We start from the raw sequence: 288358 nt of genomic DNA on the forward strand, positions 1-288358 counted from the left end.
GGACCCACAGTAACAAAAGCTTTATGAAGTATATATATATATATATATATATATATATATATATATATATATATATATGTATATTCAGCGGCCTGTAAAAGTTTGGGTATGTGTGGAGAAAAGAGGGCATAGAATTTCAGGAAAATAACATCTCGCCAACCATTAAGCATGGGGGAGGATCAATCATGCTTTGGGATTGTGTTGCAGCCAATGGCATGGGGAACATTTCACGGGTAGTGGGAAGAATGGATTCAATGAAATTTCAACAAATTCTTGATGTAAACATAACACCATCTGTAAAAAAAAGCTGCAGTTGACAAGCAGATGGCTTTTACAAATGGATAATGATCCTAAACACACGTCACAATCCACAATAGATGACCTCAAAAGGCGTAAGCTGAAGGTTTTACAATGGCCCTCACAGTCCCCTGATCTGAACATCATTGAAAATCTGTGGCTAGACCTCAGAATAGCAATGCAGGCAAGACGCCCCAGGAATGTCATAGAACTGGAAGAATTCTCCAAGGAAGAATGGATGAAAATCCCTCAAACAAGAACTGGAAGACTCTTGTCTGGCTACAAAAAGAGTTACAAGCTGTGATACTTTCAGAAGGGGGCACTACTAGGTACTAACCATGCAGGGTGCCCAAACTTTTGCATGGGCCCATTTTCCTTTTTGTAATTTTTAAAATGCAAAAGATGAAAATATATATATGTATATATTTTTGCCTAAAATACAAAGGAAATGTGTCATCTTTAACGTTAGCCCTTTTAGAGATCATTTCATCTTCAACTTGCTTAACTGTTCACAATAACAGTAATTTTGACCAGGGGCGCCCAAACTTTTACTTGCCACTTTACATATACAGTATAATCTTCACCTGCAACTAGACATTCTGCATTACTTGTCACTGGAGGAAGTAACTAGGTGTTTTTTGTATAGGTGGGATGAGTATATTAGGGGGCAGCACAACATCCGGATCATATATAAAATAGCGGTGTCCATTACAGAGCCAGCCACCACCACCCTTATCCAGAGCATCTCTGAACTGTCCAGCAGTTTACATGTGGGCTGTGCTGCCCTCTGCTGGCAGCATATGGAAGCCCTAGTAAAGTCTCACTGACATTACTAATTTTACAATAATACGTTTCCAAGTCCTGAAGGTTTTTTGGGTGTCACTCACTGGAACAGTAATGGGACCCCTTAAATCATACTTGCCAACTTTTGAAAACTTCCTTCAGTGACATTTAGCAATGCAGCCCACGACACCAAATCTTTGGCTCAACCCTCGCCCCTTTTGCGGTCTACGTGTCTTTTTGAAGACCCATTTATACACCTCTTCTTCATTCGTAATGTTCTTAAAGGGGTTCTCTCATGTTATTAAATGGCTAAAATAGCAAAGTGCACTTAAAAACAAGCAGTTTCTCAATTTATCTCTCATTTAAAATCCTCCCAGTTTTCAAGAACAAAGGGATTCCTAAGTAGTATACAGCTCACTGCCAAGATATGCGGCCACTTCAGAGGTGGCTGGTCTCCTAGGCAAAATGCACGGGATTGCAAGCTGTTTGCTATAAGGCCTGTATGTGCTGCTCCAGCCTCAGTGCCCCTGCGCTTCTGCCATACTGCAGCATGGGAGACAGCACCATTAGGGCCAGTGCCTCACCTATGCCTCCTTCACAAACTGTCAATCTTCAGGAGTGCACCTGTGCTATCTGTGATGTTACATAGGACTGCAGGTAACATATATGATCACTCTCTGAGTGAAGATAATGTAGCAGATGTTACCTGCAGTCCTATGTAACACCATAGATAAAAGAGTGATAACTGTCTGGGTACAGACAATGTAGTAGGTGTCATCTGCAGTCCAGTGTAAAACCGTAGACTACAGTGATAACTCTCTGAGTACAGACAATTTAATAGATGTTACATGCAGTCTTTTGTAACACTACAGATGGCACAGTGATAACTCTGAGTACAGATAACGTAGTAGGTGTCGCCTGCAGTCCTATGTAACACCACAGATAATACAGTGATAACTTTCTGAGTACAGCTAATGTAGTATATATTACCTGCAGTTTCCTCTCCAGGTCCACAATCCCCACTCCACAAACTTGCACACCCTCACAGAAATCTCAAACACCTTGACCTACACTCACTCTCTGAATCCTTTCTCCCTCTTACAGACATAAATTCCTTACACGATGCAGATGCTGCTGCCGCTTTATATAACACCACAACAGCTGCAGCTCTCGATTCGGTCGCCCCTCTCACACATACCAAAGCTCGCACACTCAAGAAACCCTGGCGCACCAGCCTGACTAAAGAACTGAGACGGGCTTCCACGGTTGCTGAATGGAGATGGAAAAGGTCCCACTCCAACGAGCATTTCATCGCATTCAAACAGTCCCTCACTACTTTCAAGTCCACACTCACTGCAGCAAAACAAACCTACTTCTCATCCCTCATATCATCCCTGTCTTTGTAGCGCCGGCGTCCCTGCCCTCTGCTAGGCAGGGACGCTGTTCCCCTCACCCCTCTGCTCCGAGCCCGGCGTCCTCCTCCCGCTCTGCTGGCAGCGCGCGCTCCTTCCCGGCCACTGTGCTTAGGGCGCGCGCGCTCCCTCCCTCTTAAAGGGGCCGCGCGCGCCGTCCTAAGGAGTCCCCGGCCAATGGCCGGAGGACTTCACCATATATAAGGCACCTCCTCCAAAATGGAGGTGCCCGAGCAATGTTGTTGCACTGTTCACTACTCTGCTTCAGCCCTCAGGTCCCGTTGCCAGTTACCTGCCAGATTCCTGCCAGTTGCTGTCTGATTCCTGCCTGATATTCCGCTTACCTGCCTGCTAGCCTGAGGTCCGACGGTCTGCCTACCGACTCCTGTCAGTCTGTCTAAGGACCAGCTTGCCCGCTCACCTGGGAGCGCTCTTCTGCTACCTGCCTGCTAGCCTGAGGTCCGACGGTCTGCCCCCCAACTCCTATCAGTCTGTCTATGGACCAGCTTGCCCGCTCACCTGGGAGCGCACATCTGCTACCTGCTTGCTAGCCTACCTGGAGGCTCCGCCGTCACGTGCTGTGACCACCTGCCATTCCAGAGACTCCTGCCCGCTCACCTGTGAGCGCACACCTGCTACCTGCCTGCTAGCCTACCTGGAGGCTCCGCCGTCACGTGCTGTGACCACCTGCCATTCCAGAGACTCCTGCCCGCTCACCTGGGAGTGCACACCTGGTACCTGCCTGCTTGCCTACCTGGAGGCTCCGCCGTCACGTGCTGTGACCACCTGCCATTCCAGAGACTCTCGCTTGCTCACCTGGGAGCACACATCTACCATCTGCCTGCTAGCCTACCTGGAGGCTCTGCCATCACAGGTCGTACCTACCCTTCACCCAGAGACTGCCCAGGTCACTTGCCGTGACCTCCTGCCCGTTCATCCAGAGACTGCCCCGGTCACTTGCCGTGACCTCCTGCCCGTTCATCCAGAGACTGCCCCGGTCACTTGCCGTGACCTCCTGCCCGTTCATCCTGAGACTGCCCCGGTCACTTGCCGTGACCTCCTGCCCGTTCATCCAGAGACTGCCCCGGTCACTTGCCGTGACCTCCTGTCCGTTCACCCAGAGACTGTCCCGGTCACCTGCTGTGACTGCCTGCCCGCCTTCCCTGGTCGCCACCCGCTCCCTTACAAGGACTGCCCCCTTGTATAGTAGCTCAGAGGTTCCGCCTCCCAGACCCGTTACAGTTTGCTCGGGCCATGGAACCCGGTGGCACCCAAGCTCCCTCACTCTCGGACCTGTGTCATGAACTGTCCCGTCAGAGGTCCCAACAGGAGTCCATCCTGGGTCACCTGCGGAATGTCAATACTCGCCTGGACACTCTGACTGCTCCACCAGCAACCACCGCCAGAGCCATGACTCGCAATCCGGCAGCTCCGCTGCCCACCAATACTATGGTATCCTACCCCGGATCCCGGCTTTCTGCACCTCCTCGCTTCGGAGGTGACTCCGCTCAGGCTCGGGGCTTTATAAATCAGTGCACCCTGCACTTTGAACTCCTGTCCCACCAGTTTAACTCCGACCGGGCCAAAATTGCCTTCATCATGTCCCATCTCACCGGGGAGGCCCTGGCCTGGCTAAATCCTCTATGGGAGAGAGGAGACCCCCTGGTGTCCGACTTGCCTGCCTTTCTCACGGCTTTCCGGAAAGTCTTCGACGAACCTGGACGGAAGACCTCATCCGCATCATCTCTGCTACGCCTCCGTCAGGGAAGTCTCACCGTGGGCCAATATGCCATACGGTTCCGTACCCTTGCCTCGGAGCTGGCCTGGGATAACGACGCTCTGGTATCTGTCTTCTGGGAGGGTCTGTACGGCCGTATCAAAGATGAACTTGCCGGTCGAGACATTCCTACCACTCTCGATGACCTAATAACTCTTGCCACCCGGATTGACCTACGGTTCCAGGAGCGTGCCAAAGAAGTCACCCGTGAGAGGAGGTTTCCACATCTAGCTCCTACTTTTCAGAAATCCGTCACTCCCTCCGTTTCTCCCCAGGTACACTCTCCTGAGCCTATGCAGGTCGACCAGACCAAGATGGTCAAAACCCGTCAGGACTTACGCCGTGCCGAGGGGAGCTGCTTCTACTGTGGCAGTAAGGAGCACCAGATCCGTACCTGCCCGGAGAGGTCGGGAAACGCCTGTGTCTAGGTTCGCTCAGAGAGGTCGACCTAGACAAGAATAAATCCTCTCCATCTCTGCTGCTGTCAGTCTCAATTATCTGCGGGGAGAATCGTTATTTCGAACTAGCCCAACTGGACTCTGGAGCGGCCGGGAATCTTATTTCACAGGCCCTGGTAGAAAAATACCGCATTCCCACCAAACCTCTGGCTATACCATTATCTGTCGCTGCTGTGGATGGGGGCCTCTTACCACGTCCCATCCAACTCCTCACCGAATCCGTAACTCTGCAGGTGGGAATGCTGCATTCTGAGAGCATCTCTTTTCATGTTCTGCCTGGACTCTCTCACGCCCTCTTACTAGGTCTACCTTGGCTCCAGAGACATGCACCCGTGCTTGACTGGCAGACCGGAGAAGTCCTTCGCTGGGGACAGGACTGTCATAAGACTTGTTTGGTTCCTGTTCATCCCGCCCGTCCTTCTCCTACCCCAACTAATCTACCTGGACTTCCGATTCTCTATTGGTCATTTGCTGATGTCTTTAATAAAAAGGAGGCAGAGACATTACCCCCTCATAGACCATACTGTCGGGGTAAAAGAGAATATATATTTTTGTAACTTTTATACTTTTGTAACTTTTATACGCTTTTTTGCTAATGTACTAACCACCATTTTGTGTCTTATAACAATAAGCTTTCCTTGCTACGTATTACTCAAATCGAAACTTAAACTAAGACAGTTCCAGTGTTGCCAAGACTTATTTCAGAGAAACGAAACAAGATTATAAGCTGACGGCTGCAATATCTGCCCAGAGACTGAGATAAGGAGATGTGGACCAATCAGGAGTGGCCAGACACTGGACTTTCATGGCTTACCCCGCCCCGGACAACCCCTTTCCCCTCCCCATTATGTAGTGTATTTAGGTTTGTGTATGTAGGAATAAACACAAAACATTGCTGAGAACGTTGTCTGTAGTAGTCTTTTGAGCGTGCTCTGAGTTTGAACCAGCTTGTTGTCTGACTCATTCTTTGAATGGTTGACCCATGCTCATAGTTTGAATTTGGAGTGACTGGAGGACGAGTGGAATGTCATCACGACCCTCACAAATGGCGCCCAACGTGGGGCATGGCTAGCGGTACGCCGCCCTCCCGGACCCATATCGCTGATTTCCCTGGTGGTGACCGCGGTGGCTGAATTTGAGGCCTGATCAACCTCCATCGAACACGGTAAGTTGAGATGTATTTTATATGTCTCACTTGCCTGTGTGTCAGCCGCAGCGGTTCCTGTTGGGTTGTCAGGTTGGATCTGGGTGGGTGATCGGTCGAGTGGTGAGACCTCAGGCGTCCCGCACCACGTCCTGAACCAGCAAGTGTTAAAACGAGTGACGTCGCATGCCTGCGCGTGCTCGTGTGAACACCATCTCCTCCTCCTCCGGTCACTGAACTCTCTTTAGATAGCTGCCTCCCGTAACTGATAGTCGAGGTTTCAAAGCATTCCTGAATTGTAGTGTAAGGGAGAAAGAATCTGTGACGAATTGAGGTGTACTCTTCGTCTTATACAGAGAAACCTCATAAGGAGGTGTTGTGCTGTCAGAATCTGTGACGAATTGAGGAGTGCTCTTCGTCTAACACAGAGACTGCTGTAAAGTCAAGGTTAGGAAACAGTGTATTGAGGTGTCTCTACACTGTCGGGTGGTGCCGTGGTAGGAAAGGAGATAGATTGAGGTGTCTCTCTATCTCATCAGTGTATTGAGGTGTCTCTACACTGTCGGGTGGTGCCGTGGTAGAAAAGGAGATAGATTGAGGTGTCTCTCTATCTCATCAGTGTATTGAGGTGTCTCTACACTGTCGGGTGGTGCCGTGGTAGGAAAGGAGATAGATTGAGGTGTCTCTCTATCTCATCAGTGTATTGAGGTGTCTCTACACTGTCGGGTGGTGCCGTGGTAGGAAAGGAGATAGATTGAGGTGTCTCTCTATCTCATCAGTGTATTGAGGTGTCTCTACACTGACGGGTGGTGACCTGTAGTCAGGGTGCCGTGGTGAGTCGCACTGTAAAGTCGCCATTCAAGGCTAGGAAAGGAGTTAGATTGAGGTGTCTCTCTATCTCATCAGTGTATTGAGGTGTGCTCTACACTGAGGAGTGGCGACCTGTGGACTGCACCAGTGATCTGAGTCACGACAGATCATTGCATTCTATAAGAAAATGTTGCGTATATTCAAATTTGAAAGATCTCGTAAATTGCGGAATGCTGCTGTGGGAGTTAAGCCAATTAGTGGAGTTACGGGAAGGCAAGAAGGCAAGAAGAATGTTAGGAATTTGTATAACATGATAAGCTTATCCAGTACAGGCAGGCTTTAGTTTTCAGTGTAGAAAGAATGTGTTACACAGAAATTGGGAAAGCTGGGTGAGGATTTCTGCACCAGGCTCAAGCACATCTTAGAGTAGCGAGTGATTTGAAGTCTGAAGGCTGGAAAGAAGTAGATGGTGTGGGGGGGACAGAGAATGCCGAGCCTTTGTTCGGATACATGAAAGCTGCAGACTGTGATTTGTTATGTGCCCCCAAAATGGCCGTTGCACCTTTGATGCCTGTCACTACACCGAGCCCTCAGCCACCGCCCTATAATGGTACCAACAACAAATCACCGGAGGGGTGGACGTGTCGGGTGTGTGGAGAGCAAAACCCACCCTGGGCGGAGTTCTGCTGTGTCTGTGGGGCGGGCCGCCCATGGCACGATGCTCAGCCTGCCTCCAAGAACAATCCCACTTCCACTCCACCTCCTCCCTCCAACGGCCATCTTACTACACCTTTTCCTGCCTCCAAGAACAATCCCACTTCCACTCTAACTCCTCCCTCCCACGGCCATCTTGCTACACCTCTTACTTGTTGTGAAAAGCCCCAATCCGGCCTATATCCACTACTAGATCCGTCCGGTGCATATTACCAGCCACCAGCACAGGTGGAAAAGCCCGCAGTCCCAGAGCACCCATCTGAAACTAATGTGACAACGCTTCCCCTGTTTCTTATGGGAGTCACCCACAACCCTGGGGATATCCTCCTCAACTCCCCAGAATTTCAGGCCAGACTGCTCTCCCTCCGCCAACATACTGTTACTCAAGACGATACGGAGCCAGATGAGGGATGGGCTCAAGATACTCCAGCCCCCCCCCTCCTTTACCCCATACGTCTCCTATGGCATCCTTCACCCCACATCCATTACCCGTACTCCGGCCCTTGCTCCAAGCAACTGCTGAAAGAACACCACCCCCCAGCCTCTCAGAAGTTTGGGACCCCTGCCGCTCCCGTAATCTAGTAGACCCATCAGGACGCCCTGTCACTCTGTCAATAGGCTATGGTGACATCCTTACACATCGGGTGGGGGCCATAGTCAACCCTGCAAACACCTGTATGAGCCATGTTGGAGGATTGGCTCGCAAAATTTCCCTTGCTGCTGGTTCTACTCTGGCTACAGAATGCCAGGCTCACTTAGCCGAAAACGGAGAGCTTTCACAAGGCCAGACCTTAGTCACCCGTGCGGGTAGACTGCCCGCTGATGTCATCATACATGCAGTGGGTCCTATTTATGACTCCTGGAACCCTGAAGAGTCACGTTCCACTCTCGCATCTACCATCCGTTCAGTACTCCTTCATGCAGGAAAATTGAGTCATCAGGATATGCCCAGACGCACTTTAGCGATACCACTCATATCTTCTGGAATTTTCGGCTACCCACTCGGGCCGTGCATGGAGGAACACGTACTGGCCCTCAAGGAAGGCATAGAGACCCTCCCTCATGGATTGGACTCGATACGCATTGTCTGTGTCCGTAGTCCAGCAGTTCATGTTGCTATGCCTTTGGCCCTTGAGCTACTAGTGGCAACCTCCTCCCCGAAACCGATTCCCAATGCGGTTCTGTTGCCTGAAGAATCCTCCCTAGTGGCCACCCCAAACACCACCAAGGAACAAGCGACGCTGCCCGGTCCTCAACAAGTTCCTGGACCTTTAGGGATGATTAAATATCAACCCTTTACCCCAGTACAAGTAGACACTCTGGTCTCAAAGCTTCCTGATCCCGATAAATCTCCCATGCAGTATGCTAGACGCTTGGACACAACCAGAGCCATTTATGGAGCAACCTGGGCTGATTTGGCAGGTATCACATCTGTGAAGGCCAAGGAATATTTCTTGCCTACTATCGAAAAGGCCATGGATTCCACAAAAGCAGGATCTCTTAGTACGTATGAATCCGGCCTAGAATACATGAAACAGTTAAAGGCCTGGGCTCAGGATCGCTTGTCAGATCAAGCTGGGTCTGTACAAGATGTTCAACAAGACCCTGATGAATCTGTGGAAAGATATGCTGCAAGACTCAGCATGCATTTTGAGGATCTCGGATACAGTCCTCACGTCAAGACGCAGGCCGCCCTGTTGTTTCAGGCCCTAGTAGATGGCCTACAAGACGCTCTCAGAGATGAAGTGCTGAGAGTACGGCCCGAGATTCGTTCTTCTTCTTTCAACGACGCAGTGGACATCGTTAAAGCTTTCCAAAAATCAATGCTAAAAATGGAAAAGGATACTAAGCCAAAGAAGAAAACCGCTCCTGCCATGGTATATCAAGCTCAAGAAAGCTACCCACCCCTTGGCAACCAACATGGAATCAAGTGGGTAATGGTTAAAGGCACAGGTGATGATACTCCTCCCACATATAGAAAACAAGACAGAAGAGATGACAAGGGACCATCTAGAAACAGAAGACAATCTCGTGATTCTGAAGGACGAATGTTGTGTTGGGAGTGTGGTAGCCTTGACCACATCCTCAGAGACTGTCCAACCCGCAGACAGTACCATGACCGGTCGTTCCGTGACGGTCCACACAACCATGGACCTTCCCGTGAACCATCTCATCCACGCCAATGACGGCTCGGTCAACCAGTGTCCACTTTCCCGGCTACGCATCTCACGGCCGCCTGTGGGACTGTCACTTTACAGGTGGACCATCAACCACTGGAGTTCCTGGTGGACACTGGGGCGGCCACATCTGTCATTTCCTCTGCACAGCTCCCTCCTTCTGTATCCCTATCACCGGATACCCTCACCTGTGTTGGGGTGGAAGGCCAACATATTTCCTCTCCACTCACAGTCCCTGTGTCTGCAGGACCGTTCACCGGAGTACTCACAAGATTCTTGGTCTCTGAAACTTGCCCTGTCAATCTGTTGGGAGCCGATCTCTTAGAGCGGATGAAGGCAACAATTACCTTCGGAAACCATGGTATGGAGCTTCTTTTGCGGGACCCTCATTCCGAACAAGGGACTGAAGACCGCTGTGTTCTTAAAGCCTTCCCTCTCATGATGATGACCATACAACCTCACACTCTTCTTGATATCTCACAGTTCCCTCACTCTCTGTGGTCCAGTGGGCCAGAGGACGTCGGCCTCCTGCAGGTTCCCCCGGTCCGAGTACACCTCAAGCCTGGAGACAGGTACCCACGGTTGCCACAATACCCCCTCAAGGCTGCACAAGAACAAAGCTTGGGTACCCAAATCGCTTCCCTCCTGGAATCAGGAGTCCTTGTCAGATGTGTATCTCCATGCAATACACCCCTCTTTCCTGTAAAAAAGAAAACCGTTCCGGGAGAGTCTCCAAGATACCAGTTGGTTCAGGATCTCAGAGCCGTCAATGCAGCTACCATTTTAGAAACTCCAGTGGTACCTAACCCAAACACCCTCTTGTCTCAGCTGCCTCCAACGGCCACCTTGTTTACGGTGTTAGATCTGGCCAACGCCTTCTTCAGTATACCCTTACATGAAGATTCGTGGTTTCTTTCTGCCTTCACCTTTCAAGGAGCACAGCTTACATGGACCAGGACTCCGCAAAGAGCCCAGAACTCTCCTAACCAATTCACTCATTCTATGAAGTCTATTCTGGAGCCATGGGTTCAAGAGAACCCTCAGGTCACCCTTCTACAGTATGTGGATGATCTTTTACTCTGTGGCACTGAAGAAAATTTGCCAGAGATGTCAGTATCCCTTCTCTGGTTTCTTCACTCAGCTAACTGTAAAGTCTCGAAAGGCAAAGTCCAATGGTGTCTGCCCAAGGTCATTTTCCTCGGACATTGTATATCACAAGGTGCTAGACATCTGACTGAAGAAAGAAAACAAGCCATCATGGATATCACCTTCCCAACCACCTATTCCGCTATGCAGACTTTCTTTGGCCTCATCACTTACTGCAGGCAATGGATCCCTGATGCCTCAAAGCTCATGCAACCTCTGTACGACTGTCTCAAGGATGAAGGCTCAGTTTGGCTTCATGCTGAAGATCCACGTGTTTCTCATCAACACAGACTATGTTTTGACCGCCTTAAACAGGCTGTTGTCTCTGCCCCGGCCTTGGGCTTACCAGACTATACTCAGCCATTTCACCTTTTTGTCTCGGAATCGGAAGGTCATGCCTCTGGAGTTCTAGCACAACGCTATGATCATAAGTATCGGCCTTTGGGCTACTACTCAGCCCGCCTGGACCCTGTCGCCCGAACTGCCCCCACGTGCCTTAAGGCGGTCCACGCTGCTCACATCCTCCTTGACAAGTCAGCTGATATCGTCCTTGGACATGATCTAGTTATACAGGCCGGCCATGATCTCTCAGCTGTTCTGCAACAAACATCTCCGAAACATCTAACCAACCAAAGACACCTGCGGCTGCAGTGTTCCCTATTGTTGCCCTCCAATATAACATTTACCAGATGTCTGACTATCAATCCTGCCACTTTGCTTCCACCTTCTAGGGGGGAAGGTGAAGAGGGTGAAGGTCCATTGGTGGAACCTCATGATTGTATAAAAATTTTGCAGGAAGAGACTTCTGCTCCAGAGAATATGGTGGCACATCCGCTCGCAGACCCTCAAGGGAAGTTCCACACGGGATATGCTGTCACAACGGACCTAACAGTCCTCAAGGCTGAAGCTCTACCACCATACATGTCTGCACAAGAAGCTGAACTTGTGGCTCTCACAGAGGCCTGCCACCTGGCAGCAGGAACAAAGGCGAATATATATATATATACCGATTCCAGGTATGGACATGGAATTTGCAATGATTCTGGACTCTTGTGGAAGTCTAGAGGATTCATCACAGCTGCAGGTACACCAGTGAAACATGTCTCATGGATTAAGGCCCTAATGAAGGCCCTGGAACTACCCATTCAGGTTGCTGTTATCAAGGTCAAGGCTCATGGAAGACTAGAATCCAGAGAAGCCAGGGGCAACCACCTAGCTGACCAAGCAGCCAAGACTGCAGCAGTGGAGAATGTGTCATCAAAGTGGCAGGAAAAGGAAGAAGAGATGGGGGAAACCCTGCAAACCGTAGCTGTGGCGCTCACTAGAGCAAGAGCCAAAGAACAGCCGGCGGAAGATCATACAAGTCCAGCGGAGACACGAGTGGAATCCAGGGGGGTCAGGATGCCTGAAGAAAAATTGTGTGAGGAACAAAGGAAGACCCCCCACTGAAGAAGTCAAGCAATGGAAAGCGGCAGGAGCTGTGCTGGCAGGTCGCAAAGATTCAAAGGTCAACTCGACTCTTTACCAAGTGGATGGGAAGCCTTGCTTGCCTGGACGCATGTACTCAGCTGTGGCAGCATGGGCTCACGGGCCTACACACAGAGGAAAGAATCAAGCCTTGGCATGTATCAAGAAACTGTATTTTGCACCCGGAATCTCTTCCACTGTGACTGCGTACTCAAAATCCTGCTCTGTCTGCGCTACCTGCAACCCAACGTGTACGGCACGGGTCCCTCTCCAACACCTGGCTAAACCAGACTACCCTTGGCAGAGAATACAAGTCGACCATATCCAAATGCCTAAAGCAGGAAAATAGGAGTACGTTTTGGTAGCCGTGGATATGTTCTCAGCCTGGCCCGAGGCCTACCCGGTTGTCAACATGACTGCTAAAGTCACAGCCAAGAAACTGATCACCGAAATTGCCTACAGATTTGGAGTTCCCCAAGTCATAGAATCGGATCAAGGACCAGCTTTCACAGCAAATATCTACGAAGAACTCTGGAACATGTTGGGAACAGATTTGGGCCTCCACACTCCATACCATCCTGCCAGTTCAGGCAAAGTGGAGAGAATGAATTCCACACTCAAGACCCAGCTCTTGAAAATGACCTAAGATCATCCCCTCCCCTGGCCCGACCTACTCCCCATAGTATTGTATCATATCGCACACACTCCTCAGGCCAAACATGGGCTGACTCCCTATAAAATTTTGTTTGGGACCCCACCCAAGATAGGAGAGATTAGGCCCCAAGAGTTGTCTGAAACACATGATAGAGTGGTAAAATTTGTGATTGCCTTGTCTAGAGAATTGACTAACACCCGCTCTCCAGTATCTGCTTCTCTCCCAGAATCTACAGGTGATGCAGTACATGATTTCATCCCAGGCGATCTAGTGTATGTGAAGAAGTTTGTCCGGAAAGACTGCCTCCAGCCGCAGTTCAGGGACCGTACACTGTGCTTCTCACCACCCCGACGGCTCTGAAGCTTGAGGGCAAGAGCACCTGGATTCACGCCTCCCACTGCAAGAGAGACAGAACGAGTCTATAAAAGATGACTACCTTCTTCTATATCCTTTCCATATGCTTACTGTCTGTCCCAGGGTGGACAGCTACCACACAGGGGTAGATATCTCCTTCTTTTCAGGTTGGTTGGGAGGGCTCAAGGGATTCCTCCAACAAGTTTGTCTAGTAATGGGAGGTCTATTAGTATTGGGCCTGGTGGTCCTGTGCTGCATAGTCCCCTTATACAGGAAAGCTATAACCAATGCTGTCCCAACCTCCGGGACCTTTCTGAATCAAGAGAAGATATGGAGAAATACACTCCTTTGAACAAGCCTGACCAGCCCCCCATGACAAAGTCCAATTGAGAGATTTAGTTTAGGGACAGTTGGGAGAACTCCATGTGTCACCCAGGATAGGGCTCGATTGTCTGGGGGCGTCCCATAAGGGGGCAGCTTCTAAGATGATTGGGTGAAGAAATCCACCTCCCCTCTCCCCACACATGGACAGTCTCAAAGGCCCCGAAGCAAGGGAAAGCTTAGTGTTTAGGGGGGAATGTCGGGGTAAAAGAGAATATATATTTTTGTAACTTTTATACTTTTGTAACTTTTATACGCTTTTTTGCTAATGTACTAACCACCATTTTGTGTCTTATAACAATAAGCTTTCCTTGCTACGTATTACTCAAATCGAAACTTAAACTAAGACAGTTCCAGTGTTGCCAAGACTTATTTCAGAGAAACGAAACAAGATTATAAGCTGACGGCTGCAATATCTGCCCAGAGACTGAGATAAGGAGATGTGGACCAATCAGGAGTGGCCAGACACTGGACTTTCATGGCTTACCCCGCCCCGGACAACCCCTTTCCCCTCCCCATTATGTAGTGTATTTAGGTTTGTGTATGTAGGAATAAACACAGAACATTGCTGAGAACGTTGTCTGTAGTAGTCTTTTGAGCGTGCTCTGAGTTTGAACCAGCTTGTTGTCTGACTCATTCTTTGAATGGTTGACCCATGCTCATAGTTTGAATTTGGAGTGACTGGAGGACGAGTGGAATGTCATCATGACCCTCACAATACGACTGTCCTATCGACCTGTTACCCGGTACTACGCCTCCCCGTGGGCGTATTTACCCATTGTCCGCTGCTGAGACCCGGTCGATGTCCGAATATATTGAGGAGAATTTGGCCAGGGGATTCATCCGGAAATCTACCTCCCCGGCGGGAGCAGGCTTCTTTTTCGTAAAAAGAAGGACGGCTCTCTCCGTCCCTGTATAGACTATAGAGGCCTTAACCAGATCACGGTGAAGAATAAGTACCCCCTTCCGCTCATTCCAGAATTATTTGATCGTCTGAGGGGGGCTAGAATCTTCACCAAACTGGACCTCCGTGGGGCGTACAACCTGGTCCGTATCCGTCAAGGGGATGAATGGAAGACTGCATTCAACACCCGGGACGGCCACTATGAATATCTGGTAATGCCCTTTGGTCTCTGTAACGCTCCTGCCGTCTTTCAAGAGTTGGTCAATGACATATTCCGGGATCTTCTCTACTCCTGCGTAGTGGTGTACCTGGACGACATCTTGGTCTTCTCTCCGGATCTCCAGACTCACCGGAGAGACGTTCGTCAGGTCCTGCTCAGGTTCAGGCAGAATCACCTCTTCGCTAAATATGAGAAGTGCCTCTTTGAGCAGACCTCGCTTCCGTTTTTGGGCTACATTATTTCTCAGACCGGCCTTCGAATGGATCCAGAGAAACTGTCTGCCATCGAGAAATGGCCCCGACCGGAGGGGTTGAAGGCCATTCAGCGGTTCCTGGGCTTCGCCAACTACTACCGCCTCTTCATACCGCACTTCTCTTCCCGGACTGCCCCAATTTCCGCGCTCACCCGTAAGGGCACTAATCCCAGAGAGTGGCCACCCGAAGCAGAGGAGGCCTTTCTTTCCTTAAAGCAGGCCTTCTCTTCCGCCCCGGTGCTGCATCGCCCAGATGGCAACAAGCAGTTCTTCCTGCAAGTTGACGCCTCCTCCTCTGGAGCCGGAGCGGTACTTACCCAAAAATCATCTTCCGGGAGAATGGTAACTTGTGGCTTCTTCTCCAAACTCTTCTCCTCTTCTGAGCGCAACTATTCCATAGGAGATCGAGAGTTATTGGCCATCAAGCTGGCATTGGAGGAGTGGCGTTACCTGCTCGAAGGGGCTCTTCTACCGGTAATAATTTACACTGACCACAAGAACTTGGCTTACCTCCAGCATGCCCAGAGACTTAACCCGCGCCAAGCTCGGTGGTCCTTGTTTTTTGCTCGCTTTGATTTTATTCTTCATTTTCGCCCGGCTGACAAAAACATCAAGGCGGACGCCTTGTCCCGATCCTTTCTGGTGTCTGATCTCGAGGAGGAACCGAAACACATCATCAATCCTGCCAGAGTAATGCAGGTGGCTCCCGTGAGTCTAAATCGTCTCCCTCCCGGTAAGACGTTCGTATCAGTACCTGATCGGGAGAAGATCCTACACTGGGGTCACTCGTCTAAACTAGCTGGCCACGCCGGTCAGAAAAAGACCCTCCAGCTTATTACCCGGCACTACTGGTGGCCTACCCTGCACAAGGACGTAATAGACTTTGTTTCTGCCTGTGTGTCCTGCGCCCGCAACAAGGTTCCGAGACATCTGGCAGCCGGTCGCCTCCTTCCGCTCCCAGTACCTGCTGCCCCCTGGCAGCATATAGCAATGGACTTTATAACCGATCTCCCCATCTCTGCCGGTTGTACGGTCATTTGGGTGGTCGCTGACCGCTTTTCCAAGATGGCTCATTTCGTTCCCCTGCCAGGCCTCCCGTCTGCACCCGAGCTGGCTAAAGACTTTATCCGCCACATCTTCCGTCTTCATGGCCTGCCCCTCCACATCGTGTCGGATCGTGGGGTACAGTTCACCTCACGCTGCTGGAGAGCCACTTGTAAACTGCTAGACGTCACCCTGGACTTCTCCTCCGCTTACCACCCACAGTCTAATGGTCAAGTGGAGCGGATCAATCAGAACCTGACCAGTTACCTCCGGCACTTCGTTAATGCCCACCATTCAGACTGGGTGGATCTCCTGCCATGGGCCGAATTTTCTTACAACAATCACGAGAGCGAATCTTCCTCCAAATCCCCGTTTTTTGTTGTCTTCGGTCAGCATCCTCGGATCCCATTTCCCGTCTCCACCTCGGTGGACAATCCGGCTGCGGAATCTCTTGTTAACAAATTTTCCTCCATATGGGAGAGTATCCGATCCGCACTCCTTCTGTCATCCGAGCGTATGAAAAGACATGCTGACAAAAAACGTCTGGATCCTCCTCAATTCCGTCCAGGGGATAAGGTCTGGCTCTCGTCCAAATATGTCCGGCTCAAGATTCCTTCCTATAAGTTAGGGCCTCGGTTCATCGGTCCCCTGGAGGTCATCAGTCAGATCAACCCGGTGGCCTATAAATTGAAACTCCCGGCCAACTTGCGGATCCCTAACTCCTTCCATGTATCTCTCCTCAAACCTGTGGTACTTAACTCTTTTTCCAAGTCTACAGGTACGCCTCCTGCTCCGGTTTCCGCTGAAAACGAATTTGAGGTAGAGAACATTCTGGCCACCAAAAGGGTAAGAGGGAAGACCTTTTTTCTAGTAGATTGGAAGGGGTTTGGTCCTGAAGAGAGAACGTGTGAGCCCCGGGAGAACATCCATGCCCCTCTCATCCTAGCTAAATTTCTCTCTGGCCTAAAAAAGGGGGGACCTAAAGGGGGGGTACTGTAGCGCCGGCGTCCCTGCCCTCTGCTAGGCAGGGACGCCGTTCCCCTCACCCCTCTGCTCCGAGCCCGGCGTCCTCCTCCCGCTCTGCTGGCAGCGCGCGCTCCTTCCCGGCCACTGTGTTTAGGGCGCGCGCGCACGCTCCCTCCCTCTTAAAGGGGCCGCGCGCGCCGTCCTAAGGAGTCCCCGGCCAATGGCCGGAGGACTTCACCATATATAAGGCACCTCCTCCAAAATGGAGGTGCCCGAGCAATGTTGTTGCACTGTTCACTACTCTGCTTCAGCCCTCAGGTCCCGTTGCCAGTTACCTGCCAGATTCCTGCCAGTTGCTGTCTGATTCCTGCCTGATATTCCGCTTACCTGCCTGCTAGCCTGAGGTCCGACGGTCTGCCTACCGACTCCTGTCAGTCTGTCTAAGGACCAGCTTGCCCGCTCACCTGGGAGCGCTCTTCTGCTACCTGCCTGCTAGCCTGAGGTCCGACGGTCTGCCCCCCAACTCCTGTCAGTCTGTCTATGGACCAGCTTGCCCGCTCACCTGGGAGCGCTCTTCTGCTACCTGCCTGCTAGCCTGAGGTCCGACGGTCTGCCCCCCAACTCCTGTCAGTCTGTCTATGGACCAGCTTGCCCGCTCACCTGGGAGCGCACATCTGCTACCTGCTTGCTAGCCTACCTGGAGGCTCCGCCGTCACGTGCTGTGACCACCTGCCATTCCAGAGACTCCTGCCCGCTCACCTGGGAGCGCACACCTGCTACCTGCCTGCTAGCCTACCTGGAGGCTCCGCCGTCACGTGCTGTGACCACCTGCCATTCCAGAGACTCCTGCCCGCTCACCTGGGAGTGCACACCTGGTACCTGCCTGCTTGCCTACCTGGAGGCTCCGCCGTAACGTGCTGTGACCACCTGCCATTCCAGAGACTCTCGCTTGCTCACCTGGGAGCACACATCTACCATCTGCCTGCTAGCCTACCTGGAGGCTCTGCCATCACAGGTCGTACCTACCCTTCACCCAGAGACTGCCCCGGTCACTTGCCGTGACCTCCTGCCCGTTCATCCAGAGACTGCCCCGGTCACTTGCCGTGACCTCCTGCCCGTTCATCCAGAGACTGCCCCGGTCACTTGCCGTGACCTCCTGCCCGTTCATCCTGAGACTGCCCCGGTCACTTGCCATGACCTCCTGCCCGTTCATCCAGAGACTGCCCCGGTCACTTGCCGTGACCTCCTGTCCGTTCACCCAGAGACTGTCCCGGTCACCTGCTGTGACTGCCTGCCCGCCTTCCCTGGTCGCCACCCGCTCCCTTACAAGGACCGCCCCCTTGTATAGTAGCTCAGAGGTTCCGCCTCCCAGACCCGTTACAGTCTTACAACCCTAAACAGCTATTCAGTACTTTCAATTCTCTCCTCAGTCCCCCAGCGCCTCCTCCCTCTCCACTCATCTCAGCTGAAGACTTTGCCTCATTCTTCAAGCAGAAAATTGACAACATAAGGCAAAGCTTTTGCCTTAAAGGGGTTTTCCCTGCCTCGACTACTGCAACCTCCTGCTCTGTGGCCTCCCCTCTAACACTCTCGCACCCCTCCAATCTATCCTAAACTCTGTTGCCCGACTAATCCACCTGTCCCCCTCTATTCCACAGCCTCTCCCTTCTGTCAATCCCTTCACTGGCTCCCCATTGCCCAGAGACTCAAGTTTAAGACCCTAACCTTGAGGCATACAAAGTCATCTACAACCTGTCTCCTCCATACATCTGTGACCTAGTCTCCCGGTACTTACCAGCATGCAACCGCCGATCCTCACAAGATCTCCTTCTCTACTCCCCTCTTATCTCCTCTTCCCACAGTCGCATACAAGATTTCTACCGTGCTTCCCCCCCAACTGTCTACCCCAACACATCAGACTCTCGCCTACCATGGAAACTTTCAAAAGGAACCTGAAGACCCACCTCTTCCGACAAGCCTACAACCTGCAGTAACCACCGCTCCATCATACTGCTGCACGACCAGCTGCACCCTCACCTACTGTATCCTCACCCATCCCTTGTAGATTGTGAGCCCTCGCGGGCAGGGTCTTCGCTCCTCCTGTACCAGTCGCTGACTCGTTTTTGTTCAAATTATTGTACTTGCTGTTTGCTATGTATACCCCTTTTTTCACATGTAAAGCGCCATGGAATGAATGGCGTTATAATGATAATAAATAATAATAATAGATAAAACAGTGATAACTGTCTGGGTACAGATAATGTAGTTGATGTCATCGGCAGTCCTATGTAACACCATAGATGGCACAGTGATAACTCTGAGTTCAGATAATGTAATAGATGATACTTGCAGTCATTTGTAACACCACAGATAACACAGTAATAACACTGAGTACAGATAATGTAGTAGATGTTACCTGCAGTCCTATGTAACACCACAGATAACAGTGATAACTCTCTCTGACTTCCAATAATGTTGTAGATGCTACCTGTAGTCCTATGTAACACTATATAGGACTACAGGTAGTGTTACCGCTCGGTCCTGTTCGGCCTTTATTCACATTTACATCAGTTGACATATGGTAAGGTTTTAATAATAGAGGTTAGGACCGTCCCGAATGGGGTCACCGTGACGCGGTGGGATGGCTTTTATGTTTTTTTTAATCAAAATTAGGTTAACTATGCACCCTATGTTATTTTCATGCACTATTGCTATTTATTTACTTACTGCAGGGTATTTGATCATTTTGTTTTTATCTTAGGTTTTACAAGTATAGATAACGTAAGACTTAAGGCCCCCATACATATAAAACAAATGTGGGCCGACTAACGATTGTTCCTCAATTTGACGGTCGTTTATCGGTGGTTAAAAAAAAAAATCAAATAGCGCCATCCGTGTTCCATGATTTCAGCCGATGATACAGCCAGTGCTTATGATTGGCCAAGGAAATCCAACACGCACAATTGTTTTTTAGAATGATAATGAACATTTGTCGGACAGCCATTGATTGAAGCAAACAATCGTACATTTTGCCGAGGCAGCTGACAATAGCTCGTCATGGACTAAATCGTCCGTTTCGGGTGACTTTTTGCTGATGTACATGGGGAGACTTCATACCGCAATACTGGTACAAAATAAAACCTTCTTGTAACAATTCCATCCCTCAGTGCTGAGCTGTCTTTGCAGTGATTGACAGCTCAGTATCCAGTCTGGTGCTGGGGCGTGCTGAGCTGTCTGTGCAGTGATTGACAGTTCAGTTGTACAGTCTGGTACAGGGGCGTGCTGAGCCGTCTGTGCAATGATTGACAGCTCAGTATTCAGTCTGGTGCAGGGGCGTGCTGAGCTGTCTGTGCAGTGATTGACAGTTCAGTCGTCCAGTCTGATGCAGGGGCGTGCTGAGCTGTCTGTGCAGTGATTGACAGTTCAGTAGTCCAGTGTGGTGCAGGGGCGTGCTGAGCTGTCTGTGCAGTAATTGACAGCTCAGTGTCCAGTCTGGTGCAGGGGCGTGCTGAGCTGTCTGTGTAGTGATTGACAGCTCAGTTTCTAGTCTGTTGCAGGGGCGTGCTTTGCTGTCTGTGCAGTGATTGACAGCTCAGTGTCCAGTCTAGTGCAGAGGCGTGCTGAGCTGTCTGTACAGTGATTGACAGCTCAGTATCCAGTCTATTGCAGGGGCGTGCTGTGCTGTCTGTGCAGTGATTGACAGCTCAGTGTCCAGTCTGGTACAGAGGTGTGCTGAGCTGTCTGTGTTTTGATTGGCAGCTCGTCCATCCAATCTGAGACCGGAAGGTGCTGAGCTCTCCTCAGGTGCCTCCGGTTCCCTTGATTGTTCAGCTATTTAACTGAGCCGGCAGTCCCAGATATCTATCAGCCGTAGCTTCAGTTAAGTGTGGTTGGTTTACTCGGGGTCTTGTATTTTGCTCATTGCTCTGTCGCTGCCTGACTTTGGACCTCATTCTGACCATCCGTCTGTTTAACCCCCTTGTTCTGATCCGCTATCTTCCTGGTATTTTGACCTCGGACTATTATCTGACTACGACTTTGTCTCTTCCCTCTGTTTATGACATTCCCTCCTGGCTTTTGACCTCGGACTCCTCGACTATCCCAACTTACAACATGGCCCATAATAAATAATAATAATAATAATCTTTATTTATATAGCGCCAACCTATTCCGCAGCGCTTAACAATTCAGAGGTTCATATACAACAGTCATAAGTAACATAGCTAAAGATCATACAATAATTACAGCAAAAATAATGACAACCCTGCTCGTAAAAGCTTACAATCTACAATGAGGTGGGGGTGACACAAAGTACAGAGGCTTATTTACAAGGATGGTCCAGCCATCTTGAGGGGATGAGGGATAGATAAAGGCTGCATGAGCTTGTCACCAGCCAGTATCTGTAGTGCTTTTTGGTTCGGTGGAGAGTTATGTTTGGAGAAATAAGGGATGGGCTATGAGAAGATAAAAGGACTTCGATTAGGGAAGGTGATAGGCTGCCCTAAACAGGTGTGTTTTTAGGGAGCGCCTAAAACTGTGTAAGTTGTGGTTCATCCTAATTTCTTGGGGTAGAGCATTCGAAAGAATAGGTGCAGCTTGGGGAAGTCTTGAAGCCGGGAGTGGGAGGTACGGATTAGTGCGGATGTTAGTCGAAAGTCGCTTGCGGAGCGTAGAGAACGGGTAGGCCGATAAACAGAAATGAGGGAAGAGATGTAGGGGGGTGCCGCACTGTGGAGGGCTTTGTGGGTGAGAACAAGCAATTTAAATTGGATCTTATAATTCACGGGCAGCCAGTCCAATGACTGGCACAGAGCGGAGGAGTCTGAGTAACGGTTAGCTAAATAGATGACCCTGGCTTCAGCATTAAGGATGGACTGGAGGGGGGGGGAGTCGAGTGAGGGGGAGGCCAATTAATAGAGAGTTACAGTAGTCAAGACGGGAATGGATCAGGGCAACAGTGAGGGTTTTTGTTGTTTCCAAGGTGAGAAAGGGGCGGATTCTAGAGATGTTCTTCAGGTGCAAGCGACAAGAGCAGGCAAGAGATTGTATATGGAAGGTAAAGGAGAGATTGGTGTCAAGCACAACGCCCAGACAATGTGCCTGCTGGCTCGGCATTATTGTGGTGCCACACACGGAGAGAGAGATGTCAGATTTAGAGAGGTGAGTGGACAGCGGGAGCAGAAGAAGTTCAGTTTTGGAACGGTTGAGTTTCAGGTAGAGGGCGAACATGATGTTAGAAACTGCGGCCAGACAGTCACTGGTGTTCGGTAGTACAGCGGGGGTAAGGTCAGGGGATGAGGTGTATAGTTCTGTATCATCAGCATAGAGATGGTACTGAAAACCAAATTTGCTGATGGTCTGTCCAACTGGGGCTGTGTAGAGAGAGAAGAGAAGAGGGCGAAGGACTGAACCCTGAGGAACCCCAATAGTGAGAGGAAGGGGGGAAGAAGTCGAGCCAGTGAACGATACACTGAAAGAGCGGTCAGATAGGTAGGAGGAGAACCAGGAGAGAGCAGTGTTCTTTATGCCGATTGAGTGGAGCATAGAGAGTAGGAGGGGGCGGTCAACGGTGTCAAAGGCTGCAGAGAGGTCAAAAAGAATGAGCAGAGAGTAGTCACCATTACGTTTTGCTGTCAGAAGGTCATTGGTTACTTTGATGAGTGCAGTTTCTGTAGAATGTGGGGGGCGGAAGCCGGACTGTGATGGGTCTAGAAGAGAGTGAGTGGAGAGGTAACTGGTAAGGCAGGAGTAGACCAGGCGCTCCAAGAGTTTAGAGATGAAGGGAAGATTGGAGACTGGTCTGCAGTTGTTTGTGCAGGAAGGGTCAAGAGAGGGCTTTTTTAATAATGGAGTAATGATGGAGTGTTTGAAGGAGGAGGGAAAGATACCAGAAGAGAGGGAGAGGTTGAAGATTTTAGTTAGGTGAGTAGTGACGACTGAAGAAAGAGACTGGAGTAGATGTGAGGGGATGGGGTCAGTGGTGCATGTAGTGGGATGAGAAGAAGAGAGGAGCTTGGAGACTTCGTTTTCTGTGACTGGGTCAAATGTGGAGAGTGATCCAGAGGGGATGTGGGGAGGGCTGGGAGTCACGACACTTGGTGGCTGGGAGCTGATTTCCTGATGGATGGTGTCTATTTTCTCTGTGAAGTAGAAGGCCAAGTCCTCGGCACAAATGTCCGTGGTGGGGGCCTGCGCTTTAGGACTGAGAAGGGAGTGAAAGGTATCGAAGAGTTTTTTGGAGTTGTTGGATAGTGAGGAGATCAGGGTGGTGAAGTAGGTCTGTTTGGCGAGGTGAAGGGCACAGTTATATGTTTTTAACATAAATTTATAGTGGATAAAGTTTTCTAGTGTGCGAGTTTTCCTCCATAGGTGTTCAGCACTTCGGCACGTTTGGCCCATGTGTTTGTATTCAATGGCTAATTACAGTTTACTGAAATGACATATACATTAGATAATAATCGTGTAATCTGGGGAGGCAGGTAGGGAGTCCGGGCAGAGACAGATGCAAGTCCCGGAGGCAGGAACCGCATCAGATATTTATGGCATATCCTGTGAGTAGCCAGAAATGTCTAAAATGGGAGCACCTCCTTATGTGGGAACATGTATGTCACACGTTGGGTGACAGTGTATGGAGCGGGCTCAGGACCTGTGTATTCAGCCGGCACCCGCTTCTAACAGCAGCAACTAAACTGAGCTCCGATCATTGCTGTTAATTCTTTAAATGCAATCTCTGACAGCAGCATATAAGGTGCCTGATCAGCATTGTGCGCCATTTCAAGCACCTCTCACCCCCCCTCCCGACCTGATCGTCGTGCTAGCCAACAGCCTGCTGATGGTCTCCATGACTGTCATCTTGTTACTGCTGTGAAGCACAGCCCCAGACTAGGCTTCATAGAAGACCATGATTTTACCTATATATAGTGCACTCCAAAAAATAAAACGAAAAGATAAAAGTTATTATGTAAATCATCAAATTACCCAGGGGATGTAACGTTACAACCAAGCGAGGTGTAAGGGCAGACCCTACAGTGCATCTCCAATTTTAAACTTTACATTTAAACCAATAAGTTTGATACTGTTCAACTCAAAATTCCATTTTTGCTCCTTCTTTTTAAGCAATTGAATCCTCAAACCTCCCCTCCTTGAGAGGGGACCTGATCTATAATGTAAAAACATAATTATTTATCCATATGTTTCAGCATCGGAAGATCCATACGTTTCCTCCGGACTGGACAGAAGTTATGGTTGAGTCTAGTCTTTACATATTAACGAAGTCTCCCCCATATACAGTGGTATGAAAAAGTGTTTGCCATCTCCCTGATTTCTTATTCTTTTGCATGTTTGTCACACTTAAATGTTTCAGATCACAAAACAAATTTAAATATTAGACAAAGATAACATAAACACAAAATGCAGTTTTTAAATGAAAACCTTTATTATTAAGGGAAAAAGAAATTCAAACCAACAGGGCCCTATGTGAAAAAGTAATTGCCCCCTAAACCTAATAACTGGTTGGGCCACCCTTAGCAGCAACAACTGCAATCAAGCGTTTGCGATAATTGGCAATGAGTCTTCTACCACAGCAAGTCTTCCAGGTCCTGAAGCAGCAAAACAGCCCCAGACCATCACACTACCACCACCATATTTTACTGTTGGTATGATGTTCCTTTTCTGAAATGCTGTATTACTTCTACATCAGATATAATGGTACATGCGCCCTCCAAAAAGTTAAACTTTTGTCTTGTCAGTCCACAGAGTATTCTCCCAAAAGTCTTGGTGATCATCAAGATGTTTTCTGGCAAAACTGAAACGAGCCTTTATGTTCTTTTTGCTCAGCAGTGGTTTTCGTCTTGGAGCTGTGCCATGCATGCTATTTTTGCCCAGTCTCTTTCTTATGGTTGAGTCATAAACACTGAACTTAACTGAGGCAAGTGAGGCCTGCAGTTCTTTGGATGTTGTTGTGGGATCTTTTGTGGCCTCTTGGATGAATCGTCGATGCGCTCTTGGGGTAATTTTGGTCGGCGGCTACTCCTGGGAAGGTTCACCATTGTTCCATAGTTTAGCCATTTGAGGATAATGGCTCTCACTGTGGTTTGCTGGAGTCCCAAAGCTTTATAAATGGCTTTATAACCTTTTCCAGACTGATAGATCTCAATTACTTTGTTTCTCATGTGTTCCTGAATTTCTTTGGATCGCAGCATGATGTCTAGCTTTTGAGGATCTTTTGGTCTACTTCACTTTGCCACGCAGGTCCTATTTAAGTAATTTCTTGATTAATAACAGGTGTGCCAGTAATCAAGCCTATGTGTGGCTAGGGGAATTGAACTCAGCTTCCCAAAGATCTGATAAACCACAGTTAATTTATGTTTCAAGGGAGGGGGGGGGGAATCCCTTTTTTTACACAGGGCCCTGTAGGTTTGGATTTCTTTTTCCCTTAATAATAAAGACCTAAATTTAAAAACTGCATTTTGTGGTTACTTGTATTATCTTTGTCTAATATTTAAATTTGTTTTTGATCTGAAACATTTAAGTGTGACAAACATGCAAAAGAATAAGAAATCAGGAAAGGGGCAAACACTTTTTCACACCACTGTAAAGTAAATTACATGGGCACAATAAGATAGTAATGAGATATAAAGTGAAATATTGAGGTATTTGTACTCTTTACCTGATCGTGGATATATTAACCACCAGAAGGTGATAGAAAAGTTTCAACTTGTCTTTTGTAGCTCGCAAGGCTTTTCACCCAGTGATGTGAAAAAAGCGTGAGTCTCTTAAATTCCGGTATGCCCCTAGTGGATTTGTCAATCATTATCCAATTTTTGCTTATAATCGCTACAATAGAATTACTGCTGTTACTATATGAACTTGATAATAACTGGAATGCGTCTATCTCTTTCTTTGCCCCTGCCTGTCTGTAAGTTAGAGTCTTTCTATTTAATTCCTCCACTTTTTTTGTCTGCCATTTCACAATAGAATCCAGATATCCTCATTTTGTACATTTTCTTTTCTTCAGTCTGATTGTTCCCCAGTAATTTACTCTCTGGAGGGGGCAACTTCATTAGATTTAAAAACTAGACTCAAGCAACACGGCCGTCCGGAAGAAACGTATGGATCTTCCGGTGCCGAAACATTTTGTGGGATGTAACTGTACAGAAAACCAATTACATTTTTACATTATCCATTAGGTCCACCTCCCGTGAAGGGGAAGGGATAGGACTCAATTGCTAAATAAAGAAGGAAATAATGTTGATTTTTGGATTGAATGGACTTAAATCTAATGACTTAAAGGGGCTATCCACAACTAGGACAACTGTATTCTCCCGTGTAAAATAAAATTAACAAGATACTCATCTCCGGCACCTATGTCGGCGCCGGGTCTCTCATGACATTGTTATGCCACACGAGTGCTGTAACTCATGGGCTGCAATTTTCACACTTTCCTCGGATGTCAGAGTTTCATCCTAGGGAACTGTGAGAGAAGCAGCCCATGAGCGACCACCAATTTGCTGCATCGCTTTTGCGGCATAACAATATCACACAAGCCCTGAGAGATTCAGCGGCAACAATGCTGAAACTGTACCGATGTGGGTGAGAAGTATCTGTTATTTTATATTTTACACTGAGGAATATAGTATTTAGGAAGAGGTTATCCAAGTAGTGGACCACCCCTTTAAATGTGCCGTTTAAAATTTCCTCAATACTTGGTCGGGCTCCTTTTGCATCAATTACTGCATCAATGCGGCAATGTGGCATGGAGGCGATCAGCCTGTGGCACTGCTGAGGTTTTATGGAAGCCCAGGTGGCTTTGATAGCAGCCTTCAGCTCGTCTGCATTGTTGGATCTGGTGTCTCATCTTCCTCTTGACAATACCCCATAGATTCTCTATAATAGATTCTCTATGGGGTTAAGGTCAGGCGAGTTTGCTGCCAATCAAGTACAGTGATACTGTTGTGTGTAAACCAGGTATTGGTACTTTTGGCAGTGTGGACAGGGGCCAAGTCCTGCTGGAGAATGACATTTCCATCTCCAAAAAGCTTGTCGGCAGAGGGAAGCATGAAGTGCTGTAAAATGTCCTGGTAGACGGCTGTGCTGACTTTGGTCTTGATAAAACACAGTGGACCTACACCAGCAGATGACATGACTCCCCAAACCATCACTGATTGTGGAGACTTCACACTAGACCTCCAGCAGCTTGGATTGTGGCCTCTCCACTCTTCCTACAGACTCTGGGACCTTGTGGCGTGTGTCAATGACTGCCTTCTGGACATCTGTCAAGTCAGCAGTCTTCCCCATGATTGTGGAGCCTACGGAAACAGACTAAGGGACCTTTTTAAACACTTAGTAAGCCTTTGTAGGTGTTTTTTGTTAATTATTTTAATTTAGTGAGATAATGACTTTTGTGTTTTCATTGGCTGTAAGCCATAATCATCAACATTAACAGAAATAAACTCTTGAAATAGATCACTCAGTTTGTAATGACTCTATATAATAAATGAGTTTCACTTTTTGGATTGAAGAACTGAAATAAATTAACTTTTGATGATATTCTAATTTTATGAGATGCACCTGTATCTACCTTTTTTTTCTCCCAGATGGATAATATATACATAAAGAAGAGGGAGACATATTACATTTATAACATAATTTTTGGGATAGATAGATGATATATAGATGATAGATAGTGTGACAAAGTCACTGGCAAAATACTGGAAGGGAGATATGTTTCACTGAGGCATGGAAGTTTTCTCCTGCATGGTAGGTGCAGAGAGGGTTAATCAGCAATGTTTAAAAGGGCATGTTTTATGAGAACAACCATAGAGCGGGCGGGAGGTTGTTCTCAATATCTCCACCTCAGGGTGTGGTCTGGGCTATAAATACCCAGCCTTTTGACTCAGGTGTGGTTCAGTATCTGGAGAGGCTCACTCCAGAGAGGAGCTTGCATTTGTTGGGCTAAATCTGAACTGTGTGTGGCTAACCCTGAGTGGCCGGACCCCGGCCGATGTACAGACTGTGCTGTATCTTTTTTTGTTTTCTCATTATGCTGAATGGGCTGTGTTTACTTTATGGACTCCAGGGTGGTTTATCACATGCTTTAATAAACCAACCCGAAATTTAAAGAAACAGTGTTCCGTGTCTACCTTCGTGTACAGCCGAGCAAGCCGCTTTACCACAATAGATAAAAGATAGATGATAGATAATTAGATAGATAATAGATAAATAGATAGATACAGTTGAAACCAGAAGTTTACATACACTATATAAAAAGACACATATGAATGTTTTTCTCAATATCTGACATGAAATAAAAATAAACCTTTCCCGTTTTAGGTCAATTAGGATTACAATAATTTTTAATATTTGCCAAATGCCAAAATAATGAGAAAGAGAGAATGTTTTAAGGCATTTTTATTAGTTATTGCAAAGTCAAAAGTTTACATACACTAAGATTACTATTTCTTTAAACAATTCTGGACTGCCCATATGATGATGTCATGTGTTTGGAAGCTTCTGATAGTTTTTTTGGCAATATTTGAGTTAATTAGAGAGACACCTGTGGATGTATTTTAACCCCTTCGCAACCCTGGGATTTTCTGTTTTTGCATTTTCGTTTTTTGCTCCCATTGTTCCCAGAGCCATAGCGTTTTTATTTTTTGGACAATATGGCTGTGTGAGGGCTTATTTTTTGCAGGACGAGTTGGACTTTTGAACGACATTCCTGGTTTTACCGGTTTTACCATATCGTGTACGGGAAAACAGGAAAAAAAATCCAAGTGCGGTGAAATTGCAAAAAAAGTGCAATACCACAGATGGTTGTTTTTTTTATTTTTTTTACCACGTTCACTGAATGCTAAAACTGACCTGCCATTATTATTTTCCGGGTCATTACGAGTTCGGAGACACCAAACATGTGTAGTTTCCTTTTTATTTAAGTGGTGAAAAAAAAATTCAAAGTTTGCTGAAGAAAAAAAAATGGCGCCATTTTCCAAGACCCGTAGCGTCTCCATTTTTAGGGATCTGGGGTCGGGTATGGGCTTATTTTTTGTGCGCCGAGCTGAAGTTTTTATTGATACCATTTTGGGGTAGATCCGATGTTTTGATCACCCATTATTGCATTTTATTGCAATGTTGCGGCGACCAAAAAACGTAAGTCTGGCGTTTCAAATTTTTTTGTAGTTACGCCGTTTACCGATCAGATTAATTCTTTTTTTATATTGATAGATCGGGCGATTCTGAATGCAGCGATACCAAATATGTGTATGTGGTTTTTTTTTATTATTATTTTATTTTGAATGGGGCGAAAGGGGGGTGATTTAAACTTTTTTTTTTTTAAATATTTTTAAAAACATTTTTTTTCAGAGGAGACTAGAAGCAGCACTTGTCTGATTGCCTCTGCTACATAGAGGTGATGAGCAGATCACCTCAATGTAGCAGAAATGGTCCTGTGCTATGAGCGCCGACCACTAGGTGGCGCTCATAGCGAGCAGTACATGACAACCACTGGGGTCTCCTGCAGACCCAGGGTTGTCATGCCCATGCATCAGTGACCCGCGATCACGTAACGGGGTCACCAATGGGCGGGGAAAGTGACGCGCTTCCGGCGCGGCGATGTTAAATGCCGCTGTCAGAGATTGACAGCGGCATTTAACATGTTAACAGCCACGGGTGGATCGCGATTCCACCCGCTGCTGTTGTGGGCACATATCAGCGGTAATAATCAGCTGACATGTGCCCGGTTCAGTGTGGGCCCAGCGCCGGAGCCCGCGCTGAACAGCGGGTGACAGCCTGGTGCGTACTAATACGCCACAGGCAGTAAAGGGGTTAATGCACACCTGAAACACACTGCTTCTTTGTGTAGCATCATGTGAAAGTTTAAAGAAATAAGCCAAGATATCAAGAAGAGAATTGTGGACTTGCATAAGTCTGGCTCATCCTTGGGTACAATTTCAAGATACCTGAAGGTGCCTCGTTCATCTGTACAAACAATTATACGCAAGTACAAACAAGATGGGAAAGTCCAGCCATCATACTGCTCAGGAAGGAGACGGGTTCTGCGTACCAGAGATGAACGTGCTTTGGTCCGACATGTGCATATCAACCCAAGGACAAAAGCAAAAGACCTTGTGAAGATGATGGAGGAAGCTGATAAGATTGTGTCAATATCCACAGTAAAACGAGTACTGTATCAACATGGGCTGAAAGGCCACTCTGCCAGGAAGAAGCCATTACTCCAAAAGAAACATAAAAAAGCCAGATTAATGTTTGCAAATGGACACAGGGACAAAGACCTTCATTTTTGGAGGCATGTTCTGTGGTCTGATGGAACTAAAATGCATCTTTTTGGGCATAATGACCATTGTTACGTTTGGAGGAAAAAGGGAGAAGCTTGGAAGCCTAAGAACACCATCCCTACTGTGAAACACGGGGGTGGCAGCATCATGTTGTGGGGTTGTTTTACTGCAGGAGGGACTGGTGCACTTCACAAAATTGATGGCATCATGAGAAAAGAAGATTATGTGGCAATACTGATGCAACATCTCAAGACATCAGCCAGGAAGTTAAAGCTTGGGCGGAAATGGGTCTTCCAAATGGACAATGACCCGAAGCATACTGCCAAAATGGTAACAAAGTGGTTTAAGGATAACAAAGTCCATGTTTTGGAGTGGCCATCACAAAGCCCTGATCTCAATCCTATTGAAAATGTATGGGCAAAGCTGAAAAGGCTGCGAGCAAGGCGACCTACAAACCTGGATCAGTTACACCAGTTTTGTCAGGAGGAATGCGCCCAAATTCCGACCAACTATTGTGAGAAGCTTGTGGAAGGATATCCCAAACGTGTGACCCAAGTCATTCAGTTTAAGGGCAATGGTACCAAATACTAATGAAATGTATGGAAACTTTTGACTTTGCAGTAAGTAATAAAAATGCCTTAAAACATTCTCTGTCTCTTATTATTCTGGCATTTGGCAAATATTAAAAATTATAGTAATCCTAACTGACCTAAAACGGGAAAAGTTTATTCTGATTTCATGTCAGATATTGAGAAAAACATGGAGATGTGTCTTTTTATATAGTGTATGTAAACTTCTGGTTTCAACTGTAGATAATAGATAGATATTGGATGGATAGATAGATCGAGGCTAGATAATAGATACAGGGTAAATAGATAGATGATAGATGGGTAACACAGTGCTGCTATGGGGGATGTGTAATCCATGACTCCAGTACAGGATGCTGCAGATGGAGATGATGGGGGCAGTAGTGTCCTCCTGGTGATGGCAGGGTGTTGGTACAGCTGTCACCCCTCCTGCTGCAGCACCCCTCCTCTCTGGTCAGCTGACAGCAGCCTCATCCTCCTCCCTCCATCCTCAGCCTCCTCCCTCCATCCTCAGCCTCCCCTCTACCTCCAGCTCTCTCCTCCCTCTGCCCTGCAGTCGATCTCTCTCTTGGATCGGATCTAGCTCTTGGACCGGGTCAGGATGGCACCCAGCGGGCTGAAGGCAGTGGTGGGAGAAAGTAAGCTGGACCCGGGCGCTGGAGGGTGGGCACAGATCCAGGTGCGGGGGGATAGCTGTGCGGGTCTGTGGCCGGGAGACCCCTCCCTGTGTCCTGCGGATGTGTCTGCAGCTGGCAGCAGCCTCTTGTCTCCTCTATGCCCATCCATCCTGCTGCTGCCCTCATCCCGGCCATGCACTCACCACCATCATGCCCTGTGGGTCTGCTGCAGCATCAGCCGTTCATCCGTGCCATCCCCGCCCTCCACACCAGTCTCCCCCTCCATCCCCGGATCACCCCACACTCCATTTTATCCTGCATTTATCTGTGCCCTAGATGATGCCAGGCGGTAAGTGATCATCCCTGGTGCTGGTATAAAATCCTACTACCACCCCCATCATCATCAATCATGCGACCTGACTCCTCCCATCACCCCCTCCTCATCCATGCCCATATATCTCCTCATTCCCAGCATCCCTCCTCATGCCTCGCTGCCCCCCACCCTAATCTCCAGGTGGTGTCCTAATGCTACAATGTATGGACACTGGTATCACCTGCAGACTGTTGCATGGCTCCCATCTGCTCATTGTACCATTATTACAAGCCCAAGGTGACTTCCCTTTAATACCAGCTGCTGCACAACCTCTTTTTTTAATAGGAAGTTAAAAAAAAGAATTAGTATATTTCTTATAAAACCCCAGCCGCTAAATTACCTTTTTTATCAGGAAGGTTTAGCTTCATTGACTAATATATATCTTATACTATCCCAGCTGCTGAAGAACCTCTTATTTATCAGGAAGGTGAAGCTTTATGGCCATTACTCATTGATTAATACTTGTCCTATAATACCTCAGCTGCTGAAGAAACTCTTCTTTTTTTTAACAGGAAGGTATGCTATGTCATGTTTATTGCTCATTGATTAAATTGAAGCTCTTTGCGCTATGAGGTTTTGCAGCTGCTGGAACCATGTAATTATAATATAAACAGATGGCACAACATGGCGATACTGAATAATTGCTGAGCATTGTGGATATCAGAATTAGAGGTGGACATAGACAATAGTGAAACATTTTGGTCCAAATTTTTTATGCCCTCATAGGCCCCTTTGCCCATAAAAGCACTTGTGCAATTACATAGGTAGCATTTGTGTGGTCTGTCCAACCCTATAATGGCCCCAGTGAAGTTACACAGCCTGCATGTATGGTGTATCCACCCATATAACACAGGTCGCATGTATGGTGTATCCACCCATATAACACAGGTCGCATGTATGGTGTATCCACCCATATAACACAGGTCGCATGTATGGTGTATCCACCCGTATAACACAGGTCGCATGTATGGTGTATCCACCCGTATAACACAGGTCGCATGTATGGTGTATCCACCCGTATAACACAGGTCGCATGTATGGTGTATCCACCCGTATAACACAGGTCGCATGTATGGTGTATCCACCCGTATAACACAGGTCGCATGTATGGTGTATCCACCCGTATAACACAGGTCGCATGTATGGTGTATCCACCCGTATAACACAGGTCGCATGTATGGTGTATCCACCCGTATAACACAGGTCGCATGTATGGTGTATCCACCCGTATAACACAGGTCGCATGTATGGTGTATCCACCCGTATAACACAGGTCGCATGTATGGTGTATCCACCCGTATAACACAGGTCGCATGTATGATGTATCCACCCGTATAACACAGGTCGCATGTATGGTGTATCCACCCGTATAACACAGGTCGCATGTATGGTGTATCCACCCATATAACACAGGTAGTATGTATGGTATATCCACCCATATAACATAGGTAGCATGTATGGTATATCTACCCTTATACCACAGGCTGCATGTATGTTATGTCCACCCCTATAATGGCCCTTATGCAGTTATAGGTTTCACCAATGGTTTGTCTTCCCCTATAATATAAGACCCCTTGTGCTGATGTACAGGCTGCACTGATGGTAAGCCTTCCTCTTCCCCCTCTTGGGACCTTAGTGAGTTGCACAGGCTGCACCTATGGTATGTCTTACTGGTGAGTTGCGCAGGCTGCACCCATGGTATGGCTTCCTGGTGAGTTGCGCAGGCTGCACCTATGGTATGTCTTCTTGGTGAGTTGCGGAGGCTGCACCTATGGTATGTCTTCCTGGTGAGTTGCGCAGGCTGCACCCATGGTACGTCTTTCTGGTGAGTTGCGCAGGCTGCACCAATGGTACATCTTCCTGGTGAGTTGCGCAGGCTGCACTTATGGCACGTCTTCCTGGTGAGTTGTGCAGGCTGCACCTATGGTGTGTCTTCCTGGTGAGTTGTGCAGGCTGCACCTATGATATGTCTTCCTGGTCAGTTGCGCAGGCTGCACCCATGGTATGTCTTCCTGGTGAGTTGTGCAGGCTGCACCTATGGTGTGTCTTCCTGGTGAGTTGCGCAGGCTGCACCCATGGCATGTCTCCCTGGTGAGTTGCGCAGGCTGCACCTATGGTATGTCTTCCTGGTGAGTTGCGCAGGCTGCACCCATGGTACGTCTTTCTGGTGAGTTGCGCAGGCTGCACCAATGGTACATCTCCCTGGTGAGTTGCGCAGGCTGCACTTATGGCACGTCTTCCTGGTGAGTTGCGCAGGCTGCACCCATGGTATGTCTTCCTGGTGAGTTGTGCAGGCTGCACCTACGGTATGTCTTCCTGGCGAGTTGCGCAGGCTGCACCCATGGTATGTCTTCCTGGTGAGTTGCACAGGCTGCACCTATGGTATGTCTTCCTGGTGAGTTGCACAGGCTGCACCTATGGTATGTTTTCCTGGTGAGTTGCGCAGGCTGCACCTACGGTATGTCTACCTGGTGAGTTGCGCAGGCTGCACTTATGGTATGTCTTCCTGGTGAGTTGCACTGGCTGCACCTATGGTATGTCTTCCTGGTGAGTTGCGCAGGCTGCACCTATGATATGTCTTCTTGGTGAGTTGCGCAGGCTGCACCCATGGTATGTCTTCCTGGTGAGTTGCGCAGGCTGCACCTATGATATGTCTTCCTGGTGAGTTGCGCAGGCTGCACTTATGGTATGCCTTCCTGGTGAGTTGCACAGGCTGCGCCTACGGTATGTCTTCCTGGTGAGTTGCGCAGGCTGCACCCATGGTATGTCTTCCTGGTGAGTTGCACAGGCTGCACCTATGGTATGTCTTCCTGGTGAGTTGCGCAGGCTGCACCTATGATATGTCTTCCTGGTGAGTTGTGCAGGCTGCACCTATGGTATGTCTTCCTGGTGAGTTGCGCAAGCTGCACTTATGGTATGTCTTCCTGGTGAGTTGCACAGGCTGCACCTATGGTATATTTTCCTGGTGAGTTGCGCAGGCTGCACCTATGGTATGTCTTCCTGGTGAGTTGTGCAGGCTGCACCCATAGAATGTCTTCCTGGTGAGTTGCGCAGGCTGCACCTATGGTATGTCTTCCTGGTGAGTTACGCAGGCTGCACCTACGGTATGTCTTCCTGGTGAGTTGCGCAGGCTGCACTTATGGTATGTCTTCCTGGTGAGTTGCGCAGGCTGCACCCATGGTATGTCTTCCTGGTGAGTTGCGCAGGCTGCACCCATGGTATGTCTTCCTGGTGAGTTGCACAGGCTGCACCTATGATATGTCTTCCTGGTGAGTTGCGCAAGCTGCACCTATGGCCTGTCTTCCTGGCGAGTTGCACAAGCTGCACCTATGGTATATTTTCCTGGTGAGTTGCGCAGGCTGCACCTATGGTATGTCTTCCTGGTGAGTTGCGCAGGCTGCACCCATGGCATGTCTCCCTGGTGAGTTGCGCAGGCTGCACCTATGGTATGTCTTCCTGGTGAGTTGCGCAGGCTGCACCCATGGTACGTCTTTCTGGTTAGTTGCGCAGGCTGCACCAATGGTACATCTCCCTGGTGAGTTGCGCAGGCTGCACTTATGGCACGTCTTCCTGGTGAGTTGCGCAGGCTGCACCCATGGTATGTCTTCCTGGTGAATTGTGCAGGCTGCACCTACGGTATGTCTTCCTGGCGAGTTGCGCAGACTGCACCCATGGTATGTCTTCCTGGTGAGTTGCACAGGCTGCACCTATGGTATGTCTTCCTGGTGAGTTGCACAGGCTGCACCTATGGTATGTTTTCCTGGTGAGTTGCGCAGGCTGCACCTACGGTATGTCTACCTGGTGAGTTGCGCAGGCTGCACTTATGGTATGTCTTACTGGTGAGTTGCACTGGCTGCACCTATGGTATGTCTTCCTGGTGAGTTGCGCAAGCTGCACTTATGGTATGTCTTCCTGGTGAGTTGCACAGGCTGCACCTATGGTATATTTTCCTGGTGAGTTGCGCAGGCTGCACCTATGGTATGTCTTCCTGGTGAGTTGTGCAGGCTGCACCCATAGAATGTCTTCCTGGTGAGTTGCGCAGGCTGCACCTATGGTATGTCTTCCTGGTGAGCTACGCAGGCTGCACCTACGGTATGTCTTCCTGGTGAGTTGCGCAGGCTGCACTTATGGTATGTCTTCCTGGTGAGTTGCGCAGGCTGCACCCATGGTATGTCTTCCTGGTGAGTTGCGCAGGCTGCACCCATGGTATGTCTTCCTGGTGAGTTGCACAGGCTGCACCTATGATATGTCTTCCTGGTGAGTTGCGCAAGCTGCACCTACGGCCTGTCTTCCTGGCGAGTTGCACAAGCTGCACCTATGGTATATTTTCCTGGTGAGTTGCGCAGGCTGCACCTATGATATGTCTTCCTGGTGAGTTGCGCAGGCTGCACCTATGATATGTCTTCCTGGTGAGTTGCGCAGGCTGCACCTATGGTATGTCTTCCTGGTGAGTTGCGCAGGCTGCACCCATGGCATGTCTCCCTGGTGAGTTGCGCAGGCTGCACCTATGGTATGTCTTCCTGGTGAGTTGCGCAGGCTGCACCCATGGTACGTCTTTCTGGTGAGTTGCGCAGGCTGCACCAATGGTACATCTCCCTGGTGAGTTGCGCAGGCTGCACTTATGGCACGTCTTCCTGGTGAGTTGCGCAGGCTGCACCCATGGTATGTCTTCCTGGTGAATTGTGCAGGCTGCACCTACGGTATGTCTTCCTGGCGAGTTGCGCAGACTGCACCCATGGTATGTCTTCCTGGTGAGTTGCACAGGCTGCACCTATGGTATGTCTTCCTGGTGAGTTGCACAGGCTGCACCTATGGTATGTTTTCCTGGTGAGTTGCGCAGGCTGCACCTACGGTATGTCTACCTGGTGAGTTGCGCAGGCTGCACTTATGGTATGTCTTACTGGTGAGTTGCACTGGCTGCACCTATGGTATGTCTTCCTGGTGAGTTGCGCAGGCTGCACCTATGATATGTCTTCCTGGTGAGTTGCGCAGGCTGCACCCATGGTATGTCTTCCTGGTGAGTTGCGCAGGCTGCACCTATGATATGTCTTCCTGGTGAGTTGCGCAGGCTGCACTTATGGTATGCCTTCCTGGTGAGTTGCACAGGCTGCGCCTACGGTATGTCTTCCTGGTGAGTTGCGCAGGCTGCACCCATGGTATGTCTTCCTGGTGAGTTGCACAGGCTGCACCTATGGTATGTCTTCCTGGTGAGTTGCGCAGGCTGCACCTATGATATGTCTTCCTGGTGAGTTGCGCAGGCTGCACCTATGGTATGTCTTCCTGGTGAGTTGCGCAAGCTGCACTTATGGTATGTCTTCCTGGTGAGTTGAACAGGCTGCACCTATGGTATGTCTTCCTGGTGAGTTGCGCAGGCTGCACTTATGGTATGTCTTCCTGGTGAGTTGCACAGGCTGCACCTATGGTATGTGTTCCTGGTGAGTTGCGCAGGCTGCACCTATGATATGTCTTCCTGGTGAGTTGCGCAGGCTGCACCTATGGTATGTCTTCCTGGTGAGTTGCGCAGGCTGCACCCATGGTATGTCTTCCTGGTGAGTTGCGCAGGCTGCACCCATGGTATGTCTTCCTGGTGAGTTGCGCAGGCTGCACCTACAGTATGTCTTCTCCGGTACAGAATACTATGACAATCATTGGACTCCCACGTCTTATTTGCTTTCTCCACAAAAATCGCAGGTCCTGAGGCGGGTTACACAGATGTTCTGCTTGTCCATAATTTATGAGATGGGAAGCACATATTCAGTGTAATGATATTGTGTGTAGATGACAAGATTGTGTCATTTCCCGCACCGCCGTCACTACTTGGCACTGACGATGACCTGTCGTCTGAGCTCCGTACCATAAAAGAGTGACATAAAGGGGTATTTCAGATTTAGCAAATAAATCTCATTTAATGTACAATAAAATGTAATACAATTCTTTTCATATACTTTGTGCATCAATTTGTTATGGTCTCAAGACCTCTGCTTGCTGTCATTAAATCTGATGTAATCTGTGGAGGAACCCTCCCTCAAGTGTTAGATACTCCCACAGCACTCCCGGAGGAGAAAATAGGTATTACACAGTCAGTTGGAATCAGTGAGCTGTCATTATAATGTATGCGTTTATTCGGTACTCTTTGCAGCTATTTTCGGCTATGGTTAATGGATGAGGGTCTTGAATAAAGATCTGACCCCCTCTATTAAAGGGATACTCTCATCTCAGATATTTTAGGCATATCCAGTGCCCCTATCTCGAGATTGCTTTCTTTTATTAACTTGCTCCAGAAATATTACTCAGGAATAGAGATGAGACCAATATCTATCATAAATTGCCATAAATGTCTTGGATTAGAATACCCCTTTAACTCATACAACCCCTTTAAAGGATAGCAATGGATTGTGGGAGCTCAGGTGACAGTTTACACATTTAAACACAATTGGCTTAGTCACATGTCTGACAATGGGGCAGAGCTAAGCTGCTGTCAGCAGACGTTTGCAGCAATAGAAAAAGAAAACATAAAATAAATCAAAATCAATACAAAAAAAGTTGTATTCTAATTATCAGATTCCCTTAAAGGGACTGTATCATCACAAAATTACCTATTTTTGTGTTACATGTATTTTTTTTCCCCATTTTTTTCACAATCTCTATTTTTTTAAAAAAAAAGTAATCTTGCAGTTTTCATACTGGCCACTGGGGCTTTTTTAGACCTATACTTCCTGCTCTTTCAGGAAGAGTTTACAGCAGTCTCCTAATCAGCAGAGGCAGGATTACAAAGACTGATAACACCTCTATACACAGCTGTTAACACAGGATCCACCATTCACTAAGGTCACATCACAGCTGACCCTGCTTCCCCCTCCCTTTACACTTTTGCACATGCTCATTTGATGCTTTAAAAGATAGGCTCATCTTCTGACCTTTGTGGCTAATGTATATGTGCGTTTCCTGAAAGAAAAGGAAGTTAGGGTCTAAAATAGCCCCAGTGGCCAGTGTGAAAATTGCAAGATTTCTCATTTTTATTTTTAACAATTTGTGTTGTGAAAAAAAAAAGCCAAAAATGTAAAAAAAAATGTATTCAACAAAAAAACACATTTAAATATTAGGTCATTTTCTGAAAACACATTCCCCTTAAGACAAAACTGTCTAATTTATTACAGAAATGTTATCAGAATTTCACTTGCATAAATGAATGCACATATGACAGAATCAACCCCATTCAGGTATATGGAATGGCTTTTTTTCATGTCGAGATCGGAACACCCCTTTAATATTTAAAAAAAAATAACACCAAAAAAAAAAGCTTGGCTTAAAAGTAAGGGTATGTGCACACATTCAGTATTTGTAGGAAATTTTTCAGCTGCACAAACCAGAGTGTTGGCAGGAAAAAATCTGTGCAAAATATGTGCAAGAGTTTTTTCTTGTGTATTTTTTCCATTCATTAGAATGGGTCAAAAATGCTGCAAAAATGCTGAAAGAATTGACATGCTGCAGATTTGAAAAAAAACTCTTTTGTTCAGACCTGGAGGAAAAAAATGTAGCGTGTGCATGAGATTTCAGTAATCCCATTCACTTTGCTGGTACTGTAAAATACTGTGTTTTTTTCCATGGGAAAAAAAACACAGAAAAGGGCAATGTGTGAACAGACCCTAAGAATGTTTTTTCACATTCCCTAGACATTTATGATACGTACTCCACATTTTAGTCTCAGGTCTCCTTTGGAGGGGATCTGATCTCCGGACGCTTCTAAATTAGAAGCAGTTATCAGTTAGCGGTGTGGTGCGAGTCTGGCATCTGACGACCCTTTCTATGTCATTGATCAGGTACATGAACAGGGGTTTGATTAGGGGCGTAGGTATAAGGGGTGCAGAAGTACCGATCACACCTGGGCATTGTTCTGATCCTACTTTTGGGATCCCCACCGATCTATAGAACATGGGTTTCCATCACCCGTTAATCTGTATCGGGAATGACTTGAGCAGCGCCATCGCATGATCGTCACCATTCCATTTATACCTATGGGACAAGCGATGTATTAGGTCTTCTCCGAAGGTCACACAGACTTAGATTAAAAATTTGAAGCCGTGTACAGCCATGCCACTCCAATCCGAACCCAACGCAGGGAGCAGGAAAGGTGGATCTGAAAATGTTGGGAGTCCCAGCAGTCAGTCATTTATCACTTATCCTGTGCTAACCTGCCTCCGTGACCTCTGTCTATTTGTCTGAATGACATTACTGAAAACTGAGCAGAAGATGAATTCTGTAATTTACTAGAGGAGGAATATGACGGCAGCTGGAATGTGACGCCCATGTGTAAAATGATATTGTGGGTGACGCCATTGTGACTATGAAGAAGGCCCCCGGAGCAATGTATGGAGGCCTCTATTAGGCTGGGTTCACACAAAACAGGTTTGCATCAAATTTTTTTTATAAAAGGATGTATTCATTTATTGATTTCCTTTTTTTTTGTCTTTCATTGTACGGGCTGCTTTGTAGGTAGACAATACAGGAACAGCTGCGTCCTCTCCACAACACAATCATATTACCCTCCATCAACCCCATTAATGACGGACTGTAAGCGGTTAATCAGCTTGCGCTCAGAGGACAGAGCAATTAATCACTTATATAGGGCCTTCCCTTCACTCTGCATTCATGGCCGCCTCAAATAACACTGCGCAATGCCAGCATTTCTTACAAGGAGCAATGGCAGCATTTCTTACAAGGAGTTTGCCCCTCGGCTGCATGTAACATGATGTGGTTTGATCTATAATTTGAGCAGGGTTCAGACAAGCGTTTTTTAGGTACGTGTGCTGTCCGGGCTAACATCGGACGGCACTCAGACCAATGTTATTCAATAGGGCTGTACAGATGATGGACCGAGTGTCCGTGTGAAAGAAATTGCTGCATGCACAAGTCTCTTCCGTATTTCGGATGAGACTTGCCCATTCAAGTCTATGGGAGCGCAGAAAAAAATGGATCCCATATGGATCAGCCATATTGCATATGTTTTTTTTTTACAGATACATTGCCATTATTAACATAGGAAACTGTATTTGGTCAATTTTATTAACCGTTGATGCACAGTATAAAAACCGGAGGTAAAAAAACTGACAATATGGATCAAAATCGTCTCGTCTGAACCCGGCCTAAGGGCTTGTTCAGACGGACGTATAGTCGGTCCATGCACTATCCTTGTGTACTACATGCGGAGAGCTCATGGAGCCATTGTAGCCGGTGTGCCAATGCACATGGCCGACTTTCCACGTGGACTGATTGTCTGCGTGTAAAGGAACGGAGCCAGTCACGTCCTCAACTTGCGGTTGTGACTGGCCCGATTTTCAATACGGCAGTCCGCACCCGGTCTAAAGTAAGTGGCAAGTGTCCATCTCTGTCCACACAATATGGCTGCAGACAAAATAGACATATTTTGAAATGTGAAGGGGCTTTCTTAGGCCACTTTCACACGTTCAGTATTTTACAGCCATATATGGAAGCTAAAACCAGCAGTGGAACAATCAGAGGAAAAGTATAATAGATTTTTTTTTTTGTGCCATTTTTTCTTCCATTTTTTTAATTCTTTTTTTTTAAATTTTTTATTAAATAATTTTTTTAATATGGAAATATAAGAAGCACTACACACTACGGCACATATTTATGAAGACTTTGTAAGGCCTCATTCAGACATCTATTTTTCACTTATTTGTTTTTTTTTCCCCATATATTTCATGAATAAAACATGTACCATAATAGTCTATGGAACTGTCCACATATCAGGGTTTTTTTTTGTGGATTATGCAAATGTATTTTCGGCCTGAGTGGTGTCCGTGTCGGACCGCATGCGGTATGCTGTAATTTATTACTTTTTTTTGTTTTTCGCGGCTCATGTCACTTTTATTTAGAAAAATGGACGGGACTTAGTAGAAGTGACGGGGCCAATTTACAATAATTAAGTCCAGATTATGGGGGAACTCATGGTGCAAATCTCCACCTCAGCAAACGATGCGCCTCAGTTGTTAAGAGGTGGGTGCCTTTTAATAAATTAGGCACCTCATACTCCAGCGTGCTTTTTTTAAAGACCTTTGTAAAGAATGGCGATCTTAATAAATCCCCCCCTCCCAGTTTTTCAGAATCCAGTACAGATATTAATATCTGATTATATAAAAATCTCTCTTAAAAATACAGTAAAAAAACACTATTGTCTGTTACCAATAGCAACCAATCACAGCAAAGCTTTCATTTTTCCAAAGCAGCTTTAGAAATGAAAGCTGCGCTGTGATTGGCTGCTAGGAGCAACAGACTGAGTTTTACAATTTTGTATGAAACCATGTAGGCCCAAACTTTAATAGGGGATTCCTTTAAGTAAATTGAAGTTAACAATAACCACATTTATGGCATATTTATACCCAAACTCTTATGGATGCTTCAATAAGACTCTTCTAGTCCAGTCAGACTGTGAGGCCTTACAATATACATATAGCGCACGCTATGCCAAAGAGCATTGGAAGGGGCGCCATGGTAAAAAATATAATAATGGTCTAAAAAAATTACATTCTTCATGCAAAGGAGTTATTACAGTTATGGGATGACGAGAAGGGCAATAGTGGGAATTTGACATGCCTGATAAGCATTGGATGGTGTGTGGTAAAAAGAAAAAAATCATCTTCTGTAAAAGGCCCTGAAAACTCTATTCTCCAGCCGTTACAATGGGCAGGGAACATGTCCGTCACTCACTATGCCAGTAAATGGATTTACCCACGTCTGCTGAGCTGGATAATGTAGGGCACTCCGATTGATTGGGCAGAGTTTAGTTCAGATTAACTACTAAAACAATTAACGTGGGTTTATCCGGGTAATTTAATTCTGGCTTTTAACTAGCAATGTGTCCATTTTTGGCACGGAGCGACTGTTTGATTTTACACATTTTAATTTTTTTCCTATTATTATTTTTTTTTTAGGAACAAGTGAATATAACATAATCCCCATTCTCCTAGCCTTCACCATGCTAAATCTCCCTCTGCAAAGGCATCAGTATTCACACACGCCATAGTTTGTGAAGCTATAGGGTGTGAAAATTGTAAGAAATTGATTTTCCTGAAATTATTAAAAAGAAAAAAAAAGCTGCAAAAAACAGTATGTGAACCAAGTCTAGGGGGCCTGGATGCCAAATTTTTTAAGAGGCGCACTCTGTACAAACTAGAAACCTACACCTACTATCAGCAGATGTAGCTTTGTTCAGTTTACATCAATTTCTGGAGTAAATTATAGTAAATTTTTCAGTCCGCGGAAGGCTCCTCTACTTAAGTCCACTTTTCTTGGCAATTCACCAATTTCACCAAAGTGGTGCAAAAAGCCTAAAACAACAAAAAGTTGTAAACTTTAATGCAGTATGGCATGCACCAGAATGTGCAATTTTGGTAGACATGAAAACTGTCTACCTAAATTGGATAATAAATGCCCCCCATAGTTTGTACTGTGATTTTAATTTTTGCCTATGAATAAATAATAATTCGGACATGTCAAAGTTATACTTCAGAAGTTTTAATTCAGGGTAGGACCAGCTCCAGGTTTATGTGGACCCTTGAAGAACAGAGTTAATTGATCCCTCTTGACTTCCGATTTTTTTTTCCGCCTTCCATGAGCTATAGGTTTTTCTTTTTTGGGTTGATAGAGTTGTAGCAGGGCTTATTTTGCGATAAGACATTTTGATCTTTTTTATTCCTTTTGGGGGTAAACAAGTGACCAAAAAACAGCGATTCGGCCTATTTGATTTTTTTTGTTTTCATTCATTTTGGCGTTCACTGTATGGAATAAATATATAATTTGGTTAGTTCAGATCTTAATCATACAGTGTACCCCGACAAATCTACCCTCCTCGTCCTTGAAAGAATCAATACATTTGAAGGGGATTTTCTTATGAACTAAGAGACTAATCCCCCTCGAGTAATTAGAAAAGACGGAGTATACACTGAACCCGATCCATGATCTATGTAACACACCACCGGAATCATGCGTCATGTGTCTCTTGCAACTAATGCAGCATTGGATTTCTTAATATGTTCAAAGATCGCAAGCCTTTTGGAGTTGCCTCTCATACTGCGGATATTCCACGAAAGACACTTAGCTTCTAAACCCATTTAGAAAGGAGGGAAAAATACCATCTCATATTATTGACTCTGCATCAGCCACCAGGGCAGACCAACTTAGATTCAACCAATAAAGCATGCTCTTAAACACCAAGATAATACCCCCCACCCAGAAACATGCCCACTCCCCTAATTTTCGTAAACCTACCCTTACCCTACCCTAAGGGTTGGGGCTCAAAATCACACCATGTCTTCCAATCTGCTCCCATGCTGAGTGTGATCAAAAATATAGCACCGTTAAAGAAACACTCTCATCAAGCAACAGAGCTCCCCCAGATTATGAACCCATCCATCTCTCAAGAACGCATGGTCCAAGACTTATAATATAAAATATCCCAAACTTTCAGACACTGAGGTGCAACATTTTTTGTCTGTAAGCAGGCCAAGATTTTTTAAAGTAAGCGTCAATAAACTAAGACCCTCCATCTCTCCTTTCCTGATGGATCTGATGCTCATGAGTGTCCATCCATCTGTGGGCATCCTTTGGATTTTCAAAAAATGTAGTAGTCCTCAAGCCAACCACCCTCAATTTAGCCGATAAATAATATAATACTGTACTCCCAATGCTCACAATATTCTTTTTATATCCAAGAACATAGCCCTCTTGCTCTGTACATCCACCAAAAAAACTGGAAACAAGGACATTTTTTGAACTCCGGCACTAATAACTTGTATCTCCTTGAGCCTTTCTCAAAATAATGTCCTGATCCTTGAAGAGGAGAATTTTTTATTAGGATCTACAGTATCTTGGAGGTCTACCCACTGGCCCCTTATGGGGACCCTATGGGCCCTCTCTCCCGCAACCAAGGGAGAAAGAGTCTCTTTTCCAAATGTGTCCCGCAGCTATTTCTCAAAAAAAACAACTCAGGGTCACTCCCCTCCACTTTCTCCGGAACCCAAACCTGTCTTATATTATTGCGTTTTTGATGGTTCTTAAGGTCATCCACTTTAGCCAGTAATGCCGTCATCGCCTGAGAGTGACTTTGGATATTTCTGTGGATAGGGGGCAACGCACCCTCAAACTCCCCTACTCTCCCTTCAACAGCCGTGGTGCACTCCGCCACCTTTTGGACATCTTGCCGGATTATAGAAATGGTCTCCTGGATTTAGCCAACCTGTCCAGTCAGTGAATCCAGCTTGGAGTTGCTTTTGGTAACTGCATTAAATACTTCTAGCAGGGATATTCCATCAGGATTAGTTACTTTTCCCTTAGAAGAGTTTACTGCCTTGGGAGACTCCTGAGAAGGCCGGGCCAGCATAGGAGGACTGTCATCCACCTCTTCCTCAACAGCTTAGGGCTGATACTGGGATCCTGTGGGGGATGGAGCTTGTGCCCCCTGCAGATGTGACTCTGATCCCTGCTGCCCCGAAGTACTAGGAGACGCATTATGGGCAAACTTTCCCAGCCTTGCTGCAATGTCCCCAGAGACATCTCTTTGCCTCTTCCCCCTAGGCATTCTGGTGCCATCTTGGGATCCAGCATATAGTCCACCATCCTCCTGACCCAATCTTTTCGTGCGGGTCATTTCCACTTCAGGCACACACACACCTTCTCTTTTGCAGGAGAATCTGTCAGGCACATATCAGACGTGATTAGTTCGGATCTAGCTCCAATAACAGAGGTTAGATTTCCGATGCCGGCTGTATAACACAGCTTACACCCCTGCTGTATGGTGCTCCTGAGTCTGCTTCATATATGCTGTGCATACAGTGCCCGGTGGATCTCCCAGACACCATGGGCATGGCACTTGCCCGGGTAGACCCTGGTGGTGCCCTGCAGCCTTCACAGTTCTGTCAGATGAAACTCTTCCGTCTGACAGAATTGTGACGGCTGCAGCTGATCAGTGTCCACTGATAGGCTGCAGCGGTTACATGATATAACAATGTCATGAGAGCATCGGGAAAGGTGCCCTTTAGGGAATAGTATTCTGTGTTTTTTTTTACATGAAGCACTGTCACATTTAAGAAGGGGTTGTCCAGTAGTGGACGACCCCTTTAATGATAAGAAAATATACTGTAAGCTCCATGGCTCCCTCTAGTGGTGGCTGCAGGTGGACAGAATTGTCTGTGCAGGAGATTTGGAGCTCTGTATTTTTCACATTGCTTGATTTGAGCCAATTTATAATACAGGAGTGTCAGGTATAATTTTTGTATGTAGGCGAAATTCATCCTTAGTAGGAATATTACCCTAAAATAATAAGCCCACTGAGATACCCAGCTGCATTGTAAATTGTAGCGTAGAGAAATTCAATGTCATTTCTAGTTTGTGTGGGAGGAACACGGAGTCAGGATGAGAAAGAACGAGGCCATACATTAGCATATCTCCACAGCAAAATGCCAGAAATGTGACCTTCTCTATACTGTATTACGGTAGATGGCGAAACTTGTGCCCGGGATGCCGGACTATTCTACCCACGTTTTATCCATTCTCCTATCTTCATCCATTATGGATCACTGATATGATGTAGCAGAAAAACAATGCAATTGAGGACCTATCATCAGGATTTGGTGGGAGTCACACCCGGTATCCCCACAGATCAGCTGTTATTAGCTGGATATAGACATTGAACTGCACTTCACAGCTCCATCCATTCAATGTCTGCGACAGGGTACTGCAGATCAAGGATAGGTCATTTATAAAATATATGACCTGACAACCCATTTAATTATTTGGATGTATGGAAAAAAGCAGGGAATTTGGAACTTTGTATCACAAAAGAAGTGATAAAGAGTTTTGGACTTATGTAGAGTAAAAAAAAACTTTTGTAGCACTGTGATGGCACTGTTTATGGGAGGCGGTCTCATGGCACTGTTTATGGGAGGCAGTCTTATGGCACTGTTTATGGCGGGGACCTTGAGGGCACTGTTTCTGGAGGAGGCTGATTGCACAGCTTATAATGGAGCACTCTTATTGACCTGTTTATTGTGGAGACCCCGATGACATTGTTAATTAGTAACACTCTGATGGTTGTTTATGAAGTGGCACTCTAATGGCACTGTTTATGGGGTAGCATTCTTGTGGCACTATCTATAAGGGGCAGTCTACTGGCACTACTTATGGGGTGGCATCTTGATGGCACTATTTATTAGGGGCAGTCTTATGACACTATTTATGGCATTCTGATTGTACTGTTTATGAAGGGCACTCTAATGGCATGGGTTGGCACTGTGATGGCACTGTTAATGGAGACACAATGACTGACAGATATTGTTTGTGTTGGTATAACATTATAGATTTAGCACTTAGTATGTATAATACACATCTCAGTTGCCTCTTTGATATGACCACAATCGGTTTCTCTTGCAGAGATCATGCACGATGTGATCCGGAAGGTTAAGAAGAAAGGAGAGTGGAAGGTGAGTCTTTTCGTAACGTTTTAATTAAGAGACTGGTATTGTGGGGTCATTTACTACAACTACCCTGATTTCCAGAAACAAAGAGCGTTATACATTAATCAGACCACTTTGACACCGCACAGAGCTTTCTGCTACTGGAAATCTAACATCAATTTTCATATGGCTTGAACGTGTCCTCTCTCCAGTAGCAGAAGTCTCTAAGCAGTGCCAAAGGGGTTTGATTGCTGTATAGAGCCCTTATATTCTGGAAATTAGTGTTGGACTGAACGTTTCACTGCTATGTGACTTGAGTTTTTCTTCAGCTTTTTGTAATGTTGTCATCCCGTTCCCGCAGGTGCTGGTGGTGGATCAGCTCAGTACACGCATGTTGTCCTCCTGCTGCAAGATGACTGACATTATGACGGAGGGAATTACAAGTGAGTGGTGGCATAAGATGACAGGGACACGTTTTTGTATTAAATGTATTTAAAAAAAATTGTCAACTTTTTTTTTAATATCATGATCTTCATTAAAAAAATATATATATATATATGTGTGTATATATATGTGTATAATTTTGCCGTTTTCATACTGGCCATTGGGGCTTTTTAGACACATACTTCCTATACTTTCAGGAACAGTTTTCAGCATGCTTTGTATCATCAGAGGCAAGAACACAATGACTGATAACACCTATATACACAGCTGATAACACAGGATCCACCAATCACAATGGACGATGTCACCGATGACCTTGCTCCTTTTCCCTCCACAATGACTTTTGCACTCGCTCATTAGATGCGTCGATACAAAAGATAGTGTCATGGGTCTTACCATTGTGGCTAATGTACATGTGTTGTTTCCTGAAACAACAAAAAGAAAAACAGTGACAATTGTGAAAATTGTAGTATTTCATTTTATTATTTTTAAATTGTGATATGGAAAAAAAAATATTTCCACATGTTTTTGAAGGTACTATTAACACAAAAATCATTTTCTGATGATGGCTTCCCTTTAAAAAGACGGAAAGTGCGACATTGCAAGTTTTTTGTTGGCAAAGACAGGTCTCCCTCACTTTTCTAAGAGATCAAGGGAGAGAACTTGATTGGCACATTAAGGCCAAAGTCGGATGTCTATGAAACACGGTCTTAGCACGGACTGTTATTCATGGACTGGCTGCGGGACTCCTGACCCAAATTTGACAAGTTAATATATTATTATAAGGCTGTCACGTTCAGGTCAGGGGACCCGTGGACAGTACGGGTGTTGCGATTCGTACACGACAGTGTTTCATGGACCTCCGAATTCGACCTAAGAAGTTGAGTAGTGGGCACAGGCTTACACTCTATTACACTTTCTAAAGCATCAGACTTAAAGGGACACAGCCTGATCACAGTTTAGCCAGTCATACTGTGTATGGTCTCCAACATCATTAGCAAACAATTTTTCTAATTTTCATACAATTTTTTATTTTCCAGTTGTTGAAGACATTAACAAGCGGAGGGAACCGCTTCCTAGCCTGGAGGCCGTGTATTTGATCACACCCTCTGAAAAGGTAAAATAACACAGTACATAATAACCTGACAATAACAGGTTAATGTAGCCTCCGGTCTGTGCTCAGAACATATAAGAGAAAATTACAGTATATTATACTTACAGGGGTTTTCCTATCTTATATAGTGATGCCGTATCTGTGTCCTTCAATGAAGGCTCAGAGAAAGAGATTGTACAATGAGTACCCCAAATCTTCTTTTTTCTTATCGCTATATTGGGGGACGCAGCATGGTTTCCTGTGTCCCCCAATGAAGGCTCCGAGAAAATATTTTGGGTACTCACTATAAAATCTCTTTTACTCAACATGAAATGGATGCAGCTCATTCATTCTGTCTGTGATATGCCATCACATTATAACATGGCAATACCCCTTTAAACAGAATTGTAGTACTGAGGATGGGACTGTCATTTCTGTATAGGGTCATGGACTGTGGTTCCAGGTAGCGGTGGTTTACATACTGCTTGTTCATAGGTGGCCATTCACATTTGATTGCTTAAATAACTATTAAATGAACATCCGCCTGATGAACCCTGGTTACACCAATAAAGCCATACACATGTAGTCCATTACAATCTTTCATACATGTCAAAGGACACAAAAGACAAACGATCCATCTGGGAATGTTTTTCCACAGAAAAATCTTTTGCGGATTATTACTACTGCAGCCAATCAGTGGCACCTGATTGGCTGCAGCACTCAGGCAACAGAAAAGGAAGCCTGGACTAGTGCTTTAAAATGGCATGGCCGAAAATTGCAGCTGTCGACTATCTGAGTTTCGTAAATTGCTTATAGGGTTACGGTTGCATCGTAAGCGCCACTTCTGAACTGATCCTTACATTGTTTTGGTTCTCCATTTTGTCTTGTTTTCATCCTTGCTCACAGTTTAACACTTTATTTCTGACTCCTCACTAACTTTCACTTAACATCTTCACGATTTAAAGGGACACTAGTCCCTGGGAAGGCGGTGACTCTTGTGTTCTCCTGTGTATCTGATGTATGTCCGGTTTTCAGAAACTCCACATACATTTACATCCATGTGTATGGATGATATTAGCTACTAAAATCCGTAAAATATGAGAGACATTTACTTTTCTTGTGGTTATGATGTCCCAGGCTGACAGCTATATTGATATCAGAGAAGCTAGCTACTTCCTCCCTCATGGACAAATAAACTTTGGTCAATAATAGAAGATCACATTTCACATCCTACAGACATTATTCAGTCACAAGTCTGTACAGCAAGAAGAGCTTTCTCTTATATTGGAATGTCAAGAGTGTGAGTGAAATTCTGGATGGCCAGGTGACAGAAAAATAAGTCCCTTGAAAGCTAATATGGCTGACAGGAAGTTGATGCGGTTACTTCCTGTCTCAGAAACTGAAGCCAGTAACATAAAATGATTCTGAAGGGCAGTCCCTTATAGAAAATGCAAAGTTCAGGTTTTCCTAAGACTTTTCCAACATAATTGTCACAAGGGCTCTGTGTGTGAAAGCCTGACAGCTCTTAATAGAGCTTCCACAGACAGGTTTAGCGCTAGTCACTCCATCTACTAGAGCCTTCACCCTTTAACCCCTGTACAGGGATCTGACCTTACAAGGGGCCCCTGGGTTATGGCCATAGAGTATCATGCCAGCTGACAACAAGAAGAGTGATCAAGCGGGGTTATTTCCAGGAGGTCAAAGTCAGGGATAGAGTTGGAATGAAGCGAATAGTGAGAATTCAAGCTGAGGTCAGAAAACAGGGAATCAAAATTATCACCACAGAGAGCAGGGATGTGAACCAGGTCAAGCTTACTTTATAACTGGTATGGTGACAGGGACTCAGGGGATTATATAGTGAGCCGCCCTGCTCTAGGCTCACAGAAGGAAGTAATTAAGAATCAAGGCAAGGAATTAGCCCCCAGCTCCCTGCTAGTCCCAGAAAATTAACCAGAACAGTCATCTTGTCGCCAACAATTGTAGTGCGGCACCACTATAACCGGAGCAGAGTTGGCGGATACCATTATGGATGTTACCAATATCTTGTATGTTATGAGAAGCTTCTGATGTGAACTCCCACAGCCCCAATCCTTGCTTTCTTGCGCTCCTGACTCTTTCTTACACTGCCTCAATCTCTTGCAGTCTGTTCATTCTCTCATCAATGACTTCAAAGATCCTCCTTCCGCTAAGTACAAAGCCGCACACGTCTTCTTTACTGACTGTAAGTGCATCACTAACCCCTCGCCATGATCTCCTTTCAGTCTCCGTCCATGTTTTGTGTCTTTGTCAGTGTTTTCTTCCATAGTTGTGACTTTGGGTAACATTCTCTCTCCTCAGCGTGTCCAGACACTCTGTTCAATGAGCTGGTGAAATCACGAGCGTCCAAAGTCATCAAGACCTTAACTGAGATCAACATTGCTTTCCTTCCGTACGAGTCCCAGGTGAGCAATGTTTATGTATGCCATCCCTGATCCATTTTCCTTCCCTTCCCATGCTGGGGTATACAAGAATAGTGCTGCCAATCAGTGACGGATGCGGTGTTACACGGATTATCTGGACTGTCTGACACGCGACAACTAGTTCAGCAGCGATAATCTCCTGCTGATAAAACACTGATTGTATTGAAACTGCAGTAAGCAAGTGACACTTCCCTGGAATCAGGCTCTCTGCCCCTACATCATGCTGCTCTCAAATAACAAAACCCTGCTGACCGATTCCCTGTAGGCTGATATCAGATAGACAAATGACAGCTATCCCTCCTTAACCCCCACACATGTGTTCTCCGTGACAATTGGGTAATAAGGTGCTGTCAGACACATCTCACATTAGCTTATCTCTGTTAAGAATAAAATGATTGGGCATGTTGAAGTTCAACATGCCCCATCCTTTTTCCTCCTGACATCTGTCGCTGGGGGAGAATCAGGAGACCACCATACATATTAGATGGTCAGCTGATCTTGGCGATATTGGCAGGTTCAGACACCATTCATCTATTGTGTAAGTTGACCTTTAGGTAAGGCTTTACTCAACTCTCCTCTGGCCGCACTCACCTTCAGTCACTCTCCTGCCAAAGATGCATAAAAATGTGCTAGCGGCAAAACAAGAAAAAAGGAATCTTTAAAGTCATGTTTTATCTGTTCCAGGTTTTCTCTTTGGATTACCCTGACTCCTTCCACAGTTTTTACAGCCCCCATAAGGCTCAGATGAAGAATCCCATCCTTGAACGTCTTGCAGAGCAACTTGCCACCTTGTGTGCTACATTGAAAGAGTATCCGGCTGTACGCTACCGTGGGTGAGTATGCGCTCAAAGACGTGAGTCAACTGTACAATATTTCAATGCGATTGTGCCTTTTAATACGTCAGTTGTTTGAGCAGCAGTTTGTGCTCCAGAGCTGGTCTTCCTACAGTAACCAGGGTCAGTTATATTGGATCATTTTGCCTTCCTGGATGCACCATCAGACGTCCATGAAATACGGTCTGAGCATTGACCACCATGCACGGACTGGCCGCGGGTCTCCTGACCCGAACTCCGCACCCTCATAGATATATACTGTATAAGGCTACTGAGTTCGGGTCAGGAGACCTGCTGCCAGGTATATTTTAGGCTACTGACCTGTGGTCAGTTCATGCTTGGACCCTATTTTACAGACGTCTGAATCTGCACCGAGAAGTGTGACATTTTGCTTTTCACCCTCATAAACTACCCTAATTCAAGGCATAAAGAACCAGTGTTCGTTGTTCCTCACCCTTCTTGCCTCTTGATTAGACCCAATTCATGGGTCAGTATTTTTTATCTGATTTTTTTGGGGCCCATGTGTCCAGGTGACATCTGTTTTTCTTGCATTTAAAAAACGTTTGCCGTCTACTTCTACCTGTAAAAAACGGACGGCATCAGGATGCAACATGCATGGCGTCTGTGTGCTGTCCATTTTTTTTACAGACCCATTGACTTGAATGGGAGATTGGATCAAAATCGGACATGGGAACCTACCCATTATCTGTAAACTGTAGACATTTTATCCTTATAAAAAACACGAATAGAAGTGTAAGCGAAACATGGATGTGTGAATGAGGCCGTAGAAGAGCAGAAGAACCCTCTGTCTGGTTGGTCATGCCTCCATGTTTGCCAGGACTGCAATACCGGTGGAGACCGTCGCCCATTTGGAAATCCAGATGCATTTCCTCCGAGCTCGCTCCCGGTGCCGTATGACAGCTCCATGATCAGACTATGGGATGAGAATAAAACACCGGTGTTATATATGTGGATGGGGGCAGAAGGTGAACGTGGTGCTCTGTGCACCATGTATAGCGGAGTTTGATGTGTAAACTCGGTTGGTTATATAAGTGCATTAATTACCCCGTGTGTTCCTCCGCAGAGATTACAAGGATAATGCAATGCTTGCACAGCTGATCCAAGATAAGCTAGATGCATACAAGGCTGACGATCCAACTATGGGGGAGGTGAGGCATGAATTCTGTAAAAATGTGTCGGGGGAAAAAAAAAAGCTTATACAGAAGAATTGTGCCATTTTTATCTCATTGTTGGACTAAATATTCATCTACTGCAGAAGAATATCATTTTGTAGCCCTATAGGTGCCCATACACTATAAATTGGGGGTGCTTGACTTTTTTTGATCTGAGAGCCACACTGTTATGAGGTCGAGCACGCACACCAGCGCTCCATACAAGATAGGACACTGGTTCCCGGGATCCAGAGCTCCCTTCTTAGGATTGCTCGGGGTCAGACACCATGCCATCAGTAAGTTGTTCCCTATCCCTAGGAGAGAGGGTAGACAATAATTACCCTTTAATATAGCGCTTGCAACAAAAGTCTCAGTACAGTGCATGTTGCCTGCCTTACCACTGTGCCAACATGAGCGCCGACATGAGCACCATAGCCTCCAAGGCATAAATCACCGGCCTAGTATATCATATATACTGTGTGATTCGTCAAGATGATCTTTAAGCACTTGTGACTTCACTAGTGGATATACTAAAACCACAAGGTCGTGGGTGAGTTGACCAAGGTAAAAAAAAAAAAGCTCAAATTTGGTGTAAAATCTGTCAACTTGACGTCTTATTGATAGAAATGGAAAACCCCCTTGGTCTATACAGCGGAGAATCCCACTGTTATCGTAGCATAGGACATATGTCAGGGCTTTTGTAAAATGAGCATTGGTAACAGACTGGTTGTAATGGGCGACTAATCGACATCCTCGTCCGTAGATCTTACGATTGCTGTTTTTTTCTATGCGCAGGGACCTGACAAAGCTCGCTCACAGCTCATCATCTTGGATCGTGGTTTTGATCCTTCCTCTCCAGTCCTGCACGAGTTAACGTTCCAGGCCATGAGTTACGATCTTCTTCCAGTGGAGAACGATGTCTATAAGTAAGGCAGGACGTCATCATCTCTGGCTGCCATCTATAGTCCATGCAGGGGTTGACATACTGAGCGGTTTCTTTTTTTTTTTGGATTCTTTTTTTTTTTTGATTGCTCCATGGTAAAGTATCTGCCAGACTTTACTTGGACCATTGAAAAGCCAAATGCAAGCATCAAGGTACAACATCAGATCTCCATCTACCATTGACAATGATTCTCTGTCTTAGGCCCTGTTCACACGTTCAGTATTTGGTCAGTATTTTACATCAGTATTTGTAAGCCAAAACATATGCAGAAGTGGTGACGTGTTTCTGTTTTCCTCTGATTATTCTACTCCTGGTTTTGGCTTACAAATACTGATGTGAAATACTGACCAAATACTGAACGTGTGAACGTGGCCTTAGGCCGGTTCTACAGGGCTGACATTCACAATCGCAGTGTCCGGACCTGTCGCAAGGCTCCTAACCCGAACTCAGCAGCTGGGCATATATGAGGCTGTCAGCAGCCCACAGCCGGTCCAGATATTGGATCTGTACTCGGGTTGTAAATGTCAGACCTGTGGAATGAAGGATAGACAATGATCCTCAATAGTAGATGGAAATCTGATGTTGTCCGACACCTGCCTAAGTCAGGATAGCCAATCTATGTAGCAAACCGGACCACTACTATTCCTCCGCACCTCCACATCCAATAGTTCTCTCAGCCGAGCTGAGCATGCCTGTGCTCTAATGGGGAGAGGGGAGTAAGCTGCAGCCTGACACCTATGGCGGCAACTTGTCTCCTGAGACCAAAAGGATCGGGCATGTTTAAATCCAACAGCCCAATCTTTCTTTCCCTCTATATCTGCGATTGGGGCAAAGTCATGAAACCCCCAAACACATTAATAGGTCATCTTGTCCATCTAATGTCATCAGCTTCAGCTGATATTAATGTAATCGGTATTATATCACTGGAATATATGATCACCTAATGACCACTGTGGGACCCTTCATGATCTTCAGAGTGAACGGGCCTCAGTGCTGCGTCCCCTTTCTTGTGCAGCGATGCTTTGCAGAGGCAAAACTGACAACGGGACACAGCGCTGAGACCCATTCATTCTTAGGGCGCAGTCAGACGGCCGTGTAAATCGGACCGAGATCGGACCGTAATGCACGGACTGGCCGTCGGTTCTCCTGACCTCAGCGTGACAGCCACTGAGAAATATATGAAGCTGTGTTGCTCCGGTCAGGAGAGCCGCTGGCCAATCCGAGCATTATGGTCCTATCTCGGTCTGATTTTTACGGCTGTCTGACTGCGCCCTTAATATCGACTGGGGTCCCAGTGGTCAGACCCAACGAGAATTAAGCAATGGCATTTTATAGCCATTTGCCTGATTAACACAGATGGGAATACCCCTTTATTTACACAGATGGGAATACCCCTTTATTTACACAGATGGGAATACCCCTTTATTTACACAGATGGGAATACCCCTTTAATCAGTGACTGCATAATCTAATGCCATTTATAATGGTCAGAGAACTTCACAGTGACTTACACTGTTCTTTATCACTCACAGCATTGAGTACGGTGAACCAAAGCTGCTGCAGAACCTCCTTTTTAAATTCATTCCAATGCACCATTGATTGTTATAAAATTCGCTTTTCCTTTTAATAAACCAGGCTGGTTTTTTTTGTTCATGTTTCGCAGAAATGTATAATGTATACTGCAGCTGCTGAAGAAGCTCTTTTTTTATAATTATGAAGCACTGATCTGTAACCGTATAATTTAGGCCGCTTATCTCAGTCAGGTTCTGACGTCACAATGTACCGTATATACACACATATTATATACTATGTCCAAACTCCCATTCTTTCCTCAGGTATGAGACCAGTGGTATTGGCGAGCAGCGTGTCAAGGAGGTCCTGCTAGACGAAGACGATGATCTCTGGGTGGGCTTGCGTCACAAGCACATTGCCGAGGTGTCTCAGTAAGTGTTTTCATTTCCATCTCTATCAAAAGATAAAAAGATTCATTAAGTGTGAACCGATGAGATATTTCTCTTCTCACCCGTCTAGAGAAGTGACTCGTTCTCTAAAGGATTTCTCCTCCAGTAAGCGGATGAACACAGGCGACAAGGTCAGTGATCTGTCATTGCGCGGGGGGCATCACCAGACGGTTTTGCCAGGTAATGGACATCATTCTGTTTTCCCCAGACCACCATGAGAGATCTCTCCCAAATGCTGAAGAAGATGCCCCAGTATCAGAAGGAGTTGAGCAAGGTGAGGGTTAATAGCCATTGACATACCTAGAAAGTGTGGGAGGAATTTACTAAGACCGGTGTTTCATACTCCAATAATAATGTAAGGTGTGCCTAATTTACTAAAGGCTCTGTTCCATCTTTGACATTTATCCTATAGGTTTTTTTTTTAAGTTTGGGAACATCCTTGTCCCCAGTTGCACTTTGTTTAAAAAAAAAATCCTTACTCACCCTCCCCAGGTCCCATATTGAGTCGCCGCCGCTCCCAGAGTCTGTTGTTGCCTGCAGCTCTGACATCATGTTGCCCACGCTGCAGCCAATCAGTGAGCTCAGTTATTGGCTACAGCGTTATCAATATAATATCAATGCTGCAGACTATAACAGACACTGGGAGCAGAGGCAGAGACTAAGTGCTGGACCCGGGGAGGGTGAGTAAAGCAAAATGTGTTGTTTTTATTTAAATAAAGTGCAGCTGGGGGACAGAAACCAGAAAACCCGTGCTGGTCCCACCATGGGGACCCTAATCTTGAGAATGGGACCCGACTGCAGAAGCGAGGTGATCCTTCATCCATTTCTCTTTCCATTCGTTTGTATGAGAGCTCAAAAAAATTTTTATAAAGCGAAATATGCAACTTTTCTCCTACAAAATTTTTGCGCACAGCCTTTACTAAATTCCACCCCCATACGTTATATTGTACGACTAGTTGCAGAGCCCATTCATTCCTAGCCAGTAATAACCACATGTACTGGGTCAGGATACTCTATAGGTGTTGTCCATCTCAGATATATATTGAGTACGTATAGACTGTGCAACCGCACTGTAATTTCTGCCCGTATACCAATCTTTACGCCATAGTTAACCCATTGATCTCTTCACAGTACTCCACTCACCTTCACCTAGCTGAGGACTGCATGAAGCACTATCAGGGAACTGTGGATAAACTTTGCCGTGTGGAACAGGTGAGAAATGCCAACATCTCGCATACATAATGGATGATGAATTTCTGCAGTAAGGGGGTGTTACTGTCATTTAAAGTGTTATTCCCATTCTTCATAAATTTATATGTTTGCACAGCGCTTGTAAAAATATGCACTTTTGCAATTTACTGCTTATTAAAATTTGCAACCGTTCTTGACATATTAAGATTTTTTTTGTTTTGTATACACCTCGTTGCCTAGGAGACCGACCACCGGTAAACAAAAGAAAAGTGTTAATATCTCATGAACGGTTGAAAATTTTAATAAGCAGTAAATTGCAAAATTGCTTGTTTTTACAAGCTCTATCCGACGATACCCATCTACGAAAATGTGAATAATCCCTTTAACAATCTGTAATACCTACATGCTATTTTCTTCCATAAGTCAAGTGTAAAAATTGCAGGGCATTTAAATTCTGTGACTCCACAGTAAAGAATCTCACATGTGTATGTAGGCTGCAGTGATTTATCATGCGATCTTTCCTTAGGACCTAGCTATGGGCACAGATGCAGAGGGGGAGAAGATTAAGGATCCAATGAGGGCCATCGTTCCTATTCTGTTGGATGGAAATGTCACTACATATGACAAGATCCGCATCATTCTTCTGTACATCTTCCTTAAGAATGGTAATTACAAGCCTTTTTACTCTACTCAGTAGTGAGACTGCCATGTTGTATCAAACCCAAAAATGAGTGTATGACTACAAGGAGGCCTTCAAACTTTATTTTTTTCTGTTTAATTCAGGGATCACTGAGGAGAATCTGAACAAGTTGATCCAGCATGCACAGATCCCTCCAGAAGATAGCGAGATCATCACCAACATGGGGCATTTGGGTGTTCCCATCATCACTGACGTATGTTTGCTTCTCAGCGGTAACGGCTGGGAGGGTACAGAGGACAAAGTGGCACTGCCACTAACATAACGGAAGGACTGGAATCATGGGGGCATGGTGTCAGACATATCGTTTCGTAGCTTTTACGGTTGAAGGTAGAAATAAGTCCATCAAGTTCAAACCACAACTTTAATGTGCTGATCCAGAGGAAGGCAAAAGCCCCATAAGGCAGAGGCTGACTGCCCAAGACTAGGAGAAAAATTCCTTCCCGGCTCCACATACGGCAATCAGACTAGATCCCTGGATCAATGTCCCATCACAGAATCTAGTGCCCAGAACCTTTAATATTATATGCATCAAGAAAGGCATCCAGGCCGGCCTGGAACTTTTTTAGTGAGTCAACCATTGCAAAATCATGTGTGAGCAAGTATCATAATCTCACTGCTCGCACCGTAAAGAATCCATAGTCTCACTGCTCGTACAGTAAAGAATCCATAGTCTCACTGCTCGTACAGTAAAGAATCCATAGTCTCACTACACATACAGTAAATAATCCATAGTCTTACTGCTCATACAGTAAAGAATCCATAGTCTCACTGCTCATACAGTAAAGAATCCATAGTCTCACTGCTCATACAGTAAAGAGTCCATAGTCTCACTTCTCGTACAGTAAAGAATCCATAATCTCACTGCTCGTACAGTAAAGAATCCATAGTCTCACTGCTCGTACAGTAAAGAATTCATAGTCTCACTGCTCGTACAGTAAGAATCCATAGTCTCACTGCTCACACAGTAAAGAATTCATAGTCTCACTGCTCGTACAGTAAAGAATCCATAGTCTCACTGCTCATACAGTAAAGAATCCATAGTCTCACTGCTCATACAGTAAATAATCCATAGTCTTACTGCTCATACAGTAAAGAATCCATAGTCTCACTGCTCGTACAGTAAAGAATCCATAGTCTCACTGCTCACACAGTAAAGAATTCATAGTCTCACTGCTCGTACAGTAAAGAATCCATAGTCTCACTGCTCGTACAGTAAAGAATCCATAGTCTCACTGCTCATACAGTAAATAATCCATAGTCTTACTGCTCATACTGTAGAGAATCCATAGTCTCACTGCTCATACAGTAAAGAATCCATAGTCTCACTGCTCGTACAGTAAAGAATCCATAGTCTCACTGCTCGTACAGTAAAGAATCCACAGTCTCTCTGCTAGTACAGTAAAGAATCCATAGTCTCACTGCTCGTACAGTAAAGAATCCATAGTCTCACTGCTCGTACAGTAAAGAATCCATAGTCTCACTGCTCATACAGTAAATAATCCATAGTCTTACTGCTCATACAGTAAAGAATCCATAGTCTCACTGCTCATACAGTAAAAAATCCATAGTCTCACTGCTCGTACAGTAAAGAATCCATAGTCTCACTGCTCGTACAGTAAAGAATCCATAGTCTCACTGCTCATACAGTAAATAATCCATAGTCTTACTGCTCATACAGTAAAGAATACATAGTCTCACTGCTCATACAGTAAAGAATCCATAGTCTCACTGCTCATACAGTAAAGAATCCATAGTCTCACTGCTCGTACAGTAAAGAATCCGTAGTCTCGCTGCTCATACAGTAAAGAATCTATAGTCTCACTGCTCGTACAGTAAAGAATCCACAGTCTCTCTGCTAGTACAGTATATAATCTATAGTCTCACTGCTCATACAGTAAAGAATCCATAGCTTCCTTGCTAGTACAGTATATAATCTAGTCTCACTGCTCATACAGTAAAGAATCCATAGTCTCACTGCTCGTGCAGTAAAGAATCCATAGTCTCACTGCTCGTACAGTAAAGAATCCATAGTCTCACTGCTCATACAGTAAAGAATCCGTAGTCTCACTGCTCATACAGTAAAGAATCTATAGTCTCACTGCTTGTACAGTAAAGAATCCATAGTCTCACTGCTCATACAGTAAAGAATCTATAGTCTCACTGCTCATACAGTAAAGAATCTATAGTCTCACTGCTCGTACAGTAAAGAATCCACAGTCTTACTGCTCATACAGTAAAGAATCCACAGTCTCTCTGCTAGTACAGTAAAGAATCCATAGTCTCATTGCTCATACAGTAAAGAATCCATAGTCTCACTGCTCATACAGTAAAGAATCCATAGTCTCACTGCTCGTACAGTAAAGAATCCACAGTCTCATTGCTGGTACAGTAAATAATCTATAGTCTCACTGCTCGTACAGTAAATAATCCATAGTCTCACTGCTCATACAGTAAAGAATCTGTGCTCTAGACGTAGAAGTTACCTCCTTGTGACCATTGAAGGCCTATATGTAAAAGCTCATTATACAGGCCTCAGTACTGTCCGCTCATATATTTGTACATTATAGTAAGATCGCCCCTCTGTCTCCTTTTTTTGGTTACTATTACAGACACCTTTAATATAATAGATTAGTTTAATTAGTGTAATTAGTTCCACAATTCAGCAATGGAAAATTCGAGGAGGTATTTGGTTTGGGAAATTATAAGTATCTAGTAAATATTAACAATTTATTCGATCTTTAGTCCACACTTCGTCGCAGGAGCAAACCAGACCGCAAGGAGAGGATTAGTGAACAGACCTATCAGCTGTCCAGATGGACACCAGTCGTGAAAGACATCATGGAGGTAAGTGGACAGAAAGGCCATCTTCCCCATCACTTATATGCTGCCCTTTGGCTGTTGGTGTCCATGCCGGAATTTGGTAATGGAATTAAGCATAAATATAGAGGAATGAAGAATATAAATGATATAGTCCCTTATATTGATGAGCTGAAGATTGGATATTGTTCGCCAAGCAGGGGCTTAACTACAGTGGGTACAAGTACAAGTGGGCGCTGGAGCCTCGGGGGGTCTCTGTGACCCACATGTGAAGACTATTGCTATTAAAGACCTATTGCATTGGGGCCCACGAGTGTCAAGTTAGATTACTGAGTGTCAAGATGCATTACTGAATACGACTCCATCTCAGCAGACATACTAGACAGTAGATAAATTGAAAGTAAATTTTTTCCAAACCCTCTGACGATTATATTTCACTGTATATTGATTTTTTTCAGTTATATTGCTGATAATGTTTGGTTATTGATCCTTGTATTTTGCAAAATGAACTTTATAATATATATAAAAAAAATTATATTATATAATTATTCTTTTGATTCCATTTTTTTTTTTTTTCTTACTCTCTTATTTCCAAATGCGTCTAACCTAGGACACCATTGATGACAAGCTGGACACCAAGCATTACCCGTACATCTCCACTCGCTCCTCTGCCTCTTTTAGTACAACGGCTGTAAGGTGGGTGCCGGTGTTACCTATGAACAATAGGAAAAATGCATCATCTAAAATCATATGAATTCTAAAAAAGTAACGTAGAATAAATGAATAAAAGGCAGCCATGTAGTGAAAGGTTGTATGATGGTATATTCGCAGTGCCCGCTATGGACACTGGCACAAGAACAAGGCCCCGGGGGAGTACCGCGCCGGCCCTCGTCTCATCATCTTCATCCTGGGAGGAGTGGGGCTCAGCGAAATGCGCTGTGCGTATGAGGTATCACAGGCCAGCGGCAAGTGGGAAGTTCTCATAGGTGAGTGGCCGACATATATATCTGTGTATACGGGGCGGCCTATTGGGATTATCACATGAAATGTATAGAAGGCTTCCTTTACTGTGTGTATGTTATTACGTATGTTTGCCTATTGATACACACCTGGCGCTTCCCACCATGTAAGTATATGTACGTTCCTGTGCGTTCCTCTGCTCGTGTGTCTGCTGTGTGTCACGTCTTTTATATGTCGTATGTATTATGTGTGACTCTGTCCTGCTTATGTCTGGCTACTAATAGATTACACTTCGGCCCCCGCTATACCTAAAAAATGCTAAATCCTGTTCACCTAAATGTAATAGTCTGAGAGATGATCGTGGCCAACGCTGCTTTCCATGTGGCCATTGCCATCAATGACTCTCCTCCATAGAGCCGCTCTCCTCTCTGGCTTCTATATTCAGCTTTATTTTATATATATATCCTTGTTAGCAGAATTCCTCTTTTTGGGGGCTCATGCAGACGTCGGGCCGAGCATGGACTGTCCATCTATGAATGGGTTGGTAGACCGGCGGACAGTCCGTGCATGCGTCCCGTGCCCGGACCATGTTTCACAGACGCATGCAAGACCCCTTAAACAGAGGAGTGTGAAGATAAGACGTACATACGCCTGCAAGGGATTTCAATCCTCTACTTTTGCCCTGCAAGCCTGTCAGCAGCATACATGATGCCGTGTACAGCAGCCTGTATTCTGCCTATAGTTCAGGTGCGGTCCTACAGTCAGTATTACCCATTATATTCCTACTAGAACAGACGGATGGCTCCAGCTCAGCTGCGATGCTCAGTGTAGTCTATTAGGGACATGAATTATAATAATAATTTTTATTTATATAGCGCCAACATATTCCGGAGCATTTTACATTTTAGAAATTAGCTTCTTTCTAATGACCCCATAAGTTGGCCATATACGTGATATCTCTCTGCACTCCCCCATACACATAGATGCTCGGCTCGGCCAAGCGCTTACGTGATTATCTGATGACAGACACCTGTAGGAACGGCTCATCTCCCCTTAAGACATCTTCTCTCCCCCAACGTCACCTGTTGGGGAGCACCCCGAATTAATTCACAAGTACCAGTCCATCGGCCAAAACTTTGGCCACCTCCTCAACTCTTCTTTTGATTAACCGGCCTGGCACAAGGTCATCATTGCGGCATGACTTACATGTGACGTGTCGCCAGGCCGGCTATTGAAAAGAAGAGCCGCAGCTGCAGTCTAGCGGCTACTGACCACTCTCATGGCCAATGGACTATGATGGGCAAACTGATTTGCGTGGATGCCATCGGGTAAGAGGCGGATCTACCGCTCCTGCTCAAAAGCCAGAGACCAATATCGTGGCCGATGGACTGGACCGTGCTAATCGATTTGCACCAACTCTACCCCATACACATCAGATGGTCGGAAACAGACAATTTTATTCTCACCTTGCCTCCGTCCATCCCTTTTGCTTTTTCAGATCGTTCATGAAAAGGCTGATTTTAATGATGTTAAACATCAGGCACCTAAACCCCATGTAAGAAGAGATAAAAGGAAAATGATTTATGCTTTAAAATTGTTATATTTTATTGAAACAAGATTTTTTTTTTCCAGAAACAGCACCACCTTCGTCTACAGGCTGTATCTGGAACTGTAGTTTAGCCCTTAGCTGCAATATCAGGCACGGCCTGGGAGAATGGGTGGTGATGTATCTAGAAAAAAGAAAAGTAAAAGCAGACTTGTTTTGTAATTTCAGAAATTTTCCCCCAGTATATTGCAACTGTCTCAATAGTAGTTTTCCTGAACGGACCGCACCTAGTGTCAGTATCTCCATTCCGTTCACACGGATGTGTCAGCACCTAGTGTCAGTATCTCCATTCCGTTCACACGGATGTGTCAGCAATAGTTGTGTGCAGCTGCAGGGTGACTGTGTGTATGATGGCGCATGTGCCCAGACGTGTGTCTGCTGTACAGGTCTCGTGCCAGCCTCTATGTTGGTCTCTTTCTTACTGAATCTCCTGTGTAAAGTCTGTCTTTTTCTACACTTCTGGTCTCTGACTGTCTCTTTTGCCGTCTCTAACATTTTTCACGAGGTGAGAAAACTGTCTACCTTCAAGTCCAATTGTCATAGGATGCCAATGGTGTAGATTTTTTTGAGGGGGCGGCTATATGGCAGAATATAGATTTTCAGCACCTACTGGTTAACCCTTTACTGCATCTGGCCTGATTAGGGTGCACCTGCGTCATCATGATCCATGCACTTTGATTTTAATGTTAAATTAACCCTCCAAAATGTCACCTTTTTTTTTTCCCCGCTGTGTTTTTTTTTATGCAGAAAACCTGTTGCATTTTACAGTTCAGGCAAATGAATGTGATTTCATGAAAACTAATGCTTTGAACTGTGTTTTTTTTGGTGCAACGTTTTCAGTGCAGAATCACAGCATTTTTTGCACTAAAAACCACGTTTTGCATCAAATCTCCACAAAAAAAAAGCAGCAATAAAAAATTGAAGCAGGTAGATATTGTATATTTAGGTGCAGACACCTGCAGAAAAATATGCAACGGTTTTGCGCCTAAGTTATTTTTTTTTCCCCTCACTATACTGGTACAGGAAAAAATCTGCTGCAAAGCATACATTGTGAATTTGTCATGGATTTTCCTGTAGATTTGCTGCGGATATCAACCAAAGTGAAATCTGCAGCATAAATTGAGAATTCCTACGAATATAAGATCCACACCGCAGGTTATTTTCCCACGCTGAATCCTTGTAAAAAAATTTAATTTTTTTTTATATATAATAAAAAGCTGCAAATTTCCCACCTGAAAAATCCATAAAGTTTCCACCCAATACAGAAGAGTTGGAAAAGTAAGTGTCCAGTGACTGTGAAGAGTGCAGTGTTCTCACCTTCAGAGAAGTGTACGTCTTAAGTCTCTGATATGACCCTTGTTTGTTCCTTTCTGTTTTGTGCAGAGTTTTGTCTTTCGCTGTCCTTTGTCCGCTTCTGTCTGTTTCAATCACGTTTCCCCACTCTGCTAACCACCATTTATTCCACTTTTCACCATCTATCACCCTCTCGCTGCTCTTTTCTTTTTTACTTCCATGTTTTTATATTATGTTGCTTCTGAGATATTATTCTGTGTGTGCACCTCACCCCTGTACTTTTAGGGTTTGCACCTTTAATGGCTTAAAGGGATTTTCCAGTATTGGAAAAACTCCTGTCCCCTGGCTGCAGGTTTTTAAACCCAGGTCCAGCGCTGAGTCCCCACCGCTGCTCTCAGTGTTGGTTATTGTCTGCAGCGCTGATATCATGTCGACAGTGCTGCAGCCAATCAGTGAGCTCAGCAGCTCTACAGCCTCTCAAATCACTGATTGACTGCAGACAATAACAAACGCCGGGAGCAGCGGTAAGGGCTTAGCGTTGGACCTTAGGAGGGTGAGTAAAGCCCTATTTAAAATTTTTTTTTAACAAACTGCATCCAGAGAACAGGGGTTTCCTGAAACTGGAACCTCTCTTGGGCTACATGCACACTTCAGTTTAATGTGAACCACGGGGTTGCTTCCTTTTCTTCGTCCTATGGGGACCTGTATCTTAATCTTCTTCTTTGAGCTTCCCGACATGATATAAGAAGCAATGTTTCGATCATGTAACTGGTGCCAAAACTTTTGGAGGTACTGGACAGAAAATAACAGGGAAGTGCTTAAAGTGTCACTGCAGTTTCAGAATAAGCGTTTGTGTGTGCACATGAGGAATAACACTATTTCTGGCCATTATGTGACTCAAAACCTGCATTTTTAGCAGTTATTTCTAGTCTTGGTATGAATCGGTTTGCAAGACCTGGTCCATTAATCTGTGGGTGCTGGGCAGGAACCCTGAAAACCGCATCTTACCCTCCAGGTTCATCTTTTGATTAGTTGGCGAAGCACAACATCATGTCAAGTAAGACGCGGTTTTCAGGACTCTCGTCCAGCGGCCACAGAATCGATTCGCACCAAATCTAGTTATTCCCTGTGTACTGGAAGCCTCAGCAGTTTCAGCTTGTGGCTTTCTTCTTTTGACGTCCCTCCAGCTTTTCCTACCTTTCCTATCTACAGTTTTATAGCAGCAGGTATGATTTGATCCCTCACTGCAGACAGATTTGTAGACAGATTTGAGCAGTTGTTATGAGTGCAAGAACTAATCGGAAGCTGCAGGCCATATAAAATTCCTGATCAATCTTCTCTAGACATCTGCCATTGGGAGAGAAACATTAGTCGTCTGCTGACTATTTATATAATATATTTGGGTACGTTAAAGAAGTTCACCGGTCAAAATTAGATAGCAGTAGCCTAGAATTTTCTGTAAAGTACCCCCACAAATTTATGCTACTTTTTTCTAGCATTTTTTTCCTTTGTCTTTCTTTCTCAGCTCCATCACTACATTCTTCTTTTACGCTTTCTTCCATCTTCAGTCTCTCGTCGACGTTTCTCTTCTTCTGGATTTTCCTCTCCATTCTTTCTCCTCCGTCATCCAACTGCCGAATCATCTTTGTTCTCGACCTCTTGTCAACCATAACTTTCTTTCTATATTGTGCTATCTCTTCTTCTTCCACAGCCCCCTCTCTCCTTCCCTTCCCCCGCTCTTCCCTATCCGTGTTAGGCCTTTGTCAGCCCCCCTCTCTTCTCTCACAGGTTCCACTCACATATTAACACCCATCAAATTCCTTCAAGACCTCAGACACCCAGACTTCCGAGACAGCAGTCGGGTGTCATTCGAGGACCCGGCTCCCATCATGGAGTGAGGTCTAACGAGCTGGGACAAAAAAAGTAAAGAGAGACTTTAATACCCCACCCCAAACACCCCACCCTTCGTGGATTTCTCTGCCCCACTCACCCTCAGCTCGGACATCACCGATTAATTTCACTTGTTTGTTACAATAAGAAAATGCTTGCTGGTTTTATTTTTTATTTTTTTGTTAATTTCTGTTGGAAATGTCATTATGGTAACTATTGAAAATGTTTCCTTTCATCTATCACTGATCATGACACGTCATGATTGATCTGTGCCGCCATCTTTCCATTGTGCTGGTTGTATCATGATCTAATGCCGCTTGCTCCAACTCTGCTTTCAGGTCGCTGTTCCACCATGGCTTCTGTCGTTCTTCCCATCCTCATCATGCGAACTTTCCATTTCCATAAAATCATACATTCCTCACTATAGTGCCTTTCAATGTCCTTTGGAAGAACTGGGATCCCAAGACCCCTGTTCACCAACTGGAAGAGACCGCCCGTGGCTGCTTCCACCATAATCAGTGGAGGGGTGGTCTCGTTTATGAGTTTTCCTTCCATTGAGGTCTATGGAAGTTACAAAAAGAGTCAAGGACAAGTAAATTTGGCCATAGAAAGATACCTATTGGGCCAAACCGCTTTCCTCCTGACTCCCCCATACACGAGCACACTGGGGAGCATCGTGCATGCAAGTTTATTTTGAGGGTAGTTGGGAATAAGTCCATGTTAGACACCTCTGCCTTCAGCATATCTCCAGTTGCTGCAAAAGGATTAGGCATGTTAAAATCGAACATGCCCAATCCTTCTTCCCTTGACATCTGTGGGAAATTTTATGGTTCCCATAAAAATTAGATGACAATTTGTCCAAAATGTAAGGGTACCGTAAAGGGGTTCACTGGTCAATTGTTAAATTCAGCAGTAAAAATTGTTAAATTCAGTACTGCTGAATTTAACAATTGACCAGTGAACCCCTTTACGGTACCCATACATATGGACCAAATAGTCATCTAATTTTTATGGGGATCACAAAATCTCCCAGAGATGTCAAGGGAAGATAGATCGGGCATGTTCGATTTCAACATGCCTGATCCTTTTGCGCCAACTGGAGATGAGCTGAAGCCAGAGGTGTCTAACACCAACTTAGTCTGTTAGTAGTTATTAGTTAATACATTCTTTTATTGTTTTAACTCCTTGATTGTCCACTGCCGAATTTACCTTTTGAGCGGAGAACCCTTTAAAAGCAATGAAAATGCACAATTATACCCAAAATCTAAGTGATTTATGTTCATACCTTTTGCACATGACTCGTTCCCAGAAGAAATTCAGAACATCTGTCAAATTGAGAAAATTCTGTGTATATCCATATTAAAGGGGTCGACCACTGCTCCATTTACTTCTGTAGAATCATCAGAACGCTAAGTCCATCAGTCCCATAGAAGTAACTGGATTGGTGGACTTTGGGACCCCAATTCTCTGGATCATGGGAGTTTCAAACCTGTGTTAGGATATGTGCAGATTGAGGTTTTGGAGCTGTTTTACATTTTTGAGGAGATCTCCGCTCCGAAAACTCAACAAACGGACTTGGTATGCCCATACCGAAAGGTCTATGTTAAGGATAGGCCATCAATGTATGATCAGTTCTGATCACTTGGACCTCCACAGATCAGCAGGACAAATGTGTTGACTTTGGACCTCAGTTATCGTGACTGATGATGGGTCCCAGCAGTCGGACCCCCGCCGTTCACACATTTGTGTCCCACAAGATTATTGACGACTCCCCATTTTTAACATAGGTCAAGGTAGAGGTCACCTTCATCCCTTCTCCATCTTTCATCCGTGAACCCTTGTTTCATCCTTTCCCCCACCGGACAAACATTTTCAAGCATTTTGCTCAGCCAGCGGTTCACTTGTCAGCCCCACAACAATCTCTGTAAGTTTTATTGTACAAAGGGGCGGATACAGCTCCCCAAAAAAAAAAAAAAAAACATAGCCACTGGTTGCATGAAGTCATGTTTCACCTATCAAGGCAAGGAACGCTCGCTCTTAACCTGCTACGGCAGAGAAGGGGTTAATGTCCGAGTAGTCAGTACGAGACCAGCCTAACCTGCACCTGTCGCCTGCGCGAATAAGGAGGGAAACGAACCGGCGCCAAATTTTATTCTTTGGAGGATTTAATGAGGACTAATGACGTCCGTGATCTACGACACTTTCCGGTGAATTAGTAATGTGACCGCTATTGTTTCCGGTGTGCGGTGACAGGCGCATTTTAATTGGTCCCCGTTAATATAAACCAGACCGAGTGTCACCTTTTCTTACACAACATGTTTGTACGTCTTTATATTATTTGGCTTTTATTTCAATCTGGTTTCCTGGTCTAAAAAAAAATATATATATATATAACCGTAACCCACGAGGGAGGAATCATTGCCAAGTTTGCCCATAAAGGTGCCAGTCTCCTGGTTCGTGCTATCATTTCCTCATTTACCCAGTGACATCTGTCCCATTAACCCCTTCTCTCCACGGGGAGGTGGCAGGTATTGGCCTATAGCTCACGCAAGTCACTTTTTTAAGTTTTTCGCTCGTTCACGGGATCTGTGCATGTCATGGATTCCACGTCAGCAAGCATTGAATTTATTGGGGGTAGTGGTGGTGGTGGTATTTGGCTTGACCAAAAAAAAAATGTTTTGTATTTTTATCTTATAGGGGAGTTGGGTGGGATATCCAAAAGGACATTGCATGCTGGGAATTATGGGAATCTTTTTTATGTTCACCTAGTTATGTGGTTTGTATATGACGCTGTCAGCCACACTTAGGACATGCAAAATCCATTATCCTGGCCCAAGAGGAGCAAAAAGTACAGTAAAAGTTTGGATCTTCTGTGAGATTCCTCCTATGCTATGGTGGTGAGGAAGATCCAATAATTTGCTGTGGGCACCTGTCCAGCGGTTGATGCATTTGTTTAAAGGGTCATCAGAAAACGATCCATTGTTTAAATCAAGTTGTTGTGTTAAATGCATTTTTTTAATCACTTTCGGTGTTTTTTTCATTTCACAATCTTTATTTAAAAATGAAAACTCTTCCAATTTTCACACCGGCCACTGGAGATTTTTTAGACTGTAATTTCCTGTTGCTTCAGGAAACAACACATGTACATTAGCAGAAATAATCAGACTGTATCTTTTGTATTGACGCATCTAATGAGCATGTGCAAAATTCATTGCGAAGGGAGGAGGGGGGAGGTCAGCTGTGACATCACCTATTGTGATTGGTGGATCCTGTGTTATCAGCTGTGTATAGCGGTGTTACCAGTTATTGTAATCCTGCCTCTGCTGATAACAAGTCTACTGAAAACTCTTCCTGAAAGGACAGGAATCAAAAATAGCCCTAGTGGTCAGTGGGAAAATTTCAAGATGATTCATGATAAATATATTAAAAAAATGTATGGAACACAAAAACCTGATTTAAACAATAGGTAATTCCCTTTAAGGGCTCATGCAAATAGAAAATCACAGAGGTCAGAGTCCTAAAAGGGTTGTCTCAATTGAATTTGCCAGTTGGATATGCTGTGAATGTCCAGCAGATGGGTTTCCACCTCTGGGTTCTCCATCTATTTGGAGAACAGGAGCCTGGCCTACTGCGTGGAATAGAGAGGTGCCTGTCCATGTACAGGCCGTTCATTTCTCCAGCAATTTATGGAGTTTCATAGAAATGAATAGAGAAAGACTCGCTTTCGCAACCACCTCTCTGTCATACAGCATGTGCCAGAGCCCAGCTTCTTGAGATAAATGTGACATTTATGACATATCCTATCAATATGCAACCCCTAAGGAATCCTTAGATAGTCCATGCCCTGTATAGTGCCTTCAGATTTTAATATTGCATGATATGGAACATGCCACATCAGAAGGCATATTGTATTAGCCCATAGCGGTCCCTGGGCACCGTGTTATGGATCCATACAAAATCAACTTGCGATGTAGCCATGAGCACGAGCCCTTAGAGGTAGTTTTTCCTCAGTTAATGAAAATTGAATATATGGTTGAGGAAACAATTTATTGCTGATTTAATAATGGTAAAATGTGGTCCTAAGTGAGTCTGACACCTAATATAATACAATCACCTGTACTCTTCAGTTTTGAACTAAGACATCCTGTATTAATAACTAGAGGGAGAAAGCAGGTTCAGCTACATAGTAATGTACGTTAAAAAAGCTCCTAACTGGCACTGTGCTAATATCACAGAAGAGAACGTGGCTGGCTAATTAATCATATAAAAAGAAAATAGGTGGAGAACCACTTACAGGTTCATTTAAGAGTTGACAGAAGCCCATTTAGTTCTTGATCTAAGGCCCCTTCCCCTGAAGATAATGGATCCCATGCAAATAGGGCACACTTATAGGGGCAGACTTATGCCCATAATGTGCACTGATTGGGGGTATAACAAATCGATCGGCGCTCCTTTAAGGCCCTAAATGGGGATTAACATTTGTGTCCATGGGCAGATGTGCTGTCAACAATGATTATTTTATAGATAATTGAAAGTAATTGATTTGTGGGACCTGCAGCGATCGTCAAAACAACAAATTTTTATCCTTAACGGGGCACTTCTATCACCATTATAAAGTAGCAGCAGGTTGGACTCCTGACTTCTGCTTCATCATTAGTTCTCTATTCCCTATGTGCTATAGAGAATGAATGGAGTAGAGTTATGGCATGTGGGATGAGCATTACTGCTACATTGCTGATAGGTGCTGTGTACTTCCGATAGGTGTAGGTTGCACGTCAGCACTGTCAATCACCAGTGAGGGAGACGAGGCATGCAAACTCAGTGGGCAGAGCGGTGCAATGAGCCTCTTGGTCACACCCAGGGTGCACTGAGCACCCTAATTAGCATAATTGATTAAACTCAATATTTCTGCAGCTCAAAGGCCACAATTAGAGCACTAAAGGTTTTTATAGGGGCTATATCCCTTACAATATATATATATATATATATATATTTCAATAAAGATTGGGAATTTTTTTTGATATATAGATAGATAGATATAAATAAAATATATATATGTGTATATATATATATATATATATATATATATATATATATATGTATATTATAGCCAAGAAAAAAATTTCCATGTATCAAAAACAATCTTTATTGAAATATACATATTGACAAATCAACAACATTATAAAGCCAATTAAAAAAGAGATCAGACTGCAGAGATAACAGGTAAGTAGAAATGTAAATGTTCTACTTACCTGTTATCTCTCAGTCTGATCTCTTTTTTAATTGGCTTTATTATGTTGTTGATTTGTCTATATGTATATTTCAATAAAGATTGTTTTTGAGACATGGGAATTCTTTTTTTGGCTATATTACTTATGTATATTCCCATATACTAAAAAGACCAGCAATAGGTTACCTTTATTCCTTACAAGACTATGTGCATAGTTTGTAATGTCGGTTTGGGCTGACACACTCCCTTTAAGTAACCTTCAAAGGAAAATTATTAATTATGATTTTAGTTAAGAAAAACAAACAAACCAAAAATTCCAAGTTTTTGGATCAGCCCTGTCTTCTGTGATATTATCCAGTCTTAAGCTGGCCGTACACTTGAGATAATTGTCGGCTGAAGGTTCGATTGGCGGACAGCTCTGTCTTCTGATTCTCCCCATACACAGCTCACATCTCATGTGAAAGCCAATGATAGACTCCTCTAACAGCGGCTCATCCTCTGTGAAAACAACAGGATTGGCTTTTGAAAACGGCTTGCTCCTAATCTCTCCCAACATCATATACTGAGGCCACCATAAACATCAGATGGTCTCCAAAAAGCCCCCATACACATTAGACTAATATTAGCCAAACTTGCTGATGTCGATGCGTTCGGCTGGCAGTCTGTGTGTGTGGGGGACCCCGACAGAGGGTGTTGGGGGAGATATAGGGATCCAGCATGTCTGATTTCGGATTGCCAATCCTGTTTTTCTTTAAGAGATCAGCTACCATCATAGAAGCGGTACCTCTCGGAAAACACAAGAGCGCGTGGCGGAGCGAGTGCTCCTCTGTATGAGAGAGTCGGACGAGGTAGCTGCACACCGAACCATTGTACATCTAAAGTGTATGAGGGGGCTTCTTTAGGCGGACTTTTATCTAATGTGTTTGGCGGGCTTTTAGATTAGGTGGTTCCTCCATCACCACTGTCCAGGATGTCATGTCCTCACACCTCGGGGTTGCATAGTGTAACGTCAGTAGACGTCTCTCCTGCTCTATACTTACTTGTGTTTCCCTCTCTTTCTTCTCACTTTATTCTGTTGCAGGTTCCACCCATGTTCTCACCCCTCAGAAACTCCTGGACACCCTGAAGAGATTGAATAAGACAGACGATGAAATCAGCAGTTAGGTTTCCCCCCTCTAAAGTCCCCAACCTGTCATAGCTTTTCCCCGATCTCGTCTTAACCGTTCCCGCCCGTCCAAGCTGTTGAGGATCGGTCTTCTTCAGTTCTTTGCCCCACCAGCACAAAGGGGGTGTCCACCCCCCAAACACTCTTCTCAACCCCTACCCTACTTCTAAACCAATCCTCATTTTTTGGCCTTTGAACGAGGCTTCTTAACATTAAGGCATGGATGTACTTTTGGCCATTTTGTACTCCCTCCCTCCCCCCAATCCCAATCCGTCCCCCGTGCATTGTGGAGATTGTATCTGTTCGTCCTGGACTTGTAATGACTCCAGTGAATTCTGACTCTTGTATTTTGGGATTTTTTTTTTTGCTTAATTTTGATGGGTTACATCTGGGGTCCAGCGCACTATGTGTACACGTGTCGCCTCCCGCGCACGCTTTGCAGCCATGGCCCTTCTCGATGTGTACTACATATTCCGGCGTCATATATTGCTTCCATTTATGTTTTTTATGCAGTTTCCCCACAAGGCTTTCTTGTTTTTGCTAGACAGGCAGGGGAGCATTGCCCCCCATGTGGTAACACAGCCGGTGATGCCATGTCTCTCCACCGCAGTCTAGGACATGCTGCATCCAATGCGCTCCCTACTCCACCTAGCAGAAAATGCCCCAAGTGACCCTTCCCTATCCTCGACCCCCAACAACCAATTTGTTATCTGTTCAGGAAATGCGTGTTTCTGTATTTGAGTGAGCTTGTCCTGCCCCTCTACTTGGAAATGAATGCTTGCATCCTTATTGTGTGTAGCAACCTAAGTGTCCGAGTTTGGTTTCCGTCCTATATATATAATATATAAAGAGATATTTATGTTTCTAGATAGAAGGAGTGAGGCTAAGGCCTGGACTGCGACTTTAACTTATTACCACTAATTTATGTATTTCATGTAAATAATATCCAGGAAGGAAATGCCCACGAGGGGCCGTCTAGAAAAGTCATGTTGTGAAGAGTTGTGATATTATACTCGCTCACTCCACGCTTCTTATAGAACATCCCTACAAGTTTAATTCCTCCTGCCTAGATTATAGACTGACGGGTAAGAAAAAGGAGAGAAACGTACGGCCGGACCCTCAGCCTCACTCCTCACTTTGCTGTAATATTTGTTCTGTGATACAGTTTGTCCTTTTTGCCTGCAAATATTAAAGAGATTTTAAAAAGCATGAAAAATAATGTCTCATTAATAACGTACATAAAATGATAAGATAGATAGAGCTGGGTATAACCCCGTCCTCACCACTGATTGGTCACTTTCTGTGTACACTGTACATTGACAGAAAACTTGTAATCAGTGGTGGGTGTCTGGTTGGACTAGGTAGCATGAGATGCCTAGTCCTGTAGTGATAATCTGCAGATAAATTACTGATTTTATTGAAACAGTAAAATAGAGCTCAGTAAGGGACACATCACTGCAATCAGGGTCTCTGTCCCTTCATCAGTTGCTTTCAGATTATATAGCAAAAACCAGCTAGCAGATTACCTTTAAACAGAATCTGTCAGTTGATTCAAGCTATGAATACCAAACAAAAACATGGTGCTATAAGGTCTCATAAATAGTATCCTTTATTTAAATAAATATATCATTTAACAACAATAATCGATTACAAACAATGCAGAGTACCCTATGGAGGACCACTTCACACAAGTATCCAAAAGCACAGTGTGGAAATAAATTTTAATATAGAGATCCCAATGTTTATGAGGTATATCCCTATGCATCTAAGGAGAACAGCATATCATTAAAGTCAGAAACTACACTTACATCAATTAGGATAGGTATTGTGTGGTCCGGGAGTCCCAACGCGCGTTTCACCCTAGCTTCATCAGGAGGCGTCAGACACTGCTGTCCTTAGATGCATAGGTCCTCCATAGGGTACTCTGTGTTGTTTGTAATCTACTATTGTTGTTAAATCATATATTTATTTAAATAAAGAATACTATGTATGAGACTTTATAGAACCATGTTTTTGTTGGTATTCATAGCTGATTAGTGTGTCTCTGTATTTAATCATTAATATGTGCTCAGCATTATGTTGATATTAAGGTGATTCAAGCTGCCCACACCTTGGGCAGGATGAATCAGAGCCCAGGTATATTTTTCTATTAAATATTCTGACATTTCAGAGAAAATAAATGATAAAGATCCGGTCGGTGACCATAGCTGGAATCATGACTAGTCTAACGTTGCCCTGGGCCGAATCCTCCCAGCGCTGCTGCATGTGACTGACAGGTTTGTCTCTATGGACACATTAGGGAGAGACCTGGCAATCACCTGCAGCAGCGCTGGGAAGAGCCGGTCAGGTTGCAATGCCGAACTAGACTGGCTAGCCAGCCATAAAGTGGCCACATGTAGCCATACAATCTACCCCTTAGTTCTCCTGAATGAATCTTAAGTGTGATCTAAGCTTGCTTCAGAAGAACCGCTAAAGAGGGATCTTAATAAAAAGTGGCCATTTTATAGCTGTCTGAACAGTTAGGCTAGGTTTGTTGGGTTTTGAGAAGGATTTTGAAGCGGATCCGCTCCAAAATCCTCCTTAAAAGAAACACTCTTTGAATACTCTTCCTATTTATTTTTTTTCAATTGAAAATTCACTTTCCTTTTCATACGACGATTTTTTTTAGCCATCAGATTTTGAAAAACAGCCCACAGGTAAAAAAGAAATAAAAGTAGTGGTATGTCCCTTTCTTTAAAGCGGATTCCCCGTGGGTGGGTTCACACAGATTTTTTGGTGTGAATTTTTTAAGCTGAAAAACCCACATCAAAAAGCAAAATCAAAACAAGACTTTTGATGTAGACTGACCACTTTTTTTTACCTGTTTTTGTCCAAGCTTTCTTTTTCTTCAATTTATTCAGTAGTCAAATCTAAAGAATTGCAATGTCGCTTATTTTTACGTGTGTTTTCTAATTGAAAGTAATAGGAAGCTTATTCAAAACGTATTTGTTTTTCATGTGTTTTTTTTGGAGCAAAATCTGCTCCAATATCCACGTTAAAAAAAAAAACAACTCCATACGAACATACTCTTTAAGTCAAAAGGCTCCAAAGCACCATGAAGTAAAAAAAATTCAAAACATTTCTTGAGGAAACACTTAAAGAAAAAACACCTCCAAGAAACTTTTCATGAAGCAGATTTCACTTTCAAAACTTATAGAATTTTTACACCTCCAAAAAACTGTGTAGCCTTAAAGCAGTTGTCCAGGCTTGTGAATCCTCACAGTGTGCACTTTCAGGATTTTCCAACACTGGAAGTAGGGGGGTGCATGACCACAAATATGTGATTTGCATACATGCAGTCACATGCCTACTAGACGTACGCGACCTCACTGAATTTACTTGACACGTCTAGTCGGATTGTGGCTCGAAATATGCATATCACATACTTGCGGTCACGTGTCCGCCCGCTACTGGCACCAGCATCAGAGAATCCTGACAGTGCACACTGTACACACTGTGAGGTTTCACAAGTCTGCAGTCACAGTGACTTGTACCCCAAGCCTGGGAAACTCCTTTAACTATCCAAAATATATAAGAAATTAGTCTTTAACCCTTCGTTTTCTGACAAAAGACAGATTTTTTTTAGCCCATGACAACACATCACAACCATTAATAATATCACAATATATCCTAGTGCAAATCAGGACACAAGATAAGCAGGCACAATAAAAATGAAATGTAAAAATGGATCGCTTTCACATTTTAGCCGTTTAACCAGGTATAAAGCAGGTATAACCATATCCTATTCTATCGAACGGGGGTATTTGAAGCAATCAGTAAAAGTCTCCAGATCTTATGCACTCACATATTTATCGTCTATTATAACATGCTACAACTGGCTGGTGTTATCCCGATTGTTTCCACTGCCGAGCAGCTCCTTGTGGGAGGGACTGCAGTATGATTGACAGCTCTACTCTCAAGCATTAGCAATTCTCCTGCAATGTGTTTCAAATGGGATAGGTCATCAGTATCAAGTCGATGGTGGTCCGACATCCAGCACCCCCACGAGAATGACCACTACACAGTGTATGGAGCTGTGTTGTTCCACCTTCTTAGATTGTGTACTTCCTTTGGCCAGAGCATCCTGTGTTACCTGATTAATGGAGGTGCTGGTTGTTTGACCCCCACCGATTGATTGACGATGACCATTTCTGCAGAGAGGGTCATCAATATCTCAGTTCTGGACAACCCCGTTAAGCTTAATTTCTGACTGGACATTCCCTTTAGAAGATACTTCAAAATTCTTAGGTAAGGGACACTGTCCTTACTAGCGATTAGGTGTCTGTTACCTCTAATCTTTACATAGAATGTGGCAGGTAAGTGATTGTATCTATCCTGAATCTCTTTCAACCTGCATGGCAAATACATAGACTGTTTCCACATCGATGATGACAGTGTCTCACTAAATATCAATTCTCCTAAAGTTACAGTCAGTTTTTGCAAAAAAAGTTTGAGTCTGAGTTTAGAAGGTGACATACAATGGCCTCCACGGGTGGTTCAGGACAGGTTGCAATTCTTGTCTTTCTTCTTTGGTGCTGGGGGAGGTTTGGGAGGAGTAGGATGTCCTGGAGGTCTCATAAAAGCAGGCAAAGGAATGGGTTCTCCTAAGAAATATCCATCCTCCTCTTCATCTGAAGATGAAGAGGATGTAGACGAGAACGACGGACAGGTGATATGTATGGGTTCCTTCAGTTCAGTACTAAGGGGAATTTTAAAGGTGACTCGAGGGCCGGTTCGATTTTGACCCCTGAGGTCGGGCAGAGAACGTCTTTGAGAACATTCGCGGGAGAATTCGCGAGGTGCTCCTCTTAGGCTGGAGTGTATGGACCTCGGAGGAGTTATATACGCGTTACAATGCTGGGGCGTCCTAGTCTGGTCAATCATAGATATGGCTCTTCTTCCTCCTCCCATCCGTCTTTCTGCAAAATTTTCTCCCTCTGGCTCTATGTTGGTAGATGTGCCAATATCTCTTGTTTCCTTGCGTGCAGATACATCTGATTGTGCCGGGCTGATAGAGCGCTCACTGTTTGTCCGTGGCAGACTGCATGCCCGGGAGCAATAAATTTGTCCATGACGCGGTAGGAATGGTCTGCCCAGAAGAGATGACCCACACCTATCGCAACAGAAGCAGCGTTCAGATGCATGCCAGTGCTGTCCTCCATGTGATAGTTGTCCTTCATCGACACCTGGGGGCAAAGACACCATTTATTAGTTTGTGGAAGACTGGTACAAGTCCTAGAGATGCCCTCTTCTGCCTATGGAGATGCTCTCTTCTACTCACGGCGATGCCCTCTTCTACTCACGGTGATGCCCTCTTCTCCCCTCAGAGATGCCCTCTTCTACTCACGGCGATGCCCTCTTCTCCCCTCAGAGATGCCCTCTTCTGCCCATGGTGATGCCCTCTTCTCCCCTCAGAGATGCCCTCTTCTCCCCTCAGAGATGCCCTCTTCTGCACACGCAGGAAATTACTAGCCATTCAGTGATACAGGAGAGGATGATATCTCACTGCACCTTTAAGTCAGTTTGTCATTTAGGAGATGGAAAGGTTGGGTGTGAACCCCTGTGATGGTAGCCATATTGTTTCTCATCCGGCTTTGTAAAGGGCCTGTCTGCTTTGAACATCTCCTACGTGTTACATGTTTCCTTTGACAAAATGGTCACAAAGTGTATCTCGGATCTGACCCCCAGTAATCAGCTGCTATCTGTGGGAAAACCTTCTAAGAGATGTTCAGTTTCCCTACAGTGCTCCCACAGGAGAAATTAGGCATTACACAGTGCACGTTCAAATCAACAGGTTGCCTGTGTATTGCAGTACAGGATCGTTCCTCCAGAGTAAAATACTCTTGTAGCCAAGAGATGAGTCCAGAACAGGGGGGAACTGGCTATTAACTCAAAATTTTCCTAATAGGGTGCATAAAAATACCCAATCAACAGGACGGAATGGAGGAATTTAAGGGGGTTGTCCACTATTTGTTGTAACACCTTAAATGCAATAGCATCCCATGTAAAATAAATAAAAAATCTCTGGGGAGGTGAGTATAAGTTTTTTTTTTTAATTTTCATGGGGCACTCTTTCATTTAATAAGGGCTTGACCAAGTAGTGGACAATCCCTTGAAGGACTTTATGTACAGATGATATTTTTCCTCACCTATGATCTCACCACAGCTGTCACAGTACTGTGCGTAGAGTCTCTCATAGCAGGCAGAGCAGTATGGCCGCTTATCCTTCATTACATGGCGGTGTCCTATAACAGAACATTCACACTCGAAGCAGCAGAAGTGCCTGGTGTGCCAGTGGAAACCCTCAGCCTGTGTGCATTCCACCGAGAAGATGATCTAAAAGACAAAATATCCAGAAACCACCAAAAATAGGCAATATTTAATTAGCAATTAATAGGTAAACTACTTGGTGGACGAAGGGGACACTCACCTCATCACATGCCGAGCATCGTGGTCGCTGAAGTTCAGCGTGGTGCCGGCCACAGTACACTTGTCCTCCATGGTAGAAGTAGATGAGGTCACAAAGTAGCTCCGAGCACTGGGTACAGGAGAAACACTGAGGATGCCAGCAAGAGCCTAGTCCTGCTCTGGATGCAAATACCGCCACATCACCGCCACCAATTTGGTGTCCACACTGTACATCGATGAGATTTTGTTATCATATGATTGTTAGGTTTTTGGTAGAATTAGGCAATCAACTAAATTATCAACTATGTGAGATTTGGGTTCACAAAAATTCTAATTAAAATTCCAGAACCAAGTTATGACTCTATGATTGCATGCATTATGTGTCCTCTTACCTTCTGGCAGACTGTACCACTCATGGTTCTGGAGACCAGACGTACAGACCCACGACCCAAATTTTCAAGTCTCCGTTTCTGGCCGAAGAGCATTAGTAACTCCTCTTCTTCCTCTCCCTGCAAAGAGCAGCAGTACCGGGCCTGGGACAGGACCAGCTTACAACTAACAGCAGTACTGGGCCTAGCACAGAACAAACAGCAGCACTAGGTCTGCCACAGAACCATGCAAGAAGTAACACAGAAAGTAGAGAAGAAAGGAGCAAAGTATGTAGAACTCGAAGAACCCTAGATCTATAGAGGAAGTATCTTTGGCATGGGCTTTATTACATAGAATGGGAAATACTGTGACCCAGTGGCAGATTAGGCCTAACATGAGCATATTTTATTATGGTTCCTGTATAATGCACTGCTCACAGTTCTGTCTATCAACGTGGCCAACCATGGTGGCCTTCAAGTATCCAACTAGCAAGGAATTGCAGCATACGAAACACTCTCAAGAATGGAGGGAGACATTAAATCGTATTCTTCTTGCTTGTGATTTGGCCCATTGCCCACGTGTCCAGCAAACTATATATTGTGTGCCTAAATCTAGTTCATGCCTAGCATAAAGCTATGCCATGTTCATTCTTCTGTTTGAGGCCTGATGTCCACACTATGAACTATGTAGATGAATTTTCTCAATTTGGAGGTCTTTAGGTCAATACATGAAGGCAACGAAAGGTCCAAGATGGACTTCAACACATCAAAGCTCCATTAGATCAACTTCTGAGAATCTCAAGAGTATGGATGACCCATCTATCCATCTCACTGAAAACTGCCATGTTTTGTAGACTGAGCTCTATGTAGAAACTACTATATAAAATGCTAGCTAATATTGCTAAGAAACAAAAAGAGGGTAAGATATTTAAGGCTTAGTTTAATCCTCAACCATTATATTTACCTCACAGTCATGTGGGGGTAGTTGGTGTAGAAGTTGCCTTAGTCTGTATCTTTCTCCCATACTCTGGACATATGGGACTTTGTCCTCTGGCAAACATCTGAAATATTGGTGCACCTGAGTGAGATAAAATCCCATAACATACATTTATTGACTGGCATGATATATTTTACCATCAATTATTACTGTGAAGATAAGTGATACCTGCTCAGGCGTTAGTCCATTGGGCACCCATGCATATTTCTCAAAGGCAGAGTCAGAACTGCTTTCTCCTGAGGATAAGCGATTTGCTCCTACCATTTGACATAGAGATCTCTCTAATTCCTGAGGAGACGTGGAACTCCCATGATCTTCCCATGGACAGTGACAATGCTGGCAGATCTTCCTGGAATAAAAAGTAATAGGAAAAGAACTCAAATGGAGCAGTTTGATAGGAAGAGGAGAACTGTGGAGCCCGGTAGAAACTGGCTGCGTCATAGCTAGCTAGCAAGTGGGGGTGAGTATTGCTATATCTGGTGCACTACCAGGACTTTGGAAAGGGTCACAGAGAAGCAACTAGAAAGCTCCTGCCTGTACTGCTGTGGTAGGGATGGAAGAAATATAGGTTCATGTGATCCCTTTGATTGCGTAATGTGTATTGGGGTCAGAGCTACTGAGGACACAGACCAGGGACCGAGTAGGGAGTTGCTGTAAGCCATTTTTATTTTGCTATATGGTCATTCTTGCACAGTGTATTCCCCTGAATACCTCGCCACTTCTAGATTCACCATATTGTAAACTTAAGGCCACGCCCCACTATCAGTATTTGGTCAGTATTCGGTCAGTATTTTTTCTCAGGAGTGGGAGCCAAAACCAGGAGTGGGTGATAAATGCAGAATTGGTGACTTGTTTCTATTATACCTTTTCTCTGATTGTTCCTCACCTGGTTCCCGCTCCTGAGAAAAAATACTGACCAAATACTGATAGTGGGGCCGATGCCTAATATGCTAAATGAAAGCCCCTTTTCCCCATGCAGCTCCCTTTGCAAATAAGATGCACCAGAAAGGCTGGTGAGCACAGAAAAGATTGTTATTGCAGAAAATTAACGGAAAAAAAAAGAAAAGGAGTCATCCAAGAGTGAGAAATGCTGTGCTTGTAAATCCACATTACTGACCACTTACACAAACTTTTGCATTTACAGGCGATGTAGTTTCCTAGAACTTTAGACTACGCTAGGTCAGAGAGCCAAGTCAATGAAAAGTAAGTTGTTTTAGGAACTCTGAGGAATGTGACACATCAATAGGACTGCATGACTGGAGATTATCCTGGCATTGTCCTGATGCCTAGAAATTAAGAAAATATCTCTCCCATAGTTAAAATATAGGATGATAAAATGTAGACCGAAAATTATGTGGCTTTAACTGGAACAGATTCTTCTTAGGTCTACAGAACATGTTCATATCTAGTAAACAGGTCCCTCAAGCATAGTCAACCATAATCAATTGTGCTTTCTAGCTTTCTTTTTGACTGTGCACCAGCCTCAATGTACGCCAAGGTAGACCGTGACTAGGGGGTAAGTGTGCCCATTGTCATACTGAGACACTGCACCATAACTATGATGGGAGAAGCATAGAGGAGCTGATAAAAGAAGTTGGTTTGGCACCAATGGGCTGAGTGTGGATGGTCCTGGAAAATCTACGATGGGTCAATGTGATTGTTAGGCTAGGGCTAGTCCACAGTGACCATGGTGGTATGCTGGGAGCCAGACTGGCTAGTCTATAGTGGAAGTCTGGTCTTCATTGCGAGAGGCAATGGTCTGGAATGAGAGGCTGCAGGGTTTTGGGTGAGAGGTACCATCATGGTGTCACCTAGCAAGGCCTGTTGAAGGAAACTGAGGAGCACACAGTGAGCTGGTAAAATCTTAGCCACGAGAAACGGCAACTTGTGGGTTCCTCTGCAGGATTCTTCGAAAGTGGGTGGAAAGGACGTGAGAGCTTTATGGCCTTTGAGGGGTTTGAGTGGGGCTGTAAGCATGGGAATGACTGGTGACTGGTGTGTATGGGGAGATTGGCTGCCATGAAGCTTCTGGTGTGTCCTGGAAGGATCAGTTAAGTTCTAGGAAGATTTGGCTAAGCTAGTGAGTTGGGTGTGGGAACGACCCTCAACCGTGAAAGTGACCCAAAGTTATACTGTGAGATCTGTGTGATGGAAAATGAAAACCTTCTGGTAGAGACTCAGTTTTTTTTGGTACATATGTCATGTACGGTATTTTTACAGATGGATCATAGACCCATTACAATCAATGTGCCATTTCACTTGTCCCCACCCCCCAGACCAACTGTCCACAAAAAAAAAGAGACCTGTCTTACTTTGAAGTTGCCCCATGGGAAAATGAATATCACATGTATGTCGTCCATGTAGGGTCTGTATTTTACGTGGATAGAGGAAGCTAATCATTTTTTTCCCTTCATAAAAAATTGATTTAACGAGGATTGTAAAAACTGACCAAAAAAAGCACACTCGAAAAGAAAGCAGTACTAATATATGGTTGTGCCAAGCTGTCAGAGTGAGAGTTGTTCTTTGTAGTCGCTCTCTGTTCTCACTAATGAAGAGGCATCTCCATGGAGGACACACATATATATTCAAGGATGTATATATACAAGGAGAACAAAAAAATGATTATATTTAAACATACCTCCATCTGTGTGCAAGGAAACCTGGGCACCGCTCCTTGCAGGAGTAACATGGCTGACCTTGACCTGTGACATTAACCTCCGGTCCCTAGTACAGAAATGAAAATCACTGATATTAATCACATTTTTTAATCACATATGGGAAAAATATAAATCTGTCTATGACTTTTTCTAGGTTTCATACATTTTGGCAAAAATAGTTTGCTCTGCGGATGAGAGCATGGGGCAACGTGTGGTCGTGAATGGCCCAAGTTTTAGTTATGGCCACCTGAACCCACTCTTAGTTGGCCGACCAGTGCAACCAAACAAGGTTATAATCTGGCCTCCAACGAAATTGGTATCTGATTGCTGCTCCTGCACAGTACTCAGTATAGGGAGTAATGTAAATCTGACATCACGGTTGGCAAACATTAATATTGGTTTCCATTTGGGACTCCAGGAAAGTAATGTGGCAGAACTCTAACTTGTTATCGCTATTATGCTGCAAAACTGGTTCTCTAACCAATGATGCATCGATCACAGTGGCAGAGGGTGCAACAGTAAGCGGGCCCAGAGGAGAAGACCTGCCGGATCCCCAGGCACGAACTTGTCTCAGCTGTATATGCATGAATATACTGCTGAAACCTGTGGAGGAGCAGAGAGCCATTGGATCCCTGCACCACCACTTACTCTAGTAAGTCACAAGCTGCTTCAGCTGCTCTCACCTATGAGAGGTCGAGTGTGTATGGAAAAAATCAGAGAGACGCTGCTGGCATCAGGCCGAAAGCTGCAGGAAGGAGTAGTGAAGCCGCATAGTTCATCGAGAGACACAAACAGGCCATGGAATCAGGGACTTACTATTATATAGAGGAAAAAGGGGGTATTATTTATATATGGAGGTATAGAAGGGACATTATTAATATATAGAGGCACAGAAGGGGCATTATTAATACAGGGTGGTCCAAAAGTAGGTGGACAGAAAGTGTAATAAGGTTATGAAGGTTATGGAACAGTCACAGGAGATAAGTATCTCGAAATTCTAATGAATCAAGTTGTTCCCCAGTTGCAGCAACAGCCTAATTCACATGACCTTTATTTCCAACAAGATGGGGCCCCTCCACATTATTCAAGAGTAGTCCGCGAGTATCTTGATGAAATATTTCCTAATAAATGGATTGGCCGAAGAGGCCCACTTGATTGACCGGCACGTTCACCAGACTTGATCCCAATGGATTTTTTCTTTTGGGGAGCACTCAAGGACAAAGTTTATAGTCGAAAACCAAAAAGTGTCAGTGATCTGAAAAATTACATAAGAGATGCAATTCAAGAAATTAATACCCAAAGAGACTTGTGCAAAAAAGTTTGTCGAAGCGTAAGAGGCGACTTCAAAGCTGTGCAAATTGTAATGGAAAACAGTTTGAGCCCCTGCGCTGATAAAATTTAAGGGCTTTTGTATTATTGTTCAGAATAAAATGTAATTGTCAATGTTATGCTTGTGACGCGCCCCCTGGGCCATATTCTTTAGGGGAATACCCGGAGCCGGATCAGATGGGGGTTGTAGTCTCCGAGTGGCTGTGACCCGGTCCGTGCCCAGGGTGTCAAGCTCAGTGTGTGGCAGTCCTTACTGATGTTACTAAAGTTCTTTATGTCGACTACGCCACCCGTTGAATTGCGGTCACTACGGCCGCCGCTGCAGCAGGGTCCGCTGAGGCTGATGGTGTTTGTGCAGCTAGGTAGTATAACCCCCAACGGGAGGGGTATAGCCTCAGGGGGTCAGGTGCAGAGGATGGTGGTTGTGGAAGTGCAGGGAAGATGGTAATGGGAGTCAGAGTCGGGTTGTGCAGTTCAGGGTTCTTTACTTACTGCAGATGTTCCGGTCACTCCGGCCTTGAGTGACCACCCGAGCCGTGCTGCGTCCACCAGGTCCTGGACTCGGCCAACCCCCAAGTAGTTCTGGAGCGTGGTTCTGAGCTCCCGTTCTGTCTTGTCCTCGTCTCTGGCCTTCCCCACCAGGGATCCACCTATGTCCGGCTCCCTCGGGCCTCTTGTTGGCGAACCCTTGCCTCTGGGTTCCCTGACCCTATGCGTGGTCTGCCTTCCGGGTGGATTTAGTGGGTGGCCGTGGCAGATTCTGCCCACGACCTCCGGTCTCTGGCTGAGGTATGCTGTAGCCCCCACCAGTTTGGGATCCGGTACCCTGTTGCCAACTCTTCACCCTGTGATTGTATTTGGGTTCTCAGAGTTCCTTCTTTCTCCCCCTCTGGGTCTTTCGTTCTCTCCTCTCTCACTCTGGGCCTGGGGCTGCTCTGCTCCTCTGCTCTCTTCCACTGCTCTGCAAGGTCTTCGCTACCACAGGCTGACTTCTCACAGACTGACCCTGATCTTAGATGGTGCCCACCTTAAATACTCCCTCTATGTGTGAGCTCAGGTGACCAGCACCCAATGAGCTCCTATCTTTACCCAGGCTGCTCCCCCTATCTGCCCCTACACTACTGGGATGTACCACCCCCCTCCCACTCCAGCCAGGAACAGACTCTGTCGTACCTGCACATTTCTAAGTGGGAGTACCGTTGGTCTGTTCCTCGGAAATGGGATGTGTGTAGTGCATGCAGCTTTCTGAGCTCAGTTCCACACTCCATCCTTACCCGGGAGTGGAATATCACACCTCTGGGTTGAGGTGCAATACCCCTGTAGCAGCCGAATCCTCAGGGTGCTACACTTGTGCTAGTAAATATAATTTTATATATAAATCAAAATAAATGTTATTATTTTCTGGCCACCTACTTTTGGACCATCCTGTATATGGAGGTACAGAAGGGGCATTATTAATATATGGAGGTACAGAAGGGACATTATTAATATATATAGAGGTACAGAAGGGGGCATTATTAATATATGGAGGTACAGAAGGGACATTATTAATATATAGAGGCACAGAAGGGGCATTATTAATATATTGAGGTACAGAAGGGGCATTATTAATATATGGAGGCACAGAAGGGACATTATTAATATATTGAGGTACAGAAGGGGGCATTATTAATATATGGAGGTACAGAAGGGACATTAATATATGGAGGCACAGAAGGGGCATTATTAATATATGGAGGTACAGAAGGGACATTATTAATATATTGAGGTACAGAAGGGGGCATTATTAATATATATAGAGGTACAGAAGGGACATTATTAATATATGGAGGTACAGAAGGGACATTATTAATATATAGAGGTACAGAAGGGACATTATTAATATATGGAGGTACAGAATGGACATTATTAATATATAGAGGTACAGAAAGGACATTATTAATATATGGAGGTACAGAAGGGGCATTATTAATATATGGAGGCACAGAAGGGACATTATTAATATATTGAGGTACAGAAGGGGGCATTATTAATATATGGAGGTACAGAAGGGACATTAATATATGGAGGCACAGAAGGGGCATTATTAATATATGGAGGTACAGAAGGGACATTATTAATATATTGAGGTACAGAAGGGGGCATTATTAATATATGGAGGTACAGAAGGGACATTATTAATATATAGAGGTACAGAAGGGACATTATTAATATATGGAGGTACAGAATGGACATTATTAATATATAGAGGTACAGAAGGGACATTATTAATATATGGAGGCACAGAAGGGGCATTATTAATATATGGAGGCACAGAAGGGGCATTATTAATATATGGAGGCACAGAAGGGGCATTATTAATATATGGAGGCACAGAAGGAGCATTATTAATATATGGAGGCACAGAAGGGGCATTATTAATATATGGAGGCACAGAAGGAGCATTATTAATATATGGAGGCACAGAAGGAGCATTATTAATATATGGAGGCACAGAAGGGACATTATTAATATATGGAGGCACAGAAGGGGGGCATTATTAATAAATGGTGGCACAAAAGGGGCATCATTAATACATGGAGGCACAGAAAGAGCATTATTAATACATGGAGGTACAGAAGGGGCATTATTAATATATAGAGGGGCACAGAAGCGGCATTATTAATATATGTAGGTACAGAAGGGGGCATTGTTATATTAAGACACAGAAGGGGCATTATTAATATATGGAGGTACAGAAGGGGGCATTATTAATATATGGAGGTACAGAAGGGGCATTATTAATATATGGAGGTACAGAAGGGGGCATTATTAATATATGGAGGTAAAGAAGGGGGCATTACTATATGGACACACAGAAGGAGTTCTTTGTATTACAGTGGGTACAGAAAGTATTCAGACCCCTTTACATTTTTCACTCTTTGTTTCATTGCAGCCATTTGGTAAATTCTAAAAAGGCACAGATCTGGCCAAAGTTACAAAAGAATTTCTGCATTACTCAAGGTTCCTAAGAGCACAGTGGCCTCCATAATCCTTAAATGGAAGAAGTTTGGACCACCAGAAGTCTTCCTAGACCTGGCCGTCCAGCCAAACTGGGCAATCATGGGAGAAGAGCCTTGGTGAGAGAGGTAAAGAAGAACCCCAAGATCACTGTGGCTGAGCTCCAGAGATGCAGTAGGGAGATGGGAGAAAGTTTCACAAAGTCAACTATCCCTGCAGCCCTCCACCAGTCGGGCCTTTCTAGCAGAGTGGCCCGACGGAAGCCTCTCCTCAGTGCAAGACATATGAAAACCCGCATACAGTTTGCTCAAAAACACATGAAGAACTCCCAGACTATGAGAAATAAGATTCTTTGGTCTGATGAGTCAAAGATAGAACTTTTTGATAATAATTCTAAGCGGGATGTGTGGAGAAAACCAGGCACTGCTCATCACGTGCCCAATACAATCCTAACAGTGAAACATGGTGGTGGCAGCATCATGCTATGGGGGTGTTTTTCAGCTACCGGGACAGGAAGACTGGTTGCAATTGAAGGAAACATGAATTCGGCCAAGTACAGAGATATCCTGTATGAAAACTTCTTCCAGAGTGCTCTGGACCTCAGACTTGGCCAAAGGTTCACCGTCCAACAAGATAATGACCCTAAGCACACAGCTAAAATAACAAAGGAGTGGCTTCAGAACAACTTTCTGACCATTCTTGACTGGCCCAGCCAGAGCCCTGACCTAAACCCAATTGAGCATCTCTGGAGAGACCTGAAAATGGCTGTCCACCAACGTTCACCATCCAACCTGACGGAACTGGAGAGGATCTGCAAGGAAGTATGGCAGAGGATCTCCAAATACAGGTGTGAAAAACTTGTTGCATCATTCCCAAGAAGACTCATGGCTGTACTAACTCAAAAGGGGGCTTCTACTCAATACTGAGCAAAGGGTCTGAATACTTATGACCATGTGATATTTCAGTTTTTCTTTTTTAATAAATTAGCAAAAATGTCTACATTTCTGTTTTTTTCAGTCAAGATGGGGTGCAGAGTGTACTTTACTGAGAAAAAAATTAACTTTTTAGAATTTACCAAATGTCTGCAATGAAACAAAGAGTAAAAAATTTAAAGGGGTCTGAATACTTTCCGTACCCACTGTATATGGATGGAGAGAAGTATATTTTATTTTTATATCGTGGCACAGAAGGGGCATTATTATTAGAGAGCCAGGGGTACTTATTTACTGTATATATGAGGGCGCAGAAAGGGACATTAGTATATGAGATGTGAGGCAGTGACCGGGATCGTATACGAGGGACATTATATCTCCCCCAGAATGTGTACAGAGTCCTATTAAACCCATTGGAGTGCATTGTAGTCACAGACACACCTGCAGCTGCAATGCAGGAATGAAGGTGAGCATTGACCTAGTCAGGCCATCTGGCTAAGGCAGATTAAGTAAAACCCGGCAGGGCCTTCATTTCTTGGAGGAGGCTACAGGAAGGCAGTGGGGCGGCCTCCTCCATCCAACCCGGGTTTTCCAGTGGCTCTTGCCACAGGTCCTTTATAAACCCTGCAGTAAGGATTAGTGTTGTTCAGTGTTGGGACCTGCTAGGAGAATAGCAGGAAAGCTCGGCAGGCCTGTGATCAGCTGAACCCACGCCTGGGAAGGCTCTGCACCCGTCAGACTCTGAACGGCCTGGGGCGGCCATTGCCCCCGGCAACCGTTGTTATGGACTTGTGTTAACCCAGCTGCGAACCAAGGGACTTTTCTGTTTACCCGTGAGTCTGCTGAATAAAAGCTGCTTACGTTCGACTTGCTTGGGTCACTGCCTCAGTTACTGCACGGTGTAAACACCGCCGTCTTACAGCTTGGTGGAGAATGCGGGCATTGTGACTGAGGCATACCACATCGGTAGCTGCATGACCACAATCTGGCCGGCCACCTTTCAGGCCAACCCGTGGACAAAATGGAAGAGCTGTTAAGGCAATTGGTCCTCACGTAGCGGCAGCAGCAGGAGCAGCTCAAGCAGTAGCAGCAGCACACCAATGAGCTGATCGTGCAGCAGCTCACAGCCCTGCGGGAGACGCCGATGGCACCAGCCCGGGAACGTCGAGAGGCCCGGGACAAGGTTCGCTCAGCATTGAGGAAGATGGGACCGGAGGACGACGTGGAAGCCTTCCTGTCCATCTATGGACGCACAGCAGAGCGGTAAAACCTACCCACCGGCCAGTGGGCCGAAGTGGTGGCTCCGTTTTTGGTCGGCGATGCCCAGAAGGCCTACTTCGACCTCAGTCGGGAGGACGCCCAGGACTACCAGAGGCTCAAAGGTGAGATCCTTGCCCGACTGGGGGTCAATACATACGTGAGGGCTCAGGAGACCCGACCCGCTCGGTCTCAGGCTTATGACCTTCTGCAGCTGGTAAGGAGGTGGCTCCAGCCTGAGTCTTTGACTCCAGCCCAGATGGTGGAGAGGGTGGTCGTCGACCGGCTGGTGAGGACTCTGTCGTCCGCTATCCAATGTTGGGTGGGGCAAGGGGACCCCGGCACCCTCGACCAGGTGGTCAGCCTGATCGAGCGGTACTCGACCACTCAGGACTTTATACGGGACTCTGCCCCCTTGCGGCTGTCATGCCGGACCCTGCCAAACCAGGAACCGGGAAAGGGGTCGCGTCCCTCTGCTGAGGACAGTCAGCACCGTACCCGTGCTGAAAGGGAACCCCGAAGTGAGAGTGGCAGGAGACCGGTTCCCTCCCAAACGGTCACAAGATCTAACAGTACCTCCGCCATTAGGTGCTGGCAGTGTCAGGGGCCGGGACATGTGGTTGCTAACTGCCCCCTGACTACAGAGCCCATGGACTGCGGTTATAACCGCCGGGTCTCACTGTACACCCAGACCGTCTGCTCTGCGAGTGCCGACCCCCCGGACAGTGAACCCCAACTGTGACAGGTACTGGTTAATGGGAACCCAACGGAGGCCCTCTTAGACTAGGGGAGCCTAGTGACTTTGGTACATGAGTCGCTGGTAGCAGGAGACAACCCCAGTGGACGGACCGTCGGGGTTGTGTGTATCCATGGGGATCTCCGAGAATACCCAACCGCGGAGGTAGTTTTGTCCACGTCATGTGGGGACACGAAACATGTGGTGGGGGTGGTAAAAACTTTTCCCTATGGGACTGTGGGACTGTGTTGGGAAGAGACTTGCCTCTGCTCTGGAAAAACAAAAAACACTCTTCCCCTGTAAAAAAATTTTACGAGCGCTGTACCCGAAGAACCCGAGTCAGGTGTACCTGCCGTAGGGGTGTCCAACCTAGGGACAGAGTGTAACCCCGATAGGTTTCCCCTAGAGGTGCTGGCACGAGAGGTCGAGGATATCCCATTGATCCCCGGGCTGGAAGTGTCCCGGGGCACGTTTGGGACAGCTCAGCTACAGGATCCCATCCTGACTCGGGCGCGGAAAAGGGTGTTAGAGGTAAATGGTGTAGCTCAACAGCCCGGTGCAGATACTGTGATTCCACGCATGGTGGTCACCGCTGCCTTACGGAGGGCACAGACGGGGCATTATTCTTATATGGAGGCAAGAAAGGTTCAGTGTCACTGTTTCATCTGATGAACAAGTTGGTGGGAGGGAGCCAGATCAAAAAGTTGCTTTGGGGCCCATATTACTCCAGTAATGCCCCTCGTTTAACCCTAACCTCTACTTTGCTTTGGGTGTATCTTTTTACCCATTTACCTAACAGAATCCCTTGTCCAAATGGAGACAAACTCTAAGGAGTTCAACACTAAAGACCCCCACCCTCCCACCCTGTGCCCCCTTTAAGCCACAAATGAGAACTGTTCTGAAAAAGCAATTCAAAGGGTAAAATTGGTGATGAATCTGCACAATTTGGTGTGAATTTTGCCGCATTGGATTTTCAGTTACAGAGAATCCACAGGGGATAAATCTACGACATACAGTATATATGACGCAGGTTGCCATAAGACAGGCTTACGATGACATGACATCCTTTATCTCCCGCTTGAGCAATAAGTGTGGATTTACTAAAGGTGAACCTACAGTTTATGAGGCGTTTGGACTTGAATGTTCACAAAGGATCAATGATTCGGTGAGACATAAAGGAATAATGTCTAAACTTGAAGCCCATAGCGCCATACCTGGGGTAAGAGTAGGAAGAAAGGCGTGGAAGCAAAACAACGCAAACCGCAAGAATGAGAGAATGTCAGAGGAACCCTCGCAGCTCCGCATCAAGAGCACAAAATGCTCATCTATAATTGACAGTACCATACAAGGCTCGCAGAATTTTTCAGTCTACCCATAATGATGGCTTAACAAAAAGAAGTACACAGTACATTTGTGCCCTGTGGGCAAAACATCTGCGCTCGTTCCTCATCCATTTTCAAAAGCAGTAAAATATTGCCTGAATAATTTTGCCAAAAATACATTAATGTTGATGCCATATAGTGCAGATTTATAGTCTCCAAATAAGACAGATTTTACACATTCGATGCTAAGAATCCAAGTACAAGCTGCAATGTCCGGACCGGCCGTCCCAATAGCAACACCCTCATAAACATATAGGAGGCTGTTCAGTTCTGGTCAGAAGTCCAGCTGCCGGTTCAGATGTTGCGGTCTGTACTTGGACCATTAAAGTTGGATGTGTGAAACTGGCCTAAAACTCTGTTCACACAGTCATTCGGGAACAGACAAATGGAAGAAGTGATCTGCCGCATTGTTCATGCAAAGGGAAGAAGAGGACAAAACCTTTTTTCTGTGTTCTAAAAAAATGGACACCAAACGGACCATATAGTGATCAATGGGGCCTTCTGCTTCCGTTTGAGTAACTGATGCATCAGATCACTTGTTCTGTTTGTTTCTACAATGGAACAGATTAATGGAAAGTCCACATGGATCTATGAACGGAGCCTAACAGTGCTATCAGAACCAAAGAAACATCAGACTGCAATGCCCCTATAGTGCCATCATGTAATTCTCAAGAAATTCTATACGGCAGTTGAATACTACCATATAGGACATACAGGGGCTTCTCACAAAATTAGAATATTATCAAAAAGGTAATTTATTTCAGTTCTTCAAAACAAAAAGTGAAACTCCTATATTATATAGAGTCGTTACACACAGAGTGATCTATTTCAAGTGTTTATTTCTGTTAATGTTGATGATTATGGCTTACAGCCAATGAAAACACAAAAGTCATTATCTCAGTAAATTAGAATACTTTATAACAACAGCTTGAAAAATGTTTTTAAAATCTGAAATGTTGTCCTACTGAAATGTATGTTCAGTAAATGCCCTCAATACTTGGTCGGGCTCCTTGTGCATCAATTACTGCATCAATGCGGCAATGTGGCATGGAGGGATCAGCCTGTGGCACTGCTGAGGGGTTATGGAAGCCCAGGTGGCTTTGATAGCAGCCTTCAGCTCGTCTGCATTGTGGGGTCTGGGGTCTCTCATCTTCCTCTTGACAATACCCCATAGATTCTCTATAATAGATTCTCTATGGGGTTAAGGTCAGGCGAGTTTGCTGCCAATCAAGCACAGTGATACTGTTGTGTGTAAACCAGGTATTGGTGCTTTTGGCAGTGTGGACAGGGGCCAAGTCCTGCTGGAGCATGACATTTCCATCTCCAAAAAGCTTGTCGGCAGAGGGAAGCATGAAGTGCTCTAAAATGTCCTGGTAGACGGCTGCGCTGACTTTGGTCTTGATAAAACACAGTGGACCTACACCAGCAGATGACATGGCTCCCCAAACCATCACTGATTGTGGACACTTCACACTAGACCTCCAGCAGCTTGGATTGTGGCATCTCCACTCTTCCTCCAGACTCCGGGACCTTGATTTCCAAATGAAATGCAAAATTTACTTTCATCTGAAAACAACACCTTGGAGCACTGAGAACAGTCCAGGTGTTTTTCTCCTTGGCCCAGGTAAGACGCTTCTCGCGTTGTCTATTGGTCATGAGTGGCTTGACACAAGGAATGCGACACTTGTAACCCATGTCCTGGATACGTCTGTGTGTGGTGGCTCTTGAAGCAATGACTCCAGCAGCAGTCCACTCCTTGTGAATTTCCCCCAAATTTTTGAATGGCCTTTTCTTAACAATCCTTTCAAGGCTGCGGTTATCCCGGTTGCTTGTGCACCTTTTTCTACCACACTTTTTCCTTCCACTCAATTTTACATTAATATGCTTGGATACAGCACTGTGCGAACAGCCAGCTTCTTTTGTGGCTTATCTTCCTTGTGGAGTGTGTCAATGACTGCCTTCTGGACATCTGTCAAGTCAGCAGTCTTCCCCATGATTGTGGAGCCTACTGAAACAGACTAAGGGACCTTTTTAAACGCTTAGGAAGCCTTTGCAGGTGTTTTTTGTTAGTTATTCTAATTTACTGAGATAATAACTTTTGTGTTGGTTATCCCGGTTGCTTGTGCACCTTTTTCTACCACACTTTTTCCTTCCACTCAATTTTACATTAATATGCTTGGATACAGCACTGTGCGAACAGCCAGCTTCTTTTGTGGCTTATCCTCCTTGTGGAGTGTGTCAATGACTGCCTTCTGGACATCTGTCAAGTCAGCAGTCTTCCCCATGATTGCGGAGCCTACTGAAACAGACTAAGGGACCTTTTTAAACGCTTAGGAAGCCTTTGCAGGTGTTTTTTGTTAGTTATTCTAATTTACTGAGATAATGACTTTTGTGTTTTCATTGGCTGTAAGCCATAATCATCAACATTAACAGAAATAAACACGTGAAATAGATCACTCTGTTTGTAATGACTCTATATAATGAGTTTCACTTTTTGTATTGAAGAACTGAAATGAATTAACTTTTTGATGATATTCTAATTTTGTGAGAAGCACCTCTGTATAATATCAACATATGGTGCAAGAGGACTCAGGGCGAGGGGGCACCTTGTACCAGGAGATTTGGAAATGTTTTGAATGACAAGATATTGGGTAAAATAAGTAATAAATGGTGCAGGTTAAAGGAGCCAACCATGATGTATGCCCCACGGGGCTACAAAGTGGTGGAGACCTTAGGTCAATTGCCCCTTTTGTTCATGCTAAAATTTTGTCATTTGCTTGGTCGAACGGATTAAGATTGGCCATCAGTCTACCATCACATTTTGGAAGCCATGACATGGAGATAGATCTATCTCATGTTGGACTTCATTGACTTAGGGTCCATTGGGGTTGTTTTGTTTGGTTGGAAAAATACTGCTGCATATTGGGGAATTCTTGCCTGATGGAACTGCTGACAGATGCCTCGAATTACCCTAGCTGGAAATGTTACCATAGCCTTAACTGACCTGGATATAAAAATTCAGCAAGTATAAATTCCATACAATTTTTTTTTTTTATTATTTGACTTCTTTTAGGCATTTTTTTTTACTTTTTTAAGCACTTTAGCATTTTTGATTTGGTCTAATAAAACCCCCTATAAATACGTCCTCATGAAAAATTGTATGTACCAAAGCCGGCTATGTATTTGCAATAAGCTTGCATCTATGCCCAGTATATGGGTTATTCCAGACAAGAAAGAACCAGTAATATTCACATGATTCAATCAGCAATATATGAAAGATCCTTTGGACAGACTTAGCTGTGCAAGAAAAGTCCTTGAAAAATTATGGCGTGTCCTAGACAAAACATCTCTGAATTCACGATAACCTACTTGGTACATTTATATATTTTCACCATAATGTCAAATATGTTCTAAAAAGTTTAGAGTCCCATCCCTTGCCCCTCTCTAATACCCATATAGCGGGTATCTACACCAAGGCTCCCTATAAGGCATTCCGGCTACTGACTTCATATATATATATTTAATTTGCCTCTAAAAATTAGAGTTTAGCCACTATCATTAAAAATAATGTAGCCCCAATAGACAAAAAAGGAGAATCTCTTGTCTAGAGAACCCTAAGACATATGCTCCACACTCCAAGCATCCAGTCTGGAAGCGTTTTCCCCCAATAGAGTATGGGTTAATAGGGAGACCACAAATAGGTGCGATATACACCATACAGGTAATAGATAACGCCCTGATGATAGCTACCCATGATTTATATCTGTCAATTTAGGAAGAATAATTTAATAATTTTGTCCGGCAAGGAAAGTTATGAAACTTTGCAAATCACTTTATTAGGAGATTTGTCTTCATTCATGTAAAAAAAATGCATGTAAGTGGCTTCCAAGCCCTGGCTTTTTCCAGACTATTTTTCTGTCTTCTTCTGCATTGATATAACAATGTACTAATATGGAGTACAGATGATGGCAGTGATGGGGCAGCTAAGTGCCTGTGTCACTAGCTCTGGGGATCAGCTGCTGCAGGAGATTGTTCTGATAATAAGTACAACACACAGAGGAGGAGACAAGGGCTGAGCCATCACTGCCATCATCTGTACTCCACATGAGTTTGTGCAAATAAGCAGAACACTCAGGAGGAGGAGACAGGGGCTGAAGCATTACTGCCATGATCTGTACTCCACATGAGTATGGGCTAATAAGCAGAACACTCAGAGGAGGAGACAGGGGCAGCCCCATCACTGCCATCATCTGTACTCCACATGAGTATGTGCAAATAAGCAGAACACTCAGGGGAGGAGACAGGGCTGATCCATCAGTGCCATCATCTGTACTCCACATGAGTATGGGTTAATAAGCAGAACACTCAGAGGAGGACACAGGGGCTGACCCATCACTGCCATCGTCTGTACTCCATATGAGTGTGGGCTAATAAGCAGAATACTCAGGAGGAGGAGACAGGAGCTGACCCATCACTGCCATCATCTGTACTCCACATGAGTATGGGCTAATAAGCAGAACACTCAGAGGAGGAGACAGGGGTAGACCCATCACTGCCATCATCTGTACTCCACATGAGTATGGGCTAATAAGCCGAACACTCAGAGGTGGAGACAGGGGCTGATCCATCACTGTCATCATCTGTACGCCACATGAGTATGGGCTAATAAGCAGAACACTCAGAGGAGGAGACAGGGGCAGCCCCATCACTGCCATCATCTGTACTCCACATGAGTATGTGCAAATAAGCAGAACACTCAGGGGAGGAGACAGGGCTGATCCATCAGTGCCATCATCTGTACTCCACATGAGTATGGGTTAATAAGCAGAACACTCAGAGGAGGACACAGGGGCTGACCCATCACTGCCATCGTCTGTACTCCATATGAGTGTGGGCTAATAAGCAGAATACTCAGGAGGAGGAGACAGGAGCTGACCCATCACTGCCATCATCTGTACTCCACATGAGTATGGGCTAATAAGCAGAACACTCAGAGGAGGAGACAGGGGTAGACCCATCACTGCCATCATCTGTACTCCACATGAGTATGGGCTAATAAGCCGAACACTCAGAGGTGGAGACAGGGGCTGATCCATCACTGTCATCATCTGTACGCCACATGAGTATGGGCTAATAAGCAGAACACTCAGAGGAGGAGACAGGGGCTGAGCCATCACTGCCATGATCTCTACTCCACATGAGTATGGGCTAATAAGCAGAACACTCACTTAGAGGAGGAGAGAGGGACTGACCCATCACTGCCATCATCTGTACTCCACATGAGTATGTTGTAATATCAATGTAGCTGAAGAGAGGAAAATGGAGTGGGGAAAAGCCGGAGTTTGGATGGAGATGGAGAGCTCAGCACTAAATCCCGGAGAGGCTAGCATCACGTGTGAACAGAGCCGTGTCGTGTATTGGGTCAATATTACAATTATGGGTCCATACTTCTCTCTGCTGTTGCTTGAGGACAAGCTAAGCACTTCTGCCCTTTTGGGCGATCATGTGGGATTTAAGGACCTGGCCCTGGTGGTGATTAAGACTGATGAATATCTGCAGAAATGACTCTAAGCAGATGCGTCACGTATACACCTTTATCGAAAAGTCACTTTTTCCAAATATTGGATCACTCAAAGGGAAATGTGAATCCGGCACTTTTAATTTTGATGTCTTCCCTCCGCTTCACAATGCATCGGCGGCCTCCATTACTGTGTGGTCGCTGCAGACAGGAGCAGTAACTGGTCAGAACACATCTCCGGAGGGCACATTCCCTGCTATCAGATCTCAGCACAGATCAAAGCTAAACCGAGTCACCGGAAGACTCTGCTTTACTAAATGCTTTAGAAAAAAACAATAATATGGAGAACGTTGCTCGACAGATACTGATAATTGGGCTCCAGCATGTTGGGAGCTGTCACCGTGCTGGTAATAGGAAATGGAATTTGTCTAACAATGATGAGAACCTATTAATGGTTAACTGCGTGATTACAAAGTCACTGGCCGATACTTTTCCAACTCATTAATGGAGGAGGCCATTACTGTAGGTCAGTCCGAAATTCTTTAGAAAGTAAAGAGTGGGTTTACACCATGACTGCTTACAGGGGCGTAACTGTACTGAGTACAGGGGTTGCAGTTGTAGCCGTGCCCTGGAGCGTAGAGTGGCCAAAAATGTCCAAGATTCGTGCTACATCATTGGAGACTTAGCATTACGGCCCACGAGGTTCAAGTTACATCACCGGCCTTTTAATGACATTTTTGTAAATTGTACTCAATCATTTGCGATGGCTGACGGACAACTTACGTCTGCCGAAAATGTGATGTTAGGTTGGAAAGTTTAACCCATAATCGCCAGAAATAAGCTGTGTATGGCATGACTGCCTAAAGGCCCCCATACACATTAGACTAAACCCACCAATATCAACGGGTTCAACCGACGGTCTAATGTGTATGGGGGCGCCGGCCGACTGATGGTCAGAGGAGATGTCGATTAGGCATGCCCGATGTCGGACTGCCGATCGCTTTGTCCTCCGGGAGATAAGCCACCAACCAATGTGTCAGTCGGCAGCTTTCTCAGGCTGAACGAGCACTCCTGAATGGGAGAAACAGCCGAGACGTCTGTCAGCTGAACGATGGCCCAAACCGTCGTTCTACTGACAGCCATCTAATGTGTATGAAATTCACATCAGAGCTCTGGACTTTCCCTTTGGAGACTGACCAGCGTCTTAGGGGTGTGGATGTGACCCCGATTTGCAGTGGATTTTTCCGCTGTATGTGTACTTACCCTAAAAGGAGTTCTCCGGCCTTAGAAAGGTATTAGGCATCTATTCATGTCCACCAGATTGTGACATAAATCAGCAGACAAATTTGCAGGTGTAAAATGCTCTTTCTACTATGCATTTGTGGCAGAACTGAATAATTTAATCCTCTATATTGAAAGGGATGAAAATCCTTAACAGAAATTGACATGCTGCAAATTCCACATGGATTGTATCTCATCCAGATGCCACAGATTGCAGACAATTCCACACATACATTCCCTTAGGCCAGTGGCGGACACAGAAAGAAAAGGGCCCTTTGTAGCACTGTTTAAGAACAGTATATGGGCCCTTTGTAGCACAACTGTTGTGTCTATAACAGAAGCTCTTTGTTGCTTTGGTGGTGGTGGTACCTTCCTTACCTCTTGGGCCCTTGTCCGCCCCTGCGTTAGGCTATGTTCACATTATGTCCGGGCCATGCATTTGTCACTACAATCTGAAGCCCTGAAAACCTCGATTTGGATAGAACCGCTGACGGAGCCATTCTCAATAAGGAGGAAGGTGGAGGTACTTTGTGCTTGGTCTGGCCTCTCTTATGACAGTGTCCATCTTTTTTAGCTGGTCACACATGTGTGGTAGAGTGCACTTTTGTGCCCACCTAAAAAAAACGTACACTGAGGGTCAGTAGCACAGTTTGCTTCTTTTTTTTTTTTTATACAAACTTCAGCCAGGGGTCTTCCGAAACTGGAAAACCCAATCATTGCTGCTATTGCACATGGATTCCCTAAGATTTCCTCATAAGTAACTGAGGTTGAGCCATTACTTAGCAATATAGGCTGTTGTCAATGGCCCATATGGGTCTTGGCCCCCTTGGGGTATTTGTATGTGGCATTCATATTTACTACATATGCTAGTGGTGCATATTCAGCGCATGCACTGACATAAGAGGATGACAGCTCCTTATACAAAAAATGGCAGAGATCTGGCAATGCCAGGATGCAGGGCACTGGAAGGAGGGATGCCGCCCATTGGAACAAGGTCTTCAAATTAGTGGAGTCATGGAACTGTGTCTCGGAGGCCGGAGTGTTAAAGAATGACTGATCCAACTCTGCTACTTATTATGTCACAGTCTTAGAACTCTTGGGGAATCTACAGAAAGTCTGGGAGACGATATTAATGCAACTGGCTGAAATAAAAAAAAGTTTGTACACTTGGAGACCATTCTGCATCGGACCACTGCTTTGATGTGTCCTCCAGAAGATTATGGAACAGATAATAACGTCTTCTCTAGCAGCAGTGAGGGGTCTGATCGACTGATTCATGATTATCTGATGTGTATGCGGGTACCAGCATACACTGCCAGCCAGACGTCAGATTTCCCACCTCTAATCTATAGTATGTACGAATCAGCCCAATGCAACAAGTCCGAACAGATCTATAAGCATATAGTAGTGCATGCCTACCAGACCACGTTATTACATCATGTCTGATTAGCTGCCATGATTGCCTATAATTACGTTACTTTTGCAGATGGTATTCATAAACGATCCAATGAGAGCGTCGGGTAGTCACAACCACAGACATATAAATCTTATTCATATCCCGAAACAATGCAATATTGTTTAAACTGTTGCAAGGTTGGGGATGGTTCATTAAAGGGGATCTTCCACTGGATTTTTTTAATTTAAATGGAATACCTCCTCCATTTTCCACTGCTCCACTGATTCTGGAACAGTTTTCCTTTTTCTTCTGTGTCCCTCTGTTCCAAAGTTATGCCCCCTAGAAAAAAAATGAAATTTTCCCTTCAATAAACTGGGTGTATACCATAGAAGATCTCTGTGGGCATTTGCTTTCTTTCTTCTGTGATCCTGTCCAATCAAAACATGGCCACGCCCACAATGACGTTCCATGGTATACGTCCAGTTGTTTGCATCTTTATTTCCAGGGGCCATAACTTTGGAACGGAGGGGCACAGAAGAAAAAGAAAAACTGTTCCAGAATCGCTAGATCAGTCACAATTGGATGAGCTACTCAGTATAGATTAAAAATTCCAGTGAAAAGTCCCCTTTAACTAAAAATAATAACAAAGACTTAAAACAATCATTCACAATGTTCTAAAATTTAAATACTGAATTTTAAAATGTAAATTGAATGGATTTTACTGATTATTCAAAGTGCCATAATGATTGTTGCCAATGATCATGGTGAAATCTTGAAAGCGTTTGTCTTGTGATAACAATCCCTTTCAAAATATCCTATTAGGTTAATATAAAAATCATACTATAGGGTTCCAGAGAAATAAAAGCTTTCAATATGGCGACCAGTTGATATATGCCAGATTCACACATCTGTGCTTCGAGGTCTGAATACAGATCATGATGCACAGACTGGCCTTGGTCTCCTGACCCAAAGTTCTCAGCCTAATGGGAATATACACACAAATTAATCCGGCCTTTCATTTGAACAAGGATGCAATACTATATGTATCCTGTAGTGGCCGCTGTAGGAAAAATGAATAGCTGAACACCACATTTCCTGCCAATAACAGTGATCCGGTGATCGTTGGATCAGCTTCAAGAGATAAACCATTTAAAGTGATCGTTATCAAGACTTTATTCTATGGATAACTTTATGATAGGGGCTGTACAATATTTTTACAAACCCCCTCATAACTCCTTATTCCTTACATTCATGCACAACACATGACAAATTTTAACATCAAAATGTTAACTCTCCTTTCTGCAATTCTTTTGATTGGGTTTTTCGAACACTGATTGCCCCCCATCCACCTCATCCCCCATTTTCATCTCCCCTGGAGTTATTTTATGTGCGTCTAATTATTTGGTACAGATTTTTAGTAAATGTCACGCAAGATGCAGGAAAGACAAAGTGCAACAAAAAAGGGAAGGGGGAAAAGGGGGCCCAGACTCTAGGGAAAGGGGATAGTGGAGACCTCCTAGGCTGACCTTATATCACCCTGTCTCCCCTAATGTCCCTATATTGGTGCCGCACCAATTGCCGCACAGGATCCTTGCCCTGTCTTTCCCTGGCGTTTGGCCCTGGCTAGGGAATGGAGGGGGATGAGCACTAGTCGATCCCCACTGACAACTAAAGACAACAAGAGGGAACAAGCAAGGGAAGCTAGCTTAGCTTTACTCGACTTGAGAGAGATGACCACATGTCCTTTTAGCACCAAAGAGGAAGTAGTAATGCACTTGCTCCAAGCCTTCACATGGAGTCATGTGAGTATTGCCGGCACCTCCCTCTAGCAGACAGCAGGTATTTATACACCCAGGCCAGGGTGTTAATTAGCAAGAGGAAGGTAGCCGCTGGGTCCTAGAGAGACAACTTCTAAGAAGGTGACTGTAAATCCAAACAATGGATTTCCTGCAACAAACTTCAGGGCGACTGTTTGTCACTTCTGAAACACCCGTGACAGTAACACATGTGACTTAAAAGTTGCAAAAAATGGTAAAGACAAAAAAAAGAGCATTTTTTATTTTGCTCAAAAGTTTACAAACCGTGTGCAGCATTTTGAAGAATTTAGAGCAAAGAAAGACAAAAAATATAAGTGCCTTAAAAAATGCAAGTTATGAATTGGGCCCAAAGTCTTTTTATTTGTCCTTACTTTTCACAATCTATTGAAGGCTGTGCTGCATTGGCATTGCCCAGTAAATGTGTCTCTTTCAAAAACCTATATAATTCCTTCAAGGTCTTATACATGGGCCAATGCAAAACGGTATGGGAGCAATTACAACAATTATTTTTGAAGATGCGATCAGCCGATGAATGAGTGTTTGCTCCGTGGCTAATTGCTGCCATGTTTAAAAGCGGGTCTGATGACTGAGTTGGACACACACACCGGCTGCAACCACATTTGCAAATCTCATATCTAACTTTTCATTAGAACTGTTGGATTTGCAAGTTGACAGCTCATGCGGAGAAGCTGTGACTTGCGCTGCCTGACGGAAGATGCTCGGCGGGTTGAGGGTGTTCATTGTTTATTGTGGATTAACTACATTAATGTCTTTATTCCCCAAAAATGCAATATCATTGTCTGTGGGCTTAGAAATGTTTCATTCGATGCTCCACCAGTGAAGGGATGAGAAAAATCTGGGATTGACATGCAGTATAAAGTATATATAACTCTTGCATATCTGGAGGACCTAGTACTAGTCATGCTTCATTTCTCCTGCGGGGGCGCTGCAGATGAATTAAACCCTTGCTGTTAGGTTTCCCGACAGATTTGAGCCGATCAATGTGGGTTCAAGCAGCAGGGCACTAGGTCATTATCATATTTTTGGAGGATTCATCTAAGAAAAAAGGGATTGTCAGAAGCAGACATACTGAAAAAAAAAAAGAAACTATTGTGTCTTTCAAGTTATTTGTGATTGAAATTGTGAGGCCATGATGGTTTGTAATCTTGATGTTTTAGCATCCGTATTACGGCCACAATATTGGACAGGCTATTATAGCAATGTTAGACCCTACAATGCCCATTTATTCTGGAATGGGTCTTATTGATGGAGGCCCTTGTGATCATCTGCAAAAGTTCTTGTCTCCCCAACGCAGAGCAAAATCAAACGAACAGTCCATGAAATGAGAGTTCTCGCCCCCGTTTACTATTGCAAACTGGTTGTTAACGGAAAATTAAACTTTGAAACAGATTATGACATTTTACAGCCCCTGTTTAGTAGTGTCGATCAGTAGGGTCCGGGTCCTGAGACCTCTAATGATCACCCAAACAAAAGGAGGCAAAAGAGCTCAGGTGTATAAACCCATAAACTTTCCGTTAAAATGTTTGGTGAAACCGAATTATTACCTATCCTCTTACGGATTGGTGGGGGTCCGACTACTCTGAATTTTAACTTTTTTCCCTCTTACAAAATGGAGCTGCAGGCCAGACCCCCAGACCACCGCTCCATTCATTCTCTACCGGAAAAAGTAGAAGTGCAGTTCAATAGGGAATGAATAGAGCAATATTGAGAATGCGCTGCATTCTAACGGGGATGAAAGCGGCCCCGTTCTGAGGATCCCAACAGTCGGACCCTCCATCCATTAAAAAGTGATCACCTTTGGTGTGGATAGGTAATAACTTGTTTTCATCAAACTTTTTAACCCATACAACGCTGCACATGCTCAAGTGCAAATTTGTTGCTTCTGGTTCTACTCATTGGATTGAGTGATCAATGGAGGTCTCAGGATTCCCACCGATCAACACTTCTAAACAGGATCCATAACAATGTTTAAAACTAAATGATAAAATCACTTAAATTCTTTTTTAACCCGTAAAGCGGTAAAATGACCGATGTGAAGCTAGTGACGACGTGATGATTCTCGTGAATCTCTTCGGTGTCAATACTGACATCTTTTTGAAACCTGGCTACATTGTTATTCCTCTACAAAGCTGCCGGACACATGACTAAGACACTGTCGTTAAATGTCCAAGACACATAGGTTCAAGTTTTGGCTATGGCAAATACGACTTGTATTTTTTTTTTTTAAAAAAAAAGAATCCATAGGAGAAACCCAAAGCTAAAAAAAAAAAAAGTGGCGGCAGATCCGCATGTAGTAATATCAAGCGGTGGGGGCTATGTAGCTGCGTTTCTGCTGTTGAAAAATAAGAAATCTCCTGTGGATTTTAAAACCCTGCAGTGTAATTTTTCTGTTGCATGTGAATGGGGGTCTAAAAAAAAAATTCTGTAAAACAATAATGAGGTGAAACCTTTGGATGATGTGAAGCGAGGGTGAGACAGCGGCACACATCTGTGCTCGCGAAAGTCAAAAAGACAAAGAAGAACAGGAGACGGAGAGTATACGGACAATAGGATACGGCAGTCACAGCCGTCCACCATACCTGAGACCGACGTCTCCTGGAATTACGGAACATCCTGACCCTCCGGATGTCTCCTGAGGTCTCGTACAGTAACTCTTTCCTGGTCTTCAGTTCCGTTCACCTGAAGTCAGTCCACACCCCTTACACACCATACGGGACCTCCCCGGGGGACAGCCAGCCCTACCTGTAAGAGGAGACAGACACTCCTAGGTTGGACAGTGACACCACCCCCGGAAGCTGCATTCATATTACAGCACATAGTTCTGTCTTTAACTCTTTTATGTCCGTTACTGGGCATTTGTAAAAACAAAAAAATATTGCTTCTGAGCCATCCAATTGTAAAAAAAAATTTTTTATTTCATTACTTCTAAAAATATCTTACACGTCAATGCATTGTGGTAAAGGGAAATAAAAACTTTTGCAGGGAGCACCATAATAATCAAACAGCTGAGATGGACACGGCTGCAGAGGAGGGCCCGCCATGCAGGAGGAACCTGTGCCAGCGTGTGCCAATCACCTTTGTTTTCGCATTGAAAGTAGTTTGATAGTTAATGCCCACGGGGTAAACGGCTGTTTGGTTGCATAGAGTTAGGGTTCAACATAACGTTGGTCTTTTTTGACAGTTGAAGAGGCTGTCAAATGGATTATAGGGAAACTAGAGGTTTTCCATCTTTTTTTTTTTTCACTTAAAATACATGAATGTGGGGCTAAAAATCATTTTTTGCAATAAATTTTGCACCGTTTGCCTTGTATAACTTGTGCGTTACTGTCCATTGCTGGCTGCAGAATGAGCTGAGAATCAGTGAGCAGGCGATATACAATTGGAAGGAAAGTCTGCAACTCTTTTATCTGTCTTTTTCTGAGCCCCTTTATGACCAAGATCACAAAGCTGAACGAGCAGGGAAACAAAGAGCCAAATAGTGAAACATATTCAATGGAACTGGATTTTTAGACCCAAATAAATGCATTTAAGTAAAAAAAAAAAATTGGCCAAGAAGGTTGACAACCCAAATTAATGGCAGCGTGATATATATTTCTTTTTTCAGCTTCTACATGCGACTCTACCTTCACCGTGTGCTCAGTAATTCACCATACAGATAAGCTTTCCCCGTAGACTCCAGCTGATCGCCAGGATCCTGGTGATTCATTTATTTTTAGGAGGAACCAGATAGCAAAAAAATGATTATTAAAGGGTTTATTATCCCATGCAACCCACAAGGTGATGTAAACATTGGAGATGACATGGCGCTCACACAAACCTTGCGGCCCGTTAGCATAGTTTTCAGTGGGGTACCGAGAGTTGACCCGTGCCCATACGTTATTTGTGTCGTATCCCAAAAATAGGCCATTGATTTTAAGAGCTGGGGTAACCATTTAATATGATCATACGATTGGGCTCCAAATGCCTATTGCTGTATTCCATCAAAGTCCTTTATGTGCCAAATTAGCCAGGACTAGTCTGGTGGGGTGTCACTTCTCCCAGACTAGTCCGGCCTCGGATTCTGTAATTGCACCCATTGGCTACTAAGTCATGGTAGCTCCATCGATAATCTTGCACAATTCCAGCCTTTCTGGGCATGACCAATGTGTCTAAGAAGCCTGGATGATGATCAATGTGTCTAAGAAACCTGGATGATGATCAATGTGCCTAAGAAGCCAGGATGATGATCAATGTGCCTAAGAAGCCAGGATGATGATCAATGTGCCTAAGAAGCCTGGATGATGATCAATGTGTCTAAGAAACCTGGATGATGATCAATGTGCTTAAGAAGCCTGGATGATGACCAATGTGCCTAAGAAGCCTGGATGATGACCAATGTGCCTAAGAAGCCAGGATGATGATCAATGTGCCTAAGAAGCCGGGATGATGACCAATGTGCCTAAGAAGCCTGGATGATGACCAATGTGCCTAAGACGACAGGATGATGACCAATGTGCCTAAGAAGCCGGGATGATGATCAATGTGCCTAAGAAGCCGGGATGATGACCAATGTGCCTAAGAAGCCTTGATGATGACCAATGTGCCTAAGAAGCCAGGATGATGATCAATGTGCCTAAGAAGCCGGGATGATGACCAATGTGCCTAAGAAGCCTGGATGATGACCAATGTGCCTAAGACGACAGGATGATGAGCAATGTGCCTAAGACGACAGGATGATGACCAATTTGCCTAAGAAGCTGGGATGATGACCAATGTGCCTAAGAAGACGGGATGATGACCAATGTGCCTAAGAAGACGGGATGATGACCAATGTGCCTAAGAAGCCTGGATGATGATCAATGTGCCTAAGAAGCCGGGATGATGACCAATGTGCCTAAGAAGCTGGGATGATGACCAATGTGCCTAAGAAGCCTGGATGATGACCAATGTGCCTAAGAAGCCTGGATGATGACCAATGTGCCTAAGACGACAGGATGATGACCAATGTGCCTAAGAAGAAAGGATGATGACCAATGTGCCTAAGACGACAGGATGATGACCAATGTGCCTAAGAAGCTGAGATGATGACCAATGTGCCTAAGAAGCCTGGATGATGACCAATGTGCCTAAGAAGACGGGATGATGACCACTGTGTCTAAGAAGCCTGGATGATGACCAATGTGCCTAAGAAGACGGGATGATGACCAATGTGCCTAAGAAGCTGGGATGATGACCAATGTGCCTAAGAAGCCTGGATGATGATCAATGTGCCTAAGAAGCCAGGATGATGACCAATGTGCCTAAGAAGCCTGGATGATGACCAATGTGCCTAAGAAGCTGGGATGATGACCAATGTGCCTAAGAAGCCAGGATGATTACCAATGTGCCTAAGAAGCCGGGATGATGACCAATGTGCCTAAGAAGCCGGGATGATGACCAATGTGCCTAAGAAGCCGGGATGATGACCAATGTGCCTAAGAAGCTGGGATGATGACCAATGTGCCTAAGAAGCTGGGATGAATACTAATGTGCCTAAGAAGCCGGGATGATGACCAATGTGCCTAAGAAGCCGGGATGATGACCAATGTGCCTAAGAAGCCAGGATGATGACCAATGTGCCTAAGAAGCCGGGATGATGACCAATGTGCCTAAGAAGCCGGGATGATGATCAATGTGCCTAAGAAGACGGGATGATAACCAATGTGCCTAAGAAGCCAGGATGAGTATGTCCGGCTTCATGCCCAGACAGGCAGGATGTCGTGTGCATGTGTGAGATCACCAGCAGTCCAAACATGACTTACATCTATAAAAAATGTGTAGGTAACAAAGATGGTTCCAATAAATCACACATACCCATCAGCTCTAACCCTCTTGAGTCTGTATCAAATCTTAGCAGTCAGATGGCCAAAGAACATGACTTTACCACTCTCTGTCCTGCTGTACACCACTAGACCAGCCTACGCCGAACCACGGGGATTAGAAGAGGTAAATGTGCCTGATTTTGCTTTTTTTTTTAAACCATCTGTGCTGCCCGTAAGAAGTCTGGAAACCCCTTTGAATATAAAAATAATGTGCCCATATTATTGCCAACAGACGATCTTTGGGTGTCTTCTGCAGGCTGCTCCTGCACACAGGTGCGGACTGGCCCACTGGGGAACAGTAGAATCTCCCGGTGGGCCCCACCACCCTCATTTCTGAGTAGTACTTGTCAAAATACACTTGATTCACTATGTACAGACAAGATTCATTTAACTATTACCCAATTTATTATTACTATATATATTTGTGTATGAGTGTAATGTAATATTTGCAGCTGAGCAGTGTGCCCAGAGTTGATATTACTATTACCTGCACCCTTAGTTCCTGGGCACTCGTAATGATCCATGTAAATATAGAGGATAATTAATACCACAAATTTATGAGAATAGCTGCTGTGGACCAGGAGTGTGCAAGCAGGCAGCCTGCCAGAAGCCGGTGGATCCCCCGATCAGCAGCACACAGTAGGTGACACTTTGGAGTTTGCACTATATTTTCAGTTTTTGCCAAGGATTAATTTATCAGATTACCCAGGCTTCCATAACATAGGGGGTCCATTGTTTTTTTTCCTACAGGAAGTTACTGTACAGCACATAGTTTAAGGATAACACCATATCAATCTCTATGAAGACATTGATCCAGCAAGGAATACTTGTGAGAGTTCAGCTCTGAAGCCATCAGAATTGTGAATGAAGCTCTGGACTATTTTACGTTAAAACATATAATGTGCTTTTTACAAGACCGCAGTGTGATTCTTGGTAAATTATAGCACAAACTATGTTGTGACTGCAAAGTGTGAAAACAGCCTAAGGAGGTCGGCCATTGTGATAGAAATTAAAATTGAATAAAGGTGGGTGTAATTTCAGGGAAAGGTAAGAACCTGAAACACAATGCCCCTTTTATTGTACACAATGAGGCGACAATTTAAGTAACACACCCACCTACATGTAACCTGCAAGAAGCAGAAATCCTCAGAATTCTCCCATCTCTTCTGATGATTTTAGACTTTTCTTAGGCTTTTTAAAACTTCTATAATACACCCAGCAGTAAAACACTTACTAAAAAGTGAATAGATCTTATCAGGGTTATCCCACAGACAACATTTACCACCTATCCACATCTGACCCCCACTAATTCAAAAGAAGGGGGTCCTACAGTGGCAAGGGAATGAAGTGGTTGTGACCAAGGCTCTATTCACTTCTGAGGGTCTTTGCGCTCTCCCATGTTGCAAACAGAGCTAGCAGCACTGGAGGCGCAGAGGAGAGCTGAAGCTTCAGAGCCAGCAAGAGAATGCTCTTTGCCTAGGAAACCGGCCACCTCTACTAGACGACAGAGGTGGCAAATTTCCAAGGCAAGAAGTGCGTGCTTACTTCTAACCTCCTAAGCACTAAACTGCAGAATCAAAACATTCCTCCATTCGTAGTATATGAGTGCGGTATGGTAATGTCTGTGTACTGTATGTAGTATATGGGTGCGGTATGGTAATGTCTGTGTACTGTATGTAGTATATGGGTGCGGTATGGTAATGTCTGGGTACTGTATGTAGTATATGGGTGCGGTATGGTAATGTCTGGGTACTGTATGTAGTATATGAGTACGGTATGGTAATGTCTGTGAACTGTATGTAGTATATGGGTGCGGTATGGTAATGTCTGGGTACTGTATGTAGTATATGGGTGCGGTATGGTAATGTCTGGGTACTGTATGTAGTATATGGGTGCGGTATGGTAATGTCTGTACACTGTATGTAGTATATGGGTGCGGTATGGTAATGTCTGTGTACTGTATGTAGTATATGAGTACGGCATGGTAATGTCTGTGCACTGTATGTAGTATATGGGTGCGGTATGGTAATGTCTGTGTATTGTATTGTCATGCCAGGTGTGGGAAAGACTTAGCTCAACACAGAGGGAAAAGGGAAAGGGATCCAAGACACTAGAGAAAGGGGAGATCTCCTAGTCTGGTCAAGTGTCACCCTGTCTCAACTACCGTCCCTATATTGCTTCTTCAGCAATCGCCACACGCGTGCCTCGCCCTGTCTTTCCCTGGCGTATGGCTAAGGCTAGGGATGGGAGGAGATGAGCACTAGTCGATCTCCACTAAACTGTATAGACAACAGGGGTAGACAAACAGGGGGAGAATGCTTAGCTTTGGACGACTCCAGACAAATGCGAACTCGGCCTCAAGCTCCAGAGAGGACGAAGTACTGCTCTTGCTAAGCCTTCACAAGTAGAAATGAATATAGCTGGCACCTCCCTCTCGGACACACCAAATATATATACACCCAGGGCAGGGACCTAATTACCAGAGGGAGGTAGCTGCTAGGTCCTAGAGACAGCCTCTCATCTAAGAAGATGTATGTAATGCCAAACGTAGAGATCTCCTGCAACCAACTGCAGCGTGACTGTCTGTCACCTCTGACACATCTGTGACAGTACCCCCATCTCTATGAGTGGCATCTGGACACTCAGGACCGGGTTTCTCAGGAAAAGGGGTGTGGAATGAGTGAACCAATCTGGGAGCGTTCACCTCTGAGGCTGAAACCCACATCCTCTCTTCTGGACCATAGCCTTTCCAGTGCACCAAGTATTGTAGAGAATGACGTTGGAGACGAGAATCTACAATCCTCGAAATCTGGAACTCCAGATTACCATCAACTATTACTGGGGGCAGTGGTAGAGGTGAGGACTCAAGAGGTTCCACATACTTTTTGAGTAAGGACCTGTGGAACACATTGTGGACCTTAAGGGCCTTAGAAAGTTCAAGACGAAACGCTGCTAAGTTAATGATGGCGGTTATTTTATAGGGACCAATAAACCTAAGACCCAGCTTCCAAGAAGGAACTTTCAATCTTATATTCCTGGTAGACAACCACACAAAGTCATTCACATTCAGGTCCGGACCTGGCAAGCGTTTTCTGTCAGCCATACGTTCATACCTGTCTCCCATGGTCTTTAAATTAATCAGAACACCCTGCCGGACCGAGGAGAGCAAGGAAGCAAACCGTTCCTCCTCAGGAACTCCTGAAGCTCCTCCCCCACTAAAGGTACCAAACTGTGGGTGATAACCGTATGCACCGAAGAACGGTGACCTGCCAGTGGATTCTTGCCGATGATTATTAATGGCAAATTCAGCCAGAGGTAAGCAGGATGCCCAATCCTCCTGATTTTCGGAGGCAAAACACCTGAGGTATGTCTCCAAGTTCTGATTGACCCGCACGGTCTGTCCATTTGACTGAGGGTGGAAGGCAGAGGAAATGGACAGCTGCACCCCCAGTCGAGAACAGAATGCCTTCCAGAACTTGGAAACAAACTGGGTCCTCCAATCTGACACCACATCGGAGGGAACCCCGTGAAGCTTCACAATCTCATTTCTGAACACCTGAGCAAGGGCCTTGGCATTTGGAAGTGCAGGTAATGTGACGAAGTGAACCATTTACTGAACCCATCTACTACCACCAAAACTACCATTTTGCCGTCAGAAACCGGTAGGTCAGCAACATAATCCATGGACAAGTGTGTCCATGGCCTACTAGGGATAGGTAGCGGAAGAAGAGTACCAGACGGACGGGTATGCGAAACCTTAGAACGCGCGCAAATACTACAAGCAGCTACGTGTTCAATCACATCCCGATGCAACCCCGGCCACCAAAAGCGACGAGAGAGGAGGTCCACGGTTGCCTTACCACCTGGATGCTCAGCAAGCACAGAGTTATGATGTTCTTTAATTACTTTGCGGCGCAGATCAAATGGTACAAATAACTTTCCTGAAGGGCAGGAGGCAGGGGCGTCCTCCTGAGCCTCCAACACCTCTCCCTCCAGTTCAGGATAAAGTGCCAAAATTACTACCCCTTTCTGTAATATTGGGGCAGGGTTCTCATGGTCACCACCACCAAGGAAGCTCTGGGACAAAGCATCAGCCTTGACATTTTTGACCCCTGGACGAAAAGTGACAACACAATTGAACCTAGTAAAAAACAGGGACCATTTGGCTTGCCTAGGGTTGAGACGTTTAGCTGACTGGAGATATGACAGATTCTTATGGTCAGTAATAACAGTAATAGGATGGACAGCCCCCTCCAACTAGTGTCGCCATTCATCGAACGCCAATTTGATCGCCAAAAGGTCCCTATTACCCACGTCATAATTTCTCTCAGCCGAAGACAATTTTTTAGAAAAGAAGGCGCATGGATGCCATTTACCAGGGGACGGATCCTGAGACAACACAGCCCCAACCCTGACATCCAACACATCAACCTCCACACTGAAGGGTTGAGAAACATCGGGTTGACTGAGTATAGCTGCAGTGGCAAAATGATTCTTTAAGGAAGAAAAAGCCTGGAGGTAAGCAAACGACCATTTGGAAAAATCAGACCCCTTCTTAGTCATGTCAGTAAGGGGTTTCACTATAACAGAGTCATTTTGGATGAATTTACAATAAAAATTAGTAAAGCCCAGAAAACATTGTAGAGTCTTCAGATTCTCGGGACGTTCCCAGTCAAGGACTGCATGGATCTTCTCCGGGTCCATCCGAAAACCTGAAAATGCCAACAAGTACCCCAAAAACTGCACCTCCTGAACAGCGAAAACACATTTTTCTAGTTTGGCATAAAGTTTGTTATCCCTTAATATCTGGAGCACCTGTTTAACATGCCCCCGATGAGTCTCAAAATCAGGTGAGTAAACCAAAATATCGTCCTGATAGACCACCACAAACCTCCCCACCAAATGATGGAAAATGTCATTTATGAAATGCTGGAATACCGCAGGTGCATTAGTCAAACCAAAAGGCTTAACCAGACTCTCGAAATGTCCTTCCGGGGTACTGAACACTGTTTTCCATTCGTCCCCTTCTCTGATTCTAACCAGACTGTAGGCTCCCCTTAAATCCAACTTGGAGAATACCTTAGCTCCTACAACCTAGCTGAGCAAATCAGGAATCAGAGGAAGAGGGTATGGATGATGGATGGTAATTTGATTTAATTCCCGGAAATCTAAACAGGGACGTAGACCGCCATCTTTTTTCTTCCCAAAGAAGAACCCAGCCGCCACGGGCGAAGATGAGGGCCTAATGTGTCCCTTCTCCAGACTTCCCACATTGAAATCCTTCATGGCTTGTCTCTCAGGGCCAGAAAGATTATACAGTCTGGACTTCGGTAGTTTAGCTCCGGGGGTCAGGTTAATAGGACAGAAATAAGCACGATGAGGAGGCAAATCCTGACACCCCCTCTCACAAAAAAAATCCTCAAAACCAGACAGAAATGCAGGCAAGATTTCCATAGAGACAGTAGCAAGGGAAATCTCTAAACAGTTCTCATGGCAGTAATCTCCCCATTCAATAATCTCCCCAGTTTGCCAATCCACCAGCAGATTATGTTTAACAAGCCAAGGTATACCCAAGACAATCGGAGTAGGAAGATTGTCCAGAACATAGCAAGGGATGATTTCACAATGAACCGACCCCACCCTCAGTTTTACATTATGTACAATCTGAGTAAATGCTTTCTGTGCAAGTGGCGCTAAGTCAATGGCAAAGATGGAAATAGGTTCAGCTAAAGCACAGGAAGCAAGACCATGAGTTTTCACAAACTCAGCACCAACCATGCTGACTCTGGCTCTACTGTCAACAAACACAGAAATTTTCTCGGTTTTGCTCTCTAGCACCACCTCAGCTGTCAGGACAAAGCAGGAACTGCAGTTTGGCACAAATGCACCCCTTGTTTATCCAACTCCAGACTACCAAGAGTTAATCGACTCTCCTTTTGTTTAGGAATTGAAGGACAGGTCCCAACAAAATGGCCCTTTTTCCAACAAAAAAAAATATGTATTTTTTCTTGCGAATCTCTGGGCAGATGTATGATGTAGAGACATCCCCTAACTGCATGGGTTTCTCCACCTCCCCCAGTACTGGTTCACCCCCAGACGGCTCCCCTGGCAAAGGTACACAACCCCGACCAGAAGGACCCGGAGAAGGTGGTCTCACCCGTCTATCCCGAAGGCGTCTATCAAGACTTATGGCCAAAGACATGGCAGCCTCCAAGGCATCTTTCAACCTTTCAGTAAGCCCTCACAAAATTGACTTTTAAGGGCTGAGTCCTTCCATTTGGAATCCGTCGCCCATCTACGGAATTCCGAACTGTATGCTTCCACTGACCGATTCCCCTGCTGAAGGCGACGTAGCCTAGACTCAGCCAAGGCGAATCAGTCAGGGTCATCATAGATGAGGGCAAGAGCTCTGAAAAACCCATCCACACACTGGAGACAAACCGAGTCCTGCGGTAATGAAAAAGCCCATGACTGAGGATCGCCCTGCAATAGAGATCACAATACCAACCCGTTGCTCCTCATTCCCGGAAGAGTAAGGACGAAGTTTGAAATACAATTTGCATGCCTCCTTAAATACAAAAAACATGTCCCTACCTCCTGAAAGCCTGTGCGGGAGGATAACTTTAGGTTCAGGCTGGACAGGCCTACCTGCAGAGACCCCCACATTGGCGACCTGTAACCGCTGATGCTGCTGCTGAACCTAACAGCGGAGATCATTCACCTTCAGACACAAACAGTGGAACTGCTCTGCGAGCTCTGCAACTGATCCCATACCAAGGGAGGAAGAAAAAAAAAAGGTGCACCCCCAAAAACACACAGAACAAAAAAAAAGACTGTTTTTTTTTCCCTTTTCAAAACGTGCTCGGCCGGCTATACTGTCAGGTGTGGGAAAGACTTAGTGCAACACAGAGAGAAAAGGGAAAGGGAGACCAGACACTAGGGAAAGGGGGAAGTGGAGACCTCCTAGTCTGGTCAAGTGTCACCCTGTCTCAACTACTGTCCCTAAATTGCCTCTTCAGAAATCGCCACACGCGTGCCTCGCCATGTTTTTCCCTGGCGTATGGCTAAGACTAGGGATGGGAGGAGATGAGCACTAGTCAATCTCCACTAAACTCTATAAACAACAAGGGTAGACAAACAGGGGGAGAATGCTTAGCGTTAGATGACTCCAGACAAATGCGAACTCGGCTTTAAGCTCCAGAAAGGACAAAGTACTGCTCTTGCTAAATCCTCACAAGTAGTAATGAATACTGCCGGCACCTCCCTCTCAGACACACCAGGTATTTATACACACAGGCCAGGGAGCTAATTAGCCAGAGGGAGGTAGCCGCTAGGTCCTAGAGACAACCTCTCATCTAAGAAGATGTATGTAATGGCAAACGTAGAGATCTCCTGCAACCCACTGTTGGGCGACTGTCTGTCATCTCTGATTATTATTATTATTATTAATAATTTATATAGCGCCATTGATTTTATGGCGCTGTACATAAGAAGGTGTTATATACCAAATACAGATATCACTTACAGTAAACAAACTAACAATGATAGACTGGTACGGAGGGAAGAGGACCCTGCCCTTGCGGGCTTACATTCTCCAGGAATGGGGAAAGAAACAGTAGGTTGGGGGGGTTGGGGTAGCTCTGGTGTTGTCGAGGTGGCAGCGGGGTCATAGCAGGATATAAGCTTGTTTGAAGAGATGGGTTTTCAGGTTCTGTCTGAAGGATCCGAATGTGGCAGATAATCGGACGTGTTGAGGCACAGAATTCCAGAGGACGGGGGATATTCGGGAGAAATCTTGGAGGCGATTGCGTGAGGAACGAAATAGTGTGGAGGAGAGAAGGAGGTCTTGGGAGGACCGGAGATTATGTGAGGGAAGATATCGGGAGATTAGTTCAGAGACGTACGGAGGAGAGAGGTTATGGGTGGCTTTGTAGGTCAGTATTAGTAGTTTGAACTGGATACGCTGGGGGAATGGGAGCCAGTGAAGGGATTTGCAAAGGTGGGTAGCAGAGGAGTAGGGAGGCGAGAGATGGACCAGTCAAGCAGCAGAGTTAAGGATGGACTGGAGGGGTGCAAGAGTGCTAGCAGGTAGACCACAGAGGAGGATGTTGCAGTAGTCGAGGCGGGAGATGATGAGGGCATGCACAAGCAGTTTAGTAGATTGAGGGTTTAGGAAAGGACGGATTTTGGAAATATTTTTGAGCTGGAGGCAACAGAAGGTGGCGAGAGCTTGGGTGTGGAGTTTGATGGACAGGGCAGAGTCAAGGGTTACTCCGAGGCAGGGGATTGTCAGTATAGCGGAAAGAGTAATGTCATTTATTGTGATAGAAAGATCAGGTGGGAAAGATATGCGAGATGGGGGAAAGATAATGAGTTCAGTTTTGTCCACATTGAGCTTGAGGAAGCAAGAGGAGAAGTAGGAGGATATGGCTGCTAGACACTCTGATACACCCGTGACAATAATACTGTATGGAGGACTATGTGGGGCCATTATTCTGTATGGAGGACTGTGTGGAGCCCATTATACTGTATGGAGGACTATGTGGGGCCCATTATACTGTATGGAGGACTATGTGGGGCCCATAATACTGTATGGAGGACTATGTGGGGCCATTATTCTGTATGGAGGACTATGTGGTGCCCATTATACTGTATCGAGCACAATGTGGTGCCCATTATACTGTTTGGAGAACTATGCGGTGCCCATAATACTGTATAGAGGACTATGTGGGGCCCATTATACTGTATGGAGGATTATGTGGGGCCCATTATACTGTATGCAGGACTATGTGGGGCCCATTATACTGTATGTAGGATTATGTGGGGCCATTATACAGTATGGAGGATTATGTGGGACCCATTATACTATATGGAGGACTATGTGGGGCCATTATACTGTATGGAGGACTATGTGGGGCCCATTATACTGTATGGAGGACTATGTGGTGCCCATTATACTGTATGGAGGAATATGTGGTGCCCATTATACTGTATGGAAGACTATGTGGGGCCCATTATACCGTATGGAGGATTATGTGGGGCCCATTATACTGTATGGATGACTATGTGGAGCCCTTTATACTGTATGGGGGAATATGTGGTGCCCATTATACTGTATGGAGGACTATGTAGTGCCCATTATACTGTATGGAGGACTATGTGGGGCCATTATTCTGTATGGAGGACTGTGTGGAGCCCATTATACTGTATGGAGGACAATGTGGGTCCAGTTATTCTGGATGGAGTACTATGTGGTGCCCATAATACTGTATGGAGTGCTATGTGGGGCCCATTATACTGTATGGAGGGCTATGTGGGGCCCAGTATACTGTATGGAGGACTATGTGGGGCCCAGTATACTGTATGGAGGGCTATGTGGGGCCCAGTATACTGTATGGAGGACTCTGTGGGGCCCAGTATACTGTATGGAGCAATATATGGGGCCCATAATACTGTATGGAGGACTATGTGGGGCCCATTATACTGTATGGAGCAATATATGGGGCCCATAATACTGTATGGAGGACTGTGTGGAGCCCATTATACTGTATGGAGGACAATGTGGGTCCAGTTATTCTGTATGGAGGACTATGTGGTGCCCATAATACTGTATGGAGTGCTATGTGGGGCCCATTATACTGTATGGAGGGCTATGTGGGGCCCAGTATACTGTATGAAGGACTCTGTGGGGCCCAGTATACTGTATGGAGCAATATATGGGGCCCATAATACTGTATGGAGGACTATGTGGTGCCCATAATACTGTACGGAGGACTATGTGGGGTCATTATTCTGTATGGAGCATTATATGGGGACCAGTATCCAGTATGGAGCATTATATGGGGACCAGTATTCTGCATGGAGCAATATATGGGGCCCATAATACTGTATGGAGGACTATGTGGTGCCCATAATACTGTATGGAGGACTATGTGGTGCCCATAATACTGTACGGAGGACTATGTGGGGTCATTATTCTGTATGGAGCACTGTGTGGGGCCATTATACTGTACGGAGGACTATGTGGGGTCATTATTCTGTATGGAGGACTATGTGGGGCCCATTATACTGTATGGAGCACTATGTGGGGTCATTATACTGTACGGAGGACTATGTGGGGTCATTATTCTGTATGGAGCATTATATGGGGACCAGTATCCTGTATGGAGCACTATATGGGGACCAGCATGGAGCAATATATGGGGCCCATAATACTGTATGGAGGACTATGTGGTGCCCATAATACTGTATGGAGGACTATGTGGTGCCCATAATACTGTATGGAGGACTATACTGTCCGGTCTGCACTGTGCGCTGTGAGGATTCGCCGGTTTCTGAGCTATTGTAGAATTTACAATAGATATCGCTCATGTAATGTAAGAAGTGAAATCTTTGACATTGTACTATATATATATATATATATATATATATATATATATATATCTGCGGTATCTGTCCATCATGAATCGAGGTATGTGGTAAAGGGGCCCACTGGGACTCATTCACCCAGGGCCCACAAAAGCCTGGAGCCGGCCCTGGGAGAAAGAAATGGTAAATGAGTGTGGATTGGGGTGTGGCCAGGGGTGCATGATGTGTACCTCTTTCTCTTCTTACAAAGTTGGGAGGTATGATTATTGATTATTGCTCTTAGATGAGCTACGATAATATTCATAATGGGATGATACATAAGTACAATAAAAATGCACATAAAGAAATCCAGTAATGATTCCAGCACCGCCTGTTACGCTGACCACCCTGCACCCCGTATAAGCAGATACATGGTTATGGATACACACATCGTTGGTTTTACATCCTACCAACAAGATGGCGGTCATTCCTCCTGCTGGCGACATCTCCGTACAGTATTGACGTATGTTTATGTGACGAAGCCCCGCCCCCTCGGGCAGCAGCTTGGTGACGTCACTGCCAGGCGCGTTCCTCTCGTCGAGTGCAGGGAATTGGCGGCCTCTCGGCCCGGATTATCGGTAGTTCCGGTGGGAGCCGCGGACACCGGGAGCTGGTAGGCTGCTGCCGCCGCCGCCATCATGGGCTTCCTGAAGTTAATTGAGATTGAGAATTTCAAGTCGTACAAAGGCCGGCAGATCATCGGGCCCTTCCGCCGGTTCACGGCCATCATCGGCCCCAATGGATCCGGTGAGTGCAGGGTCCGGGGAAGCTGCCGTTAACACATTCCCGTCTGCTCCGCGTCCCATCTGCTGTCAGTGACTGGAGACTTTATTTACATTTGGGGATAAAAAAAAAATATTCTTTGCAATTAGTTTAAATTGAAAACTTTTCACCTTTTTGACTTTTATAAACTCTTTTCGTGGACATTGAACTTTGTTGTGGTCATAAATCAGCTCAGAGAAAAGAGTTAGGTCAGAAGGCGCTCGCTGATGGATCCTCAGTTAGCTCATTCTGCAGCCCGCAATACAGAGGCTATAGGAGACAGACAGAGCAATGATTGCAAAAATGATGATATGAGGGTGGACAACCCCTTTAATGTGTGTAAACATGTGATCGGTATGTATGGGGCTCAATGTTTCTTGTAAACAGACGTGTGATTGGCGGCTGCTGCTGTGGTCATGGGTCCAGGCGACACCTAATCGCCGGCCAGTGCTCCTAGATTGGCTGTGATCCGGGTAAGTGTCCATTAGATGGGTCACCATTATCAGTAAGCTGGGGGTCTGCACCTGGCTCCACCACAGATCAGCTGCTCTCAGCTCTGAAAGCAGCCAATGTGAACTGAGCTCTATAGACACTCTAGTGGTTGCTTGCAGGTATTGCAGCTCGGCTCCTATTGAAGTGAATACATCTGTAATACCCAGCAGTGGCCACTAGGTGCTGAATAGAGCCTCGCGGTTCACAGTCTACCGTACATCCGGCCGCCTCCATAGGTGAGAACAGCCGCGTGTCAGACCCCCGCCGATCTGACACTGATGACCCATCCTAAGGTCGCTGGCCTGGAATAGAGACCTCTATGTGACAACTATGATCTGATATTGATTACCTGTCAGCTCACGGATTGACTGCAGTGCTGTCGATGTGATGGCAGAGCTGCAGACACTGGCGGAGACTCAGCGTTTGACCTGGGGAGGGTGAGTAATGCACAGTGTACTTTTTATGTTAAACAAACTGCAGGGATTGTTCGAAAGCAGAAAACGTTTTCTAATGATGTGTGCACACAGGGCAGATTTGCACTGCACAAGGAGAAATCTGCAGCATAAATTGACGTTCGGCAGATATCTAGTCTGCAGCGCTACAGGTTAATTTCCGCCGTGTGTTTTCTCCCACAATCCTGCTACTGTAATATGCAGCCTGGAAAATCTACGTATCCCCCCGACACGCGCTTACAAGGAGCAACAGAGCTGAGTGTGCTCAGTCCAGGCATTGTAGGATGGTGGCCCTTTAGATGCCATATATAGGACCTGTGTGTTCTACATCTCACTCTTTTCCTGTATGCCTCTGATTTGTGCTCCTTCCTTATATATTTTATCATATTTTCACTTTTTTTTGTCTACAGGGAAATCCAATCTCATGGACGCCATCAGCTTTGTGCTGGGGGAGAAGACCAGTAATCTGAGAGTGAAGACCCTTCGTGACCTCATTCATGGAGCTCCTGTGGGGAAACCTGCTGCGAACCGAGCGTTCGTCACCATGGTGTATGAGGAGGATAACGGCAAGGAGAAAGTGTTTGCAAGACATATCATTGGTAATGCCCAGTCGATGCTGTAGGGGGCGCTCATGAGCAGGTCTTTCATTAACTCTCCATTGGTGCTCCTAAGCCTGATAAGTGCGGCCTCTTCTTTATAAACTCTGTTCTGACTTTTCCAATGTTCCACACTCTCTTCAGTTCCGAAATCTTGCCAATGTGCCACAGACGCCTGCACACTGCACTGGGCAACACCATCATTGGCGTCCACCGTGTGCCATACACCCAGATGATGACGACGGTGCCCAGAGCAGAAGGAGTTTGGCACATGTATATTCCTGGGGTTGTTTGGTGCGAGATTTCAGCACTGAAGAGAAGGGCAAACACTTGAGCAATTAGTCAAGACCAAGAGGGCGGAAATATGGCTGCTTAGAGTCTGCAGGCTCTTGCCAGGTGATCATCTCTTTAATTAGATTGTGTGTTACTTCAGCGCTGCACTCACCCTTCTGCTCACTGTCATTAGAAAGGGTTGACAAGCTCGTCACCAGACTCCTCCATAACGACCTAGAGTTGAGATGTAGGACACTTGATCATCCTATATATCTGGGCAATGGTGCTCCTAGAATCCAAGATTTCAGCTCTGGAGGCCAGCACTGTTAGTTACCGTCACGGATAGGTTCCTGAGTACAATTCCCATCTTGAAGCATCAGCGTTTTTTAATGGACTTGCTTTTCTTTTTTTTTTTTTTCAGGTGGTTCCTCCGAATACAGAATCAACAGCAAGGCCGTGCAGCTGGCAGAGTACAGCGATGAGCTGGAGAGGCTCGGGATCCTGATTAAGGCCAGGAACTTCTTGGTGTTCCAGGTAAGGAGATCGCCGGGTATCGGAGCATCATCCGCCGCCCTGTCTGGTCTTTTCTATAGACTATTTCCTTTATCTGTTTGGAATAAGTATCCCGGACCCCTCATAATAAATACAGTGGTCTCGCCAGCTCTGCCGAAATGATAACCATCAGCATGCCTGTGGTTGTTAGGGTATGCTGTGCTTTGTAGTTCCACTACAGACAGCGAACAGTTACAAAAGGGTTACGCGACTTTTGACATTTCGTTTAAAAGACGGCTGCAAATGTACAAAAGAAAACTACCGTATTTGGCAGACTGAGACACGCCCCAAATTTTGGGGAGAAAAATAGGAAAAAAAGTTTTTTAATAAAATGGTGGTGCATCTTATTGTCTGATTTTATGGTAGCTTACTGGGGGGGTCGGCTGCGGTGGAACGGGGTCCCAGGAGGTAGGGTCGCTGCTGCAGGAAGATGGCAGCCGCAGGAGTGGGACAATGCTGCAGGACCTGGGCTAGGAGGAGGCGGCCCCAGGCTTTCAGAAAATGGCAATGGAGTCCCCGCACTCCCCATTGTTTTCACTGTGGTGGACGTCTAGAAAATGGCTGACAGAGGCATGCACTGCTGGAGGATGCCTTTTTCACGAAGTCCACCACAGTGAAAAAACAATGGGGAGTGCGGGGACTCCGCCGACATTTTGTGAAAGCCAACGTCCCTCGCACCGTTGAACACCCCATCCTCTCAGCCTGCTGCATATCCCCACTCCTGCAGCAGCGACCCTGCCTCCTGGGACCCCGCACCACCGCAGCCGCCCCCCACCCCACCCACTGGTAAGCTACATTTGTATTATAAGACGCATCCCCATTTTCCCCTCAAATTTGTGCGTCTTATAGTTTGAAAAATACGATATTCATCTTATCTTTCTGTACTGCTGGTATTGTAGCTCCCACTGCCTGGCACGAGGCTGCAGATTGGTTGCACTGGTCATGCCAGCCGCTGGTACACAGAGACCAGGAGGATTGCCAGGCCGCATTGGCAGGGCAAAGACAAGGTCGAGTAACCCCTAAAACGACAGAAGTTTCTCCTCCCTCATTCGTTGTTGCTTTCCACCCACTTGTGCAGGGGGCCGTAGAGTCCATCGCCATGAAGAATCCCAAGGAACGCACAGCACTGTTTGAGGAGATCAGCCGGTCGGGTGAGCTGGCGCAGGAGTACGACAAGCTGAAGAAGGAGATGGTGAAGGCGGAGGAAGACACGCAGTTCAACTATCACCGCAAGAAGAACATTGCTGCCGAGAGAAAGGAAGCCAAGCAGGAGAAAGAGGAGGTCGGTCTTTTCTGATCCCAGTTTGTGTTATATTTTTTGGGGGCGATTTAAAGAAAATGGTCTGTAAAATGGGAGAATTGTCGTTTACCTACTTATATATGTTGTGTGACCATTGTGCTTTGATCCTCAGATTGAGCGCAACCGCACCACGTCACCATTAGTTCAATGCAATCCCCAATCCTTGGCGCCATGAAGAGCACATCCTCCATCACTGGCTAAAGCCTGTGTATGTGACTGCTTATTACAGCGGGTTGCCCAATTTAAAGGGAGTCTGTCAGCAGGATTTCACCCCACAAACTATTTATATACACATGTAGGTCTTTCAGAGACAAGTCCAGCAATAGCTTTACTTGGCCGGTCCATCCTTCTTTTGGAATTTTTGTGCAAATGAGGCTGAAGAGCGATGGTAGATCTGAAGCATCTGTCACTCCAGCTCTATTCCCTGCCCAGCACCGCCTCCTTCTGCTTGACTGACAGCCCATCAGTCGAGCAGGAGGACATTCCTATGTATGTGATTCATGTGGTAAGAAAGAGGCTAATGCCATTCTTCTTCTTCTGTACACAGGCAGAGCGGTACCAGCGACTTAAGGATGAGGTGGCACGAGCCCAGATCCAAATGCAGCTCTTCAAGCTTTACCACAACGAGTCCGAGATCGAGAAACTGAACAAGGAGTTGTCAAATAAGAACAAGGAGATTGACAAGGACAAGAAGCACATGGACAAGGTGGAAGAAGAACTCAAGGAGAAGAAGAAGGATCTGGGCAAGATGATGCGAGAACAGCAATCCATAGAGAAGGAAATCAAGTGAGTCCTCTTGGGGCGAGCTCCTAGGAGTCGGTCTCCTCTACTGCAGCTCTCTTGTGGTTGTCTCATCATCCAGCCTTGCTTTGATGGCATGCTGCTTTTCCTTCCACCCATAGGGAGAAGGATGCCGAATTGAATCAAAAGCGTCCACAATATATCAAAGCCAAGGAGAACACTTCTCACAAGATCAAGAAGTTGGAAGCAGCCAAGAAATCTCTCCAGAATGCCCAGAAACAATATAAGAAGCGCAAGGGGGATATGGATGAGCTGGAGAAGGAGATGCAGTCGGTGGAGGATGCCCGGCAGGAGTTTGAAGAAAGGATGGAGGAGGAAAGCCAGAGCCAAGGTCGGGATCTTACATTGGAGGAAAACCAGGTAATGGCCACTTCCTTACTGTTTCATCCTTGTTTTTTTTTTTTTTCTACAACCTCTTTCCAACGTTTTTTGTGTTTTTTTTAAACTTGTGATTTACTCCATTTTTCCTTTCATCCTCTAGGTGAAGAAGTATCACCGCCTGAAAGAGGAAGCCAGCAAAAGGGCTGCAACGCTGGCCCAGGAGCTTGAGAAATTCAACAGAGACCAGAAAGCTGATCAGGATCGCCTCGACCTGGAGGAAAGGAAAAAAGTGGAGACTGAAGTATGACCATATTGTGCTCCAGTGCAACCTCATCTTGCTTTGTGCCGCATATAAGAAGCCGGCGGCTTTATGACTTGGGTCTTGACTATGTTTTATTTATTTTTTTTCCCAGGCTAAAATCAAGCAGAAACTGCGTGAAATCGAAGAAAACCAGAAGAGAATAGAAAAGCTGGAGGAATATATTGCAACCAGCAAGTGGGTAGCCCTAGGTGTTATTGGTTTATTTCATTAGGTTGTCTTTTTTGTAATATAGTAGTGTCCAAGCTATAGGGATGAGCGGACCCATGGAAGTTCAGGTTCTGCTACCCAACCCGAACTTTATTCCAAAGTTCGGTTCTGGTACCACAACTTCACTCGAACCTGAACCTCATTGAAAACAATGAGTACTCGAACTTTTGAGCTGGAAAATTCTCTATTTGCAGTCCATGGAGGACAGGTTGTGTCCTTTGGAGCAGATTGGACTTATATGGGGGTGATTTCCTTTCTGATGCCCTTATGCTTTCACGGAGCTTATGAAAATAAGGGTTGTCGTAAAAGGACACGGAAGAAATGGAGTTGCCCATGCCTGATGTTTTATTGCTCCCTTTTTCTAGGCAGTCTTTAGAAGAGCAGAAGAATCTCGAAGAGACTTTAACAGACGAAGTGGAAATGGCGAAGAGAAGGATTGACGAAATCAATAAGGAGTTGAACCAAGTGATGGAGCAGCTCGGTGATGCCAGGATCGATCGTCAGGAGAGCAGCAGGCAGCAGCGCAAAGCGGAGATCATGGAGAGCATCAAGCGGCTGTATCCTGGCTCTGTGGTCAGTGGTGGGCTCCGATGATGATATCGGACAGCCTTCTGTGGGGTGTAAAGGCTACTGGACACTAATGATAACACAGTACATTTCTCTCTCCAGTACGGCCGCCTTATTGACCTCTGCCAGCCTACGCAGAAGAAGTACCAGATCGCGGTCACTAAGGTGCTGGGAAAGAACATGGATGCCATTATTGTCGACTCCGAAAAGACAGGAAGGGACTGTATCCAATATATCAAAGAGCAGCGCGGGGAGCCTGAAACCTTCCTCCCTCTGGATTATCTTGAGGTATTGAAGGAAACGTTTCTAATAACTTTATTCTGAATATTATGGCTTTGTCACTACTGCTTTTACTTAATGCATTTTTTTTTTATTTTTAGGTAAAACCGACAGATGAGAAGCTGCGTGAGCTGAAAGGGGCGAAGCTGGTGATTGATGTCATCCGATATGAGCCCCCGCACATTAAGAAGGCCCTACAGTACGCCTGCGGTAACGCATTGGTGTGCGATAATGTAGAAGACGCTCGCAGGATAGCCTTCGGAGGACATCAGAGACACAAAGTAAGTGTTACATCCTCCCAGCTGTCCTAGGACGGCGTCAATACTGACCGGCTCCCTCATTACAGAGCAATGATCTATGCTGAAATGTTGGAGTATTTAAGGGATCAAATTGGGGAAAATTTCCTAATCTTGTCTACTATTTACACAGTGGAATCTTAAGGCCCACATACACATGAGACTAATGTCGGCCGATATCGACAGGTGCTTCCAGCAGTCTAATGTGTATGGGGGACCCCGACCGACTGATTTTTAGGGGAGATGACGATTGGGCACGTCTGATTTCAGACTGCAGACCGGATTGTTCTCACAGACATAAGCTGCCGGCTGACGTGTCATAGAGAATGCAGGAGCGCTTAGCCGAGCGAGGGCTCCTGTGTATGGGAGAGACGGCTGACCGATCGGCCAATGCCTCGTTCAGCAGACTGCCGTCTAATGTGTATGGCTTCCTTTAGGGTAGATAACCTGTAAATGCGTAAAGTTTATCACAGTGGCTCATACTGCATGATAAAGTTTCCTCATCTGTAGACACTTGTCAAACTTTGTCACTTCTTGGTGCACGTTGTCACATCGAAGCCACCAACCTTGTCTGTCGACCTGCAAAAAGTAATACATAGGTCTTAAAACTTGGCTCCAAGTTGGCACAATTGCTGCCAAAGTCAAGGCGCCTCCTAATATTAAATATGCTGCATGGTTTTAAAAAGAGCTTGAAAAAAAGTGTCTGCCAGGCGGCTCCTTCCTGAAGAAAGTGAAGGACTTGTCAATCACGATCTGAGTTGCCCCTCATCCATCTCGAACAGGCCCAAGTGGTAGTTTCTGTATGATCTGTGGCTATTTTTGTAACGTAGAAGTGGAGTGCTGTTATCTGATTATTTTTTGTTTGCAGACTGTTGCTCTGGATGGCACCTTATTCCAGAAGTCCGGTGTGATCTCTGGAGGTGCCAGCGACTTAAAAGCCAAGGCGAGAAGATGGGATGAAAAAGCGGTGGATAAACTGAAGGAAAAGAAGGAGCGATTAACAGAAGAGCTGAAGGTGAGCAGTGACAAACACTGCAGCCGTGATGATATAAGTGGAAGCGTTACAGATCAATCAAGACCATTTTATTCTCTTGCAGGAGCAAATGAAAGCGAAACGCAAGGAGGCCGAGCTGCGGCAGGTCCAGTCCCAGGCGCACGGTCTGCAGATGAGGCTGAAGTATTCCCAGAGCGACCTCGAGCAGACCAAGACTCGGCACCTAGCAATGAACATGCAGGTAACTGGCTGGCGGGGCTCTGGTGGCCGGGCGGGCAGGCGGGGCTCTGGTGGCCGGGCGGGCAGGCAGGGCTCTGGTGGCCGGGCGGGCAGGCGGGGCTCTGGTGGCCGGGCGGGCAGGCGGGGCTCTGGCGGACAGGCGGGGGCTCTGGTGGCCGGGCGGACAGGCGGGGGCTCTGGTGGCAGACTGCAGCGGTTTTTGTGCTACTTCTAGTCATGTTATTCGTAGTGACCTGTTCTTCACTTTTTTTCTTTGTGCCCAGGAAAAATCCAAGCTGGAGAGCGAGTTGGCCAACTTCAGCCCACGTATCAATGACATAAAGCGAATCATCCAGAGCCGCGAGCGAGAGATGAAGGATCTGAAGGAGAAGATGAATTTGGTGAGTAGCAAAGCTACATTGTAGAGCACAATGGCGCCCCCCTCCCTAGATTACAGGGTAATGCATGATTGTACTTACCAGGTGGAGGATGAGGTGTTTGAAGAGTTCTGTCAGGAGATCGGGGTCCGTAACATCAGAGAGTTTGAGGAGGAGAAGGTCAAGAGACAGAATGAGATCGCCAAGAAGAGGTAATCACTTTCGTTGGCCGATCTGCCACAAAACACTCAAATCGGTCCTTGTATAAGATGAACTTTGAGCCGATCTCTTCTCGCAAACGCAAATTTCCTAAGCTTCCATATTCCCTGGCGCGGTGTTTAATTCACTGACGTCGTCTGTATGGCACAAAGGTGACATCTGACTAGCCCGGCCAATCATAAGCTGAGCCTGGGACCCCGTAGGGTACGGAAATTTTCACAGCTCCTGTCCACAGCCAGAGAGTACGGACCGGGGTTGTGCAAAGTTATCCACTCATCTCTAGTATGTATGTTATAGGGGTTGTCCATCTTTGGGAACAGTTTTGTTTTTTTTACTCTCATGCATGTATTTTGGGCTGATAATCATTTTTGCAATTGGGTTTCCTTCAATGTTTGGCTATTACAGAACTGAGACGTGGTCTGTGCTCCTAGATCAGCTGAGAGGAAAAAGATCGATTTTAAGTTAACTCATTCTGCAGCCAGCCCAACGCACAGACCATACAAGGCAAATGGTGCAATTTTTTTTTATGAAGCTCAAGTGCCAAAGTACATGCAATGATGGACAACCCCTTTAAGTGCACTTATTTTTCTTCTAGCTGTTGCAAAACAATTACAATGGGAGTTAATAGTTTGGTAATAACTTTGGAGCCTCAGGCTGAGGACCCCAGATTTTTTAGGCGGTAGATGATAATTCGATGGTATTATTTTCTGTAGGTTAGAGTTTGAGAATCAGAAGACCCGTCTGGGTATCCAGCTTGACTACGAGAAGAATCAACTGAAGGAGGATCAGGGGAAGGTGCAGACGTGGGAGCAGTCTGTAAAGAAAGACGAAAATGAGATCGAAAAACTGAAAAAGGTAAAATCAAGACTTTATTTCTAGAGCGTTCTTCACGGGGACAACTTGTTCGATGAAACGTCTCGATGGCCCAGGATTGCACCAGCGGAGACCTTGTGTTGATTGAGTTCATTGTGTTATTTAGGAGGAGCAAAGACACATGAAGATCATCGACGAGACAATGGCTCAGTTACAAGATCTGAAAAACCAACATTTGGCGAAAAAGTCTGAAGTCAATGACAAAAATCATCTCATGGAAGACATCCGAAAGAAGCTGGGGGGCGCCAACAAGTCAGTGATATAGTATATAATGTGTACAGTGTCCGAGACTATGTTCTCCTCTGATACGTGTCCTGTATTCTTTATTGCGTTTTTGTGATCTCGCAGGGAGATGACCCACCTGCAAAAAGAAGTCACTGCAATTGAGACCAAACTGGAGCAGAAGCGAAGTGATCGGCACAACCTGCTGCAGGCCTGCAAGATGCAGGATATCAAGCTGCCCTTCTCTAAGGGCACCATGGACGACATCAGCCAGGAAGAGGTGAGAACAGAACTTAGAGAGTCCTTCTCCAGGCTTATTCCTCCCAATCTGAGGGCGTCATAATACAGACCCCCTAACTCAGGCAATGGGCTTCTTGCTGTAGTTTTCATAAAATCACAGTTTTAATTGCTCGCCCTCTCAATGATCAGCTCCTGCCATGTCTTCCACAACATGAAAACCGCTACAACCTGCTGATCATCAACTTTACTACTCTGCTTCAACCTGCCCTCTACTCTCCAACTTCTTCTAAGTACCTGTCCTTCCTCTATTCACACAAATAAGCCATCAGTTTTCCAGACTGATGGCCTCTCAGAAACCGGTTTCTGGTAGGTCATCATCACTTAGGAGAACCCATCTGTTTGGTTGTGGTTTGCCGTGCCGCCCCATACCTGGCTTAGTGCTTCATTTGCAACTAGATTTCCTTCCGAGTGGTTTGTGTTTCTTACAAGACTGAAAATGACTTCTGTGTTTTTGTTTTTCAGGGTGGTTCGCAGGGAGAAGAATCTGTCAGCACCTCCCAGAGGTCCTCTAATGTGTATGCCCGGGAAGCTTTAATCGAGATCGACTACAGCGAACTTTCTGAAGACCTCAAGGTCAGCTGCTGTTTCTACCTCTTGGTCCAATGTTTCTAAATTTTGTTCGTGTGCACGAGCATGCATATAAGTCTCCTTACTCTGACATGCCAGGCCTGGCTTGTCATAATCCTTAGATTCCAGCCTTTAATCCTCTCACCTAACCAAATCAGTTCTCATACTTTACACTGACAAGGGGCAATACCCCGAAACACCGCGTCTGCAAATTGAGGTTCTTGTTTGGCTTTTATCCTAAGTCATGGCAAGGCTCGTTAGAAGGTCGATATTGATTTTTAGAATAGTTACTTCCAATAGAGGGCACTATTGGAAGAGGCAATTTGCATATTTACTTTCCCAGAGGAGCATTGCATGGCCTATAAGTCTCCTTACTGACAAGGCCTGGCCTGGCTTGTCACTCTCCACGAGGAGACGCTTAAATTTTGTTCCTATTGGAAAATCTTATATTGCCTTACTTGATTTTTTTTTTTTTTTTTTTTTGGGCAGGATGCTGTGGCCGATGATGACATTAAGCAAGAAATGACTGCTCTGCAGCAGAAGCTGAACGAGCAGCAGAGTATTTTGCAACGTATCTCTGCTCCCAACATGAAGGCTATGGAGAAATTGGAGAGCGTCAGGGACAAGTTCCAGGAGACGTCTGATGGTAAGACCCCGAGCAGAGTTGGTGTGAATCGATTCGCTCTGTGAGATCCGCTTCTTTGCTAACGGCATCCGCATCTCTTCTTTTGATTAGCCGGCCTGGCAAGACGTCATGCAGCAACGATTATGTTGCACCAGGCCAACTACTCAAGAGAAGAGGTGGTTCTCAAGGCTCTGATTACTGATGCAATTTGTGCCAACTCTAATGCTGAGTTGTGCTGCCTGTTGGTGAAAGCATGAGCAGCTGGTTCTGTTGCCCAAGTGGCTAAACTTTGGCAGCCTCTTATTCAACTTCTTAAAATGTCGTCTTGCAGAGTTTGAAGCGGCTCGTAAGCGAGCGAAGAAAGCGAAGCAAGCATTTGAGCAGACAAAGAAAGAGAGATTCGACCGGTTCAACGCCTGCTTTGAATCTGTAGCTACTAATATCGATGAAATCTACAAAGCGCTGTCCAGGAATAGTAGTGCCCAGGTAATAACCATCCTTAGTCATTCTGGATTTGTCCTTAGCCGTCCTTCATCTGATCTCTGATGATTTACCTGACGCTCACAGGCTTTCCTGGGGCCAGAAAACCCTGAAGAACCCTACTTAGATGGCATCAATTATAACTGCGTGGCCCCTGGGAAACGGTTCAGGCCCATGGACAACTTGTCTGGAGGAGAGAAAACTGTAGCGGCACTTGCCTTGCTCTTTGCAATTCACAGGTAAAGGACTATCCCCGCTCTGCTTAGTAATAAGGGTCTCTACGTTAACAGCCCCTAATTTGCAGATTTGACTTTAATCCGTAGTTACAAACCCTCCCCATTCTTTGTGTTGGATGAAATAGACGCTGCCTTGGATAACACCAACATAGGAAAGGTGAGGCATGTCTTAAGTCATTACTGAGGTGTCTTCCCATTGGCCCTAAGATGGTCTACATACATGCCCCGGGACCTCATCTTCTCTTTGTTGCAGGTGGCCAATTACATTAAGGAGCAGTCAATGACGAACTTCCAGGCAATTGTCATTTCCCTCAAGGAGGAATTTTACACCAAGGCAGAGAGCTTGGTCGGGGTATATCCCGAGGTAAGAAATGACTGAGGTTTTCAAGGGGCAATTACTTTTCTAGGGTTTTATATAACTTTATTAAAGTTCAACTGAGTTTTTGATCTGTGTGGGTGTGGGGGAGGGGGTCTAAACTAAGGGGGCAAAAATACTAAGCTCCTTTCCTCCAAAATTGAAGATGTTCCCAACGGAGAATCCGTCTAGAGGAAGAGTGCCATCTCTGCTCCATATATTTAGTGGTCATCAGGGGGTCTCGCTCTCATAGATCAAAACTTCTGACTTGTCTCTAATATTCAAATTCTGGAAATTCTGATCATTGTGGGACATATGAAATAAAGGGGGGGGGGGGGTACTTTCTCTGCACTGGATTTCAGCAGAACTTTGCACATATACTAAGAGTCACGTTCTTGTCTGCAAATGAATGATTCTGCCAGGAAAAAAAATGACTGTCCAAACTAAGCACGGGCACACGGTGCACCATTGGGGTGACCAAAGCAGTTCGGTGGTCCTGCCCCACCTATTTGTTTTGCATCCATCTCCACCCTTCTTTTTTTAATTGACAGCTCTGGTCACTTCTTGTGGAGATCTAGCAAGGCAATACTCTCGGTGATAAGACATATGCAAAAATTTTCTACTGCCACCTATTGGTGACAGTCATGTTGCCACAATGGTGTTGGGACTATGGGCACCCACCAGGTGCCTATTCCTATACACTTCCCTGGAAGCTGAGGTGTATAGGAATACACTAACCATACAAACAAAGGAAGACTGGCAGGGATAAATGAAAATACTAACCATAGAAAATTCACACACCGAACAACAGAGTGGGACACGGGAGTGTAAGGAAGAAGAAACCAAATAGAAGAAGATGTGCACACAAAACTCCAAGCAACAATCTCCTGAACAAATCTCCAAACGCCAACTGCAACCACAAACTACGCTTCCAACTCTAAACCAGGCAGTAAGACCTAACACTGGCAATTCGGAACACTGCATATATAGCAGAGGGGAGTGGCCAACACTGAATAGCTGAGACAGTCCAAGTAGAAAAGCTCCAGGAGCTTCAACTGAACAGATTAACCCTTGCACTGCCAGCAAGGAAAAAATCTGCACTGTTTAATAAGATGGGTGAAGTTCTTCTAACCAGTGCAGGAGTGCGTGAAACCAGATGCCGCAAACTTCTGGCTCCTCTCTGTCGCGGTATCCCCATAACACATGTAAATCACTGGACGATTCAGAAGCTCCAGGGGCCTTTTTGGGACCTTTCCTTGACTTGCAGGTAGAGAAATGACCCTGCTTGTGTTATATAATGTTAACTGATCCATTTCCTTCTTGTCTTTGCAGCAAGGGGATTGTGTGATCAGCAAGGTCCTGACTTTTGACTTAACCAAATACCCAGATGCCAACCCGAATCCAAACGATTAGTAAAGGACTAACCAGTGTCTGGATGTTCTCTACTCCTTCAGCCTCCGTCTTATTGGGAGCATTATAACTTATCGTGACTCTACCTGGTTTCTCTGATCCGTGGTATTATGTATACGAACGTCAATCCTGAAAGACCACAGAACCTTCCCCTCCCCCACATGTTTTAAGTTTTACTTTCATCATGGTGTAATAATCTGATCCCCCCCCCCCCCCTTAACCCTTTATTCTCAGAATTGTGACATTATTGTGTTCAGCGCTGACCCTTCCATTTTTAGATGAATGCTTTCTACAGCTTTTGTTACAATGTCTCCGATGCCTTTTATTATTTTAGTCTCTTATGTAATTTTTGCGTCACTAAGGTGTCCGAATGTTTTGCAATAAAGAACTGATAACTTTTTTCTGTGTTCGGCTTTTTATGGTAAAATAATGCAGCAGCGATATCATTTACAATGTATTGGAGCCATCATCTTTCTGACTGCAGATTACAGGGGTCATTTATGGGACTTATATTCTGTGACTAGAGGGAGCAGAGGGACTGATGCAATGTCTTGAGGCTTTCTACTACCTCCTTTCATAGAATATCTACTTTAGTACAGAGATCCGCAACCTTCACCACTGCAGTTGTGGTGAGACTACCACTCCCAGCATTCTCTGACAGGCAGCAATCTGTTCATATTGGGAGTTGCAGTTTTGCATCAGCTGGATGTTTGCTGATCCCTGCTGTAGTACATGGTGCCTACAAGATAATCAGAAGGGATTGGAGTCCTAGATTTCACTAATCACTCCGGCTTGTGATGAGAGATATTAGTGATATATTATGCAAATTAAACAAGTCTTATCCGAAAAAAGAAATAAACCCATTCACAGAGAGCTGTTTTTGGGGTTCTTGCCCCTCATCAGTGCAGAGCAGAGTGCTGGTTAGGACGCTTTGATGAGGGTCTAAGTCAGGGGTCTCAAATACATGGCACATATCGTCCTCTGAGGCTGTCTTCCGGGACACCAGAGTTCCCAAGACATCCTTGCAACAGCCGAGAACAAGCTGAAGGAAGCGCACGTCCGTGCCACGACAGAAGCTCCATGTGTCTCTTTCCTGCGCTGCTGGTGGTAGGTGAAAATGCAAAGGGAGGATGTTTTTTTTTTTTTCAGTGCTTTCCCGAAATCTACCATACATAAGCAGCTTAGCAGGCGGTGATGTGTCGTCCATGGCCATTTGTGGGAAAACAATGGCGCCAGCTCTCAAGCAGAGCCAGCACCATCATCAGCGGGTGTCAGCTGTATATCATAGCTGCCACCCTCCTGCAACTGCCAGGATCGGTATTCGCACCGATCGCGGATGTTTAAGCCCTTAGATACCTCCATCTATAGTGACGGTGGTATTGAAATGGTTATTTGAGGGAGAGGGATCCCTCTTTAAACCTTTCGGCACCCGAGACAAAGTAATGGGGGAGGAGGGGAGCCAGCTACGGTGGCCTATAGGTCCCTGCATAAGTAATATCCCGCAGTGCAGAAGTATTGCAGGATAATGGATCAGGTAAGTAAAAGATAAAAGTCCCAGCTAGGGACTGAGTAAAGAAAAAAATTCTAAATGGATACAAGGGATTGTTGCAATTTCATGACCATTTTTTTATCAATGACAGCAAGCAGAGGTTTTGAAAATGAAGGAACTGATAAAGTATATTGGAAACTTGTGTAACTTCATCTTACCGCAAATAAACATCTATTTGCTGAAAATGTAATAATGCAGGTACTATTGGATCTGGTGGTGGTAATCCTTGCCTGAGCCGCCCCTTTTGCGATCTGCTAAATGTCTTAAAACCATATTTACATTGGGAAAAAAGGAGCCGTTCACACGAAAAGTAAAATTAGCTCATCCCAGCAAGTCTGATCCTCTCTTTAGTGCAGATATTGTGTATTACTTCCACGTTCCGTCTGTAGATGGCGCTACAAGCGCTGCCAATGTCCCGGTGTTGCATGAATGGTTTCCCAGTGAGGCCAGAGCCTTGTCCGTAAATGTAGAGCAATGCGACAAGACTCCTTGTGTACTGCGCCCTAACCTCTTGCTGCCGCAGTGAGCTTGGCCTTCATGATTTATTTACATTTTTCATCTTCCTTTTCCAAGAACCTTTTATTTTTTTGTTTTCTCTCCTACGTCACCTTGTGGACTTTTTTTGTGTGGGATGAAGTTTTTTTTTTAATAGAAAGATTTAAAAAAATCTTTAGAATTTCTGGTAAGGATCAGAGGTGTCAAAAATATTGACTAACGTGCAAACCGCTACTTTAAAAGAAATACTGTTATGGATTTAAAAAAATTGGACTGACAGCCCATTAAATAGACCAGGGATGTCAAATGCAAACACAAAGAGAGCCAAAATGAAAAACTTGGCCAAAGTCTCAGGCCAACCAGTATACAGAATAATGGGCCCCACATAGTCCTCCTTACAGAATAATGGGCCCCACACAGTCCTCCATACAGTATAATGGGCCCCACATAGTTCTCCATACAGTATAATGGGCCCCACATAGTTCTCCATACAGTATAATGGGCCCGACATAGTCCTCCATAAAGAATAATGGGCCCCACATAGTCCTCTATACAAAATAATGGGCCCCACATAGTCCTCTATACAAAATAATGGGCCCCACATAGTCCTCCATACAGTGTAATGGCCCCACATAGTCCTCAATACAGTATAATGGGACCCACATAGTCCTCCATACAGTATAATGGGCCGCATATAGTCCTCCATACAGTATAATGGGACCCACATAGTCCTCCATAAAGAATAATGGGCCCCACATATTCCTCTATACAAAATAATGGGCCCCACATAGTCCTCTATACAAAATAATGGGCCCCACATAGTCCTCCATACAGTGTAATGGCCCCACATAGTCCTCAATACAGTATAATGGGACCCACATAGTCCTCCATACAGTATAATGGGCCGCATATAGTCCTCCATACAGTATAATGGGACCCACATAGTCCTCCATACAGAATAATGGGCCCCACATATTCCTCTATACAAAATAATGGGCCCCACATAGTCCTCCATACAGTGTAATGGCCCCACATAGACCTCAATACAGTATAATGGGACCCACATAGTCCTCCATACAGTATAATGGGACCCACATTGTCCTCAATACAGTATAATGGGACCCACATAGTCCTCCATACAGTATAATGGGACCCACATAGTCCTCCATACAGCATAATGGGCCCCACATAGTCCTCCATACAGCATAATGGGACCCACATAGTCCTCCATACAGTATAATGGGCCGCATATAGTCCTCCATACAGTATAATGGGACCCACATAGTCCTCCATACAGTATAATGGGACCCACATAGTCCTCCATACAGAATAATGGGCCCCACATATTCCTCTATACAAAATAATGGGCCCCACATAGTCCTCCATACAGTGTAATGGCCCCACATAGACCTCAATACAGTATAATGGGACCCACATAGTCCTCCATACAGTATAATGGGACCCACATAGTCCTCAATACAGTATAATGGGACCCACATAGTCCTCCATACAGTATAATGGGCCGCATATAGTCCTCCATACAGTATAATGGGACCCACATAGTCCTCCATACAGTATAATGGGACCCACATAGTCCTCCATACAGAATAATGGGCCCCACATATTCCTCTATACAAAATAATGGGCCCCACATAGTCCTCCATACAGTGTAATGGCCCCACATAGACCTCAATACAGTATAATGGGACCCACATAGTCCTCCATACAGTATAATGGGACCCACATAGTCCTCAATACAGTATAATGGGACCCACATAGTCCTCCATACAGTATAATGGACCGCATATAGTCCTCCATACAGTATAATGGGACCCACATAGTCCTCCATACAGTATAATGGGACCCACATAGTCCTCCATACAGAATAATGGGCCCCACATATTCCTCTATACAAAATAATGGGCCCCACATAGTCCTCCATACAGTGTAATGGCCCCGCATAGACCTCAATACAGTATAATGGGACCCACATAGTCCTCCATACAGTATAATGGGACCCACATAGTCCTCAATACAGTATAATGGGACCCACATAGTCCTCCATACAGTATAATGGGACCCACATAGTCCTCCATACAGCATAATGGGCCCCACATAGTCCTCCATACAGCATAATGGGCCCCACATAGTCCTCCATACAGCATAATGGGCCCCACATAGTCCTCCATACAGAATAATGAGCCCCACATAGTCCTCCATACAGAATAATGGGCCCCACAGAATCCTCCATACAGAATAATGGGTCCCACATAATCCTTCATGCAGTATAATGGCCCCACATAATCCTCCGTACAGTATAATGGGCCACACATAGTCCTACATACAGTATAATGGGCCCCACATAGTCCTCCATACAGAATAATGGGCCCCACATAGTCCTCCATACAGAATAATGGGCCCCACATAATCCTCCATACAGAATAATGGGTCCCACATAATCCTCCATGCAGTATAATGGCCCCACATAATCCTCCGTACAGTATAATGGACCCACATAGTCCTCCATACAGAATAATGAGCCCCACATAGTCCTCCATACAGAATAATGGGCCCCACATAATCCTCCATACAGAATAATGGGTCCCACATAATCCTCCATGCAGTATAATGGCCCCACATAATCCTCCGTACAGTATAATGGGCCACACATAGTCCTACATACAGTATAATGGGCCCCACATAGTCCTCCATACAGTATAATGGGCCCCACATAGTCCTCCATACAGAATAATGGGCCCCACATAGTCCTCCATACAGAATAATGGGCCCCACATAATCCTCCATACAGAATAATGGGTCCCACATAATCCTCCATGCAGTATAATGGCCCCACATAATCCTCCGTACAGTATAATGGCCCCACATAATCCTCCATACAGTATAATGGGCCACACATAGTCCTACATACAGTATAATGGGCCACACATAGTCCTACATACTGTATAATGGCCCCACATAGTTCTCCATACAGGATAATGGGCCCCACATAGTCCTCCATACAGAATAATGGCCCCACATAGTCCTCCATACAGAATAATGGGCCCACATAATCCTCCATACAGAATAATGGGCCACACATAATCCTCGATACAGTATAATGGGCCCCACATAGTCCTCCATACAGAATAATGGGCCCCACATAATCCTCCATACAGAATAATGGGTCCCACATAATCCTCCATGCAGTATAATGGCCCCACATAATCCTCCGTACAGTATAATGGGCCACACATAGTCCTACATACAGTATAATGGGCCCCACATAGTCCTCCATACAGTATAATGGGCCCCACATAGTCCTCCATACAGAATAATGGGCCCCACATAGTCCTCCATACAGAATAATGGGCCCCACATAATCCTCCATACAGAATAATGGGTCCCACATAATCCTCCATGCAGTATAATGGCCCCACATAATCCTCCGTACAGTATAATGGCCCCACATAATCCTCCGTACAGTATAATGGGCCACACATAGTCCTACATACAGTATAATGGGCCACACATAGTCCTACATACTGTATAATGGCCCCACATAGTTCTCCATACAGGATAATGGGCCCCACATAGTCCTCCATACAGAATAATAAGCCCACATAATCCTCCATACAGTATAATGGGCCCCACATAATCCTCGATACAGTATAATGGGCCCCACATAGTCCTCCGTACAGTATAATGGGCCCCACATAGTTCTCCATACAGTATAATGGGCACCACATAATCCTACATACAGAATAATGGCCCCACATAGTCCTCCATACAGTATAATGGGCCCACATAGTCCTCCATACAGTATAATGGGCCGCATATAGTCCGCCATACAGTATAATGGGCCGCACATAGTCCTCCATACCGTATAATGGGCCCCACATAGTCCTCCATACCGTATAATGGGCCCCACATAGTTCTCCATACAGTATAATGGGCCGCACATAGTCCTCCATACAGTATAATGGCCCCACATAGTCCTCCATACAGTATAATGGTCCCACATAATCCTCCATACAGTATAATGGCCCCACATGGGGGTGGCGGTTCTGGTGTCGCGGGCCAAATAAAACCACCCTGAGGGCCAGATTTTGACATGTGTGCCCTATTGGATACCTAATTTCTCAGTCACTGCCTATCAGCGGAGGTTGGCACTCTCTATGGTCGACAATGGCGCCCCCGCTCATCGTTGTCTGTGCCTGGAGTACCCTAGTGTGCCCTAATCTACACATGCATACCGGATTGTAACAGACTAAATCTTTTGTGTGACAGGACCAGACGTGCCTCAAAATATCAATAACACAATATTTATGCAACAATAAGACGGGATGGGTGTGTGTGGTATTGAACCAGGTGTATTTTAAACAATCTTAAAACTAGATATAGCTGGAGAAGCACTAAGTCACCCTAATAAGTACCTGTTCATATAACCTCTACCTAGCAGTGGAGGCTGGCACCCTAGGGGCGGATTGGCACCCCCGCTCCACGCCATTGTCGACCATATAGAGTGCCAACCTCCGCTGATAGGCAGTGACTGAGTAGTTAGGTATCCAACAGGATGAGTGCGGTATTACATGTATAAAGTTTTTATTTTATAGTATCATTGATTTGTATTTTTTGCCGGTATTTTCTCAAATGGCGTTCCACTCCGAGCCATTGGTTTTATAAACGATTAGTCCTCTGTCCATTATACTTGACGAAGGCTCATTAGAGAGGTGAAACGCGCTGTGTGTGCTGCAAATAAAATCTCTTTGTCACTTTGGAAAAGCGGAATTTATTGATATTTGTATGGAGGTAATCCTGGTTTGGCTTCGCCGGACCCTGCTGCTCTTCTTGAATATTTATCTAATTTTTTTTTTTTTTTTTATGGACAAGTTTTTCATTGATGTTTTGCGGCAAATATTTTATTTATTTATTTTTAAACTGAAAAACTTTACCTTTCTTTTATTGTTTTCTTTTTGCAGTGTTTACCGTTTAGGTTAAATAATGTGATACTTTTATTGTTTGGGTTGTTACATATTTGATGATATAAGTAATGAATATATATATATATATTTTTTCTTAATATATTTCCACCTTGGGACTTTGAAAATGCTTGGGACTTATCGCTTATACTCATAATACTTCCTTATAGCAATGTATTATTCCAGCCTGATTCTACTAAGGTGGTGGACCTGAACATTGTTAGCAGTCATATGAACACATTGGAATACCACGATCTTGCCACAAACAGGTTATTAGGTAACAAAAGAAGTTTCTTCCATATGTATAATCACTTAGATGCTATGTATGGTATTGACAGAGGCATCGGAGGTGTTAAATGGCCAGGATTGGAGTCATCTCTGATCCCTGCCACCATTGCACCCTGTTATCTCTATGTTTCGCCATCACCAACGCAACTAGTTCTGTTTCCTGATTTCCTTCGTCTTCCGCTTGGAGCGGATTGAGTAGTCTGCCTACTCCCAGCGATACACAAAAGTAGCTTTAGCCCCTTCCTCTGCAAGAAGAGAAAAAATATATACCTCCTGAGGTGTATATAATAGAATATTTTCTATTCTGTATATCGGTGTATATATACATATATATATATATATATATATACATATATATAGTTACAACTTATACTCTATACCTATAATGGTTAGCACTTTAAAATTGCATATAACATCCAATTACACCTGGTCATTTTTCTGACTCAGAGTTTCGCCTGCCGGCTTCTTCACGGGGCTTAGCACTTCCTGTTTTAAAACACTCATAATTTGCATAATTGATTGCAAAAAAACATTATTACATATGAATTCCACACTAATAAAACATTTATGTGCATAAAAGATAATATTGTATTTTTTCGGAATGAAGCTATATTATTTTTGTATTAATCTTTGTAATTTCTTTTTTTATTTTTTATAGTGTTGCTTTAAGCACAGATTTGCCCCTTTACATCGCTATCAATAGACGAGGACTTGTCCACTTTAACTTCCTGCAGTGAAGAAATGAATCATAAATACGTGACAAAATAATTAGCAGATCCTTAAATATATTCGGGTAAACTATACATTTTCGAAGAGCTTCCTTTTCAAGTTCGTACAGGTCTGACGTTACGCCACTACTATTTATATCAAATTCCAGAACTGACAGCAAATAGATCCTTGCTGTGATATGCAAAAGTCTCGGAAAGTCGAGCAATCCACCCAAACATTTTTATAAGCATCATTATCATTGTTGGCACAAGTTTTGGTGGCACAATAAATCTGATAGAGAAGTAAGCCAGGTGAATAACTCCTCACCTGTGATGAACTGTGTATCTAAGTTAATATATAGAACAGAAAAAAAAAAATCCAAAAATTATTAATTTTTAGATATATTTTTATAGACATTGGCACACATTTCTTAATACTGGTATTTCTTAATTTGCGCCAAATATATGAAAATTTGTCCGTAAAAAATTTGTGCGAAAATAAAATGTATGAGAGGGCGTAGATTTGTGCCAAAATTAACCACATTTTTTTTTTTTATCCTTTTTAATTATTAAATTCGGAGATGATGCCCTCTACTTCAAATCTATGCATGTTTGGAAAATGCTTAGAAAAAGTTTCACATTTTTTTTTGCACTTTATGAACCTTTTAGACGAAAAATTTAAATGTGGCTCATAGAGCTAAATAACGATAAAAGAAAAACTGTCTACCTGCAGCTACCACTAGAGGGAGCTCACTGCATATTATTTTATTATAAGGGTCAATGTATTACCAGTATGCAGAAAGCTCCCCCTAGTGGCGACTGCAGACAGACAGAATTTTATCATGTAACTATAGACCGTATCTGTGCAAAGAATTTTTAAACTTTATCAGAAAACAAAGCTCCATCCGCTATAAAGTTACATTCTTTTTTTTTTTTCCAGGAACAGCACCACTCTTATTTTTTGGCTGTGTCTGGTATTACAGCTTATCTCTATTCATGTGAATAGCACTATTTTTCTAATCTCAGACAAACTCTTTAAATTTCTGTCTTAAATATCCATAATCTTTCACAAGGATACTTGGTTTCGGGAGTGCAGAATCAAGGATGGGTGCAATTCAAGTTACGTAGCTTATCACGGGCTCCTGAAACCCAAACCCCCCGGCCCCTCATCACTGATGAACACTCCAGAGGAGACTGATAAGGAGGGACCGCGGCCAGCTCGCTGGATTCTCTCACTCACCTCATTCTCTCCTCAGAGAGAGCCTTTGTTTCGCCTCTTTTCTCAGAAATTTTTAGAGAGAGATAACCTTTGTTCCAATCTCCTCTTTATGCCAGAACTTCAACAGATTGAGAAACGCCAAAATACCTGAGTATGTCCCTTCTTACGACATGTCGACTGAAGTGCCTCTTACCACCTGGGTAAGGATGTGACTATGTAAGGTGCGAATGGCTTGATATATATCTGATCAAGTAGAAGGGGCAACGTCCTTTTACTATGAAAAGTAATTTCTGACATGTAAAATGTTCATTTTAGCGCAAACAGTATTGTCCTTCTGTTATTCCTCCTGTAAATGTATAAACAAGATTGACAGCTCGTTGTCATTGAGAAATATCCCGACACGCTGTTACGCTGTCCGATCAGTGCTGACTCTGCACGGACACTCCCCTTTGAAAACTGAAAAGGTAACACCCAGTTGTCAATCTTTTCCATACATTTTCAGGAGGAATAACTGAGGGACAGCACACTACAGAGTTCTACTCTGCTGGATTTTGCTACCTAGCCTAGCAATCTTGATCACCAGTTCACCTGTAAGGACTGAACCAATTCCTACCTCCATGATTACTGTTAAAGAAGGGTTCCTAAATTAGTCTATGTTTACCTATCCGAACCCTTTAAAGTCAAATATTTGTTTCATCTTATATAATGGTGGTGACTATCAATATAAAGCGATGGTGTGCTCTGAATAATCAATTTTCAAGAAGGATCCTTTGATCATTTGCTGATTAAAGAGTATTCACTTTCTGAACAGCTCCTCCGCAGGAGACATAAAGCATTACAACGAGGCCTATTGAAAGGCAGACCTGTTGAGTCCTCCAGAGCAAGACTTGTTCTTTGTTGCCCTTCTCTGCTCAGCATTAATTATACTATAACATTTTTTAAAGTTTCCAAGTGAAAATAATTAATTACGGAGACGGAGTACAGCATGAAGGAATTTAGATCACAATTTTAGCCCTGGAGCCACGAGGGTGTAACCAATCTTATAGTCCCATCAGTATAAGATAGGAAAATACTGTATGTCCTAAAGATCTGACGCTACAAGTCAGGACACGTAGATGACCAAATTAAGAAATTAAAGTTGAGTAAGTGATCTAAAATTCTGTAGAACAATATGTAGACCAGGGTTTCTCAACCAGCGGCTCATGAACCAAATGTGTCCCCAATTACATTATGAGGTTGTTGGCATCTTCAGATATCCTTAAAGGGGTATTCCAACCTAAATAGTTTTAAAACATCTACTAGATACATAAGAAATCGTAGATCGGCCCACCGATGGGACCCCAACTGATCGCCAGAACGGAAGACCACACTCTAGTTCTCGCTGCTCTAAAGACCTACGACTCAAGAATTTGCCTTATATCCATTCAAAGTCTATGACTTTGACAGACCGAGGCAGTCGGGTTCCCCCTATAATCAGATAAAGGGGTTGACTGCCTTTGGGGACTTTTTTTTTTAATTTAAATGCATATATTTGGGGCTAAAAGTGATTTCTGCTGTCGGATATCTTTATAAAATTTACAGACTCGTTTCCCTGCAAATTCTAAATTGATATGGGCTGTGAAATCAGAAATCAGCTGAGAGGAGCTCAGAAAAAGACAGATAAAAGAGTTACAAGCTGCCATCATAATGGGCCGACTGGCGGATTCTCAGTTAACTCATTCTGCAGCCAGCAATCGACAGTGCAACACAGAGGCTAGAGAAGGCAACATTTTTCATGAAACCCAATAGTACAAAGGATTTTTTGTTTAGCCCCAATTACATGTTTTTACGTTAAAAAAAAATGGCACCTAAGGGTTGTTCAGGACTTTTATATTGATGACTGATGCATAGAGAAGGTCAGGGTCCGAAACTTCAGACTGTTTGGCACATCTGGAAGAATGGTGGCCGGAGAAGAGAAGGTGAGCGAGACCAGTCATGTGTGGGGGCTTTTCATCATTGGAGGGAGATCACTCACGAGTTTGATCACTGTCATGAATACAGAATGGGATCTAAACCTTCTCCAAGACCAACTTCTCCCAATGATCCAGGACAAGGTGGTGAAGATGCTTTTTCCAGCATGATGGAGACTATGTCACAAGGCAAAAGGGATAACTAAAGCGGCTCGGTGAACAAAACATTGACATTTTGGGTCCAAGGCCAGAAACTCCCCAGATCTCAATCCCATTGAGAACCTGTGGTCAATCCTCAAAAAGCAACAAACAAAAACCCAGAAATTGTGATAAACTCCAAGCTCTGATTAGACAAGAACAGGCGGTCATCAGTCAGGATTTGGCCCAGAAGCCAATATCCAGCAGCCAGGGCGAAGGGCTGAAGTCTTGAGAAATAAGGGGCAGCGCTGGAAATATTGAGTCTTTACAGAAACTTCATCTATTTGTCAATAAAAGTGTAAAAACTTATGGAATGTTTATAATTGTCCTTCAGTAACCATAGAAACATCCGACTAAAAGATTCCAAAACACTGAAGCAACAAAACCAAGATTTGTGTCAGTCTCAAAACTTTTTGGCCACGACTGTAGATGGTTTCATGCCAATGGGGCATCTAAGTAGTCCGTTCTCAGGAGTCAGAACCCCACCGATCTCCAAGTCATCATCTATTGAAGTTATGAAGTTATACTGTGTGTACCCTAGAAAGGCCATTGCAAAATAGAACTGATTCCTCAACAAAAAGCAGCCCTGAAAAAAAAAATTAGATCTTTAAAACATGCAAAAAAGTATGCTGTATTCAGGGATTATTGTAAGGTCATTTAGAAGTTTTAGGTGGAGATGTCCTTTAAGTCTTAGTATGCCATAGCTGTGAATGCTCTGCTCGGGGTGATGGGGGACTATAATACATTCATGCATATTTTTTTTCTATGAGGAATCTCTACTTGTGTAATATTTCACGTGCATCATCATTCACAGCGCCCTCCGGCAGCGTGATAAATACAGGCCTGCAGGTGTCTTGCGCTGTGATTGGTCGGACAGGACATATTTCCTAACACGTATAGCTTCCATAGATATTAATATGAAAGTGATATGTAGCAGAGGATGTCAGCGAGATTTGTGATAAGTCTCCCCCCCTCACTCCCTATGTGCTGACAGCCCTGCAGGCTACATTGCCTTCACCTTGCTACATTCATCTTTTTTTGCATTTTTTTTTTGCTCCCGGGAGCTGGAACTGAAGACAACCTGGCCGCAAGCACCCTGATTGTAAGCAATATCACTCGCTGTTCCTTTGACAGTATGTCCCACCCAGCGAGTTATTCCCCCCTCTTTCCAGTCCTCTTTCTCAAAGGAGGGGGCAGGTGCTGGAGGAATGAATAGGAGAGAATATTTTTTTGGCAGGAGTAAGTGAATTGTTTAACCCACCTTTCTCCTTCACACCCCTCCACCCCATCCGAAAACTATCACACGCCTCCAAACATAAAGGTAAAATTAGTACAGGGCAGGCACAAGTGCGAGGATCTGCTCATCTGCGAGGTATGGAGACTGAACCCACCTGTCCACAGGTGACTTTACGTCGTCTCACCAGGCTGAAGGACAGGATGTGTGCCCTCTGTGCCCAGGAGAAGGTACCAGCCTATTATTATTATTATTGGGGGGTATAATTGTCGGCTTATATACTGGATGGGTCTTTGCTATTGAATTGCTAGAGGTGGGCATGGAGCTCCTTGGAGATTTCGGAGGCGTTCAAAGGAGGCATCAGGGGAGGGAAGCAGTGTCAGACACCAGTGGCATTGTGTGGTGCTTTGCATCTGGAAGGAACAGTGACAGCTCTGTAGACTGGGAAGCTCTATGGTACTCTTTTCATCCAGAGCCTCCTTGTGCTCATCCGTAACCCATGCACTTTAATTTTTTTTCCCCAATCCTGCAGGTAGAATGTGCTCAGTAATCTGCAAAGAAGAAAAAACTCCTACAGACTGACACGTGGGGTAAGGGACGACCCGAAAACAGTATGAGACTGAAGCTGAGCGTGTTGGACCTGTGTCACACCGTGCTCTACGTTGGGTTGATGCTCTGCGGAGAAGGGTGAGTACTCCTCGTTACGAATGAGACTTAAAAATTTAAATTCTGTAATTGTACATAGGACAGGTACATGGATCGGGTTAGCAAGTGGAAGCCCCCCAAATAATTGGGGTATTGATTATAAACAGTACATGCAATGTAAGCTGGCATAGATGTAGTAGCAGCTGAATGGGGCAAGGTGTGCCAATGTCTGCACTTGCCCACAATGGGCAGTGTCGCCACAAATGATGTTTTTTTGTGACAAAATACCACCTGGCGCCACCCCCGGAGCTGGCAAACAAACACACCTGTCTCTACAGCAACCTATTTCCCTGCCAGCAACCTGCGCTCTCATATTTTTCATTCCTCCTGGCTTTGTATGTATGTGTATGTGTGTATGTGCAAGTCTAGAGCGGATTGTTCTGAAAGAATGCAACAGTCTGGCAGCTGTAGTCCGCTCCTCCTGGCACAACTGGTCCCCCCACCCGGGCCTGTCCATCACTCCCCCTTGCAGGTTCCTTAGTGGGGAAGTCCTCTTCCGGGTGCCCCTGTGTGATCTCTGTGCACCCTGTCTGCACTTCTTTGCCAAATTCTGCATTACATGTGCAATGTATTCTTCGCATACGGCAATATACTACGCTGACCTGAGTACAGGGTCCAGGTAAATGTGGAATCAACTGCTGCGAAAAGGTTGAACTGGAAAGGTCTAGATCTGTCTATGATGAACCTATTAGGAAATTGCATAACTAGCAGTTCCAGAATATGGTCATATAATGTGCAGAGAGAACCTTCTATTACCAAAGACTTCCAAAGTTCCAAAAACTTTTACTACCCCCCAACCTCCCCTGACTACACCACTGTCTTAATGCAGCTACTTCAATGATAATATTCATTTAGGGAATTACTATTCATGCAATTTTCTAATATATTAGAGTATGTTTTCCATAAATATCCAATAAACTGCAATAAATGAGCAGATTTGTTATTCAGGAGTCAGGGAAAGCTGGGTGACAACCTCTGTTGGAGCGGTAAAAGGAGGCTATAGTTTAGCACTCAGCCTAAAATGAAGAGGACGACTTAAAGAGAAACTTTTGACTTGTCATTGAGATCTTTTTAGATCAGTGGGAATTTGAGTCAGTGGCATAACTTGCAGCTTGTGGGCTTTAACAGGGGTATTTTCAAGTTTGGAACTTATCCCCTATCCATAGGATAAGTGATAGCATCCTGATCGCTGTGGTTCCGATCAGTGGAACACCCACCGATCCCGAGAATTGGGGCTTTTCGCCCCGTGTGAATTGAGCGGTGGTCAATCGTACGCACCTCCGCTTCATTCATTCCATCAGAGATAGCCAAGAGCTGCGCTCAGATGGTCTTTGGCACTTCCATAAGGATGAATGGAGAGGAGGTGCACATGATCGACCATTCCTTCATTCTCAGGATAAGTGGGGGTCCTAGTGCTTGGAACCTCAGCGATTGAGACAGGGCATCCAAGTCTTTAATACTATTAATCTTCTTATATGATCTAAAGGGCCCTTTTAGGCTTCACAGCACAGGTGCGATTGCAACCCCTGCACCCTCTATAGTTACACCCCTGGTGTGAGCACGGAGACCCTCACCGATCGCTAATGCCAAGGGGCAGCTGAGAGCTGCTCTTCTTGGAGACTGAAAATGCACTTGTGGTGCTTGATTCATTATTGTTTTTCTGTTTTTTGTCTGTTTTTCTTTTTTAAGGCTGTTTATTTTTTTCTGCCAAATTCTTCTTTTAGTTTGCGCCTATTTTAAAGTGTAATTTTTACTTTTTCGTTTGTTTTTTGTGCATTTTGTATTCAAGATATTTGCGTCCAGAACCTTTTTTTTGTGACTTTTTAAAAAGATGTAAAATTTTTGGGAAAATTAACTCCTGCCCCCCGCCCCCTACCAACTCCATCCTCCCATGGAGTGATTTTTACTTTTTTGCTCGTAGAAATGTTTACGCAAATGTTACAGTTTATGCAACATTGTAAAGGATCATGCAACTTTTTACTCTTTAAAAAGGCACGAAAAAAGATAAAAGAAAAAACGAACATCTTTGTTTTTGCACAAAATTCATCAACTAGTGTGCTTTATTTTGAAGAATTTGCCGCAAAAACACAGCAACAAATACCACAAGACAAAACAAGAAAAGTCACTTAAAAAAAAAAACATAACTGACAAATTGGGGCCATAAACGTTTCTATTGAGCCCATCTTCAGTCTCGGAGGAAAGCGGCGATCAGCACCTTTGCCCCTTCGTTTTAGCGATCATTGGAGGTCTTAGTACTCGGATCCCACCAATCAAAGTTTCTGACATGTTTCTTTTGAATGTCAAAAGTTTTATGAAAGTGCAGTAACTTTTAAAAATAGCTTGTCTCCTTGCGTGTATGTTCACACGGGTCGGGTATATGGTGGATAAAATCCAGATGGAAAATCCGCACAGTACCATGCCTAGAGGAAGCTGAAGCCGGCCACATATCTCCCCCATCACTGCCACTATTTATGTAGTATTACATCCTGCCCATTGAAATGACCAACCATAGACACAAATACTTGGTCTGCTAGCTCCATGCCCAAAGAAGGGAGTTGCAAAAATCGCCCCTTTCTACAATGTTCATATACCCCAAACTAAGGGGTTGTTTTTACTCGGTAAAGTAGTTTATGACCATATATACCAGGAATGGATTAGACGATATATACTTTATAAAATCATGCCACATAGCTGTCTTATTCATGTACTTTGGCAGATGTGCCCAAGATAGACATGGCTGTGATATTTAGGCATGTTCCAGACACGTTATACCAGACCAGACAGAAAAGCAAATCAATCTTAATTAAACAAGCGACTGCATGGGAAATGGGTGAGGCATATCACTCTTATTGCTGTGCGGATGTGTAACAAATTAGTTGAGCTGTTAATATATATACCATATAGATATATAGAGTGGGGAAAATAAGTATTTGATACACTACCGATTTTGCAAGTTTTCCCTCCTACAAAGAATAGAAATGTCTGTAATTTTTATCGTAGGTACACTTCACCTGTGAGAGATAGAATCTAAAAAAAAATCCAGAAAATCACATTGTATGATTTTTACATAATTAATTTACATTTTATTGCACGAAAAAAGTTTTTGATACAATAGAAAAACAGAACTTAATATTTGGTACAGAAACCTTTGTTTGCAATTACAGAGGTCAGACGTTTCCTGTAGTTCTTGACCAGGTTTGCACACACTGCAGCAGGGATTTTGGCCCACTCCTCCATACAATTCTTCTCCAGATCTTTCAGGTTTCGGGGCTGTCGCTGGGCAACATTGAGTTTCAGCTCCCTCCAAAGATTTACTATTGGGTTCAGGTCTGGAGACTAGCTAGGCCACTCCAGGACCTTGAAATGCTTCTTACGGAGCCAATCCTTAGTTGCCCTGGCTGTGTGTTTCTTGTCATTGTCATGCTGGAAGACCCAGCCAAGACCCATTTTTAATTCTAAAACTGAGGGAAGGAGGTTGTTGGCCAAAATCTTGTGATACATGACCTCATCCATCTTCCCTTCAATACGGTGCAGTCGTCCGGTTACCTTTGCAGAAAAGCACCCACAAAGTATGATGTTTCCCCCACCATGCTTCACGGTTGGGATGGTGTTCTTGGGGTTGTACTCATCTTTCTTCTTCCTCCAAACACGGCGAGTGGAGTTGATACCAAAAAGTTCTATTTAGGTATCATCTGACCACATGACCTTCTCTCATGCCTCCTCTAGATCATGCAGATGGTCATTGGTAAACTTCAAATGGGCCTGGACATGTGCTGGCGTGAGCAGGAGGACCTTGCGTGCCCCACAGGATTTTACTCCATGACATCATAGTGTGTTACTGACAATGTTTGAGACTGTGGTCCTAGCTCTCTTCAGGTCATTGACCAGGTCCTCCCGTGTAGTTCTGAGCTGATTCCTGAACTGTCTCAGAATCATCCTTACCCGACGAGGCGAGATCGTGCATGGAGCCCCAGACTGAGGAAGATTGACATTTTGTGTTTCTTCCATTTTCTAATAATTGTGCTAATAGTTGTTGCTTTTTCACCAAGCTGCTTGCCTATTGTCCTGTAGGCCATCCCAGCCTTGTGCAGGTCTACAATTTTGTCCCTGGTGTCCTTAGACAGCTCTTTGGTTTTGGCCATGGTGGAGAGGTTGGAGTGTTATTGATTGTGTCGACAGATGTTATCTTTTATACAGGTAACGAGTTCAAACAGGTGCAATTAATACAGGTAATGAGTGCAAAGTAGGAGGGCTCCTAAAGAAAAACAGGTCTGTGAGAGCCAGAATTCTTGCTGGTTGGTAGGTGATCAAATACTCATTTCATGCAATAAAATGCAATTTAGTTATGTAAAAATCATACAATGTGATTTTCTGTTTTTTTCTTTTTAGATTCTGTCTATCACAGGTGAAGTGTACTTACCATAAAAATTACAGATCTCTCCATTCTTTGTAGGTAGGAAAACTTGCAAAATCGGCAGTGTATCAAATACTCATTTTCCCCACTGTATATATATATATATATATATATATATATATATATATATATATATACTGCTCAAAAAAATAAAGGGAACACTTAAATAACACATCCTAGATCTCAATGAATGAAATATTCTCATTGAACACTTTGTTCTGTACAAAGTTGAATGTGCTGACAACAAAATCACACAAAAATCATCAATGGAAATCAAATTTATTAACCAATGGAGGCCTGGATTTGGAGTCACCCCCAAAATTAAAATGGAAAAACACACTACAGGCTGATCCAACTTTGATGTACTGTCCTTAAAACAAGTCAAAATGAGGCTCAGTATTGTGTGTGGCCTCCACGTGCCTGTATGACCTCACTACAACGCCTGGGCATGCTCCTGATGAGGTTACGGATGGTCTCCTGTGGGATCTCCTCCCAGACCTGGACTAAAGCATCCGCCAACTCATGGACAGTCTGTGGTGCAAGATGGAGCGAGACATGACGTCCCAGATGTGCTCAATCGGATTCAGGTCTGGGGAACGGGCGGGCCAGTCCATAGCTTCAATGCCTTCATCTTGCAGGAACTGCTGACACACTCCAGCCACATGAGGTCTGGCATTGTCCTGCATTAGGAGGAACCCAGGGCCAACTGCAACAGCATATGGTCTCACAAGGGGTCTGAGGATCTCATCTCGGTACCTACTGGCAGTCAGGCTACCTCTGGCGAGCACATGGAGGGCTGTGCGGCCCTCCAAAGAAATGCCCCCCCCACACCATTACTGACCCACTGCCAAACCGGTCATGCTGAAGAATGTTGCAGGCAGCAGATCGCTCTCCACGGCGTCTCCAGACTCTGTCACGTCTGTCACATGTGCTCAGTGTGAACCTGCTTTCATCTGTGAAGAGCACAAGGCGCCAGTGGCGACTTTGTCAATCCTGGTGTTTTGTGACAAATGCCAAGCGTCCTGCACGGTGTTGGGCTGTGAGCACAACCCCATCTGTGGACGTCGGGCCTTCATACCACCCCCATGGAGTCGGTTTCTAACCGTTTGTGCAGACACATTCACATTTGTGGCCTGCTGGAGGTCATTTTGCTGGGCTCTGGCAGCGCTCCTCCTGTTCCTCCTTGCACAAAGGCAGGGGTAGCAGTACTGCTGCTGGGCTGTTGCCCTCCTACGGCCCCCTCCACGTCTCCTGGTGTACTGGCCTGTCTCCTGGTAGCGCCTCCAGCCTCTGGACACTACGCTGACAGACACAGCAACCCTTCTTGCCACAGCTCGCATTGATGTGCCATCCTGGATGAGCTGCACTACCTGAGCAACTTCTGTGGGTTGTAGAGTCCGTCTCATGCTACCACGAGTGTGAAAGCACAACCAACATTCAAAAGTGACCAAAACATCAGCCAGAAAGCATTGGTACTGAGATGTGGTCTGTGGTCCCCACCTGCAGAACCACTCCTTTATTGAGGGTGTCTTGATAATTGCCAATAATTTCCATCTATTGTCTATTCCATTTGCACAACAGCATGTGAAATTGATTGTTAATCAGTGTTGCTTCCTAAGTGGACAGTTTGACTTGGAGTTATATTCTGTTGTTTAAGTGTTCCCTTTATTTTTTTGAGCAGTGTATATGTATGTACTGTATATATATATATATATATATATATATATATATATATATACATACATACATACACACACACACATATATATATATATATATATATATACTTTGGCTTTTTCCTATGTACACACATGGTCAAAATTGTTGGTACCCCTTGTTTAATGAAAGAAAAACCCACAATGGTCACAGAAATAACTTGAATCTGACAAAAGTAATAATAAATTAAAAAACTATGAAAATGAACAAATGAAAGTCAGACATTACTTTGGCGGTATGCCACTGCCCCATGTCCAGGGCATTGCAGTAGCTTAGGTATCCATGGTTACGACCACTAACAAGTAACTGTCACTAAATGCGTGGTCGTAACCTTAGATACCTTAGGCACTGCAATGCCCTGCACATGGGGTAAGCGACATAGTTTATCAGAAGAATTATACTACATTTCTAACTGGAGGTATTTTCTAATATTATTATTACACCTGCTATATATTGAGATAGGATCTTGGAGATGGGAATACCCTTTTAACTCCCCGACATCATCTGTTAAGAGCCTCCATGCATATTAGACTGTCGACCAAATCCGTATATATTGGTGGGTTCGGCCGACATTAGTTTAATGTGAATGGGGGGCTTTACACTTCTTAGAGATGCAGACAGCAGGGGGGCATTTTACATAGACAGATGAGTCCCTTGGTTTTCAAAATATTACCATTATTATTATTTATCATAGTGCCACTGACCCCCTGTTATTTTCCTATCATCCCCCCTAGGAAGCTACTTTTGGAGGTGCCAATAGGCCCCATCTACTATTGGCGCTCCACAGATGCACATACGAAAGACTAGGCCTCAAATCTCTCTTTGTTGCCCATAGCAACCAATCAGATCTCAGCTTTCACATCTTAAACTGCTCTGGCAAAATGAAATCTGCGCTGTGATTGGTTGCTGTGGGCAACAAAGACAGTTTAGATAAATCTGCCCATCTGTGTTGTATTTAGAAGTAGTCGACATATATAATGTGTAGTTTTAACATAAAGCCAAAATGGTGAAGCGCACACTGTCCCCCTCCCTGTTTCACCAGCTTCTCACTCTCATGAGGCCCAGTGGGCATCCCTTGTATTCCGTGATAAATAAATAATAAAACGTGACTTTAGTGTTAAGTGACAGAACGCTTGATCTGTTAGCGGGACACACAGGCGTTTTGTTCTGGGAGGCCCGCAGAGAAAGGCCCCTTGTGTTGTTTTGGGTAGTTCAGTTACAGGCTGTGGATAGATCGATAGAGGATTTCATGACCTGTTATCTGCCACCATTCCACCCCCACTGCCCCGGACATCTTTGCCCAGCCTGGCACGATGGGAGAACAAGGTTTCTCATTTTAACCCGATCATGTCTAAATGCTACGAGTTGAATTTGGTACCAATACCTGCAACATATTAGTGTATTAAATGGGTTGTCCAGCCTTGGGATACAAGTTTGTAGTCACTCTATGTGACTCCGGACTTGTGAATCTTTATAGCATACGCTGTACGGATTCTCCAGTGCTGGCGCCGGAAGCTGGCAGGCGTGTGACCATGAGTATGCGATTTGCATACATGCAGTCGCATACCAACTAGACGTGTGCGGCCTCTCTCAATACAAGTGTATTGAACGATCCCGGATACGTCTAGTCTGAATGTGGCCGGACAGCCCCTTTAACTAGTCCATATTCGGTGCCAATCCCCAACCGTGCAGGGGTATAACGAGTAATCATGGCGCAGCAGAACACGATTACAAAGCTGTCACAACATAAAATGAGAAGTCTGTTACAGACTTACATATTTAGGGTGCCGGTGACATATTTGCTGCAGCTTTTCTACTCTGATTTGCACATGTGAATAGAGTCGTAGCCATGTGAATGAGCTTTTACAAATCTTATCTCCTCATTTTGGACATTTCAGTTCAAAAAAATGATTTTGAAATTCGCCGCAGGTTAATTATTTTATTGCTGATTTCATGCTTTGGTGTTTGCATAGGTATTTTGTCACAGATTTCTAAAAATTTGGGGTTAATGAAAGGAAAGAAATAAAAATAATAAAAAAAAATGCCATGTACAAAAAAAAAGTGTCAAAAACCATGACTCTGTGTGAACATCGCCTGGCACACCTACACCCTTAATTAGGAATATGATAAACATAACTGTCCCAAAAACCCTTACTTTAGAAAAGGCAGCACTCTACAATCAATAGAAATATAATGACCCCTGAGACAATAGGTCTCTTAGAAGTGTCTTAAAAATTATTAGGTATAAAAAAAATAAAATTTTATTAATAGACAAAAATTATACAATTAGACAATATAAAAAATAGGAGCATCATGCCAAGAGGAGATGGAGTAACAGAACCTTTTTGGGGCAATGTATAAAATAACAAACAAGATAGTTGCTGAATAATATTAATAATTAATTTTAATAATTAATATTAATTTTAGTAAATATACTTGTGAACAATATATATTTGCCTGTTATATGAAGTTCCCAATAGGAGTGCCCAAGATGTATCAGACAAAGTTATAAATGGTATAAACATACTTATTACCTAAAACCAGAAATGCTGATCAAGTCCACCAGACAGGTAATGCTCCACCCCAACGCGCGTTTCACCTTGCTTCTTCCGGAGGCGTTTACACCATTTATAACTTTGTCTGATCCACCTTGGGAATCCCTATTGGAAACTTTGTATGACAGGATCATTCACACGTCCAATTTTTCCATGTATGAGAAAAACAGACCGATTATTCTGAGCAGACTTTGATCAGGGTTTGGTTAGAATGTGCTCCGAGTGTCATCTGTTTTTCTCATGTGTGGAGAAATAGAAAAAAAAAAAGCTGCTACTCCTCCATTTTTACAGTCCATGAAAATCGGATCCACTCAGATGTCATCTGAGTATGGTCTGAGTTTTTCACGGACCCATTGAATTGCATGGCTGATTGTGATCCGACCCTCTGATTAAAATCGGACATGTCTCCGATATTTTCTGGTGACAAATCGGTGCAAGGAAGAAATTGGATATGTGCACAGCCCCATAGAAAACCACAGATAACAATCATACGTGAAAATCGGTCGTGTGTATGAGCCCTAATACAAAGAGAAGCTTGAGAAACCTCCATCACTTTTTTTCTCATAGGAGAAAAACAGTCCTTTGGAAGTGCATTGAGCTGTAGGGTGCATTGCTGCAAAAGGGGAAAAAAAAGAACAAAAAAAAACACCTCTTTAAATCTTTTTCCTTAGCGAGTGTGAACGAGCTGAGTGTGACTGGAGCGTAAGTGCAAACGGAAGTAAGTGTGTGACTTGTTGTTCAGTGACTTGGATTCAGGGAGTTTGGAAGGGAGGAATTTGGACTGAATTGCTGTCTGTATTTTAGTAATTCTTTACATTTCTTTTTACCTAACATTTCTGTCTAGTGCAATCCCCATTAGGAAATGAGCTCCATTATTGGCAATGCTATCCAGTGTACATCTTGCCACATGTATGCAATCCTTGAACAGCCGGTCGGGGTTGCATACTGCTGCGCGAGATGTGTGCACGTTGTGCGTTTGGAAGCCCAGGTACTATATCTAAATGAGCAGCTGGCAACACTGAGATCCATTGACAATATGGAAAGGAGTCTGCTGCTCACTGAGCAGCTGCTCACTGGGGTAGATGTGGGGGAGGGTGGTAGTAGGGAGCTGCAGGACAGTGAGGCAGCTAGCTGGGTGACAGTTAGAAGGCGGGGTAGAGGGAAGAGTGCCAGGGAGGCTAGTCCTGATCTGGCACACCCCAATAAGTTTGCAAAGTTGGCAGATGAGGGGAGTGTCGGTACAGGGGTAGCACTGCTGCAGCAAGGCATGTCCCCTGAAAGCCGGATGAGTGTCAGCTCCAGTAAGGGGGAAAATAGGAGAGCAGGGCAGGCCAGGCAGGTGCTGGTAGTGGGCCACTCAATTAGTAGGGGAACAGATAGGGCAATCTGTCACAAAGACAGGGATCGTCGCACAGTGTGCTACCTACCTGGTGCTCGAGTCCGGCACATCGCTGATTGGGTTGACAGATTACTGGGAGGGGCTGGTGAGGACCCAGCGGTCATGGTGCACATTGGCACAAATGACAAAGTTAGAGGTAGGTGGAAGGTCCTTAAAGATGATTTCAGGGAATTAGGCTGCAAGCAAAGACCTCCAAGGTGGTATTCCCGGAAATACTACCTGTACCATGTGCCACGCCAGAGAGGCAACAGGAGATTAGGGAGATAAATAAGTGGCTCAAGAACTGGTGTAGGAAGGAGGGGTTTGGGTTCCTGGAGGACTGGGCAGACTTCTCAGTTGGCTACAGACTCTGTGCTAGGGACCGGCTGCACCTCAATGGGGAGGGTGCAGCTGTGCTGGGGGAGAAAATGGCTAGAAGGTTGGAGGAGTGTTTAAACTAGGGATTTGGGGGGGAGGGTATTCATTTTATAGGTGGGGAAGATAGTGCAGATAGTGACCTGGGCACAAATAAAGAAATTGGGGGTGGGGTTAGAACAGTCAATATAGTAAGAACGAATAGAGGTACAGAGAGATACATAAAATGCATGTACACTAATGCCAGAAGCCTCACCCAACAAAATGGAGGAATTAGAATTAATTTTGTTGGAAAATAATTATGACATGGTGGGGATATCTGAGACATTGCTGGATGAGAGCCATGTCTGGGCAGTTAATTTACAGGGCTATAGTCTGTTCAGAAATTACCGTACAAACAAGCGAGGGTGGGGGGGTGTTTATATGTAAAATCATCCTTAAAACCCATCTTGCGGGAGAATATATGTGAATCTAATGAAAATGTAGAGTCCCTATGGGTGGAGATAGGAGGAGGGGGAAAAAATAATAAATTACTGATAGGGGTTTGTTATAAGTCTCCAAAAATAATGGAAGCAGCGGAGAATATCCTCGTAAAGCAAATAGATGAAGCAGCGACTCAAGGAGAAGTCATTATTATGGGGGACTTCAACTACCCTGAAATACATTGGGGGACAGAAACCTGTAGTTCCAGCAAAGGTAATAGGTTTTTGACAACTATGAGAGACAATTACCTTTCACAACTGGTTCAGGACCCAACAAGAAGGGGGGCACTGCTAGACCTAATATTAACCAACAGGCCAGACCGCATATTAAATATACGAGTTGGGGGTCACTTGGGTAATAGTGATCACAAAATAATAAGTTTTCATGTAACCTTTAATAAGATGTGTAGTAGAGGGGTTACAAAGACACTAAACTTCAGGAAGGCAAATTTCCAACGGTTGAGAGATGATCTTAGTGCAATAAACTAGGACGATATCCTGAGACATAAAATTACGCAAAGCAAATGGGAGATATTTATTAGCATCGTGAATAGGACCTGTGCACAATATATACCCTTTGGGAATAAACATGCTAGAAATAGGAGGAAACCACTATGGCTAAATAGAGCTGTAAGGGGCGCAATAAGTGACAAAAAGAAAGCATTTAGAGAACTAAAGCAAGTAGGTAGTGATGAGGCATTAAATAAATACAGAAAATTAAATAAATTCTGTAAAAACCAAATCAAGGCAGCAAAGATTGAGACAGAGAGAATCATTGCCAGAGAAAGTAAAAATAATCCCAAAATATTCTTTAACTACATAAATAGTAAAAAACTAAAAAATGATAGTGCTGGCCCCCTTAAAAATAGTCTGGGTAAAATGGTGGATGAGGATGAGGAAAAAGCCAATATGCTAAATGATTTTTTTTCAACCGTATTTACACAAGAAAATCACATGACAGAAAACATGATTAGTGATAACAAAAATTCTCCATTAAATGTCACTTGCTTAACCCAGCAGAAAGTACGGCGGCGTCTAAAAATCACTAAAGTTGACAAATCCCCGGGCCCGGATGGGATACACCCACGAGTACTTCAGGAATTAAGTAACGTCATAGATAGACCATTATTTTTAATCTTTAAAGATTCCATAATAACAGGGTCTGTACCACAGGACTGGCGAATAGCAAATGTGGTGCCAATATTCAAAAAGGGGACAAAAACTGAACTTGGAAATTATAGGCCGGTAAGCTTAACCTCTACTGTGGGTAAAATCCTGGAGGGTTTCCTAAGAGATGCTATAATAGAGTATCTGAAGAAGAAGACCCTCATGACCCAATATCAACATGGGTTTACGAGGGACCGTTCCTGTCAGACTAATCTGATCAGTTTTTATGAGGAGGCAAGTTCCGGACTGGAAAAATATATGTAAGTAGGTTAAGAACTGGCTCAGTGATAGGAAACAAAGGATGGTTATTAATGGAAAACACTCAGACTGGGTCTCAGTTAACAGTGGGGTACCACAGGGGTCAGTATTGGGCCCCCCTTTTTTAACATATTTATTAATGACCTTGTAGGGGGCATACAGAGTAATATTTCAATATTTGCAGATGACACTAAACTCTGCAGGGTAATCAATACAGAAGAGGATAATTTTATATTTACAGGAGGATCTATGTAAACTAGAAGCTTGGGCTGATAAATGGCAAATGAGATTTAATGAGGATAAATGTAAGGTAATGCACTTGGGCAGAGGAAATAAAATGTATAATTATATGCGTAATTGTAAAACACTGGGCAAAACTGTCACTGAAAAAGACCTGGGTGTATTGGTGGACGACAAGCTCACGTTTAGTGGTCAGTGTCAGGCAGCTGCTGCAAAGGCAAATAAAATAATGGGATGCATTAAAAGAGGCATAGATGCTCATGAGGAGAACATCATTTTACCTCTATACAAGTTACTAGTGCGACCACACTTAGAATACTGTGTACAGTTTTGGTCTCCGGTGTATAAGAAAGACATAGCTGAACTAGAGCGGGTGCAGAGAAGAGCGACCAAGGTTACTAGAGGACTGGGGGGTCTGCAATACCAAGACAGGTTATTACACTTGGGGTTATTTACTGTGGAAAAAAGAAGGCTTAGGGGTGATCTTATTACTATGTACAAGTGTATGAGGGGACAGTGCAAAGACCTTTCTACTGATCTTTTTACTCTGAGGCCTGAGACGGGACAAGGGGGCATCTTCTACGTCTGGAGGAAAGAAGGTTTAATCATAATCACAGACGCGGATTCTTTACTGTAAGAGCAGTGAGACTATGGAGCTCTCTGCCGCATGATGTGTAATGAGGGATTCACTACTAAAATTTAAGAAGGGCCTGGATGCCTTTCCTGAAAAGTATAATATTACAGGTTATATATACTAGATTCCTTGATAGGGCGTTGATCCAGGGAACTAGTCTGATTGTCGTATGGAGTCGGGAAGGAATTTTTTTCCCCAATGTGGAGCTTAGTGTTTGCCACATGTTTTTTTTTTGCCTTCCTCTGGATCAACATGTTAGGCTATGGGTTGATCTAGATGGACTTAGTCTTTCTTCAACCTTAAAAACTATGTTACTATGTTACTATGTAAAATGACAGACAAAACAAAATATGGCTGAAAATCAGATATTGCACACTGATGAAACAGAATAGGATATAGAATAGTGCAGCGTGTGTTGTAGCAGCAGACATGGCAGCACACGATCTTAAAGCAGTTCTTTGCTTTAGAATATTATTGTACCATAGGGTTGCAGAGGTCTAAAATAACAGACAGAACTGTTCCTCTCCCTCTGTGGGTCCACCACCGTCTCTCTGCTGCTGCTTCAATCTTTGTTGATCGGCTGCAGCAGTGGCATCATGTGTACAGTGCTCATCACACTGCAGACAATCACTGTAGACAGCATGAGCCCGCTGATCTTTGCAATCCAATGGTACACTATAAGTTTACAAGGGACAACCCAACCCCTTTAAGCGCAGAATGATCCAGTTTTGCTAGGCTTTGGTTTCTTTTATGTCCGTGGTATATACAGCTGTATGGTGTGACGGACTGTATATCCAATATCAATCTATATGAAGTCATGTGACCCTCGGTGTGCCTCCAGGTGACTTCACATCTATGACTGCTATCATGGCTCTGCTTGTTGGGCCCCTCTGCTATCGGGACATTGCCCATTTTCCCGAATTGTTTAGCCAATCTATACTTACCACAGGCTGTGCATTTACCATGGTGTGCACCAACAGAAGTAATCTATGGCCATGTGCTACAATTTATGAATGCCTCTCAGTTCTCTACTGAATCAATATTAATGAAGTTGTACTGTCTCAATGCCCCGGAAACTAGCCACATTGCAATGATAAGAGGGTCTTTTCATGGTATTGAAAGGAGCAGGTGCAGGACTCTCCTCACTATGTGCGTGCCCCAATTTCCTCTATATAAAACTGTGCATCCATTTATATATTCCAAAATTGCCGGTCTATGTAAATGATCAAGTTCATTTTATTCATTTCAAATGATCTTTTGGATTATTTTATGCTTTTTATGTACACTGAACATGCCGCCATTACTGTCCTCTGAAGGTTATATCATTCCTTGTCTTCTCTTTGTCAGAGGTGTGTCTTCTGTCCTAGCTCTTGGGGCCAGTATTATCTGCCGGAAAATGCCAGGTCTTTCACCAAGACAGAGAAGCATCTGTGAAGCCCGTCCAGATGCAATGGTAGCCATCGGGACGGGGGCACGCTTAGGAACAGAAGAATGCCGCTATCAGTTTCAGCACAGCCGATGGAATTGTAGCTCTTTGGCGGAACCAAGTCTCTTTGGACCGGAGCTAAAAGTAGGTACGTGTGAGGTGCCTGACATATCTCATGAATGGGAATTTTTAATATAGAAGCCTGACATGAGTCCTATACAAGGGGCAGACAATGTACGGCTTTCTAGCTTCTGGAATTCCAAAGCCAAAAGGCAACAGATGGCCTTCCACTGCATTGAAGTGGCCAAACATTTGAGATCTTTGGCTAACAGCTAATCTTACCTGTTCCCCCATAAACATGGATGATTATCTCGAACAAGCCTGCTTGTTATATCAAAAGGAGGGAGACAGGATTCTGCCATAATTTTCTGACGGTATGTTATTCCTCGGGAACGAAGAATTGGTTAAAATCCAAAATGATTGATTACATTTACCCCAATATCTTCCATCGGTGGAGAATCGGGTAACTTCCAAACACACTAGACCAGGGATGTCAAACTCAAACACACAAGGGTCAAAATGAAAAACTTGGACAAAGTATACAGAATAATGGGCCCCACATAGTCCTCCATACAGTACAGTGGGCCCCAGATAGTCCTCCATACAGTACAGTGGGCCCCACATAGTCCTCCATACAGTACAGTGGGCCCCACATATTCCTCCATACAGTACAGTGGGCCCCACATAGTCCTCCATACAGTACAGTGGGCCCCACATAGTCCTCCATACAGTACAGTGGGCCCCACATAGTCCTCCATACAGTACAGTGGGCCCCACATAGTCCTCCATACAGTACAGTGGGCCCCATGTAGTCCTCCATACAGTACAGTGGGCCCCACATAGTCCTTCATACAGTACAGTGGGCCCCACATAGTCCTTCATACAGTACAGTGGGCCCCACATAGTCCTGCCCGCGACCAATCACCGATTTCGGCGCCAAATTTAAATATCGGCCGCGACCAATCACCGATCTTGGCTCCACATTTAAACACCGCTGTACTGATTGGTCGCGGACGCTATTTAAATGTGCCGCCCAAATCGGTGATTGGTCGCGCACAGCGTCGGCGACCAATCAGCACAGCGGTGTTTAACTTTAGCGCCAAGATCACTGATTGGTCGCGTGCGGAGAGCGCGACCAATCAGCGAATCGTATTGGTGAGCGGGGAGCGGAATCGTATTTGTGAGGACCGGGGAGCGCCGCTACCTATGCGGCTACTTCCACTCCGAGAAGCCGGGAGATGAGCGACTGCTCGCAGCAGAAGTATCCGGACTCGCAGCGCCTCTCCCCGGTCCTCCCTTCACACCCTAGCCGCTGATGTCCCCACAGTATCCACATGGTGTTACAAAGGTCCGGACATTTGTGTTAAAAATCGCTGATTGGTCGCTGGCGCTGCCCGCGACCAATCACCGATTTGGACACCAAATTCAAATATCGGCCGCGACCAATCAGCACAGCGGTGTTTAAATGTGGAGCCAATACCGGTGATTGGTCGCGGCCGATATTTAAATTTGGCGCCCAAATCGGTGATTGGTCACGGGCAGCGCCAGCGACCAATCAGCGATTTTTCACACAAACGTCCGGACCTTTGTAACACTATGCGGATACTGTGGGGACATCAGCGGCTAGGGTGTGAAGGGAGGACCGGGGAGCGGCGCTGCGGGTCGGGATACTTCTGCTGCGAGCAGTCGCTCATCTCCCGGCTTCTCGGAGTGGAAGTATCCGCACAGGCAGCGGCACTCCCCGTTCCTCACTAATACGATTCCGCTCCCCGCTCCTCACCAATACGATTCGCTGATTGGTCGCGCTCTCCGCACGAGACCAATCAGTGATCTTGGCTCTAAAGTTAAACACCGCTCTGCTGATTGGTCGCGGCCGTGACCATTATAGGCCATTATAGTCCTCCATACAGTATAATGGGCCCCACATAGTCCTCCATACAGTATAATGGGCCCCACATAGTCCTCCATACAGTATAATGGGCCCCACATAATCCTCCATACAGTATAATGGGCCCCACATAATCCTCCATACAGTATAATGGGCTCCACATAGTCCTCCTTACAGTATAATGGGCCCCACATAGTCCTCCATACAGTATAATGGGCCCCACATAGTCCTCCATACAGTATAATTGCCCCACACAGTCTCCCGTACAGTATAATGGGCCCCACATAGTCCTCCATAACGTATAATGGGCCCCACATAGTCCTCCATACCGTATAATGGGCCCCACATAGTCCTCCATACCGTATAATGGGCCCCACATAGTCCTCCATATAGTATAATGGGCCCCACATAATCCTCCATACAGTATAATGGGCCCCACATAGTCCTCCATACAGTATAATGGGCCCCACACAGTCCTCCATACAGTATAATTGCCCCACACAGTCTCCCATACAGTATAATGGGCCCCACACAGTCTCCCATACAGTATAATGGGCCCCACACAGTCCTCCATACAGTATAATGGGCCCCACATAGTCCTCCATACAGTATAATGGGCCCCACATAGTCCGCCATACCGTATAATGGGCCCCACATAGTCCGCCATACCGTATAATGGGCCCCACATAGTCCGCCATACCGTATAATGGGCCCCACTTAGTCCTCCATACCGTATAATGGGCCCCACATAGTCCTCCATACCGTATAATGGGCCCCACATAGTCCTCCATACCGTATAATGGGCCCCACATAGTCCTCCATACCGTATGATGGGCCCCACATAGTCCTCCATACAGAACAATGGGCCCCACATAGTCCTCCATACAGAACAATGGGCCCCACATAGTCCTCCATACAGAACAATGGTCCCCACTTAGTCCTCCATACAGAACAATGGGCCCCACATAGTCCTCCATACAGAACAATGGGCCCCACATAGTCCTCCATACAGAACAATGGGCCCCACATAGTCCTCCATACAGAATAATGGGCCCCACATAGTCCTCCATACAGTAGAATTGCCCCACACAGTCTCCCATATAGTATAATGGCCCACATAGTCCTCCATACAGTATAATGGGCCCCACATAGTCCTCCATACAGTATAATGGGCCCCACACAGTCCTCCATATAGTATAATAGGCCCCACATAGTCTTCCATACGGTATAATGGGCCCCACATAGTCCTCCATAAAGTATAATGGGCCCCACATAGTCCGCCATACCGTATAATGGGCCCCACATAGTCCGCCATACCGTATAATGGGCCCCACATAGTCCTCCATGCCGTTTAATGGGCCCCACATAGTCCTCCATACCATATAATGGGTCCCACATAGTCCTCCATACCGTATAATGGGCCCCACATAGTCCTCCATACCGTATAATGGGCCCCATATAGTCCTCCATACCGTATAATGGGCCCCACATAGTCCTCCATACCGTATAATGGGCCCCATATAGTCCTCCATACCGTATAATGGGCCCCACATAGTCCTCCATACCGTATAATGGGCCCCACATAGTCCTCCATACAGTATAATGGGCCCCACATAGTCCTCCATACAGAACAATGGGCCCCACATAGTCCTCCATACAGAACAATGGGCCCCACATAGTCCTCCATACAGAACAATGGGCCCCACATAGTCCTCCATACAGAATAATGGGCCCTACATAGTCCTCCATATAGTATAATTGCCCCACACAGTCTCCCATACAGTATAATGGCCCACATAGTCCGCCATACAGTATAATGGGCCCCACATAGTCCGCCATACAGTAGAATTGCCCCACACAGTCTCCCATATAGTATAATGGCCCACATAGTCCTCCATACAGTATAATTGCCCCACACAGTCCCCCATATAGTATAATGGCCAACATAGTCCTCCATACAATATAATAGGCCCCACATAGTCCTCTGTACAGAATAATGGGCCCCACATAGTCCTCCATACAGAATATTGGCCCCACATAGTCCTCCATGCAGTATAATGTGTCTCACATAGTCCTCCATACAGTATAATGGGCCCCACATAGTCCTCCATACAGTATAATGGCCCCACATAGTCCTCCATACAGTATAATTGCCCCACACAGTCCCCCATATAGTATAATGGCCCACATAGTCCTCCATACAATATAATAGGCCCCACATAGTCCTCCATACGGTATAATTGCCCCACATAGTCCCCCATATAGTATAATGGCCCACATAGTCCTCTGTACAGAATAATGGGCCCCACATAGTCCTCCATACAGAATATTGGCCCCACATAGTCCTCCATGCAGTATAATGTGTCTCACATAATCCTCCATACAGTATAATGGGCCCCACATAGTCCTCCATACAGTATAATGGGCCCCACATAGTCCTCCATACAGAATATTGGCCCCACATAGTCCTCCATGCAGTATAATGTGTCTCACATAGTCCTCCATATAGAAACAGAATAATGTGTCTCACATAGGGGTGGTGGTTCTGGTGTCGAGGGACAAGTAAATCCACGCTGCGGGCTCGATTTGGCCCACGGGCCGGAGTTTGACATTTGTGCACTAGACGGTATGGCGAGCCCACCTGGCTGACATTTACCCAATTTTTGTCGGCACCTTAATTTCTTAACATGCCCTTTTCTGTCTGCTGTTTCTTAGTTTGTGTGTTTCTGGGAAAACTAGCTAACAAGGAGTACAACCTGAAGATAAAGGGGTATTGTAACAGCAGGATCTGCCAGCAAGGATCTGGTGCCTTTGTTTTTAAGAAGTGGTATATTCAGGTTTGTTATTATGGGGGTTTCAGGGGTCACTGTTGCATGTGAGCCTGGGTGCCTGAAAATGGCGAAATTTCTCTCTGGGACATAACACAACAGCACTGCTATACGACTAAAATTGGCCATATTCTCATGGTAGGTGGCTTCCGACCTGCCTGTACCATGCATGCTCACTACAGCCAAGTGTGCATGTGTTCTGAATGGGAAGCAGGGAGTAAGATGCTGTCAAACACCTCTAGTTGTAGGTTATCTCTTCTTAAAAACGAAAGGATTGGGCATCTTGGAATTTAGTATGCCCAATCCTCTTACCTCTAAGTATGGTGGGTGCAACCACCTTAAGTCTAATGTATATTGACACCTTAAGGGTTTTTTTTTTTCCCAAGACTAAAAGTTATATCTAATGGACAGGAGATAAATTACAGATTTCTGTGGGTCTGGTCTATGGGATCCAGAATTACCCTTAGGGCGCAGTTATATGACCATATAACACGGACAACGATGGCATCGCAATGCTCGGACTGGCTGGCGGCTCTTCTCACCAAAATATGACAGCTGCTGTCACGCAGGGTGTAGGAAAGACTTAGTGCAACACAGAGGGAAGAGGGAAATGGAGCCCAGACTCTAGGGGAAGAGGGGAGTGGAGACCTCCTAGTCTGGTCTAGTGTCACCCTGTCTCAACTACCGTCCCTGTATTGGCTCTTCACCAATCGCCGCACGCGTGCTTCGCCCTGACTTTCCCTGGCATATGGCTAAGGCTAGGGATGGGAGGAGATGAGCACTAGTCAATCTCCACTGAACACTAAAGACAACAAGGGAGGACAAACAGGGGGAATTGCTTAGCTGTAGATGACTCCAGACAAATGCGCACAAGTCCTCAAGCTCCAGAGAGGGCAAAGTACTGCTCTTGCTAAAGCCTCACAAGTAGTAATGAATATCGCCGGCACCTCCCTCTCAGACATACCAGGTATATATACACCCAGGCCAGGGGGCTAATTAGCCAGAGGGAGGTAGCTGCTGGGTCCTAGAGACACCCAGCCTCTAAGAAGTTGTCTGTAATGCCAAAGGTAGAGATCTCCTGCAACCAACTGCTGGGCGACTGTCTGTCACCTCTGACACACCCGTGACATACCTGCTGTCACGCTCGGGTAAGGAGAGCCACCGGCCAGTCCGAGCACTGCAATGCCATCGTTGTCCATGTTATATGGCCATTTGATTGCGCCCTTACAGTGGGGGTCTGCAGAGCCCCATCTGAATGGAGTGCAGTTACAGCGCCTCTGCTACATTCATTCTCTTTGACACTTCCAAAAAAATCCAAGTGCAGTACTCCCCAGCAACCTCCTGAAGAATGAATGGAGCAGGGGGGGGTGGCATGCTTGATCTCTGTTATTGGGATCAGTAGGCGATCTCAATATCAAAAGCTTTCTCCTATCCTATGGATATGGGATAATTATTATTAATCATGCTAATTGCATTGCAATTTCCTTTAGCTTTAGTAGAATGCAATTTTCAGTTTCTAGCCGAAATGGACCATGATTGTTGGAGGGGGGGGGGGGAGGTTGGCACACGCATTACTATTGGGGCCCCTCAGTACATCTTTGGGCAAATATAAACTCATAAAGCAATTTATTTATAGAAAGGTCCCGTTCCATCATCCGATACTTACCCCCCGTATCGCAGCGTTGCGAGGACATATATAACAATGAGTAATGTACACAATCCCGTCCTGCTATCGTAACTCACTCTATAGTATAAATACTCGCTGAATCGTATACATGTAAATGAAAATATTCTGCATCACGTTATGTTTTATTATCTTCCTGCGTCCAGATGTAACAAGACAATCACGAAATGCGTTTCCAAATTCCTTTGTCTCCCGGCAGTAAATCTCCGGTGAATGCAATGTTACAGCGTTTGCATTAGATAGATATTTCTTTGCAGATGTTGTGTTATCTTTTGTATCATTATTTGGGTAATTCTGTACGGTGGACACAATGGTATGTGAATGTGAATGTTATCACTGGCATTGCTATAGTGCTTCTGAATACGTGTGATTAGGTGATGAATGTATGATCGCCGGACTCCTGCAAACCCCAAAAAAAGACGGACCCCCTATGTGTAAAAAGCATTTACTTTTGTAGCTGCGCTCAGTCCCATAGAAGTGAATAGAGCGGTGGTCTCATTCCCACAACTTGGAATTCCTCGTTCTTGGGGTCATACATTTATCACCAATCGCTCCATTCACACATGAGACTTTGGGACCCCAATTTGTTGCATTAGGGGCCTACAGTCAGACCCCAGAGGGATCATATATTTATTCACCTATCCTGTAAAAAGGTGATTAATCTTTTGTATGGAAATTACTGCAGACCTTTTGGCTGCGTTCACACAACTGCTAAAAAAAAAAAAATCGGATATGTGTTGTCCGCTGCAGAAATCCAAGGCTGAGCTGCTGATCCAGATGCCCCCCGGATTTGCAGTTTGCTCCACATGATGAGGAGCCTTGTTGTCATTCAATCAGCCAATCCTTGGTTTTCCTTATAAAATCCATTGGGAAATGTGTACTTTTTTTGTGGTGTATTTCTTTCTGCAGCAGCACTAAAAATCTACCGAAAAAATTTGCAATGCACGTGAACAAGGTTGCAAAAAAAAAAAAACATTGACACACATGGGATGCGGATTTAGGTGCAGAATCTGTGCTTGAATCCATGTAAAATCTGACCTGTGTGAACATACCACTACAGGAAAAGTATGCACTGCTAACAAACAAGGTAAATGTGGACATTTTATTCCAATTTTTGCATAAGGCCAAGTTCACACTTGTGTATTTTTGGTCTTAATGCTGTCACTAGGACCAATGTTATTCAATCCGCTTGTGAAAAAAATTGCAGCAAGCGCTAATATCATCTGTGTGTCGAATGGCCGAATGAGACTCGCCCATTCAAGCCCATGTGTGCAAAAAAAAAAATCGGATGCTATAGGAGGCATTATATAGCATCGGATTAATTATGAATACATTGCAGCTCTTTAATATAGGAATCTGTATTTAGACTTGTAAATTTTTAATAACTTTTACTGTACAAAAGCAGATTGCACATGGATGACCAGCGAGAAAAAAATCAGCTGAGTTTTCTGGATAAAACTCCAATGATTTATTTTATACTCTCGTGTGAACTTAGCCTAAGGGCTCATGCACATGCCCGTATTTTCGATCCGAGTGCGATCTGACAAAGCATCAGATTGCGCTCACACCAATGTTATTCTATGGGGCCGTGCACAAGTCAGATTTATTCCTCGGACCGTGAAAAAAAAAAAATCGCTGCATGCCCGAGTTTGATCTGATATTCGGATTGCACTCAGCCATGCAAGTCAATGAGTCAGTGGAAACTATTGGACTGCACTCAGATGACATCTCAGTGCAGTCCGATTTCCACGGACTGACACAATGGAGAAGATGGAGACATTTTTTTCTCCATCTTCTCTTTATCCAACAGAATTGGATCACGCTATTCTCACACTCTGATCAGAGTGTGATTTACATAATTAACCCGATTCTCTCGGATGAGAGAATACACGGTGATATGCGCCTGCCCTAATGGTGCCGTGTTACTCTCTAGTCTATGGATAGGATTCTACACCCTATCCTGGCTTATAAGTCTCGTCACTCTGACATGCCAGGCTTGGCTTGTCACTCTCCACAAGGAGAAACGTTACCCCTTATACCCTATCCTTAAAACAACATCCAATGCTCATTGCAAACAATTCCCTCTACAGTAACATGGTTGACTTAGTCATTAATGTATTCTTTAGATTAATTACATTAAGTTTAGGCTTTCGTCAATAACGTCTTAAGGCGATAACAAGAATGCTGCCATTAATAAAATGAATCTTGATGACAGCTATGATCACTGATAAGTGTTATCTTGATTAGAGAACCTACCTGCACCGACATGTAAAAAAAAAAAAAGAATTTTCTCGTCTAGGATCTATCTCGAATCAAATTGCCTTCAAGATAATAATGAGGATGAAACCCCAAAAAATACAGGGAAACATACAAACGCCATGCAGATGTTGTCCTTGGTGGGATTTGAACGCAGGACCCCAGTGATGCAATGCAGCAGTGATAACTACTGTGTGACCACTATTAACCCCAACATGTTTTATAGATGGTAAATTATAGAAAAAAATAGCATATAAATGTACAAATATAACAAAAAAAAAATCTTGATTTTTTTTTTTCCCCCCTTGACAGGCAGCCGGGAAACAGCCTTTTACTATGCCATCCTTTCTGCCGGTATTGCCCATGCCATCACCAACGCCTGCAGTCATGGCAATCTGTCCTATTGCGGTTGTGACCGGGATAAACACGGAAACCAAGACCATGATAAAGGATGGAGATGGGGAGGGTGCTCTGCCGATGTAAAACATGGAATACGCTTGTCCAAAGAGTTTCTGGATGCCAGGGAGGTTAAGCGCAATGCCCGTACCCTCATGAACCTGCACAATAATCTGGTGGGGAGAAAGGTATTGGAAGAATTGTTTGAAGAATTTCTATTCTTTTATGGACCTGAAATGGGCAAATATTTGGTACTTTTCCATGATCTGCTGCATTGGCTCTGGCCTCCTCATGCCCTGTCTCCATGTTTCTTGGATGCCCTTTTGGTGGTGGACACCAGCTTGGCGGCCGTTGGGGTTCTTCATGACCACCAGGTTCTTAATAAGAGATGGGTGGTTTTTCAAACACATGACCTCTGCAAACTTACTGTGCTCTATGGACCCGCTGACTTATGCACCGGGTCCTCAGGAGATGTGGCCAAGGCTTGGAGACATGACTTTCGCTCCTAGTCATCTATGGATAATGTAAATGTACCAATATTCCACTCCCGGCATGACCTCAGGACCATCCACACTAGTGGTCTCCAACAAGTGGTTCTTTAGTTGTTGCAAAACTACAACTCTCTGCAGCAGACAGGGCATGCTGGCACTTGTAGTGATGCAACTGCTGGAGAGCCAGACTTTATCCTTTGCTCTTCATTGTGCCCTCTAATAGTATATGTAGTGTTGGAATACCAGTTACGATGTGGTTTATGACACCAATCTGCGGCAGGGACACTACAGCAAGCAGAGAGGAAAAACTCAGAAGATATCAACAATCCCAGGAAAGTAACATTTTTGGAGTAGTCCTAACATGGGGAAAAAAATGATGGGAAACACATACAAAAAAAAACTCCACCGGATCTATAAAAGATATAACGTACACTCTTCAACATTGACATTGCAAAGCACCAAGAATGAAAAGTTGTGGAATTCTGGAAATCACAGGATCAATAGAAATGTTAATTATAGGAAAATGTTATTTCCATTTTTTTCTATTGTCTATCCATTCTGTGATTTTTAGAATTCCATCACTTTTCGTTCTTGGAGTTGCAGTTTCAAAGTTGAGAAGTTTATTATAAAAATTGCTAGATTTTACATTTACAGATTAAATCCACAACATTTTATAGATTTTGAAAAGAAGCGGAGATCTTGAAAACCGAGAAGCGACTTTTTTTATATGGTAATTGCTAAACAAAATGATTAGAAGTGTGAAAGATTTCACAATAGAAAATTACATAGAAATGTCTTTATACCAGATTTTCCCTTCAGGCCACCACGGCCCCACTATCAGTATTTGGTCAGTATTCGGTCAGTATGTTTTCTCAGGAGGGGGAGCCAAAACCAGGTGAGAAACAATCAGAAAAAAGGTATAATAGAAACAAGTCACCAATTCTGTATCTATCACCCACTCCTGGTTTTGGCTCCCACTCCTGAGAAAAAATACTGACCAAATACTGATAGTGGGGCCGTGGCCTTAGAAGGAGTTTAGATACTTCATTTTCTAGTAATTGGAGCAGAGAGGGGCTACAAATAGTTTCCCTGGTTCTGGAGGACCCAAACACATCCAGGAGGAAGTTGATTTCAATGGGACCTGTGTAATACTTCATTTCTCCTCTGTGGGTGCTACAGGGAAACTGACCACTTTCCACCTGCTTCCCCTACTGATTAGAGCTGATCACTGGGGTTCCCAGCTGCCGGACATCTTGTGATTATCAGTGTACCCCTTTAAAGGGAACTGTGAAAGTGTACATGCAGTCTGATCTGTGGACAGCTCGGTATAAAGAAGGAGAAGCTGAGCAGAATGATATATAGGTTTGTGGGAAAAGAATGAGTAAAACTTATATTTATTCATTGGTGTTTGTATGTATGAGTCAAGTGGGCAGGACTATTTAGTGATTGACAGTCATCTGTATGACTGTGCATGTAGAGATAACTGTCACTCACAGAATAGCCCGCCCATTGGACTCCGATGCATACAAATACCAGGGATTTCAATCAATAAAATGCAAGTTTTACTGAAACCTTTCCCACAACAATGTATATTAATATCATGATCTTTCTTTAAAAAAAAAATAGTAGTCTTGCAATTTTTACAATAGACTCATACTTCCTGTTTACAGCAGTTTCATTGTCAGCAAAGGCAGGATTACAGTGACAGGTAGCGCCTCTATACACAGCTGATAACTCAGGATCCACCAATCACAATTGGCCTCCTTTCACAATGACCTTTGCACATGCACATTACATGCTTCAGTACAAAAGATAGTCTCATCATTGGGGCTAATGTACATGTGTTGTTTCTGGAAACTGCAGGAAGTTAGAGTTTTAAAAAAAATCCCCAGTGGCCAGTGTGAGAATTGCAAGATTTCTAATTTATTTTTTTTAAAGATTGTGATATAATTTTTTTTACCAAAAACTAATTTAACAAAAAAGCCTGATTTGAACAATGGGTCGTTTTCTGATAACACATCCCGTTTAAAGAGGACCTCAGTCCCAGTGTTAATTTCTTCTTTCTTCTTATGTTCCTCACCTCTAGCTCTTAGAGAAGAACGTCCGCTTGGAGTGTAAGTGTCATGGCGTCTCCGGCTCCTGTACGGTGAAAACCTGCTGGGTGACTTTGCCTCATTTCAGAGAGGTGGGCTTCATGCTGAAGGACAGGTACAAGGAAGCAGTAATGGTTGAACCCATGAGGGGACGACGTCAACAACTCCCAACATTTCTCAAGCTTAAAAATCCTCAAAGTTACAACAAGCCGGCGGAGACGGACCTGGTGTATATAGACAGCGCCCCTAACTTCTGCGAGAGGAACAACACCACGGGAAGTATGGGAACGCACGGACGTCTGTGTAACCGCACATCCTCTCTGTCCGACAGCTGTGAGCTCCTATGCTGTGGTCGGGGATATAAGACCTTTCAGTATATCCACACGTGGCAGTGCCACTGCAAATTTCACTGGTGCTGCCACGTGACATGTAATACATGCAGTGAAAGGACGCAAGCCTACACATGCAACTGAGAGCACAGGGGCACTGGTCCAGCGGGCAAACGTGGCACGTTTTCTATAGAGAACGCAGTTTGGATTGCTTTGTGATGCTGCAAATGTTTGAGTCAATAAATGGAGAAGACATTGAACAGAAAAGACCCTGATGGACAAGAGACATGGGGAGACTTTGCTGCAGAGAGTACCTGACCTGACCATGCATGATCATGGCCTACCATGGTCAGATGCCCCAACTCTTGGTCTTGGTGGCCTTTTACATCTTCACTTGTGTTTTAGCTTTTTCAACTTGGAGGTCAGAATAACACTTTAAATCCCAACTTATACAATGCATAAGAAATATGGATTTATTCAGCGATATCAAGGATGAGAAGCTCCAGCTCAGACATCTGACATGGAAGCAAGCGGGCACATTGAGCGCTGATTTGCAAAAAAGGAGAACCCATGTAGTTCTTGTTTTGTATAGTCAGGCAATTAATTTAAATGGTCAACGTGTAATACCACTTTTTTTCCTGCAGTGGCCGCTGCACAGAAAGTACATGACTTGTCACAGATTCCGCGGGAGGTTCTAGGAGCTGGAATAGCAACGATCAGATGATCGATGGGGATTTTCTTCATGACACAGTGAACCAGAAAAATAACTGTGGTTTTCTTGTGTTCTTTTACCCTTGAAGGCTGTTTAGGGTCTGGTTAGGTTCTTATATAATGCGCACACCCAAGTGTTCAGGAGAATAGGTAAGGGTGGATCTCCTAAAATCTCACATACTAAGGATACTAGTGATCTTCTGGATCTCCACTGTGGGGGATCGGAGCCTCCTACTAACCTGGACTGATTTTTTTTTATTTTGGGGGTTAGACCTTGAAGTCTTGATTTGCAACAACCTAAGTGTAATGACCAAATTAGTTCTTCAGTTTGATTTAAGATGTCTTGTGAGATTAGAAAAGATTTGCCAGAAACAGCTCCACTCTTGCGTAAAGGCCATGTTTGGTATTGCGTTTGGTTAAATATGGCTGAGCTGCCATACCAGGTATAGACTGCGGTACAAGAGAGGCACTGACTTTTCTTCTGTTACCACCTATTGCATATATGCAGAGTATGTAATAAGGAGACATAGGGCACAAGCATGCACAAGGCGACGTACTGAGAGTAGTGCGCAGACATAGGATCGGTCTCAGTAATAGGAACACTCTTCATAGAATCTACAACTGGTTTATAAAGTGCCAGTTATCATGCCAGTGTCATATAATCGCGGTATTAGTGCCATCTGTGGCAGTGTTTTGTTGTTTTTTTTTAATTCTATTTTTAAAATAAATTATGTAGCGTCTGCGGTAAAGAACGTTTGACTGTATTTTATGTCAGTGCTTTATACTAGCAGTAGCTAATTATCAGGATACATTATTCCTATGTAGTATTATTACGGCGTACGTCAGGGGCTATGACCCAGGAGACATCTTCTAATACTCTCCCAGTCACCTGTTATGGAGACAGACCACACAACTCCTGTAGGGGGGCTGGTGCTAAACAGCCCCCAACCCATGCCTGGCGTCCATCTACTCCCCCCAACATCCGCATTATATGTATAGCAGAAGTCTGGAGGAGATGTATGGAGCTCCATATCTGACAGGTGCCGGCTGTTTTACACAGCTCTGATCTCAGCAGTTTAACCCCTTAGATGCCGTGCTGAATAGTGAACGCAGCATCTAAGTGATTAGACAGGAGGAAGAGTCCTTTGTAACTGTCATTGGACCTCCCAAGAGTATCACCGGAACCCAATGGGTTGTTTTCATGGCAGCTGGTGGTGGTGGGGGGGGTACATGGGGTGGGCTCAGCTTAATCTTTTGCCATGGAGACCATGATTTCTATATGTAGGGATCTGCAACACAGCCCCTTCAATTAAATCAACAACAGTGCTGCTTCTGCTTTTTTTTGAGGATCTGTGCAGTCAGTCCACCAGCGATCAGTAAGTGATTGCATACCCCATGGACATGGGAAGCTTTGCAATCACTCCAGGAAGAGACATAGAAAAGCGATGGGGGAGGGAGTGCTAAGGTAAGTGAGCCTGAAATCTTACTCAATTTGCCTCCAAGAACTGTAATATGTGAATAAGTGGGTGTAACTTAGCAAAAAGGGGCATGGTTTAAAGTGAGACAACTTGTGCCAAAATTTGTGCAAACTAAGCTAAACGATAGGCGATGCGGCAAAAAAATGCGTCAAATAGCCAGTTTAGAGAGAAAAGGGGGCTGACTTAGTTATTGAAATAGTCAGCAGCCCCCTTCTTTGTCACAGCCAGTGTAAAGACAGAAAACAGTGGTAATTTCAAGAAAGAAAAGGGGGCTGGTTTGGCTGTTGAAATGAACTGTCAGCCAATCCCCTTCACACAATGCACTGGTTGTGCGTGTACTAAGCAGGAAATGCTGCTGGGAGTCAGGACTGAAAGAGCTACTTGACGATCGCGGCACCTGGCATAGTTTAAATATAACAGTAAGTTATATATCTCCCTCATTAAAGCCCATGTATTGTGGGCAGGGCCTCACAACACCTAAAAGGAGGTGCTGTCACTTGCTATAAGTATGTATTTTTTTTCCCCTGATGTAAAAGCCGCTGATCTCCTGAATCCAGCGCAGTCTTTCTTTAGTTTCTGTCCCTCTCCGTTCCTGAGATACAACCCCATCTTCCCTGTATGGAAATATTTTGTAGCGAACTGGGTGTGGTTCTCATGAAGACTCCCATAGAGAAGAGCTGAGAACCACACCCACTTAGATCAAAGTCTAGATTTATATACAAGGAAGAAAAGGTCCATATCTCAGGAACGGAGAGGCGCAGGAAAAAAAGAAAAGCATCGCTGAATTCAGGAGAACAGCGGCATTTACACCAAGTAAAAATATTACATATTTATGGCAAGTGACAGGTTCCCTTTAACAGATATTTTAACCCTAAATTTTCCCCAGTTGTTTCTCAGTATTGCTTTCCCCCAACGAAGGGTGACAACTGGGGATCTGTCACCGGCTCTCCTACTGCTCAGCCAAGGAAAGTGCCACAGGGCAGTATTAATGGCATGCCGCCAGCACTTCTGCATCAAGGATGGGGTAAGCATTCATGGGTATTTCTTAAGAAATAAGAAGACATATTGGGGCACAAGTATGAAACTGTCTAAAAAGAAAAATTGTGATTTAGCAACAAAGACAATTCATTTTTTAGACAGTTTTATGTATGTAACCCCTTGTTTACAGAAGTCCTGGACCTGAGTTTGTGAAACCTAGCAAAATCTGTTGAGCTTTATAGGAGTTGTAATGAAATACTATTTACCTTTAAACGTCTCTTAAAGGGGTTGTCCAAGTATGGAAAAACATGGCTGCTTCTTAAAAACAAAACAAAACAAAAAAAAACAGCACCACACCTGACCACAGGCTGTGTGAGGTATTGCAGCTCAGGCACATTTACTTCAATGAGCTGCAAAGCCAATGAACATGTGTGACACTGTTTTTTTTTTTTAAGAAAGAATCCATTTTTTAACCCCTTTAACATCTGAAGTTATTAATATATGTATGTTAGGCCATGGGCTTATTTCACTGTCCATCCCGGACTGACACGAGGCTGTAAATTTGGATCAGGACCCCTGACGTCAGTCCGAGCATTGCGGTCCACAAATGGACCATGATATGCGCCTGTGTGAACACGGCCTTAATACCAGAAATTGGCAATCGGTAAGTTAATTATTGAGGCTGATTGAACTCTATGACTTTTTTTGGCCTCGCAGTCTTAGGTTTTTTTTTTGGGAAGTCTGCGTCTGGGTGACGCCTGCTGACTATGAATCCCGCAGGGAAAACACAGCACACCTGGGCGATGAGGTCAGCACCTGCTTTTACTGTAGCAGGATGATATGTGGAATAGTGTGGAGCGGCATGAAGCTGGCTGTCATTCACACCGATTGACTTGATGAACGACAAGCCCGGGCAGACCGAGCGTTCTGCAGCCAAGGACGAGGAACAAGACGGGGCGTCTGCTTCCCTCTGCACCCTCAGGGGCAAAACTCAGACACATACTATAGCACTACTCCTCCATGCGGCCCTCCCACTGACTCGGAATGACAATTAAGACCACCATAATATGGCCTCATTATAGCAGCTGCATTACGGCCTCTAGACGGGAATGCCCCATAATTTGGGTGGTCCGAACGCTATGGTGATGTAAGACCAGCTCACATTAAACTGCCGGGGTCAAGGTGCAGAAGCCGTAATACAGCTGTCATCAAGTGGCTGCATTAGGGTGGTTCCAATGGGGCTGCATTAGGGTGGTCCCAATGGGGCTGCATTAGGGTGGTCCCAATGGGGCTGCATTAGGGTGGTCCCAATGGGGCTGCATTAGGGTGGTCCCAATGGGGCTGCATTAGCGTGGTCCCAATGGGGCTGGACTAGGGTGGTCCCAATGGGGCTGGACTAGGGTGGTCCCAATGGGGCTGCATTAGGGTGGTCCCAATGGGGCTGCATTAGGGTGGTCCCAATGGGGCTGCATTAGGGTGGTCCCAATGGGGCTGGACTAGGGTGGTCCCAATGGGGCTGCATTAGGGTGGTCCCAATGGGGCTGCATTAGGGTGGTCCCAATGGGGCTGGACTAGGGTGGTCCCAATGGGGCTGCATTAGGGTGGTCCCAATGGGGCTGGACTAGGGTGGTCCCAATGGGGCTGCATTAGGGTGGTCCCAATGGGGCTGCATTAGGGTGGTCCCAATGGGGCTGGACTAGGGTGGTCCCAATGGGGCTGCATTAGAGTGGTCCCAATGGGGCTTCATTAGGGTGGTTCCAATGGAGCCACACAATGTGTTTGAGTGATTGTAGAGGACAGAATCTATGACATTCGGTCGTCTATCCGCCCATTCAAATCAATGGGTCCATAAAAAAAACGGATAGCACACGAATGTCATCCATTTGTTGTTGTTTTTTTTGGGGGGGGGGAGGTAAAAGTGGAAGGAGCTTGAAATAAATATATAATTTTTTTTTCACACGAGAAAGACAGATGCCACAATGATGGCGAAAACGGATGTATGGATGAAAATGAGACCTAAATACGGATCACAAACACGCCTGACGTCAGGGCTCCCCTTTGACATATCACACGTGTTGAGATGTGGCAGAGCAAACTCTCATAGCAAGGCTGGCGTAACATGTCCGACATTCACAGTCCACGTATGGACTGGCCACAGGTCTCCTTTACAGCCCCTAAGAGGCAATGATCATGTTTGGGCAGGAGACCTGCGACCAGTCCATATATTGGGGTCTGTGCTCCAATCGTGAATGTGGTGCAGTCAGTCTGAGTATGGTGGTTAGTCAGTTGGTTTTAAGCCGTTGTTCCCCAAATTTTTCCCAGATTGGTGGGATACTGAGACCGCCACCGATTGCTCAATAAACCCCCCGAACAGTGTGCAGCTTAGCAGACAGGAGCGTACGAACAGTGAGGACTCTGTAGCCCATGTTTTCTATTGAATCCATACTCTGTTCTGTGCCCTCAGACAGGAGCTGTGAGCTCCTGTCTGCTGAGCTCCGCACTGATCAGGGGTCTATTGAGAAATTGGTGGCGGTTTCAGGGCCCAGACCTTCTCCAATCTACAGGCAATTCCTGATCACAGTTTAGTTATTCTTTTTAACAGATCCGAGTGTTGTATCCATTCCATTCTTTGCGGCTCAGAACCGTCCATTCCCTGTATGGGACTCCATTAAAGACTAAGAGATGTGGGTTACTGGCTGTTTTCGTACTAGTCGTGACCAGCAGATGTCAGTAGAATCAAGCAGTTAGGGAAATAGTCGGCTCTGCTTCATCTGGAAATACACAGGTAGAGAGGTAACCTGTAGCCATGTCTTATACAACTTTAGACAAGTCAGAAGTTGTATTTGTTGTGGTCCGGGAATCCGGAGCTTAGTCCTCCCTCCAATCACTAAAACTGAACCCCTTTATGAGTCTTATCAGACTATGACGTGCCTCTTCTGCCCCTTTAATTTATTGATTAGTGGGGGTCTCTGGCCATTTTTAATTTTTTTTTTTTACACCAAGCCAAACTCGCAACCCCGCCCTAACTGGTGTAAAGAAGCAGTAATGTACAAAGGTTTTTCCAGGTAGCATTTTACAGCGTGTGCGCCCCTGCAGAAATAGTGCCCCTAATAAAGCCCCCTAGGGTTCCTGCACAGTACAATCCCCCTTTCAAGGCCCCAATTCAGTATGATGCCCCCATACACAGTATTGTGCCCCCTCATTGTGTTTGCTTATATAGAGCCATCATATTGTACAGCCCTTTACTGACATTATTATCTCTGTCCCCATCGGGGCTTACAATCTAGATTCCCTATCGATTGTTTTTTGGTGTGGGCGAGGAAACTGGAGAAAATGGAGGAGACACGGTGGTCAGATTTGGACTTGGGACCCAATCGCTGTAAGGCAAGACCACTAAGCCACACAGTGCCCCCCACACCAAAGTGCCCTTCCACATGCGCACAGGATGATGGCCCCATAGTGCTCCTTGGGATTGGATTGCCCCATTCTGGACCTTATGATCGCTATTTTGGCGCGCGCCTATTATTCTTGCTACCTGCTAGTCCTTAATGGGGACGTGAAATCATAATTGTCTTTATAGTTCCACATATTGTGTGACATAGAACTTTCCTGACCAGGGTCTTAGTAATGGACCGTCCTAAAGCTGCCTTCACATAATGTCAATGGCCTCCGCTTGGGAGAAAGCTCCCGATGAACACGCTGAGCTTCTCTATAGTGCTCCACTAACCCGATGGAAGGGTGTTTTTAAGCCCCCATGCACATTAGACTAATGCCAAGCTTGACCGACAGTCTAATGTGCATGTGGGTTTTCCCGACTCTTCCCCAAAAGATGTCAGGGAGATAAGAAACCGGAATGTCCACTTTTGGATGTCCGATCCTTTAGTAAAAGCCTCCGCCAGAGGAGTCTGGCAGCGGCTTTCTCATAGAGAACAGAGGAGCGCTTGGCACAGCGACGGGTCGGGAGAGATGACTGGCATCCAAAGCATTGTTGGCCGGCAGCTATCTAAAGTATATGGGGGCTTTAGTCTCCATGGGGTAAAGTATGCAGTAAAATTGGACCCTATAGACGATAATCTCATACAGCAGGATGTGTCGCAGGCTTCTGTTGAGGTATACATTGGGGCCTTTTACCTGCCTATATGTCAATCGGGGGCCATTAAGATTATGTGAACAGAGCCATAGGTGTTCCCATATGAAGGAACAGCTTTCCAGGCTCTCTGATGCTTCCTTAGGGGATTCTTGAGCTTTTCTTCACATTCCGGGAATAACTTTAGGACAGCCAGAAATATTCTGCAGGCAGGTTTTTACATGTGATCAAGAAACAGCATTTGTCTTATCTCTGGAGGAAGAGCATGATATTATGGTGTGTAAATCTGCTCAGCAATACCCTAAAGCCCTCAGTGTTCACTCCGAACATAAGCACGCTGCGGGGATGTTCTTTAGGTAAAGCGTATAGGGACAGGCCATGTACACACCAGCAACAGAGTAATGATAGCAAGAAAGATGCAAAATAAGGGAAATTCACAAAGTTTTGCATTAAACCAAATGAAACTCTGCATAGACATTCATTATTGAATCTATGAGTATTTTAGCAAAGCGGAAATCTGCAAAGTACAAAACCCACTTATATGAATGTATTTGTGGCTTAAAATCACTTTTGCAATTGGGTTTCATTAACATTTTGCACCATTTGGCTTTTACAGGCTCTTTGTTTCCCGGCACATTCAACTTTGCTGTGGTCTGTGGTCATAAATCAGCTGAGAGGAGATCAGAAAAAGACAGATAAGTTATGAACTCCTTGTCAGACCATCATAGTAGGTGGGCTGACTGCCGGAATATCAGTTAACTCATTCTGCAAGTGGCAATAGACACTGCAACACAGAGGCTATAGAAGGCAAATGGTGCAACATTTTTAATGAGACCCAATTTTAAAAATGACTTTTAGCCCCAATTACTTGCATTTAAGTAAAAAAAAGCAACTTGAAATTATAACATGTAGCTACCTGCAGCCACCACTAGAGGGAGCTTAAGAGCTAACCGCATACAGTTTTACCTTGAACTCAATAAAAGTCAGCATGCAGTAAGCTCCCTCTACTGATGACTACATGCAATTTTTTACATTTGTCCATTAAGAGTATTTGGAGCTCTGTATAAGGAAAATGGAGCCCCAACCCCAATAAACCTAAGTAGATAAGTAATCAACACATGATGATAAAAGGGGCAGATATTAACTTTAATTCATGTTCCTTTTCCCCAAGCCAAGGGGACCATGAACAGAATGGATACAAGTGAGTTATGGACCTAAAGTAAATGATTCTGCGTTACTCGTCTTGCAGCCGCTTATCTCAAGAAAATACAAAAGAATCAGCGGCTAAAATTAGACCGGAACCGAGTCGCCTCCAACATAATCTATCAAAAAAGAGTCAGGACCCCCCCCATACACTGTCATCTGATCCCACCAATATCGACAGGATTGGGTGGCTTTAGTCTACTGTGTATGGGGGGCTTAAGATTCATGTGAAAAAACCTTCCCAGCAGTCTTTTCCTATTGCAGGAGCAAAGACAGTGAAACTCTCTCCAGGGTCCTGAAATATCTGCAATTTTATAGTTCTCCAGTTCTTTAAGGGGTTTTGCCATTAAGAGGTTATTACCCCCCAAAAAAAATATTTATGAATTATGCATAGGACAGGAAATAACTTGCTGATCGCTGAATGGAGTGCTCGGCCTCCATCAATGGAATAGTAGCCGCGACCGGGGTACTGCACATCCGTCCCTTATTGATTTGAATAGGTGGCAGATGTGCAGTACCTGGCCGCAGCCACTATACATTGGATGGAGCTGTGCTGTACAGCTCCACAGCTGAGCAGTTCCAACAGCTGCTGACACCAGGAGCAGCAGATCGGTGAGGGTGCCGGGTGTCGCACCCCCACCGATCAGACGTTAAAGGGATTGACCTGTCTGCAGTCAGATTTTTGAATCCCCCCAGTGCATACACTGAGCCAGGATGTCACGCTTGGTATGGGTAGAACCCAGCGTATAACGAGGGGAAAAGGGGAGGGAGCCCTACAACTAGGGAAAGGGAGAGTGGAGACCCCTAAACCGATCTAACGACAAATCCTCATTCCCCTATACACCCTAAGTAGGTTCTGTACCTATCGCCGAGCAGGAAACCTGGCCCTAGCTGACCCTAAGGCTAGGCCCTAGGTAGGGAGCGGGAGCGGTGAGTCAGCCCCACTACTAGCTAACGTACATACAGGGGAAACAAACAGAGGAACACACGTAGCTTCAAGATAACACCTGAGAAAGCACGGCAACAATCCATGGAAGAACTCCAAGGTAATTCTAGTCGACTACTAGAATCCCAGACCTGAATAGGTAACACACTATCACCAGCAACTCTCTGAGGATCTGAGTGTATTTAAGGACACTGCAAGGAAGTGCTGATTAACAGAAGAAAGGTGAGGATACCTCAGGGTCCTAAAGGGAAAGGTATAATCCCCAAGCAATGTGAAGATCACCGCTGGGTCCTAAAGAGAAAGGAATCATAAAAGAATCAAGGAGATGTTTGTAAGGCCAAACGCAGCGACCTTCTACAACCAGACATTATATGACTGTCTGTCAACCCTGACACATGAACGGCAGTGATGTATGCAATATGCATGCTCCCAGGCAGGAGCCATGTAGAGCAAGGCCGCGCCCACTAGATGGGTTCTGCCCGGGAGTATGCACATCGTATACATCAGAGGTGTATCTGGGGTGGCCAGGTGGGAAATCTGCCCCATGCAAAGCCGGCAGGGGGGCGCCATCGGGATGCCTGACATGGCGGTTGTCTTTCCGGCGGCTGCATTCTGCCGCCCCCCGGACTGGGAGTCGGCCGTTCTTTGAGTCGGCTGTCAAACTGACAGCCAGCTCAGAGAAGGTGCAGCGCGCCGGCTCCCAGTGTTCAATTGTACTCGTGTCTTTCAGACAAGAGTACAATTGAAGCCCTGACCCGTCAGCAGCGTGGTCAGGTCATGTGATCACGCTGCTGATGTCACTCGCCGGCGCTGCAAAGGCGCAAACGGTGGTAAGTGCTCCAGTGGAGCCAAAGACACCAAAGATTTATTGTAATGGGGATGGGGGCAGAAAAAATAGGATTTGAGGGCACAGTTTGTGGGGGTGAGAAGAATTAGGATTTGAGGATACAGTATGGGTGGGGGGAATAAGAATTGAGAACACAGTTTGGGGAACGAGCAAGAGAAGGGTGCAGACATAATATGGGGAGGGGAAAGCGGGAGAAATTTGAGAACACAGTATGAGGAGCAAGGGGGGAGATGGAGGGCATGGATGCAGACGTGGTCAGTGGGGGGAATATATGAGGAAACAGAATGGGGAGGGAGGGAGAGGATGGGTGCAGACACAGTATGGTGAGTGAGGGGATGGGTGTGGACACAGTATGAGGAACGAGGGGAAGAATGTATAGGGAGCGAGGGTAATGAGATGGGTGCAGACACAGTATGGGGAGTCAGAGGGATGTGTGAGGAGACAGCATGGAGAGCGAGAGGGTAAATATATGAGGAGACAGTATGGTTAGAAGGGGGAAGTGAGAGGAGACAGTATGAGGAGTGAGAGGGAAACGTGTGAGGAAACTATTGAGGGGAATAGTGTGAGGAGATAGTATGGGAGGAGACATGTGTGAGTGGGCACAGAATAAAGACTGAATAGTGTGTGGGGAGGGTAGCATGGGGCGAGAGTTTAAGGGCACAGCTAGGAGGGGACAGTATGCCAAGGAGGGGGGGTGTAATGAGGGGGCACAGAGGACCAACTGTGAGAAGACAGTATGAAGAGGGCCTAGTATGGAAAGGAGAGGGCAGTGTGGAGGGCATGTAGCATAAGAGGGACAGTGTGGGGGTCATATTTTGTGCAGGGAATATAGTGAGGGGCAATTATATATTCAGTGGCTCAGCATAGGGTACATATTTTTATTCAGGAGCATTATAATGACACTGCTATCTTTAAGGGCATTGTGTGGGGATGTACTGCAGAAGACCGGAGAAGATGGAAGTCTGCAGAGACGAGCTGTGGATGAGAAAAGTCATCATAGAGTCTGGAAAAGATGAAGAAGAAAGAAAACGACTCCAGAGGTAACGTCATCTATCAGCTACCTGGATGTAAATGTTTTTTTGTGATACTGACTAATGCTCATGTTTTTATTTATGTTAGGAGCATTAAAGGGTTTGTCCAAGTTTGTGATGAGTCTGCAGTCATTCTTTGTGACTGCAGACTTCTGAATTCTCACAGTACGCACTGCACACTGTCAGGATTCTCTCGTGCCGATGATTTGCATACATGCGGTCACATGCCGACTAGACATGCGTGGCCTCACTCAATGAAAATTAAATGAGCGAAGCCTGACAAGTCTAGTCGGAATGTGGCCAGAAGTATACAAATTGCATACTTGTGCTCACATGACCGTCCACTCTTGTCACCGACAAGGGAGAATCCTAAAAGTGTGCAGTGCATGCGCTGTGAGAAATCAGAAGTCTGCAGTCACATAGAGTGACTGCAGACTTTCATCTCAATCCTAGACAAGCCCTTTAATTATAAAAATGAAGCCCTGTAGCCAATCCTGACAGCATGTAATATACACACTGTCAGGATTTATCTTTGGTTGCAGGTTCCAGCAGTCATCACACGGCCACTTCACTCATATGTGATTTTTATACTTACAGTCACGTGACAACGAGCTTTTATTCCTGCTTCTCTCAGATTTTCACTGAACATTGAGAAAATTAGGCCGAGCAGCTTGTTGGCACGTGACTAAGTGTGCAGATCGCATATGTGCTTGGTGGGGGGGGACGCCAAGCTGAATTCTTGTCCCGGATGCCGGAAAACCTAGATACACCAGTGGCATACATCACCGCTGGACCCGGGTCAGAAACCGGGGGATCCCCGCAGCGCACAGTGCGAGCACTGGGAGGATTCACAAGTCTGCAGTCACACAGACTGACTACAGACTTATCATTTTAGGCCGGACAACCCCTTTAATGACCTATCCTAAGCATAGGGCATCAATGTTAAAGTCCCGGACCACCCCTTTAATGGAGCGGGGGCTGAGCATGAGCAATCGCTATCAGGTTCTCTATACTCTAATGCTGAAGGACGTTGCTTGCACGGCAGACATGAGTTTAGCCATAGAGTTTAGTTGCTGGCAAATGGCGGGGAGCGCACTATGATGGCACCACGAATTGTGCGCACACATTCATACAGAGAACCGTAATTCACTGTGTGAGATGAAAATCACCAAAATGTAAGTAATGGCCCATGGGGTATGTGCACACAGGACTATACACCGCAGATTTCACACTGCTGTAATGCAGATCTGCAGCATTTCCTCAATGAAATGATCAACGGTTTTAAATATTGTAACAGAAATCAGCTTTCCGTGTACTGATTTTCTTGTGAGCTTGTGCATATAGTCAACAAACAATCTCAGAACAGCAGTGTAAAGCATGGGGGATTGACAAGACAATAGTCAGAATGGGTTTTAGTTTTCAAACCTTTATTAGTCAATGCAGTTGTCGCAGGTCAAACCTACAGAGGAACATAAGTGAAAAAGCCGCCATTACAGGTACTGGGCATCTATCGCCATCTTGTGTTCAGCCTTAGCAGGTACAATTTGCCTAGTGCTCGCTCATTGTGTCCTGAGAGAAGAGAAGTCAGCCGTACATCAGAGCTGGACCGGTCGGATCTTCATCTCTGAAAACCTATATGAGTGGTGATAGCCCTTCCCGTAGGCCCAGTTTATGCCATCGGCATAGGAGTCGTGCTGCCCCCCCTGGTAGAGGCCGTTCAGGTTGGCGTGGTGGCAGTTTCCGTACCACCAGCCTCCTTTGTATAAGGAAACGCAGTTACTTGCTGACGAATCCTTATCCTTTGTGGAAAATGGCATCTCGGCGTGAACATCCATACCATTACCTGGGAATAAAAGTCAACACCGGCGTCATGGATCATTGTGAATGGTACAAATGCAACGTTCCATCCACATTAATGGACACTTTCTGACTACTGCTATTCAAGGCAATTAGTATGCGGACATAGATATGGATAATGCGTAAAAAGATTTGGAGGACCAATAAACTGGTTCGTAGTGCTCTGGTCCTCCAGCCCAAGACTACCAACATTCTCCTGCCTGCTCGATCCTCAATGCTTCTTCTGATTAGCAGACCAGGTGCATGCATGGTGTCACAGTGTGTCTACTAAAGGAAGTGGCATCAGGGATACTGGAAGACAGGAGGAGGTTCTCATTGATCTGGTGGACAGGGATTACTCAAGTGACCACTGGATCAAGATCCTGTGACTCTTTTTTGCTCAACTTAACATTTGCTTGTTACACAGCATCATACTGCAAGTGAATGGGGTCGCACTGGGACCCGCAAGGTACCTCAAAATGCAAGTTACAAAAAATGCAACTGATTCCAATTTTTTGAGACTTACTTGTTGTGGTTCCTTGTGGGTTACAATACAACTCTAATCATTTATACTATGCAACGGTAGAGCAACAGCCTCCAGCGATCTGTGACCTGTGCTATGGTCATAACTACCATGTGGCCCCAGTCTAAATGTTTGATAGATACAAGTCCCACATCTAACTCTAAAACAGTGCCTCTTATTCCCCACTTGGAATAGAGGCGGACACACAACCATTTGTATAGAAGTCTGAAAATTGCTGAGTAAGTAATGGATATGCCATAAATGTACAAGATTAAATAAAACATTGATGGCCGCTCCTTGTCTGACCGGGAATCCCCATTGTCTATGTAGCTCATGGATATAGGTGTCTGGTGTTATAGGTCAGCCCCAGTGCTGCACAGCAGACATGGACAGCAATGCAAAAACCCCTGATGTACAAGGGTCATGTCACAATGAAAGGGTCGGACCACCACGTATCATGTATTGATGTTATCAAGGATGATACAATATTGTCATTTTCTGCAATGGCAGATCCAATCACACATACACTGTGTAAGAACAGAAAAAAATGTCCAATTATGGATAAAAAAATGTGGCATTGGGCAATTTAAGACAGAAGGCAAAATAACTTCTCCAATGTCCTATGGCAAGACTTGGCCCGCAGGGTATAAAGCCGAAAGTGTTGTCACGGGGGGGACATAATCGGAAAAAAATATATTGTATGGTTTAAGTCCTAAAAATCATTGTCTCATAGCCTTACTGGAGATATCCAAAGCTTTACAGTCCCCCCGCCTCATATCGGTGATTTGCCGCCCAATGTTACCTGCGTTTCCTTCTTTGAAATCTCCAAGAACCAACTTATAATTTTCATCCTCTCCCAAAACCTGGAAAGACGCGTACTTGGCGTAATGCTGCAGCTTCTCAAAATCTTTCAGATCAATCCGCATTTCCCATGTACCTGGGGGAAGAGGTTGGTAAATGTCAGAGGATAAAATCCTGGTATGTTTGGGGCCACACGGTGACTTCAACCGTGACACAGGTCACCGCCAAAGATTACTGTATGCCTCTGCTACGCACCCTGTCACTCCATTTAAAGCCTATTGAGCCCCAGGGTGCCTGTTTGAGTATCGATCTGTTGAGTCACCTCCGAGACCCCCGATCAGTGGGAGGTCTCCAAAGGGGGGATTGTACAGCACTTACCCTGTGGATAGGTGATTAACATTTTTCAGTCCATGCCCTTTGTACACACCGATTGGATGGTTTAGTGAGGTCCTTGGGGTCCACCAAGACCCTGATAGAGAGCCAAGAAGACAATCAAACTTGACTATCTAGAGGAAGTAAAAGTCTCATTTTTCATGGGATAGATTAGCTGCTGGAGTGTGTCCCCGAATTTAGAATGCCAGCACTCATTGAAGGGTTATTTTCGTTGTGGCTTTTCAAGAGCGCTTTCAGACCCCCTGTCCTGCTTGCTAGGGGGTGGTGCACTCCTGAATAATATTTGGGACCAGTGGCATTATTGCACCTCTGGCCCAAACTGTAGCAAAGGAAGCTTTGTGTCTTCAGCATCAGAGGAGCTCAGGGGCACTGATGGTGCTCTTATCCACCGATCCGGCCAGCATCAGAGTAGTGTTCATAAGTCCTGCACTCCTTGCCTAGGAAACTGGCCACCTCTGACACATTACAGCTTTTGAAAAAAAAGGGATTCCTTAAAAAAAGGTAAATTGCTTGTTTTTACAAATCCCTTGCAATTTTACCCATTGATCATAATGAGACAACCCCTTTAAGTGAGAACATTCTAGCCAAACGCTATCACTTACTATGATGGGAATAGCCCTTTAACTCTTTGTAAGGGATCTAAAGCTCTTGTGAGGCAGTGACCGGGATCGTATATGAGGGATGTTATATATCCCCCAGAATGTGTACAGAGACCTATTAAATCCATTGGAGTGCATTGCAGTCACAAACTCACCTGCGGCTGCAATGCAGGAATGAAGGTGAGCATTGACCTGGTCAGACTATCTGGCTAAGGCAGATTAGTAAAACCCGGCAGGGCCTTCACTTCTTGGAGGAGGCTACAGGAAGGCAGTGGGGCGGCCTCCTCCCTCCAATCCGGGTTTTCCAGTGGCTCTTGCCACAGGTCCTTTAAAAACCCTGCATTAAGGATTAGTGTTGTTCTGTGTTGGGACCTGCTAGGAGCACAGCAGGGAAGCTCGGAGGACCTGTGAGTAGCTGAACCCACGCTTGGGAAGGCTTTGCACCCGTCAGGCTCTGAGCGGCTCGGCGCGGCTTTTGTTCGCGGCAATCGTTGTTTATGGACTCATGTTAACCCGGCTGTGAACCAGAGGACTGTCCTGTTTACCCGTGAGTTGCTGAATAAAAGCTGTTTATGTTGGACTTGCTTAGGTCACTGCCTCAGTTACTGCACAGTGTGAACACCGCCGCCTTACAGCTTGGTGGAGAAAGCGGGCATTGTGACTGAGGCATACCCCACCGGCAGCTGCATGACCACAATCCGGCCTGCCACCTTTCAGCCCCACCCCGTGGACAAAATGGAGGAGCTGTTAAAGCAGCTGGTACTCACCCAGTGGCAACAGCAGAAGCAGTCCCTGAGTCTCCAGCGGGAACAGCAGCATAATCATCAGCAGCAGCTTCTGTACCAGCAGCAGCAAAAAAACATTGAACTGATGCTGCAACAGATTGCTGCCCTGCGGGAAACGGCCACAACACCGATTCCTCAACGTTGAGAGGCCCAAGACAAGGTTCGCTCAGCGTTGAGGAAGATGGGACCGGGGGCGACGTGGAAGCCTTCCTGACCGTTTAAGAAAGCACAGCAGAGCGGGAAAACCTACCAACTGGCCAGGAGGCGGAAGTGGTGGCTCCGTTTTTGGTCGGCGGTGCCCTGAAGACCTACTTCGACCTCAGTCTGGAGGACGCCAAGGACTAGCAGAGGCTCAAACGTGAGATCCTTGCCCGGCTGGGGGTCAATACGTATGTGAGGGCTCAGCGCGTGTTTTCATGGGCCTTTGTGGAGACCCGACCTGCCCAATCTCAGGCTTATGATCTTTTGCTGCTGGTCAAGAGGTGGCTCCAGCCTGAGTCTTTGACTCCAGCCCAGATGGTGCAGAGGGTGGTGGTTGACCGGTTGGTGAGGACTCTGCCGACCGCTATCCAACGTTGGGTAGGGCAAGGGGACCCCGGAACCCTCGACCAGGTGGTCAGCCTGATCGAGCGCTACTCGGCCACTCAGGACTTTATCCGGGACTCTGCCCCCTTGCGGCTGTCACGCCGATCCCTGCCAACCCAGGAACCGGGAAGGGGGTCGCGTCCCTCTGCTGAGGACAGTCAGCACCTTACCCGTGCTGAAGGGGTACCCCGGAGTGATAGTAGCAGGAGACCGGTTCCTTCCCAAACGGTTATAAGAACTAACAGTACCCCCACCATTAGGTGTTGGCGGTGTCAGGGGCCGGGACATGTGGTTGCTAACTGCCCCCTGACTACGGAACCCATGGACTGCGGGTATAGCCGCCAGGTCTCAATGTATGCCCAGACTGTCTGCACTGCGAGTGCTGACCCCTCGGACAGTGAACCCCAACTGTGCCAGGTACTGGTTAATGGGTACCAAACGGAGGCCCTCCTAGACTCGGGGAGCCTAGTGACTTTGGTACATGGGTCGCTGGTGGCAGGAGACAACCCCAGTGGACGGACAGTCGGGGTTGTATGTATCCATGGGGACCTCCGAGAGTACCCAACCACGGAGGTAGTTTTGTCCACGCCATGTGGAGACATAAAACATGTGGAGGGGGTGGTAAAAACTCTTCTCTATGGGACTGTTTTGGGAAGAGACTTGCCCCTGTTCTGGACTCTGTGGAAAAACAAAATCCACTCTCCCCCGGTAAAATTTGTTACAGGCGCTGCACCCGACGAACCCGAGTCAGGGGTACCTGCCGTAGGGGTGTCCAACCTAAGGACAGAGTGTGACCCCGATAGGTCTCCTCTAGAGCTGCTGGCAGGAGAGGTCAAGGAGACCCCGTCGATCCCTGAGCTGGAAGTTGTCAGAACCCTCCTGTTTGTTTTTTTCCATCTTGTGTTTTGCGGTCACGTGACCATCTGCCTTTATATTCCAGCTCCGCCCTTTTGGCTGTGCTGGACTTCAGTGTTTGACTGTTTCTCTAGCCTGGTGCTTCTGTGCCTTTCTCTGTCAGTTCACTTGGTCCGTCTGGGACCTCTAGTACCCTTTTGTCAGTTTGTCTTTTTATGTTCTGCAACAACTTCTCTTTTAGGAGGTGTCCCATTTTTGTCCCAGTCCTTAGTTCTTTTATGGACCCCTCCCTTAATGCTATAGGTCTTCGTTCAGACTAGCCGAGGACTAAGGCGGGTCTGTTCGCTAGGAACAGGCAGCCCGCTACATCGTAGGGATTCAGCTTAGTCTTACTGTAGGGACAGCTTTCCCCTATCTTTCCTCAGTACATGTTGCAGATCATAACAGTAAATCCAGCCCAAAAAACTAAAAGGAAAGTAATTCGGGGATCAGAATGGTTTCCGTCCAGGATTTGGCTCAATGCCTGCAGGGATTGTCTCTGGAGGTGGCCGAGCTTCAGCTACACGTGAGTAGCTGTTCTGGAGCGCATTTTGTTGAACCCAAGGTAAGACTGCCTAATGTTTTTTATGGTAAACAGCAAGATTTTTTTTCCTTTAAAAATGCTTGTTTGTTATATTTTCGTTTGCGACCAAGGTCCTCTGGGAATGAATTACAGCGCATTGGTTTTATTATGTCACTTTTGCGCAATGAACCACAGGGGTGGGCCTTTACTCTCCAACCTAATGATCCGTGTTTAACGTCTGTAGAAAAAAACATTTCTGCTATGGGTCTCTTATATGATGATCCTGACCGAGTCTCATCTGCTGAGGCAGAACTCAGGCATTTGAATCAGGGGTCAGGTGATGTTGAAAATTATTGCACACATTTCTGGAGATGGGCCTCAGAAGTCAAATGGAATGATCCTGCGCTGAAATGTTTATTTCTTGCTGGTCTGAGTGAAAGGGTTAAGGATTTGCTAATTGCATTCCCCGCACCTGAGACTCTGCAGGATGCCATGCAGTTAGCTGTTCGTGTGGACAGGAGACTGAGGTCCAGGGTGAATGAGGTAAAGACTTCTGTAATGTCAGGTCCTAGTCCCCAGAAAATCTGCTCTGACGGTGGAGAACCGATGGAGGTGGGGGCGAAGTTGCTTTCCTCTCAGGAAAGAGACAGGAGGTTCGCCGAGGGATTGTGTCTTTATTGTGGTAAAGCTGACCATTTGATTAAGTATTGTGAGCTTCATTTAAGTAAAGAAAAAAAAAAAAGTCAGTTACGCTCGTATAGCTTGTTTACGCTCTGCAGGAGTATTTCTTTCAGGGATTACTACTTTGCAGGAAAATTTGATTGAATTTCAGGTATTTGTGGATTGTGGTTCAACACTTAATGTGACTGATAAAGGGTTTTTGGAAAACCTTAAATTAAAATCCAAACCTTTGTCATCACCTATTTCTGTGATTGCAATTGATAACACTCCCTTGAAATGTATTACTGACAAGGTTGCTGCATTTCCCCTCACTATCAATGGAGTTCACCAAGAAATTTTGGACTTGGTTGTATTAGATAATTTACCCTCTCCGGTCGTTTTAGGTTTGCCTTGGTTAAAACTGCACAATCCTTTACTGGACTGGTCAACTAATGTGATTAAGTCTTGGAGTCCAAAGTGCTATGATAAATGTTGTAATGGTCGCATTGCGGCTGTGGAAAAAGGGGAATTACCTGTACCTATTCAAGATTTTTGGAGGTTTTTTTCAGAGGAGGAGTCGCAATTTTTACCTCCTCATAGGGATTATGATTGTGCCATTGAGTTTGTTCCGGGTGCTACTCTTCCCAAAAGTCGCTTGTTTAATCTGACTATCCCTGAAAGAAAGGCCTTGGAGGAGTACATAGAGACTAGCCTGGCTGCTGGTCACATTAGACCTTCTAAGTCGCCTGTGGCAGTCGGATTCTTCTTTGTTAAAAAAAAGGACGGGGGTTTACGTCCATGTCTGGATTTTCGTGAAATTAATAAGATTACCGTACACAATTCCTACCCATTGCCGTTAATTCCTGACTTGTTTAACCAGTTAGTGGAGGCCAAGTGGTTCTCTAAAATTGATCTCCAGGGGCATACAATTTGTTACGAGTGAAGGAGGGTGATGAATGGAAAACTGCTTTTAACACTCCGGTAGGTCATTTTGAGAATCTGGTGATGCCTTTCGGTCTTACCAATGCACCTGCATTTTTTCAGAACCTTATTAATGACATCCTGAGACTTTTGATTGGTAAGAATGTGGTTGTGTATTTGGATGACATTTTGATTTATTCACCAGATCTGGAGTCCCATTGGCAGAGTGTACGTGAAGTTTTGCAGTTATTGAGTGATAATTCACTCTTTGCTAAGCTGGAGAAATGTGAGTTCGCTGTGCAGAAAATTAGTTTTTTGGGCTACATTGTCTCCAGCGAGGGCTTTGAGATGGACCCGGTGAAGGTTCAGGCTGTGCAGGAATGGCCTAGGCCTATTGGTTTGAAATCTATACAGAGATTTTTGAGTTTTGCCAATTATTACAGGAAATTAATTAAGAATTTTTCTATAAAATTGTTAAGCCTCTGACCGATCTCACCAGGAAAGGTTCGAATACGGTCCAGTGGACTACTGAGGCCAGTGAAGCTTTTGAGTATCTCAAAGAGAGGTTCAGTTCTGATCCTATCCTTATACAGCCTGATGAGACCAAGGCTTTTTTGGCCGAGGTCGATGCTTCATCGGTGGGGGTCGGAGCAGTTTTTTCTCAGGAGAACAAGGGTGGAGTACATCCTTGTGCCTTCTTTTCGAAAAAATTTTCGGAAACCGAACTGAATTAGTTGGTAATCGGGAATTGCTGGCTATTAAACTCGCGTTTGGACATTGGCGTTATTTTTTGGAAGGCGCTAGATTTCCTATTCAGGTTTTCACAGATCATAAGAATTTGATCTATCTGGATGCTGCCAAGCGCTTGAATGCCCGTCAAGCTAGGTGGGCACTTTTTTTTTCTCAGTTTCATTTTTCTGTTACCTATATCCCTGGTACTAAGAATGTTAAAGTCGATGCTTTATCTCGCAGCTTCTCTCGTACGGTCGGTGTCGAGGAGGAGGAGAGCATTTTACAGAAAGGAGTTGTGGTGGCGGCATTAGACTCCGTTTTGGAGAATGGGCTTCTGAATGCTCAAGATGATGCTCCATCTAACACTCCCCATGGGAGGTTGTTCGTGCCTAGAGCCTTTAGGAGAGATTTGTTTGTGGAGTGTCATGAGTCTCGGTTGGCAGGTAATCCAGGAATTTCGGAGACTAAGAGACTGATCAGTCGCAGTTTTTGGTGGCCTGGATGGCAGAAGAAAGTCATCAAGTGGGTGCGTCAATGTACTGTGTGTGCTAGGTAAAAGGCTTCGCATACCCCTGCTGCGGGGTTGCTTTGCCCTCTGGAGGTTCCTAGTGCGCCTTGGACGCATCTCACAATGGATTTTATTACTGATCTTCCTGTGTCAGAGGGTTTTACTGTCATCTGGGTGGTCGTGGACCGTTTTAGTAAGATGTGTCATTTGGTTCCATTCATTAAGTTGCCCTGTGCCAAGACACTCGCTAAGGCGTTTGTTAAGGAGATTGTCAAGCTCCATGGCGTTCCCACGGATATTGTTTCTGATAGAGGACCTCAGTTTGTGGCTCGCTTTTGGCGTGCTTTTTGTGACAGGTTGGGAGTCCATTTGTCATTTTCATCTGGTTATCATCCTGAGTCTAATGGACAGACTGAAAGAAAGAACCAGGATGTTGAGCAGTTTTTGCGTTGTTTTGTGGCGGACAATCAAGAGGGGTGGTCTAAGTTTCTGCCTCTCGCAGAATTTGCTCTTAACAACCATACATCCTCCTCTACGGGGTGTTCTCCTTTTTTTTGTTGTACTGGGAGACATTTTGGCCTTTTGGTTTGTTCTCCAAATTGGGGTCGGTGGTGCCGGAGGAGGAGAATTTTTCCGGTGATTTGGAGAGAGTTTGGACTAATGTACGTTGCAACGTTCAAGAGGCTAACAAGAATTCCAAGAAGTATTTTGACAGGAAACGTAAGGAGGTTTTGTTTACTGTAGGTGACGTGGTTTGGTTGTCCTCAAAGAACCTGCGGTTGAGGATTCCCTCTAAAAAACTGGGTCCTAAGTTTGTGGGTCCATTTAAAGTGCTTCAGGTTGTTAACCCGTCTGCTGTTAGGTTGGATGTCCCTACTTCCTGGAAGATTAATCCTGTGTTTCATGTTTCCTTGTTGAAAAAGGCTGACGTATCTGATAGGGACGCCACTGTCACAGTTCCTCCTGTGGTGGAGGACGGCGAATATGAAATTTCGCGTGTCTTGAATTCTAGATGGCATAGAGGGAGATTACAGTATCTTGTCTCCTGGAAGGGTTTCGGTCCCGAAGATAACTCCTGAGTGAGGACGGATGATGTCTCTGCTCCTAGGCTTGTTAAAGCTTTGCACAGGAGGTTTCCGGATAGGCCTGGGCCTGGAGGATCCGGAGGATCCTCATAAAAGAGGGGGTACTGTCAGAACCCTCCTGTTTGTTTTTTTCTATCTTGTGTTTTGCGGTCACGTAATCATCTGCCTTTATATTCCAGCTCTGCCCTTTTGGCTGTGCTGGACTTCAGTGTTTGACTGTTTCTCTAGCCTGGTGCTTCTGTGCCTTTCTCTGTCAGTTCTCTTGGTCCTTCTGGGACCTCTAGTACCCTTTTGTCAGTTAGTCTTTTTGTGTTCTGCAACAACTTCTCTTTTAGGAGGTGTCCCATTTTTGTCCCAGTACTTAGTTCTTTTAGGGACCCCTCCCTCAATGCTATAGGTCTTCGTTCAGACTAGCCGAGGACTAAGGCGGGTCTGTTCGCTAGGAACAGGCAGCCCGCTACATCGTAGGGATTCAGCTTAGTCTTACTGTAGGGACAGCTTTCCCCTATCTTTCCTTAGTACATGTTGCAGATCATAACAGAAGTGTCCCGGGGCACGTTTGGGACAGCTCAGCTACAGGATCCCACTCTGACTCGGGCGTGGGAAAAGGTGTTAGAGGTAAATGGCGTAGCTCAACAGCTCGGTGCAGATACTGTATTTCCACGCATGGTAGTCAACGGTGAGCTGCTCTATAGGTTAGACAAAATCAGGGAAGAGGTCATGGAACAGTTAGTGGTACCTCAGACGTGCCGTCGGGTGGTTCTGGAGATGGCACAAACACACCTGCTGGGTGGACACTTAGGGGTTAAAAAGACGCAAGAGCGTATCTTGCAGCGGTTCTTTTGGCCGGGGATTTACGCGAAGGTCCAAAAGTACTGCGAATCCTGCCCCGAATGTCAGTTGACCACACCCACTCAAGTTTCCTTAGCCCATTGGTACCCCTCCCAGAGATAGAGGTACCTTTTGAACGGATTGCAATGGACTTGGTAGGGCCCATTGTAAAATCCGCTCGTGGCCACCAACATATACTGGTGGTCGTCGACTATGCCACCCGGTACCCGGAGGCTATACCGCTACGCCACACCTTGGCTAAACTGATTGCATGGGAGCTGTTTGCCATGTTCTGTCACCTTGAGCTAACTAAGGAGATCCTGACGGATCAAGGGATCCTTTTTACGTCTAAGGTGACAAGGGAACTGTGCATACTGCTAAAAATTAAACAAGTGCGCACCTCGGTGTACCACCCTCAAACCGACGGGCTAGTAGAGCGGTTCAATAAAACCCTCAAGTCCATGTTAAAAAAGGTGGTTTCTAAGGATGGAAGGGATTGGGACATGTTGCTACCCTATTTTCGCCGTCCGTGAGGTACCCCAGGCTTCCACAGGGTTCTCTCCCTTTGAGTTATTGCAGGGCAGACACCCTAGGGGTCTGTTGGACGTAGCCAAAGAGACATGGGAACAAGAGCCGACTCCACATAGGAGTATAATTGAACACGTGGCTAGTATGCAGGACCGGATTGCGGCGGTCATGCCCATCGTGAAAGAACATCTGTTAGATGCCCAGGAAGCCCAGAGGCGCACACATAATAAAAGAGCCACGGTCAGGTCTTTTAACAAGGGCGATCGGGTGTTAGTACTGGTAGCCACAGCCGAGAGTAAGCTCATGGCCAAGTGGCAAGGGCCATATGAGGTTGGAGAAAAGGTGGGGGAGGTAAATTACCGGGTGTATCAGCCCGGAAGGAGGAAACCTGAGCAGCTTTATCATGTAAACCTGCTAAAACCTTGGAAAGATAGAGAGTGTTTAGTTACAGACGTCACTCCGGGCATATCGCCAGAGAGGTCTCTACCTTCAGCCAGGGATGCGTCCGGGGGAGAGGTCAGGATAAGTGATGCTCTCACTAAACAGCAGCAGCGGGAGGCTCGCTCGCTGGTGCAGCACAATACCGACATGTTCTCAGAGCTGCCGGGTAGGACTACGGTTCTCTAACATGACATTGTCACCGAACCTGCGAATGAGACCGTACCGGGTACCCGAAGCCCAGAGGCAAGCCATCACGGCTGAGGTAAATCAAATGCTCCAGTTAGGCGTCATTGAGGAATCACGGAGTGAGTGATTCCGAAATCAGACGGATCGTTACGCTTCTGTAACGATTTCCGAAAACTAAATGAAATGTCGAAGTTTGACCTTTATCCAATGCCCAGGGTGGATGAGCTGATTGAGAGGCTGGGGCAGGCCCAGTACTTTACCACGCTCGATCTCTCCAAGGGTTACTGGCAGGTACCTCTCACGAAATCGGCGAAGAAAAAGACCGCCTTCATAACTCCGGAGGGTCTATATCACTATGTGGTCTTACCTTTTGGGTTACATGGGGCCCCGGCTACATTCCAGAGGTTGTTGGACATAGTGCTCAAGCCTCATCAGGAGTACGCGTCCGCGTATCTAGATGATATTATCATCTTTAGCACCGACTGGCATACGCACCTATCCCAGGTACAAGCGGTGCTGGATTCTCTCAAAGCCGCGGGGTTAACAGCAAACCCAAAAAAATGTGTGATAGGGCTAGAGGAAGCCCGATATTTGGGGTATGTGATAGGCCGAGGAGTTATCAAGCCCCAAATCAATAAAGTTGAGGCCATAAAAACTGGCCTAAACCATCAAGTACAAAGCAAGTGAGGGCGTTCCTTGGCATCCTTGGGTATTACTGCCGGTTTATACTTAATTTTGCTGGGAGAACGGTAGCCCTGACCGATCTCTTGAAAGGGAAAAAAATCGGTAATAGTTCGGTGGAACTCTCAGGCAGAAGAAGCCTTTCAGTCCATGAAGTTGGCCCTGTCCTCATCAGCCCCAACTTCAAGGAAACCTTCATTGTACAGACAGATGCCTCGGAGGTAGGCCTAGGGGCGGTATTGTCACAAAAAGTGAATGGTGAAGAGCACCCGGTTACCTACTTGAGTAGAAAACTTGTCCCGGCAGAGAAAAACTATAGCGTGGTGGTGAAGGAGTGTTTGGCTATTAAGTGGGCCTTGGAATCGCTACGTTATTATTTACTCGGGTGTCATACCCTTGGTATGGATGAGGAATGCGCGAGTCACCAGGTGGTTCCTGTCACTGCAAAATTTCAGTTTCTCTGTAGAACATCACGCTGGGAAATTGCAGGCAAAAGCGGATGCCCTGTCTCGGGCACCCTGTATGGTGACAAATGTTCAACCCCACAAGTTTGAACAGAGGGGGGGAATATGTGAGGCAGTGACCGGGATCGTATACGAGGGACGGTATATATCCCCCAGAATGTGTACAGAGACCTATTAAATCCATTGGAGTGCATTGCAGTCACACACTCACCTGCGGCTGCAATGCAGGAATGAAGGTGAGCATTGACCTAGTCGGGCTATCTGGCTAAGGCAGATTAGTAAAAACCCAGCAGGGCCTTCATTTTTTGGAGGAGGTCACAGGAGGCAGTGGGGCGGCCTCCTCCCTCCAATCCAGGTTTTCCAGTGGCTCTTACCACAGGTCCTTTAAAAACCCTGCATTAAGGTTTAGTGTTGTTCTGTGTTGGGACCTGCTAGGAGCACAGCAGGAAAGCTCGGAGGACCTGTGAGTAGCTGAACCCACGCTTCGGAAGGCTTTGCACCCGTCAGGCTCTGAGCGGCCCGGCGTGGCCGTTGTTCGCGGCAATCGTTGTTTATGGACTCATGTTAACCCGGCTGCGAACCGGAGGACTGTCCTGTTTACCCGTGAGTTGCTGAATAAAGCTGTTTATGTTGGACTTGCTTGGGTCACTGCCTCAGTTACTGCACAGTTTGAACACTGCCGCCTTACAGTGTTTATTGGAAAAAAAAACAGAGCTCTGACCCCTTTAATGAATTATATTAAGAAATTAACTTTGATCCTATTAACACCATTGTATTTAAGAAATCACCTGATGAAGTCAACATATGAAGATTCTCATTTCCCAGCCAAAATTCATTCAGACGACTGCCGAATCCGTTCTTGTATGAATTCCAGTCCCGGAAAAAGTCAACTGAGCCGTCCCAGCGCCTCTGGAAAACCTGGACACCATACAGGTATATATTACATATCTCCACATACATGACCTATGCATATATATATTCTGTAGAGCCGTGCTGCACTCACGATCCAGCCGCCCCCGTCAGTATGCATATCACACAGAACCCTCAGTTTCTTCTGGCCCCCTGGGTATATTGTGTACCAGTCACTTAGGACTTCACCTTGGTCCATTAATTCCTTGCAGTTTTTTGCAGCTGGGAGGAATAGACAGATGATGAGGTTATCTACCGCAGCTCAGCAGCACTGCCAGCACATGTAGTGCACCTGGATAATGGGTCCCCTATAGGGACCTCTGTATGACTTTCCTATAAAAAGTCACTCGAGGACTGAAATGCAGATCCTCATGGAGGCACCGAAAGGAGCTGGATTCAGATCCACTCTATGGATAGTTTCCATTGCTTGTAAGCCCACGTGCACATTAATCTACAGTATGCATGTTGTTGCCCTACAGTCTCTTAAAATACCAGATACGTTTTTTTTTAACTTATTCCATATGAAATTCTTATTATATTTGTTGTGGGCCTAACATTCTGTAATAATCACTTTTTCTGTTAGCGGTCCAAATCTCCTTTACAGACATGGCGTTAAATGATGCTTTAAAAAAAAAAAATCAGTTTCCCTGCAGCCACAACTAAAAAGAGCTTGCTGCATAAAGTTCAGGCATTAAACAATATACATTAGGCTCCCCTAGTGGTGCCTGCAGGCAGTCAAAATTTCTTTATTTAAAGGGTTTTTCCCCACCTTCATAGATGGGTATTGTCGGATAGAGCTTGTAAATCTAAGCACTTTTGCAATTTACTGCTTATTAAAATTTTCAGTCGTTCTTGAGATAATAACATTTTTCTTTTGTGTGCAGCTCGTTGTCCAGGAGACCGACCACCACTGCTGTCTAGCTTGTAACCACTGTGCTGAAGCTGTATGGGATTAGGCGATAACAACGCACTCCAGAGATCTTGACCCAGCTTCAAAAGCGCTCAATAGAAAAGAACTTGTAAGCGCTGTGCATGTTCTACTGTCGAGCAGCGGTGGTCGGTCTCCAAGGCAACAGAATGTAAACAAAAGAAAAGTGTTAATATCTCAAGAACGGTTGAAAATTTTAATAAGCAGCAAATTGCAAAATTGCTTGGATTTACGAGCCCTATCTGACAATACACATTTATGGAGATGGGGGGAAAACACTTTAACCGTCTGTCTATGCAAGGGATTTGGGTTATGTATCAGAAATATATCTCATCAATAGATATATAAATATACTAGGAATTTATGACACAGAATTTCCACTTATAAAAGATGGATAAAAGTGGACATAAATGTTTAGTCGCTTGCACCCTCTTAATAAATGCTGAGTGATCATAGGCCTCATGCCCTATAGTAGCTGCCTGAGTTGCTGTCTATTCCTTCACTGACCTTCCTCTATGAAAATCTCAATGTCTTTGAGTGTATTGGGCAATGTACCCGGCAATATCACCCTGAAGGGTGGTCTACTCACCATACACAGAGTCCGGTGCAGGGTCACCTTTTTCTCCTATTTGGAAGAAAATAATATTTAAGGAGGCCAGCAGTTAATTCAAACATTGTCCCAATGTTAGAAGATATTACACACCTGTCCCTGGTTTGGGATCTGCTCCATTTGCCCCGGTCCGGTGAATTTTCTTGTGTTCCACGTGGGGTTTTGCAGGTGGCCTGTCGGGCTTCCATGTGGTGACCTTCCTGGGCCTATTTAATGGCTTTTAAGGCACATGCTGGGCCTTGGTATTGAATTTGAGACTGGACTTGCAGTTTGTGTGTGCACAGCAGCCTGGCTGCGGACTGCAGGACGTCTCCCATAGACCAGCAGCTTCTACTGCCTCTACCTACTTGTCTGCGGCTTCTAGTGACTCTGGAGTTCTCCTGGACCTCGTCTCTCTGTCCGCCGGAAGTTCTTCCTGGTTGTGTGCGGCTTCCATGGTTGCTGACTTTTTCATTACTCTAGACTGTTTTCTGCTACCTGCCTACGGTTTCCTGGACGTCTCCAGCCTGCTTGTTTGCTGTTTCCCGATATCCTCCATCTGCTTGCAGTTTCCTGCACTCCACCTGCTTGCCTGTGGTTTCCTGATGTCCTCTGCCTGCAGTTTCCTGCACTTCACCTACTTGTCTGCAGTTTCCTGACATCCTCCGCCTGCCTGCGGTTTCCTGCACTCCACCTGCTTGTCTGCGGTTTCCTCTAATCCTCCGCCTGCCTGCAGTTACCTGCATTCCACCTGCTTGTCTGCAGTTTCCTAATGTCCTCTGCCTGCCTGCGGTTTCCTGCACTCCACCTGCTTGTCTGCGGATTCCTGATGTCCTCTGCTTGCCTGCAGTTTCCTTCACTTCACCTACTTGCCTGCAATTTCCTGACGTCCTCTGCCTGCCTGCAGTTTCCTGCACTCCACCTGCTTGTCTCCGGTTTCCTGATGTCCTCCGCCTGCCTGCAGTTTCCTGCACTCCACCTGTTTGCCTGCGGTTTCCTGATGTCCTCTGCCTGCGGTTTCCTGCACTCCACCTGCTTGTCTGCGGTTTCCTGATGTCCTCTGCCTGCCTGTAGTTTCCTGCACGATACCTGCTTGCCTGCGGTTTCCTGACTTCCTCTGCATGCCTTTGTTTTCCTGGGCTCCACCTGCTTGTCTGCTGTTTCCTGATGTCCTTTGCCTGCCTTCGGTTTCCTGCCCTCCACCTGCTTGTCTGCTGTTTCCTGATGTCCTCCGTCTGCCTGCGGTTTCCTGCACTCAACCTGCTTGTCTGCGGTTTCCTGACATCCTCCAGCTGCCTGCGGTTTCCTCCACTCCACCTACTTGTCTGCGGTTTCCTGACATCCTCCGCCTGTCTGCGGTTTCCTGACATCCTCCGCCTGCCTGCAGTTTCCTGCACTCCACCTGCTTGTCTGCGGTTTCCTGACATCCTCCACCTGCCTGCGGTTTCCTCCACTTCACCTGCTTGTCTGCGGTTTCCTGACATCCTCCGTCTGCCTGCAGTTTCCTGCACTCCACCTGCTTGTCTGCGGTTTCCTGACGTCCTCCGTCTGCCTGAAGTTTCCTGCACTCCACCTACTTGTCTGCAGTTTCCTGACATCCTCCGCCTGCCTGCAGTTTCCTGCACTCCACCTACTTGTCTGCGGTTTCCTGACGTCCTCCGTCTGCCTGCGGTTTCCTGCACTCCACCTGCTTGTCTGCTGTTTCCTGATGTCCTCCGCCTGCCTGCGGTTTCCTGCACTCAACCTGCTTGTCTGCGGTTTCCTGACGTCCTCCACCTGCCTGCGGTTTCCTCCACTCCACCTGCTTGTCTGCGGTTTCCTGATGTCCTCCGTCTGCCTGAGGTTTCCTGCACTCCACCTGCTTGTCTGCGGTTTCCTGACGTCCTCCGTCTGCCTGCAGTTTCCTGCACTCAACCTGCTTGTCTGCGGTTTCCTGACGTCCTCCACCTGCCTGCGGTTTCCTCCACTCCACCTGCTTGTCTGCGGTTTCCTGACGTCCTCCGTCTGCCTGCAGTTTCCTGCACTCCACCTGCTTGTCTGCGGTTTCCTGACGTCCTCCACCTGCCTGCGGTTTCCTCCACTCCACCTACTTGTCTGCGGTTTCCTGACTTCCTCTGCATGCCTTTGTTTTCTTGGGCTCCACCTGCTTGTCTGCTGTTTCCTGATGTCCTTTGCCTGCCTTCGGTTTCCTGCCCTCCACCTGCTTGTCTGCTGTTTCCTGATGTCCTCCGTCTGCCTGCGGTTTCCTGCACTCAACCTGCTTGTCTGCGGTTTCCTGACATCCTCCAGCTGCCTGCGGTTTCCTCCACTCCACCTGCTTGTCTGCGGTTTCCTGACATCCTCCGTCTGCCTGAGGTTTCCTGCACTCCACCTGCTTGTCTGCGGTTTCCTGATGTCCTCCGTCTGCCTGCAGTTTCCTGCACTCCACCTACTTGTCTGCGGTTTCCTGACATACTCCGCCTGTCTGCGGTTTCCTGACATCCTCCGCCTGCCTGCAGTTTCCTGCACTCCACCTGCTTGTCTGCGGTTTCCTGACATCCTCCACCTGCCTGCGGTTTCCTCCACTTCACCTGCTTGTCTGCGGTTTCCTGACATCCTCCGTCTGCCTGCAGTTTCCTGCACTCCACCTGCTTGTCTGCGGTTTCCTGACGTCCTCCGTCTGCCTGAAGTTTCCTGCACTCCACCTACTTGTCTGCAGTTTCCTGACATCCTCCGCCTGCCTGCAGTTTCCTGCACTCCACCTACTTGTCTGCGGTTTCCTGACGTCCTCCGTCTGCCTGCGGTTTCCTGCACTCCACCTGCTTGTCTGCTGTTTCCTGATGTCCTCCGCCTGCCTGCGGTTTCCTGCACTCCACCTGCTTGTCTGCGGTTTCCTGACGTCCTCCGTCTGCCTGCAGTTTCCTGCACTCCACCTGCTTGTCTGCGGTTTCCTGACGTCCTCCACCTGCCTGCGGTTTCCTCCACTCCACCTACTTGTCTGCGGTTTCCTGACGTCCTCCGTCTGCCTGCAGTTTCCTGCACTCCACCTGCTTGTCTGCTGTTTCCTGATGTCCTCCGCCTGCCTGCGGTTTCCTGCACTCAACTTGCTTGTCTGCGGTTTCCTGACGTCCTCCACCTGCCTGCGGTTTCCTCCACTCCACCTGCTTGTCTGCGGTTTCTGGATGTCCTCCGTCTGCCTGAGGTTTCCTGCACTCCACCTGCTTGTCTGCGGTTTCCTGACGTCCTCCGTCTGCCTGCAGTTTCCTGCACTCAACCTGCTTGTCTGCGGTTTCCTGACGTCCTCCACCTGCCTGCGGTTTCCTCCACTCCACCTGCTTGTCTGCGGTTTCCTGACGTCCTCCGTCTGCCTGCAGTTTCCTGCACTCCACCTGCTTGTCTGCGGTTTCCTGACGTCCTCCACCTGCCTGCGGTTTCCTCCACTCCACCTACTTGTCTGCGGTTTCCTGACGTCCTCCGTCTGCCTGCAGTTTCCTGCACTCCACCTGCTTGTCTGCTGTTTCCTGATGTCCTCCGTCTGCCTGCAGTTTCCTGCACTCCACCTACTTGCCTGCAGTTTCCTCCACTCCACCTGCTTGTCTACGGTTTCCCGACGTCCTCCCTCTGCCTGCGGTTTCCTGCACTCTACCTGCTTGTCTGCAGTTTCCTGCCATCCTCCGCTTGCCTGTTGTTTCCTTCACTCCACCTACTTGTCTGCGGTTTCTTGCACTCCATCTGATTGCCTGCGGTTTCCTGATGTCCTCTGCCTGCCTGCAGTTTCCTGCACTCCACCTGCTTGCCTGCGGTTTCCTGCACTCCACCTGCTTGCCTGTGGTTTCCTGACTTCCTTTGCCTGCCTTCGGCTTCCTGCCTTCCACCTGCTTGTCTGCTGTTTCCTGATGTCCTCCGCCTGAATGCGGTTTCTTGCACTCCACCTGCATGTCTGCGGTTTCCTGATGTCCTCTGCCTGCCTGTAGTTTCCAGCACTACACCTGCTTGCCTGCGGTTTCCTGCACTCCAACTGCTTGCCTGCGGTTTCCTGCACTCCACTTGCTTGCCTGCGGTTTCCTGACGTCCTCCACCTGCCTGCGGTTTCCTCCACTCCACCTGCTTGTCTGCGGTTTCCTGATGTCCTCCGTCTGCCTGAGGTTTCCTGCACTCCACCTGCTTGTCTGCGGTTTCCTGACGTCCTCCGTCTGCCTGCAGTTTCCTGCACTCCACCTACTTGCCTGCAGTTTCCTCCACTCCACCTGCTTGTCTACGGTTTCCCGACGTCCTCCCTCTGCCTGCGGTTTCCTGCACTCTACCTGCTTGTCTGCAGTTTCCTGCCATCCTCCGCTTGCCTGTTGTTTCCTTCACTCCACCTACTTGTCTGCGGTTTCTTGCACTCCATCTGATTGCCTGCGGTTTCCTGATGTCCTCTGCCTGCCTGCAGTTTCCTGCACTCCACCTGCTTGCCTGCGGTTTCCTGCACTCCACCTGCTTGCCTGTGGTTTCCTGACTTCCTTTGCCTGCCTTCGGCTTCCTGCCTTCCACCTGCTTGTCTGCTGTTTCCTGATGTCCTCCGCCTGAATGCGGTTTCTTGCACTCCACCTGCATGTCTGCGGTTTCCTGATGTCCTCTGCCTGCCTGTAGTTTCCAGCACTACACCTGCTTGCCTGCGGTTTCCTGCACTCCAACTGCTTGCCTGCGGTTTCCTGCACTCCACTTGCTTGCCTGCGGTTTCCTGACGTCCTCCACCTGCCTGTGGTTTCCTCCACTCCACCTGCTTGTCTGCGGTTTCCTGACGTCCTCCGTCTGCCTGCAGTTTCCTGCACTCCACCTACTTGTCTGCGGTTTCCTGACATCCTCCACCTGCCTGCAGTTTCCTGCACTCCACCTGCTTGTCTGCGGTTTCCCGACGTCCTCCCTCTGCCTGCGGTTTCCTGCACTCTACCTGCTTGTCTCCAGTTTCCTGCCATCCTCCGCCTGCCTGTTGTTTCCTTCACTCCACCTACTTGTCTGCGGTTTCTTGCACTCCACTTGCTTGTCTGCTGTTTCCTGATGTCCTCTGCCTGCCTGCGGTTTCTTGCACTCCACCTGCATGTCTGCGGTTTCCTGATGTCCTCGGCCTGCCTGTAGTTTCCTACACTACACCTGCTTGCCTGCGGTTTCCTGCACTCCAACTGCTTGCCTGCGGTTTCCGGACGTCCTCCTCCTGCCTGCGGTTTCCTGCACTCCACCTGCTTGTCTGCAGTTTCCTGCCATCCTCCGCCTGCCTGTTGTTTCCTTCACTCCACCTACTTGTCTGCGGTTTCTTGCACTCCATCTGATTGCCTGCGGTTTCCTGATGTCCTCTGCCTGCCTGCAGTTTCCTGCACTCCACCTGCTTGCCTGCGGTTTCCTGCACTCCACCTGCTTGCCTGTGGTTTCCTGACTTCCTTTGCCTGCCTTCGGCTTCCTGCCTTCCACCTGCTTGTCTGCTGTTTCCTGATGTCCTCCGCCTGAATGCGGTTTCTTGCACTCCACCTGCATGTCTGCGGTTTCCTGATGTCCCCTGCCTGCCTGTAGTTTCCAGCACTACACCTGCTTGCCTGCGGTTTCCTGCACTCCAACTGCTTGCCTGCGGTTTCCTGGACTCCACTTGCTTGCCTGCGGTTTCTTGCACTCCACCTGTCTACCTACGGTTTCCAGGCCCTCTGCTCACTAACCTGCTGCACCAACGCCCATGGCATATGTGCCCACCTCTACTTGGGCTTAGAGGATCCACCTCACCATGTGTGCCCCTTGAACTTCTCATAACAGAGGAGAGTTATTAACCCATGTAATCCCAATCATCATATTTATGAAGCCCAACATCACTTTTTTTCACATGAATTAGAAAGGCTGGCTCCACAAGTATCCGCATTATATAGTACTATGATAAAGTACCTTTGGCTGGGGACATTTTTTTTTCTTAAATGATAGTATTTGAGGCTAAAAATATTTTTTGCAATCGGGTTTCATTTAAAATTTTGCAGCGTTTGGCAGGTGCAAGCTCTTTGTTTCTCTGCACATTCAACTTTGATGAGGCCTGTGGTCATAAATCAGTTGAGGTGAGCTCTGAAAAAGAGAGTTAAGAACAAGCTCACTGACCGATTCTTAGTTAACTCATTCTGCAGCCAGCCAAAATGTTTTACTGAAAGCCCAATTGCAAAAATTATTTTAGCCCTAAACACATACATTTTAAGTAAGAAAAAAAATAGTCTCCAAAGTGGTGCTCATGTCCTAAATATGTCACCTGGGAACAGTTGCCGTAGTAGTAGTTCTTCATAGTAGCCAATTAAGAAAAAAATTAACATTGAAATCTGATTGGCTGTTACTGTCTAAAGTGGTGCAGTTTCTCATAGCATCCAATAAGATTCCAGCTGTCACTTTTCCGAGAGACCTGATTGGTTGTTTTACTTTTCCTTTGCAAAAATTTTTTATAAATACCCCCCAAAGTATTGGAATTAGCAAATATCTTACCTTTTTGTCCCATTTCACCTTTGGAACCTTTAAAACCTAAATCACGGCACAAAATATGTTTGTCAAAACAGTCTCATGGTTCAAAACTCATTTGACAGCTCCAATGTAGTTTATAAGATGGGAATAAAAAAAAATACTAATATTTTCCATGAAAAAAATCACCATTGTGCTGTTCCTCAGTTATTACACCTGGAAATATATGAAATTATTGACAACTGGGGGTTACCATTCCCTTTGCCAATTTGATGTGTCCTTACACAATGGTAATACCCCATTGTCAATGTATTCATAGATTTCCAAGAGGAATAACAGAGGTATTAGAATTTCCAGAAACAGACACGTCAGGAGAACTGTGAGCTTTTCTTTAGCGTCTATTAATGCTTGAAAGTCAAAATGCAACCTATATTTTGCTACCAGATTTGCAAGGCAAAATTGTGGAAATTTAAAGGGATTTTCTGGTTTCGGAAAAACCTTGTCGTCCAGCTGCAGTTTGTTTAAAAAAATAAATAAAAGGAAAAAAAAAGTGAAAAAATGTTTGCTCATCCTCCCCAGGTCCAGTGCTGAAATTCCACTGACAATCCAGGGGTCTGTTATTTTGCAGTGTTGTCAACGCCAACAAGCACACTGACTGGCTGCAGTATTTGTCAATGCCGACAAGCACACTGACTGGCTACAGTATTGTCAACGCCAGCAAGCACACTGACTGGCTACAGTATTGTCAACGCCAGCAAGCACAATGACTAGCTACAGTATTGTCAACGCCGACAAGCACACTTACTGGCTGCAGTATTGTCAACGCTGACAAGCACACTGACTGGATACAGTATTGTCAACGCCAACAAGCATACTGACTGGCTACAGTATTGTCAACACCGACAAGCACACTTACTGGATGCAGTATTGTCAATGCCAACAAGCACACTTACTGGCTACAGTATTGTCAACGCCGACAAGCACACTCACTGACTGCAGTATTGTCAACGCCGACAAGCACACTTACTGACTGCAGTATTGTCAACGCCGACAAGCACACTGACTGGCTACAGTATTGTCAACGCCGACAAGCACACTGACTGGCTACAGTATTGTCAACGCCGACAAGCACACTGACTGGCTACAGTATTGTCAACGCTGACAAGCACACTGACTGGCTACAGTATTGTCAACGCCAACAAGCACATTGACTGGCTGCAGTATTTGTCAACGCCGACAAGCACACTGACTGGATACAGTATTGTCAACACCAACAAGCATACTGACTGGCTACAGTATTGTCAACACCGACAAGCACACTTACTGGCTACAGTATTGTCAACGCCGACAAACACAATGACTGGCTACAGTATTGTCAACGCCGACAAGCACACTCACTGACTGCAGTATTGTCAACGCCGACAAGCACACTGACTGGCTACAGTATTGTCAACGCCGACAAGCACACTGACTGACTGCAGTATTGTCAACGCCGACAAGCACACTGACTGGCTACAGTATTGTCAACGCCGACAAGCACACTGACTGGCTACATTATTGTCAACGCCGACAAGCACACTGACTGGCTACAGTATTGTCAACGCTGACAAGCACACTGACTGGCTACAGTATTGTCAACGCCGACAAGCACACTTACTGACTGCAGTATTGTCAACGCCGACAAGCACAATGACTGGCTACAGTATTGTCAACGCCAACAAGCACACTGACTGGCTACAGTATTGTCAACGCCAACAAGCACACTGACTGACTGCAGTATTGTCAACGCCGACAAGCACACTGACTGGCTGCAGAATTGTCAACGCCGACAAGCACACTGACTGGCTACAGTATTGTCAACGCCAACAAGCACACTGACTGACTGCAGTATTGTCAACGCCGACAAACACACTGACTGGCTACAGAATTGTCAACGCCGACAAGCACACTGACTGGCTACAGTATTGTCAACGCCAACAAGCACACTGACTGGCTGCAGTGTTGTCAACACCAACAAGCACACTGACTGGCTGCAGTATTGTCAACGCCAACAAGCACACTCACTGGCTGCAGTGTAGTCAACGTGACTACCGCATTGCTGACAATAACAGGCAACGGGAACAGATGCAGAGACTCGGTGCTGGTGGGGACCTCTACATATCAGATATTTCTGGCAAAACGTGTGAATAATACCAAAAATTTTGACACCCCTTTTCTACTTAGTTTTTGTGTAAACTGATAGCTGAGTACTTACCCCCTACACCCGGAGGACCAAGCTTTCCTGGGATGCCCTGAAGACCTTTCTCTCCTGAAATTTTCAGAATATAGATTTATACAGATGTAAAAGTAAGCAACATCTCAGACAAAATCATTTACTATATTTCAGATTAGAAAAAATTTGGCAAAGGAAAAGGAGCAGTCCCCTATCACACAACACTTCTGACAAATCTACAAACCCCACATAAGTAGAGATAATCAAGACTATGTATCAGCATGAAGAATTAGTGCAGGTAACTATCCTGTGACAAAAAGGCACAAAATGTTAAAGAGTAACTAAGCTTTTTTTTAATTCAATTATTGATCAGTTTCTGCAAAGTTATGAATATTTGTAATATACTCCATTACCTTCTCTTGCTTCCTTTTCTCTCTGCTGAAATGGCTGTTTTATCTGCCTTGCTCATGCTCTTAGTGCAGTTGTTTTAAACTGCAAGTCTAGCAAATATCCATTCGCCAGTGTCAACTTCTCTTCTCCCCTTCCCCATGCTCAGACAAAGGGAGGGTTTGTAAATAGTGTTTGACCATAACGAAGGGGCAGGGGCATACATAGAAATCATGGGGCCCCATAGTAGAAGCTGTAATTGGGCCCGTCCCCCCATAAAAAATAAATAAATATTTGTCTGTGTCACAGAAGAGCAGATCTCACAATTTTCCAGACTTTAAATAGTAATTTTCCTCCAGCTGAAGTCCTAGATTCCTCTTTCATTGCCCCATAAAGTGTGATGGCAACAAAAGTGCCCCCCAAACACAGTATGATACCCCCATGGTGCATTCCTCCACATTAGCCTCCACATGTGCAGTATAATGTCCCTATTGTACCCCACCTCAACACCCAAAGCAAAGTATGGTGACCCTAACACAGTATTATCCCCCAACTGTGACTCCCACACAGCCCTCCAAACAGTATGATGGACCCCACACAAACCTTTACATCATATAATTGCTGTCATACAGTATAATGGCCCCCCACATAGCCTTCCATATAGTATAATACGCCACCCATAATCCTCCATATAGTATAATGCGCCCCCCATATAGTATAATGCGCCCCCCATAATCCTCCATACAGTATATTACACACCCCATAGGGTAAAATGCAGCTCCCATATAGTATAATGCACCCCACAGTCCTGCAGTATTATGGGCACCACGTACTCACTGATTTTAAAATACCGTATATTTTAAATAAACTGACCCAAGTATAAGCAGAGGCACCTAATTTTACCACAAAAAACTGGGAAAACTTATTGACTCGAGTATAAGCCTAGGGTAGGAAATGCAGCAGCTACTGGTAAATTTCCCCATCCTGGTACACATGGCTCCCTCATCACCAGTCCTGGTATGTATGGCATCCCTCATTCCCCAATCCTGGTATGTATGGCCCCCTCATCCCCCAATCCTGGTATGTATGGCCCCCTCATCCCCCAATTCTGGTACTCACCTTCCTTCCTCACCTCTGCTCCAGCGCTGCGTCCTGTTCTGCTGCAGCAGCTCATGTCAGCATCTGACCAGCGCACACTCTCAGACGCTGCTGTGAGCAGCCGGCATATTCACTCCTCTCCACGCCTGGACTATGTGCATGGAGAAGAATGAATATACAGTCTCTTTAGTAGCGGGCACTGTCAGCTCAGCGCTCCTCTGTGCTCGCTGCTAAAGAGAATGAATATTCATTCTTCTCCACGCCCATGGGAGTGGAGAAGAGGCAATATTAATTTCCCTTTAGCAGCGGGCACACATGGTAGCTGCAGCAGTGGCTACTGCGTGTGCCCGCTCCTCCGCCGATGCAACCTCCCCTCCCCCCTGTAAATACAATACTCACCTATCCTCCTCTTTCCCTCGCTGCTTCAGGGCCCCCCGGCTCACGGGCCCCATAGCAGTGGCGTGGCCTGCCGCCATTGGCGGTACGCCACTGGGAAGGGGAGCAGACAAGCTCTCACAGGAGTATAGATATTTGCTAGACTTGGAGTTCAAAACAGCTACTCCAAGTGCATGAAGAAGACAGATAAAACAGCCCTGAAAACATGAAGTTTGTGTGTAAAGGAAGCAACATCAGGTAATGGAGCACATTATAAAGAGTTATAACTTTGCAAAGATTGATTCATTGTCATGATTCCACCACTCAGTGTCCTCTGCCGCCCTATGGATCGAGGGCTTTAGGAGCTGTCAGGATTGTGAGTGACAGCTCTACCGCCCAATGTGAGGCAGAGGTGTGAGTATTGTGATTGACAGTTCAGCCGTCCTATCTGGCTGGGTCTGTGGGATCTCCTCCAGGTGTCCTCTATTCTGGGTGATTACAGGGGGGCTATTTAGCATTCTGACAATTGTCAGACCATTGCCTATTGTAGTTTTGCTCAAGTGGTGTGTGTGAGTGTGAGTGTGTGAGTGTGTGAGTGTGTGAGTGTGTGAGTGTGTGAGTGTGTGAGTGTGTGTGTGTGTGCGTGTGTGCGTGTGTGCGTGTGTGCGTGTGTGCGTGTGTGCGTGTGTGCGTGCGTGTGTGCGTGTGTGTGTGTGTGTGTGTGCGTGCGTGCGTGCGTGCGTGTATTTGCTCTGAGTTGTATTCTGATCTCTGTTGCTGACCTTGGATTTACCTTTGACCGTCCATTTGGCTTACCCTTTTGTCTTTGTTGCATGATCCAGGTGTCTCTTACACGGCTGCAAAATGTGTGAATTTTTAGTTTCCATTTCTACGTTGCAACACGTGGACGCCACTGAAGAGGTTTGGGGGTTGTAACTGCAATATGTGTGCAATATGGACCTGTATTACGGCCATTTGCAACTAGTCATAAAGAGGTGAAAATTCCTTTTCTCCATCCATATGCAATAATACAGTATAAAGGTCTGAAGAATAGAAATGTTTATTCATGGTACAATCTATCACACCAGTCTATAACAGTATAGACTGTACCTACTATTACCTGACTGATTACTATACACAATATTGACATCGGGATGCCTTTTACCTGTTGCTCCAGGTGATCCACTTTCCCCTTTTTGGCCAGGAGATCCAGGAAAGCCTGGACATCCTCTGATTATGGTCAACTTGTCGGAGTCTCCAATTCCTAAAATCTTCAATTCTGTAACCAAACATTGAGACTTAGTAAAATCTATGACCATCTACCCAGAGGCGGATATACCACTGGTGCAACCACCCAGGGGCCCAAGAGATAAAGGGACCCATGAACACCCCCAAAGCAGGTGGAATTGTGCTTTATAATGAGTTATTCGTCTTCAAAGGGGCCATATACTGTTCTTGCACAGGGGCCCTTTTCTGTCTGTGTCCAACCTTATAGATCAGAAGTGGGGTTCTATAGCCAGCTCACTAATTATAAAATTTATATACCATTTTTTTTTTTTTTACTATAAATGAGCTTACCTGGCTCGCTGTGGGGAGGGGGGGAGGCGACGATTTTTTTTCCAGATTTTTTTTTTTTTTTTGCGTCAATAGCCTAGCAAAGCTATTTAGATCTAACAATGTTTTATAGATGTCAAATTAATTTGTCAATGAAGATAAAAATAGTTTTAATAAAACTGTAATTTGTGCACGAGTTAATATATAATTTGATCAGTTCATTACTGCACCGTTGTCTGCTCCTATTTTCTCAGTGTTGGTAACGCTCTTTTGTCCTCCATGTTTTCCCCCTGGCTCTCCTACCCCATTTTTTTTTATATTTTATATGCATTTCACTACCCTCTTTCATTGTTGTAATATTCTATAGAGTATGCAAAGCCAACTCTACTGTATCTTCTGTTGCTTTGTGTATTATGTGCTATGTTTTAGGATTTGCTTTTTCATAACTTTCTCTTCCATCATAACTTTGTCATGTTAATAATCCATTGAATCCTTTCGAAATTTACATTTTTTTTTAGTTTCCATAATTGTCTTCCAATTAGTGATGAGCGAGCACTAAAATGCTCGGGTACTCGTTGCTCGGGTTGAGCACATTGGAATACTCAGGTGCTCGACCCGAGCAACGAGCCCAATGTAAGTCTATGGGAAACTCGAGCATTTTTCAGGCGGCTCCACCCGGCGGTCTGCTGAGGGCCTAAAAATTGCCCAAATCGATGGGAACAGTGCTCAAATGACATGGGAACAGCATGGGGAAGACCCCTGGAAGCATTTCTGACTCCCAGATCACTGCTATCAACAACGTTGTCAGAGTATTACGCCACTTTTACAGACTCACAATAAAACATACAAAACCAAAACCAAAATGGATTTTCCTGGGAAATATATTAAGGAACATCCTTTCCAGGGTAATGACTTGTATATAAGGCAAAATAAATAACCAAAACCAAAAATACTTATCCACAGCTTGGGCTATGTTCACACGTAGCGTTTTTGATGCGTTTTTGCACTTTTGTATTGCTTTCAACAAAGACAAATGCATTCACTGGGAAATGTCATTTTAACATTTTACAACCTTATCTGGACATGTGGTGTGTGACACATCATCAGACACAGGGCCGGCCTTAGGGTATATGGCGCCCTGTGCGAAATCCCTCTTGGCGCCCCCCCCCAAAGAAAAAAAATTAAACTCATGTAGGTGAAAACAACAAGTGCATTTTTTATTAATCAAATGATCAAGTAATAACAAGCAACAAAAGTTGAAAAGTTTTAAAGCCGCCACCACGATAAGGTAGACTCTTCTGGCAGGGCCCTACTCTAACCTATTAAAATTTTCTTAAAATATCCAATACTCTTTTTAGATATATTTTTATTTAGTTTTCTTTAAGGGAATGTGTCATATACATTTTTTTTTAAAAATGACCAATAATACCACATACAGGGAATACTGCCACACCATGACCAGACCACATATTACCACAACATAGTGACCGAATAATACCACACAGAAGGGGGAAAAACTGCCACACCATGACCAGACCACATATTACCACCACATTACTAATATTACCACCACATTACTAATATTACCATAAGTGTCATTATGCACGGGAGCTCTATACATGGTATGTATAATGTAAGTGTCCAGGTAATCTAGTGATCACCAGTGACATTATACACAGGAGCTCTGTATATAGTGTCAGTGTACAGGTAATACAGTGATCATCAGTGACATTATACACAGGAGCTCTGTATATAGTGTCAGTGTACAGGTAATACAGTGATCACCAGTGACATTATACACAGGAGCCCGGTACATAGTATATAGTGTAAGTGTACATGTAATACACTGACTCACTGGTGACGTCTCTAGGTGAAGTCCTTCAGCTACGCTTTTCTCCTTCATCCAGCACAGACCGCCATTACGTCTTCCAGCCAGGACTCGTCTCTGCATAAAATAACACAGTTATCTAGAGCACATTCCCCAACTTCTACATTACGCAGCTGAATACAGACGTGTATCCACCATCAATATATGGTTAGTTATTATACAACCTACCATTCCAAATATAAATTGTAATCCACCACGGTGCCCCCATTAACTGTAAATAGGCACTTAATATATAATTTAATTAGAACCTCTACTCTTTCCGCCAATTTGTTACCAGTTACACTCCTGCATCCGCAACGCCCCCTACTCTATACTTCCTGCTCCCCGCATTCATTATTTACATGCACCCCCTGCCCCAATTCATTATATCATGTCCTGCTCTCCCCACCCCATCATCATTTACTGTCCCCCACCCCACATTCATTATGTGCAGCTCATTATCCCCCTACTCCCAATTCCCCCATGTGCAGCTCATTTTCTCCCAATTCCCCCATGTGCAGCTCTCACCCCCCCATGTGCACATCTCTCATCCCCCTCCCCCACATGTGCCCCTCTCTCATCCCCCTCCCCCACATGTGCACCTCTCTCATCCCACTCCCCCACATGTGCACCTCTCTCATCCCCCTCCCCCACATGTGCACCTCTCTCATCCCCCTCCCCCACATGTGCACCTCTCTCATCCCCCCCATGTGCACATCTCTCATCCCCCTCCCCCACATGTGCACCTCTCTCATCCCCCTCCCCCACATGTGCACCTCTCTCATCCCCCTCCCCCACATGTGCACCTCTCTCATTCCCCTCCCCCACATGTGCACCTCCCATTCCCCCCACTCCTAGTAAATTGTATTTAAAAAAAAAAAAAACTTGTTATACTTACCCCCATGCGATCCCTGCAGAATCCTCGTCCAAATCGATGACACCAGGTTCTCCTGACTTCCGGTCATGTGACGGTGCCGTCACATGACCGGAAGTCAGAGAAATCATGACAGAGATGTTCCGGCCCCGGCGCTTAGCATGGGGCCGGGGGCCCCATGAGGAGAGAGACACACAAGAGGGGGGCCCCCAAGGGGGCCCCTACCGGCCGGGCCCCATACTGGAGTCAGGGCAGTCATGCCCTGATGGCGGCCCTGCTGGAGGCTGAAGGGGCCCCCTCTCCCTCGGGGCCCCCGTTCAATGAACCGGCTGCACGGGCGGTAGTTCCGCCCCTGTGTGTGAGGAGGAGAGAGTGCAGCGCGCCCGGGTCCCGGCCGGACATTTCAGAGCAGAGAGGGGGCGCCGGCGCCTGAGCACAGAAGAAACGCTGGGCGCTCCCTCTCTGCTCTTCCATAAGAAAAATACCGACGGGGAGGGAGCCAGCGCAGCGCCCCCCTTCACTCTCAAGTTTGAGGCGCCCTGTGCAGTTGCACAGCTGGCACGCCCCAAAGGCCGGCCCTGATCAGACATATGCATACAGTGCTGAAAAGACATGGGAGCAGCATGGGGAAGACCTCTGAAAGCATTTCTGACTCCCAGGTCACTGCCTAAAAGTGTGCCCATCATACGTGATCCTTGGCGCATGCGAAGATGCCTCCCGCCATGCACCTGTCGTTGCAGACTTGCCACAATCACCGTCCATGTGTCCTTGTCCCAGTGCAGCGTTCAGTTGTCCATACCCCATTCCTTGGCATGCAAGTGACGCGCCCCCTGGGACATATTCCTTTGTGAGGGGAATACCCGGCACCGGATCAGATGGGGGGTTGTAGTCTCCGAGCGGCTGTGACCCGGTCCCGTGCCCAGGGCGTCAAGCTAAGTGTTATGTGGCAGCTTTACAGATGTTACTAAAGTTCTTTTGTGTCGACTACGCCACCCGTTGTGATGCGGTCACTGTGGCCGCCGCTGCAGCAGGGTCCGCTGAGGCTGATGGTGGATGCGCAGCTTGGTGGGATAACCCCCAACGGGAGGGGTATAGCCTCAGAGGGGACAGGCGCAGAGGATGGGGGTTGTGGTGGTGCGGTGCAGCCGGCAATGAAGACAGACTCGGGTTGTGCAGTTAAGGGTGTTTACTTACTGCAGGTGTTGTACTGGTCACTCCAGCTGCTAGTGACCACCCGAGCCGTGCTGCGTCCACCAGGTCCTGGATCCAGCCAACCCCCAAACAAGTCCAGAGCGTGGCCCTGAGCTCTCCCTCTGTCCTTTCTTCAGCCGTCCCCACCAGTGATTCACCTAGGTCCAGCTCCCTCGGGCCTTCTTTTGGGACACCCTTGGCCCTGGGTTCCCTGACCCTTCATGTGGTGTGCCTTCGGGGTGAATGTGGTGGGTGACCGTGACAGACACTGCCCACGGTCTCCGGTCTCTGGCTGGGGAATGTCTTTGCCCCCACCAGCTTGGGTTCCGGTACCCTCTTGCTGACTCCTCACCCGGTGCTCTAATTTGGGTTCTTGGGTCCCTTCAGTCTTCCCCCTCTGGGTCTTTCTCTGCTCCACTCTCTCTCTCTCCAGGGCTGCTGTTTCCTTCTCTCTCCTCTCCAACTGACTTGTTCTCAGCGTCTGACCCTGATCTAAGTTGGTGCCCTCCTTATATATCCCTCTATGTGTGAGCTCAGGTGACCAGCACCCAATGAGCTCCTATCACTACCCAGACTGCTCCCCCTATCTGCCCCTACACTACATGGGATGTACCACCCCCCTCCCACTCCAGCCAGGAACAGGCTCGGTTGTACCTGCACATTTCTAAGTGGGAGTACCGTCGGCCTGCTCCTCTGGAATGGGATGTATGTAGTGCATGCAGTCTATCTGAGCTCAGTTCCACACTCCTTCCTTACCCGGGAGTGGAATATCACACCTCTGGGTTGAGGTGCAATACCCCTGTAGCAGCTGAATCCTCAGGGTGCTACATTCCCCCCTGGTAAATCACAGCACGTCCTCGGGCTGTAAGACATAAAACACCAAAAACATACAAAATTTTCATATAAACATATAAAACATATAAACATTATATATATATAAAACTTTTTATATAAACATTCTCGTAGACTTCTCTTGTCTCTGGTTCCTCCTCCGGACACTGTGCAACGTGTGTCCGGGAAAAGTGCGACAGTCTCTTAGAAAATCTGGTTTTCTATAAAACCGGTAGGGGGCGCTTTAGGACGCGCAACTATATACAGGGAAAGTTGAAAGTTGGCCGCTCTCAGTCCTCGGCCAGTTAGAGGAAAGGGAATGGCTGCTCACAGTCCTCAGCCTGTAGGATGAAGGGGTTAACGGGTAAAACAGTTCACTGGTCCCAACAGGGACTATTTTAGCAGCAGCAACAGTTCCAGTTTCTATATACCCCGTTTGGGTAACTATTTACAGCTCCTTCTCTGCCGCACTCAACGGCGTCTTCCTCCTGCTCTTTCTTGATATGATGTTTCTTCAGACCCGTCCGGGTCCTCTGGCTCCTCCTCCCCGTACCGCAACTCCTCCTCCGTCAAGCGGTGTACGTGGAGGGCGTAAGGTCCTTTGGCACACTTGTGCCGGGTGAAAGTGACCTCGTCTCCGACGTAGAGGTCACGGCCTTTGTGACCTTCCGGCAGGTGGGACTCGACGTCTCTGCGGGTCACAAAAACGTCACCGCGGTTGTTACGGTCCCGAATAAAGCCCCACCCATGCTGCGGGTTGAACTTTATCACTGTCCCGATGGTGCGGGGACAATGCGCTGCACGGGGGTTCCTCCTAGTCCGGCTCTTCTGCTCCGCGCTCTGGATTTGGGCCTGTTGTTCTCTGACCCGCCTCTCCTCCCGTTCTCTCTTAAACTCTGCTAGCTGCTGACGACAACACTCAGTACGCTCAGCGGCGACTGCCCGAGTTTCTCCGGTGAACCCCATCAAATCTTCTCCCGTGGGATCCCACACGAATTGGGCTTCTTCTAAAGGAGGCGAGACCCGAGTCACGGGCTTCGGAGCCGGGATCAGGGGCTCACACAAGGGCCCTAGTCTTTGTTGCCGCTCCAGCTCATGGTATCCTTCGGGCCAGATGAAGGGCCGCCCGTCCGGCCATGTGAGCTGGCTGAAGAGGTCCTCCCCCAGGTGTGGCACCCTTGGTATTGCGGGCGCGGGCGCGGTGGTGGTGGCGCCCGGGTTGCCCAGGCCTTGCGGCCAGGCCTGGGGCACCTGGAAGGTGAAGGGCACCGTTAGGACGGCGGCGCCCTGGGCTACCTGGCCTTGCGGCCAGGCCGGAGGCTCCGCGGAGGTAGGGGGCGCTGTTGGTGGTGCGGCGCCCGGGGGTACTAGGCCTTGCGACCAGGCTGATGGTAATTCCTGCTTTGTCACGCTCCGGGTCGAGGCGCGTGACGTCACAGGGGTCGCTGCGGCGGCTTCCGGTCGGGGCCTAGTCCATGGCGGTGACATGGCGGCTACGGGCACAGCAGGGGGACTTTCGGGCTCTGCGACGGGGAGCTGGGGCAGGTAAGCGGTGTCACGGCTTGGGGTATAGGCGTCCCCTTTACCTGCCTCCATGCGTTCGGCTCCCTCCTCAGCGCCGTCTCCGGCCTTGGGTCCTCCCGCGCCATCCTCAGAGGCGGTCTGCTTCCTCTTCCAGGGTAGCGTGCTCCGTTGACTGGTCTCTGCGTGCTGAGCCATCTCCCGGCTCCACTCCGCCAGTATCTCGCGCTGTACCCGGGCCATCCTCCTTGCGAGGCCCTCCAGGGCAGTTTGTGCACACTCCCGGTCTCGGGGGAGCTGCGCTAAGATCTCCGCTAGACCTAGCGGGGTTGTGGACTCTAGCAGGCTCCTGACCATCGGGTCGGTGCTGCTCTGCTCGGCTTCCGGCAGGCTCCTGGCCAGCGGGCCGGTGCTGCTCTGCCCTCCTTCCTCGGTCTCTAGCAGACTCCTGGCCAGCGGGCCGGTGCTGTTCTGCTTTCTTTCCATCTCCGGGTGAGCTTCTCCGCTACTCCTTGTTAGACCTCTTGCCTCCGGGTGCGCTCGCTCCAGACTGCTCCAAGCGACACCCATCTTTTCTCTTCTCTTTCGTCTCCTCCCACTTCGAGGGCGGTCCCGGGGCAACTCGGTGACTGTCAGCTCCAGGGGGAGTTCTTTCACGCTGACAGACACCTCCAGCATCACAGTCTCTGTTGGTGGGGGCGGTTTCCACTTTTGGCGCCATTTTCTGTCCTGGCCCACGATGGGAGGTGGCCTCTTGCCCTCCTTTGGCACGCCCATAATGGCGTCCGCTGCTCTTCCAAGGCGGGAAATCTGCGGTTTTGGCGGGAAGCGTCGCCCAGTGGCGGGAAACTCTGCAGATGGCGGGAACAAGCTGGAAATGGCGGACAATCGGCGGGAAACGACTGGTGATGGAGTCCGATGGCGTGGACCCTCCGGAACCGGCGGGAGACTTCTTTCTGAGGTAAACTTGCACTTTTCTTCAGGCACGCAGTACCCGGGTGTTGCGGGCACGTAATCCTGCCGACTACGCCAAAGTTGACGCGCCCCCTGGGACATATTCCTTTGTGAGGGGAATACCCGGCACCGGATCAGATGGGGGGTTGTAGTCTCCGAGCGGCTGTGACCCGGTCCCGTGCCCAGGGCGTCAAGCTAAGTGTTATGTGGCAGCTTTACAGATGTTACTAAAGTTCTTTTGTGTCGACTACGCCACCCGTTGTGATGCGGTCACTGTGGCCGCCGCTGCAGCAGGGTCCGCTGAGGCTGATGGTGGATGCGCAGCTTGGTGGGATAACCCCCAACGGGAGGGGTATAGCCTCAGAGGGGACAGGCGCAGAGGATGGGGGTTGTGGTGGTGCGGTGCAGCCGGCAATGAAGACAGACTCGGGTTGTGCAGTTAAGGGTGTTTACTTACTGCAGGTGTTGTACTGGTCACTCCAGCTGCTAGTGACCACCCGAGCCGTGCTGCGTCCACCAGGTCCTGGATCCAGCCAACCCCCAAACAAGTCCAGAGCGTGGCCCTGAGCTCTCCCTCTGTCCTTTCTTCAGCCGTCCCCACCAGTGATTCACCTAGGTCCAGCTCCCTCGGGCCTTCTTTTGGGACACCCTTGGCCCTGGGTTCCCTGACCCTTCATGTGGTGTGCCTTCGGGGTGAATGTGGTGGGTGACCGTGACAGACACTGCCCACGGTCTCCGGTCTCTGGCTGGGGAATGTCTTTGCCCCCACCAGCTTGGGTTCCGGTACCCTCTTGCTGACTCCTCACCCGGTGCTCTAATTTGGGTTCTTGGGTCCCTTCAGTCTTCCCCCTCTGGGTCTTTCTCTGCTCCACTCTCTCTCTCTCCAGGGCTGCTGTTTCCTTCTCTCTCCTCTCCAACTGACTTGTTCTCAGCGTCTGACCCTGATCTAAGTTGGTGCCCTCCTTATATATCCCTCTATGTGTGAGCTCAGGTGACCAGCACCCAATGAGCTCCTATCACTACCCAGACTGCTCCCCCTATCTGCCCCTACACTACATGGGATGTACCACCCCCCTCCCACTCCAGCCAGGAACAGGCTCGGTTGTACCTGCACATTTCTAAGTGGGAGTACCGTCGGCCTGCTCCTCTGGAATGGGATGTATGTAGTGCATGCAGTCTATCTGAGCTCAGTTCCACACTCCTTCCTTACCCGGGAGTGGAATATCACACCTCTGGGTTGAGGTGCAATACCCCTGTAGCAGCCGAATCCTCAGGGTGCTACACAAGCGCAAGTATGCAGCCAGCCACCCGCCCACCCACAGGCTGCAATACTATACTGCCAAATTTTTGACTGCTGCTTGAACTTGAAATGTGGCCTTTTAGGCTCGTGGAGGCGGAAGCTTTTCATAACCTCATGCCGGCGGCGGCCGGGTGTCCATACTCGGTCCAGGGCCGCCACTGTTTCTCCCGATGTCGTCTCTGCCTTCCACAAGCACGGGTCCCACAACATTACCCGTGCCCTCCCCAGTGCACTTACTGGGAAGGACCGCCTAACCACAAACATGTGGACAGGTGAATGTGACCAGGGACGGTAAGGAGCCAGTCCACAACTTTTTTTGCTGACAGTTGTATTTAGCTCGGTGAAACGACTGGCATAGAGGGAAACCATATCTACCCTGGGTGTCATTTCTCCCAGGAAGTCCTCTAATACAGCTTGTTGCAGAAGCAATGGCAGCCCGTCCAACATCAACTCACACTTGTCGGTGGTGCTTTGACACACAAACATCTTTCTTTGCGCATTTAATTTCATGAATACAGAGTTGGACAATGGCCTGATCTGCAATGCGGTTTAAGAAATATCATGCATAAGCATGTCCGATCCACATTAAAAAAGCAGCCATAGAGTGTCCGGGAACATTCCCCCACACTTTTCTTAGCCAGGGCTGCTTCTCGGCAGGGTTGGACGGGCCCACCAGAGAACCGGAGACTCCTCCGGTGGGCCCTGGCTTCTCCTTCAGGAGAGTTCATAGTGCCGAGGTGAGGCCATGATGATGATAGAGGCCACCATCTGCTTAGTTTTCTGTTATTTGGAATGCAAGCGCAAGTATGCAGCCAGCCACCCACCCACAGGTCGCAACACTAACCTGACAGATTTCTGGGCAGCTGCTTGCACTTGAAATATGGCCTTTTAGGCTCATGGAGGCGGAAGCTTTTCACAACCTCATGCCGGCGGCGGCCGGGTGTCCATACTCTGTCCCCAGCCGCCACTATTTCTCAGGGTATCGTCTCTGCCTTCCGCAAGCACGGGTCCTACAACATTACCCGTGCCCTCCCCAGTGCACTTACTGAGAAGGACCGCCTAACCACAAACACGTGGACAGGTGAATGTGACCAGGGACGGTACGGAGCCAGTCCACAGCTTTTTTTGCTGACAGTTGTATTTAGCTAAGTGAAAGGACTGGCATAGAGGGAAACCGTATCTACCCTGGGTGTCATTTCTCCCAGGAAGTCCTCTAATGCAGCTTGTTGCAGATGCAATGGCAGCCCGTCCAACATCAACTCACACTTGTCGGTGGTGCTTTGACACACAAACATCTTTTTCAATCTGAAACAGCTTCTCAGTGGAAGTTGTATTTCACCACAGCCATATTCTTTAGCTCGGTGAAAGGACTGGCATAGAGGGAAACCGTATCTACTCCGGCTGTCATTTCTCCGTCACCAGGTTCCGCCCATTGTCACATACGACCATGCCTGGCTGTATGTTCAGCGGTGAGAGCCACAGATCAGGCTGCTGTGTTACAGCTTTCAACAACTCTGCAGAGCTGGGCGGTTTGTCAATTAAGCATTAAGCATGTTATCTTCAGCACAGCCTGTTGCCGCTTGGCCAAGGCAATGCTGCAGTGCTGTCAGCTTGTGACTGATGTGGTCATTTCGGAGATGGAGGAGGAGGTGCAGGAGCTGAGCAATGTGATTACATTGAGGTTAAATTGGTGACGCTGTTTTTTATACTAAAGAAAGATCCTATTGTTTTGGTTTTTTTACGTTATTTTTTAAGACAAATGCATTCACCGGGAAATGTCATTTTAACATTTTACAACCTTATCAGGCAATGTGGTGTGTGACACATCATCAGACACATCCTGTTTTATTTATGATGGAGGGACTCTGAAAGTCATAAAACCTATTTTTTATAGGGCCATCAGATGGCCCTTACTATTCTTAAAAGGCCAGCAGTCGGCCCTCGCTATTGTTAGAGAGCCATCAGCCGGCTATGCTTTGTTGTTCCCATTATTAACAAGTGGGTCTCCAATAGTGTTATTGCGTATCCAGTGACTGCAAGGGCTGCCAAAAATTTGTACGCAACCCAATACCCCTTTGAAGAGACATAGAGGAGGGTCTCAGTAAAAAAATGTTCCCATTATAAAGGAGCGGGTCTCCTATAGTGGTAATGCCCATGCTGTGACTGCAAGGGCTGCCAAAATTTGGGAAAAACCCCACTAAGAATTTAAAGACACATAGAGCTGGGCCACAGTAACAAGTACGACATGTTCCCATTAGAAAGGAGAGGGTCTGCTATACAGTTATAGGGTATGCAGTGAGTCCAACGGCTGACCAATTTTAGGAAAAACCCCACTAAGAATTTAAAGACACATAGAGCAGGGCCACAGTAACGACAAATTCCCATTAGAAAGGAGAGAGTCTGCTATACAGTTATAGGGTATGCAGTGAGTCCAACGGCTGACTAATTTTAGGAAAAAAAACATTAAAACTTTAAAAAAGCATAGAGCAGGGCCACAGTAACAACAAATTCTCATTAGAAAGGAGAGAGTCTCCCATAGTGTTGGCCTATGCAGTGAATGCAAGGGCTGCCAAAAATTGGGGGCACTCCAATGCCCCTTGGAAGAGACGTGGAGGAGGGCCTCATAAAAAAAAATGTTCCCATTAGAAAGGAGAGGGCCCCCTATACTTGTAATGCCCATGCACTAAGTGTATGGGCTGACAAACATTTACCCCTGGGGGGTATACATGAACATACTGTACAAAAAATTTTTTTACGGGCATCATAAACACCCTTTAAAAAAATTATGTGGGTGTTGCATCACGGACCACGGTCACCCTGGTGATATGGTAGTGGAGAAGGAGGAGGATGAGAGCAAATAGCAAAAATCAGGAAGCATATACTAATGTCTGGGTGTGAAAAGGTGCATGGGAATACACCTCCCAAGAAAAGACACTGGATTTGAGTTTATGTTATGCTGCTATCATTCGGTGGTGTTGAGAAGTCTGGCCCAATCCAGCCCTTGTTCATTTTTATAAGAGTCTGCCTGTCAGCATTTTCAGTTGACAGGCAGATGCGCTTATCAGTTATAATTCCACCAGCGGCACTAAAAACCCGCTCTGATAAAACGCTAGCGGCAGGGCAGGCCAGGACCTCCAAGGCATAGAGAGCCAGTTCATTCCACGTTTCCAGCTTGGATACCCAATAATTATAAGGTACAGAGGAATCATGGAGGACGTTGGTACGGTCGGCAAGGTACTCCCTCAGAATCTTCCAAAACTTTGCACTCCTTGTGAGAGTACCCCGCGCCTCAGGGCCTGTGCGATGGGAGGGTCTGAGAAAACTCTCCCAGAACTTTGACAGTGTTCCCCTGCCTCTGCTGGATTGAAGTTGTGTCGCTCTCGCCTGTACTCCTTGGTTATCCAACGAAGTGTGCCCTCTGCCGCCAGCGTTTTCAGATGGGAATTTTTTTAATAGTTCCGCAACAAGGGCCTTCTGGTGCAGCCCCATTTTTGTAGACCTGTCCACCTCAGGAATAAGAGATATAAAGTTATCCTTGTAGCGTGGGTGTAGAAGTGTCACCAATCAGTAATGACTGTCACCCAAAATTTTGAGAACGCGAGGGTCATGGGACAGGCAGCGTAACAAACTCAGCCATGCGTGCCAGACTACTAACAGGCAAGACTTCCGTGTCCTCTCCAAGAGGATGACTGACCATGCTCTCCTCCTCCTCCTCCTCTCTGTCCTCTGGCAATCCATGCTGAAGAGACGGTATGACAGCTGTGCAGGTAGTACCGTCTATAGTGCATGAAACTAGCTCCTGTCCTTCCTCCTCCTCCTCTTCCTCATTATCACCCAATCCACGTTGGGATGGGATGAGGCTTGGCTGTGTGTAATCACCCTGCATGGTTCCTTGCTCCATCTTATCGTGCTCCGCCTGCAATGCATCCTCTTTGATTGTGAGCAGAGAGCGTTTCAGAAGACAGAGAAGCGGGATGGTGACGCTAATTATGGCGTCATCGCCGCTCACCATCTTGGTGGAGTCCTCAAAGTTTTGGAGGATGGTACATATGTCTGACACCCATGTCCACTCCTGAGGTCTTATGTGTGGAGTCTGAACTGAATACCAACGGCCTTGTTGATGCTGGTACTCAACAACTGCCTTCTTCTGCTCACAAATCCTTCCCAACATCTGCAGTGTAGAGTTCCAACGCGTGGGGACATCGCACACCAGTCTGTGAGCCGGAAGCTGCAAACACTGCTGAAACACAGCAAGGGCGGCGGAAGCTGTAGCTGACTTTCTAAAATGGGCACACAGGCGGCATACTTTAACAAGCAGATCCGGCAGCTCTGGGTAGGATTTGAGAAACCGCTGAACCACGAGGTTAAGCACATGGGCCAGGCATGGTACGTGTGTGAGCTCGCCTCGCCTCAGAGGTGCCACCAGGATCCGGCCATTGTCACACACGACCATGCTTGTCTGTAGGTTCAGCGGTGTGAGCCACAGATCTGCCTGCTCTTTCAGAGCTGTCCACAACTCTTCAGCATTGTGCTGTTTGTCACCTAAGCATATTAGCTTCAGCACAGCCTGTTGCCGCTTGGCCAAGGCAGTGCTGCAGTGCTTCCAGCTTGTGACTGATGTGGTCATTTCGGAGATGGAGGTTGAAGAGTAGGAGGAGGATGAGGTGCAGGAGCTGTAGACCGTGGGGGCAACCTTGATTGACCTAGGGCCTGCAATCCTTGGCGTCGGGAGGACGTATTCTGTCCCAAGGTCCGACTGGGTCCCGGCTTCCACTATGTTAACCCAGTGTGCCGTCAGCGAGATGTACCGTCCCTGCCCACAAGCACTTGTCCACGTGTCCGTGATTAGGTGGACTTTCCCGGTAACTGCGTTGTTGAGGGCACGGCTAATGTTTTGGGACACGTGTTTGTGTAATGCGGGGATGGCACACCGGGAGGAATAGTGGCGGCTGGGGGCCGAGTACCGAGGGACGGCCGCTGCCATCAGGTTGCGGAATGCTTCCGTCTCCATGAGCCTAAAAGGCAACATTTCGAGCGCAAGCAGTCGTGAAATGTGAGAATTTATTAGTGTGGCCTGTGGGTCGTTGGCTGCATATTTGCGCTTGCGTTCCAGGGACTGTGGTATGGACAACTGAACACTGCGCTGGGACAAGGACATGGACGTGCTTCCTGAAGCTGCTACTTGAGAGTGCGCAACGACAGGTGCAGGGCAGGAGGCATCTTCTCATGCACCATGGACAAGGGATTGGCTTGCATGCACAACAGCGGAAGAAGCAATGGTGCCACCCGCAGACACTGTTCCTGGACCCTGGGGTTTGGCCCACAAAGTCGGGTGCTTTGCTGCCATGTGCCTGATCATGCTGGTGGTGGTCAGGCTGGTCGTTTTGCCACCCCTGCTGATGCTGACCTGGCAGGTGGTGAAAATGGCCTTTTTGGGGCTATCGGCAGAGTCTTTAAAAAACAACCAGACTCGGGAAGACCTAACAGTTGTACTGGCAACTTCCTTCGTGTTGGTGTTACGGGGAACGGTTGCCTGCCTTCTGTCTGCGGCCACCAGACTGCTTCTTCCTGCCTGTTGGGGTGCTCGGCCTCCCTCCCCCTGTTTGCTGCTGTCCTCGCTCTGCATGTCCTCCTGCCAGGTTGGGTCAGTTACTATATCATCCACCACCTCGTCTTCCACTTCCGCACCCTGGTCCTCTCCTGACTTTCTGACAATTGTGTCTCATCATCGTCCACCTCTTGTGACACTTTCCCACCGTTGCCTTCGTGTGACCGTGGCTGCTCAAATATTTGGTCATCGCTACACGCGATCTCCTCTTGCCCCGCTTCAAGTGGACCGGGTGAGAGGCCCGAATCCATAAATGGAAAAGTGAACAGCTTTTCAGAGTGTCCAAGTGTGGGATCAGTTGTCTCCGGGCACTCGGTGGGAGGAAGGAGGATCAGGGTGAGGAATATGCGGTCCAGACTCACGGCTACTGAGACTTGACCGTGTGGAAGACCGTGGTGGTGGTGGTGGTGGTGGCTAAGTGACTGGAAGCATTATCCGCTATCCAACCAACAACCTTTTGACACTGCTCTGGGTTCAATAGTGGTGTGCTGCGGTCCCCTAGGAATTGGGACAGGAAGGTCAGGCGAGAAGATGTGGGTGTTTGTTGTGGCACAATTTCAGCTTGCCCATGGCCTTGTCCTGGGCCTCTGCATGCACCATTACCATCACATCCAGTTCCCCGTCCCCCTTGCCACGTGCCTTGCCCATTTTAAATGGAGGACAGTATCTTCCACGCTCACTACAAATGACTGAGTTTGGAGCGAACTTATATGTGATCCGTGTGACGGAGAAAACAGAGTTTTAAATACCTGGCCTGTAGGTAAGTAGTTTGAACAACAAACTGGTGTGAATTGCTTCACTGACACACTAAAGGAAATTTTTAATGGAGGCCAGAAATGGCAGTATTTTCTGAAAACGTATATGTGATCTGACGCACCCAAGGGATGGGGACTCGGCACCCGGGCCCTGCTGTTAGTTTTGGGGGATGCCGCGGTCGCCGGCTCCCTAGGCCGTACCCTGGGGTCACTCTTAAAAAAGCAAGGAATTGGGGGAAAGGTGTATGGGAAAGGGGAAAGTTTGTGATGTCACCCGTGGTGTCTGGTGAGGATCACCAGCGCTGCTACAGTCCTCTGAGGCCGGTGGTCCGGCAGCTTCGTTGGTGCGGCTCCCCACAGGTGGAGCGGGGCCTCAGGGCAGCGTAGGAGAAGGGATGCAGGACAGAGGGGACCCAGCCGGGTCGGAGGAAGAATAGGCACACACACGACAGTTCACTTCAGTACCTTTACTGGTGGTGTTTCAGGCACGATCCAGGGCACTGTAGGGTGAAGGGTGCATTTCAGGACTCTCTCCCCAGTGAGTGGGTGTGGGGCCTCCTGTTTCTTGCCTTTTGCTGTTAAGTTTATGACCAGCCTGGAGCTAGGCCTAACTTGGTCTCTGTCTTGCAATGGCTGACCTGGTGGTAGGGCCTTCTGTTGGAGTTCACACTCCCTGGTTTCTTGGGCCTCAGTGACTCCTGACCCTGGTATATCAGTCAGCTTTTGGTGTTCCTGGGACATGTAGTTCACCAGGGGTTCCGGTTGTTTCTGCTGGTCCTAGAGATCCTTGCAGACACGGACCCGGTGTCCGGTAAATTCTTGTGGGGTGAGCTGGTTAAGCTCCTCTGCCCCCTATGTAGCTCGCCACTCCACTTGCCTTCGGCCGCGCTCGGGGCCCTCACTAGGCTTCACACTGGCAGTAGGCCTCGCTACTCTTCACCGCTCTTACGGCATCGGCACGCCTTAGGCTCACTGACTGAGCTTTTTGAGTCTGAACTCTCTCTAGAGGCACTGGAACTACCTCTGTCCCCTGAGGAAACTTCTCTAGACTGAGCTCCACTGCAGGCTGACCTCTCTCAGGCTCATCTTCTGCAGGAACTGACTGCCTAGCTCCACCTTCCCTTTTTATATCCCTATCCGGGCTCCCTCTGGTGGTCTGAGGTGGAAGGTGGAGGTGTGTGTATGCTGTGAGGGCCTCTTGTGGAGGAATCCGTCCATGCACCCCTCTAGGATCTATGGCACTAATGCACAGCAGGGCGCCACATTTCCCCCTAGCAAAGCTCAGTACTCCCGAACTGAAGTAATTTTTAGAACAACAATAATAACAACTCTTCCCTTTATGGGAGGCACTTGCTTGAACGTTACATAATAAAACATTATAAATAACAAATATATACATATATACAATAAGCAACCTCAGAATTCAAGTCTCTTTTGGTGAGGTTCCCCGATAGGATGTCCATCTCACAGGGCAGAGTACTTGGTAGCTTGAGGGACCTGTCCCAAACCCTCTAAGTAGGCTCTGGGGTGGCAGCAGGGTATGACGATCCTAAGTTGGCCCTCCGTTAGTGCCACACCAGACAGGTTTTTCTTCTGAGGTCACCTAAAGGGGCACTCCAGGGAGTGCAATTATTTACAATAAATAGTTTTTTGGGCTGCACATAGTCCTCAGCCACAGAGTTCTGTATGTACCCTTACCGGTAATTAAAAGCAAACAAGGAAAGTGTCCATTTCACTTAGATTGTCCATTATAAAGCAAAACACAAGTTAATAAATACATATATGAAAATACACAATATAATACCCCAGGGGCAACTATCTACACTGTCAGAGCTTCCTTCTTTACTCTCTGTATCTGACAGGGGTCTGACCTCGTGTGCTACGTGTCGACCTACGTGGTACTGGGATGCGTGAGGCACTAGTATTTGCACTACCTCCCATTCTGTGAGTTCTAAGTGTTGGGAAACTGCAGGGTTGCCTTAACCTCTCTACAGGACTGGCAAGTATACCATTGGCTGGGCCTTCTTGCTCTGCTCCAACCGGGGATCCTTCTTCCGGGGATTCTTCTTGAGCAGGCTCTTCTGAAGCACTTACAGGCTCTACTTGCTGTGGAGGGTCTTCTGGCTGTTGAAAGAAGTGGATCACAGGTATTATTACTGCTCCTCCTAGTTGAGGCCAATCTGCCGGGAAATCTCCTAAATCAGTATGGAGTACTGCTTCTTTAGGCTCCTCCGGTATGGTGAGAGGCGCTTCTTCTTGGGGCTTTAGCAGGTCTGGACACAACTTCAGATGGTCTCTAGATACCGTTGCAGTCGTTCTTCCTCTGTCTCTACTAATTAGGCAGGTCTTCTTATTATCAAATCTTGAAGTTAACACAGTGTAGGGTTCTCTCTCCCACTAGTTATCAAGTTTGTGGTTTCTCCTCTTCCTCTTTAACACCACTTCTCCTGGTGTGAAGGGTTCTACAGGCGCACTTTTATTGTAGTGGGCTTCCGGCTTGTCCCTCACCCGAGGGAGGCTGTCTTCGACACAGGCCTGTACTCTTCTGTACTGCTCCTGTCTGGTCGTGTCCCAGTCCTCAGTAGACATATCTGCCTCTGGTTCTATTACACCAAGCTCCAGGTCCATGGGCAACTTCCCGGGTCTGGCTCGCATGAGATATGCTGGAGTACAATTGGTGGAACTCACAGGTATGTGGTTGTACAGATCTACCAGGTCAGATAGTAGGTCTGGCCACTGATTTCTCTCCTCTAGTGGTAAGGTCTTCAGCAGGTCGATGATGATGTTATTCATCTTTTCACAGAGACCGTTGGTTTGGGGGTGGTACGGTGTAGTCCGGATCTTTTTACACCCGTACAGATGGCAGAACTCCTTGAACAGTTCGGCTTCAAAGGCTGGGCATTGATCTGTCAGCACCTGCTCCGGGTATCCATGGGGCCTGCAGAAGTACGTCTGAAACATCTTCGCCGCAGTTTCTGCCGTCAGATCCTTCACGGGGGCGACCACCAGGAACCGGGAGTAGTGATCCACCATGGTCAGGGTATAGGAATATCCTGACCTGCTGGGTGACAGCTTGACATGATCCAGGGCCATGATCTCCAAGGGACGAGTCGTCTTGATGGGTTGCAGGGGTGCCTTCTGGCTGCTGTAGTCTTTTCTTTTGAGGCTACAGGGTCCACAATTCCGGCACCATGTCTCAATGGAACTGCGCATACCTACCCAATAAAACCGACACTTCAGCAGGGTTTCTAGCTTCTTCCAGCCAAAGTGCCCTGCTTGATCGTGGTAGGCCTCCAACACCATCTGGATGTCTGTCTTGGGCACCACTATCTGCCATACCATCTCATGGGTTTTAGGGTTGACGTACCTCCAGCACAGTTTCTCTCTATAGATGAACAGCCGGCTCCTCTCATTCCACAGCTGCTTGGCTTGTAGAGACTCGTCCTTCTCCATGGAGGAATCTTCCTGGGTTATCAGCTCTTTGATACGGCTAACAACCGGGTCGCTGTCCTGGGTCTCCTTCCAGCTGTGGTGAGGCAAGGGGTTTAACGTCTTACCGCGATGCCTCCTGGAGGCTCATTGCTTGTGGACCACTCCATTACGGTGGAAGGCAGGTAGCTCAATCTCCTCCAAGTCATCCACTTCTTCTTCAGTGTCCGACTGGTGAGGCATCCTGGACAGGGCATCGGCGTTGGCGTTCTTGCGGCCCGCCCAGTACTTAATAGTGAATTGGTAGTTTGACAGCCGAGCCATCCATCGTTGCTCCATGGCTCCTAACTTGGCTGTTTCTAGATGAGTCAAGGGGTTGTTATCAGTGAAGCCAGTGAACTTGCTGGAGGCTAGGTAGTGCTTGAACCGCTCGGTGATGGCCCAGACCAGGGCCAGGAACTCCAACTTGAAGCTGCTATAGTTCTCTGGGTTCCTCTCGGTTGGGCGGAGCTTCCTGCTTGCATAGGCGATCACCTTTTCTTGGCCATTCTGCTTCTGACTCAGTACAGCTCCTAATCCTTCGTTGGTGGCATCAGTGTACAGCAGGAACGGTTGGCTGTAGTCAGGGTAGGCTAGGTTCTCTTCGCCGGTCAGGATCCCCTTCATCACCTCAAAGGATTCAGCTTGCTCCTTACCCCACTGGAACGGGGGGATTCTGCCTCTGGGGGACTGTCCTACCAGGAGGTCTTGCAGAGGCGCAGCCTTCTTGGTATAGTCCTTCACAAACCTCCGGTAATACCCGACTAGTCCCAGGAACTGACGTACCTCCTTGAGGCTCTTCGGCTCCGGCCATTTCTGGATGGCAGTGACCTTCTCCGGGTCTGATGCTACTCCCTCTGGACTAACGATGTGCCCCAGGTACTGTACCTTTCGCTTGAGCAGGTGGCACTTTGAGGGCTTCAGCTTCATCCCATACCGGGACAGCGACTCAAATACCTCCGCCAGGTGCTTCAAGTGGTCCTCATACGTTTTGGAGTACACTATCACGTCATCCAGGTATAGTAGTACAGTCTCGAAGTTGCAGTGTCCCAGGCAGCACTCCATCAATCTCTGGAATGTTCTAGGGGCGTTGCAGAGTCCAAACGGCATACTATTGAACTCGCAAAGTCCCATCGGGGTGGTGAAGTCCGTCTTCTCCCGATCCTCCTCAGCAACAGCTACTTGCCAGTACCCACTAGTGAGGTCAAGGGTGGAGAAGTAATTTGCAGACTTTAAGGCAGCCAGGGATTCCTCTATACGTGGTAAAGGGTATGCATCTTTATGTGTAATGCAATTTACTTGTCTGTAATCTACACACATTCTCATGCTTCCATCCTTTTTCCTGATTAGAACTAGGGGAGCTGCCCAGGAACTACAACTATCCCTTACTACCCCTGCCTTCTTCATGTCGTGCAACATCTCCTTTGCCTTCTGGTAGTGTGCTGGCGGTATAGGCCTGTAACGTTCTTTGATGGGTGGATGGTCACCTGTGGGGATATGGTGTTGAACCCCCTTAATCCTCCCAAAGTCAACTGGATGCTTACTGAATACCTGCGCTTATTCCAGGGGCGGACACAGACTGTAGTGGGCCCCTGTGCAAGAAATTTTTGGGGACCCCCCCTGCCCTTCATAAGGCAACAAAGTTATGTAAACATAACCCCCCCATGTGCAGCTCTCACCCCCCCATGTGCAGCTCACCCCACCGTGCATCTCACCCCCCCGTGCATTTCACCCACCCCGTGCATTTCACCCACCCCGTGCATCTCACCCCCCCCGTGCATCTCATCCCCCCCGTGTGCATCTCTCACCCCCCCACATGTGCATCTCTCACCCCCCCACATGTGCATCTCTCATCTCTCCCCCCCACATGTGCACATCTCTCATCTCTCCCCCCCACATGTGCACATCTCTCATCTGTCCTCCCCACATGTGCACATCTCTCATCTCTCCCCCCCCACATGTGCACATCTCTCATCCCCCTCCCCCACATGTGCACATCTCTCATCCCCCCCCCACCATAGTGCATCTCTCATCCCCCCCCCACCATAGTGCATCTCTCACCCCCCCCACCATAGTGTATCTCTCATCCCCCCCACCATAGTGCATCTCTCACCCCCCCACCATAGTGCATCTCTCATCCCCCCCACCATAGTGCATCTCTCATCCCCCCCACCACAGTGCATCTCTCATCCTCCCCCCCATAGTGCATCTCTCATCCCCCCCCACCACAGTGCATCTCTCATCCCCCCCCACCACAGTGCATCTCTCATCCCCCCCACCACAGTGCATCTCTCACCCCCCCCACCATAGTGCATCTCCCCTCCCCCACCACAGTGCATCTCTCATCCTCCCCCACCACAGTGCATCTCTCATCCCTCCCCCACCATAGTGCATCTCTCCCCCCCCACCACAGTGCATCTCTCATCCTCCCCCCCACCACAGTGCATCTCTCACCCCCCCACCACAGTGCATCTCTCATCCCCCCCCACCATAGTGCATCTCTCCCCCCCACCACAGTGCATCTCTCATCCTCCCCCCCATAGTGCATCTCTCCCCCCCCACCACAGTGCATCTCTCATCCTCCCCCCACCACAGTGCATCTCTCATCCCCCCCCACCACAGTGCATCTCTCATCCTCCCCCCCATAGTGCATCTCTCATCCCCCCCCCCACTCCTAGTTAATTGTATTTAAAAAAAAATAAAACTTGTTATACTTACCCCCATGCGATCCCTGCAGAATCCTGGCGCTCGTCCAAATCGCTGACACCAGGTTCTCCTGACTTCCGGCCATGTGACGGCGCCATCACATGACCGGAAGTCAGGGGAATCACGAAGGCGCTGCCGCAGCAGCGCAGCGCAGCGCAGCGCTGGGATGTCCCGGACCCGGCGCATAGCATGGGGCCGGGGGCCCCATGAGGAGAGAGACGCACAAGAGGGGGGCCCCCAACGGGGCTCCGAGGGGGCCCCTACCGGCCGGGCCCCATACTGGAGTCAGGACAGTCATGCCCTGATTGCGGCCCTGCTGGAGGGGCCCCCTCTCCCTCGGGGCCCCCGTTCAATGAACCGGCTGCACGGGCGGTAGTTCCACCCCTGGCTTATTCCTGAACCACCCGGTGTACACCCTGCTTCTGATGGACAGGAGTGGTGTCTGTCCCAACGTGGAGCTGTTGAGACCAATCCTCCACCTGGGTTGCCGGGTCATTATCCTCCACTTCGTCTGGTGAGGTTAAGGACTCTGCCTTGTGTATGGAGTTGTTATTTACTGTGTACAGTTTGGTAACAGTGGCATAGCGTGGTAATCTAACCTCGTCCCCCCCATAGTTTAGGAGGCGTACGGGCACCCTCCCATTGCGTACATCCACTACCCCTCTGGCAGTCAAGAGTGTAGGCCTATGTTCCAAGCTAAGGGGCTCTACTACCGCCTGGTAGCTCCGTCCTTTTAGACCTATTGCTGCTCTACACCTAATCAATTTTTCACTCATCGGGGGAATCACAATGGGTACCGGGTCTGTCACCCGTACAATTTCACCGCCTGTTAGCTTTACCTGTTGCTGGTACATAAGGACTCGGATCTCTTTCTGGAGCGCCCTCCTCTGCCCTGGTCTGGCAGTGTCAGCTATCTGTTGGAGCAAGAACAACACTTCTCCCAAACAGTTACTAACAATATTAGTGCCAAGTACCATATACAAGTCTGTGTCATCAGGATTAGTCTCTACTACAATTAGTCCCTGGTCCTTCAGTTCCACTCTTCCCACCTTTACTGCCACATCCTTAACCCCGACTAGGTTAAGGGGGAGTCCGTTTGAGGCATAGACGGAAAGGTTTGGAGCTGGTGGGCTTAGGTCATCCATGGATCAGAACCTTTTGTAGAGGACGTCAGGCATGATGGTTACCTGAGATCCTGTGTCCAGCAGAGCGGATGTCGCGATGCCGTCCAGCACAACGGACAGGAAAGGTCTTCCTCCCACGAACCTGCTGTACCAGTCTGTTGGGCCTGGGGAGTCTTCTCCTGGGTGTCGGCCCTCGGCCCCAGGGTTTTCTCATTTAAAGGACAGCTCTGGATGGTGTGACCTGACTTGTGGCAGCGGTGGCAGACAGGGTCCCTTGGTGGACGGCGTTGGTCGCTGATCCTCCCAGGGGGTGGTGTTGTCCTCTTCCTCCTTCTCATCCAGGGAACATCCTCAGGGCAGTCGGCTAGCAGGATCCTTCCTTCCTCCTCGGGCTCCGTCCGCAGCTGCAGGGCGCTCAGCACAGTGGTCAGGGTTTTGCTCAACTGACGCACTTCAGAGCGCAGGCTGTCCAGCTCACTAGGGGACGTTGCTGGAACCTTGGCTTCAGCAGCCATTGGGGAAAAGGTGGACGCTGCAGGCACTGGGGTGGCCCCACCCTGGTAACATTGGATAGCAGTTGTTTCCAGGGGCTGCAGTCCTTTTATAGCCATGTCCTTAAGGGTGTCAAAGGTGGATTATCTAGGGACCACCAACGCACAGTCCTGCTCTCCTCTTGGGACCTCAGTCCCCGGATAAACTGTTCCTTCAGCATTTTATTTTCATCATTGATGCTGGTTGGACTAACCTGTTTCAGAGCTCGCAGGGCCCCTTGTAAACGCCAGGCATAGACCCGAACACTGTCCTCCGGTTGCTGAGAGCAGTTGTAGAACCTCATCCGGAGGTCTGTCTCAGTACGATTCTCAAAGACAGTCTGTAACTTTTTAAAGATTGCGGACACTGACTCCTGGTCTGCAGCCGACCAGGTTTCTACTTCTCGCTCCGCAGCACCAGTCAATTGTCCTAATACAACAGCGGCTCTTTGCTTGCCTGTCATAGAGTACATGTCCAGTATAAAGCATATTTTCCTTTTAAATCCAGACAAGGCATCTGGTTTGCCGCTGTACTGGGGGAGCCACTTCGCTCCAGGGATGTACGGTAGGGCCATGGGTATGACAGGGGTTACAGGCCCTGCTGGTAGAGCGGCTGCTCCAGCCTGCTCGGCGCCGAGCGCGGGTTGGTTATCAGAGCCAGTAACCGGTACTCCGGCGTTGTGCTGCTCTTCGGACATTCTGGCGCCCCCCTAGTGAACCGTGGCCTACCTTCTTTTCTTCCGGTAGGTCGCAGCTCCGCAGGTGACGGTCTTCTTCAGGACCTTGCGTTGCTTGCGTCCTACGTCAGAGCGTTCACTGGCGCTCCTTCCAGGACCTGGCGCTTCCTGGTTTGACGTTGAGGTGTGGGGCGTGTCCGGGGCTTCGCGCGCTTTAGCAGGTACGCCTCTTAGTTTCCCGCGGTTACGCCCTTCTTCCCGCTCGGCGGCCCAACAATGGCGGCAATCTTCACCACAGTTAAATACACAGTTCAGAATAAAGGCGCACAGTACCCGGTGGCAACGGGCATAACACTCCGTCACTGCAGCGGGCACTGAATCCTGTTCGTGACGCCAGGAAGAGATGACGCGCCCAAGGGATGGGGATTCGGCGCCCTGGCCTTGCTGTTAGTTTTGGGGGATGCCGCGGTGGCCGGCTCCCGAGGCCGTACCCTGGGGTCATTCTTAAAAAAGCAAGGAATTGGGGGAAAGGTGTATGGGAAAGGGGAAAGTTCGTGACGCCACCCGTGGTGTCTGGTGAGGATCACCAGCGCTGCTACAGTCCTCTGAGGCCGGTGGTCCGGCAGCTTAGTTGGTGCGGCTCCCCACAGGTGGAGCGGGGCCTCAGGGCAGTGTAGGAGAAGGGATGCAGGACAGAGGGGACCCAGCCGGGTCAGAGGAAGAATAGGCACACACACGACAGTTCACTTCAGTACCTTTACTGGTGGTGTTTCAGGCACGATCCAGGGCACTGTAGGGTGAAGGGTGCATTTCAGGACTCTCTCCCCAGTGAGTGGGTGTGGGGCCTCCTGTTTCTTGCCTTTTGCTGTTAAGTTTATGACCTGCCTGGAGCTAGGCCTAACTTGGTCTCTGTCTTGCACCGGCTGACCTGGTGGTAGGGCCTTCTGTTGGAGTTCACACTCCCTGGTTTCTTGGGCCTCAGTGACTCCTGACCCTGGTATATCAATCAGCTTTTGGTGTTCCTGGGACATGTAGTTCACCAGGGGTTCCGGTTGTTTCTGCTGGTCCTAGAGATCCTTGCAGACACAGACCCGGTGTCCGGTAAATGCTTGTGGGGTGAGCTGGTTAAGCTCCTCTGCCCCCTATGTAGCTCGCCACTCCACTTGCCTTCGGCCGCGCTCGGGGCCCTCACTAGGCTTCACACTGGCAGTAGGCCTCGCTACTCTTCACCGCTCTTACGGTGTCGGCACGCCTTAGGCTCACTGACTGAGCTTTTTGAGTCTGGACTCTCTCTAGAGGCACTGGAACTACCTCTGTCCCCTGAGGAAACTTCTCTAGACTGAGCTCCACTGCAAGCTGACCTCTCTCAGGCTCATCTTCTGCAGGAACTGACTGCCTAGCTCCACCTTCCCTTTTTATATCCCTATCCGGGCTCCCTCTGGTGGTCTGAGGTGGAAGGTTTAGGTGTGTGTATGCTGTGAGGGCCTCTTGTGGAGGAATCCGTCCATGCACCCCTCTAGGATCTGTGGCACTAATGCACAGCAGGGCGCCACAGATCCGTGTGACGGAGAAAACACAGTTTTAAATAGCTGGATTTTTAGGGCTGTAATATGGAAAGGACCTGGCTGTATTCTGCAGTGCCAACAAGCAAATGACGCAGAAAAACGGTGTTCTCTGGATTCCTTTTTATGCAAATAATGAGGATTAAGATCCAAAAAACAGTATTCCTGGCCCCTGAGACCTGGGCCTTTGTATAGAAATATCTAACAGCAGCAGAAGGCAGAATTGGAATGGAGCCTCTTGTGCTATATGCACTGCAGTCTGCTATATACACTGCCTGCCTGCCTATATACACTGCCTGCCTGATATCTCTGCAGATGGATTAGTTAGTCCTCAAAAGGACTGTTTGTTAAGATGGATATGTGTAATGTACGGTTTTTCTCCCTACACTACCTAATACACAAGCAAATCTCTCCCTGACGCAGCAGCACCTCTCCCTACACTGTCTGATCCGGAGTGACTGTGACGAGCATGGCGGCACCAGGTCTGATATAGACCTGATGACGCTGTGCGGCCAGCCAATCACTGTAATGCCACAACCAACATGGCTACGGCATTACAGTGAGTGGCAGGCAATCCCTGCATGTTCATTGGCTCTGCAAAGAGTGCCAGGGGACCCGAGCTCCCGCCGAGCAACCTGAAAATGCTCGGCGAGCACCGAGCGGTAGCGAACATGCTCGCTCATCACTACTTCCAATGTCACAAGATTGTTTTGTGTTGTTCTTTAAACTTTTTTCAATATATATCCTCCTTTATTTCCTCTCTCGTTTATGTAATATCCTTCTTTATTGTATTCAGAGTTTCTTCCTCATATTTTAAGATTAGGCTTCATTAACCGGAAAGAACATTCTGTCAAAATGTCATTCCATTGTGTTGTAAAGAGGGAGACTTGTGCTGAGAAATGACAATAGACGTTTTATTTAGATAAAGGTAAGGTCATGCACTTGGGCAGAGGAAATAAAATGTATAATTATGTGCTAAGTGGTAAAACTGTCACTGAAAAAGACCTGGACTTCTGAGTGGACGGCAAACTCAACTTTAGTGACCAGTACCAGGCAGCTGCGGCCAAGACAGATAAAATAATGGGATGTATTAAAAGAGGCATAGATGGACGCACAACCAGTTGAAGATTGTGCTGGTGTCGGCGGGGCCCCCACCCACATGGGCCCAGTCGCAACCTTCTCGATAGTGGTCATTACACCCCTGGGCTTCGGTGTATAAGAAGGACATAGCTGAACTAGTGCAGGTGCAGAGAAGAGCGACCAAGGTTATTAATCCCTTCTCAACCTTGGGCGTTCTGAGTACGTCCAGGCGATTTTGCACGCACAGAGACTGTATGCGTGTGATCGCCACCGGGTGTCAGCTGATTCTGACAGCTGACACCTGGCTCTCAGTACCAGGAAAGGTGCCCGCACCGCACCGGCACTTTAACCCCCTAAATGCTGCGATCGCTGCAATCATAGCATTTAGCGAGCGAGCAGAGGGATAGAAGCCCCTCTGTTCTTGGATCACAGACCCAGCGACGTTATCGCGGGGGACCGATCGTTGCCATGGTGACTCGATGTCGTCATGACGACATCCGGGTCACCAGGCAATAGCAAGGTAGTTAGATCATGCGAAGTGCATGATTAAAATATCTTGTGTCTGCAGGGCTGACAGTTATAAGACATAGCAATGCTCGTACATTGCTATGCCTTATAACTGTGATCAGACTGCAGAAAGTGAAAGTCTCATAGTGAGACAAAATTAAAAAAAAAGTGAAAAAAGTTGTAAAAATATTAAAAAAAAAATCACAAAATAATAAAAAAAAATAAAAAATATATTGTACCCATAAATATTATTATGAAAAAAATAACTAAATAACCAATAAAGTACACATATTTGGTATCGCCACATCTGGAATGACCCGACCTATAAATCTGTCCCACTAGTTAACCCCTTTAGTAAACACCGTAAAAAATAAAAACCAAGGCAAAAAATGGTGCTTTATCTTCATACTGCCAAACAAAAAGTAGAATAAAATATGATCAAAAAGACAAATGTATATGAAAAATGGTACCACTGAAAACATCATCTTGTCCCGCAAAAAACAAGCTGCCATACAGCTCCATCAGCCGAAACATAAAAAATATATACCTCTGAGAATAAAGCGATGCAAAAATAATTATTTTTCCTACAAAATAGTTTTTATTGTGTAAAAGTGTCAAAACATAAAAAAGCGATATAAATGTCTTGAATGTGGTTTTGAGCACCTTGAGAGGTGCAGTTTTTAGAATGGTGTCACTTTTGGGTATTTTCTGTCATATAGACCCCTCAAAGTGACTTCAAATGTGATGTGGTCCCTAAAAAAAATGGTTTTGTAAATTTCGTTGGAAAAATGAGAAATCGCTGATCAAATTTTAACCCGTATAACTTCCTAACAAAATAAAAATTTGTTTCAAAAGTTGTGCTGATGTAAAGTAGACACGTGGGAAATGTTATTTATTAACTATTTTATGTGACATATCTCTCTGATTTCAGTGCATAACAATTCAGAGTTTAAAAATTGCTACATTTTCAACATTTTTGCCAAATTTCTGTTTTGTTTTTTTCTTCACAAACAAACGCAAGTGATATCGAAGAAATTTTAGCACTATCATGAAGTACAATATGTCACGAAAAAACAGTCTCGGATTCAGCGGGGTCTGTTGAAGCGTTCCAGAGTAATTACCTCATAAAGTGACAGTGGTCAGAATTGTAAAATTGGCCTGGTCAGGAAGGTGAAAACAGGCTTGGGGGTGAAGGGGTTAAAGGGAATCTGACAGCTGATACATACTGCTCAAACCACTGGCTGTACAATTTTAGCCAGGTATACTTAACTCTGAAACGCTGATGCTTTTCAGAGAGAAACATGCTTTAAAAGCAGTCGGGGACCTAGCCAAATGAGTGAATAATTGAAAAGTCGAGTCCCCAATTGCTTCTCCCCATCTGCCAACAATGATTGACGTCTGTCTCATTATACCCGCGCACAGGGAGAGACCTGTCACTCAAAGGGAGTGGGTGCGGAGAAGCCTGCAGGGACTGCAGGGATCTGCCTTTTCAACTAGTTACTCACGCGACTCAGTCCCCAGCGGCTTTTAAAATAGTTTTTTTCTCTGAAACACTGCCGCATTAAAGAGTCAAACATATATGGCTGAGATCACACAATCAGTGCCTGATGCATGCTGCCTGTGGTTCGGGCAGCATTTACAGTGGGTACGGAAAGTATTCAGACCCCTTTACATTTTTCACTCTTTGTTTCATTGCAGCCATTTGGTAAATTCTAAAAAAATCTTTTTTTTTTCTCATTAAAGTACACTCTGCACCCCATCTTGACTGAAAAAAAAACAGAAATGTAGAAATTTTTGCAAATTTATTAAAAAAGAAAAACTGAAATATTACATGGTCATAAGTATTCAGACCCTTTGCTCACACACTCATATTTAAGTCACATCTTGTCCATTTCCTTGCGATCCTCCTTGAGATGGTTCTACTCCTTCATTGGAGTCCAGCTGTGTTTAATTAAACTGATAGGACTTGATTTGGAAAGGCACACACCTGTCTATATAAGACTGCACCGCTCACAGTGCATGTCAGACCAAATGAGAATCATGAGATCAAAGGAACTGCCCAAGGAGCTCAGAGACAGAATTGTGGCAAGGTACAAATCTGGCCAAGGTTACAAAAGAATTTCTGCATTACTCAAGGTTCCTAAGAGCACAGTGGCCTCCATAATCCTTAAATGGAAGAAGTTTGGGACCATCAGAAGTCTTCCTAGACCTGGCCGTCCAGCCAAACTGAGCACTTTCGGGAGAAGAGCCTTGGTGAGAGAGGTAAAGAAGAACCCCAAGATCACTGTGGCTGAGCTCCAGAGCTGCAGTAGGGAGATGGGAGAAAGTTCCACAAAGTCACTGAGAGCAGCAACTGACATTCAGTATTGGACCCAGGAAGGATGAGTAAAGCACATGTTGTTTTGTTTTTTTCTTTTTAAAAAAAAAACAAACATCCTGGGGACATCTCTTTAAGGATGTGGTTTTGAAATACATTTGTGATTTTAACTTATTTTGTATGGTGAATATCGTGGTTTTAAAAAGATGGAATTAAAAAAATAATCATTTTAATCTATATGACAAAATGCTGGAATTTCTGTGTTTATTATATTGTATGAAATCATGTAGCACTCCATGTAAATCTGAGCACAGGATCTGTCCAAGACTATGGGAGGAAACCCAGGGGAGCTGATTTATACAATTGTTTGGTTGTTTTGGGAGGGGGGGGGGGGTTATGCCTTTTTTTATTCACACATTTTTAATAGCATCGTTTAGGTCTTTTAGACAAACTTATAGAAACTTCCTAAAACAAACCCCATCACACCTAGAGCATAATGTGTTTAAAAAAATAGCACCAAAAGTGAGGAAAACCTCCACAAACAAATACAAAACATTGGTATTAGTGCATTTTGCTTCTGAATTTTTGCCTAATATCAGGATTTGTTTTTCCCTCCCCAAAAAAATAAGGCTGTGTGTAAAATCAGAAGGGCTCACCTGGACAGGAATCATCAGCATGGGAGAAGGCGGCCACCGTCCAGATGACTGCAAACAATGACATCCACATGATTATTTGATCTGCACTTTCTTTGTGTCAAGATCCAGGGATGTGAGGAGCGACTCGTCTTATAGATCTCACCATGGCTAAGCCGCTCCCCTTCTTATCCCGTCATTAGGAAATACACAGCCCTAGAAACAGATAATGCGATATCATTCTTCTCGCACGACATCGCGTGCAACAGAAAAATGCTTTTCTAGTGAAGGACAAATATTAAAATATTGGCTTATGACTGACTGAACCTGGGCTGCCATACTATCAGGCTGGACAAATTCACAAAGAAATATTTTCTTATATCTATAATAAATAAAACCAAATAAATGTGTCAGACAAGTCCCCTATGTTATTTGCATGTACTGTTATTACTTATTCATTTACTGCAGGGTATTTGCTCATTTTATTTTTTTATCTTAGATTTTGTCTGTTAAATGACCACAGTGGGAATTTGCACCTACAGTGCTGGCCAAAAGTATTGGCACCCCTGCAATTCTGTCAGATAATACTCAGTTTCTTCCTGAAAATGATTGCAATCACAAATTCTTTGGTATTATTATCTTCATTTAATTTGCTTGCAAGGAAAAAACACAAAAGAGAATGAAGCAAAAATCAAATCATTGATCATTTCACATAAAACTCCAAAAATGGGCCGGACAAAAGTATTGGCACCCTCAGCCTAATACTTGGTTGCACAACCTTTAGCCAAATAACTGCGAACAACCGCTTCCGGTAACCATCAATGAGTTTCTTACAATGCTCTGCTGGAATTGTAGACCATTCTTCTTTGGCAAACTGCTCCAGGTCCCTGATATTTGAAGGGTGCCTTCTCCAAACTGCCATTTTGAGATCTCTCCACAGGTGTTCTATGGGATTCAGGTCTGGACTCATTGCTGGCCACCTTAGAAGTCTCCAGTGCTTTCTCTCAAACCATTTTATAGTGCTTTTGGAAGTGTGTTTTGGGTCATTGTCCTGCTGGAAGACCCATGACCTCTGCGGGAGATCCAGCTTTCTCACACTTGGCCCTACATTATGCTGCAAAATTTGTTGGTAGTCTTCAGACTTCATAATGCCATGCACACGGTCAAGCAGTCCAGTGCCAGAGGCAGCAAAGCAACCCCAAAACATCAGGGAACCTCCGCCATGTTTGATTGTAGGGACCGTGTTCTTTTCTTTGAATGCCTCTTTTTTTTTCCTGTACACTCTATGTTGATGCTTTTTCCCAAAAAGCTCAACTTTTGTCTCATCTGACCAGAGAACATTCTTCCAAAACGTTTTAGGCTTTCTCAGGTAAGTTTTGGCAAACTACAGCCTGGCTTTTTTATGTCTCGGGGTAAGAAGTGGGGTCTTCCTGGGTATCCTACCATACAGTCCCTTTTCATTCAGACGTCGACGGATAGTACGGGTTGACACTGTTGTACCCTCGGACTGCAGGGCAGCTTGAACTTGTTTGGATGTTAGTCGAGGTTCTTTATCCACCATCCGCACAATCTTGCGTTGAAATCTCTCGTCAATTTTTCTTTTCCGTCCACATCTAGGGAGGTTAGCCACAGTGCCATGGGCTTTAAACTTCTTGATGACACTGCGCACGGAAGACACAGGAACATTCAGGTCTTTGGAGATGGACTTGTAGCCTTGAGATTGCTCATGCTTCCTCACAATTTGGTTTCTCAAGTCCTCAGACAGTTCTTTGGTCTTCTTTCTTTTCTCCATGCTCAATGTGGTACACACAAGGACACAGGACAGAGGTTGAGTCAACTTTAATCCATGTTAACTGGCTGCAAGTGTGATTTAGTTATTGCCAACACCTGTTAGGTGCCACAGGTAAGTTACAGGTGCTGTTAATTACACGAATTAGAGAAGCATCACATGATTTTTCAAACGGTGCCAATACTTTTGTCCACCCCCTTTTTTTAGGTTTGGTGTGGAATTATATCCAATTTGGCTTTAGGACAATTCTTTTTGTGTTTTTTTTCATTGAAGACAAATTAAATGATGAGAATAATACCAAAGAATTTGTGATTGCAATCATTTTCAGGAAGAAAATGAGTATTATCTGACAGAATTGCAGGGGTGCCAATACTTTTGGCCAGCACTGTACATATTGCACTTATACGAACATATGTTCTGGCTCATTTCTTTGGTTTTGCTGTATTTTTTTTGTACTTTGTACATACAGGGGAGCTTTTTTTTTTTGTTGACTATTTAGCATCCAAAGGGCAGGTGCAAAACAGTCAGGTCTGGGTCCTGCTCTGCCCCCATCTATTTTGAGGTCTGCTGACACATAGGTGAACTACAAGAGTTAGGGTCCATCCTGATTGAGTATACCTTGTTGCGGTGGGATGGCCTTAAAGCTTTTTTGATAAAACATATATTACTATTATTTATGTATTAACTTACTGCAGGGAATTTGCTAATTTTGTTTTTTTCTATCCTTGGCTTTACCTATAATAAATAGTTACTTTCTGAATTAAAATAACAATATAGGAGCATCATTTTTTTAACAATGCATTGCTCCTCTTTGATACCTCCTGAAAATGTATGAATAAATTGGCAGCCGAATATGATGTGTCCCTTCAAACACTGACACTCTCAACCCATTGATTGTAGCAACACAAACCATTGACAAGAGTATAGTAATATTTTAATTTATTCAGCACATTTATTTCCAGGAGGAATAACAGAGGAGTAGAAAAACAGTAAGTTTTAAGAAAAAATACTCCAGAATTGATATCTCATGGGGAATACAAATGTTTACTATAATAGAAACTTCAGAAGAGTTGACAGATCTTCTTTAAAAAAAAATACTAGATGAATTATAAAGGCATTGTGAATGTGACTATAATAAGGTTATTACTGGGCACTGCTGCGCTTGCCAAATTTTCATGGGCACTGAGATGGCAGATGTGTATAAACAGGGTTGCTTCTGGCACCTTCACAGGGACATAAAACGGTAAAAGTACCAATGTATGTTCACTATACAGGTACTTTGCCATACAATGCCAGCTGCACTTGTGGCACCCCAGGGGTCTGGTTTCCACAGTAACAGCAGTGTTATGTCTGAGAGCAGGTGGGAGGTCTCTTGATCAGGAATCCTATGCATGCCACACCTCCTGCCCAGTCCTGGGAGGGGAAGAACTTCCCCTATATAAAACTGGGGCTGAGGCAGGGTTAAAGAAGAAGAGTAGAGAGAAGAAGAGAAGCAGTGATAGGAAAGAAAGATCAGGAGCTCTGTGGGAGTCGTGCTAAGAGGAGATCAGGGCTGGAAGCTGTAGAGCTCGCCCTGATTGAAGATTTCTTACCGGACCCGGAGTCCGAGGCTGTGGGGACTAACTCCTACCCAGCAGCAGAAACCGACCGGCAGGGGATTTCAGGTCCTCTGGCCCAGAAACCCGAAGGCTCGGTCACACGTGTGGGACCAGCACCGCCGTCGTGGAGCGGAAGCTACTAGAAGGCCCCGAGTCACCGGCCATACGGGTGAGCACCACACGGTACACTCAGGGACGTGGGCTACCTTTACCCGCCTCTAGCAAGGTAGCCAGAAGAGTACAATTAGTTGGGGAGGCCTACAACTCCGCCTGGCCAAGGGGGATCCCATCTGCTCAAGGACTGACCAGGCCCCGACCGCTAGCCAGTACTCCGGGAGGGTCTATCTTTGTCACCAGTAAAGACCCTGAACTACACCGTATCGTCTCTGAGTGATTCCTGCTACCCCCATCATCCACGTCGGCTGCCCTGAGGCCATACCCCTCCCGTTGGGGGTTATACCATCCACGCTGCACCATCCTCCCACCGGCCTCAGCGGTTTGCCCTGCAGCGGCAGCTCCATAGCTGCATTCAACGGGTGGCGTAGTCGTTCTACATCTACTGCTAATATACCGTCACTTAGTCTGACTCCCTGGGCACGGACCGGGTCACCGCCACGAGACTACTACCCCTATCAGATCCGGCTCCGGGTAGTCCCTGCGTGCGCAACGCTGCATCACATAGGCCCAGGGCGCGTCAACTTTTGGCGTAGTCGGCAGGATCTCGTGCCCGCAACCACCGGGTACTGCGTGCCTGAAAAAGACTGTTCAAACTTACCAGTGGTGAAGATTCCCGCCATCCGGCGCCATCTTCTACCTTCTTCCCGCCATCCGCAAAGTTTTCCCGCCATCCGGCGCCATTTTCTGCCTTCTTCCCGCCATCCGTGGAGTTTTCCCGCCGTTGGACGCCATCTTGAAGACGCCGCACGGGAAGAAGAGGGGCGTGGACTCCGAAAGCGCGCGAGAACTGAAGCCCCGCCTCACGTCCGGACGTTGCGTAAGGTCCTGGAAGGAGCCCAGCAGACGCCGACGTCACAGAAGCGCGACGGAAGGTCCTCAACCCTGACGATCCACTGCGGAGCCGCGGCCTACGGAAGAGGATCATCGCAAGGTAGGCCACGGTCCACTAGGGGGGAGGAAGAAGTCGGATACGGAGGAGAGCTTCACTGCCTCAACCCCCGCCAGCGCCACCGCTGCTGCAGTCATGCCTTTCACCATGCCCTATATCCCGGGAGCGGCCTGGCTACCCCAGTACTCAGGGGAGTCACATACTCTGCATGACTTTAGAGAAAAGCTGGATAGCCTCTTCCAGGTGTACCCCCTCACAGAAGAGCAAAAAGTGAGCATCCTGGTGGCCCAATTAACTGGGGCAGCCCAAAGGGAGGTAAAGTCCTGGCCACCTGGGGGAAGGACTGTCGCAGGGATACTAACCCGGCTGAAGGATACCTTTGATACCCGCACCTCAGCCGAGATCAAGCTTAGATTCTACGGGTGCAAGCAGCGAGCACAAGAGAGTATAAGGGACTATGCACTAAACCTACAAGAGGCCCTGAGAGCCATTAAGCAGACCGACCCTGACGGCGTGGGAGACGAGGACCGGCTGTTGACTGAACAATTTATAGAGGGTTTATATTGCAATGCCCACCGAACCCAGTTGCGGGCAATGGCCTTACAGGACCCTCATCTGGGATTTGCACAGTTCAAGGACAGAGCCATCCGGGTGCTCCGAGAACCGGCACCAGGTGGCGTTGTGACCCACAGACGCCCCACTACCACTTACCACCAAGAGGCGGCGCCCTTGTCGGCAGGGCCTGTGGGAGCTAATGCGCAGGCTTTGAACAATGACCCGGCTCCCGACCTGCACCATCAGGTCCAAGAGCTAGCTAAAAGCGTTGCTGCGCTAACCCGAACTGTGCAGTCTTTACAGGTTTCTACTCCAGGGAAGATCCAGCTGGCATCCGGACCGGAGGACATCCCGTGGCACCGACCAAGGAGGACCCCACCGGCCAGAGGAAGACCCAGCGACCGATACAACGAGGACGGACAACCTATCTGCCGCCGCTGCAATCAACCCGGACATATGGCAAGGTACTGTCCTTTAAACTGGCACAACCTAGGGTAGAGGGCCAACCCCTAGGAAAAAGATCATCAGGCCCATCAAACTGGCGTGACAAATATGTGGGAGGACGTCCAGTCTTGCCTGTGGTACTGGATGGCATTCCTATGAGTGCCCTACTGGACACTGGGTCACAGGTCACCACCATCCCGTACGTGCTCTTCAAGCAGTACTGGAATGACTCGGATATAACCCGCTACCCTGACGACGACTTGAGTATCATCGCCAGCAATGGTCAGCCCGTGCCACAGATCGGATTTAAAGAGGTGACCATTAAAATCGGTAGAGTCGAGCTGGCAGCCCAGGGACTGATCATTGTGGACATTGATAAGCGCGAGAGTCACCCTAAGATAACTCTAGGAACTAATGTAATTGAAAATTGTCTTGCAGAGGTGATTTTTATTTTACAGCAGGTTGCCAAGAACGCCAGCTCCGGCCAGCAGCGAGTGCTCCAAAAAGAGATCCGGGCACTGATGCGACGGCAACAGGTGGAACTCTCCGGCGGTGAGATTGGTAGCGTGAGAATGTGTGACCCTTTCCCTATTGCCATGCCCCCAAAAAGTGAAATGATGATTTGGTGCCGGGCGGCTATTGGTCTGAGAGGTAGAGATTACCAGGCAATGGTAGAACCAGTTTACTCAGACAGTAGGCCCACCATTTTGACAGCACGGGGGGTGGTCAATGTACGCCATGGGAGGGTGCCCGTTCGCATAATAAATATCGGGAAGAGGGAAGTGTACCTGCCCCGGTATGCCACGCTAGCCAAATTGTATACCATCAATCAGAATTCTATACAGTCCGTAGAACCCTTGCCTCCATCTTCTCCGGAGGAAGGTAACGGCTCTAAACAACAAATGGAGGATTGGTGTCAGCAACTACATTTGGGTACTGACTCCACTCCCTCCCACCAGAAACAGGGAGTCTACCGGGTGGTTCAAGAGTACGAGAGAGTGTTTAGTAAACACCCGTTAGACTTCGGGCGAGTCAAGGAGGTAGAACATCACATCCCCACGGGAGACCATCCTCCCATAAAAGAGAGGTATCGACCCGTACCCCCTGCACACTACCAACACGCCAAGGGGATGCTTAGAGACATGAAGGAGGCTGGGGTAATCAGGGAAAGCTGTAGCCCCTGGGCAGCTCCACTAGTCTTGGTCAAAAAGAAAGACAACACCATGAGAATGTGTGTAGATTACCGGAAAATAAACCGTATCACACACAAAGATGCGTACCCCTTACCAAGAATAGAGGAGTCTTTGGCTGCTTTAAAATCTGCTAACTTCTTCTCCACCTTGGATCTCACTAGCGGGTACTGGCAGGTTCCTGTAGCAGAGGCGGATCGGGAAAAGACCGCATTCACCACCCCGATGGGACTTAGTGAGTTTACCTGCATGCCGTTTGGACTCTGCAATGCACCAGGAACCTTCCAGCGATTGATGGAGTGCTGTCTGGGACACCGGAACTTTGAGACGGTCCTGTTATACCTGGACGATGTCATCGTCTACTCCAAAACCTACGAGGACCACCTGAAGCACCTGGCGGAAGTGTTTGAAGCTCTGGCAAGTTACGGCCTAAAGGTGAAACCCTCCAAGTGTCACCTCCTGAAGCCAAAGGTGCAGTACCTGGGACACGTGGTGAGTGCTGACGGAGTGGCTCCCGACCCTGATAAGATCACCGCAATTAAGGAATGGCCAAGCCCCTCCAGTGTAAAGGAAGTGAGGCAGTTCCTCGGGTTGGTAGGCTACTACCGAAGGTTCATACCCGGTTTCACCAAAAAGGCAGCTCCTATGCAGGACCTCCTGATAGGCCAGTCCAGGAAGGCCAAGAACCAGAAGCCGCCCTTCAGATGGGAGAAGTTGGAAGAAGAGTCCTTCCGCCAGCTGAAGATGGCCCTCACGGGGGATGAAATCCTGGCGTACCCTGATTATAGCCAACCCTTTATCCTCTACACCGACGCCAGTAACATCGGGCTAGGAGCCGTACTATCCCAGATCCAGCAGGGGAAAGAACGGGTAATTGCTTACGCCAGCCGAAAACTGCGACCCACCGAAAGAAATCCTGAGAATTACAGCTCATTTAAGCTAGAGTTCCTGGCAGTGGTGTGGGCAGTCACCGAACGCTTTAAGCACTACCTCGCTTCTTCCCGGTTCACCGTGTACACGGATAACAACCCGTTGACACACCTGGACACTGCAAGACTCGGTGCCCTAGAGCAGAGATGGATGGCCCGCTTGTCCAACTATGAGTTTACAATCAAATACCGGGCAGGACGCTCCAATACCAACGCGGACGCCCTGTCCAGGATGCCAAACCTACCGGACGAGGGTGAGGATTCAGAAGATTTGGAAGAGGTCGAACTCCCTGCGTTCCACCGTCATGGGACTATCCAGTATTCCCACCGTGTAAGGGGTAAGCAAGCCGCTACGTTCAACCCCTTACCTCACTACAACTGGGCGGAAACGCAAGACAGTGACCCTGCCGTCCGGCTGGTGAAGGAGATGCTGACTCAGCCAGAAGCTCGCCTTGACCCAGACGCTCCGGAGGAGGCCAAGCAACTGTGGGTAGAGAAGAGTCGACTGTTCCTTTACAAGGGGAAGTTGTGCCGCAGAATGGTTAACTCCCGGACGCATGAACTGATCTGGCAAGTAGTGGTGCCAAGAAGGGACGCAGCTATGGTGATGGAGGCATACCACGACGGGGCTGGGCACTTCGGATGGAAGAAGCTGGAGTTCCTGCTGCGCGGGCGGTTCCATTGGGTAGGCATGAGAGGAACCATCGAGAGGTGGTGCAGAGACTGTGGCCCATGCAACCTAAGAAGGAAGGACCGTGCCAGCCAGAAGACCCCCCTTCAGTCCATCGTCACCCGGCAGCCGTTGGAACTGGTAGCCTTGGATCATGTAAAACTGACCCCAAGCAGAAGTGGCTACGTCTACGCATTAACCATCGTGGATCACTACTCCCGGTTCTTGGTTGTCGTCCCCGTCAAGGACTTAACGGCTCAAACAGCAGCTAGAGCCTTCCAGCAGCACTTCTGCCGTCCACATGGCTACCCAGAGCAGGTGCTGACGGACCAGGGACCTGCCTTTGAAGCGGAGGTCTTCCAAGAGTTCTGTACTCTGTATGGCTGCTGGAAGATCAGGACGACACCCTATCATCCGCAAACTAATGGACTTTGTGAGAAAATGAACCAGGTGGTGATAGATCTTCTAAAAACATTGCCCCTGGAAGAACGCAGTCTGTGGCCTGAGAAGCTGCCCGACCTGGTGGACCTATACAACTACATCCCTGTAGGTTCCACCAACTGTACCCCGGCTTACCTAATGAGGGCAAGACCCGGTAAGCTACCTGTTGACCTGGAGATGGGAGTCCTGACACCCGAGGACACTTCACCGGAAGCAGACTGGGACACAGAGAGGCAGCAGCAGTACCGGAAAGTACAGGAGAGCGTGGAGCGAAGTCTCTGTCTAGCTAGGGAAAGACAAGAGAAAACTTACAACCAGTATGCTCCCGCTGTTCCCTTGGTACCCGGAGAGCAGGTCTTGAAGAGGAAAAGACGGCTCCACAAGTTGGACGACCAGTGGGAGAAGGACCCGTACATCGTACTGCCCTCAAGCCACGACAACCCGAAGGTCTGTACCATCAGTAAAGACGGAGGGGAAACCACAACCATTGTATCCCGGGATCACCTGAAGAAGTGTCCCGAACAGCTACGGAATCCTGAAGAGGAACAAGAAGACCCTCGACCCGTAGAGGAAAGGGAAGATGTGGTTAGTACTGTGCTCGGAGACTTCCCTCGGTCCTGGACTCAAGTCAATGGTGCAGTTGTGGTACCCGTCCTCACGTTCCTCCAACCAGCATCCCAAGTACTCACGGAGCAACCAGTAGAGCTGGAAGAACAGCCGGTCCAGGAGGCAGAAGACTCCACACAAGCAGATCAGGAGGATCAACCCTCTGCTTATAGTGAGCCTGCCATACCCCTAGTGAGCCAAAGAGCCTGTAGACAGCTGCCCAGTTCACCCTTGACAGCTCCTACACCCTGTAGTTCAGGGCCAGACAGTCAGCTCCGTAGGTCCACTAGGGCCACTAAAGGCCAGCTACCCGCACGTTGGAGAATTTGAAGTGTTTAAATTGTTTTATTTGTGGTCACCTGTCTGTTACTTGTAAATAATTATGTGTTTCTAGTTATTTTTAGGAGTCCTTGGTGGATTTACCGGGAATCCTTGTACAATTGGTTGGAGCGTAACTTAGGAATGGACTAAAGACTGTTAAGGACTCGGGGCAGGACAGACCCCTACCTGGTTACGTCTCCCTGTTTTGGTGAAATGGACACCTTGCTTTTCTTCAAAAACTGCACCCGGTTGCGGACACGCCGTGACCATTCTAATATGTTTTTTTTTCTATTGTACCGTTTCTGTTTGTATTGGTTATGTTTTTCTAAAATATGTTTAGTCCCGGAGTACTAAATTTCACTAGGGGGGAATGTGGCACCCCAGGGGTCTGGTTTCCACAGTAACAGCAGTGTTATGTCTGAGAGCAGGTGGGAGGTCTCTTGGTCAGGAATCCTATGCATGCCACACCTCCTGCCCGGTCCTGGGAGGGGAAGGACTTCCCCTATATAAACCTGGGGCTGAGGCAGGGTTAAAGAAGAAGAGTAGAGAGAAGAAGAGAAGCAGTGATAGGAAAGAAAGATCAGGAGCTCTGTGGGAGTCGTGCTAAGAGGAGATCAGGGCTGGAAGCTGTAGAGCTCGCCCTGATTGAAGATTTCTTACCGGACCCGGAGTCCGAGGCTGTGGGGACTAACTCCTACCCAGCAGCAGAAACCGACCGGCAGGGGATTTCAGGTCCTCTGGCCCAGAAACCCGAAGGCTCGGTCACACGTGTGGGACCAGCACCGCCGTCGTGGAGCGGAAGCTACTAGAAGGCCCCGAGTCACCGGCCATACGGGTGAGCACCACACGGTACACTCAGGGACGTGGGCTACCTTTACCCGCCTCTAGCAAGGTAGCCAGAAGAGTACAATTAGTTGGGGAGGCCTACAACTCCGCCTGGCCAAGGGGGATCCCATCTGCTCAAGGACTGACCAGGCCCCGACCGCTAGCCAGTACTCCGGGAGGGTCTATCTTTGTCACCAGTAAAGACCCTGAACTACACCGTATCGTCTCTGAGTGATTCCTGCTACCCCCATCATCCACGTCGGCTGCCCTGAGGCCATACCCCTCCCGTTGGTGGTTATACCATCCACGCTGCACCATCCTCCCACCGGCCTCAGCGGTTTGCCCTGCAGCGGCAGCTCCATAGCTGCATTCAACGGGTGGCGTAGTCGTTCTACATCTACTGCTAATATACCGCCACTTAGTCTGACTCCCTGGGCACGGACCGGGTCACCGCCACGAGACTACTACCCCTATCAGATCCGGCTCCGGGTAGTCCCTGCGTGCGCAACGCTGCATCACATAGGCCCAGGGCGCGTCACACTTGTTTGCAGCTGGCATTGTATGGGCACTGATTGGATAGTAGCTACTTTCTAGGTACTTTGAAGTCTTGTCTCAATTGACGGTGAGAGATGATGGCGTAATTGTGTGCACCCATAGAATATGACGATGTATTCATTATTTCACCATAGTGTGGGAACAATCTTTAAAGTTCAGTTCAATAAGAACAGTATGAGGCCCGGATTCTCGTAAGATAAACTGTAACCAACTTGTGACCTGGCCTTACACAATAAAAAAAAGTGAATTCTGTTTGTTGATTTTTTGTGTCAATGAAGAATTCTGCCTTTCATCACTATAGAGAAGATAAGTGCTATCACTGCGATCTCCACCAGACAAGGCAAGCAGATGGGAATTGACATTTCAAACACTTCTGTCTTTCCTCACTATAGAAAAAGTCTACAGAACAATCCGATTTGTGAGCCTGGACTTCTGATATACATGGGAGGCCTGCCAGACCCATTTAGGAATTTGCCCACATCATCTTCTACCTCCCATTTAAAGGGTTAATCCCAAAAAGACAAGTTATCTCCTATTCTTAGGGTAGGGGATAACTTGCTGATCACGGGGAGTCTGATCCCTGAGAACCCCAGCGATCCCGAGATCAGGGTTCTGGAACTCCAAGAACGGAACAGTCCTGAATGGAGTAGAGGTGCATGTACTCGGCCTTCACTCCATTCATTGTCAATGGGATTGATGGAGAAAGCAGAGTGCATACTGCTTTCTCTGACAGTCCATTAGACAATGATTTGAGCGGAGGTCAAGCATGCAAACCTCTGCTCCATTCAGGACAGGGCTGCAGAGCACGGATCATGGGATCACTGGGGTTCCCAGAGGTCAGACCCCCATCGATTGGCAAGTTATCCCCTCTCCTTTGGATAGGGAATAACTTGTTTTTGGGGGGGGGAAACACAAACACTTTGAGCTTTTCCAATCCATCCTTAATTCTGCAGCCCAGTTAATCTACTTTTCTCCTCTACCAAACAATATTCTATCTACCCAGTGCCCAATGCCAACATGGCCATCCAGAACCTCTTCCCTCCATACATTTTTTATTTAATTTTCAACTACCTAATTCAGTTCTTATAACTGCATGAGACATCAACTCTATAGAGAAACCACCACAGATGACGTTTTGCATTCTGAGTAGAGTTAGTGTGAATCATTTTGCATGACCCGGTCCATCGGCAACATCAGTAATCTGTGTCATTGAACGGGAGCCTTCAAAACAACCTCCTACCTCCCAGCAACCATGGCACTTCTTTTAATTAGCCGGCCTGGTGCGATGTTACATGTGTGCAACATGCAGCAATCATGACGTCGTACTAGGCTTGCGATGGACATGGCCGATGTACGGGGTCATGTTGTCACGATTCCTCCTATCTGAGTGTCTGGACTCAGTGAATGACAGTTCTGCTGTCCAGTCTAGGACTGGGGTGTGCTGAGCTGTCAGTATGGTGATGGACAGCTCAGTCGTCCTATCGGCTGTCAGTGTCTGGAGTGACAGATTAGCCATCCAATCAGGACCAGGGTGTGCCAGGACTTCATCCATCTGTCTCTTGTCCAGAGTAATTACCTGGCTATTTAACCTGCTCTCTGCCTTTTATTGCTGCCAATTGTAGCTTTGATAATGAGGTGTGTGCTTGCTCTGTGTGCCTGGTCTGGTATTCTAATCTTTACTGCTAGACCTAAGATTTGTTTTGACCATCCGTTTGCCTAGCCCTTTTGTCGTGATCCAATACCTCCTTGGAATATTGACCTTGGACTATTTCCTGACTACGCCTTCGTTTCACCCCTCTGTCTATGACGTACTCTCTTGGCTTTTGACCTCGGACCTATTGACCACCCAGCCTCGTGGCTTGTCCGCGAGTAGTGACTAGTGTCACACACGCAAATCGATTTGCACCAATTCTTTTTCTTAGGCCACGTTCAGTATTTGATCAGTATTTTACATCAGTATTTGGAAGCCAAAATGAGGAGTAGAACAATCAGACGTAAAGTATAATAGAAACACGTCACCACTACTGTATTTATCACCCACTCCTGGTTTTGCCTTCCAAACACTGATGTAAAATACTGATAGTATGTAGCTGAGGAAATTCTGCGCGTTTTTTTTTTGTGCGTATTTGCCATGCGTTTTTTCCAATGCATTGTATAGGAAAAACGCAGGCAAATCCGCACAAAGAACGGACATGCTGCTTCTTTTTCCGCACATGAAATCCTGTCAGGAAAATTCCTGATCATGTGCAGAGATCTTCCAAAACCCCATAGAAATGCTGGGATAAGGTTTGCAATGTGTTTTTGGGGCCAAATCCTCGTGTATTTGCCGCAGCAAAAACGCATAAACGCACCATGTGCACAAACCCTTAGAGGCAGTGGCGTACCGCCAATGGCGGCAGGCCACGCAACTGCTATGGGGCCCGTGAGCCGGGGGGGCCCGATAGCAGTCGCCCCCCCACTCCGCTGTTTGATTGCCACCGCCACTGTGTTCAGACATGGCCATGCGCTGTGCGGCTGTGTCTGGTAGTAATGACGGCAGGGGAGACACTGCGCCTTTAATTGTGCTTGTGTCGCCCCTGCCGCGTCATTATTACCAGACACAGCCGCACAGCGCGCGGCCATGTCTAAAAACAGTGTCGGCGGGCGGCGTCAATCAAATAGCGGAGCGAAGGTGCAGGAGGGGGGCCCTGTTGAAGGGAGGCACCAATGGAGGGGGGGTCACTGTTGAAGAGAGACCCTGTGGGGTCCCTGTTGAAGGGAAACCCCGTGGGGGGTCCTTGATGAAGGGAGACCCCGCGGGGGTCCTTGATGAAAGGAGGCCCGGGGGGGGTTCCTTGATGAAGGGAGGCCCGGGGGGCGGGGGTCCTTCATGAAGGGAGGCCCCGGGGGGGGGGTCCTTGATGAAGGGAGGCCCCATGGGGGCCCTGTTCAAGGAAAATCCCGTGGGGGCCTTGATGAAGGGAGGCCTCGAGGGGGGGGGGGCCCTGATGAAGTGTCGGCAATTAAGCAGCGCCAGCGGAGCAGAGGGTGCAGGAGGGGGGACCCGATTAAGAGCTGGCAATCAAACACCGCCGGAGATCATCCCTGTGGACATGCTGGGGGAGCTGTCTGGGCCCCGACGGCGAGTGGGCCCCTCTGATGGTCCAGACAAGGGGCAGGTAAGTGAGGCTTGCCACCAGATTCCCTAGTCCCCATATTAAATATATTTCTAATGTGTATTGTGTGTATGTCAGTGTGTGTGTGTGTGTGTGTGTATATATATATATATATGTATATGTATATATATATATGTGTGTTTTTAAGAATGTGTTCAAATATGTACGTATCTGTGTATGTGCTTGTCTGCATATGTATGTGTGCATATTTGTTTACCATCTGCATGTCTGCGTACCGTGTGCATGCATGTCTGCTTGCTGTGTGCATGTACGTGCATGTCTGCATATGTGAAGGATGAGGGGGCATCCTTTGCCCTGTGTTGTATACCTACATTTCCCCGCTGTATCTGTGCATCATGAATGCTGTATGTATTAAAGGGGCCACTGAGACTCTTTCGCCCGGGGCCCACGAAAACCTGGAGCCGGCCTTGGTTGAAAGCAATGATGGAGGAGGGATAGTCATATGACACTCTCTCTCTCATCATTCCTCCTCTACTTCTGACGCAGTGGGGTGATGACGCTCCACGCTCTGTCAGACAGTGGAGCTGACAGCTGCTGAGGTGATGACAGAGACGCGCTGCAGAGACTGAAGCAGCCGGGAACGAGGAGCGGTAAGTATGTATTTATTTATTTTTGTAAATCAGTGAGTACTGATAATACTGGAGGACTGGGGCTGCATTTTACCCTATGGTGGGGGCTGTCTTTTACCCTATGGGGGGCTGCATTATACTGCATACAGAACCATGGGGAGTTCATTATACTGTGTGGAGGACCATGGGGAGCGCATTATACTGTGTGAAGGACCATGGGGAGCGCATTATACTGTATGGAGGACCATGGGGAGCGCATTATACTGTGTGGAGGACCATGGGGAGTGCATTATACTGTGTGGAGGACCATGGAGTGCATTATACTGTGTGCAGGACCATGGGGAGTGCATTATACTGTGTGCAGGACCATGGGGAGTGCATTATACTGTGTGGAGGACCATGGGGAGTGCATTATACTGCGTGGAGGACCATGGCAAGTGCGTTATACTGCGTGGAGGACCATGGCAAGTGCGTTATACTGCGTGGAGGACCATGGCGAGTGCGTTATACTGCGTGGAGGACCATGGCGAGTGCGTTATACTGCGTGGAGGACCATGGCGAGTGCGTTATACTGCGTGGAGGACCATGGCGAGTGCATTATACTGCGTGGAGGACCATGGCGAGTGCATTATACTGCGTGGAGGACCATGGCGAGTGCATTATACTGCGTGGAGGACCATGGCGAGTCCATTATACTGCGTGGAGGACCATGGCGAGTGCATTATACTGCGTGGAGGACCATGGCGAGTGCATTATACTCAGTGGAGTGTGGAGAGGTGTGGGGGTCATTATACTGTATGTAGGCCCACTATACTGCATGGAAGGCTGTGTGGGGGTCACAGTTGGGGGATTATACTGTGTTGGGGTCACCATACTTTGCCCTGGGAGTTGAGGTGGGGTACAGTAGGCAGGGCTGTGGAGTCAGTAAGCCAAACCTCCGACTCCTCAATTTCCATGACACAGACTCCAACTGCGACTCCCTCATACATGGCTCATGTTTAAGTGATACATTTATTGTAGCACAGATTCATCTCCGCTAAAAATCTAGACCCTTAGATCAGGAATAGGACAGACATTTATAGGACATTTCATAACTTTCCCAAATTCTTATGAAAAAAATATTCCCCCACAAACTGCATTGAACGACTGTACCCAATTTATTAATTGCTATGCAAAGGCTGGAAAGTTGTGAGATCTGCTCTTCTGTGCCCCCAACAATTATTTACATTTTTCTTTTGTGGGGGGGGCCCAATTAGAACTTCTGCTATGGGGCCCATGATTCCTATGTACGCCCCTGCTTAGAGGGGTATCATGTATCGACATTAGCATAAGAAAATTGGGGTAGCTTCCCATAGCAACGAATCAGGTTTCAACGCTCATTTATTAGTGGTCAAAAACTGCTACCAGAAGGGCTGCTGGGGGCAACTGCACCATTTTGTCCCCCTTTCACTAGTTTTTGCTAAGCTCCCAATAATAAAATACAAAAAAAAAAACAGTAACTGTAGATTTCTTTTAGAGGGTTGCAGAGAATGTAGTACATAAAATTAATTAACTGTATTTTGAAGCCTCTGCACTGTTTAATAAAGTTTGTTGAAAAGAATCAAAATGCTGCGATCAAATGCTTCCAAGCAGTGTGTTGTTGATAAAGTTTGTTGAAAAAAAAAAAAGCACGTTGTTTGCAGGACCCGGAAGTAGTTTAGTCCTGGTGCAGCAGCACATGGAGAGCAGCTACGGTGGGTGCAGCCGCCGATCACACTTCTAGGGGGTCTCCAGGAGAATCCCGGGGTGCATGTAATGAAAGGCTCATGGAAAGAGGCGCTGTGTTTCTAAAGTATTATACAGTAGATAGCCCTGGTTTGGAGATATAATGGCCGAACTACAAATCCCAGCATGCTGTAGGAAAAGCTAATAGGATAACAATCCAGTGCATTGAATTGATTCCCCTCCACAGAGCAGAAAGCTGAGGACAGCAGTCTACTACCTGGGGCTCACCAGCACTTGTGGGACTACAACTCCCAGCATGCATGTTGTAGTTTACAGACACCATACAGGAGGTTGTCTCATGAGGACTTCACCTGTGCTATTAGGAAATGTGCACATTATTCAGGGTTGGGGGTGGGGGGTGCTGCTTTTTAGATCTTAAAGGGGTGGTCCGCTGCCTCTCACTTCCGCAGCAGAGGGGCGCTCTGCTGTTACAACCCCCTCCTCCCTGCCAATTTTGCATAGGTCTCAGCAGGTGTGTAGTAACGTCATCAGCACCGCTGCTGAGGTCAGTGGTGCCGGACATCCCCTGACTTCACATGGTTGTCACATATTCCTTGTCGGAAAATTTCCAGGCCGGTCACAGCTTTCCTTGCAAAATCAGATTCGTGTCGAGGGTCTCGGGAATGGAGGATTACGTTTTTAAATATTCTTAAAGGAGTCGACTTTGAAAAAAATCCTGATCAAATGATACTTTTGATCGGTTACCCAATCTTTTGAGTTTCCCCCTCCCCCCACATGATTTACCAACATTTTTATCATGCCTATGTGCTATTGTGGCAGAACAGGGACAGTCCTCCTTCGCTGGGAGGCTTGTGACAAGTTTTGCGGGCTGGGGCCAGAACTGTGTGGAGTAAGAGTAGGATGCTGCTGTCCAGGGTCCAAACATGAGGCCACAGACATTGTATCAGATCAGCATCTCTTGTAACAATTGCGCTTGTATTTTTATTGAGATATATTCACATAATTATAATTTTTTTTATTTACTTTTTTTTTTTTTTCCCCTTTGATGTCTATCAGAATCCAGCACCTTTTACTATTTGAGGCTTCATACACATCTGTTCTAAAAAAAAATAAATAAAAAAATGAAGATGGAAGGATTGAAAAAGAAACCTAAGAAGGAGAAAAAGAAGAGACACGCTAAGGCAATGTGAGTATATACTGTGTATATATATATATAATGTGTGTGATTGCCCTTTAAGTTCCTTTATGTTGTGCAAAGAAAAACAGCCTTTGGATTTTCCTGCTCGTTTAACAACTTTTCTTGGACAATCAGTTACTGGTGTATAAGCAGTCATTCTCCTGAGACATAGAACAGCCAGAGTGGGAATGCGTGTCTACCTGAATCCTATTAAAAAACATTTCCACCAAAAACAGAGTCAGTGTCACTAACCTCTCTTGCCCGACCTTACAACATGTGTGGAGAGCTGCTAAGGCATTGTGTGCCTAGGAACAAAACTCACCAGGTGATGTAAAATTGCCCCTGGATGTGCACTGTGCACCATGCTACAAGCCTTACTCCATGCCTAATACAAGAAGTTACAGTGACATTTTAATATGTGGCCATACCTGGTTGACTCCTCTTGCAAATGGGGAAACAAATTGGACATGTTGAAATGCAACACACCCAGTCGTTTTTTCCTCAAAGATCTGAATACAGAGAGCTCCCTGGAACTTCTGAGATACTAATACAGCTGCGCTTCTTCTTTCCCTCCACCCTTGTGTCTGCTAGAGAGCAGTGATATATTTCCCATTGCTTTATACGATATAAGATTTTTTTTTGACTCCTTGCAGGTGTGAAACTAAAATCTCTGAAGTTGAACCCGAAGTTGAAAGTTATGTAGCGGGAGAAGTGTCAGACAGCTTGTTCCCGAAGAAATCCAACCAGGGTACAACAACGCTGTCATCACTCTTCAATACGAAGCCTTCCTCCGCTCAGCCCCTCTACGTTCCTGTTGTAATTGTGAGTTTTATTAAGGGGGTTGTATTTGACTAGAAAAAAAGATTCTTGCCTCCCGGTTGTGTTTGGCACTGCAGCTCTGCCCCATTCAGTTGTGGGCTGCAATACCAGACAAAACTGAAAGAAAAATGTGTGTATGGCATATTATATTAGTTGGCACATCGTGCTAGTAAACTGTACAGTGTAATTGGGGACAACAAAAGTCAATAATGGGGAAAGAATAATTCATAATCCACAAAATGTAAATAGAATGCAATTTATATATGAAGTACTTGTGGATCGCTAGCTGCTGTGAAACTAAAACTCCCAGCAAGGCCTGTCTGGCCCAATATTTTGAAAGGCTGCAGAGCTATAAGTTAGAGATAACTGTGATACCAAGTCAATGACCAATCTTGGTATGTTTACATTTACTCTGATTTTACTTTTTTTTTTTTTTGATATATAGACAAAAACTAAAAGAAAATTTCCTGAGCCAGATGACGCAAAAAAGAGTAAGCAAGCGCCTGCTGTCCTTCAGGAAGCTGAGCCGAAGAGCAAGGTCGCTAAAAAAGAGCTGACCTTATCTGAAAAGCGAGTGGAGGACAGGTAAGATCAGGCCAATAAAGTGAAAACTACAGCTAAGGCTCCAAGGCAACTTTTTAGGATCAAAAGGTGGCTTGTGACTTTTTTTTTTTTTCTTCCCCCATTCACAGGAAGGGCCGCTTCAGATGTCCGTGAACTTTATCCGTGCACAATCTGTCTGCGGGCCTCCCAACCCCGAACTCGACAACCTCATATATTACTATGAGGCTTTCGCAGTTAGGTCGGAAGACTTGCAGACAATGTGTGCTTGGCAGTCCGTGCTCAGAGTTTCACGGACGTCTGACGCAGCCCTTATGCTTGGATTTTACTCTTAGGCAACTCTGTGGAGTCATAACCTAATTGATAACAGACAGCGTGGGCCCAATTCTCCGATTGCAGCTCCGCGAGTTGTGGGATGGCTATTACTGATTCTGACATTACATGAAAAAAAAAAAACACGCAGCCCTTGTATGTTGCTGCCAAGATGTTCTGCATCAGTAAGCATTCAGTGAACCAATTAAAAAAAAAAAACAATTCCCCTACAATATACCTGAATACTGTAAATCCAGATCATTGATTACTGTGAAGGTGCTTCATATACATTTGCTTTGGACCGTGGACGTCATAGCGGCCCGGGCACTCTGACTGGTCACTTGGCAGATCTCATGTTGTCTGCCTTGATTTTATTTTCTGTGCAGCAGTATTTTGTGTGACTTGATCCTTGGCAGGGTGTGTTCACCTACCTGTGTTTACATCCATAAAAACTCATTTTGGCCCCCTTTTTTTTTTTTTTTTTTGCACTGTTGCAGGGAGCAGGCACTGACAAATGCAGATGAGGCTGAAAGAAAGAAAACCGCTAAAATGAAAAACCTAAAAAGCAATAAATACTCTGAAGATGAAGACATGACAAAGCAGGAGAAAAAGAAAATGATTATGGCTGAGGAGCGGGTGAAGAATAAAAGAACTGTCTTTGTTGGTAATTTGCCATCTTCCTGCACTAAACAGGTATGTGGGAACAGATCTGGAAAAGTATTGCATGAAGTCAGGTGGACACAGAGGTATAGTCCCTATACAAAAGTAGTGTTGGCTTATCACAATTAATCCAGGTATTTCAGTTTATATAGATAAGCGCCACTCTTGCCCACAGGCCATGTCTGGTATTGCAGCTTGGCCATATATGCACGTGTCAGCCTAAGGGCCTTTGTTTCTGAATACAATTTTTTTTTTCTAAGATATAGCAAAGTTAGAGTATTACAGCAATGGCCGGATCCTTGTTTCAGGATAGCGGGTCAAACCAAACAATCCATCCTCCAGTGTGGCTATTTCTTACCAGTGTCGGACATGTTTAGGGTTTTTCTTCCATTAGTATGAAACTACTTCCTGGCTTTAATGACTGTACCCTTCACTTCGTCTGTGATTATGTGATTTTTGTTTGTTAGATGCTGAAGTCTTGCTTTAAAGAGTTTGGAACGATCGAGACGATGAGATTCCGTTCTGTGGTATGTTTCCATGTTAAAGGTTTATTTTATTATCTTTTTTTGTTTTTATGAAAATCAGGTCCTGGAGGGATTGTCCTGTCTAGACTGCATCCCTTTATTTTGTTGCTGTCTCCAAATCAAAATTGAACATGTGTGGAAACCTTTCCACCCTCCGGATCATCCGATATTGCCTGGAAAGCTACACAATTATCTATTACATGGCACCCACATAAATGCATTGGAGGCGGTGAATTACATGATTGGGCCAAGTTTTACCTGACTGAGTAGGAAATCCCTGGTTGATTTGATCTTTGAAAGCTTTCATATTAGATTCCTGAAATACTCTCATCTTGGGCTTTATTCACATCTGCTTTGTGACTTTCATTTACTGCTGCCCACACCACTACCTACATACAAAAATCTGCACCAGCTACTGGCTCGTTCAGACCAACGTAATGTACGCACACCGAGGGCACACACACCCATTATAGCCGATGGATTAGGAATAGGGCGCATAGTCGGGACCACCTAGTGTAGGTGCTATAGTGTACATAGGCTGCAGTGCTCGTCTTGATTTTGGTGTTCACATATCTGTTGTATGACTTATAACCGGGTCCATTATTATGTCAGAAAACAAAACGCAGCTCTACTTTCCCATCAACCATTACACATTCTGCCATACAGGCCACCAGTTCAGTATCCAATGCAGATGTGAACACGGCCTTATGCTTTGTGCTGTTGACATGCCAGGTGTCATATAAGTGCTCATTTTTATTTATTCCCCCTCCCTTCTTTCTATGTTAAGGCTCGAGCAGACCCCACTGAATCAAGAAAAATTGCTGCTATTAAGTGAGTTGACTTTAGATATATTTTGCAGCTATTTCTCTTTCCTTGGTGCCCATACTATGTGATAGACATATGAGTGCTCCCCTCTCATGGCTGGTCACCTTTACATACAGTGGGTACGGAAAGTATTCAGACCACTTTACATTTTTCACTCTTTATTTCATTGCAGCCAATTGGTAAATTCTAAAAAGTTTTTTTTTTCTCAGTAAAGTACACTCTGCACCCCATCTTGATTGAAAAAAACAGAAATGTAGATATTTTTTGCAAATTTATTAAAAAAGAAAAACTGAAATATCACATGGTCATAAGTATTCAGACCCTTTGCTCAGTATTGAGTAGACCCCTTTTGGGCTAGTACAGCCATGAGTCTTCTTGGGAATGATGCAACAAGTTTTTCACAGCTGGATTTGGGGATCCTCTGCCATTCTTCCTTGCAGATCCTCTGCAGTTCCGTCAGGTTGGATGGTGAACGTTGGTGGACAGCCATTTTCAGGTCTCTCCAGAGATGCTCAATTGGGTTTAGGTCAGGGCTCTGGCTGGGCCAGTCAAGAATGGTCACAGAGTTGTTCTGAAGCCACTCCTTTGTTATTTTAGCTGTGTGCTTAGGGTCATTGTCTTGTTGGAAGGTCAACCTTCAGCCAAGTCTGAGGTCCAGAGCACTCTGGAAAAGGGTTTCATCCAGGATATCTTTGTACTGGGCCGCATTCATGTTTCCTTCAATTGCAGCCAGTCGTCCTGTCTTTGCAGCTGAAAAACACCCCCATAGCATGATGCTGCCACCACCATGTTTCACTGTTGGGATTGTATTGGGCAGGTGATGAGCAGTGCCTGGTGTTCTCCACTCATACCGCTTAGAATTATCAACTAAAAGTTCTATCTTCGTCTCATCAGACCAGATAATCTTATTTCTCATAGTCTGGGAGTCCTTCATGTGTTTTTGAGCAAACTCTATGTGGGCTTTCATATGTCTTGCACTGAGGAGTGGCTTCCGTCGGGCCACTCTGCCATAAAGGCCCGACTGGTGGAGGGCTGCAGTGATAGTTGACTTTATGAAACTTTCTCCCATCTCCCTACTGCATCTCTGGAGCTCATCCACAGTGATCTTGGGGTTCTTCTTTACCTCTCTCACCAAGGCTCTTCTCCCACGATTGCTCAGTTTGGCTGGACAGCCAGGTCTAGGAAGACTTCTGGTGGTCCCAAACTTCTTCCATTTAAGGATTATGGAGGCCACTGTGCTCTTAGGAACCTTGAGTAATGCAGAAATTCTTTTGTAACCTTGGCCAGATCTGTGCCTTGCCACAATTCTGTCTCTGAGCTCCTTGGGCAGTTCCTTTGAGCTCATGATTTTCATTTGGTCTGACATGCACTGTGAGCTGTGAGGTCTTATAGAGACAGGTGTGTGCCTTTCCAAATCAAGTCCTATTAGTTTAATTAAACACAGCTGGACTCCAATGAAGGAGTAGAACCATCTCAAGGAAATGGACAGCATGTGACTTAAATATGAGTGTCTGAGCAAAGGGTCTGAATATTTATGACCATGTGATATTTTAGTTTTTCTTTTTTAATAAATTTGCAAAAAATGTCTACATTTCTGTTTTGTTTTTTTTTGTTTTTTTCAGTCAAGATGTGGTGCAGAGTGTACTTTAATGAGAAAAAAAATGAACTTTTTAGAATTTACCAAATGTCTGCAATGAAACAGTGAAAAATTTAAAGGAGTCTGAATACTTTCCGTACCCACTGTAGATGCTTGAGGGACGGCCTTCATCCCCGTATAGAAGTCATTGCTTGTCATTTCTGTTAATGTTTGACTGATTCTGCTAACATCATCTTTTTTAATGTTTGATTAGTTGATCTTACCTAATTTAGGGTATTTAAAAAATGTTGTTTTCTAAACTTAGACAGCCCCTTTAATATTTTTTTTTTCATATTCTTACCTTTTCATTCAACCAACCCTCCCTCGCTTGGCAGAAGGGGAGGATTCTCTTAGTCTGGGACTATCCTCTTTTTTACTGTATGCTGAATACTAAAAACAGAAATCTAGTATAAAGGGCAGGAAAAGTGTTAATGTAATATCATAACCATCAGTCTATATATAAGGAAAGTACCTGTTTTAGGCGTTCTCTTTTCTCCCCTCCTAGTTTTTGGTTTGACTTGATGTAACCATGCTTGGAATGTACATTCTGCTATTTACCATCTTATAACAACCTAGTCATGTATATTTCAAGTTATATTCACATTAATGTATGAAAATTTTATTTTCAATAAAAACAAGAAACATCAGTCTGTTCAATCCACTGTTTCTGCTGCAACTATGTCATCACTTATGTGACTCCTGCAGCCAATCACTGGTTTCATAAGTGACCCTGACATGTTCAGCACATGATCACTGAGGCCAGTGATTGTCTGCAGTGTCGACATGAACAATCGACACAAAAGTCGCCTTTTGGAGCAGCCGGCGGATTAAATAGGTAAAATAATATTTTTTTATTCTTTTACCCAACATGTTTCTAGTCCAGTTTTAAAAATTTCGGGCAACACCTTTTCATTTTAACCTCTGTAATGTAATTTGTCTTCTAGGCGAAATCTGCATCCTAAGCGGAAAAGCATAAATGCTTATGTGGTGTTTAAGGAAGAAGACAGTGCTACCAAGGCTATTGTAAGGTAATGTTACTAGCTCTGCTCTTGTTCTGGGCGACAACCCCCTATGCGAGATGTAATGTGGACCTCTTTGGTTGTTGGACCGCTTTCCGAGGATGTGCAACAACCGTTGTATTTGATATCGGTGGAGTAAATGAAGATGTTCTGCAGCAGCCAATGACATGACCAGTTTTGCTCTGCTATAAACCAATGCACTTGTTTTTTTGTTTTTTTTTCAGAAATGGTTTTGAGATCGGCAGTGGATTCCATATCCGAGTTGACCTTGCTTCAAAAAGCCCAACAGTAAGTGTCCTGCACGTTCCGCTGCCATTAGAAATGGTTTTCAGCAGAGTCTGGTTTTTGATTTTTTTTTTTTTTTTCTTTTTACAGCACAACAACAAGAAGACTGTATTTGTAGGAAACCTTCCTTATGGTAAGCTGCGCTTCTCCACAGTTCTGATACACTGCACGAGCTCCTTTGCATATACTGCCATTTCCCACATCTGTTCTTCCTGGAGGACTTGGCATTGTACAGAAATTCCATTGATTTCAATGGGAACGGTGTAATACTTAATGTGGCCTGTGGTGGCGCTGCAGGGAAAGTGAGAACTTGCCGCAGGGTTCATCCACAGATTGTAGCTGATTGCTATGAGGTCCAGCAGTGGGGCACCATGTGATCAGTTTAAAACTTGGGACCAATCGAATAAAAGTTAAACCTAAAAAAATCAAATTCCTGTTGCGACCCCTGTGATCAGCTATCATCTGTGGGGGTAAAACCTGGCAGTAAGCACTTATTTTTTCTACTGCTTTGACTCACAAAACCCCTAAGGTCAGAGATTGCCCGCAGCGGTCTCAACCCCTTCAATCAGACTTCTATGAAAATTCATTTGGCTAATGGCCCTCCATTGTATTGGGCACCATTCAGACCTTAATTATATCATTCTTCTTCTACTTTCCTTTTAGACATTGAAGATGAGGCGCTCAGACAGCACTTTTCTGATTGTGGCACCATAGAAGGTGTTCGTATTATCAGAGATAAGAGCACTGGGATCGGGAAAGGTTTTGGCTACGTTTTGTTTCAGGTATGTAATGGGAACAGATGTACCATCGTGTACTCCTGCTATTTTGCTTTTTTTTGTATTGGTGTGAGAACACGACAGATCAGAATATTTTGTATGTGCCCATATAGACATCCCCTAAAAGTGTGAATTAATCTACATTCATTTGCATATAAATATTTTTTTCATCGCAAAACTAAGGGTTTACCCCTCACTTTAGGATAGTGGGCAAAACCATAACCTCTGTCTGGAAAATAGGCAGAGATTTAATGTTTCCATCCACTGTTCTAAAATAAGGAATGAACCTATTGGTTTTGTGATGAAATGCCTTTACTTTTAGGGATCCTCTGGGGAGATTAAAAAAACTGCATTTATCTCTACATACTGTCAAAAACTTCAAAGAGTCATCCCTTTTTCTGTTGTCATATAGCTCTGCATGTGATTTTACAATCCCTCGATGTGACTTCACATCACAGCACCGCTGCTGCTCTGGAGTGATCCCCCTCCCTTCTGAGGGGTGTGCGCCGCTTCTACTTTATGCAAGCCAGACCCCTGACCGAGCCTCCTCTCCAATCACAGATCAGGGGCATGGCTTCCTTCTTGCTTTTTATGCTAGCCAGCCCCCTGACAAAGCCTCATTGCTGACTGTGGACATGTTTGTTGTTCCCCCTCCCTCTCCCTGCTGTTCTATAATGGCTTGCTTTAGATGTCCCATAAGAATTGTGAGGGAGCGCAGAACGAGTGTGTGTACTGTCATGGCTCCTTCTGCACTTCCTTCCTGCTCAATTACAGCTCTTATGTGATAACTCATGGCTCCTTCTCGCTTCTTCTGTGCTTGTCACACTTCTCGACACTTCACATACAATCTGTGAAGCAGTGTGGAGGGAGCGGGATGTGTACTGTCATGGCTCCTTCTCGCTTCCTCTGTGCTATTGTCACACTTCTTGACATATCACATACAATCTGTGAAGCAGTGTGGAGGGAGCGGGATGTGTACTGTCATGGCTCCTTCTCGCTTCCTCCCTGCTCCATTACAGCTCTTATATGACAACTCATGGCCCCTTCTCGCTTCCTCTGTGCTATTGTCACACTTCTTGACATATCACATACAATCTGTGAAGGAGTATGGATGAAGTCATCGGCAGGTTTTCAAAGTGTTTGCACTTAAAATGATTGGATGTTTAAATAATTTGTCCGTTCTCTTCCACATCGGGAGGTCTAATGAATAGGATAAATGCGTGTAGACTTGAAGGTCGTTGGTGTCGCTGATCTCCCGTGGCAGAAGTGAGCAATAATAGGACAAAGTGTGTAAGGGCTGGGCAGTAATGTAATTTTTTAACCATCAAACTACTTAGGTGCAATCAGCATCTGCCGTGCTGCCGCAGTGTATGAGACCAGCATTAAAGGAGTCGTCCTATCTCAGACATTAATGGTATTTGCACAGGATATGCCATAATGGTCCGGACTCAAATCTACCAGACATTTCCTACGGATATCTGCTGTCTGACTGTCTAAGACTGGGATACCCCTTTAATTCTATTAGCCGACTAGCCAAACACTTCACAGTCTGAATTAGACTGCTCCAGTCTAACAAACCTCACTGTTTTCCAAACCATTATTTATTTATTTTTGCAGGGAACCGACTCCGTGCTGCTTGCTCTTAAGTTGGGAAATTCTGAGCTGATGGGGCGAAAACTCCGAATAAAACGATGCATCTCCAATGATGGAAAAGGACCAGAGAAAAACAGCAGCTTCAAGCCGAAGTTTCAGTCGCTAAACAAAGGACAAGTGATGAAACACTCATTTGTGGGCGAGAGGGCAAATGGTGCAAAAAGTAAAAACAAAAGGCCAAACAATAAGATAAATCAAATGGCCACAAAAGCAAACAATAAGCCGTTCAATAAACCAAGGGACAACCAAACAAACAATAAGCCGTTCAATAAACCAAGGGACAACCAAACAAACAAGAAGCCGTTCAATAAACCAAGGGACAACCAAACAAACAAGAAGCCGTACAATAAGCCAAGGGGCAATCAAGCAAATAAGAATCAGTTCAATAAGCGGTACAAAAAGCCAAACAAGCAAGCGCACAGGAAATGAACTGGACAGAGAAGTAATACAAAGACAGTTTTATGTATCCTGCAGACTCGTGGCTGCTTGCGTTTGACAAAATTAGGCTATGTTCACACATCCAGTAATCATCAGTTAGAAAGGATCCGACAGTAATCTGTTAACAAACACAACTTTTTTGTCCAGCTTAAAAAAAAAAAAAACTGATTTCAACTGGATCCGCTCTTTTAACATTGAAATCTATGGAAAATTGATCAGTTAAATATCCATCCATTTTTGTTCCGATTCAAACTGATCCAATAACCAAAAAAACGGATTCTTTTCATATGAAAGAAAAACTGATGGCTATTTAACTGATCAGTTAAAATCTTTTTTTTTTTTTTTTTTAGCTGGATAAAGTTGTCTGCACAACTTTCTTGTTAACCAATTACTGCTGGATCCCTTCTAACTGATGATTAAGTCTATGTTCAGGTGCCCAGTATGTTATGAGTGTCTTTAGAAGTGCAGATGAAGCATATGTGGTTTGTTCTCATTTTGTTTTTTTTACCCATTACAGAATTAATCATTATCCAAATTGTTTTAAAAAAAAAAACAAAAAAAACATAAAGGTAAAAAATTAAACAGTAGTCGTCATATTTTTTTTTGACCACTAAACATTGATTGTGCTGGCTACTTGTGAACAAAGATCGGGAGGGAGACATGAGTGATTTTGCAGAGTTACCCAGTGAAAAAAGTTTTTGTTTTGTTTTTAGATCAATGTGGCTGAGCTGCAATACCAGGCACAGCCTATTGACGAGTGGGGTGCTGTTACTTGGGGGAGGGGAAAAAACTTCTCTAATTCCATAATAATAAACACAGTAAATTTATGATGTATTTTATCTACCTGCTGTTACTAAGCATTACCCACTAGTTAGAAAAGTTTCAGGTGTTGCAAAATGTTTGTGCAGAAACTTCTTTCTCCAAATTTTGTAACTGTGAACTAGCATAGAAGAATAATAAATTCCCCTCCAGGGAGATCTCTCCTGCCTTCAGCACATATGTGGTCACTGAGTAGTCCTTTGCCCACCGAGGCAAAGCATCATTCTTCATAAACCTATATGAGAACTTTTAAGTGAAAATGGGAAGAGGACCAATTTTACTTTGGTCTATGAAATTAATTGGGGCATGCAGTATTTTTTTGCTACCTAAATGTGAGATGGGCACGCACTTTCCAAACAAACAAGGGTCCAATAGTTCTTCCCTGGGTGGCACTGTTTCTAGGGGAAAAAAAAAGTACATTTTTTTATTGATCACATTGGCTCACGCTGGTGATGCTTTAGATGGTTCCACCTTTCGGTTATTTTAATTACCACCAAAAATTTGCGCCAATTTTTTGGTGCATGAGGTCTCTTTACAAGCCACAACCCATTTTCCATCTAGGCTTTGTCTCTCGGTGTGGAAGATAAATTTACTACCAAGTTTCCTTCCAGTTTCACTGGGGGTCCCAGCTGCAGGGCAGACACTCTGTGATCTGATTATTGACAAAGGACAACAAGTAGGGGTTTTCCAGAGCAATAAACCCCTCTATTAAATAAAGGGAGTCTGTCATGGGCCAGGTAAGGTAAAACACAAGTTGAAGCACATCAGTCTAGTCCTATATACACTTTATATCTGCAGAGAAAATTAGCATTTTATGAAAGTTCTCTTTGTCTTTCGGGTCTTTATGGCTGAGTTGCTGCGGTTCCTTCCACTTCTTAATAATATCACTCACAGGTGATGGGGGAAGATTCAGGAGGAAGAAATGTCATTAACGGACTTGTTACCCCGGTGGCTCCTATTAGGTTAAGTGCACACTGAGCGGTTTTGCAGTGTTTTTTCTGCACGGAAATGTGCCAAAAACGCCTTGTAATCCATCTGCCAGCTAAAGCAATGGCAATCCTGCTGTGCACATGATGCAGAAATTTCCACTCAGGATTGTCATTGCGTTAAAATATGCAACATGTCCATTCTATGTAGTGTTTCCCGCCAATTGACTTTAATTGAACTGCAGCAAGCTCGCAGGTATAAATATATTTGCGGATTTGCTGCGGTTGTTTGCTGCGTATTTGACTAGTCAATGGGTCAAATATGCTGCAAAAAATGCAGATGGAATGGTACCCGGGTCGGCTGGGGAAGACTACTTCTCCCATCATCTGACCGCCACTCCCGCTGATAACAGCGAGAGCGGCGCAGCTGAGGGGAGCAGTAGTCTCCTCAGCCGAGCCGGTGTCTGCTGTGCACTGTGTTAAAAAAATAAATAAATAAATCTCTTAATAATTTAAAAATAACACGATTCTCACCTGTCCGGCGTCCTGATCACCCAGTGGTACACTGACAGGAGCGCGCTTGCTCCCGGCAGTGTACATCGTTGCTGCTGGGACTGAGGTCACGCGAGTTCATCAGCTGAGAGCTCCGGGACCTCAGTTTACGGCATCGGTGCTGTGTGGGAATATTCCCATGTACTCTGATGCAGTAATGAGGTCACCAGAGCTGATGAACTCACCTGACCTCAGCCTGCAGCAGAGCAATGTACACTAATAGGAGTGATTACAGTGATTGATGTGGCTGCTGTAGAAGTGACCCGGATCGACTTGGGACAATATGGATTATGTCAGGACGGTGGACGGGTGAGGGATATGGTTGTTTTTTATTTTGTTCAGGAGACGAGGGATTCGGGGATTGGCAGAATAATAAAAAAAAAATTAAAACCGTGTGTAACTTTATTTCAATAAAATACTTTATTCTGGCCGTGTCTTTTATTGAAAAAGAATTGAAAACTTTACTACGGGGTTAGTAATCGGGGTGTCTTATAGACGCCTCCATTACTAACCTGGGCTTCACGTCAGCCGCCAATACAAGGCTGACATGAACCCCACTCGCCTCCGCTACAGGGCAGTGGGAAGACCGGAGGCTAAGCACCAGATTTGGCGTATCTTATGGATGTGCCATTTCTGGGACTGCTGAGGGCTGATATTATTAGCCGCGGAGGAGGCCAGGATCCACAGCCCTTTTCCTGGCTATTAATATCAACCTGCAGCTGTCTGTTTAGCCTTTGCTGGTTAGATTTTATAGGGGGACCCTACGTCAATTTTTTTGGGGGGTCCTCCTGTAATCTAGCCTGTAAAGGCTAAGCAAATAGCTGTGGGTTGTTATTAATAGCCAGGGAACATTTTTGGCTAATGGTCCCTTCCCCAGCTACTAATATCAGCTCCCTCTGCTAGTTATAAAAATGTTGCGGGAGCCCACGCCATTTTTATTTTTTTCCATTTTAGGCTATGTGCCCACAATCCGGATGTAGCAGCGCTTTGGTGCAGCATATTTTTGCGCGTTCTATTGAACACAGGTAAATCCGCATGTGTTTACTGAACCATGCGGATTTATTGCATTCAATACATTCTCGTGGTCAAATTTCTGTTGTGGAGACTAGAGACTGCGCAAGAGAATTAGACATGCTGCTGTCCTGAAAGACACGCCGCATGTCAGTGTCCACAGGTGATCCATAGCCTCAGATGCACTCATAGTGGACACGGGATTTCTAGAAATCCCATCCACTATGCTGTAACATCTGGACGCTGTGGATTTGAAGCTGCATAAACACACAGCTTCAAACCTGCAGCAGCTCTGGATCGAGGGCATGTACCCAAACTCACCCGCAGCATGTCATTTTCTGTAGCGGAGTTACGGTGTATATTAGTTTAGGAGCTCCGGTCTGCTGTGTATATTTGTTTTGGGGGTCTGGTTTGCAGTCTATATTAGTTTAGGAAGTCTCATCTAGGGTCAGTATTAGTTTGAGGGGTCTTAACTATTTTTAAGTTTAGGTTCCACAGTCTGTATCAGTTAATGAGGTGTGTATTGATTTTGAGATCTGATGAAGGAGATTGTATGCACTACTTGTGATTCACATGCCTTAGATTTGGAGATGCGCTCTATATAAATACAGGGTGCATTATACACATTATACAGTGCTGCTCACCATTATTGGCACCCCTTCATTTTTTTTTTCGTAGACTGTACAATATCTTCAGAAATAAATGGAAATCTACCAAAGTTATATCCTCAGGATTTTTTAATTAGTGGTCCAAAGTAATACAACAATAAAACATTGTTTTTCAACTTCCATGTTGCAAATTCAAAGAAAAAAAATGATTAAACAGCATGTGCAGCAATAAAGGCAGCCCAAATATTTTCAATGGGATTGAGGTCAGGACTCAGGACTCATTGCTGGCCATTTTAAAACAGTCCATTTTTCCTTTTTCAACCATTCCTGTGTACTTCTGGATGTGTGCTTTGGTCATTGTCTTGCTGGAGGACCCATGATCTTCGACTCAAACCAAGTTTTCTTACATTGGGTAGGACATTTCACTCTACAATATCTAGATAATTCTCTGATTTCATGATTCCTGTAATACAGTCAAGGCCTCCACGACCAGACGCAACAAAGCCACCCCACAGTGTTATGGTTCCTCCACCATGCTTAACTGTTGGTAAGGTGTTCTTTTTCTTATAAGCTTCATTGCGCTGTCTGTAAATAAACGGTTGCTTTGCCAAAAAGCTCTATTTTTGTTTAATCTGTCCACAGAACATTTTCCCAGAAGGATTGTGGTTTGTCAAGGTACTCTATAGAAAAGATCAGTCGCTCCTTTTTATTCTTTCTTTTAAGTCTTTTCTTCAGCAATGGTTTCTTCCTTGGCCTTCGCCCATAAAGCTCTGCTTGGTTTAGTGTGCGACATATGGTACTTGTTGAAATCATGACCCCAGACTGTTCCAAGTTGGCCTTCAGGTCTTTGGATGTTTGATGTGGGGTTTTTTTTCCCACCATTCGCACCTACCTTCGAAGACATCTCTTGTCAATTTTCCTCTTTCTCCCATGTCCAAGGGAGTTCTTGACAGTTCCATGCTTGGCAAACTTCTTAATAACATCGCACACTGTTGAAACTGGGATACCAAGGTCTTTGGAAATGGCCTTATACCCTTTGGATGGTGTTTGCCAATAATAGCAGTTCTGATGTCCTTAAGCAGCTCCTTTGTCTTCAACATTGTGACAAAGGAACAGGGCCTACCATGTGGCTTTTTAAAACACTGAAGTCGTTATCCATTTTCTAATTCATGTCACATGGACACTGACAATCACAGGTGAATCTCTTTTGTGATTTACCACAGGCGAGACAAAATGTGTTTCCATACTAAATTAATGTAAAGGGTGCCAATACCAGTGACACAGCAAGCTTTAGGTTTTCTATTTTTCCCTCCCATTGTTTTTGGTTTTAAATTATTCTTTATCATTTGCTCTTTTATATTTAACACGAGTCTCTATACAAAAAAACTGTTTCACTTGATTCATTTTTTTTCAGGAGATATTCCACATTATGTGCTTAAACTTCATGGGTGCCAATAACGTTGAGCAGGATTGTAGAATACCTAGACAGCTTTGCTATCTGGATCCTTTAAAGGGAACCTGTGATGTAAAAAAATGCTATCAACCAGGGCCGGCTCCAGGTTTTTGTGGGCCCCGGAGGAAAGAGTCTCAGTGGCCCCTTTAGCACATACCACGATTCATGATGCACAGATACGGCGGAGAAATATAGGTATACAACACAGGTCCCAGGCTGTCCCCTCATCCTTCACATATGCAGACATGCACACACACAGTACGCAGACACGCGCACACACAATACGCAGACACGCACAGATACATACGCATAAATATTTGAACACATTCTTAAAAACACATAAAACAGACATAAATATATATATACACAGTCATACACACTGACATACAGGGCCGGCGTCAGCTGCTGTTCAAGCCCTGCTCTGCTTCATGCAGCAGCAGCAGTGTGTGGTCAGTGTGCTGCTGCTCCACCAGTCAGGCCCAGTGCCGTCACTTTCCAGACATGGCCGCGCGCTGTGCGGCTGTGTCTGGTAGTAATGACGTGGCAGGTGCGACACACAAGCAAAATTAAAGGTGCAGTGTCGCCCCTGCGTGTCATTGCTACCAGACACAGCCGCACATCGCACAGCGCACGGCCATGTCTGGAAAGTGACAGCACTGGGTCTGATTGGTGGAGCAGCAGCACACTGACCGTACACTGCTGCTGCTGCTGCATGAAGCAGAGCAGGGCTGGAACAGCATCGGCGGCTCTGCACAGATGCCGGGGAAGCGGCTCAGGCCCCGATAACGAGTGGGCCCCCCTGATGGTCCAGGGCCCCGGCACTTGCCCGGGTACGCCGGGTGCTGACGCCGGCCCTGCTATCAATCTGCAGGTATGGTGTTAATCTGCAGGTTAATAGCGTTCTAAAGCTGATGCATGGAAGAGAATTTCGTTAAAGAGACTGCTGGGCGAAATGCGTAGGAGGAAAGGGAAAATGGGCAGATATTCATTTAGGGACCAAGATGAGGACCTAGGTTCCCATGTCAGTGCAGGGTCAGGGTTGTTAGGGCAGGGAATCTGCTGAGGTCAATGGTGATGGATAGAAAAGAGAGAGAACAGGGTTAGCAATAGGAAACTCTGAAAAAATAAGTAGTAACCCATTTTCCCGGACGGAATTGCGCCTATTCCTCCATACCTCCTCACCCACAATGCAATTTAACTGACCAACAAATACAATTCTAGGTTTTTACTTATATTTATTTTTTTGCACATCTTTTAGGATTATTTTATAATAAAAGATGTATTAATTTAAAGTGATCTAACGACAGGAGAGATGGTGGTTTGGAAAATGATCCTCATATAAGAATTCGCATGTGGTCTTGTTGTAAACCACTTAGCTTTATAAACAGAGTAGAAGTAGACGGCTCCATTACTTTACATGCCAATCTGCAGTGAGCTCCCACAAGCAACGACTTTGTTTTTTTTTTATGCTTTTTATCTTTCCAATTATAGTAAAATTGCATAAAAAGAAAAAAAAAAAAATTGCTAGTGAATTAAAAGCCATCTGTCTGTCTGTGGAGCTCATTGTCCCCTCCAAACTCTAATAACTGGGGAGGTTTTTCAGATGGTTTTGCAGCAGGAACTCATTTTCTGAGCTCTGTTCCCTCTTTCGTAGTGAGTGACACAGCCGCACGACTTCCTGTGAGATCATGTTTAGCTGCAGAAGAGGAAGAAGAGAGGAGACTGAGGAGGAGCTGAGGATGTTGCTGCCACTGCAGCTGCTGCAGGTCAATTGTGGCTGCACTTACAGTCTTAAGGTGGTCCGGCTGCAGCGGTCAGAGGTAATATGCTGCCAGCACTGGCAGGCTGCTGCATTATTGTGATTTCTAAGGGAACACATTATGCAGCCTGATGTGCAATGACTATGATTGATGTTCAGCGTCAGCCGCTAATCATTGTGCTCCATTATATTTTTAATGCATGACCTGAGTCCGCTCACTTTTGCTTGGCAGGTGACATCACATCTTCTGATACCTGATGGGTCGGTAGCATGATTGGCAGGTACCGTCAACCTGTTCTATTCATTACAGTGTATTTTTGTATGTTATGTGTTACCCTGTGAATGCCAGCGTGCTAGAAGTTGACCCTTTTTATGCCAGAGAGCTGAGCGTGCATGCCCGTGTTTACTGGAGCGTCACCCAGTGGAAGCTGCAAGAGGTTTGGTGTGGAAATGTAGAATGGTTTTGGGGTGCACATATTTAAAGCGATGAAAACCTTTACAGTTCCATCCAAGTTACATGTGCGGTGAGTAGAGACCATCCAGGTTCTGTCTGGTTTCTGCTTTAAGAAGAGAAAAAAAAACTCATATTACAGAACTTCCTTTTTTTTTTTTTTAGTTCTACAGTTGTGGCCAAAAGTTTTGAGACCGATGCAAATTTTGGTTTTGCTGCTTCAATGTTTTTAAAACTTTTAGTCGGATGTTTCTGACGCGCCCCCTGGGCCGTGGGGTACTCGGTGCCGGGCCAGTCGGTGCAGGGGATGTCACAGTGGCAGGGACCCGGTCCGTGACCCAGGGCGGTCAATAAAAGGGGATTATAGTTTTTACAGTTTAATGTTCGTGATGCCACCTGTGGTATGCGGCTATATGGGGCCGCCGCTGCGGTGCAGATCCTCTGGAGCTGATGGTGATGCAGCAGAGTTGGTTCAGCTCTCCACAGGCAGAGCTTAGCTCCAGGGCAGGATGTAGTGATACTATAGGGTAGATGTGGTTGGTGCTGTGTAGTGCAGGGCTGGTGATGGCGCAGCAATAATTCCAGGACACAGTGGGGTGCAGTCTTCAAGGTTTACTCACAGTTGTTGAACTCCAGGCTACCTGGGCCAGGGTAACCTCCCACGCCGTCCTGTGTTTACCTAGGCAGGGGTTCAGCAAACTCCCAGGTGTTTCAGGAGTACATAATGGGACCCCAGTCTGTGTGCCTTCCTCGGTCGTCTTCCTGCACTGGCTCTCACCCTCCTGCCCTGCGCCTCGCAACCAGTGTCCCAAGCCGGTAACCTCGGATTTTGGCGGGCGACCTGCAGTCCCCTGATTCCTATGTGGCTACCTTTTTAGCGATTAGTTGCGGTTGTGGGCAGCTGCACCCTGAAAGTGCAGTAGCCTCCGGTTTCTAGCTGAGCCTTGTAGTTCTCCACTAGTTAGGGGCCGGTCCCCTTTGCGGCCTGATCCCTCCACGTTCCTGCAGATTCGGGTGCACGGGTGGCTTCCTGCACTTCCCGTTCCCCTGGGATCCCCGCGCTTCTGGAGCCTTCCTCTGCTCCCTTCCTCGTCCTGCCAGTCCTCCTGGGCCTCTCAGTCTAGGCCGCTCCTCTGAGCAGAGCTCCTACAGAGCTCCTGCTCCCACTCCTTCTCCTCTCAGACTGATCTCTGACTCGACTCTCTCTCCCAAGATGGTTCCCTCTTTATATACTCCTTCTGAAGTGCTCCCCTGTACTTCTTCCTCCAGCTAGGGACCAGGGACTGTGCTCTCCCTTAGGAGCAATCTCGCCCTTCCCTCTGAAGTGGAGTGTAATGGATGCAAGTGCGTGGGTCCCAGGCAGTACTTCATCGTTACCTGAGAGTGGGATACCACACCTCTGGATGAGATGCAGTACCTCTGTAGCGACTGAACCCGCAGGGGCGCTACATTCCTATTGTTAGTGAAGTACAGCTATAAACATTCCATACTTTTTTAGACTTTTATTGACAAATACATGAAGTTTATGTAAAGACTTACTATTTGCAGTGTTGGCCCTTATTTTTCATGACTTCTGCCTTTCGCCCTAGTGGCTGGTTGTCGGCTTCTGCGCCAAATCCTGACTGATGACCCTTTCTTGTCTAATCAGTGCTTGAAGTTTAGCACAAATTTTGTGTTTTTGTTTGTCCTTGTTCTTAATTCTTAATGTTCTTAATTCATGGCAGTGTTCTTAAGTTAAATTGTGAGTGATGCGCCTCCATAGAAGAAAAGCCCCCATACACACAGGGTCTCAGAATGCTTTACTGTTGGCAGACAGAGGACTCATAGTAGCGCTCACCTGTTCTTCTCGGGAAAATAATTCTTCCAGATACCCCAAACAGTTTAAAGGGGCTTCATCAGAAAAATAACTTTACCCCCATTCTTTGCAGACCAATCCCTGTACTTCCTGCACATTGTCAGTCTGTCCTTGATGTATTTCTTGGAGATATGTGACTTCTTTGCTGCCCTTCTTGACACCAGGCTAGCCTCCACCTCACTGTGTGTGCTGATGCACTGACTCCCGCCTGCTGCCGTTTCTGGCCAAGCTCTGTACTGGTGTTACACTGATCCGGTAGCTGAATCCTCTTTAGTAGTTGGCCCTGACACTTGCTTGACCTTCTTTGCTACCTGAAGTCTTCTTCACAGAAATTGAACCTCTCTCTATGAAGATCTTGATGATCCAATAAATGGTTAATTTTAGAGCAATCTCACAACTAGCAATGTCCTTGCCTCAAAAGCCCTTTTGATGCAAAGCATTGACGTCTGCAACTGTTTCCCTAGAGGTAACCAGAATAAGACCAAAGATTTCAAACACCAGCCCCCCCTTTTAAAGAAGCCAGTCTGCTCTTATAATTCAATCAGCATGGATACCACTGTGATATCAGCTGCCTTGTCCTCGTTTAAACTTAATCCTTCACTTACCAGAATATCACTGGAGTGACGTACGCAGCTCATTTTGTGGCAGGGCTGAAGTTCAGTGAAAATTAGATTTTTGGGATTAAAATAATTTTCATGGCAAGGAATGACTGCAATCTTTCACAATTCATCTCATCACTCTGCATAACAATCTAGAGTCAATGCAAATTGCCACTATAAAAAAGTGAAGCAGCAAACTTTGTGTAAACTAAAATTTGTTTTAGTATTTACAATTGTGGCTAAAAGATTTAAGACTATCACATAGCCAAATCCGGATGGACCCCAATCAATGGTGCCCTGATTCTTCTGTTAGCATCAGTTATGCAACTGATCCATTTTACACATTAATTCCCTTCGCCTGTTCCTAACTCATTACAGCGCAGAATTCCTGAACCCAATCTAATAAGCTTTTTGGGAAACTTTATCAGTTACTGAAGGAGTTATCAGTTTAAGACCCGGCAAAAATTGGGCAAAATATATGAATCTAGTGCCTGTGGCATGATAAATTTCACACACTTCTCTTTTTAATGTCATCTAAATCATTTATGTAGGCTCAAAAAGTGTATAAAATCCATGATAAAATTTGCACACACATGATTTTGGTTATCTGGATGTTTTAGCCTAACACATAATTTATGACTATTTGAAATGTTTCCAAATTTTTGCAGATATTCCTATCGCATAAACTGATTGCACATCACTAGGATATGCCATCACTTTATGATTTTGGGGAGGGTCCGATCTGTCGGACAACCGCTGATCCTCAGAATGAAAGGGCTGCAGTACTGATTCATTGCTGTCACTGTTTTTCAATGCATCAGATGAAGTGTTAAATACAATTGTAATGTTTTCAGTATTTTATGCTGTTATTATTGGCAAATTATATTCCAATATTTCATTTTTTGAATTTTTTTTTTATAGTGGACTACAAAATAATGGAGGGGCTTACATCCTGCCTGAGTGACATGCTGGACAGCGTGAAGGTAGCACAAGCCAAACTGGACAACAGCCCATTTTCCATGGGAGAATTCTTGAAAAAAGTGGGCATCTCAAGTAATCAGCCAACCATAGTGATGGGTCGCAAGCAATACAAGTGCGACTTGTGTCAGCGTTGCTTTTCAGACGCTTCCAACCTGAGGCGCCACAAGAACATCCACACAGGCCTGAGGCCATATGTGTGTGATATATGTGGCAGCAGCTTTCGTCAAAAGTCCCAGCTGGACCGCCACCATTTGGTGCACACAGGCGAGCGACCTTATCGTTGTCCCTTTTGTACGAAGGGATTTAGAGACTCTACCGAGCTGAGGATTCACTTTCGGGTGCACACAGGCGAGAGGCCTTACAGTTGTCCTATCTGCCAAAAGAGCTTTTCCCGTATCTGCTATATGAGGAGACACAAGGAAAAGCATGCAAAGATGTTAGTACAGGAACCCGAAAACTGTAATTTAGTCACACCCGCTAATGAGAATGAGGAGATTCCTCAAGAATTTCAGTGTTCCTACTGCAGTAGATCATTTAAAACCAAGAAAGATCTTGATGCCCATCGTCCTGTGCATTTAAAGATGGGACCTGCGGGGCAAAAACTTTACGAATGTGTCGAATGTAAGAAGTGCTTCAACAATTCCTCTAATCTAAGAAAGCATGTGGTCATACATACAGGGAAGAAACCTTTCACCTGTAACATCTGCAATCAATCTTTCCGGCAGGCCACACACCTTCAGCGCCACTACTTGGTCCATACGGGTGAGAGACCATTCAAATGTTCTATATGCCAGAAAGGTTTTCGAGATACCAGTGATTTGTTAAAGCATCAACGTGTTCATACTGCTGAAAAGCCTTATCAGCGCCCCATCTGGCATAACGCTAGAATACAAAGACAAAGGCATTTGGGTGAAGGGTTCAGGCCTGAGGTCAACCCTTTGTCTACACCTCAGTCCATGTCTACTATGAATGAAAACTCTTATGGTGTACGGAAGGAAGAAGAGAGCCCAAGTGCCAAAAAACATTGGAAAGATGATGACCCTGTACAGGGCAGGCACATTAAAGACAATTTAAAATGCAGTCTATGCGCCAAGTATTTTACCCGGATTTCAAGCCTCCATCGCCACTACTTGATGCATACAGGTTATCGCCCTTTCAGTTGTCCTATTTGTAGCAGGTCTTTTCAACAGCTCACACACCTCCACCGACACAAGCAGATCCACACCAGAGACCAACGATACCACTGCACTACCTGCCGGAAAGCTTTTCGAGAATCCAGTGATCTCTTACATCACCAGCAGGTCCATACAAAGGATCGATCGGACAGTTGTCATCTGACTTATTCTCAGATGCCTTACCTAAAGTCTCATCACATAAGTCACGGACGGGAGGCCTGCGAGGAAAGTGAGACTTTGGTAGATTTTGACGATGGCAACTCAATAGAAGTTGTGTTGGTCTAACTGGTGTCATAATCAGGAAAAATCTACATTTTGGATTGGTAATTTGTATAGTTGAGCAAAAAAAGATTCGTCCTGTCCAGTCTGGTCCTCCATGGCAGTCTTCACTTCATCGGCCATGATATTGGGTGCCTCTGATGTTTAGTAGGTCCATGACATCGGGGAGCTTAGCAAACCCTGGCCGTAGAATTGAAGTCTGCCCTGGTCTGGGAGCCACAGAGGACGTTGTGTGATGGCAGTTCGAATTTTATTCCTCCTCTCTAAAAATTTTCACAGATTGTAGAGGAAGATACTTTTCCTGTTAATGACAAGTTCATTTAGCCACAAATACTCATAGGTTCTTGCTTCTTCCATCATTTTCAAGATGGCTCTACTGGGACCTGTTTGTTGATGTTTGCCACAGCTTTTGGCACAGCTCTAAATCACCAACTTGACCTTCTAACACATATATAATAGGTGTCAGAAAAACGCAAATTTTATGCATCCTCATAACATTGTATAACAACATATTTTTGGGATAGGTCATTTCGATGTTATCATTGGGGGTCAGAATCCCGCAATCCTCACCAATAAGCAGAACGGTCCTTTATTGAGGTGCCGGGATTCTGACCCCCACCAATTTGATATTGAGGATCTATCCTAAGAATAAGTTATCAAAACCCTTATGATAGGACCTTCAGAAGAGTAAATTGGTAGTTATCAGGGTAAACACTAGGTACCATGCTTGTTAAGCCAAGTGTAGTACTCTGTGACTGTACATACTGGAGCTAGAGTTTGCACAACTATTGATACCCTTCGAGGTTATCCGGGATTTTTTTCTTTATGTTAAAGTAATAACATACAAATAAATGTAACTATTCAATCCATCCCTTACTGCAATGACATCACATCTGTTATTCACGAGACCTCTACATCTCATAACTGACCTCAGCAGTCACAGTGATTGGCTGCAGCGATCACGTGAATGATGGATGTGACGTCATCACTGCAGGACCGGTGGGCAGCAACAGCGGATTGAACAAGGTAGGCCATGATAAGTTTTTTATTATAACATATTTCCAGCTATTATACCTATATTTTCTTATCCCAAAGGATCCCTTTCCACTAATTCAGTGGATTACCCATTGTGAGAAAAATTGGTCATGAATCTTCAGTCGTCCCAATAAAAAACTTGAAGGTTTTAAGTTTTTAGGTGTTTTTTTTTTTACTTTACACAAAAATGTTTATCATTTCAAATATGTAATTTTTTCCATCAGTCGTCAAGAAATATAAAACCTGTGCTTCTAAGATTTCCAAACAATTTCTTTATATAGACAAAATGGACACAATCCTTTACTATAAAAGTTTCCTGACCCTGCGGTATCACTGGATCGTTTTTCATCATCACTTTCCTCTCTTGTCTCTGTATAAAGAATAGTCAACTAGGAGCCATGTTTGCGGTATCTAAACTGGAGATTTTGACATTTTATGTCTGTACATGTAGATTCAAGTTATTGCTGTAGAACAGAAATGTATATTATAAGACAATAATAAAATTTTTATCCAAAACCTGCGTAGACAATTGTGAGAAAGAAATGGCATACGTAAGCTGGCGCCATAATTATTAGCAGGTTCACATTCATTTTATATTAAGGTTCAGTTTAAAGATGATCTGTTACCCGCTTTTATTTTATTCCCGCTGTTCCCCTGAGTATTCCGCTTTTTATTTGTTTTTAAAATCCAACAAACGGTTCCAGAGATATGGGCCTTTATATTCAGTGCTAGTTTTTATTGTCTTTACTAGGGTTGAGCGAGTATGTTCTGTCCGAGTATGCTCGGGCCGAGCTCCGAGTATTTACAGCTGCTCGGTCATAAGCATGATTTGCATGATTTGCAACTGTTTGGCAGCTTTATTACATGTGAGGAATGTGTAAGAAATAGACATTCCTCACATGTAATAAAGCTGTCAAACAGTTGTAAATCATGCACACGGGAGCGATTCAACCATATCACCGAGCAGCTGTAAATACTCGGAGCTCGGCCTGAGCATACTCGGCGAAAGGGTTAATACAACATACTCTCTCAACACTAGTCTTTACCAAAGGGGTGATGTTCCCTGAGTAATTATGCAAAGCAGCTGAAAGACACGTCCCAGAGGATCCTATGAGCCACACATCCTTAGTAAACAGCTCCATTGCATTTGACGGATTAAAAAAAAACAAGAACACACAGGGGAGCGCCAGGAATAAATTAACAGCAAAATCTGGCCACTTATGACCCGGTGACAGGTCCTCTTTAATTTATACGAAAGTTATGGATAATATTTCACCCGATTTGCAGATTTATTATCAATAAAATACATAATGTCAGGAAATTCCCTATATGAACCCCTTCACGACCTTTGACAAACCTATAATTCATGGTTGGGTAGGGGTTCCCGACCCTTGACGTATAGGTACATCATGGCGATCGTGCATGGCACAGGAGCTGTGAGATCGCCACCGGGAGTTCGGCTTAAGTGATAGCTGAGCCCCAGTCATTACAGCCAGGAGCGGTGCCCACATTGCCCCGTGATGTTTAACCCCCTAAATGATGTGAATGACATTGATCACAGCATTTGGGAGGCTAGGAGAGGGGAGGGGACTTCCTCTCCATCCCAAGTGGCGCCCACGTGACTTCATCGCGAGGGCCTGATTGTTGTCATGGCAGCTCGAGGTCGTCATAATGACTTCTGGGTCTGCCAGCTACTGTAGACTGTTTAGACCAGTCCAGTGGTGGCGAACCTATGGCACGTGTGGGCATGCGCGCCATCTCCTCAGTACTGCCGCCACAGCCACCACTCTCCTCAGCCCGCGCGCCATCTCCCTCATCACTAGCACAGCGGCCGCTCTCCTCTGCACACACGCTGTCCCATCTGTCTGTGCATGTGCGGAGGAGGGTGAGGAGATGGCGTGTGAGCTGAGGAGAGTGGCAAAGGTCGCGGCAGAACTGAGGAGATTGCGTGCGCGCCCACAGGTAGGACGGTGATATATGAAGAGACCAAATCAGCTTTGGAGCGGGCAGAGGTGAGTCAGTATACAGTATGGAGGACTATGTGGGGCCATTATACTCTATGGAGGACTATGTGGGGCCCATTATACTCTGGAGGACTATGTGGGGCCATTATACTCTATGGAGGACTATGTGGGGGCCCATTATACTGTATGGAGGAATATGTGGGGCCATTATACTGTATGGAGGACTATGTGGGGCCATTATACTCTATGGAGGACTATGTGGGGCCCATTATACTCTATGGAGGACTATGTGGGGCCATTATACTCTATGGAGGACTATGTGGGGGCCCATTATACTGTATGGAGGACTGTGTGGGGCTCATTATACTGTGTGGAGCACTATGTGGGGCCCATTATACCGTATGGATGACTATGTGGGGGCCATTATACTGTATGGAGGACTATGTGGGGCCCATTATACTGTATGGAGGACTATGTGGGGCCCATTATACTGTATGGAGGACTATGTGGGCCCCATTATACTGTATGGAGGACTATGTGGGGCCAGTATACAGTATGGAGGACTATGTGGGGGCCCATTATACAGTATGGGGGTGATTTATGGTATGGCTAAGGGGTGATTTATGGTATAGCTAGGGGGTGATTTATGGTATGACTAGCCGGTGATTTATGGTTTGACTAGGGGTGATTTATTGTATGACTAGGGGGTGATTTACTATGGGGGGTGATTTATGGTATGGCTGGGGGGAGATTTACTATGGGGGGAGATTTATGGTATGGCTGGGGGAGATTTATTATATTGCTGGGGAGGAGATTTATTATATTGCTGGGGGGGGTTATTGTATGGCTGGGGAAGATTCATTATATTGCTGGGGGGGGATTTATTGTAAGGCTAAGGGGAAGAATTAGTGTGGTGGGGTGTGGGGGGAGATTTATTGTATGGTTGGGGCAGAGATTTAGTGTGGGGAGAGGGGTGGGAGAGATTTTGTCTGTGGGTGATTGGTGCGGACACAGAATGGGGAGAATGGGTGCGTGCGCAATATGGGGAGCGAAGGAGGGGAATGTATGCGGACACAGTATGGGGAGCGAGGGTGATGTGATGTGTGCAGAGAAAGTATGGGGAAATGGGAGGATGTGTGAGGGTAAATATATGAGGAGATAGTATGGTTAGCAGGGGGGGATGTGAGAGAAGACAGTATGAGGAGGAGGAGGGGAGGGGGAAATAATGGGGGAAGAAAAGTGTGAGTGGGCACAGAATAGAGACTGAGTAGTGTTGGGGGTGTAGTATGGGGGGACAGTGTAAGGCCACAGCCAGGAAGGGATAGTAAGCCAAGAAGGGGGAGTGTGATGAGGGGTCACAGTATAGAGAATGGGCCCTACAGGGGGGACACAGTGTGAGAGGACAGTGTGAAGAGGAGCCCCAGTATGGAAAGGAGAGGGCAGTGTGGAGGGCATGTACCATAAGAGGGACAGTGTGGGGTGATATTTTGTGCAGGGAATATAGTGAGGGGCAATTATTTATTCAGGGGTTCAGCGTAGGGCAGGTATTTTTATTCAGGAACATTATAATGCTTAAGGGCATCGTGTGGGGATGTGCTGCAGAAGACCGGAGAAGATGGAAGTCTGCAGAGACGGCTGTGGATGGGAAAAGTCATCATGACGTCTGGACAAGATGAAGAAGAAAGAGAACGACTCCAGAGACAATGTCATCTATCAAGTACGTGGATGTAAATGTTTTTTGTGATACTGACTAATTCTCATATTTTTATTTATGTTAGGAGCGTTAAAGGGGTTGTTTAAGTTTGTGATGAGACTGCAGTCATACTATGCAACTGCAGGCTTCTGAATTCTCACAGTGCGCACTGCACGCTGTCAGGATTCTCTGGTGCCGGCGATTTGTATACTTGCGATCACATGCTGACTAGACATGCGTGGCCTCACTCAATGACAATGAATTGAGCGAGGTCAGACAAGTCTAGTCGGAATGTGGCCAGAAGTATACAAATCACATGCTTGTACAAGGCAGAATCCTAAAGGCGTGCAGTGCATGCACTGTGAGAATTCAGAAGTCTGCAGTCACATAGAGTGACTGCAGACTTTAATCTCAATCCTGGACGAGCACTTTAATTATAAAATAAAGCCTTGTAGCCAATCCTAACAGTGTGTAATATACTCACTGTCAGGATTCAGCTCTGCTTGCAGGTTCCAGCAGTCATCACATGGATACCTCACTCATATGCATTTTCATACTTACAGTCACCTGACAACGAGCTTCTCTTTCTGCTTCTCTCAATTTTTCACTGAACATTGAGAGAAGTAGGCAGAGCAGCTCGTCGGCATGTGACTAAGTGTGCAAATCGCATATGTGCTTGGGGGGGCGCCAAACTGAACTCTTGCCCTGGGTGCCAGAAAGCCTAGATACACCTCTGGCAGAAGAGGTTTTCTTGTAATGACTCTTCAATGAAGGCCATATTTGTGCAGGTGTCTCTGAACGGTAGAACAATGTACCACAACTCCAGAGTCTGGTAAATCTTTCTGAAGTTTTTTTGCAGTCAAGTGGGGGTTCTGAGATGCCTCTCTAGCAATCCTATGAGCAGCTCTCACTGAAATTTTGCTTGGTCTTCCAGACTTTATCTTGACCTTCACTGTTCCTGTTAACTGCCATTTCTTAATTACATTTCGAACTGAGGAAAGGGCAACTTGAAAACGCTTTTTTATTTCTTATAGCCTTCTCCTGCTTTGTGGGCCTCCACCATTTTCATTTTCAGAGTTCTAGGCAGCCGATTAGAACCCATGGCTGCTGTTTTTTTTGGCACAAGGTTAGAAGAGGCTGAGTTTTTATAAAGTTGGGAAATTTGCATCACCAGGCCTTTCCTAATGATGATAGTGAACAAGCCATAACCCTACCAGGCTAATTAAGGTCTGAGACCATGGTCAAAGTTATGTGAGTACACAGAACTCCAAGGGTGCCCAAACTTTAGCATCGGACCATTTTCCTTCTTGTCATTTTAAAAATGTAAGAAATGACAATATGTTTTTTTTTGCCAAAAATACAAAGGAAATGTGTCATCTTTAACTTGAGCCTTGTTAGAGATTAGGGTTGAGCGAGTATGTTCTGTTAACCCTTTCGGCGAGTATGCTCCGGCCGAGCTCCGAGTATTTACAGCTGCTCGGTGATATGGTTGAATCGCTCCCGTGTGCATGATTTGCGACTGTTTGACAGTTTTAATACATGTGAGGAATGTCTATTTCTTACACATTCCTCACATGTAATAAAGTTGTCCAGCAGTTGCAAATCATGCACACGGGAGCGTTTCAAACATATCACCAAGCAGCTGTAAATACTCGGAGCTCGGCCCGAGCATACTCGGACAGAACATACTCGCTCATCACTATTAGAGATCATTTCATCTTCAACTTACTTAACTGTTCACAATAACAGTAATTTTGACCAGGGGTGCACAAACTTTTACATTTCACTGTAGTTAACCACTTTAGTGAACACCATACAAAAACATAAATAAGAAATGTTGCAAAAAACGATGCTTTTTCATCATACTGCTGAAGAAAGTGAAATAAAACACAATCAAAAAGTCGAATGGAAATATAAATGGTATAGCTGAAAATGAGTTCTTGTCCTGCTAAAAAATACAAGCCGCCATACAGCTCCATCAGCGGTGAAATAAAAAGCTATAGCTCTCAGAATATAGCGATGCAAAAACAATTTTTTTTCTATAAAATAGTTTTTATTGTGTAAAAGCGTCAAAACATAAATTATATAAATATGGTATTGCTGTAATAGTACTGACCCAAACAATAAAGCTGCCTGATCACTTTTACCACACGGTGAATGGCATAAAAAAAAAAACCCAAAAAAAAAAACAAGTCCTGAATTGTTGGTTTTTGTTCATTCTGCCTCATAAAAATCGGGCTAGAAAGCGATCAAAAAATGTTATGTGCCCGATA

The 288358-nt window shown here is 46.0% G+C and overlaps 7 protein-coding genes across 14 annotated transcripts; 5 read left to right on the top strand and 2 right to left on the bottom strand.

The window, feature by feature from the left end:
* The first annotated feature begins 31301 nt into the window (after nucleotides 1–31301).
* STXBP1 (syntaxin binding protein 1) lies at nucleotides 31302–74277 on the top strand. Of its 3 annotated transcripts, none has more exons than XM_073639890.1 (20): nucleotides 31302–31479; nucleotides 47279–47328; nucleotides 47663–47744; nucleotides 48786–48862; nucleotides 50981–51059; nucleotides 51176–51279; nucleotides 51982–52130; nucleotides 53215–53299; nucleotides 54098–54228; nucleotides 56081–56188; nucleotides 56277–56337; nucleotides 56415–56480; nucleotides 57338–57418; nucleotides 57924–58062; nucleotides 58181–58290; nucleotides 60840–60941; nucleotides 61525–61610; nucleotides 61746–61900; nucleotides 66562–66696; nucleotides 72975–74277. In XM_073639890.1, the coding sequence occupies exons 1-19, from the start codon at nucleotides 31443–31445 to the stop codon at nucleotides 66669–66671; spliced, it is 1812 nt and encodes a 603-aa protein (XP_073495991.1). In that variant the 5' UTR covers nucleotides 31302–31442; the 3' UTR covers nucleotides 66672–66696; nucleotides 72975–74277. The 3 variants fall into 3 exon arrangements, with proteins under 3 accessions (XP_073495991.1, XP_073495992.1, XP_073495993.1); XM_073639892.1 differs by lacking the exon at nucleotides 31302–31479 and adding an exon at nucleotides 31501–31520; XM_073639891.1 differs by lacking the exon at nucleotides 66562–66696 and having other exon boundaries at nucleotides 31303–31479.
* Nucleotides 74278–75068: 791 nt separating this feature from the next.
* On the bottom strand, nucleotides 75069–104932 carry PRICKLE3 (prickle planar cell polarity protein 3). 3 transcript variants are annotated; one of them, XM_073639894.1, is made up of 8 exons: nucleotides 85349–85933; nucleotides 83509–83594; nucleotides 81039–81219; nucleotides 80838–80951; nucleotides 79898–80038; nucleotides 79528–79731; nucleotides 79247–79433; nucleotides 75069–78283 (listed from the first exon to the last, which is right to left on the bottom strand). In XM_073639894.1, the coding sequence occupies exons 3-8, from the start codon at nucleotides 81132–81134 to the stop codon at nucleotides 77595–77597; spliced, it is 1431 nt and encodes a 476-aa protein (XP_073495995.1). In that variant the 5' UTR covers nucleotides 81135–81219; nucleotides 83509–83594; nucleotides 85349–85933; the 3' UTR covers nucleotides 75069–77594. The 3 variants fall into 3 exon arrangements, with proteins under 3 accessions (XP_073495995.1, XP_073495996.1, XP_073495994.1); XM_073639895.1 differs by lacking the exon at nucleotides 85349–85933 and adding an exon at nucleotides 84211–84314; XM_073639893.1 differs by lacking the exon at nucleotides 85349–85933 and adding an exon at nucleotides 104776–104932 and having other exon boundaries at nucleotides 75070–78283.
* Nucleotides 104933–118928: 13996 nt separating this feature from the next.
* On the top strand, nucleotides 118929–132939 carry SMC1A (structural maintenance of chromosomes 1A). The gene is made up of 25 exons (XM_073639896.1): nucleotides 118929–119190; nucleotides 120560–120748; nucleotides 121440–121552; nucleotides 122649–122852; nucleotides 123418–123656; nucleotides 123773–124031; nucleotides 124153–124293; nucleotides 124406–124488; nucleotides 124887–125094; nucleotides 125191–125376; nucleotides 125469–125648; nucleotides 126532–126678; nucleotides 126761–126898; nucleotides 127161–127277; nucleotides 127359–127465; nucleotides 128186–128327; nucleotides 128452–128597; nucleotides 128694–128847; nucleotides 129330–129440; nucleotides 129924–130080; nucleotides 130391–130545; nucleotides 130627–130778; nucleotides 130863–130932; nucleotides 131029–131139; nucleotides 132463–132939. Exons 1-25 carry the CDS (start codon nucleotides 119082–119084, stop codon nucleotides 132541–132543), a joined length of 3699 nt encoding a protein of 1232 aa, XP_073495997.1. The 5' UTR covers nucleotides 118929–119081; the 3' UTR covers nucleotides 132544–132939.
* Nucleotides 132940–145214: 12275 nt separating this feature from the next.
* Nucleotides 145215–173996, top strand: LOC141154262 (protein Wnt-7a-like). Of its 2 annotated transcripts, none has more exons than XM_073639897.1 (5): nucleotides 145215–145388; nucleotides 145691–145845; nucleotides 160430–160656; nucleotides 169537–169808; nucleotides 172198–173996. In XM_073639897.1, exons 2-5 carry the CDS (start codon nucleotides 145772–145774, stop codon nucleotides 172675–172677), a joined length of 1053 nt encoding a protein of 350 aa, XP_073495998.1. In that variant the 5' UTR covers nucleotides 145215–145388; nucleotides 145691–145771; the 3' UTR covers nucleotides 172678–173996. The 2 variants fall into 2 exon arrangements, with proteins under 2 accessions (XP_073495998.1, XP_073495999.1); XM_073639898.1 differs by lacking the exon at nucleotides 145215–145388 and adding an exon at nucleotides 145528–145614.
* An 11228-nt stretch (nucleotides 173997–185224) lies between these two features.
* On the bottom strand, nucleotides 185225–241964 carry LOC141154263 (ficolin-1-A-like). The gene is made up of 9 exons (XM_073639899.1): nucleotides 241806–241964; nucleotides 211889–212002; nucleotides 208906–208959; nucleotides 206679–206714; nucleotides 200217–200252; nucleotides 198794–198921; nucleotides 198579–198708; nucleotides 186976–187110; nucleotides 185225–185657 (listed from the first exon to the last, which is right to left on the bottom strand). Exons 1-9 carry the CDS (start codon nucleotides 241873–241875, stop codon nucleotides 185410–185412), a joined length of 951 nt encoding a protein of 316 aa, XP_073496000.1. The 5' UTR covers nucleotides 241876–241964; the 3' UTR covers nucleotides 185225–185409.
* A 16198-nt stretch (nucleotides 241965–258162) lies between these two features.
* Nucleotides 258163–269719, top strand: RBM34 (RNA binding motif protein 34). 2 transcript variants are annotated; one of them, XM_073639901.1, is made up of 12 exons: nucleotides 258163–258248; nucleotides 259297–259426; nucleotides 260071–260239; nucleotides 260682–260821; nucleotides 261607–261802; nucleotides 262237–262296; nucleotides 263081–263124; nucleotides 265699–265782; nucleotides 265998–266061; nucleotides 266149–266191; nucleotides 266722–266840; nucleotides 268452–269718. In XM_073639901.1, the coding sequence occupies exons 2-12, from the start codon at nucleotides 259362–259364 to the stop codon at nucleotides 268914–268916; spliced, it is 1449 nt and encodes a 482-aa protein (XP_073496002.1). In that variant the 5' UTR covers nucleotides 258163–258248; nucleotides 259297–259361; the 3' UTR covers nucleotides 268917–269718. The 2 variants fall into 2 exon arrangements, with proteins under 2 accessions (XP_073496002.1, XP_073496003.1); XM_073639902.1 differs by lacking the exon at nucleotides 258163–258248 and adding an exon at nucleotides 258464–258569 and having other exon boundaries at nucleotides 268452–269719.
* Nucleotides 269720–275956: 6237 nt separating this feature from the next.
* Nucleotides 275957–282944, top strand: LOC141153099 (uncharacterized). Of its 2 annotated transcripts, XM_073637775.1 has the most exons (3): nucleotides 275957–276114; nucleotides 276286–276334; nucleotides 279880–282944. In XM_073637775.1, exon 3 carries the CDS (start codon nucleotides 279894–279896, stop codon nucleotides 281397–281399), a length of 1506 nt encoding a protein of 501 aa, XP_073493876.1. In that variant the 5' UTR covers nucleotides 275957–276114; nucleotides 276286–276334; nucleotides 279880–279893; the 3' UTR covers nucleotides 281400–282944. The 2 variants fall into 2 exon arrangements, with proteins under 2 accessions (XP_073493876.1, XP_073493877.1); XM_073637776.1 differs by lacking the exon at nucleotides 276286–276334.
* The last annotated feature ends 5414 nt before the right edge of the window (nucleotides 282945–288358 follow it).

This window comes from Phyllobates terribilis, unplaced genomic scaffold (genome assembly GCF_046119375.1).
Source record: "Phyllobates terribilis strain yellow unplaced genomic scaffold, ASM4611937v1 Scaffold_7__3_contigs__length_470593459, whole genome shotgun sequence".
Classification (NCBI taxonomy): domain Eukaryota; kingdom Metazoa; phylum Chordata; class Amphibia; order Anura; family Dendrobatidae; genus Phyllobates; species Phyllobates terribilis.

Bases quoted from the DNA above. Each gene is read 5' to 3' on its own strand.
- STXBP1 (XM_073639890.1), top strand. From the start codon at position 31,443: ATGGCACCCAGCGGGCTGAAGGCAGTGGTGGGAGAAA. The intron at 51,060-51,175 runs GTAAGTGCATCA...CTCTCTCCTCAG, and splicing joins ACACGTCTTCTTTACTGACT to CGTGTCCAGACACTCTGTTC. The intron at 56,481-57,337 runs GTGAGGGTTAAT...ATCTCTTCACAG, and splicing joins ATCAGAAGGAGTTGAGCAAG to TACTCCACTCACCTTCACCT.
- PRICKLE3 (XM_073639893.1), bottom strand. From the start codon at position 104,808: ATGTTCCGTAATTCCAGGAGACGTCGGTCTCAG. The intron at 81,220-83,508 runs GTATGTTTAAAT...TTTTTATTCCAG, and splicing joins TTCCTTGCACACAGATGGAG to GAAGATCTGCCAGCATTGTC. The intron at 79,434-79,527 runs GTGAGTGTCCCC...TTTGTCTTTTAG, and splicing joins GATGCTCGGCATGTGATGAG to ATCATCTTCTCGGTGGAATG.
- SMC1A (XM_073639896.1), top strand. From the start codon at position 119,082: ATGGGCTTCCTGAAGTTAATTGAGATTGAGAATTTCAAGTCGTACAAA. The intron at 122,853-123,417 runs GTCGGTCTTTTC...TTCTGTACACAG, and splicing joins CCAAGCAGGAGAAAGAGGAG to GCAGAGCGGTACCAGCGACT. The intron at 127,466-128,185 runs GTAATCACTTTC...TATTTTCTGTAG, and splicing joins AATGAGATCGCCAAGAAGAG to GTTAGAGTTTGAGAATCAGA.
- LOC141154262 (XM_073639897.1), top strand. From the start codon at position 145,772: ATGAGACTGAAGCTGAGCGTGTTGGACCTGTGTCACACCGTGCTCTAC. The intron at 145,846-160,429 runs GTGAGTACTCCT...TCTCTTTGTCAG, and splicing joins TTGATGCTCTGCGGAGAAGG to AGGTGTGTCTTCTGTCCTAG. The intron at 169,809-172,197 runs GTATTGGAAGAA...CCTCACCTCTAG, and splicing joins ATAATCTGGTGGGGAGAAAG to CTCTTAGAGAAGAACGTCCG.
- LOC141154263 (XM_073639899.1), bottom strand. From the start codon at position 241,875: ATGTGGATGTCATTGTTTGCAGTCATCTGGACGGTGGCCGCCTTCTCC. The intron at 208,960-211,888 runs GTAAAAGGCATC...TGAAAATTTCAG, and splicing joins TGGATCACCTGGAGCAACAG to GAGAGAAAGGTCTTCAGGGC. The intron at 187,111-198,578 runs GTGATTTCTTAA...CTCTTCCCCCAG, and splicing joins TCATATGTTGACTTCATCAG to GTACATGGGAAATGCGGATT.
- RBM34 (XM_073639901.1), top strand. From the start codon at position 259,362: ATGAAGATGGAAGGATTGAAAAAGAAACCTAAGAAGGAGAAAAAGAAG. The intron at 260,822-261,606 runs GTAAGATCAGGC...GCACTGTTGCAG, and splicing joins GAAAAGCGAGTGGAGGACAG to GGAGCAGGCACTGACAAATG. The intron at 266,062-266,148 runs GTAAGTGTCCTG...TTCTTTTTACAG, and splicing joins TTGCTTCAAAAAGCCCAACA to CACAACAACAAGAAGACTGT.
- LOC141153099 (XM_073637775.1), top strand. From the start codon at position 279,894: ATGGAGGGGCTTACATCCTGCCTGAGTGACATGCTGGACAGCGTGAAG.